This window comes from Cygnus atratus, chromosome 4 (genome assembly GCF_013377495.2).
Source record: "Cygnus atratus isolate AKBS03 ecotype Queensland, Australia chromosome 4, CAtr_DNAZoo_HiC_assembly, whole genome shotgun sequence".
In the NCBI taxonomy this organism is placed as follows: domain Eukaryota; kingdom Metazoa; phylum Chordata; class Aves; order Anseriformes; family Anatidae; genus Cygnus; species Cygnus atratus.
The window spans coordinates 31,568,858-31,816,069 of NC_066365.1; the positions used below are offsets into that span (position 1 = coordinate 31,568,858).

Here is a 247,212-nt window from a genome sequence, read left to right on the forward strand (position 1 = left end):
CATTTGGGCTCTCACCACCACCTTGGATAGCTTATCCACCACTGATTTTGATGCTGGGCATATTTCATGAGAGAACCCAGAGGATAAAGTCCCAGACAGAGTCAAGACCCATTGGCAGCACCAGCAATGCCCCAGCACACAGCAGGCTGTGCTGCACTGAGCTGGCCTGCCCAGCTTCCTATGAAGCAACCCATAAGATATCATCTAATAGCAGGTGTCTGTGTATACTATGAGAAAAGAAAAAAGAAAAAAAAAAGAAAAGAAAAAAAAAAGGCTACTCTGCAGTGCAGTTCTGTTGTCTTTCAGAAGGAAATTCCAGGTTCCAAAATGCTGGCTGACATTTTGAAAATCTTTTCCCCTTAGAGCACAGCCCCGACACACTCTCCCCTGCTCAAAGCAGGCGCCGTTTGCCCTTCTGTGCTAGGAACATCAGGCTTGCCAAATGTGAAGTGCATTTGACAGGAAGGTGATCTGCTGCCATGAAGATATCTCTCTGCAGCTCCCCTTTTCCACCACACTTCTGCTCTCTTCTAGTTCTTCGAACTGTGGGGTTCAGGACTATGCTGAAGAGCCCCCCAGATCAGCCTGTTGTATAAATTTGTATTGATTTTCCCTTAAGGTTAGAGCTCAGGCAGTGTTTGCAGATAACCTCCAGTGAATTACTCTTCATTATATCTGCCTTGAAAAGTTTGAATTGCTTGAATAGAGTATCACTGAAAGCTGCCCTCACCCCCAGATTTTCCCTTTTCTCTGTCATGCTTTTTTAATCCTAAAGCACTAAGCCTAATATATGATTTTGAGAAAGAAAATAACAATACAGCCTTATTGTATGGGGCAACAGCTAGGGAAATTCAGGGAAAGCAAGCTGTTAAATTAAATATACCTCTCACTTGGAAGCAGGCAAATTAGGAGTGAGGGAAAGTCAGGAAAGGGAAACGTTACTTAAATATAATTAAGCAGCAAAATGAGGCAGGATAGAATATCCTGGTTAGATATCTAGATGTGGGGGGAGTGGAGGAATATGCTGGCAATAGAAATATATACCACTATAACTGTAATGAGAGCCATATTTACTTGAAATAGAAGGGAAAATACAATGATACCAATTTATTACCAAGTTAAAGGAGATCAACAAAGTTCCAATATCTTTTAAAACACAGTATTGATAACAACAAGAGAAAGACTTAATGAGGCATTTCACAGCCCAATGCACTGAACTGCAGAAATTAATATTTAAGGAGAGTCTCAAGTCTTATTTCTTATTTATTGGTGTTTGTTCTGAGATTTCCTTGCAGTAGGGCCTTCTTACAGCGCAGTTTCTTGGCTACAGTTTATTTTGGATAATTATACCATGCCTATCTAAATACATTCTGTTTTTTTGTTTGTTTGTTTGTTTTTATTTTTTGCCTCTCTATGGGTATTTTCTGCTATGTATGAGTCTACGGCTAGGTCTACGCAGGAGTGGAAAGGGAGAAGCGAGGACCTTTCCTTCCTTCTCACCTTCTTGGGCTCACTGAGCATCTCTGTAGACCCAGGCATGGCCTGCCTTGACATGCATTTAAATGATTAACAGTTGGCTAATACACATCCATTTTAGTCATCTTTTGTTTATCACAAAATGTTGCATGATGTTGCAATACAGATATGTGTTTACAGATGAGGACTATGTGCAAAGCGTAAGGGGTGGACTTTCTTTGAAAAATACCAATAGTCACAAATTTTGTAGTCACTATCAGGGAGCTCTCTCTTTCCAATGCAATATGCTGTGAAAAACCACAGAGGAGAGACTGTGATACCCATTACATGTGATGTTTGTGTACATCTGGGAGTATTATAATATAAAAATAAGGTTATAGATGCTGTTGACAAATTGTCCTTTTTTGTGACAAATTAAAGAAGTTGTAGAAGAAATGAACTCACTGTGTAATACCACTGACAGCCTACAGAATAGTGCCAACCCTTCAGAAACCATGGGCTCTTTCAAATGTGCATGAAAATGTGAGCAACCTGCTAACATATTTGATCTTGAAATTGCTGTATTCCCAATAGCATAACCAGAGCTTTCCTGTCCAATTCTATTGCTTCACCTTAGACTGAAGCTAGGAAATGCAGCAATGAGTCACACATTCACATACATTGTACACAAAATTAAAATGTTTAGCCTTTAAATTGCTTTGTGGCACCCTTGCCGTACAGGATTCCTTTTATCAATTTAACAATATGTTTGTGAATTTAATAAGTGCTTATAACATCATGACAGCTCTGAAGAAGTTTGTAGCAACAAAAAAAGGGTAAAACATGAACCCAGAACAAATCCGTTACTGAGAATAGATGTGGACCCTAATATTATCTTACAGTACCTTCAGTACCTGAAGGAGGCCTGCAAGAAAGCTGGAGAGGGACTCTTTATCGGAGAGTTTAGTAATAGGACAGTGGCTTTGAACAAAAAGAGGGTAGATTTACCTTAGATATTTGGAAGAAATTCTTTACTACGAGGGTAGTGAGGCACTGGCACAGGCTGCCCAGAGAAACTGTGGATGCCCCATCCCTGGAAGTGTTCAAGGCCAGGTTGGATGGGGCTTTGAGCATCCTAATCTGGTGGGAGGTGTCCCTGCCCATGGCAGGTGGTTGGAATTAGGTGGTCTTTAAGGTCCCTTCCAACCCAAACTATTCTATTGTTCTATGATCTTTGATGTCTTCAAGATGGCATTAAACTGTCCACTGAGCTTTTGTCATGTCTACTGTCTATCATCTCATCTCTTTGCTATTTCCCACTGTGCAACCAAACCAACTCAATAATCAAGTCAAGGATTTTTAGGGGAAGCATAAAGCTGTCAGATACCACTGAAACAACCATTTGCACCATGAGAAAGTACGACAAAAGCTTCTGTTCCAGCTTCTGTTTTGCAGGAGTAGAATTACATGTGAGATACAAAGGCAAGTTTTATAAGAACAGAGGCATCTGTCTAGCGCCCTAGCAAAAATCTTTTCTATTTAAGTCCTTTCTTTCAGGATCTGAACTGTTCATCCAGCTTGCTTTATGCTGCAGCAAATCTGCCCGGATATGTCCCAGAGAAACTACTTTACAGTGGTGGAAGCATCTTTTGCAATATGCAAACTATGTAGAATATTTGGTATCCTTTTAAATATGAGTTCTAATATTAAATAGTTGTGAAGACATTGTGAAGAACTGTACATCTTGTAAAGAACTCTCTCTCCGTGTTTTTCATGGTTCAGAAAAGTTGTGTTTCCATGGCATTCACATGCCCATCTTGCTGATTGCTTTTGTGCTGTCCGGAGGTGCTACATCACAACTGGAAATAAACAGATCTCAATTCAGTTGCTGAATCATAAAGGCAGGGGATTTTTTATCTTATTTTATTTTTTTAATGAAGTATAGGGACAGACAGTTGAAATCCATGGAACGATTTAAAATATGATCACATGCTCCAATGCACCAAATCAGTTTGAGTGACATTTTTCTTTAAGAAATATGGAAAAAAATATCAAGAAAAAATGTTTGAAGTTGACCCAAAACATAGTTTAACTTAAAAGGAATCATTTTATTTCATTCTGACCAACCTGGTTTACTTCTGGTTGTATGTTTTTCGATTTTGTCTTTAATGTATATTCATTTCTAAATAATGCATGATATTTTGAAAATGAACAAAATTGTTTTGATAAAGCTGAAACAGAACATCTCAAGACTTTTTAAAAAATGTTTTCTCTGTGTCCAGAACTTAAATTGTTAAATTTACTCTAAATTCTCAAAAGGTCTGGTCCTCTGAAATGTCTTTTTCCTCTAAATTTCCTAATCTGAAAAGTATTTTCCAGATCTTCCATACCTTCCATTCTAGTGGATTTATTTTTTCATTAAAACATGCACTCCAACAAGTAAAACAAATTGGTACATATGTTTATAATGTATGAGATACCATAGAAATTTTCTTGCTTCCATACGGTTGTCACGTTTCAGCTAGCTGTGGCTCTACAACCCTTTATCACGTGAGAACCTAGGAATGTGCTTGCAGAAGCATCCTCAAAGTAGGCACTGTACAGTTTAAACATGGGATTCGAAAGTGGTACTGTATGTGAAGACAGAACAGGTACTTAAGTATAAGTACAACTCAGCATATCCCAGCTTTCCCCATAGGTGTTTTGACAACATGTCCTTTGCTAGAGAAAACACCAAAGTCATTTACTGTTCAAATCTCTCTGAAATCAACCAAAATTTCTCCCTTGACTTTATGAGACTCATGTTTTTGCCTGGCGTATGGTGAAGTCACAGGACCATATGGCATGTCAGGGGTTTCACATGCCATGCCTTTACTTACAATGCCAGGGATTTCACCTGCAATGGAAAAATTAGGTCACCTGACAGTAAAGGTTGATATCACATTAGGAACTGTGACACTCCATTCAGTAAATCCAGGTAGAAAGAATATCAATGGATCAGAAACATGAAAGGCCAAGAATATTTATTCAAATATAAACTGTCGTTACATTAGTTACTCGTGATTTTTTTTTTTAATATTTATTTAGTATGCTTTTCTCTTGGATTTGGTAAACATAATGCTGTATTAGTGTTCCTGCAATGACTTATGCATGTGCATACAGTTGAAGTAATATCACTAAATAACTGCTCAAAACAGCTTTGCAATACAACTTCATGACTTATTCATGAGGCATGCTGTTTGCAAATGAGACCACAAATAACATACACCAAAGGAATTTCTTCTGAATCTCTTCTAGTGGTGCCTGATAACCTATACACAAAGCTGCATGTGTTTATATGTTTTATATTATAATTGGTTTTGTACCAAACTATTTCTAGGTGAGTCACATAATGAGCAATAGCAAAATACTTATCCCAAGCTTCACATTTTGCTACTATGTGCTCCTGGAGATATTAACTATGGCTTTGCTGTTTCTTTCTTCAAACACTAACTATGATATTTTTATAGGGAAAATATTCTTCAAGTTTCCATCCTTCTTCCAAGTTTGCATCCAAATTGTTTACAGAATAGAGTTACAGAATGCTTGGGCTGATTTTATGTAGAAAATGTATATATGTGACATTTATCTGCCAAAGATAGGCTTATAAATGTAGTGCCAATAAAAAGACAAAGATTTGTTGTCAACTGCTTCTCTGTATATCAAGGCTCTTCTGTTATGGTGACGTCTGAGAATTTCTTGTGAAAATAACCTTACAGAAAGTCATTTTTCTGTAGGCATATTATCATAACTGTAGAATTTCAAAGCCAGGAATCATTAGTGTACTCATCTGCATAAAAGGTAAGCCTGTTAAGGAAAGACCAGACTTGCTAAGGATTGGTCTTAGGAGAGCTAGCGATTTCCTATACCTGTATCTTCTAAATCTCTTTCTCTGTATAAGTGACTTCTCAGTTTACAGTTCAAGGTTGCAAATAATAGTGAATGTTGATAACCTGGATTCTTTGGAAAAAGCAACAAATGAAAGGTAAATAATGTTAAAGTCCTGCTTTTATGCAATGTGTTTTTTTCTATTATATCCAAAATAATTTTGAAATTCTCATTTCACTCACAAAAGGATTCAGAACATACTTCCCCATGTCAGTTCACAAGAGTATAAAATAATATTCAGACAGCTTCTTACTGAAACCATTGTTTCTCCCTTCCTCTTTCTACTTTGTTAGTGATCACTATTATGGTGTGTTTTCATACCATATCCTAAAGATACTAATTATTTTCTAAGTAAGATACTCCTCCATGGAGAGAGAAGGTCTAAATTCAAAAAGATGTTGATGCTGCACCATGTGACTTCCATGTGCTCCTTCTGTTGAAACAGTGCTGGGTAAGTTACCCTACCTGCCTGCATGATGTTGGAGTTTTGGGCTCCTAAGAACTGGAGTCATGGAAGCCATCAAACTGGTTCAGGTGAGCCTCAAATTAAGTAGGTATGGCAACATAAGGAGATGGAAGTATCTGGTGAGGATTCTTGACCATAAATTATGACATGAGAGGAGATGTCAAGGGCTTTCTTTAAGAAGTCAGAGATGGTGATTAATGCATTGTGGCCTCCCTTCCACCTTCTCATTTTGCTAAAGTTAGCGTCAAGATTAGCTCTAGGTGCTCCACGTGCCAGAAGGATGTCGTTACTACTATGTGTTTGGAACAATGAGGTTTTTTTTGTTTGTTTATTTGTTGTTTTTGTTGGGGGTGTTTACTTGTACAAATAATTGGAGATTCATCTAGTCAGAAGCTTGAACATGACTCTGTGGTATACAGACTCAAACCCTTCCCTGCAGACACTCTTTTTCTCCCTTTTTTTTTTTTTTTAATCTGGTTTACTGTATATTCAATTACTAATGGAAAGTTAACTACCTCCAACAGGAAAGATTGTGATTGCCACCTCTTAGCACAACAGTCCCTGCTGACTTCAGAATTTTGCTAGTTTCTAGGAAACCTGTATCTAACTCTAATTTCTATCAGACAAAATGGAGCTGTAAAAACACGAATTTTCACACCCTGAGCCCGCTAACCAGTGATCATTAGCAAAAACACAATATCTGCATGAAGAAGGCCTTGTATCTTCTGTCTTCTTTGTGAAACGCAGCCTGGTTCTGAGAACATCTAGATAACTTGACCACTGGAAGTGGGATAGGCAGCGGAAAGCCTGCAGTGAAATTTTTGCCTGGGCTAGGACATGGTGCTATTTGGTGACATAAGGACAGAGCTGCTTTTGCACATGGCTACTGAGAGAAAGGTAGTACATATGCTTACAGGGTATGTGACAGATCACGATATTAGAATACAAGGATATTAGCAGCACAAAAGGTTTTGACATAGGTCTCTAGAGTGGCAACCACACGCCTCGGTTTCTTTGACAGTGTAGGAGACTTCCCTCAAGCATGGCAAGTTAGGACTAGGCCAGGACAGTGGGAGGACTGTGATCATTAAGACTGTGTAGCTACTCATCAGTTGTTAGAGAAACTTTTGTGATGCAAGAGACTTACTGCTTCTTTTGAGGTAGTAAAATGTTTAAGCAAATAATTTTTGAGTGGATCCAAGAGAATAGACCTAATTCAACAAGACTCTCTAGTACTGTATGATTGCTATGAGTCTACCCCTGACTTAAGAAGGGGAACTTTGAGCTCCTCTTTTCTTTTGTCCATTTAGTATTTCTTGAATGGTTCTCATTTGGGTGTCTGTAAATAAATAATTCTCAATTTTCCCTTAAAGTGTAACGATCACCATGTAGTAACTGAAAAACAGTAGAAGCACACTTGTAAATGAAATTGCAGTTTCCTTGTCTGGTTAAACATAGGATTTAAAACTGATGCTGTTATTCTGAAGTTCACCCTCAAGATGTTTTTACCTCATCTTCAGCTTCATACAGATATCTCCCTATGTGTACAATGGGACCAAGGAGTTTGTCCTTCAGTAACTAGACCCTTGGAGGTTATTATCAAAGCAGAAGCAAACAGCCTGGAGGTTTATACTGACTTTCTGTTATAATAGACCTGTGTGACTGTGAGAAGTCTGAATAATAATGAAATGCTGCTCCTTATCAGAAATTATTCCAGTGAGAAGCTGGAAGTGACCGAGTTGAAGTGAAAGTTAAATAAGGGTCAGGATAGTTGAGGTTTTGAATCAAAAGAACTTTCTTAGAATCTCCCAAGCTTCATATAACTATTTCCATAGCTTTTTGCTAACAACATTTGGGGACAACCAAATGATCTCATCAATTTCTATTCAGCCACAACATCTTGAAAAAGGAGTGATTTGCTAATTCTTGAAAAGGCAAGACAAAGAAGAGCTCCCATTCACTTACTACTCATAGTGAGGAACCCCTGAGTGTGAACAACCAAAAACATAAGATATACTTTTCTTACATCTCAGTTATTATTAAATGCTAACTAATATTTTAGGGCAATTGAAGGGAAAAAGTCTCAGCCTGAGCCATTTTAATATCATTCAGCATTGGGCTGCTATTGTTTTTCAACATTCTCAAGCATTTTCAGTGTTTATAGATAATATTTACTTTCTGCTGCTCTTATTTTCCTTTGTTGTGGTTGTTCTTGCTGCCTTTGTAGCTAAAAGGCCAGTGCAATTTATTATTAGAATTACTTGTACTTCCAAGGAACCAAAATCTACCCATATGTAAAATCTTCTCTGCTAGGCTTATATCATAGCTGAATTGGGGGTGAAAAAGTCATTCATTTTGAATTACCATCAGGTGATAAAGTCATCCTTTATTCATGCTTAGCAACGTGTAGGGGAAGAGGTCTGTGCAGCCTCATGTGAATTTATTTAGATTGAGAGAACTCACTTCGCTTTTGTGAAAGATAATTTCCTCTCTCAACACTGGGACTGCTTTAGAGCTACAGATCAATGCTGGATAAATTTTACCTTCCATGAGAACCTCCAACAGTAACAACTCAGCAGGATTAATCCAATTATACAAAGAAATATAGTGTATTTCTTACAGAACGTAAAAAAGTTTCTTGAATGGCATCTCAGTATTTGCTGAGTTAGAGATTAAGTGTAGATGAAGTTCTTCATTCAGCAAAGACCAGATTCTGTTGTCAGAAAACTTAACTCAGCACAGTTACCAGTTCCAGTTCGTTTGCTGATTTTCTGCTCAAAACCAGATGCATCTTTTAACAGAAGTTCAGTTAAGCAAGCATGACAGAAGCAAAGGGCAAACTGTCATTTTTTAGCAATTAAAGAGTCTTGAGAAAATATTCTGAATATAAATATTCAGAATGTAGGTATTGTGAATGACATTTTAAAATAACAGGCAATGGATTGTGATATCAACACTAAGCTATCGTTAGGAAAAGAGAGCAGGTCAGAGCTTCGCAGAGCTGCCCTAGCAACGCAACGCATTGCTGATTCTTGTCCTCAGCCAAATATCTTTTCATGCATAAAGTGAGATGGCTACTCAGAGAAATGGGAAGGGAAGAGGAACATGATGGAAAGGAATACAAAATACAAGGTTTTGATTTAATTCTAGTGTTATTAAATGAGTGATAAGCAGTAAGTATAGCAAAAAATAGTAAGCTGAAGCACAGAAAAGTGATGAAGTTCCTTGTTTCTTCTTACTTTTTTTTTCCTTACTAAGCCATTGGTACCACATTCCCTACAGCATTACCTGCCAACTTAAGACTTAATATCAAAAATATTTAAGGAAACGGTATATCATATCTGATAGATTCTCTGCAGGAAAATACTATGCATACAAAATAAATGGCTGGTCCTCTGTACTGGGGAAGCTGATGCTTTTGTGGGTTTGCATAAACTCCTTAAAATTGTGCAAACATCTATGATTTTGTTAATCTACAAACACTTTAAATATCAAATGGAAACAACAGCAAGTCTTAAGAGTGTGTCTTTCACAACCAAACCAGACCTATGAAACTACAGTCAGTCATTTCTCCAAGATTTGTTTTTCTGTCAGTCAGAAATGGGTCTTACCATCTTTGGAATAGACAAATAGTGGGAGATTAAAAAATCTATTAATATAGGTCCATAGGAATCAAGACTTTATAAAAACTACTTACAAGCATGGATGAAAAACTATCAAAATACTAAAACTCATGAGAGATGCTATCCTTTGAAGCTTCAAGAAAAATGACAGAAATTGGTATAAAATAGCCCATTCTCCCTCTTATCCCAAGCTGAGATAGATTTTTATTTGTTCTTTTCCGTGCTCTAGAGTGTATGATAGAAGATCAGGTAGAAGTCAACGTCCTGGGAGGGTCTCAATGGCAGAAAAGTGCTTTTGCAACTCTGGGATTTACATGACCAAGATCTGCCCAAAAGTTTTCTTCGTTCACTAGGAATAGATTATGCCTGTAAGAGTACTCTTGTATTGTACTCAGGAGAAGTAATTACATTGGAAGAAGATATATCTAGGCAAGTTTTATTCATGTGTTTTGGTTAATGTCACCACCAATGCAGCTAGGGCACTGTGTTTTTCAGCAAACCTTAGCCTTAGCTAACAAAGAATACTATGACCACTGGAGGAGGAACAGAAATCCTGCTTGTACATTCATAGGTCATCTGTGGTCAGGGGCAGGAATTGGCACAATACATGAGGTACTTTTGAATAGTTCTAATTTAGCTCAGAATTCAGACCTTATTAGCTCTGAGAAGTAAATGTAATTTTCTTTTGAAAGACGCCTCTTGTAACTCATAACCTAGCTCTTTCCTGTATACTAAGTCAAAGAAGATCTTTATTTAAAACAGGAAGTACATAACAGATGGTGGCTCCATGAGCAATTACATTATTATTGAATAATTTTATTAAGGGACAAAACCAGGACCATTAGGCCATGCAAAGAGTAGAGATTGGTCACATCTAATTCATCGTCTCAAACACAACTGAGGAAATTATGTTAGCTATTAAAAATTAATACAATCTACAGATAAAATTAAAAGTCAAATTTAATGAGTGGGGACTGGATCCTCAGGTGGTTTCTTTCAATAGACTCTGCCTGCAGGAAGTAGAACTTCACTAATGGTCCTCAACTGAGAATAAAAGCTTCCAAACATACTCTTTTTCAGCTATACTATGTAGATAAATTATCATTTATTCCTGCTATACACCTGTAATTTTAATAACTGAACTTATCTGAGTGGATGTCATGACTGCTGACAGAGTATAATGACTTGTGAATCAGCAAATAGTTGCTATCTCCGTCATAGCCTCTGATTTGCCAACTAGCCACAGGCAGAGTAACCTTATCTCCCCCATATGGATTTTATCAGCTGTTTTGTGAGGTTAATAAAATAGTGGAGAGCTGTAAATAAAAAGTTATTATATGTGTTATATTACCTATAATAAGTAGCAGGTCTGTCACAAACTACAGAACATTTAAATGCAAGAGATGCTCTGTTGGTTCACTAGTCTCTGTGGAGGATGGAGAAACCTCAGAATTTGCTTGGTCTGGGCTCAGGGTGTTTTCTCCAGCCCCTCAGACCACCAGCACTCCTGCTTCAGCCACCTTGGTCTTGTAGCTGGCACCAGACAGGAGTACACAGGGGTATTAGACCAAAAGGCACAAACAAGATCAGATAAAATGAGGTTTTTAGCTTTCACAGATATCAAAGCAATTTCCATCAGGAAAATTGTAAAGACCCACCCACCACTCCTAGTAAAAGAGCATTACTATCTTTGCAGCGAAATATAGTGTGGACGTACCTGAGTCAGTCATCTCAAACTCCCAGCCAATGTGATTTGGTGCAGGGTGGTATGCCTGTACCCGCTGAAACCCAGGAACAGTTTAATGTCAGGTCCAAACAGCTGGTGTTGCAAACCCCCTGGTTCTGCCCTCAACTTAAATTTCAAGCTCAGCTTGCAGATCGCCAGTTTTAGTGACCTAAGCTTCAAGTGTATTCATAGCTTCAGGCCTCCAGCAACTCTGTTTTGGACACTATTATGCAACCAGCATCAGACAACAACTGAATGAGGGGCATCTGTAGCTGAAAGCACGGGGAACATTGCCAGCTCCTGTGAAATTTTCCAGAGGGAGAGAAAGTCAGCTGGAGCTGTTGATGTGATGAGGGGAGATACACAAACTCACTTAGAGAGTTGAGGCCCACATAAGAGTCTCATAGCTGCCTGGCTGACCGCATCTCCAGGGTTGCAGACTCTCAGTTGCAGCTGCTCCGGAAAGCCTCCCTTCATCAACATAATTAGTCTTACCCTGACAGAAGAAAAGGGGAAGAGCAGACAGCATTTGCTTTGCCTAATTCTAGGGCATAAAGCTGTGGTATTTTTGCTCATCTTTCTGCCCTTTGCCTGTGAAAAGAAAATGAAAAATGTGGGAGGTGAGCCTGGTTTAACGTGCTGACCTGAGGGAGGGACCTTTCAGCAAGTAGTAGGCATGTGTAGGAGCTGCATCAGACTAAAGGAGCCACAGGTATGCTACCCACTGTGTGTGTGGATGTGTGGGTAGGAGAGAAGTGCTGCTGCTGCAACATAAAACCCAAACTCCCTTTCTCAGTGAGTTTAGGATCCTCTGTGATATTGAGCCCCTTCATGGTGTGATTGGGCAAAAGGTTCATTCAAAACCTACCACCCAAGGAACATGGCTAGTTTCTTGAGCTGCATGTGCTCATTCTTGAGCTTTATGACACCACAGAAGATGAGGCCTTTGTCTAAAGTGGCAAACTGGCAGGTGTGGCAAGTGACAAGTCCTCTCAGATCGGCATGGCACCCACAGCAGATGATCTGTGGCAGGCTACAGGAGTACCAGGATGCTGTGAGAGGTTTGTCTAGCAACACTTGCTAGACACATGGAAAGACAACAGTCACTTGCAGCTAGGCCTGGATGTGGTTTTAGATGAAGGATGTGTAGTGAATACAGGTAGATGGGAGTGGTATCTTCCCGAAGTTGCTGTGAATAGCTTGTGATTAAACTTTCTCAGCAAACTTATAGCATGAAATGCTTTTTCCTGGGAGTTATTCAGAGCCTATAAAGAACTCAAGGCTTAATCAGAATCAGCTAGTGCCCTCAGGTCTTGCCTCTTGGTTGCCACTTGGAGGCAAAGCAAGCACTCTCCTGTCTCCAGTAAAAATGAGCTTTCTGCTCACATTCCCCTTTCTGAAATACATTCCAAGAGTGGAGAGGGAGCAGTGTCTTCCTTGTTAATAATTTCTCTGGTTTTCTTTTGGGGCAGATGGGAGTATTATCTCACAAGTGACCTGAGGGCATGCAGTAGCACCCAAAACACACAGGGAAGAGAGCCTTGCTACTAGAGAAAATATGAAGTATAAAATGGTTTTTCCTATAAATGCTTCACAAATATATTTGATGTTCTAATAGATTACTTTAAAGCTGAAAGAGATGTTTTCATGTTTTTTGACTAAATAGTTTTAGGATAAATCATCATGGGGAAGCAGAGGAAGGAAGCTGTATGCCTTAGAGACTACATGCTAATAAATTGACTAAAAGCAAAACCAAAATGCTTAAATATGTTACTGACAACAATCCACAGAAACCATTAAACAAAAGAGAGTCTTCCAATTAAAGTGGGAAACAATGGAAAATATTTCTGGTAAATGTGCCCCTTCCTTTTATTGATGAATGGAACTTTCACTTGTGAAAATGAGATCAAGTAACATTTTGGTTTCCAAGAAAGGAGTGAAAATTGAATTTTGACTGCAGAGTTGCTGTATTAGTAAGGCTTGAATAACACTTTTATTTTACTACATCCAGCACAAACTTACATGTTGTGAGCAATCACATAATGCCAGAAATGTACAGGATTTGCCAAAAGTGATTCCTATTGCAGATGACCATCATTGCAGATATATAAAACAAGAGCTCACAGTGATTAATTAAAAGGTCAATTTCTGCTTGTGACAGGGAGCAGGCAAGCTCACAGAGTAAAAAACTGTCTCTTGGTACAAGTGTCACTGACTGAATTCAACAGAACTGATTTCATTACGAACAGCAAAATGACTTGATTCACAAGTGCACATGAATTTGTATGAGAAATCTAAGACATAATATAGACTTATGGAAATGTAAGTACTTTTGGATGGATGTAGACACTTCTTACAATGATAAGGTAGCCTCTACAAAGGAAAACAAGCAGCAGTATACTTTAATCTCGTTGACTTCAACCTGGACCCAGGCCCTTCTGCTCTGTTGGGTTCAAGGCATGAACCAAGTGCCAAACTATTAGAGAAAAATGGTTGACCCTAACAGCATGGCTTTCTGATGAGGATGTTCAGGTTGTTTTAGTACCACTGTCTTCAAAATCATGAAAGTTTATTACATAATTGGTGTTAACTGGGTGAGTCTTAATCAGAGGTTTCTTATTCAGTGCTTGGACATCATTTGTTTGGTGAAGTGGAAATAAGCAGTGCATGTGAACTAAATTATATTCTTGCTCCTACTGACAGCAAAAACAGATTAAACAAAATGAAAAAAAAAACATGTAATGTTGGAAGGGAAATGTAAAACTTATTTTGGGAGACTTACAGGGGTGATTAGGGTAAGGAAGAAACAAATCTCTTTCTCTGACTGGTCTGTAATGGAAATGTATGCAATCATAAGACAGCATACCCGAACTCATTCTGTTTACCCACATTATCTCATCCAGCCAAAAGAGAATTTGAGTTCTCTGATATGCAATCCACACTGCAACCCACACTGGCTCTTAGACAAACAGCAGTACAGAAGTAATTTTGATATGTCTATACTTGTAACTGAGACCTTTGTGCTGTGGTACAACTCCACAGGAGCTTCCAGGGGAGAGACTGACAGGGAGGGGTACCCTAGCAGTCTCTGTGAGTCTTGTCCTCAGGGTGTCCCTCAAACTCAGCCCTGGTAGCAAAAGGGTTGTGACTCCACAGGGATTGTTGCTGCCGTGTCTGTAATATGGTGCTAAAGGGACATATGGAATGGCTAAATATGTTTATCAATAATTTGGTTTTGGGGTGGGTTTTGGGGGGTTTCTTTTTTTTTCTTTTTCTTTTTTTTTTGTTTCTTTTTCTTTTTTTTTTCCTTTGGAGTTACTGAACCACGAAATGTCAGCCCATATAGTTTCAAAACACTGTGTGGAATTAAACACACAATAACGTTAGTTCTGACAGATTTCACAACCAAAATCTCACACAGTGCTCTGAAAATGTATAAGACATTCTGAAGAGTTTAGTAATCAAACCCAGTAGATGGCCAAAAATAATAATACCTATAAGCTTGAAATTAGAAAGCTGCTTTGTCTACTTGTTTGTGATTCTTCTGACATCAGAGTTAAGTGACTTCCCAAACTGAGGTATTCAGTGACATTATAGATTCCCTTGAGTGCCCTAGCCATCTGCAAGGCATTGGCAAGTATGACACACAGCATATGGGAGACCTGCTGCCTTCTGCAATGGCAGCTGTACGCCACTAGGCATTTCAAGTGGCATTGGACACCTATGCTTAGGAAGCTTTGTACTTTCCCTTAAATCCTGTATTTTTCCATTAATTCCTTTGCCATTAACTGTAGGTGTTAGAACATGTAATAATTAGCTGAGAGTTATTGTTTGTCTTTCACAGGTAAGAGAGGGATATATTATCTGTGAAAGTCTGACCGTCACATGAATTAATTCTGCCTTTGAAAAGTGACAGAAAATGTTATCAACAAAGCTGAAAGGATATGTGGTTGGATGCTGTAATGGAGTCATGTGAAGTCCAGTTTCTTGTGACTATTTGGTATGCATATTACGGGTAGGATGATTCTAGCTGTTTTTTGCCAAGGCAGACCAGTACAGCTTTATGAGAAGTGAGAGGGAAAGATACGATTGTCTGCTTGACTGGTCTGTAAGCGAGCGAGATCTCAAGGCTGGTTTGCCACAGTGGTATTTTGACAAGAAGCCTGCAAGGTTAGGCTCTACCAACAGAACTGCATTACTGATCTTCATAAAGAAGTTATATAAATGAAGTTGTTTAGCCAACTAAAATGTAGTTGGGGGAACACATGGTAAACAAAACATTTGGAAAGGAAATGAAGTAGGAGTATAAAGCAAATGCTTAAGAGGTAATTCTTTGGTGTGACTTTCCCTGGACAATATCTTCAGCAGCTCTTGGTTAGAAAAGAATAACCATAGTGTTCATTTGGCTGTATTCATCATTCATTTTATGCCTTGTTTTTGCTTTATTATCTGTCCCAGTTGTACAAAACTCACAGTAATAGCTTTCAGGTAGATGTCCAGATATGCAAAAGGAATAGCTGAACAATTTCACCTGGCTCTATACCCAAAAATATTTTTCGCTGAAAATGAACCTCAATTTGGAAAAATAGAATGCTATTTTGAAAATTGATCATTTTTCAAACACAGGAGAGGATTCATATTTTAGCTTACAATTTATTTTGGTAATAGTCTCTAGTTGTGATTGAAATATATTTATCATTATACTATTTAGATAACTAAGACTCTGAGCTAGAGGCTTTGGAAGTCATTAAAGCCTCTCACTTTAATTTAGTTGGCATTTTATCATACTGTGATTTATTTAGCACCGAGCAGGTTTATTATCCGTTATCTGATATCTGATCTATGGAATATGATAGGGACAGTGACAATGTGTAGGAACGTACCTGTTTTCCTTTTACTTCTGTGCTGACTCTCTGTCAGTTACCAGGGTTTAAACTTGTCTATGTAAAGTGACTTTCAGTAAGTGGCTGGCACAGATATATGGTCACTTTTCACAGTAAGCGTAAAGACCACTGCCATTAAGAGGTTTTTAAAGACCAGTTGGTAGATAGTGTCTGTTTGGTCATGATAAACATGTTAAGCCATCACAGTCAAGCACAATAACTCCATAACTAAGAAAAACTCTGAGAAACCTTACCAGCTTCTTCCAGGATTTGAGAGGTTTTCAAATAGTGCTACAAAGATCTGCCAAAGCCTGAGTCTGTGGATTCGCAGAGGGTTTCATATTGAAAGAGAATCAGATTTTTTTTATATTACTTTTCTGAACTGTTTATTAAAATTCAAACCAGAGCAAACATTCCTCTATAGCAATTTCATATATTCTTGCAAATTCACACTCTCATTCAGCAATTTGAAATGAAGCATGAGGATTGCTGGAGTTAGCATGTTCTTTTCACTGAAACAGCTGCTGTCAGAACAGGTTGTAGCTCTTTGAATCACTTTAACTATAGCACTAATGGCATTAAGTACAGGTGCATGGGTCAACAAGGTAGTTCCTTCCATGATTTCCCTAGAGCTGCTCAGAATAATGAGTTATGATGCTCAGAATAAGGGAATTACCAAAGTGAGCAAGTAGCTTCAAGACCATCAGAGCTCCATTATGGGTTGGAGCACTGTTGTAAGTTTGATAGGTCACAATTTGATTCTTCAAGTGCCAAATGGAATGAGTCTGCTATTGCTGGGCACAGAATTGGACAATGTGTTTTACAGAACAGCTCACAGCTTTTAGCCTAAGTGATAGAAGAATTAAGTTTCAAGGGTGTTCAGGTCTTATGTAAAAAGTCTGGCAGTCTTCTGTAGGTTGTAGCTGTTAAAATGACTGCTACAGACAACTTTGAAAATAGCATCATTTAAAGCACTTACTGCACTCTTCATGGCCGTCAGGTATGGTACATGATATACAGACTAGGCATAATAACAAAAAATAATGGACCTGGGTAATACTGTTCCCTACTTATGTAACAGAAGCATTTACAAATTAGTTCATTTTTTTCAAATAATTGCTTTCAGACCTCTGTTTAACCATTATCATTTTTTAATATGTGCCAGTATTTAACATTTTGTACTTCCCAGGGTTTTAAATATCTGAGTTAATATTTCTCCTCAGGGGGCATTTTATTAATAAGTGTAGTGGGGATGGTGTAAAAGACTGCTAACAAGTAGCCTTCTGTCACCAAAGGCTAATTCCTCAAAGATAGTTTACGCATGCCTTGCACAGGGCTCCCCTGGTCCCTTACTGCTCCTAGAATATTAAGCATGTTGTCACCTATTTCACAGGCAGAAATCCAGGCAATTGCACTAGAGAGAATAAAAAGCTTTTTGTGTTTATTTAAGCAATTATTATACATCCAGCAATCGGCTTTCATATCTCTCTACAACCTTGTTTGGCTGGACCTGTAGTGACAGCAGGGGAAGGCTCAGGTCTCTCCATTAAAACATTTCCCCATAGCATGTGTTATTTTCAGGTAGGTTTGTTTCATTTAACTCCTAAAACAAGTGAGCTAGGCCAGCTTCTCAGGCTTTTTAGAAGCTAATTAGGACTCAAGATTTAAAACTTTGAGCTTTTCTAATTCTATTTAACCGTTGTTTTATCTCATTGTTATTCGAGGAGGAAGCAATGAATTGTATCTGTTAAATAATGAATGTGCTGTAATGGAACATATTCCAAAAGTTTTAACAGTTCATTTGCAGTTAATGACAGAGAAAGAAAGCATAAGGAGAAAGAAATGCATCTGTCAAGATGTAATATTGAAAGAATACATTATGATTATAGATTATAATACTAAAAGAATAGATTACTATCAAACATCGTATACAAGTTAAGTAACTTCCAACTTAACTGCAGCTGAGACAGTAATCATTCCAATCACAGCAGAGGAGTAGTTACCCGCAATTTGTAGAGGTGAAACAATTTCACCAGAAAGCAATTGTAGGAGGCATTTAAGGATGGAGAGACTGATGATACCTGATAACTGCCAGCCTTTGCCATAGGCTATGTCTAACCTGAAGGACTGGGAGTACTGTTTCTGGGTTTGGGTAATTATTACAATTATGTGATGATTCTGCACTGACCCAGAGACCACTGTATCCCCATGCTCCATTTCACGACTGGCTGAACAGGACAGGTTTGTCTCAGTCAAGGTCTGGCTTTGGACAGCTGCAGGAACAGGACCCTGGTGAATGCTGAGAGCTCTCATGTCCTTACAGACCTCCTTCCTTTAGGCCACTTCATGCAGACAACTTCAGTTTGCACAAAAAGGCTCTGCAGGCGGGATATATACAGCTTAAATGCATACTGTATTTTTTTTATTGGCAAATGTGAACTAAAGTCAGCTGAAATTTAATGAGCTACTAGGCTAAGCATTAGTATGCTCACCACCTCTAATAGGACTCCCGGAGGCTTTCTGCTCAGGCAGAAAGGTCAGACAGGTATCTATCAGTCGGGAAGATGGTCAGGCTCTGCTTCTTTCTGAAACAAGTCCTAAACATTGCTGAGTTGCCATCTTCCACCAAACCTGTTTTCTTTCTGTGAGGATTTTGTATCTCTCCTAGTGTTTTTGTTTGTTTGTTTGTTTTTATCTTGAATCTTTAGCTACTCATGATCATATTGATTGCCTTGCATCTTAATTTCCTTAGAGGTCTGAGCCAAATTTAGATGGCTGGGCTCCATCAGAGGAAGGGCTGTGGGTCCTTAGAGCATAGATATAATCACTGAAACCAGGGGTATTTTTGCCTTAATTTTTAGAAGACTCAGAATTTCACTTGTGGAACAGAAAAATGTATTGCCAGGTCTTTGTTCTCATTTTTGACCAGAGGACCTTTATGAGAGAGCCAACATGGGAGGGAGATGGAAGACAAAAAAACACTTCAGTATCACTCCCTCTTTAGGGACATGGTGTACATTTCTAATCTGGAATGGTGATACATTCTGAGAAATTTTGACTTCAAATCACATTTTTTAAAAATATCTAAAATATATCTTTACTTTAGAATGCTTTCTTTTCAGTTGCACATTTGAATAACTCCAGTTTCTTTTAAATATTATGCTGTAGCTAGTGAAGATTGTTTTCTGAAAAGATGAACAAACAGTTATTGTAATCTTTATGCCTCAGTACATGGAACAAAAGAAAGAACATGCAAATTTAGGGGCGGGGGAGGACCTGAAAGAAATTATAACATTATTCTCTTCTACTGTGTTAGTTAGCTGTAATGCACTATTCATCTGTTCTCAGGCTAGATTAGTTCCCGCATTTTTTGAAGTATTGAGTAGTTTACTAAATAGATTATGTATGAAGACATCTGGAATATTAAGATCTTTCTGACGGTTTACTAAAACTGCAGCCTCTATCTTTGTAGGTGTTTCTACAGAAAATTTTATCAGAATTGCAGGTCACTGTTTTTGGCAAAGCGTGTGTCATCTTTCCATATATCTAAACACACTGGGAAACAGCAACAGAATGGTGATCTAGCAACAATGATTGTGCAGGTGGAGCTAATGCAAGCAGAAATTTATTCACCTGGAAGAGACTTCTCCCAGTTCCTTATAGCCTGCTCCCCTGGCTAGGTTGCTATTCCTTTCCTTGCCCATCCATTCTACCCTTGGAGTGAGCAGGCAGTTGGATTTGATGATCTTTGTAGGTACCTTCCAACTGAACTATTCTATTCTATTCTATGAATTTGTGAGAGCTGTCCAAGCACATGAGCTACTACAGGATTACTTACTTATTTTTGTTAGTATCTTTCAAGGCTTATGGTAACACATAAGACAATATTGCATGCTTTGTGACAGAACTTGAACCTGCAATGTACTGGATGGTTGGAAGGAGGAATAAGGGCTCTTGTTTTCATGTTTGTTTGTTTTCTTCTTTTTTTAAAAAAAAAAAAAAACTTTTCAAAAATAATGCTATCAGAACATATTTTTTAAGTCCTGAAGCATGGAAGAGGAATGCCTTATGTTGTACAGTGACAGGTTCAAACATTTTGTCAGTAATGTCCTTTTCCTTTAGTGTCAGTTGATAAGGCATATTTCAACATGAATTTTTAGTTTGTAAGTTTTTGTCAATCTACTTATTGCAAACCATGAAGCACTGAAGAGACACAAGCAAGGCACTGAGACAAGTGGATATTTTTTTTTTCCTCCTACATTTCAAAATTGTAGAGAATGCTACTGGTTCTGTAAAAATCCTCTCTGTTGGAGACACTGCATTGTCCTATGCTCCCTATATGAGATTAACTTCTTTCACCCGCTCTTTCTCAAGGAAATACTCTCTTCTAGTTTTCAGTAAGAACAGGAAATTATTTTTATTCTTCTTTCATTGTGATTTTTTTTTTACATAACCTTCTGCCCTGCCCACAATCCTGCTTCCCCTGACATCCAGAAAACCCAACATCATAACGTAAGTATTCCCTCCAATACAGACAAAGATCTGAGATGAACCTTGTCTCATGTGAGGCAAGCATGTGTCAGCTCACAGAAAGCTTGATCTAAATCTATGTAAAAGCAACAAAACTATTTCCATTGGCCTCATCAAGAATTAGGTCATGTCTGTTGTATTTACCAGAACCAAAAAATAATAATAAAAGGAAATATTTCCTAATATAGGGAATTTTTCATCACAAATGATGTGAGCTTCAGCATCCCTAGTGGATGAAATTATACCTGAGGGGAGAGCAAATGAAGTCTTGAAAAGAAATGCAGGCACATACTCTAGCAGCTCTCTGTCGCATATTTAGTAACACTTTAAATTTGGTAACATTTCTCTCTCCTGTCAAATGCTTACATCTCTGGACTTCAGGAAATAAAACATATTTTACTAAATAGCTGTGATACAGTGCTGAGCTTCACTGACCTAAGTAATCTAATGGCTCATCTGGCTATCAGATGCATGTGTTTATAGTATATATTTCTGTGTTCTAGTAGCTGGCTAGGGGTGCATTACCAAGAAAATGGATTTGGACCCCCAAGAAAATGGCTCCTGGTACTGGAAAATCCCAGGAAAATCATTAATGCCCATAAATTGCAATTTGAGAGTGCAGATTGGATATTAGGAAAACCTTCATGTAGCACTGGAACAGGGTGCCAATGTGATTGTAAAATCTGTCCTCAGAGATTTTCAGACTTGATAGATGAAGCCACACATGACCTTATCTAGACTGGGCCTAGTCCTGCTTCAAGTGTGGTGTTGGACTTGATGACCTCCAGAAGTGTCTTCCAACTGACATCCCTATGAGAACAAAAGCGTAAGGAAGTTCAGAACATGTCTCCTAAGTTTTGTAAATATTATCTGGTATGTTTCATTTTCTTCAAGCCTTGGTATGAATCAGAATTCTGCTTCAGGCACTTTCTAACCACATCAGAAGATGGTGTCTACCCCATCCGGAGTGAGGAAGCATGCCAAGTTCAAAAGACAATAACACTTTCTCTAGGGATCATGCTTTAAAAGACCTTTTCCTTTAAAAAAATACCCAACCTAGATGGCATCACATATAGTAACTAACCAGCTTGGATTTGTAGTGCAGGAAGGAAGGAACCTTTGAAAGTTTGTACTCTGCAACTGCAAGGAGTGACCTCTAAGGAATGGAGCTCAATATAACTTGGCCTATCTCCTTCTGATTAATGATTTTCCTACTGTGAAAGAAATCTATAGTTGTTAACAAGACTGTCATGACCGCTTGCAAATATCAGTTGCTCTGTTCACTGAACTCTGCTTTTTTTCTTTTTTTTTTTTTTAATTCATAGAGGATATCTTGTTAATAAGAAATTGGCAGCATAATAAATTAACTGCAGCATTTATCTTTCTAAATGCTATGGGATTGTGATATGTGTTTCAAATCAGGTGCACTGAACTCTGAAGTATTTTCTGTCTCCCTGAAAGGCCCACCTTCAACATAAGCAAAATTGAAGCGGAAAGTATCACAGAATTGGTTATGACTTATTTCCAGTATAATACTCAACACTTGACAAGCTACTAAAAACTCATTAAAAGATTACTGCGGTAAGAACCACCTAACAATACCACATGATTTACTTGCAAATACAAACTTAAAAGAAATGTAGGAAAATGAGAATACTGCAAATGAAAATATTTGACAGATGAAGGCATATGTATGTCTTATTTCAAACATTTTTAGTAAGAGCAAAGCATGTGAATGGAGCTTGGTTCCACTTTTCAGTACTTGAGCACACAAAAAGGTCTTTGGAACAAATCTCTTTCCATTTTGAGGAAAGGAACAAATTATTCATAACACTGTCAGCATTCTAAAATAAAATGAAATTCTAAAATACATTTTCAGAGTGAAGTAAATAGTTTCAAAAGTATACCTAAAAAGTAGAAGACCATGACAAATTTGACAAGCAAATTTCCTTCCTGTGCTCAGCTTGTGATGGCATCTATCCTTGTCTTCTTCAGTTCACTCATTCAGCTTGGTCACAGATTTTAAAATGCACATTTTCATGCTTCCTGTCCCTGGTGACAGTTTGTTGTTGTTGTTTTCACCACTGTCTCAGTATCCATTCCTCTTCCTGTATTTTGCAATCAGTGTTTTATATCTATCATACCTCAGCTTCTCCTCTTAAAAAGGCCTGGATTATCTTTTCTTTCCAAGCTCCTCTACTAACTATTTCTCCTTGCAGTCTCAGTGTCTGCAATGTTTCCTCACTCCAATGCCCTGCACTGCCCTCTCCAGCTGCCTTACCTAATACTGAAACTGATCCCACCATGCTCTAACACCTTCTTCCTAGACAAGGCACACAAATGGCCATTTACCCCCACCTTATTTCTGTCTCTCAGTGTCTTGGTGACCACCACCATCTTAGCTTCTCTGGCCTTGTCCGTTCTTGTTCCTCCTCCTGTTGCTCTTCCAAGGGGTTCTTTTCCACTAATGAGCAGGAATATAACTTTTGTTACAAGCAATCAATGTGTTTCATGTATTCTTTTAAACAAGGGCTCCTGCTAAATTCCTGATATCCCATTTCTTTTGTCTTAAAGTTGTATTGTTGTTTCTAACTGGTTAATATAGATTTTCTGTTATTATGAACATCAAAAGGAAAGTCTGGAGACTGTGACAGCAGTGATAATTTTACAATCAATAAAATGCATGTTTTGCCTCACACCCCAATTTTATCTTTGTAATTTACCTTCTGCCTCAGAAAAATGCTCTGCCAGTAGCTTTCATCCAGTTTGCTCTTTAATATTCTCTACATCGTGAGTAGCATCTCTGAAGTTATTCATTTTTTCACCTGCTTCCTGACTGTGATCAGAAGCTATGCACTTAACTGAACTCCATGCAGATAAGGACATAAATTAATTCCTCTTCTTAGGAACTCCTTTCTTTTTTGTACTCTGGTATATAGATAGAATGAGCTGTATGTCCAGACATCCCCACTGATATGGTGGGAAGGAGATACTGTCATATCTGTATTTGCAGAGCCAGATGGCATTCTGTCACACGAGCCAATGGCCCACTCCTGATGACTTCTGGAATGTACCAGATGTTGTAGGAGAGACCTCTCTGATGTTGCCTGGTACATGCTGTAGGACAGCATGGTCCAGCTGTCAGACTGCAGTCTTGGATCCCAGCAGCAGGCTAGCTCTGTCTGCAGCTAGGACAGGGAAATGGAAATAGCACTTCATTTGCCAAGTTTTCCATAGGGATGACAGGTTCACTGCAGCAGGAACCTCCCTGATGACAGTAGCAACCAGTCATTTTATAGGGCTGCAGCCATGTGGACTGTCCTCTGCAAAAAAAACATCTCTTATTGATGCTGATGTGGCTGAGTGTCCAGAAGCTTGTTCTTCCCATTAAAGGAGTAGCCTTCTGTAGATGTGAATGGGATACAGAAAAGCTTTTCATGGCTTCTTGTAGCCAGGATTGGTTCCAGATCAGTCTTTACTCCTGGTAAGGAGTAAATGTAGTCTCTGAGATGGTCCAGATAACTTAGTGCTTGTTCTTCATTCTGTCACTCTCATAGATAGACAGAGGGATAGACAGAGGTTTCTTCTGCCTTGGAGCCAGAAGAACTTGTCTTGCCTGCAACAGAGAGTTTGAAACTTCATTTCAAAGTATTTGGGGAACTTCGTGACACCTCTGTGAATTCTCCCAGCAGCTGTCCTCAGGCTGGGACTCAGCAACTCGTATAAAGCTCACTGTGGCAGACTGGAGGCTCACTGGGGATGTGGCAGTAGAGTTATGCAGGAATAATGTGGCTCTGAGAAGTGCAATTAGCGGACTAATAAGTATAGAATGAGGGAACAACAGCATGCAGAGGGTAAATAGGTGAAATAACAGTTCAATTCTCAGTAATAAAATAAAAAATAAACTGCATTCCATTTTCTTCTTCTGCATTCTTTTCTTTCATGGTGTCTGCTGTTTAGTGATTTTTATGAGCAACCCTCAAAGGTTTATAATGCTCTTTTTTTTTCCAGTGTGGGTGGATCTGTTGCCACTTCAAGTGTTGCCTTTTAATCACAAATGCCATTCAGCTGTGCATGGAGTTTAAGCTCTGTGCAAATCCCTCAGATGTACCAGAACTACTGTTTGTTTAAAGTGAAATCCCTGAGAACTCTGTGAGGTGGAAATCTTTGCAGAACTCTGCTCCGAATTCATGTAGTGCTGTGGAAAACACCCCTATGTCTGATCAGCAGTCAGCAAATATGGAACAAATGGCTTGGGATTCTTATCTTTCAAACCCTAGCAGCTCACACAGGCCATAAAGATATCATGGACTCCAGGAGGAGGGCACAGCTGATATGCAAAGGTGAAGGGGAAGCAGGGAACTTGACAGAAGAGAAGAATGAACATTACAAACTCCTTATCATCCAATGTCAACTTCACATTCTTACCTAGCATATAGAAGAAATGGACAGAGTCATCATTCTAACTATCTCTAGGGGAACACAGAAGCTGTTTCCAGCACGTTGAATCTGAGCTGGTTCCAGACCATCCCAGATCTTGTAGAATAGTTGGCAACATTGGCGAAAAGTGGCAGTTTCCAAAGCCAGGAGATGCCAAGCACTGAGACCACACATATAAACTCTTTATTCATTGCTTTTTGTGTTGATCTTTCAATAAAAAGAAAAGAAGCTAAGATAAAATTGAATACAAGAGAGGTTTTGTTGTTGCCTATAATAAAGTCATTTCATTTGGTATTGATGGGTCATCTGTGCATTAGAGAAGGAGTAGAAAAAAATGTACAACTGGTCTTGCTGTTTATTGTTCTAGTGCTGACATACACCTTGAAGTACAGAAGAGCCAAAAATCCACCCAATACACCCAACAGCATCTAATAACAATGGACTGTGTAGCACGCAGTCTCATGATCCTAAGTTCCTGTTATTATTTGTCAATTGAATGTGACAGTCTTCTCTGATTCTACCTCCAGGAAACTTCTATTTGGACAACGTTCAGTTCTGATGGTTAGGCTGCCTTCTCTATTTTTTGCCACTTTATTTGTGACTAGGTTGCACCCATCTGTCGTTAAGACCATTTTCTGTTTAAGCAATTCTTCTCCCTGTGGTGTTGCAGATATCTCCCATGCTCATGACATGGCTTCTCTGTCCTCCTGGTCATCCTGCCATTTGTTCCAAATGTTATGTGCATACCATGGAAATCCTAAGTGCAAAGTGCTGACTACAAAGGGTTAGAGCAGGCTGGAACAAGTTAGGAGAGAGGTACAGCAAGGTGTATTATACCAGAACAACAGCGCTGATGATTGCCAGGCTATCTGTCAATATCCATCTGTCTCTCTCTTTATTTTGGTAGGTGTGTTGATGCATCCTGGAGCTGCACTGGCACGCATCACCATGGTTTCTCATGGTCAGCCTGTGGTTACTTGGCTCTTCCAAGACATAACACTTTCAGGTGTGTTTCCAACAGATAAGAGTGTATGTATAGAAAAAAAACAATCAAAAAATCATTTTTTTTTCACTTTATATAAGACAATTGCCAAAATCTTTTTTTTTTTTTCCATATTCTTCATTATTGGCAATCTGTTTTACAACTCAGTAAGACAGTAAGTCTTACTATCGGTGACATAAAGATATCATGATCTAGAATGGATAGGTTAAATCAGTCGTGAACAAATTAACTAGAATCAAATAAACAGACAAAGGTAGACTAAATTATATAAAGAGAGAATAGGTTAGAAGTACTGGATTAGGTGCAATAGATATCTCTAAGAGCTATGTTCAGGTAATTTGAAGGACATTCAACAGTTCTTGAACGGTTAACAAAAAGAAATCCTTAACTCTGAGTCTCTAAGGTGGTATAGACATGTTAAACACTAATGAGATCCTGGAATACACAAAGGGGAGGCATTTTCATTAAAGGGAGGCTGTTAAAGATGATTCAGATAAGTAAAATCTTATCTGAAATACAGGTACTATAATTATCATTCAAAAAACAAATTCAGACTGGAAAAAATAAAGAGAAAAATAGGTATGGATATGAGGGAAATTCTAAGTCCTGTTTATTAGAAACTAGAATTGGCTGTCATTCACTGTAATAGGTGAAGTGAATATCAACCAGCAGCAATATCAACCTTTTAAGAAAAATACTTATCTTATATATGACAATGACAGAGACTTTCTTAGGTCAACTGAGAGACTCAGCGTAGTATTCTTGATATATTTGATTGAAAACCAGGCATATTTTTCCATAGTGATGAGATAATAGTCACATAGTTTAGAACAGGCATATGCTGAAATACAATAAAAACCTCCTGGAGGAGGGAATCAAGATATGGCCCAGGTTAAACAGAAGACACTCAACACCTTGCAGAGCTAAACGCATCACAATCACAGTCTAACATGGGTCATAGCTGGGTCCTTTTCCTAATTATTTTTTGTCATATTTTTTCAGTTTTCTTTGTTGGACATTTTCATCAGTCATACTCCTGACAAAAAGAATGTCATTTTTTATTTACGTACTATTTCTGATTTTTTCCCTGGAGTTAATTTCCTAGATTCAGAAATGTTAAGGAATTTTTCTAATGAAGAAAAATCAAACAAAGCTGGCAGAAATAAGGTCAATAAGTATGTTATACCATGAGTGCCTGTATTTTTTATCAAATTCATTATGAAGAGTAACCTCAGTGTAGAATGTGTTCACCAAAATCTAAATGAATTTTTGGAAGCTGGCACTTCCATGGCTGCTGATGTTGGCACTAACATACTTTGCATTAGTTTTCCACAGCTGGAGATCTTGATTCACAGACATGAAAAGAATCAAATTAATTTCCTTCTTTTCCCTTTCTTTCCTTCCTTCCTTCCTTCTTTCATTTCTGCTTATAAACCCATTTGAATCTCAGTGTAAAATTGTGCACCAGCAGGAAAATGTTGGCTGTGGAATGAGGCAAATGGTCCATTGCACAGAAAAGGAGGCAATCCAATTTTTTTCCGTTGTTAATGTGGAGGCCAAATGGAAATGTATTTATATACAGAGGACTGAAAGGATATATACCCACTATTTAGAGTCTCTGGGGGTGATGCCGTAATGGCTGACATCTAGGTATCTGAACACCAGATTTCAACAAAGCATTGTAGCTTTAAGTTTTCCTCTGAAATCAACTAGGCACCTAAATAAAAATTAAGAGTACAGATGTTGTATTGAATCTGGGCCACGGTGTACTTTCATCCCCTTATTGTCAGTATTGCTGAGGGTGACAGGGCAGAAGGCTCTCACTGAGATCATTTTCAGTCCTGTCAAATGCTGAAAAAGTATTGAAAATTACTGTATGGGTAAAATCAGTTCTAATTAGTCTCTGCTGGAGAATAAAATGGGCAAAGGATAGTGAGGGGAGGATGAAAAAAGAAAAATATCAAACACAGGGCTGGTGTCTGCAGGTTGAATGCATCGTGTTTGGAAGGATGCTTGCAATACCTGTAATTGAGCTAAATACAGCATGTCAGAGGAAAAGCTATTTGCTATTCTAAAGATAAAAAGAGCTTTCTCTTTTTATATAGGTGTGCATAATGACAGTAATAATAATAATTTGACACACATTATGGTAAGGACTCTTTCAGTACTATGTGTCCATTATTTTGTTCACATCATACCCATGGCCAAATGAAGAATCTAGCATGCCTATTCTATAGTTCCTGCTCGTGTTAACGCTGGAGAGAAAGCATTGCTTCTGCAGAGCAGAAAATCTGTGCTTTCTTAGCTCCCCCCTTTCTGGAATAGCTCCCTTCACCCTTCTGTGAGGACCAGAGACAGGGAAGATGTGAGCATCTCTCAGACACTGTTCTGATGGATGGAGAGGGGAACCACGGCCAGGATTTATTTAACACCTTTTTGTCAGGCAAAGGGCAAACACAACTCCTATACAAGAAACAACCTTTTGGGTTTATTTTAAGGAATATTCAACACTTACAAGGACCTGGCTTCAAGTTTGTAACTTTAAAGATCCCACAGTTTACAGAGATTAAAACTTCTGTTCCTTTAATGATGGGGATATTTGTCATGCTGATGTGGCAGACAGGTAGGCGTTCTTTTTGCCTTAATAAGGTGAAGATTTATCTTAGACTTGTGAGAAAGCCACTGTGTAAAGATACATCCTAAATCTATTCCTCAGCTTTATCTTGGCCCAGCATATGGCAGTATAGATTTAGATTGGTTAATCAGAATTCCTCAGGAACTTAGTCCTGTCTAATACCAAGATCATTAATCTTATGTCTGAGAGATACTCTGCAGATCTGTTGTCACTGGCACACATTAGCTGTATGACTGCCTCCACTTAGTGAGCAACAATAATGAATTCATTTGCAGGATTTTTTTCCAGACATACATTCATCTCATCTGATGTTTCTTACTGAGCCTTCCCAATGCTAGGAATATCATAGACAACAATTATAATCTACTTTATTTTGTAGGAAAATTTAAAGTATGAATATTAAAATCCAAATTATGCTGAAGACTGGGATCAAAGTTACACTTTGTAAAACAAAATAAAGTTTCATCTTTCTGCCAAGAAACCAGACATTTTAATAGCCTGCTTAATTAGAATTTACTAAGCCATTAAGTTATGTACTAACTCACATATGTTTCCCCTGCCAAATTGTTGTATGCATTGCTACGAACATTTTCACATACCTATATAGAGCATGCATGCAGATGCAAGTGTGTAAGAATGGTAGAATTGGAACTCATTATCTATCATTTTAATCTGAACAGAAGCAAGCTTTGTACCTTCAAATGACTTCAAATTTGTATGTCATAAGCATTACATTGACCTATCAGCCAGTCTGCAAATATTTCACTTTTACTTTCCCCAAGAACCCTTGAACGCTTTCCAGAAATGTCAGGTTCAAGAATTGAATTTGTGGCTCATTGCTGAGCTGGGACTTGTGCACCTCGAAGCTCTTCCCCAGGCTCAGGTCTTCCTGATCACAGAGAGCTACTCATTGGAAATGAAGAGGGTAACAATGCTTACATACTCCTAGATGTTCATTCTGTGTTGCTCTTCCTCTCAATTTATTGATTTCAGGCTGAGTTCTAAACCAAGAAGCCAAAAGAAATAGTTCTGTAACACTGCCATAGCTAAAATCCAGCCAGACATAGGATAAAAAAAAAAAAAATCAAAAGTTTCTGGGATCAGCCTACTGTGTTAAATTGCATTGTATAAGCTCATGTATCTTCCTGCTGACAGAAAGTTTATTACAATGCTGATGGCCAGAATGAGATTGTAACTGGTTCTGGCATCATTTGGGAAAGGAGGATAAATCTTTATGAGTGGCAAGGAATGATACAGTTATAATCCCTTATAAACCAGATAGAGATGAATTGTGTTTCTGGTACTGAGGGCTGGCAGGACACTTGATAGAACATGATTACCAAATAAAAAGGTAAGGTGTACTATATACCTCCCTCCAGTCCAGGACATGCTAGAAGTACATCTCTCAAGCCTCCTTTAAAACATTGTGGCCCTTTGCCATGGGTAGCTTACAAATAAATACACTGCTAGAGTCTTAATTTCAGAGGCACCATGGGTATACTAGAAGTTAATAGGCTTCATGGTACTCAGTTCTTCCAAATGTCTGGGCACAGTTTTCCAAGGCACTTATGGTAGAAAGGGAAGATCAGAAAACAAAGTTATACAAATATTACAAAGATTATAATTGTGCGCGCGCACACACACACACACACTTACACATTCAAGTTCTATTCAAATTTTATAAATGTGAAAAATGGATTTCCTTTAAAAGACTGGCATTCTTCAGAGAATGCTAAATCCAACCCATTTTACCAAGAGCAATGCAATTATCTCTATCAAAAGGCATTACGTTTTCAGATACTCTTAGATTAATATGGAAACGCAATATGAGTTTATAATCTTCACTCAAACAAAGTGGTGTGATGTTCATCCATCAGACAAAGTGTATCTGGAATAATTGAAAAGCAAAACATTAGCATGATTTAAAACAGTTTATATCATGTATCTGCAATCTATCATTTGCGAAATACATTTGCAATTTAAACGTCATATATTGATCCCAAAGAAATAGCTACATAGAAAAAAAAGGACATCTTTTTGGGGAAATCTGAAAAGTTAGTTCAGTTTCAAAAAGAGCTATCTTGCTGAATGCAAGTTCATGACTAAGTTAAAAAAAAAAAAAAAGAGGGAAGTCATTATGGCAAAGGAACTGTTCATATGAAATTTAGTAGATGTGTCAATGTGTGGTTCATTGCATGTCAATAGGTAACCAATAGAAGGTTAATTAAATTACTTACCACAGTTCTTACATTCCTGCAATAAATTTAAGATTCTAACTATTGTATTAAGTAAATCATTTTCTAAAGACCTGTTAGAAGAAGAAAATTCTTATTTTGATTATATTGTAATCATCCTAATGATATTTCCTTTTCACATCATTAAGCAATAATTCATGGTGCAGTGCAAATAGTTCAGTTTAATTCTGAGAATGTCAAAATCATTTACCTATTTCGAACATGATACATGTTCCTGTGTCCTGGAAGCAGTTAAGTGTGTTTCTGTCTGATCTTTCAAATGTAACTTTTAATCCAATTTCAGTTTCCACCTCCATGTTCCCCATACACCCCTCCTCTAGAGTTACACTGACAACACAATCACTGAGAATTCACCCCTTTGGATGAAAGCTAATGGCATGTGCTACCATGAAAACTGGATAAAAACAGATACTTTGGTTTTGGGATTTTGTGTTTTTAGTTTGTTTGTTTGTTTCAGATCAGTTTCCTGATCTGAACTTGCAGACTCCATTAAATCCCTCTAGACTGGAAACACAAAATATGTCCTTCACTCAACATGCAGAGGCTGAACAGTGTAAGAGGCACAGGGACTGACAGTTGTACAGGCAGCCCTGTCTGACCGACCCGTCTCAAAAATACATCGTGAAGAATGATTACATAGAAAATAATGTTGCATAAGGAATAAAGTTCAGAGAAAATGTCAATATACTCAGGGTTAAAAAATGCAAAGAAGAGTCTGAAAGACCTGCAGTCACTGCACTTTATAATTTTTATGTCCGGTCAGGGACATCTTTCAAGGGTAGAAGTAATACCTGGAAACATCTTGACCATGTAAAGGAAAAATCACTTAAGCTGCTTGCAAGCCGTAAAGATATAACATTCAACAAGTGCAGCTTATTTCATCTGCATAAACATGTGGGTTGACCCCCTTGCTCCCTGTGGGATGTCTGCCCTGGAGGATGCTCTCTTGGTAAGCGCAGTGAATCAACGAGCACGGTATGGGTATGAGTGCTGGTGCAAGTTGCTGTGCTCTTTTTGAGAGGCACATCTGGGTGCCCCTTCCTCGGTGTCCCAGTGGAGCCCCAAGAGAAAGCAAGGTTCCTTTGCTTCCTTTATGGGAGAATAACTGCCCACTTTAAAAAAGTGCATAACTGGAGGTAACTCAAAGGAGTCTTTTTTAAGCATCCAGCAGAAAGACTGTGCAAGTGTAGCAATTAAGCCAGTCATGCTGTTCTTCCCTGGGAAGATGGCAGAGGATTGACTCTTCTTGTTTAGGGGCCTGGATTCAGTTTTCCAAAGTGCCAGATACTCAGATACGCTGAGGTGCTTATGGCTCCTGTTGCGCTTCAGCAGTTCCAAACTAGTTCCACAGAATGACTGGAATTGGAAGGGACCTCCAGAGATCGCCTGCTCCAACTCCCCTTTTGTCTTTGTGCTTTTAACAGCTATAATGCAGACTACTTATATCTGTAGCACATTTCTAACATCTATTAATAATTTAACTATCTTCTATAAACTATTTATAAATCAATTCCTAGTAGAAAGCGTATCCAGAAATCCAGTATTTTCCCTGACGTGAAGCAGAGCTCTAAGAATATGGCCCCAAGGGTAGGTACGGAGCACCTAAGTTTTGGACCCAAGCCATAGGTCAGTAAAAGCCCCTTCAAGCAACCTGAACATGCTCTCATAGTCCGTCTCTGGATCTCAGCAGGATGAAAGCCTGGCAGCAGATCACATCAGCTGTAAGGTCTTAACTAACCTATAGTGCAAGATTAGTATTTTAGTAGTGAAGTTAATTGAATATTATGCTTAATAGATTTCACTCTATAGAAACGCGTTAGATTGGTGCTTTGTGTGCATGATTAAAATAAAGGCACTTCCTAGATTCCTAGATTGCCTTTTACCTATTTTGTACCTCCTGATAGATCAGTTTGGGTAAAATTCTGGCTGATTTTGCCAGAATGAGTCATATCAATACCAAAAAGAAATTTATTTGGTTTAATTTCATTTTACATCATTAAAGAACCCATCTGCTACATAGCCTGGTTTTGAATCTCCTGCACCTGGACTGTAGATGAGCAGAGTTATTTGATTATGGATGGCTCTGAAGACTGCAGTTTCCTAGGGCTACACATGTCATGCTTTCCATGTCCAATGGCATCTCCCCAGGGGTGGTGTGGTGGAACACCATTTGCCTAAGGGAAGCACTGCAAGTGGATATTCGTACCTTATTCTGCTGAAATAATAGCTTCGGTTTGTTCAAAATATAAAATGTTCTTTGCTGTGATTACAATTGAAGTGTACTGTAGTGTTTTACTGACCCATTTAATAGGCAAAATTTAATCTTTCAGTAAGAAAGAAAGCCTGGTATTTTTTCCAAAGTCAGTATACACTGATCTATGCAATATTATAATACCCTATCACCCTTGACTTGTATTCCTGTTTGATCATTGCTCCATACAAGGAGTGCTGTGGCAGAATTAACTTCCAAAATTATCAGCAGGAGAGAAAACTCATAGCAGGCATGTTTGTTATGTTTATTTGGATTTATACAACAATTTGGATTTATACTTTTGGGTTGATATAATCAGTTAATGATTTTGTTGTTCTGAGAGACATAAAGCTCTTTTGAGTTAATCTTCTATAGCTTTCACCGAATGAAAAAAGAATAACACATACTTTTTTTCCATCTCACCAAACATTCAGTTTTCTTAAATTGCACATCATAATCATCACCTCCACTCAGACTCCCCAGTTCCCTGGCATCCTTCACTCACCTTCTCTCTTGGTTATCTCTTGTGCAATGCAGCATGGAGATAGAAACTTCTAGTCTTTGGGCTGACATTACTCTTAGATGGATGCATGTCACTTTGGAGTGAAAGTCTTCATGTCCTAATGGAGAGCACTCCAGGTGTTTGAGAGATCTCAAGTTCCACTTAAAGTTGTACAAAAAACATGAACCATGTGCTAATAACTTCATGATTCACAATAGACAGGCCATGCCTCAGAGAACTTAAACCAGGTAAGGAGGAATGTTTGCCTTCAATATTGAAGACATTCTTCTATCTATCAAATATTTAAATACTGCACAAATAAGAACGTAGACCCAGGTCTTTAAATCCCTAAAGATGGGGTTCATAAACTACAGACCCTTAGGATTTTCGTAAGCCCTATACCCTTTGTGAAACATGTTATGAGCATACAAAATGCAATTTTTGCCTCAATAGATACAAAATCACTAACAAAAATTTACAGAGAGCAACCATTTTGTATTCACTCTCTAAACTGCACTATTTTAATGGCAAAAGCATAGAATACACTGAGTACCATGCCAAACTAATTTGTCTTGAACAAAATAAGAACACATTACTCTGGGGGGAAATATTCATTAGAATTGTTTCCATTGTACCTGCTTCCTCAGGTACCTCCTACATAACCAACTTGGTGTTTTGCAATTAAGTCAAGTTGTTCAATGCAGTAACTTTCCTTTTTCTCTCCTCCTGTCAGTCAAGTCATATTATAAAAGCTTCTTCTACACTCAGCCAGACAGCTTGTTGTAAAGTGCTCACTTTTCTCTTAAAAAATAGACATGACATGCAACCCACTGCTCTGTACAGTCTGTCATCAAACCATCTGTGTGGCATAATCCCCACCCTGTTATGTCAGAAAGGTAGAGTGTATTCAGCTGTCTATCACTTCTTTATGCTCGTTAAACCTTTGATGAAGTCAGTGAGCCAAAATAGAATGTGAAAAATAGACGATCCTTTGAAAGCTTTATGAAAGGGTACTCAGACATGCAGTCATTTAAAGGAAAATATAGTATGTAAGCATGGAAAGAAAAATAGGTATCATAGGAGTGCATGCTATTTTTAGCTTCAATTCCCAATAAAATAACAATCTGCATTGTTGGTTATATTAATGTATATTAATGTAAATAACTTCTGTGCAGCTTAATGGCAACTTTACTGTAAGCTTTAGGCAGATGAATGAACTTGAAACAAATAAAATATCATTATCCTACTAATTCATTTAAGACATCATGGAAGATAGACAACTCTGCATTTCTTACCTGTGGGAATAAGACAACAAAATGTCTTCTTGGCTATCTTGGGTATTTTGGCATAATCTACTGATAATATATATGTTTTTATATGTCTGCATAAATACACACTTTAGATCTATGTCTACATTTATTGCATGCATTAATCAATATAAAAATACAAACCCAATGTCATACCAAAGACTGGTGTTCTTAAATGAGGCTCTGCATGATGGATTTGCGTAAATTGTTATTTAGTGTGACAGAGGGAGGTTTCTTCACCCAAGTGGTGAAGAAAAATCCCTAAATGAGGTGTCTTAAACACCCACGGGATTTTAATCTTAAGTATACATATTTTGTGTGCTCCTTGATTCTGAGTCTCTAGGTGCACTTTTTACATGGCTTCAACTATATTTTTCTGCAGCCCTGAGAACTAGAAAATTCACTTCCTTATAACGAAGTCTGAGGCTGATTAATTTCATGACTGTACTGGTTGTCATTAATGTACATGGTTTGCAAGGCTGCCAACAAAATCTTGAGAACTGGCCATCCTTACACAGCCCAGTTTGCTCAGTGGTCTAACAGGCCAGCTGGGGGCCTACTACTACATCTTCACAGGCAGCAAACCTCCCCTTCAGCTAATTATCCTGCTTGGATTTTGAAGATAAATTTAGAAATGTTTGGCCTCTGCATGACTATTCGCAATAAGAAGTGAGTGTGGCATGTTCTCCTGATAACCTCTGAAGGTCAGCATCTGAAGAAGCAGTAATTTTAAGCCACTAGAAAACTGACACTTCATGTAACTTTATCTACAACAATGTTTAGGATTCAGGAGAGAAGATGCAATGAAAAGTCCTCTGTCCTTCCTACATAAAGAGCCTTTGCTAGCTGAGAGAAGTAATCTTCCCCTTTTGATTTAAATATGCTTTTTCCACCACATAAAAAATAAAATAAATCATAACTTAATGTCCACCAAAATACAAATACAGGTAGCCATCAGTGAGTAGAATATAACATAGGTTTTAAAGATGAAAACTACTTTCATTTTAATGGCACAATTCAAGATGACTTGAAGAACCCATTGACACATGCACTGTTAAACCTATGTACAGCCTTTGAGTATGTGTCTTTGTTAGCCAGTAGTGCTGAAAAGCAAGAACAAATCTCTGCAATGCAGAACAGTGTGCAACAAATGGGCATGATTGGAGATTTGCTTCAAAAGCACGCTTCTGATCTAAACTAAAGTGCTGTTGGAGAAGTTGCCTTTGTCTCCTTTGCCTAAGGACCTCAGCAGTCCTTATCCATAAGGATTAGAGGAGGTGATCAGAGTATTAGAGAAAGAAGGAAAAAAAAAAAAAAAAAAAGAGAGAGGATGCATTTGTTACTTGCCCTACCTTCAGGCAAGTAATAAAAAACAAGCTAAAAACCATTCTGAAGACGAATGATTGTTTCTCTGAATTTTTTGTGCAGTCAGTATCATTGCAGAATATTTTGCATCTCTTCACTTGTTGGCATACAGATTTGACTAGTAGATGTGAGCATTTATCATCTAAAAAGTGTGATGGCAGGCATGGGCAAATGCAAAGACAACTGGAGTGCCCTTTCCCACCACTATGTTATGTTTGTTTGGTCATGCGCATAATGACTTAGATGAAACATGTCTGAAGTTTGGTGGTTACACTGGTACACCCAAGGCAGGTAGAAACAAAGAAATCGAGTTTTTGAGCTGGAAGAGAAAGGTCACAAGTGTTATATTTTGGAGATGAGAAGAAGACGACTAATTAAGAGGTGAGAGTAAGGCCGTCGAGGCTGTGGCAGTGAGGCAGTCACATGCATGACATCTACCACGAAGTAAGTACAACAGCCCCTGTTCAAGAAAGTTGTTTTGTTTGCATTTAAGATTATATAACAGAGCTATTTTGCATTGTTTGTTTGTTTTTTTTGTTTATTTCCTTGTTTCAGTTCTCCAAATGCAGTGCAGTAAATGCCATGTGGAAATGTATGCAACTAGACTCTGTCACAAAACCTCTGTTCACTGGAAATTAGTTCAACTCTTCAGTTACAGCAAACACCATCCTAAGCATTATACTGATTTTCAGAGCAACAAACATCAACTTTTCATAGAAAAAGCCAAATTTATCTAGATTTATTTAACTCTGAAGCATTCAGTCACAAAGAAAACTGCCTTCCTCCACTGCATCCTCGTGGACAAATCTGTATCACTGGGTTTTTCCTACATCAGTCACAGTTTGTTGCTCTGCAAAAATCATACTCTGTAGATATTACAGCAGCCAAAATATCTAATTACTCCATGTGTATTATATCTTTTTAGGCAGCAGGAAGAGGACAAAAGTACTTCTTATTATGCTGCTAATTATATATGTATATGCAGACAGAAATAGGCAACGGAGCATGAGGAAGACAAAAAAACAAAACAAAGGGTTGTGTCTAGTATTCCTGTCCCTCTTCTATGAGTTTGGTATGAAAACAAGAACTACATATTCTGATATGCCCTCTGTGAAAGTCATCACTGTTTTATGATTCAAAGGAATATAATCAATTGCTTTAGCCTGCCACTTGTTTTAACTCTGGATTGTTAGCATCTAATGCAATTAGAAAGATGATTACAGACTCAAATCTACCCATCTACTTCCTCAAAATCATGATGAACTATCCTTACGGCATTCATAGCACGTGTTTGTTTGTCATACACTTCTCATAATGGGGATTCAGCCATCTTCCCAGCCTCTGCCCATCAATGCTTTTATATCCTTGCTAATAGAACAGCTTAATGTATGAGCCAAGTCTTGTCTGTTGCAATTTAAGTCCATCTCAACCTTAGTGAAAACCAAAAAAAAAAGATTACTTTCTTCCTACTTACTGCAGCTCCTTTTATACCTAAAAATTGCTCTCACATCCCTTTCCCTCTACTTGGACCTAAAAATTTACACCTGGAACTTTTTATTTTTTATTTCCACTGAGTTTTGAATGGCAGTATTTCTCAACAGATATTTGTACTTGAAGTTTTGCTTCTACAGACCTAGGATCTGTACTAAAGCCTTTCTGAAAACCTGCATTTCAACACTGAAAGTCTTGCATGGCAAGTACCAAGCCACAAACCTGGGCCAGTGAAATAAAGGCATTTCTAAACTCATGCATAAGAAATGAAGCTGATACACAAGGAATTACATGAAGGCAGAGAGAATAAGGCAGGAAATTAGAAATGGATAGACTGGTTCCGTTTAAATGAAGTTCTTACTAAAGGGAAACCAAAATTAAACATGCTGAAGGCTCAGAAAAGTATCATGTGCAACTCTCAAGCTCATCACTCTTCTGTCAGCAGTTTTCTCTTTTGGAGAGGTCTGCTCTTCCAGCTGCCAGCAGGTGCTTTGTAGATACTGCAGAGATGTGCAAAAAACTTCAAGCAACTTGAGGAGAAGCATTCTGACAGCCCCACAGGTTCTGCAAGAGGACTGATCAGGGCAGAGGCTGAGGGGCTTTGCTCTCAATTGCAAGCACACTTTGCTTACAATTTACATGCTGATGACAAACTTGGGCACAAATAAATTCCCCACTGACTGTCTGGTGGTGATTATAACCAACCTGCTTTTTTTTTTTTTTTTTTTTTCCTGTTTGTCTTCACTTCACTGGCTTTATTACTTTAACAAAATCCTATGCAAAGTGTCTGAGACAAGATCCTAGAATTCACAACCATTTTTTAATTCATTCCTAATTCTTCAGTAGGAATAAAAGACTGAAAACAAACTGCATAGAAATTGGATAAGAAACTTAGTAAATGATTTTTTGTTAGAGAAATATCTTAGCATGAAGATTCATGAAGTTACGTTTCTACAAAGATTTAGTCATTAGAATTACAAGGGACAAACAATCTCTCCATTGCAAACAAGATTTTTTTTCACATTGTATCTCATTGGAATATGTTTTTCCTCCTGCTCTAAGTCACCACCAGTTCAATCTAATACACGATTATGAAAAAAAATACTATTCATCCCTCCATTTACTGTTACATTTATGGATGGAGAAATTCAGTGGTTGATAAAAACAATTCTTGAGCAATAAAATAGTTGATTATAGTTCAGGGGAAAAACAAATGTGTATTTTTTTTTGTGTGTGTGTGTGCCTGTACAAATGATAAATAAGTAACCCAAGGATTAAATTCTGAAAATGACAGAGCTGTTTATTTGAGCAATGCGAGCAGCACTAGGTGTTAAGTAAATAATTCCAATATGAATTGGAATGGGTCTGCCTGTAGAACTGTTGGTGTAGTGCTCTATATATACACCATCTCTGTAAAAATGCTGTCTGAATAGTCTTTTCTACTAAAAATTTCCCCTAACCTTAGCAGCATTGCCCCCTCTTGAGGGACATACCAAGAGACATACAGCCTTCTAATTCAGTTCAGTCAGTGCCAAAAGTTGGAGATCAAAACAAAGGCAATAGATAGACCGTCAAGGAGGCTGGGTATCTGTGGGTCTCACCCAATTCAACGGAACAGCCAATAAAGGGAAGCTATAACAGCAAAAGTATCAAGACATAACAATAAATATAAGATAGCTTAATGAGGCTGTCTTCACCCCAATTATGTTACGTGTTTCATCAAGTTCTCTAATACCCAAAGCTTTTGCTCTAGGTAATCACTGAGGGTGCATTCGAAGAACAATATGCCCTGAAAAATGAGAACAGATGCTTAAGCTATGAGATCTCTTCTTAATTCACTAGAGAAGGAAGAAGAAGAAGAAAAAAACAATACTTTATAGACAAAGCAGAAATATTAAATCATTAAAGATTTATGTCACAAGGTTTTATGTATTGTCAGATTATAGCAGCTCTGGGCATATGAGGCCACATTGCATACAGTATTGTTTAAATATAGTTTTCTGTCTCATTTCCCTATGCTTCTTCTTCCAGATATATAATCATTATTACTAATATAATATTATTTGTATCGTTTTTAGAAAGAACACAAGCAACCAATCCACTGGAGATCAAGACATGAATAATCAACATCAAGGGAAAATTTATAAAACATTTCCTGGTGTTACTACACCCACTCAAGCTCCAAGGAAAATGATTATCAATACTTCATACTGAACTCTTATCAGTTGCCTTAAGGACTGTGCTGTTATGCAAAATTACAAATAATTTAAGATCAAAAGAAGCATATTAGCATGTAAAATTTGTCTTTCTGATAAAATTAATAATAACAAAGATAATTGACCTGCTTATGAAAGATAATTGCCTCTGAAGAACAGTTAATGTTAAATTTATTAATAGTAAGCACACATAAGGATTACTAACTTAATAAGCCACATATGAACTAATATATTGAAGAAATCATGAAAACATGCTGTGTTCATATTTAGATTTTATTTTTTAAGTTTTCTAGGTTTCCCTGTGATAAATAAAATTGAAATAAATATTCATAAGTTGGCCATATTTTATTAAATCTTCTGTATGTGTACAATGTTCATATATTATTAACTATTTTTAATAATCTGTTTTAAAACTTGAGCCGTGGCTTCATCAAAGGAGCTCAGTTATCTCCCAATTGATTATCCATTATCTTGCTAAAATGAAAGAAAATTAGTTCTTTTGAAAGAAATGGTTGCCTTAAGAATTCAGCAAATCTATCCCATAGCCAAAAAAAAAAAAAAGTTTTAAAAAAAAAAGGAGCAAACAATGAGCAATGTATACCCTGTGGGGTAGAAAAGAAAGCCTACTGTACTAAGCAGTAGGAAGAAAACAATTATGAAGTAACTGCTCATCAAAAGCTTGTTTCCTACCTTGCCAAATTCTGCATTACCCTGTAACTTTCTGACCTTATGTGGCACTCCCAATTGCTCAGTAGAATGGCTGTGCAAAATGAGGATAAATGGCTGAAAGGCAGGGCAGCATGGAGAAGTTGCCATTTGTGCAATAATAGAGCTTTCCTCCAACAGCCATTTGCAGAGTCCTGGGCTGGGAACCAACAGAAAGCATGTGTTTTGCTAAGACTAGGAATTTATAAAGTGCTGCAAAGCAGCTGAGGACAAAGAGAACATCTGGTGCTAAATGTAACTGGGAGTTAACAGGACAGTCACCATCATGCTCACAACACGACATATCTTTGCAGCTGAAAAATGCAAATTTCAAGAGCTTAAGACAAGGCTGTCTCTGTGGACATTGTGGCAATGTGCCTTGCCTGTGAGTTGCCAGAGGAAGGTACCCAAACCTCTCCACCTGTAGTCAGGCTTTCTCTGATGGCAGGTGGATTCTGTCAGCTTGGCATGGGCAAAAAGTGAAATGCTTCTTCCATCGGTGTACAGAGCTTGTGAAGTATTTGGATACACCAGGGTGCAACTGTAGGTGTGATGTTTTAGTTTTCCAGCAAGACTTGTTAAGAAAGCCTGAGCTCCTGTTAATGGCCCCCTTGCACCTGACACCAGAGATGTCTTGCCCTTTTGTTGTATTTTGGGATTTTCTGTAAAGGGTTCTGCAGGCATGAGACATATTTTGCCATGTAAGATCCACCCAGTGGAAAGGAATTGCCAGGCACACAGATTTTCTTGGTTCCCCAAAGTCCTGTGACTTTCTCTGTCACCCTCTCAGCCCAACACAGGGTAGCTCCCTGGGAGAGGTAAGAACAAGATCATAAGCTCAGTTTCATGTTGTCTTACTCCAGCCCTTTAACCTCATGCCCAACTTTCTCCATGGATTGCTTCAAACGTAATTTCCTTTGCCCTCACAAAACCTTTCAGAACTTGCTCCCATCCAACCTCACGCTCCTCACTGCTACTTCTGACCAGCCCCTGACACAATCCTATCTCCATCATCCCTTGTCACACATCCTTAAAAGCATTTTCACGCCTTTCCCCATGCTGCTTCTCACTTTCGGAGGCGTTCCAAATAAACACTAACACAGATATGCCATTCTTCCCATTTATCTCCTGACTTATTTTTTTTTCTTTGTCAAGATGCCAATAATGCAATTAGCAATAGTTATGCTACTAGCATGCTGGTGGCTATCTGTCTGGTTGATCTGATAACATTTTTTCTTATACCATTTCTCTTATTTTTTTCTCCTCTAGCTGACTTGGTACATAATAAGCTGCTGAGGACAGGAACACGCCTTTTCTGTAGATTTTGTTCTCTGCCTAGCACAGCTGGGTCTCTATGCATAGCCTGATCCCCTCGTGCTACCGAAATACAAATTAATATATTGCTGCAATAACAATCACTTTTAAAAATACTCAATATTGAAATAATGCATGCCTTCACAACAACAATTAGCAAATCTTCATCTTTTCAGATTAGCTATATTGTTTAGTTATATATTTAAATCATTATTTCGTTATATATATCTTTTAAATTGTTATTTAGTTAAATATTTATATTACATAGTCATATTATTTCTCAGGAGCTTTATGAGATGCTGGTGAGGTACGACTGGTACCAAAGGCCAGTTTGATTGGTAAGATCATCAGTATTTAACCCACACAACAACACTGTAAAGGAGACTTGTCACAGTACCAAATATTTCTGTCTTGTGGGAATTTAATTATATCTCTTCTGTTTCATGGAAACTGTAACCTAGATACAGAGCCACCAAACTGATAAACATAACTCAATATTTGGCATGTTATGAACAACCATATTTCAGAGGAAATTATTTGAATTCACTCATATAGATCATAAGCCTTGAAAGTAAATTACAGTTACAAATTTTGGTTCAGCAGAGTTCTCTGAACTGTAATAGCAAAGTCTGAGATAAGGTCTGGTTTTTTTTAGACTTCCAGAAAACAGAGTGAAACTTAGCTTTTTTCTTGTAATAATGTCGACCCTACCACTGTACATCTGAGCCTATAGTAACATTTTAATTATAAACCTCATTTTCAGTAAGTTGGGCTAAGTGAAAAACAAAAGTGTTTCAGTTTGAAAGGAATTGCCGGTTTGGGAGCAAATGATAAACAGGGGTTATTCGGTTATTTTATGCAAATGTAAGAGAAAGAACAGATTAAGACTGACTTGGGAATGTCTTCACTTTCCTTACAAAGTTAAAATTTGACCGCTTCACACTTTTTTCTTTTTTTTTTCCAACCACTCAAGGTGTTTTCTAATGAAGAACATTAAACTTCCATTTTCATATGCAAATACAACTGGTAATTCTAATTTTAGAAAGTACAGCCTTTTTTTTTTTTTTTTCCCAGCATTCTCACAAGAAAAGTATCCTCCAGTCTCTCTGGTTGTTAAATGAATAATGAAATTAGCTCATTATGCCTCAACAAGAGAAAATGTGTGATATAAAAATCTCAAAAAGAGAACCAAATTTTCAAATCAAACATTACTGTAACCATGACCTACCTAGAGATGCTGTAGACCGACATTTGAACCCCATGCTGATTTTGACTATTAACAACTTCAAAAGCAAAACAATAAAAGCTCAACCTAGCTTTGAAACTGTTGTTCGTATCAAGCATCTAATTTATTCTTATGCAGCATCAGAACACAACAGGAAAAGGGCACGGCACCATAAAAGAATAAACTAGAATAGAAAGTCAGTGCTGCTCTGCTTAAAGTTTTTGATTGTGTCACCAAGGAACTTACCATAACGTGTGGATTTCTGAATTCCTTTGTACAAATAAAATTTTTATTCTTAAATATTATATGGCATTTAAAGGATTTAAACTTGTTGGATCAAGTTCCCATGATCAGCTGAGCTTTGCTTGAAAGAACACACAAGATAAAAGTGACTTTTTCCATCTCAACCTTCTTTTCTTTGTCCTGTCTCTGCCAGTTTCCAGAGTAGGTTTTGAGTGCACATTCATATCAAGGTGCTTCAGATTTCAGCTGTACTATCTTCATTTATCTCCAGCAATTATACACTTATCAGAATGACTAAAAATAAATCAAAGGAAGACTTTGTTCCACTCTATTAAGGAGTTTTAAGTATATCTGATACAAGTTATGCAGTGATACAAGTTGTGTTATCTCACAATTAATTATTCTATTCGCTTGTGTAAATGATGCATGAAGTTTTGTTACCAAGAGAAAGGAACAGTCCGTTATTCACTGAGACGTTAAAATTACTAGGCATTTAGATGTGAAAATGTACACTTAATTAGGATTACCGGTTGAACTTACAAAGCCAAGAAATTAAAAAAGTTGATAATCATGCTAACGTACCTGATGGAATTTTCTTGTCTGATTGAGCTTAAAAGAGTAATATTATTATCTTCTAATTTATGGCCTTCTTTGTTTTATTATCTTTCTGAAAAGGTAATATTTTGTTTAGCTTTAGAATTAGATTGTACATAGTCACTTGCCATCTTGCTCCACATTTTCACTTCATTTTTATATGAGAGGTCTTAAGACTGCCAAACTGATACTTGGGAATGGAGAGTGTCAGAATAATGAAATTTTTTAGAGACAGCTAGTAAATGCCATAGATACGGATCAAACATTGTGGCTGTGACTGCAAGGTAGGAGGCTACGCACTCCAGTGAGACTGTAAAATAGGCTAGAAATCAGTTCTTGTGTTGACAATTGGTCACCAAAATTCTCTCAGAGAATCTTCCATTTTGGTGTTTAATGGTTTGTGAGACCAAATTTTTGAAGTTCTTGTGAATCCTTGTCCCAGTGCCTTATCTGAGAGGAACCTAAAAAATAAAAATAAAAAATAGCATCTGCAAAGAAAAATAACTACAAGGTTTTGCTCAGATTCCTGGCAAGAGCACACAAGTAAACAGTATTTCCTACTCCACAAGATACTGCAGTGCTTTTACATACAGCAGAATCTAATTATTTTGTACTTCACTAGTCATATCTTGATTAAGCCACACAATCCAAGCAGCAAAATTTAACGAGTTATTTCCATATCCAGTAAAATAATTAACAGCAGAAGCTAAAGGGGTGCTTTATTTCCAGTAAATCATAGGTTTTGCAGAAATAAAATTTGCTGTTTTCACTTGTCTGCAAATAATTAAAACTAAAACTGGATTGCCAGTATTAATTAAAGTTAATTCCCAGATTTCACTGTACTTCAAGATAACTATACTGTTACATTCATCAAGAATGCATTTTCTTTTCAGAGGAGGAAGAGGTATAATGTTGCCAACAGTATTCCTGTGAAGCTCTGAATCTTCCCCTTCCATGGGAAAGCATGTTAGCAGATGAGTGAAATGGAAATTGTTGCATGAAACACTGAATCAGCCAGAAAGAATATATTTTTTTTTCTTTTTTAGTTCATCATCATGAAATGATACTAATATGGAATCCAGCCAAGTCTCTACTGTAAGCAAAACTAAGGATCAGAGCAGTATCTCCTTCAGGATGGACACATCTTCAGTGCTTTCAGTTTAAAGAAGTAGTGCTATTCATGGAGTCTAAGGCTAGTATAAGCCAACATTTCAGAATAAAAACTAAGTGGAAACAAATGATGTGTGGCAGATACAGAAACAACATTTAATTAAAGATATGCAACATTACCAGATATTTAATTCAGGTTCTGAACAACTGTTTCCTGTTTGTTCTTTTTTATTTATTTATAACCCATAGCAGTCTTGGCTGGGCTGAGAATGCCAAAAATTGAAAATTAAACTGAGTTGCATTATATAAAATAACAGATGGGGAAATTAATGGTTTAAATACAAAGCTAAATCCCACTGCTGAAAATTAAGCACAAGAGAAGGAACAAAAAAAAACACTTATTCAAAGGACTAAGTCCAGCAACTGAATGACAAGAAACTCATAAATATCCTTCTGTACAACATCAAAAATAAGAACACCTGTTTTACTAAAATTATTACAAACCTCCAGGTTTAGCGCAAATAATGTTGTTTTTTATGTGCAAGCCCATCATCCTAATCAACAAAAAAACAGCACTGCAAAAGTGGGATGCAGCCCAAAGGTTTTGTGGAGCTTGAAATCTTGCAGGCTTTTCACACCTTTGTAGTTTAATTGGCAATGAATACTCAGGCTGCTGCTTTTTATCCAACTTCTGTCTGTGGTCATACTTGCATAGAAAAGATTTTATGTTAATTATTTGGTCCCACAAGAAATCCAGACAAAGATAGAGTGACAAGATTCTCATTTTTGATTTTTGAAAAACATATAAAAATAAACAAACAAACAAAAAGTTTATATGTGGTTAGGGACATATTATAGGAGGTACTGACCTCTACTATCTCACACATTATGCCTCTATTTAACACTGCTTATCTTTCCTGACCTGGTGCTGCTTTTTCCTGAGAGTGTAGGGAATAGCAAAATGGCTGCTCTAACTCATCCCACTTCCAAAATATCTGTAATGCACTCTGTGCCAATGGAAAATGCATGGCAGAGGTCTGTTGTACTGTTCTGGCTCTGACACTGTGTCCTCCCTTTCTCCTAGTGGCATGGCGAATGGTTGAGCATCTCAGGGATAAAGCAGAGCTCTTCCTGCTGCGTGTGAGAGTGTCACCATCACACCAGCCCTGGGGAAATGAAGCAGACATCAAAAAGCAGATCACTGCAGCACAGATCCCTCATTCTGGTCCTCGAGACTGAAAACTGCATCCATCTGGCCCAAGTGCCCAGCTTTTTTCTCCAGATACCTGAGCGTGATAAGGAGCTTGACATATATTACATTTACAGTTAAACTGATATTTGTCAACTATGGTACTGTAAATTAAAATTAAAAGTAAAATGCAAAGCATAAGTTCTTATCTTGCCTGCAACTGTATGCACATGGAGCTGAGCAAGCTGTATGGAGGAAATAGATGGAAAACTGATGATTCAGAGTGAGCCTAATTCATCACAGGCACATGTGGAATTGTCCACTGTTCTAGCATTTAATTAGGACTCTTGTGATCAGGAAAGTAAATTAAAAAATATTCTTAAGGCAATCCTCCAGATGACAGGAAAATCAATGTAAAAACATCTTGAAAGTTTTTAACATTGTATTTTAATTTGTATTTTAGTAGACAAAATGAGGCAACTTACACTGCAGTTTTGTCACTGACAAGTGGTACTTTAAAAAAAAAAAAAAAAAGAAAGAAGTACAACATAATCTGGTTCTGAATAAGGTTACGATGTAGTTAGCAACCACCAGCCAGCTTCCTATCTTATTGGAAGTTCTTTGAACATATCCAGATTAAACTATACAATAACACAACAAGGCTGATAAACTTTCAAATACTTTCCTTAGTCTGGAATAGATCAGAAAAAGTACAAGGACAGCTTCTCATCACCAAAAATCATTCAATATCTTTTGTTCCAAACAAAGGAAAGCGAAAGTGTTTTTTAAAAAATTGCTGACCTTTTTCATTGTAAAGAAGAATTGATTGGAAAGTGTCCTTGTTTTAATCTAGTTGCCTCAACAATTTAAATGTCTTTTCAGCTGTCTCAGACATCTGAAGTCCCTCTTCAAATCCCTTCACTGGGTTTCTTTCATCTGCCACGTTAGATTTTGTCTTTACAGATGAAGTCTTACTCCCCTCCAACTACTCTCTTCAATAAGGATGCAGTTCCACCTTTGAAACACCTGTTTGAAAGTGAAGCCTCAAACTTCTTACATTCACCATGTACAGATGGTCTAATCCTTTCTGCAGAGCACTTACTGCCAACACACGGACCCATCTTGTGTCCTCTCACCCTGTGTGTGCTGACCTTACTCCTCCCTCTCTTTCCACTTTATTGTTTCTCTAAGAGAATCTTTTTTCCTTTACATCTGTGCAAAGAAGTGCTAATCTAACAAAACAGAGGACAGCAGGATTACAATAATCACTTTTATTAGAATCACCACGGGTTTTATATGGTCACATCTATTCCTTATATTGCAGATTTTTAGACTATAAAACCATAAATCTCTTTTTCAACAAAGCTCCTAAGACCACTGGGTCATACAGGAGCATCAGTGCTGCTGAGCCAGTCATCCATCAAATGTTCCAATTCCTGCTGGCATCAGCTACAATGTCCTGGTCTTGCACAGCAGCAAAGTGGCTTTACATTGAAGTGTCTACTCCAAATAAATACACCAGTTTGTATGGCAGAATCTGCTAAAGTTGCCTTTTGATATGAAAGTAGATCCTGGACCTCACTAGTAACAGCCTTTGCATTTTAATAAATAAATAAATAAATAATATAAAATAAAATACAACATGTGGCAAGCCAGTTCTGTCTAGTTGTAGAGGATTTCAAGAAAGTATCACACCTGTCAAAGCTCAGAAAGGTTTGTTGGAAAATAAGTTTCCTGTTAGAGTTCTTAACTTATGATACTGGCAATAAATAAATAATAACAAATAATAAAAAATAAACACATTTTAAAAAAATCATAGTGTTCTCACATTCCAGACAATGGACTTTATCAGTTTATCAAGTTATCACTGCAGATAGACAGTGTGCCAGTCTATATGTGTATTCAAAGTGATTGAACTTTGCCTGCTAACTGCTCTGCAGTTAATTTCAGAAAATATGTGCTGGTGAGTGATTTAATCTTGCATGAAACTATATAACCTAACCCTTCATTTGAAAGGGTTTTTAAGAGAATGCATTCCTTATGTCATCAGAACTAGTATTTTTTTCTCATCCATACTTAGGCTTCAGCTTAGAGTGGATGTGTTTCTCGATTGGATCTCTTGTTTACTGGTCTCTGTGAGACTGCAGAGATAGAACTAGTCTTGCTGTGAGGTGAGTCACTGTTGTCATTTCAATCACCAAAGAATTGTTTTGCCAAATAATATAAACATTTCTTGTTATACAGCATTTTGTATTTCAGAGTATATGAATATAACTCATCAACATCACAGTCCTCTGTGTCGTTTTTGTTCTCCTCACACTCCATGTATGACTAGTAACACTTCTAGTGATAAATATTTTCCACAGCCCCAAACTCTCTGCTCACACTGGCAGAGACTTTGCTCTCCTTGTTACGGCACTGTAGAGTGGTGCATCAGCATGCAGCACATTGCAGCTACCCAGCTTTACAGAAGACCTTGTTTCTTTCCAGTGTTTGCTTGTTTTCCTTCTGAAACTACCTCCCACATTCAATACCCCTTGGGAAGCTGCTGCAGAGACTCCCAGAAGCTTCTTCCCTGGTGGAGACCTTGTTGCCTACCTCCTTTCACAAGGTGGCCTCCAGAAGATATCCAGTCTGAGCGTGCTCTCACATTTCCTGTGACACTGAGTCTACATCAGGTTAAGCCAAATTTTTGTAACATCCAAACTGAAATGCATTTTAGATTATGGGTAGTATTTACAAGAGGAAGAAATGAACAACACAAAAAAAAGAGTAAGCAGATTTGTCGGTACATGGTGCAGCTGTGCCAGGGATGGGTAGTGAGTGAACATGAAGAGAAAATAGTGTCAGATGGTTTGGGTGAGGTAGTCTATTTTCATTTTTTGATTGAAGTTCCTTGCAGCTGAACAAGGACTGGCCTTGAAAATATTCCCTTGACCAGTAAAATAGGAGGAAACAGTACCTGTCTGTGTTACTGTGTTTCCTGAATTAACCTCCTAAAATGAGTTTTTCAAAATACCATACCTCTAAACGTGAATAGGGTACAGCAGGATTATCAGGTATCCTCTGTGACAGAGGGAGAATGTAATGCCAAATAATTTACTAATGTAAATATCAGCATTGCCAGGTTCTTAAATAATAACAACAATAAATATAATAATAAACATAGTATGTATATTTGCATATCTAGCACAGGAAATGTTAAAACCATAAATACCACCAACCTTATCTAACAAATGGTATTTATTTGCTATTCAGAGTGGGTTTTAGGGATTCTTCAGAACACGCAGAGATAAACAGCCCTATTGGCAAGTATCATGCAAACAAACAAGCAATGCAAACTGTGAAAGTAGCTAATCCAAATTATATCTCTTTACTTCCCTTTTTTGACAAGCACCCACACTGGAAAACTGCATAAAGGCCAGGGAGGCAGATAATGTTTAAGATGATGTTGTTTCTGTGTGCACACTGATTTTCTTCATTGGTCCCAACAGATTTCCTACAAATCTCAGTTTAAAAACTTTTCTGTTAATGAATCATATACAAAATTGCTCTACCAACCTTACAGTTATGAAGCAACAAACCCAATGGGGCATGGTGAATCATAATATTTGGCAACTGAAGAGATAACTCACAGGAAAAAAAAAATTAAAAAAAATAAAAAAGTTAAAAAAAAAGAGAGAGAGAGAGAGAGGTAAAATTCAAAAGCACAGCTGCAAAAGTAAGACTCCTGACATTTCCCCCTCCCACTGTTCTCCAACTGTACGAAGTGCAAATGACTTAAGGTCAAGTGCTCACTAGGTAAAGCAGTGTATGCTCGTTGTAGTATAAAACCCACCGCTGTTATTATCACAAAGCCTGTTTACAGTGAGAAAATGAAAAATGTCAATAAGCCTATTTTTACCAGAGAACAAATTTTAAGAAATTTCAGGGCTGAATGGTGCTGTTAGAAAAATGATAACATTTGCCTCAATAGAATTAACGTCTCCCTGGATTGGTTCATTATCCCCCTTATCTGCTGCTTCAAACCTCTTATTTACCTCCAGACAATATCACTTCCCCTCTATCAATTAGAAATTAACTTCAACTAGTTCTAGCAGCCAGAAAAAAAAAAAAAGTAAATGTTTCCCAATAAATTCTCAAAAATATGAAGCTCATTTCTATTCTGAAGATTTACAAATGAACCACTTTTGCTAACTTATTTTTACTGCATTCTTAGCTAAGATGACTTCACTGGATTTTTTTCCTTCTGTGTACTCTGTGCTTTTTTGTACTTCATGGGATCTGGGTGGATGTGAAGAAAGTGCAGAGCCCCTGCATAAGCGCTCAAGCACCCTGGTAGTACCCATGAGGGAAGAAATGAACTATGTTCCCCAGCTTCCCCGGAGTCTATTACAGAAGTCAATGATTCCTCTACATCACTAGCAAGTGGTGTTTGGGGAAGAGGAATGAATTCTTCAGCTCTGCAGCTTAGCAGTGAAACATGTTTCATAAAGACTTTGGTCCATATTTGAGATTTATCCTTATATATTTTTTTTCACTCTGAAGTTCCTGAAACTTCAATATTTATGAACAAAACTCTTCTCCCCTCCTGATCTATCTGAATTACTAATAAGTAGGGTGAGAGCTACAGAGAAGAGCTTGGGCTTTTTATATCTCTGTGTCTGCCACGAGCTGAGGAGAAGGGCTCTAGCTCTGGCATTTCCTGGCAGAATATGACAACCAGCTCCCTGCTCCTCTTCCAGTTTGAGATGAGCTGGAACAACCTAGCTGAATCCTCCCCCTGGCCTGCTGGCTTGCCACCCCTCACCTCAGTATTCAGATACCCAGCTGCTGTGCCAACTCAGCCCCTGCTGTCCATGACATGACATACCTGAGCTTAGGAGCTTCTTTTACACAATTCAAGAGCCACGCGCTGTTTCAGACCCACGAGCTAGCTACCCTGGTTTAGATGGATAAATAAGCGCATGCTGTATCCTAGCCCCTGCAAACCTCAAATATCCATATTCCTCAGAGGAGATGCCAGGATGTTTCAGAGGACCTGCTTCTTAAAATTCTTTCCTGTTTTGCTGTGGTTCACATCATGTGGTAAAAGTGATCTTACCATCATATGCTAAGAATGAATGGCAATAACATTCTCATTTCAACATCTGCCCAGGAAATGGTCTTGTTAGCAAATTCTTTTTGCAATAAAATATGTGATAATTGGACTAAACAAAAAGTGTAAAAGAAATGGGGAAAAAAAAGTGTGATGCTTACATCAATAAATAATAATAATCATAAATAATTCTGTATGATCTGGAGATACTCCATTATCTCTAGTGTGTCTTTTGAAAGGGAGTAGAGGGAATGGCATGTCTAGAATTTTATTCTTCCTTATATGATCAGTAGAATTCAGGATTTTTGTTTGGTTCTTAGCTTTATAAGTAAGAATTCAGGGTACTTCAATAAAACATGACGTTTAATTTAGGAGAAGAACGATTTTACTTTAGCGATGAACCCGAACCCTTTTTTCTGTTGCACACATCACTGTAGTTCAGCATCCTGAACCTATCACTTCTGTGGAGGGGTCAGTGAGTCAGGCTCCTGTGTAGAATAATGCTGGGCAAAAGAGGAATCCTTGCAGTTTAAATCAGTTAGAGATCTTCTGGGGGCTGGGCCAAGTCCTGTCCTAGACCAGCCATGAAAGCAAGCCTTCTTTGCATGCATAGGCCTCCAGCAGAAGCCTGGATTGAGCTGCTTAATGCAACAGGTCCAAATACATCAGGTATCACAGCAGGGACTTAAGCACGGAGAAATCCCAGAGGTAGCTGGAGATAGTTTCAGTGGATGGCATCTCAGCTCAAGCAGTGACGTTCATTAAAGGTTCTGAAGGTTTTATAAAGGCCAGCATTTTTCCTGTCACTTTGCCTTGCTTTCACAAGATTAATTACTGGTTACCTGTTGGAGTGTACATGCTAACGTGTCAGGCAGTGTACCTGGGAAGGCCACTTTGACTGGCCGAATAAGCACTTTCCCAAACTGTGGCGTGCAAAATGGAAATAAATTGTATCTACAGCAGCAAGTGCCTTCTGACACACCAAATGCTTTCCATTTTTCTGTGTCAGGCTGTTGCTTCAGAAAAGGTGAATGGTAATTAAGGCACAATCTAAGCAGAAATGGTCCTGAACTGACTGAATAGCGCTGTGCTCTGAAAACCTTGCAGCCAGGAGGCTGCCACCCTGGCTCTGTGAGAATATAGATAATATAACAGACAATTTCCATCGCAGTGCTGTGCTGCAGTTTCCAGGGTTGGCTGGCACCAGGCAGTCTTGACATGCAGGCAGGACGGATGCATGGCTGCGCACATACAGATGTAGATGTTCATGAAGTCACCCCAAATGTGTCTCTCAAGACTGGCAGGAGTTGTGGAGACTTCAATTTCTCCTTACAGGCTTTGCTTCTTGGTAAAACATGGGAGAGGAGTGCAACAAAGGCAGCAAAACAGTTTCTGTATAAACCTGTTTAGCTAAAATTATTATTTAGCTATAGGTAAGTCACTTATAATCAAATTGGACAGACTACCTAGAGAACACAAAGTTATGACTTTTTAACTAAGAAACTACATTTCATCAAACAATCTGAAATACTGACTCAGAAGTTGGTGATTCATGTCATAAACATATTTTTTTTTCCTAAAATGTGACATTGAGCATGTCTGAGCTCCAAAGGGAAGGTTTTCTGAGGCCATTTTATCCAACAGCCCAGATCCTATGTTTCACTATGATTGGCATTGTCATGAAGTCATCACACTGTGTCATCTCCCACCTTGCTGAAGGGAGAGTACTGAACTTCAAAAGAAACATAATTAATGTCACCATGGAGCAATATTTTTTGTTAGGCAAAAGGTTGAAGATATCTTGATTCAACAGAGACTTGCTTATATCCAGTATCAACATTTGATAATTTTAGTCAGTCAAAGAGCTTCTGCTAGTGAGCCTGCACTGGAAATTGTTAATTGTCATCCTACCACATATCTATGCCCTCTTTTGGATTATTGCATATAAAAATTTTGCAAGGAATGGGTAAGCTTTACTTTGAATTAGCCACTGATATTTGTGGATGTGTTATCTGCCATTTGTGTTTGCAAGACTCTGCTGGAGAGTGGAAATAAGCTGCTAAGTCTCCAATACAAAGGGCTCACACGAACCTCCATGCATGCTGAAGCTTTGTTCCTCACAAAGAATATTTCAGAGAATAAAGCAGATATTTTACTTCATTCAAACACCTCAGAAAAAAAAATGATAAAATCCACTAAAGAGTTTTATTAATAATCCTGACTCTTTTATAGTGTCACTTCTGAGAGCCTGTGGATGCCATAAACACTCCACAATTATTGATAGTGTCCTTTAGAATCACAGTACCTTTTTATCACTTTGAACACTTTATCTGAATGCTACTAATCCTTGCATAATTAATTTTTTATTGATAAAGAATTTGTCTAAGTAAGAATCAACACCATGTATCAGTAAATAATTAGACTACTACTCAACTACTCCCTACTGTATTGATTAGACTAATTCCTTGACTTTTTCACTGTTTGTACCTGGCATCTTGGCCCTTTATTTTCATAGAACCATAGAATCATAAAATCACAGAATTACGGAATGGTTTGGGTTGGAAAAGACCTTAAAACCCACCCAGTTCCAACCCCCTGCTGTGGGCAGGGACACCTCCCACAGACCAGGTTGCCCAAAGCACCATGCAGCCTGGTCTTGAGCACCTCCAGGGATGGAGCATCCACAGCTTCTCTTGGCAGCCTGTGCCAGGGCCTCACCACCCTCTGAGTGAAGAATCTCTTCCTAGTATCTCATCTAAATCTACCCTCTTTTAGTTTAAAGCCACCGCCCCTTGTCCTATCACTATATTCTTTGTTGTTATTCTGTAAACAAACAAACAAACAAAAAGTACTGAAGAACATGTGTGTGTATGCATGTATGTTTACCCCTAACTTGGATTAAAATTGTCCCCATTAATAGGCAGTCTGCAGTGATGGCCCGCATAAAGAAAAGAAACAAGAATTATACATTGCAAAAGCAGTCACTTGAAAAAACTCACAGGACAGATCAACCAAAGACCAAATTAAGTCCTTAGGACAGATCAATCCATCCAGGACAAAGCAGTGACATTAATTATTCCTAATGCGGTCTTTGGAGAAGTTAGACAAGCCAGAACCAAAGCTATTGCATGCCCGACGGTGGGAGTGGGGTGTTGGCAATATGTCCTTCTCTCCACAGAAGACACCAGAGATGGATCTTCTATGGTCAGTGTGAAGCTGTCAGCAGCATCTCCATGCTAACACAAACTTGGCAGGCATTTTTTTGAAAAACAGTTTGCAGGAGGAAAGAATGCAAACAGGAAAACAAGAACTGAGGGGGGCTGAAGTGTAGGCTTTCAAGACTTTTTGTCATAGAACAAAATCTACTGCTTCAAAACATTGTATAAATATCGACACACACACTGTTCACCGAGAGAAAAAAAAAAAAAGTGAACATCAACAACAAGAAAAGTACCTTGGACCCAAGAAAATTTCTCAGCAAAATGGCATTTTCCAGCAATGTACCTGTCATTAACATGTCACAGCTTATTCCAGTGCAGAGCCTTGAAAATGCATGTCTCTGAAGTCAGCCCACACATCACATGGGTTCTGCTGCCTGATGCTCAGGCCACGGGGTCTGGGCAAACAAATTTAAGTTTCTGAACAGGATGAACATCGGTCTTTCTAAAAGCAGCATAATTGCAGCAACTTCTGATGAGGGTCATAAAAAGCAACACTGACAGAATCGATTGCTGATGGAGTTGCTTTCTTTCATGTATTTTACATAAAGAATAAGCTCTCTAACATGACTCTGAGAGAGACTTTGCTGCTGCAATCAATCTTGCCATTTTAAAATATGTTAAGTCAGGTGTGAGAAGAGGAAAACAAAATGCTCACTCTATTCTTGTGTTCTCCCTGGTGGAGAAAACCTTTACTGACTTCAGTGGCAGTCAATTTCTGGCCAAGGATTTTTACGGATCGCCAGTATTTTCATCAGTTTCTGGCAGGCCCGGTGTGCAGACCAACCAGAGAGCTAGTAACAGAGTACTACTCAATGTACAGCTTGTGGATCTATCTAAATGCTTGAAAATTTAGCACCTTTTTTTTTTTTTTTTTTTTTTTTTTTTTTGTAAGGGTTTGCCAGGGCCCTTTGCTTCCTCTGGTGCCATGGGACTGTCCTCACCCTGGCTCACCTCCCTGGGGAGTTGCCCTGCTCTCACCACTGTATGTACAAGATGATTTTAAAACATCCCTTTAAATGTCAAAGCATTTTCCCCAGCTGAATATGTTGTATGGTAACATGTTATTTCTTGGCCCTTTGGTTCAAGGCCAGACAGTACATTTTATGGTCACTGTGGGAAAAAGAGTAGGATTTTCCTGGTTTGCAGGACCTCTGTAAGCAGAGCAATTGCTCCCATGCACCAGAGAAGGCTTCCTAGCCATGGTATATCCCACAGGAGAAGCGTCCCACAGGAGGAAGGAGATAGTTTTTGAGTGTTCAGTCAGAGGGCTCCTCTCTGATCACTGCAATGTCAAGGCAGATAGCTAACCCTCTGGGAGAGCCCTACAGCCCTGAGCTCCAGATGTGACAGCTGGAAGGACATGGCAACATCTGCAAAATTCATTTGCCATCAAGTAACTGGTCCTCAAAAATCTCACCTGTCTCCATTTCTCTGGTGGAAACATAATATTAGAGATATTGTGAGTTTTCTCACACCTATATGTATCCCTCTTCACAAATACAGATATATCATCCAAATTTGCAGTGCTTGCAGCTCTGAAATAGACTGCAGAGCTCTGTGACACTGTTACATAAGTATAATTTGCCAATCAATTCTTCACCTTGTAGCTGCATTCAGGTCTCTAACCCATCTGCCTGGGACACCACAAAGAATTTCAAACCACTCAGCAAACTCCAGCAGCATCCATCTCCTCCAAAAAACGTGTTTGGCAGAATCATGTTTTCACCGCTTTCTGCAAGTGTACAATTCGCAAACACCCACAGACTTTCCTTCCCTCAAAGCCACCTGGCATGAAGCCTGGATTCAGTCCAGAAGCAACAGGACTAGGAAGAGTTACGGACCAAAGTGCAATTTTTCTCTGAGTTTCTCATGCCCTATAAGTACATGGTGACATTGTGTGCCCTGTAAGCACAGCACTACAGGCAGGAGAATACTGGCAAGAGGAGGTGAAAGGCAGGGGAGGGAAATGGTGCAACTAGAACTAAGTAAGCATCCTAGCTCCCGCCTTCGCTTTCTAGCTCCAGGCATGACCTCGAAACCTCTGAGGCAGCAGGAAAAATGAAGTCCAGCAGTAATTTGCAGGGGGAATACAATTAGTGCATTAAAGCTGTTTTACTAAATAATCCCATTTGCTCCATCACAACAGTGCCTTCCCTGATCTCTGCTGAGAAGGACTGCAAACTCCATAGGAGATAGGCTGAAAGTCACCACGGAGAATTACTCAATGGCTTTTTTTCTGCACAGAAGCTCCATTGGAGCAGCATGCCTTTGGAGCAGAGAGCGCACAGCTACCACCCTTTTAACCTTTCAGAGAGACTGTGGAGAAAGAGGGGCTGCTGGTAGGATTCAGGGCACTTCTCTGCATCCCAGGGACTTTGAGGACATTTTCTGTTTTCTTTTTTTCTTTTTTCCCCCTCCCAAACTAAATTGCATATTATTTTTCCCTCCTTTATTTTGAGTTGCTAGTCCGATCACAGTTTACCTAACTTCGCCATCTAGTGCCCTAGTCCACAGCAGTTGCTCGCAGCAACAGAAGCCTAGCATGGTCCTAGAAAGCAGTGATAAGAGGTCTAACAAAAAGAGTTACATCAGGCTTGTGTTGTCTTGCACTTAAGATCATCTTGTTCCTGAGTCCATCAGTATAACTCCAGGGTTCCTCCATGAGCTCTGCTGGACTGCTCATTCCAGAGGCCCTATCAATTTTAGAGAATCGAACTAATCAGGTCTAGTTACTAAGCCAGGTCTAGCGCAAAGAAAGCCTCAAATTTCATGTGGGTATTCAAAATATGTTTTAAAAAATGTTTCAAGACATGACTATTTTCTCACAAAGGGATTGTTGATGATGGCCGTCCTCACACTGCGAGTACCAAAGACATGATTATTTTTTGTTGATAATCCTTTTTTCACAGAAGCATTGGAAGAATAATGGAAGAAACTGTCAGAAGTTCATTTGCAAAGAGTATTATTCTAAATATAGTTCATCAGCCCCCTGTGGGGTGTTACACACCTGTGACTGGCACCTGAATCTGAGTTTTTTCCAGCAGCACTGCATATTCCACGTGGCTCTTTGAATGATCAGCTGTACTTATGAGAACTTTCAAAGATCTGTTAAATTGGCTACATGAGAACTGATTTATCATAGCTACCTATCAACTTCTCTTCTACCAAAACACTTAAATTGATGCACTTTAGAAGAACAAAACAGATGACAAATTCCAGGAAGAAGAACTTGAAAGGAGATGACAAGCTGTCCTCAGACACAGGGAGTCCATCTGTGACTGGTAAGAACCCTTAATATTTAGTATATTTACTGAAGCTTGATGATTTTTACTTTTTACTTTTACTTTTTACTTTTACATTATTTATTTATATTTACATTGAAAACTTAGTATTTTAAAATTGTATATTTAACCTTTATCATTTAGTATATTTATTTATTTAGTATAAGGCACAGAGCCTTGGTATTACTGAACTGCGATGAAAACTATTCCACTTCATTAAATATTTTGCATCATAACGTAAAGTAAAATATGTGAGTGACCATGCAGTCCCTCCCTGCCACCCAAGTGTAGGAAGCCATCCATTCGCAGGTCCTGCTGGAGCAGATCAGCCCTCTGGCTGGTTCCATGCTCTGAGTCTGTTACCTGGAAAGGTTCAGGCACACTGGGTAGCAGGCAGCAATGAAGCCATGAGGGCAAAGAGCATAAGCTAATTCACTACAAAACCATTTGGGTAAAGGCCAGTGACTGGTGAAAATGACTATATGAGTTCACCTGGTTTCACCCTAGTGTAAATTTAAGATTTCTCAGAAGAGAAAGAAGGAGAAGGAGAGATAAAGGCAAGAGCAAGCAGGTCACATGCCTTACTCCCACTGTTGGGCATGAGAGCACGCTTAAGCAGTTACCATGGACCCATTAGGATGCTGTAGCTGCAATTTCAACTTGGTTTACAGTTACTGCTCACGTAAGCAAGCTGTACGATAAACAGATGTGGTGTGAAATCAATGAAAGTTATCTGCAGCCACTGGGAGGCAAACAAAGTGGCCTGGCCTCTGTGTGTACTGCTAGAGCCTTTTGCTTTCTCATACATGGTATCAAAAAGCTTTTTGTAAGACAAGTAATTTGTAAGAGTTAACTTCTCTGGACCCAAAAAATGCTTGAAATAAAAACCTCTCATTAAAGACAGAGAGCACTTGTCAACAGAAATGTTGATTAATGACCTGTTTCAATCAAATATTTAAGCTATTTTTGTCTAAACTGTATGAAGGTAGAAAAAGAATGATTAAAAAACCTCTGTGGGTTTCTTGGCAACAGATTATTTGGTTTGGCAGAGTAAAATGCACTTTCATAGGACCTTTGATGGAGCTTAGCAGGAAGGTAATGCATGCAAAACTCATTTGGCAGTATGAACGAAATGGTTGCAGAGTGATGAATGATAGCAGTACATTTATGTTAACATTTATATAGTATTTATATTATTTATATAGGACCTTTTAAAAATAATAGCACTTTAAGATTTTCCGCAACAGAGTCCCAAGAACTTGAAGTGTCCCTAGAAATACAATCCAGTGCTATATCAAGCTGTTCAAGAGAGATTTACTCTAGAGAGGAACCAGCCTTCCCCCAGGCTGTAGGATATTCCTCTTTTTTTTTTTTTTTTATTCCATGAAATGCTGGGAGACTACAAGGAAGAAGTACTTCATCTGTATTTCTTTCTTTCAATTCTTGAATGAATAAATTGTAAATAATTTTCCAAGTGCTATAAACACTAGAGTTCACTGAACTTACCATGGTAATGATATGGTAAGTACATGGTATGGCAATGAATACATGACACACGATCACAGCTGTTAAAGCAGTGTGATCACAATCACTGCTACACACACTGCCAGTGCAGCAGATCTTTGAAAACAGATCGTTAATGTATTAACAGATACTCCAAATAAGTAACTTTTGTGTATTTGAATATGAATATTTGTGGTGTGATAAGGCTTAATGGTCTCGCACATCCATCAGTAGCTCATTGCAAGAGCACTGGACTTTGGAAGAAATCAAACCCCTTTTTACAGCAGGGGACTCAATGCTATGGCTTTTTAGGTCTCTCCCAACAATGTACCTTAATGAATATATATTTTCAGTTAGGACGACAGACAACAACTGAAACTACACCAGCTCAGTCTTTCATATTTTACAAGGAATGACTTCCGAAGTTCTCTGAGAGCACCTCTGTACAGCAGTTGTTGAGAGCTACACCAGTGAGAGAGACAGGCTGCTCCCACAGGAGTAGACAAGAAGAAAAGACACTGCAGATAAGAAAGAAAAGACAAAAGTTGGAGAGGAGAGGAGAGGAGAGGAGAGGAGAGGAGAGGAGAGGAGAGGAGAGGAGAGGAGAGGAGAGGAGAGGAGAGGAGAGGAGAGGAGAGGAGAGGAGAGGAGAGGAGAGAGAAGAGAAGAGAAGAGAAGAGAAGAGAAGAGAAGAGAAGAGAAGAGAAGAGAAGAGAAGAGAAGAGAAGAGAAGAGAAGAGAAGAGAAGAGAAGAGAAGAGAAGAGAAGAGAAGAGAAGAGAAGAGAAGAGAAGAGAAGAGAAGAGAAGAGAAGAGGTTTTCCTTTGACCTTAACAATTTTCTTATCATCTGAGCCAGGCAGCTGTAGCAATGGAAAGCCAAAAAACATAAGCACCTTTGCTGGTCCCTGAAATGTTAGGGTTGGGGTGTTGCTGAGGTGAATTTGCCTCAGTTGACTCATTCAAGGAGTGACTCAGTGATCTCCTCATTTTGTTCTTACTGCACATTGGCTTGAAGAAACCCAAACCTGCATTTTGGTAAATAAATTTTATATTTAAAATATTTTCAAGCTTGTGAAAACTGGTCTAGCTTGTGCACTAATGCTGATTTTCTATAAAAACAAAACTTAAAATTGTAAATTTTTAATTTTTTTTCACCATTATGTTAATGGAGATGGTGATGCTTTCTCTCCCAGGTAGAAACTGAAATACAGTTTGTGTATTGTTTGAATCATAAACATGTTACAGAGCAAATAGCAATCGTATAATCTTACACTTCAGGAAGAAAGCAGAAAATACTGAAACCTTGAAGGAATTGTAGATAGTGGAATGTAATTAGTCATATTAGTTTCTGGCCAAAAGATTAGATTTTATATCTATACACTTATTAAAAGTTTTACTAAGTGATGGCAACTGGCGAAGACTTTCTAATTGTACCCAAAAAATAGAAATAAAGATATTTGTCTGTTGCATGGCATTTTATACTGGGGTCTGCTTTTTCAGAAGATGTGATGGGTCTCCAGTCAGGCCTCAGAATTTGAACATGTAAGACAAGTACATGTACTGAATGCAAAGGCAACCTGTGTAACTGATGTAATTGTGACTAAGTTTTACTGTGAAGAAATATAGACAGTCAGTGGTGCTGTCAATACTGAAAAGTTGGATATGATCATCTCTATTGCAAGGAAACCAGATGCAAACATATGAATGACATTTTAAGTATAGCAGGGCTAAACACCAAAATATGCAAGACTAGTCTAGGTATTCAGAATTAATGCAATGTCTTGTCTTGACTTTCTTTTTTTTTTTTTTTTTTTAAAAAATACAATTTCAAAAACCCCTGTACTAGCTTTAGTACATACAAAAAAATAAGTGTCCCACCAGAATTTCTTGAGAAGCTCTTGTATAGAAAAGTCAGATTGCCCTTATCTACTTGAAGACAGTAAAATTATCCCCATTTGAGTAGAAGCTTAGGGGTTTTTAGTCAGTATTAGAATATCCAAGCAAATTACCCAGAACAACTATCCCTGCTGAATACCCCTGCAGCTCTTCCATGAACGTGGTTCTAAATTCACAGTTAATAGTCACCATTTCCCCAACTCATACCTCTGGTCAGCAGTATTAACAGGGTTTAATTTGATCTAACTCTGCAATAGTATTTCAAGAAGAAAGGCTATTTTTTTCCTTCTTTGGCAGGTTATTTTAAGGTGTCAATTCAAATTTTTGGCACTGACGTCAAGTCTTTCTGCAGAAAAGCTGTTCTTATTCTCCACAGGGCTGTTAAATTTAAAAGCAATAAACTCCATTTTTCACTAACTGTAATTTTTCCACTATCCTATTACTATAATTTTCCATCATGCTATAGACAGGCTTGTTGGCTCTGCCACACCAGAAGAAAGAGTTGATTCATTTGTTGCGATGACATTTGCATCAGAAAGGAGGAGCTGGCCTTCAGCACACACAGCTTGCTCTGGGGCAGAAAGGAGAAGAGCGGTGGCTGTGGCTGTGCTGTGAACACATGTAGCTCACAGCTGTATAGTTCATATGAAGAATAAATCTAATAACAGTAGTAATAACTATAATGACAGTGATGTGTGCAGTTAAATTTTACAGCACAGGAAGCTTTTCAGATCAACCGTAACTCTAAACATCCCTGTATGAGACTAAAAAATGCACCTGAACTGTCTGGAAATGTCCTATGAAGATGAGTAGGGACATGGATCTCTTGTCACAGACTGCTGTCTCACCACAACGAATTCCTCTATTTCAGTGCGTCTTTTTGTACAATAAGGTGCTGCCAAGTGGCAGTCATACTTGCAGTCATACTTGCAGTCACACTTGTGGCTCAGGAAAGAAGAGAGGAATATATCAGTATAAAGCAATTCACCGGGAAAGTGCACGATGCAACAAATCTATTATCTGCGTTTAAATGCCTCGCTCTTCCTGAGTGCCTTGTCCAGAGGACTGAACTGCACCAAAACTGCAGGTGGTCCCAGCTGCAGCAAGGTGCTCGGGGAGGTCAAGGGCTCTGACTTGAGCTGCACGTGATTCAGGCTTAATGCCCAGCAGTATTTCCTATGCAGTATGAGTTATTCCTATTGTGTCAGCCCGGGACATCAGGAATGCAAAATATTTAGAAATGGGATGTAATGTCAAACTAACCATCTTAACCTGTTTGGGAGGAGAGAGCCAACTGCTCTGCTTTCTCTGCTTAGCCAGGAATGATTGTGCCATTTGGGATTTTGAAATCAATTAATCATGGCTTCTATCAGTTTTGACCATTCAGTAAATGTTTAATTCTGTCCCATCTTTTGTATTACTTCTTAAAAAGCAGGAAGCAGCTTTTTAAGGTAATTTTTATTGATTGGATGTTTGCTTTATGGAGCTATTTTCTTCCAGAGACAGATGTCTTCGAGGTCTATGTGTGCTGACAAAGTGTAGTGAAAGTCCTAAGCAGTGAACTGCAGCCTCTATCTTGGGGAGGTGGTGGCTCTGCTACAGGAGCAGATCATGCTGCAATTGTCTTGCTCAGAATTGCAGAGGAAGAGAAAGCTTCAAATTGCAGCCCCAAAAGAGGGGCTCACTCATCAGGAGAAGCTGGATTGTTTTAACCTTAGGTCCTTCAGCAAAGCAGTTTTAAGGAGGTTTGCTGAAATTTCTATGCTGAAGAGTTTACAGCTAGTTCTCCTTGTGCAAAGAGAAGTCTTTAAAGTGTTTTGCTGCCCCTGTACATACACAAGATTCAGAACATCTGCTAGGATTATATGCTTATATGCTCACCATTCTTTTCCTGCAACACCAACAGTTTTTGCCATCTGTAAATGAGCTGCTTTGGCTTTACAATATTCAGAATTGTAATTATCCGAGGGAGCTGAAAGATGAGTGAAATGTTAACTTTTATATGCAATCATTTCCCAAATCGCTGTGCCATGAAACAACTACCTTCACTGGAAAAAAAAAAAAAAAAAGTCAGAAGTTCAAGTGAACTTTGAAAGAGTGAGTGAATAACAGATCTTATAATTGAATAGCAGATCTTATAATTATGCTGCAAATGTGTCATTATGTTCTGTTGAACCAACACTTCAGTGTCATCTACACAGACAAAAGTACCTCAAAACTGTGCTAAAGAAGAGCACCAGAAGAAACCTGGTTCTATTCCGGACTCAGCTGGTGCCCATACTGAGCCTGGCAAGAACCTGCCTGAGCAATTTGTGCAGGACCCAGAGGAGCTCCCAGTGGGAGCCTGCCTTGAAAATGAGCCATCACTAGAAACAACTGAGTAGAAAAGTCAAGAGATGATAGTTCCACTGAGAGAGGAACAAGCTTGCTTTGTTCATGGAGAATCGGGGTACTTGGCTTTGGCCAGCATTTACAGCACCACTGGCTTGAATTCAGTCAGTCTCCTAACTTCTAAAACCTTGAAATAACCATGTGAAATTATAGTGTAGTTAGTAAAAACTGCTGGGAGAAGTAATGCAACCAGAATCACTGAGCAGGCTCATCTGTCCTTTTCTCACCACTCCTCTTACAGTTTTAAAAATGTTTATGACAAACAGGGGATGATGCTTCTTTGGCTACTGAGGGATCCCACGTATCGAAGCTGCAATTCAATTATCTGTGAAGCTTTTCAGGCACCTTCAGCACTGCAGCAAAATTTAGCATGGATTAACTTCCAGCTGAGAAAATAATAGGTGGAAGTTTTGCTCCTTTCCATACAGAAGAACAAAACCATGGATATTTTAAATAAAATTGTAGTGATTTCTTCTCTATGTGTAAATCATTGTTGATAAATTGTGTAGAGGAAGGAGCTAATGATTTTGCAGCTCAGGCCTTTACCTACAACACTGTATGTGTAATTTTGTTTGTGTGAGCCTGACTCCTTCAAACTTACACCCCTTTTTTTTTTTTTTTGCTGAGAACTCTGATTCAAAGAGCAGAGAAATGACTACAGTCATTCAATTTTCATTTGAGATCTCATTTCTAGGCTACTGCAATATTTGCAGAACCCTAATGTTAGAAAGAAAATACAAGGTCTCGGGGTTAAATTCCATGGCCTGTTTCAATTTCTTTAAATTCCTGTGGATCAAAAACCCTATGTAACTGCTCTGATTTAGACTGGAAATGTGCAAAACCAGCTATTGCCTTCTCCAGGAGTCCAAAGCAATGCCTGTAACAGTCTCAGGGATTTTTTTATTTTATTTTATTTTTTTTGCTCTGGCTGAAGGTGCTTAAAATGACGATTGTGTACCTAGACCTACAGCCTGGGCCCAGCAGCCCCTTGCACAGAACCCTACAGAGAACTTCACGGTGACCTGCAGGTCTGTTTTCAAGAGAAGTGGTGTTACCTGCCTGAAGGACCTGCAGGGCAAAGTACCCATCACTGGCAGCTGGGGCTCCTCTGGGGCTCAGGTGGGAGCCAGGCAGCTCAACAACTTGCAGATGAGCAGGAGCCTGCACTCAGCTTCTTTTCTCCTCTATGAGGAGACACAGGAGCACGCTTCTTGTTGTGGGGGAATACATGCTGGATGTATGCTGCTGAGAGCTCCGTCAGGTAAGGGAATTCCATCTTTATATGGCTTCTTTTTGAACTTCGATGTTTTTGAGTCTTTTTGATGCTCTGCGTTATACTAGTGCTAGTGTACTTATGTGTCCTTCTTTCTTGTGTGGACCAGGTTTTACTGGCACTCTAAATCCCGTTGGTGTTGTTCACCAGCAAGACAGTTATCACTGCTATCAGCAGTGAAGAGCAGATTAAGTGATGTCCTGGGTTGTGAATTAGCCAAACTGGTGGTTAATTCTTGCTGCAGAAATCTTGTTGAGGAGGGAGAAGGGAAAGGGGAAAAAAATAGAGCTTCCTGACCATGCTCTGCCGTTCTACGTCAGTCTTGTACTTCCCAAGCTGTCTTTCCAGGCTACTATGTTTGCAAGTGGAAGGTTGTGCTGTGATGTGTGAGGTAGCTATATGGAGAAATATGTCTGAACAGTAGTCCCAGAATATCCCCCTCTGTCAACACCTACCAGTTCTTTCAGTAAGTGTGGAGAACTCTACTGGTGGGATGGAGAAGAGAGGATAAATTGGTCTGCTCAGATGCCTTCAGTAACTAAGGAGACTAACCAGGGAAACACTGTGAGGAAAATAAAGCACCTGTGCAGAGGGAGGAAAGAAATCGGGAGTGAAACAATACATACATTTAGATTCTGAGATGAGGAAATGAATGATACCCACCAACACCCTAGCTGATACCAACACAGTGGTAGCTAATTACAAGAGGAAGCATTTATGTTAATGATTCTATTTTGTGATTCAATTTTCTTTCAACTTCTACCATCTGTTTTAAAATACATGTTTCTGTTAGGACTGTAATAAGTACACGTGGTTTAATGCTGCCTTCTAGTCACCAGTAGCACTCACTGATTTAAATGCAAATTATATTTTGCCTGAATCTGGTCTGCTAGATCTGGTCCATGTTTGAATTATAGTTTCTGAGAAATGCGGAAGGGAGGGAAACATTTATAGAAAGATATGTTCGTGTGTCTCTCCCGCTTTATTTGGAAATGGTCTGTAAAAATGTGGCTAAACTCTGTTAGGTTTGGAATTATGTTTTGGGCCAGTAGGACCCATTTATAGCAGGCAAATGTCTGATTTTCTTCATTGGCTTCTGCATAGCAGATTTCATGATTAGAGGTGCCACTGTTTGGGCATCTCCTTCAGTTATAAGTGAAATTTATCTAGCTATACTTAAATACGAGTCTTCAGAAATGTGAAGTTAAGTTGTTGATGTAGTGTGAAGTTTCCCCCCAAGCAAGGAAGAAAGCCGGTGGTTTTGAACAGTTTAATGAAGTTCTTCTCAAAGGGGTAATAGTGAATGCTTTGCATCCAGGGTTTGTATGAAGCTTTGAGCACCTGAAGCCTTCAAGGGCTATGGCACAAAACTAGTCTGAGTGAAAGTTATTAGCAACACCACTCAAACCTGCCTCAGTACACTCACCCCTGCCTCAAACCTGAGTGTGGAGCATAAGACTTCCCTGCTCCTCAGTAAAAAGAAGTTTGTGTGTGTGAAGTATTTATTTTGTTAAGAGACACTTGATAACTTGATTTCTACAGAAAGTTTTCACTGGGAGTCTTGGAGATTAGCTTAGTGGTGTGTTACTGCTGGTCCAGTATTGGTACAGGAGAATGCTGGAGGTGTCTGGCCATAAACAAGGGTAGCTTGTTTGACTGTTCAAGATGATGGCATGGAACAGGCAGAGGAAAGGAAAAAAGTGGAGTCCTTAGCTGAGCCACACATTGATGTGTTCTGTTTTGTTTTTTCAAATTGCTTTGTACACATGTGGAACAAATTTTTCCTTCCAAAATCTACGAGAAGCAAAGAACACTGCTGAATGTAGAATTTGGCTGGTTCTTGGGGATCTGTATGACTCATCTCTGCTAAAATTAGCCAAGCTTAATTTGTAACTTGTTGCTCAGTAAATGCATATACATACACAAACTAAAAGACCACGGGGTAGTGCTGATTTTGTTTTCTCAATGACTAACTTGAAAAAAAAAAATACTCCTTACTGGTATTTCTGAGCATCAGAAGATGAACAAGCTATGGTATTTTGTCTCGCTTCCTTGTCTTGCTTTAGCCTGACTGATGCTGAGCAACGTGTGAGAACATACAAACGAACTAGAAGTTAGTACTGTGGGTTGCACTCTCATGAGATATCTTCTTGTTTTCTAGCAGATGCTCACCAGTGTAAAAATGGGAGTTGATATTAAACTTACCATTTAAGTTTTGTCTTTTTGCCAGAGAAGTCATAATCATGTTTAACTCTTAAAAAAACTTAAATTTTGCATATATATATAAATGTTAAGATCTTTAATGTAGTTGTTTTCATGTGCAGACTTTTTTCTTTCTTTGACAATAGCTGCTGAAATGATAATTTTTCATCTGAAATGACAGCTGCACCAGCCAAGAGAGTTATAACACTTTCTGTGCTACTGAAAAATAGACACAGCTTCCCAAAATGGTGATTCTTTTTCCTAAAAGAGTGACCCTTAACTTAGTTTTAACAAATTTGATTTCATAGATGGACATTAATACTAAGCAGATGAAGAATCCTTTTGGATTTGCATTTTATATCGTTTTAGTACCAGAAAAATTCATCGTGACTAAGTTCATTTTTAGTGTAGTAATAAAACTTAATCAGAAATGTCTGTCTTTCATTTTGAATGTTATAAATCACATACTAGTTTTACGTCTTAAAAAAACTTATTTGTGAACAGGATTAGAAGATCCTTTCTAATCCTCATTCCATTTCATCTGTTTTATTAACAAACTATAAATACTGCTTCTAATTATGTCACGCTCTCCATGGGTCTGATCCTGAGAGATGCTGACAGTCTGGGCTCACAGGGACCACCATCAATGTTCTCCTCCTCCGTTGGTCCTGCTTTCTCAGCAGTCTGCTTTAACCAGAGTCTTGTTGTCCTCTCTTGTCCTGACTCTGGCTATATACAGTCGGTGTGTCTTCCAAGCAGTCTGCTTGTGTATTGCAGTACTTCATATTTCTCTGCTTGAAAAGTGTGGTGTAGCTGCAGCAGATCTCACAGGGCTTCAAGCCTACAGAGGCAAGCCTGTACTTAAATATCTATGTTGTGTATTCCACTGGGCTTTGCATGTGTGCCAGTAATTGCATGGCTCAGGAAGCGTTATATTACACACAGTAAGATCAAAAATTGCAGATGTTTGTGTCTGGCTGTTGTTTATGCCAGCAGTCATGGGTAAGAGCGAGAGGGAAGGTTCACATGTATGACAGTACAACATGGTATTTTAACACCAGTATCGAGTGAGATGTACAAGGCAACTATAGTTAAAATTTGTCCACTTGAGTCTCCCCGCATTTAATAATATATAATAATGTTGATGAAATTGGTATGAATTCTGCTTTTGACTTTGGTACCATCAGAGATTTGCAAATTATTGGTAATAATGCCACTAAGAGGAGGGAGACTTGGAATGGGTGCAGGTGGGGAAAGAGAAGAAGAAAGGCTACAAATATACTGAAGCCTAAAATATACTGGGGGCACCTAGTGCAAAGGGGACAGTGAAGGCATAATACTGTTGCTGCTCCTTCTGCAAAACATTCATGCAGACAACAGGAGAACAGAAACAAGCTGAACAGCATATTTCAAGAAACTCCATCCAAGCAGTTTCCTTTATACTGCTTTTCAGGGTCTTATAGCACAGCACTGTGCCATAAAGGAGATTGATAGCGAATCTCCTAGAACAAAGGTGCCTCAGCAATTATCCAGGACAGCGTGCCAGTTTTCCTGGGGCCTGTCAGGAGCAGGCTGTGAGGCAGGCGTGACTTCTTTGGTAGCAGTAGCATGCTCCAGGCCCTGGGGGCTTCCTACTGTACTAAGATGGGGGTGCATCCAGTCGTGGAGTAGGGAAGTTTGAGAGGAGCTCCTTTAGGGTGGCCTCAAACATAGCCCTGCTTGGCTTCCATTTTGGGCAGAGGTTTTCCTGCTGTGAAAGGAGATATGAACTAATGCATTGCTGGACAGTCCACTAAGAGTGACACCTCAGGGTCTTAAACACCACTGAACGGTGGAAAAATTGCCTGAAATACTTCCATTTTGGGTGGGAGGAGACCACGGAAGAAAAACTAGTATGTTTCTGACATCTTCTGCAGCAATGGTCCAGTAACATCAGGTCACCAAAATGAAAGCCACTTCTGCGAGGGAGCAAAGCTCTTGCTGCTGCATTTGATAGACAGCTTTCCTCAAACAGTTTGTAGAGACAGAGATGGCCTTGGGGAGCTGGGGGGAAAACTATGTGTATGAAAAGTACCCAACAATTCCTGCGTTCATTGCACTATGTGATTTTTAACTTTTAACAACCACCTGAAAGAAAACATTCAGACTTAGTAACTCTCAAAATCATGCACTTACTGCAATACTACCAAACTCCCGAGACAAATCCCTCAAACTTCATGACCATAGCACTAAAATAATACACAGCACAGTTCGTAGGTCTTGTTAAAAATTTACCTTCTGATTTTTGAGATTCCAGAGTTCCCTTGAGTCATACTTACAAGTTTTTCTTTGAAACCAGAGTCAGTAAGAAAACATCATTTAATTGGCTAGACTTTTTTTTTTCCCTCCAGCAGCTGGAGGACCCTATGACAAAAAGTTTCAGCAAATTTGTGAAAGCTGATGGTACTGAATTTGAATTAATGCATTAGAAAATACAAAGTTAGTTGTTTCTTTTAGTAACGTAAGGGGGACAAGATTATTGCCTGTGAACCTCAGTGAGTAAACAGCTATGTAACTCAGAGACCATTGTCAGGAAAAACAGGAGAAAACTTGGCTGCGAGTAAGCCTTGGTTGCAAAATGTGAGAAAGTCCTAACTCAGAAGAGCAAAGCTCTGGACAAGCCCCTGCAATAGTCATGGGAGCAGCAGTTGTCCTCTGAGAGGAAGGTTATTGGGCTCATGAAAGGAACTGAGTCTGGCACTCTGCTTTCTCCATGAGTGTCTTAGCAGGGATCCTGGTCTTCCTAAAAAGAGAAACCTCCTCTGTGGCAACCCCCCAATGATGCTTTTTGTTAACAGCAAGTGCTTCTACAAGGAGATCAAAATGTTTTAACTTAAACTCTCTCATTTTTACTCCACAGTAAGAGACTGTGAAACTTTCTTTGAAATGTAAACCAATAATGATCTATAAAGTACTTAACTGTGTATCGAGTAAAAGCCCTATTTGCATGCGTTAGATTGTGCCTTTCATTAGAGTCTCTCAGATTATGCTGCGATGCTGGCCAGGCATGATTTTGGGAGATGTAAAAAGAACAAAGAAAAGTAATTTGAACTTGTTTAATTCTAGCTTGTGGCTTTGTTGTTGTTATGTGTCTAAAACATTAAGCACTTCACAGCCTTTTTTTTTTTTTCTTTCAAATATTCTGGTCATCTCAAACTTTCTTTGATATAACTTGTGAGAGAAGAAACAGGATTTGAACAATCTAAATGAAGGCTCATACAATCATTTGCTTCGAAGTATAGTGTAGTAAAATGCAATTAATATTTTGATGTGAGTAAAAGTGACCTTTCCCATCTGATGCCGTCTCCAACAAGACGCTTGCTCTCACAAATGTACTTCTCTGAAAAGCTGATGTGTGTGTATGACCTATTAAAATGAAAAATAAGAGTTTATTTCTCCCTAACACCCAGTTCTCAACGAACTATCGCAATTTATTATGAAAAATGGTAAAAGGTCCTCAGATCTTCAGGGCTGAGGTGCCCTGCTTGCTGTCGTGTCAGCCTACTGTTAGGACACCCTTGGACTTTTCTGCACTATGTCCTTTGCTGGCAACTGGTCTCTTCCACACAGACATCGACACTGTGTTACATACCAGCTCCTCACTCCCACAAAGCAGTTACAGGGGGATGCAGTTTATAACTTTTTGGATAGACTAGGAGTACACAGATGTGATTAAATGATGCCTTGGTTTTAAGGACTGTGAGACTCACTTTAATACAAGCCAGGCTGAGGTTAAAGTAAACAAAAATATTTTATTTATGGAATTCAAACTTGCAGAGGTTATTGAAGATTCAGGACAGAAAAGAAAGGAAACTTTGTGCAGCTGAGACACTACAAGATGAAATCTTTAAAGGCTTCTCTTCCTGCAGGCCAGTGACAAGTGGGCTTACCTGGCATGCATTGCCAGGGACTTGCTGTGCTGAACACCCCCTCTCTTCTGTAGAGCTGTTCTCCAACAAGTCTGTCCCCAGCCTGTGCTGCCAAATGCGCAGCCAGCATGCTGCAGCTACTCAGCATGACCGAGTTTGTCTTCTAGTTTACCATGTAATCCTTTTCCCCACATGCTGAATCCCATTTTGCACGGACCACACTTCCATCGCTCACATTCTGCATCACTGTGTAGATGAGATTAGTGCCCACCTCTTGCTGAGGACAACGTTTGACAGTAAAGAAGTGCTCCAGAGTGATGCTGGGTGACTTGGGATAACTGAGCTCCTCCATCCTATCGCTGGCATGCTATGTGTAAATAATATGCATTTGACATAGTACTCATGTATACCCTGGTTTGATAACATTCCCTCAGTAGATCAAAAAGCTGCGACTTAATCCTTTTCTTAATGTAGCAAAATTTGACAAGTTGTTGCTGAAGCTGAGTGCTATTTATAGGTTGCTTTACTATTTAGTTCAGAGCCCATGGTGCCTGAATGATAAAACGATACTGTACAATCATCAAGTATTTTTAAATACTCTCCAGCAAGTCTTGCTTAACACTTATTTTGATTTTTTAATTTTTTTTTTATGAAGTAAAGGCCAGGGGGAAGCTTAAAATAGTTGTCCCTTTCCCTTTTAGGGGAAAGAAACACAAAATAGCATATTTCTAATCCACTACTTAAAAAAAATATATATTGCATAACAAAATTTCAGCACTGAAATACCAGCTGACTGAAGTCAATGGGATTTTTTTTGCCAATAATCCTGCTGTTGCTGAGCTTCCTTTGCACCCTTTTTCTGCTGAATGAGGAAGGTTGGATCAGTCAGGAATGCAAGTGCATTGCCTGTGGGGAATTCAGTTTGGTATAATTCAGTGAAATTCTTCCCCGTGTCAGAGTAAGTTTCCGTTTGTCTTGCCTCCTGGTAATTTCCGTAACAAGTTAGTGGTGGGTTGCTCCACAGAAAGCGAACAGTGTTACCCCCATTTCCTTGCCACTTGCATCTAAACTCTTCCAGGCTACTGCAGCGGCTGTCCCCTTTCACAGCTGGAGGTACTTCAAGCCTGAGGAGAGTGGATGGAGAGGTGGGGGAAAGAGAAAAAGCAGGGATGGGATTTCTACCTCGAGGTGCAATGGATTGGAAGGGTCTCCAGTAATCCATTCAAGGCAGACTAAACATACAGGAGGGGTCACAGAGCTAGGACTCCAAGCTTACATCAAATGGCTGTGCTTCCAGTACCTGTGCTAAAACCTGTTGGCCAAAGCTTTTTGGCTTGTTTAAGTATTCCCACTGAAATCTGAGGGGCAGGACAAGTGGGAGAGGGTGCTGCAGCTGCAGGGGCTGCCCCTTTGGATGTTTCCTTCTCTTTGCCCCAGCACTCGGAGCCCAGGGGTGCCCCACAGCACCTGCACGTGCCTTGTTCTTCACATGTCAGGGTACTGCAGAATTACAGTTCATCCATCTGGGCCAATTAAGTCAGGTAATTAAGATGGCTTTTTTCCCTCCATCAGATTAATCTCTTAGCAATAGTGTTAGAATTTGGACTTTATTATTATTATTAATCTTCTAAAACCTCCTTTTCTGTGCCTGTGTGTTAAGGCCCCAGCTCAAAATAACAGCAGTGTGGCAGAAAAAGCCAAGCTGCTCCCACTGGACAGAAGCCAGCGTTGTTATTCGAAGCACACTGAGAACCAATAGGATCTGGCCGCCTTAGTGACTTGAAAGACATTTTTAATTTCTTTAAAACTGGGAGTTAGCCAAATCCCTACCTTTTGAGTGTGCTGAAATTTATAGTATGGCTGGAAGGGGAGTTTTTGTGTAGCAACAGCCCTTTGCTGTCCCAAAAGTGGGCTCCCACTAAGGCAGGTGTTCCCAGGGAGATGCCCTTTGCTGCCTGGGTGACCCAGCGATGGCAGCACCCCCAGCCCCTGCGTGGTTTGGGATATCACTGTCACCGTCCAGTCCCTCAACTTATTAAGCTTGTCTTCAATAGTAGCAAAGATAGGCTTCAACACAAGCCTTGCTTCCATCCCCTTTGCCTCCCCTCTACCCTGCCTGGATATTACAGGGGAGGAGAAGATTTGATCCTGAGAACAGACTTTGTGGAATTATATTATCTAGGTCTGGAAAAAAAATTTTGAAGAAAATAATTTTGCAAGGTATTTGTTTCTGTTGTGTTTGGTTTTGTTGTTTGATTTTTTTTTTCCTCAGTGAATGAAAAAAAAAAAAGGATGTATGCACAAATAAAAGCATAAGTCTGAGGCTTATTAGATGTGTACACCTTTCAAAATCAGATGCCATTTTAGACATTTGATGCTGGTGAACTTAGTGCTGAGTTTTGGCTGTGGAGGCTCTGGTCCACCACAGCTGAACAAAGCCAACACATGCTCAAGACTGATCTTATTGTCCTCTTGTGAAACTCATTCTCTTCCCCCCAAAAAATGTGAATTAGTTGCAGTATAGAGGCTTTGTTCAGTGAGAACTTGTTCTGTAAAGTTATTGCAGTGAGTGTCTTTTGAGTATGATAGCATGAACAAGAGCTTGGGGGGGGGGGGGGGGGGGTTGGAATATTAAATAAGTTCATTCACATGAGAATGTTTCTCAAAAACCTCCTCAAAAATTCTTCAGTTACTATCAAGTATTACAATGATGGAGATAGAAGTAACCCACCTTTAAAAAATTAGACTATCTCCCATTTCATAAAGCTGTAAATTAATTTAATAATCAGAGCCTTCATTGTCTTACTAATTTAAATTACCATTGGTTGTCTTTTCATTGTAGCCTGATATAACATCACTCGTTATTAATATCGTGCTCTCAGTCTGGTACCTTGCAAGTACAAGGACTCACTGTGAATACCGTGTTTCATCTTTCACTTGCTATTACTGAGCTGTGCTGTCTTCAAAGCCTAACTGGAGCTACTGACTTTACTCCCCTGATTTCCATCAGGATTCAGTCTAATAGGGATAATGCAGTTGCATCAGAAACTCAGTTTAAAACATGTTGGTTGAAAAGTAGGTGATGTTTTGGTTTGTTGCTGTCAGTTTGTCTTTTTTTGGTTATTGTTGTTTTGCTTGTGTTCACATTCTTCTTGGCCTAGGCATAATGTGCCTTTCCAGTTAAAGCCAGCATATGGTGTTAAACTCTAGTAGCAAAAAAACTTTAACTCCAGGAGTAGAAATTTGTAGAAGAACCAAGCTAAGAAATCACAAACTAGCCTCCATGTTTTTTCCCCATGTTCTGTTCAATCGCTCAGGACTTTAAAGTCTGATTCAGGTAAGATTTGATTAAGAACTGACTTTAACATTTGAACGGGACACTGAACAAATCACTCTCTTCCTACTGCTTTCCAAAATTCGGATGCATATCCACTCGAAAATAAACTTCTCGGTGCAGTTAAAAAAAAAAAAAATCTGCTTCACCAATGACATTAACATTCTGTGAATTAAATAGTTGTAGACTTATCTCTTGATCCCTTATTAAATTGGTGCTTAGCCAAATATTTATATTCAGCTTTCATAATCTTTCCTCATACATTTGTCCCTCCAAATCCACAGTCACTTTGATGCTTTTCTCTGGGCTCCCTGTGAATGTCTTTGTTTTGGATTATTTTCCCCAGAGGTAATAGTTTCCATATTTTCCAGCCAGAAAAACATGTTACTTTCTGTCCTGGATCTGTACATTGTTCTCATCGATGACTGGAACGTTTCCAGGCTGCGGATGCTCTGTATCTCCAATAATGCATGTATTTTCTCATGTAGGTCAGGACTTAACACGTGTGCATCAGCAAATAACACACATGCACCACGTATTTTTTCCTGCTTTGGGCCGACATTTGCTTTAAACATGACTTGTTTACAGCCCTTTTGGTTCTCCACCCCTTCCTTACTTAGCAGAACAATTACAGAGGCTGATATACCTTGAGGGCTGGTTAGAGCCTTGCAGGGCCTCCGTTATCTCTCTCAGCAGGGTACCTTGGATTATCCCAGTGCCTCGGCTCGTGACTTTCCTGCGGTCAGATGCTTGAAACCTCTCTCTTCCCTTCTTTGAGCTTTGTGCATTGGGGACTCTGTCTAACTAGGTCCTAGCAGCCCAACCTAATGCCTCTGGGTGTTGGGGAGCACCAGGCAAGTCCAAAAAGATTGGAAGCTAAAAATGAATGAAAACGAAGTAGAGGCAAAAATGCATGTCTCGGTGCATAACAACTTGTTAAACTGTAGATTAACAATAAAAACCCATTGTAGATTAAAAATAAAAACCCAACCCACCACAGCAGCTAACATGGATGTATTGGAGACCTGGGCAAGTTCGCAGTCAGGGAATCCAGCCCAGGAGCATTAGTGATGTACTGGGTTTGTGCAGTCAGTGCCTTCTGCAGCTGCTGCCTTTTTGCATCCCTAGCTCAAACTCTCATTTCAGAAAGCTGTGCTTAGCTTTGGGGATTTTTACCCCATATACCACACTGATAACTGAGATGGCACAGACGGTGCCTACAGGTGAAGTAACTGGAAATAAGTTCATTTAAGCATGTGATGAAGTACCTATGTCAAAATCCACAGCCAGTAAACTTATTTTTATCCTTTTTTTATCCTTATTTTCGTACTACCACAGTACCTGTTTATTAGTTATATCAATATAAAATATTTCTCAATCACATGGGACCATTTTTTCCATTGGGTGGGTATCTTGTTGGCAAAGAGGATCATTAGAGGATGCATGTGATAGTTGTATCAAACCCTCCCTTTGTAAAAAAAATAAATAACATCTCTAAAATATTATAACGAAAAGAGCTGAGATTATATTTGATACTTAGCAGAAGTCTGTAATGTAGGCTTCCTACAGCACAGCTCTGTTAAGGATGGGAGAAAATTTAACCAGTGACAGACACATCTGAGCTGGCAGAAGTCTGTACACTGGTAATGCTAAAAGTAATATTCTACTATCTTATCTCAAAAGCAACCCTAAAGGTGGATATAGGCTGTACGGAAATAGTGTGGAAACCCATATGAGGAGAATAGGTTGATAGTGAACAGTGCAACTGCAAGCAGTCAGCAAGCTTTTAAGTAAAAGAATCAGAATAGACACACAAGGGGTGTGCTGGGTTTTGGATTTCTTTTTAAAGAAAAAAGTGTGAGCTGACAAGAAAGAAGCAGCAAATAATTTTTACTTAAATACAGTAGTAGCCTGGAGTCTATTGTGGGAGAAAAGTCAATGACGTATAAAAATGTCCTCAAAAGGCAGGAAAAACGCCACGTTAAGGTCTACAAAATGATACAGTAGAAATGAAACCAGAAGAATCTAAAGAGAGCTGACAAGAAAGGTAATGCAGGTTGAGGTACAGCTTGTTTGAGCTGACTTGGAAATTAGGCCGAAAACAGCAAATGTTTTCTTTCTCAGGACTTTTATTTTTTTATTTATTTTGGTGTGAGTCGCTAGTAACCTGTGTGTAACACCCTCTTTCACACAAGTAGGCGCATGTCAGTGGAGTTTGAGTATCGTACCAGCTTCCCGAGATCCCCCCTCTGCAGTGGGGTTCCCCTCAGCCCATCTCATTCTTCTCTTGATATGGACTTGAACATTAAAACTGCACTTTTTGGTCTGACACTTCTGGCAATTGGTGGCCACCTTGTTGGCCCTCTTTTATACGAGGAGACCTCTCTGCCTCGCTGGTCTGGAGGCAGGAGCTTAGGAATAGGACTTCCTGGTACTGTTAAGGGAGGCTGTGTTGCAGGCCTGCTCTCAAGCACAACCATTTGATTTGGGATGCCTAAAGCATTAAGAAATCTCAATTCCTGGGCCTTTCTCCAGTACAACCTGAAGGGCCTGAATTGGAAAACATTTAAACTAAATGGAAGGATTCCCATTGGAGGAATAAAAGACCATGAAGCAACTTCTGAAGCATTGTCGTGTTGAGTTCCTTGAGAAGGAGGAAAGTGAAGATGACGTGATGCAGCAAATGTTTTACAGCTCTCCCATACACAGAGCTGGCCGAACCACCACTGTGGTCTTACGTGTTTGCTACCAGGTTACTTCGTTTACCCCAGGGATTTCATTCCACGTTCAGGCTCATTGGCTTATGCTGATTTACTTCCTTTGACTTGTGAGGTGCTCTTATCTATCCGGGGGGAGGCAGAAAGGAGTGCTGAGGCATCTGATTTATTTTATTTTTTAATCAGAACAACTTTTTCAAAAAGAAGATAGCTCGTTTCCTTCAGCAGTTACAAAAACTGAGTAACTGCTAGTACTAGTTACATCACGCTGTTCATTAAACAGCTACTGCATGTAATTACTGAAATATGTTCAATTATTTCTGAAATACTTAAGGTAAAATATACTGAAAAAGTTAATCATAGCTTGCTTTCCAGGGTTGTAATACATCTGTGTCTTATCTACACTAAGATTGTTTGGGTAGGATTATTCTCATTTATAGTCAAACATCTGCTTACCCTAGAATTATGAATCATAAAAATCCAACAAATTTAAAAGAAGCTAAGAAGCAGCTATCCGTGTAAATGCAATTAAAAATTGTTCACTGGTACTTAGATTTTTATCCCTATTTTTCTCATCTTCTCTGCAACTCCCTCCCATGCAATAGTAATTAAATTGCTTTTTTTAAATGAACTATTAAACCACCAAGAATATGAGTAAAATTCCATTAAAGTAAAATTTCTTAAATGTTGCATAAAAAAAAATCAAACTCTTTCATAAATTTTTAAACAAAATACTCAAGTGAAGCTTCCTTTAGTTATGCTGATCCTCCTCTTCAGGTTGCTGGTATATTCTTACTTGGTTAGACGCCGCTCCTGTTTAGTAAACAGTGCACAATTATTTGAATGTAAGCACACAAAATATATTTTCTGTTGTTGTTTTCCTAGCCAAAGGAGATGAGGCTTTAAAATTATTTCTGGCTAGCTTGTAATAATGAGGCTGTTAAAAACCTGGGGAAGTGTCCAAACAGTTTGTCCTTTGCACCATTATCCATAGTTTTCTAACATCTTGGGAGCCCACCATGTATTTAATTATTCCTGAAGCTGAAAAGCTGCAGAACTAGTATACAGAGAGGCGGGAAGAAGGGATGTGGAAAGCTTAGTACCAACATAAGAACCCTCAAAATATGCAAAATGCTCTATTAGGGGAAGAAAAATGAAAAATAATTCTCTGTACCCCAGTGGATTAACGTAAATTTAAGGAAGAATAGCCAAGAAGTCAAATCTTAACTATACAGAAGTACACCCTCTTTCCGTTCTGAAATACTGGAATATCATGCAATTGAAATGGGTTTAACAAGCACAAATCCAGTATGAAATGGAAAAAATGGCTTTTCTGGCATGTAATTCTGGAGCATGAGCGCAAAAATTCTGGGAGCCACTACTCAAACGGGATTCCTGTGCCAACCTTTCCCTAGCCCAAGAAGCAGCTGTGGCTGCTTTCTTTTAGTGGGGTTTGAATATGGGGTGTGGGGGGGTACACGGACAGGAAGCTGAGCTCCCAAAAGCCCACAGCATTGATGTATTATTAGTTAGCTTTGGAAAAGCTTTAACTCTCACTAAACTCATTTCTGTGGTGCAGGTTCAACCAGAGCTAAATACAGCTGATCTCCACGTGCTCATGGAATACTCCCACAGTTTTATTCACAGCAGCATTAAGTAGCTACTGAAATATTAGACAAACTTCACACGAAGCTGTGAAAGAGAAGCAGGAAAATGTAGCTGATGCATTCATGGAGACAAGCTGTTACCAGCATGTAAAGGTGGTAGGTAGCTTTGAAAGTTTCCTGAGCCAAGGGGAGCTCTCAGGAACTAGGCAAATGCCGTCTGTGTGTGGGAGAAATTGAGTTTTTGCAAATAAAGTACAGCCTCTGTTCAAAGTTAAGAAGCCCTGATCCAATTTATGTTGCAAGATTTGGCACCTTGTGGGCTCTGATGCCTTTCTGGAAGATGTGCTTTCATTAGGTATGTTATTGGGCTCGCTCCAGGGCATGTAATGAAATTCAGCAGTGTGTATGTTTGTGTTGCTGGCTGAACGGGGTGATAGGAGTTTCCTCTGGTCTTCATCTAGCACTTCCATAGCCTAACTCCTTGGAGAGGATGAATGAATAAAATAAATATGATTTCATGGTAGCTGAAAACTGAATGTTTTTTTAAAGGAAAAACACGTAATGAAAATTTCATCAAAATATACGCCTTCAGTGTTCAAAGGAGTCCAGGTAGCTTTCTCTTATGAACATTCCTTTAGACAATGAAGGTGGCTTTTTTACTTTTTTTTTTTTCTTCAAGTTACCTAGTCCAAAAAAAAAATTGTGTGCTCCTCAAAATCTTTGTCATCCTGTGGACGTCGTGAGATGATTGTTTTGTATGCACCCAAGCCCTTCTTTGCCATTTAGTTCTTCTGTCAGAACCTGTTCATTTCTGAAAGCATGAACAGACTTTCCTGATAGATGTTACTCCACCTATTCTTTTAGAGCCCAATTTACCTATGATGCAGGTTCATGTGTTAAAGTATGTACCTACAAACAACAAAATGATCCTCATTGCTCTTTTATTCAAAAAGAAAGGGAGGGATGAAAGTACTCTTCCCTCATCGGTTTGAATCCAACCTGCTAATCTGTCTTCTCTAGGAGTCCATTGCAAATAGTAAGTTCTGGCTAGGAAGAGGCCCTGGGGAAAGGGAAGAAACATTCTTACATTTTTCTTCACCCTTGCTGTTGAATCTGTGGAACAGAGCAAGGGAGACATGAAGATTTCGGACAGAAGGGCCCTGTTGGTACAGGGACCACCTGAAACACTCAGCACAGGTAGCAAAGTCCCACGTGCTGCCTCAGGAATGCTCGTGCACCTCAGGACAGGCCAGGAGTCAGGAGTTACATCCTCTCCTTAAAAACAAGAGGCAGAAATAATTTTATTTTTTTTTTTCAGAAAGGAATACAGAGCTGAGATGGAAGCATATATCCAGGGAAACACAGGAACCTCCAAGGCTCTTCTTTTTAAAGATCTTATTTTTCTTTTTAATTAGGTTAATAATGTCAGTATCAAAGCACAGAGTTAGGCTCCTAAATCCTAAAGGGGTGAGACTTAAGACACCTATTTTTAATTTTCCATTGATTTAATAAGTTTTCATTTGCTCGGAAAGCTGACAATTTTATCCCTTGAAATGTTTTGACTTCTCTGTAAAAACTAATTCAGTGAATACCGTTCCTGACATTCTAGTTCTGCGCTCTTCACTCACGCATTGCGACATTTCCAACTTTGACAAAGATCATTTGACTCAGTATTTGTTTTTATACATTAGTGAATACTTCCCTCTGCAGGAAACTGTAAGTCAATAGCAGCTGTAGCCTGTGGTAGCGCAGAAAAAATGTTCAAGACCTGAAGTGGTAATTCATGTAGTTAAAGAAACGGGTACTTGTTTCTTGGCCAGCTGCCCTGGTGGTATGGCTATGTTTTACCTAAATTTTCCATCAAGGTTTTTCCATTGAGCCTCACGGATTTTTCACTGGCTCTTGACAGCAACTACTCTGCCAATATCCACACCGAATATTAAAACTTTGGCCAAAGGTGCTTACAAATATTAACCTCTTTGTATGGTGGGATGAGAGCAGGAGAGAGAGAGAGAAAAGGTGTTCATGGCAGACACGCTCTGCCATGGCTTTTTAAGGGAACTTGACTTCCTACCTAAACTGAGTTGTAACACACAGACCAGCCTCGGTGAGCTGCAGTTTGCCTTTGTAAATACTTGATTCTCATACTGATTAATTTCAATTTCTGATTGTCGACTATTTGTTGACAGTGATAAGCTCCTGTGCCTGAATGACCTCCCCCCCACATAAAAATGGCAATACTACACCTTCTTTCTGAAGCACCACAAGCTTGTAAGTGCAGAGTATGATCGCTACTGTTTGATCTACAAACCAGTACTGTTCCCAATGGGTATTACCCTGTATTTTCAACCTCTTTCAAGTCTAAAACTTTACCTGCTATCTCAGCATCACTGCATTCTCCAAATGTAAGACTGGAACTGAGACCAAACTATCTTATTTTTGCCGCCTTCTTTTTGAAGATGTTTAGGTGTCCTCACACTTCTTGAAATTCCACCCACCTCTGAGCAGTATGTATAACTTTCTTCCTAATTCTGTACACCTATTTGTATTTTAGAGTCCTAAAAATTCCACCTGGTTTAACTGTGTGTTTATTTGTTTTTATATTATTATTATTTCTACAGCTGTTGTTTACAGTTTGAGAAAGAAAAGCCTCTTTTCAAGAAAGGGACAAAGCTTATAAAAATTAAGCCCTTCTGTGTGTAAGGCCAAAGTTGTGTCACTTGGATGATGGAAGACCATTTAAACAAAAAATAAGCTATTACTGAGATACACTTGGGTAATTTTTTTTGCTAATGAATGCTTCTCTGTGGTAGTTTTGCAGTCGCCTTTGCTTGTATGGCCCTGAGGCTTTGGAAGTGGCCTGCCCTCGCCATGGTCCTGTATGTCTGGCACCATTGCTGATGCCCTGGTGCCACCGGGTGGTTTGAGCACTGCTTTCATGGGGCAACACGGGCTTTGCCTCTTGAGGATGTTACGGGTGTTAGTTACTGTAGTACTGAGTGTAGCTGGTGATGTAGGAAGAAGGGCACAGCTTTTTACTTTTTCTGACTGTTAAGCTTAATAGTACACCCACAGGTAACTAACAACTATTTCAAGTTGTGGCATCTCCTAACAGCCTTGTTAGCATGGTGAAAAACTGAGAGGGGTGGAAGAAGGAGCTCTAAGTGACTGTTCTAAACTTTCCTTCATTTTGACCGTTTTAAGGTTGTAAGTGCAGGACACTTGTATCTAACAATGCTAAATCTAATGCTAAATGCTAAAGATTTGTAAAATTGACTTCTTGGGGGTTGCTTTTATCTTAAGGTTGTGTTAATTTAATAACTACCAGCTGACTTGTTCTTTTTTTAATTTTCTAATAAAAAGAAATTCCCATTAATTTAGCAATTTCCCTTTGTGTTACTCAGAAAAGACACTAGCTGCTGGTGACAAATGGCCTTAGCTTCCCCCAGAAAAAACGGGGTGGAAGATGCAGGCTGTAGCCTGCAATACACTTGCTTCACAACATTGGCATAACCATGTGCGAAGGCTTAAAAAAAAAAAAAGAATGGATAAAAAGGAAACTAAGATTAAGGACCACCCTTTCTTATACAGGGCATTTTTTTTAATGCAGTGGGTTTAGTGCAAGGGAACTTGAGCAAAACTTAGTTTCACTGAAGTCAGTGACCTCTACTTTCAGAAGGACTTCTACTTTCTACACCAATTCTAGAACAGGACGCTATATAGATCCACCTCTATCAGTGTTACACAATAGTACTGTAAAATACGTGGCAAAGAGAGAATATGGTTTTGCAATGTTTTTGAAAGAAATATATTTTTTTTCCAAAAGGTTAATAAGCTCCAGTGAGACTTTTATAAATATGAAAAATATGCTTGCATTTTTGAACACTGATTACAGAGAGTTTTAATGATGTGTTCTAAATAAACTTCAAAAACATTGAATTACAGCAACCTAGTGCTACTACTAATATTCCTTACACCTTTGTTCTTATCTGCAAAACAAAGACCAAATTCTGGCTGAAGGCTGCACTTGGCTTACAGCTGCCCAGTACTCGTTACAGTCAAATGTTTGATCATGCTTTTGTACAGTCAACCTTACTGGGAATACTTAAAATAATCACAAAAGGTACATGCTCACGTTAATAATGATGGGAGTTGCTGGTTTGTAGCAAAACTGCTTTTTGCACAAGACTTTCAAATATGGGTGCAAGGTTACAAACCTAGATAGGAAGGATGTTATACACCTGCAATACTAGCCAACCCTCCTATAAGTGTTTTGGTACTATGCAACCTCTGTGTACTTCATCACATGACTCCGGTAAGTAGCTAACCATGCTCATTGTATCAGGTTTCCATTAGAAGGACAACAGAACATTGTTTTATCAAGTCTTTCTTGCACATGCCAAAAGTCTACTGTATTTTCAAGGTGTCATAAAAGATGTCAATTGGAAAACCTTGCCATAATAACGTGAATCTTAATGAAGATTCATGACAAAACAAAAACAAAGCTTGTTTCAGCAGCTTGTAGAGGGGAATTCTCAAGCTACCAGGCACCACTACTTTGAACTTAGTTCCCCCCTACCTTATCAGCATGATATGGTATTATTCTACCTCAGATACTGATTTTTGTCTTGGCCTCAGGGACCACTCAATTTAAACACAAAGTTAAGCAAGCCCCCTCTTCTTTCCTCTCAACGGAGCTTCTTAGGAAACTTTAGGAGTTTAACAGCTTTTGAGTGTGACAGAAGCTACTAAGCAAACACGCTTTTAAAAAGGGTGTTTTCATTTTCTTTTTTCAAGGTTTCACCAAGCCACTTAGACTTCTGTGTTCAGCAAAGCACCTGAACTGGAGCCTCTGGCCAAAGTTTGCTACTAGAGAAAGCAAAGCAAACCTTACAAAGTATGTTTATTAAGGTACTATATGTAAATTTCTAATATTTAAGTAAACACACAGAATACTAACAGCATAAATTTAATATCAATGTTCAAATTCAAGCACAGAAGTCAAAAATATGATTTCAACATTAAAAATTACAACACTTAAAACACCTATGTAGCTAATATGAAATACAAATAAAATTTAACTCCTCTATCTTGTATCTAAATTAACACAAAAAAAGAATTTAATGTATTGATGAAACATGTTTAACTAAAATATGTAACAGACCTCAGTATTTGCATTAAGAAAAAATATTCAACTTCAAATCTCTCCATTGCATCGTTTTCTGTCTACATAATATTCTTTTTTTTTTTTCTTAACAAGCTTTTCAAACAAAACAGCTTACAAACAGGCTGTTAGACTCTTAACATAAGCTACGTGGCCCATTCCTTGACCAGGAACTGAAACTATATACCAAGTTTAAAAAGGAGGTTGATCCACTGTGTTTGTTTCAGGAATAAAAGGAAAAAAAAAAATTTTTTTGATCATTCAAGAAATAAGGCACTTCACTGAGAAATGCTGAATAGTTAACACTACAGGAATTAAGATAGCTCACTCAAAATGAATTACATATACCCGATTTAAAAACTTAAGAACTATTTTCCATTTAATGCTAGGAGATGTTTTTTGAAGAAGCATATGGCCTGATTAGAGAGTGAGCAAGCTGCTGTTCAACGTGACAACCACAGGCAAGTAGAACTGCTGGTTACAAGGAATAACCTAGATACAAGTAAGGCTTCTATGAACTCAGAAGAACATACTTGTATTTGGTATTGTCTCTCTCCTAGGACATGTACCTTACGTACAGTTCACTAAGCTGCAATTTCTATGTCACACTTTTTTCTTTTACCAATTTTTGTCTCAGGAATTATCTAAGGTGTTGAACCTGTGTTATGACTACAGCAATATACCTTACATAGCCTGATAGCATGTTGATGTAAGGCCCTTCAAAATACCACTCCATCACTGACATAATGCTATTCCAGAAGCAAAGATTTTATTGGACATGTTCTTCCTATAAAATTTGGCATTAAGTTACAGGAACAAGTCTTTGAGTGTCGCATTTGCATTTCATCTTTGAGCTACAACTGGAATACTGGGAATTATGTTTATGTATTAAAAGGCAGGGTTGCCAGTTTGTTTTTTTAGTGTTTACTTCAGATTTATTACTTACAACTGAAACTAAAAAAATACTCTGCATGCAACTCACAATACAAGGGCTGGAATTGTACCAAATTATTTCAACACTAAAGATAAGCTACTGTTGTATAAACTATTACAGGTAATAAAAATCTTTTAAACAAGTTCTCTCTTCAAAACAAATTTAACTAAAATGATTTAACATTCAATTGCACTAATCTTCAAAAATCAAAAGTTTAAAAAAAAAACATGTACTTTGAAAAGTAATTCATCAATAAACATGTAATCTGAATTTCCAGTAATTGTGCATCAGTGTGGTGTTCTTTTTCCTTCCATGGCAAGATCCAACGTAACAAATTTCAAACTTTCCAACTGCTCAACTGTGTTCTTCAGGGCAATTCAAGCTGAATAGGGCGTACAGTTGGCTGCAGGAAAAGGAAAAAAAAGGGAAAAAAGTTGGGGGAGAGGAGAGAAAAAGACTTTTAATTTCAGCAAGCATAATGCATTACCTATTCAAAGATGAAATAAGGAATAACTAATAAGGAATTTACGATAATGGTGTAATGAAAGCATTTGGTGTCTTATCCCAATGCTGCATTCTTCCCTTTCTTCTGCACCCCTAATACTAACTCAAATACTTAAGGAAAGTAAATTTAACCATACTACTTTACCTCCACTGAGCACAAATTTTTAGTGAAGAAAACTTAAATATGCCTATTAGATCATTGTTCTAAATTGTCTCAATTTGTTACATGTAACGCTATCATAGCTGCAGTCTTTCATATTAATGCTTGAGGTCGAGGTAAGCATTAACGATGAAGTACCATGTTCTGCCAGCCCTACTTCATAAACAAACTCTGTCTTCAGCATAATCAACAACTAACTAGAAAAGGGCATTAAATTTACTCTTATTTTTAAGTTACTGACTCTACTGAAGTCAGTCAAATTATTTCATGCATAAACATAGACCAACCTTGTTCTATCTTTCTGACTTTTCTCCAAGTTCTCCTACACAGGCCTAGATTTACAAGCTTATGGTCCATGTCTGTAAGCAGCAGGGACAGAAAAATAACAATCTTTAGGACAAATCCTGGGTGCTCCCACCACTGCTCCCAGCAATGAAGTTAACACTGAGCATGGATTTAACACTATTTTCAAACTCCCTTAAAAGCTTTTAAAAACCAATCTCCCAACACTCAGAGAAAATGGTAATCCCCATCTTAAAATGGGGGAAGCCTCAGCAGTGACAGGCATTGACACATTAAATTCATCCACTGAAGCACACACCAAGAGAACATTTACATGCCACAAAATGTAACATGCTACAAAAAGTGGCAGAAAAAGTGGCGGAAAGTTAAAAATAATGCTATCTTTCTTTTCTTCAAATGAGAGGAGGAACACAGACTTTCTTTTACATGAAATTGACTACCCAGAGAAATAGCCCGTCATCAGTGTAATAACAACTCTGGTTCTTAACACAAATCTAAACCTCATCTGGAAATGCAAGTGATTCAGAGATCAGTTTAAAGTCACTGTAGGAATTAAAACCCTAACTTTTGTGCTGTACTATCCAAGTGAACATCAGACTGGCTGATCCATCAGCAGGTCTGTAACAGGAGTGCTACGGTCTCCTTAGAAATACTCAGTCCAGTCTCTTTGTTTTCAAAGAGCCCAGCTGGTCTCAAGGTTATTTCGCCATATGCACACCCCCAACTTCTCTAACTAACACCCCAAACAGTACAGCTGAGAATGTTTTTGAGGTAAAGAAAACTGCAGCAAGCAATCTTGGGAGGTTTGCTCATTCCTACTATCTCACTGCTGCTTTTAGGGACAGAAAAAGCATATGCTTGCTTAGGGATTGTGACAAAAATAATTGTGTAAGCCATTTGATAAATATTTAAGATTTAAATTCATACTGTAAAGGAACATCCTATACTACTACATTGTAAAAATCACAAACAAAATACCAAACACCACTTACGATTGTATTTGACAAACAAAGCCAGTAATTTATGTATTTTTTAAGCATCTTACATTTTGTACTCAGCTGTTAATTGTTTGAACAGCAATAAAGGTAAAAACCAAGGCAATGTCAAAGTAAAGAAAATGCTTATAATGAAATAGTAAAAAAAAAAAAAAAATCAGTTTTGACACCTTTAAGTTAAATGTCCCAAATCCATGACAGAAGTCTACCAATACAGCCGTTCAAAAAGCCAGATGCTGAGTGTACTCTTGAACTAGTTTACGTAAGTTTTATCCTTGATTTGTGAATCGCTACTGCATGCAATAATTAAGAAGCTTAAACAAGTGAATCTTAAACAAGTGAATCCACAGTAGTAAGATATAAGACTCAATCCACTCATTTCAGAATGCATGCAGTAAACAATACCACATGGTGAACTGGAATTAAACTGCTACTTATATGCTCTAATTAGCCAATAAAATGCTTTTCCTTGATTCAGAGATTTATTAGTATCTTTACTTTTCTAGTGCTTTTGAATGCTTTCTTCTACCTGAAAATTAACTTCTTATATTGTGTCACAGCGTGATGTCACATGGAATAGTAGGTGCAGGGGAAAAGAGGATATTTTATTGTGGAATACAATTCTAAAACCTGGCAGATCCCTAAAACTGAGGAAATTTTAACAAAACTTCTTCCCCATAACTCCCAAGTGAGATTCTGCAGGGAGAAACTTCCCAGGACCCAGCCTCTTACTACAGAGAGTATTATCTTAAGGACTAGAAAGAGGTTCTACCATCTTCTGATGTGCTGCATAGGTCCACATGTGCTGATGGAGCTTCCCTGAATGAAATTTTAAATTGTTAATTCAAGAGACCACTTTGCATCAGCACTGGAAGAATCATACACATTTTGTAACACAGAAACCTTGACACTGTATGAACCAAATTGTTAATATCCAACTGGATAGTAGCAAAGCTTACTTAATTGTTATAGGACAGTATAGGATTTATAGCTCTGTGTGCTCACCAGATTTGTGAAGAAATTTGATTTTTAGGAATGTCTAATCAAGAAAAAAAGTCACTAACTGCTGCGTAGCCATGCAACAGCCCTTCAGAAACCTTGCAACACAGGATGAAGGAGAAGCAGCTTGGTCAAAGTTTAGAAGAAATCAAGATACAAAACACTTGTATCTTGTTCCATAAAGACATCAAAACTGTAATTCTGTCTCTTCTAAAGAGAAAAATAACATGTGATGTCCAGTACGTTTTTAATAGAGCAGTGTGCTGAAGTCTCATTTTTTGTTTCCCATTACTATATAGGGAATATCATAGAATGAATCATAGAATGGCTCGGGTTGGAAGGGACCTCAGAGATCATCTTAGTTCCAACCCCCCTGCCATGGGCAGGGATGAATCATTATGTCAGTACAGAGCTCTGCTGGAAATTAAGAGGATTTTTTTATTATTATTATTTTTAAACCTTTTTAAGGAAAGCAAAACTTTAAAAAAAATTAAAGGAGTTCTCTGGTAAATATAAAGAAGTTGTTTCAAGTCGAGGGACTATATTAACTACAGTCAAGAACCACATTTTATTACCCCTGGTAATCTAAACATAATTTATTCTGCACAATGTTCCACTGAAATCAGATAGGCTACACAGGAAATATTGAACATTAGCAAACAATACTGTTTCTTTTCTAAATGCTTTAGAATCCTAGAAGAGCTAATTTTGAATTGAGTACCTTATTTCTTACACTAAGTGGTCAGGCAGTTGGACTCGACCTTTGTAGGTTCCTTCCAACTGACTATGCTAAGTTCTCATTTTTTGTAGAACATACAAAGTTTTCCATTTTAAATGTTAACTATTTATAGGAACAAAACAGAAATGGTAATTAATTTTGCAGATAAACAGTACAAATAAAACTTTAGTTTCCAAATGTTTTGTCTATCTTCGTGTTTTACAAGACATCTGATGTTTTGTCATCAAGAAAGGCAATGCTTTTTTTTTTTTTTAACTTGCTTAAATAAATGAAGAAGTCTTCACTTGGACCACGTATAGTTCAAGTATTTTTCCATCTAAATTTAGTTTCAGCTAGGGGAGAAGGAGAGGAAAGAGCTGTTTACTGTTTACTCTGATCTTACTAAAAAAAGCTTTAGCTAAATAACAATATAGACTCCTGCATTTTTGTAAACAAGAATTTGTCAAACATCTGAATTACAATTCAGGTTCTCTCTCTCCAAAATACAGCAGTAAAAAACAACACTGATTTTTAAAGAGGCTATCACAATATTCTAAGACTAACAAGATTTTAACAGAGTACTTACTAGTGCACAGTGATGTAATTTCCACCAAAAAAAAAAACACTATTTTGGGACTATGTAAAACAGAGTCCTGCTATAAAATGAATTTAGTACAAGACTATGAAAGCTTTACTCCTTTTACTCATAACAGAAGGAAACTGAAGGGTCTATCCCCAGCCTCCAAAACAGATCACACAAATGAGTAAGATGGGAGAGGAATATCTACAACTGCAGGGACCTTCCCGAATCTCCATCACTTCCAGATAGGACATGACTACAGCATATGCAGGAAACCGAACGCTGGATGTGTGTTTTTTAATAAATAGAAAATCAATAGCCAGAGTCACTAACCAAGCAGAGAAGTCACTAGTAAACACAATGGACCTCAGTGCTACAGTTAAATCAGAAAAGCTTTTCAGAACTCTTCAATATTAAAGCACCTGTATGTTTACTAAGTATAGGGGTCACAGCTACCTAACTCTGTATTTATGCCTGCATGCACTACTACAATTGATGCCATTTTGATATGTCAATTCTAAAATAAATGCCCATCTATGCAATTACATACACCAAACAGAAGCTAGCATTTCACAAGAAAACGTGGTATATAAGAATTTATTTGCGTATAATTTAACAAGCAATTATATCCAAATACATTTCTTATACAAGAAATTTATGAGCACAATTAAAATAAAGTCAGTTTAAAGTGTAACCTAACAAACAAATCAAAATTTCCTTCTACCAGTGGAGTTCCACCAGCAGTAAGTAAAACCAGAAATCATTCTCTGAAGAATGTTCTGCTTTTTCAGGCCTCAGATGTTTACCTTCACTGAAGAAAGGGAGGTAGGAATTCTCCTACAACTCAAATCTACACAACCTCAGGTTCTCCTTTACCTGTACTTCAAAGTCATCTGCACGAGCCAAATTGATTCCAGAACCTACAAAGCTGTATTAATGATGAAAGGTAGCTGACAGATAAATAATGCCTCTCAGACTTTTTAGTTTCAATTCGGCTCTGCACTATTTCACTGCTGGTCCTGAAGCAACTTCTGCATTAATTAACACAGCTATATAGTCTCAAAATTGGAGCTGCCTCATGTCTAGCCTGAAGGACAGGGTCCAAAAAGGCAAGAGTTGGAAGTGTTACCATGTTTTTCTACATGGGCACCACACTCGACAGCAAAGCATAACTTTGCGAACACCAAGGTGTCATGTAACTTCTAGAGACAAACCCACGTTGAAATGATGTTCAAAATAATGGAGAAAGTAATTATTTCTTCTACAGGGCGTTCAGTTTTCTTTCTATTCTGTTCCTTCCCTCTTATCCCTCCCAACCCAAACTGTGAACTGTCACTTTCTTCTGGAACTTCAACATGCAGCCCGGCTCCATATCCCAGAAATGAACACCTAGATATATAGTTTCCATATATTTAAATAAATCATGAACAGAACAAGGAATTAAAAAAACTCCAGGCTTATCTAGTAACGTTAAAATATAGCTTATTTATCTTTCACTGAAATCGTAAGTGTCTGTGTTTTATCCAAGAACCATTTTCAAAATATTCAGGTGACACCAAGTGGTAAATTGTTGTACTGCTATCTATTCAGGACTACTGTATACGGCAACAAGCAAGTAGTGTTAATACAGAAATATCTACTTTTAAAAATAGGGCGCTTTATACTAGATACAGGAGATTATTAAAGATGTCATTACTGTGTGAATATCCTGATTTTATATATCTCTGTGTTGATAAAAAAACTGCTCTAACATTAAAAAATAGCTTTCTACTTGTAGTATAACATTTAGATAAAAATACGCTATTTGCAATGACCAACAGAAAAATACGGAAGTTACACTATCAGTATTCAGTGATTATTTTTGCAATATTTTTTTCTCTAAAAACCTTTATTCCTGCGGTTTTAGTTCTCCTTTTTTTTCCCTCTTGACCATATACAAGGTACACCCAAAGTGTTCATGGAAAACTGAGTATTCTTCTTCTCCAAACTTTACCAGGTGCATAACGTAGTTGATAAAAAAAACTTTTGTTTTGACGTTCAACTCAAGTTGATCAAAATGTAAATGTTTACATAAAAAGAACTGTTTGTGTAAAAATGTGATCTTAGATCCCCAGATGATCTCAAACAATAGTACACCAATTCAGAGGAACAGAGACCCTTCTGAATCTACAAGGTCCTTCTGCATACCCCAAGACATACACATGGTAAGAGAGAAATATCAACAAATCCTCTTTTCTCATGGAGATTACCCATGCTCTATGTGCAGCATTGATCAATGCACCATGAAAACTGTTTGGAACAGTGCAGCATTATTTTGGTTGCCCCTCGCTACTCTGCATTATGTAGCAACACCAGTAGTATGTGCCTTTTTTTTTTCCTCCGGTATTCTAGCAGGTTTCCAGGGATGGCATACCTACCCCATACCAGCCTTGAGGTGTTGACTGACCACAACCTGCTGCTTTGCTTTTGTACTTACTGCTACTGTACAGAGTTAAGATGTTGACAGTATTTCTGACACCATGTAACCTCAGAGATGTCACCTGGGGAATGGGGCTGCACACCTCAAAAGGAAAGAGTTGCAGTAAGCTATTAGAACGCTATCTACTCTGCGTAACATCTACAGCTTTGTTAAAAAAGCTCAGTGCCAGTCTACACACAAAAAGTAGATAAATCCGAAGTAAGTCCAATTCATCTCCTTATCAACAAAAGAAATAGTAAGATGTATCTTGTTGAAATTTTGTCTACCTTTGCAAGAAATAGGACTAGCTAAGAGCGTCTTATTTGTCTTTCAGAATTAAGAAGCTTTGTCAAATCACATATTTTGGCTTTAGGAAGCAATGTCTGAAGAGTTAGAAAACAAAACTTAATACATCTTGAAATGTACCAAGTAAACCAAAACAAGACATAAGGAAAAAATGATTAGGGGAAGCCTGGCTTTACCAACGGTTTGTCTATCAGCACCAAATGAAGTATATAGCTGCAAAGTTGTGACTGCCCAGCACAAATGATCGCACAAGGAACTTGAAATTCAATCCTTTTGCATAAAGGTCAGAAAGACAGTCTTCAACTTAACACACCGTTCAAACCCTAGTGCAAGTCATTATGGGACAAAAAAAAAAAAAAAGGAAGATGACAAAACCTTGACTCTGCGTTTCAAACAACACACAAAAAAAAAGACAACTACTAAACTGGCAAAACAGCAAACACAGAAGAATATAAGTACAGATTCTCTTAACTTTTACAGTCACAATTCCTTTTTCTTCCTAAAATAAGGCAAAAACTATGTTCTGCTGCTACCTCTTATACCTTCTGGAAAAGTCAAACTCTTGCCCACTGTTTGGATAGTCTCTGGACTTTAGCATGGAACAGATTACTAGAAAGAAGTCTTTTTCATTCTGGTTTCTAACAGCTTTTATCCATGTGTTCTATTTTCAAATTCTCTCAGAGCAGCCCTTTCTCATTCACCTTAATCTGCTTACGTGACTTTTAAAAGAAACAAACTGTAAACATTATAGAAAATTAAGCAGGCAACACCTTTATGTTCCTGTAAGAAAATTACTTACCAGCTGGAATTATTCTGGGTCATCTTTGCATACTCTTATTTACAGCAAGTTGCTTCCGAGATGAAGTACACAGAAACTATTCTCAAAATCATTGCTACTTACAAGCACACATACCCATGCAGCATCATTCAACATGTCAGACCATATGACAGACACTTCACTGAGTAAGAGGGATCTTCTGTCCCATCCAACAACATCCAGCTTCAGGTATTTCTTTCAACAGAGTACATTAACATAGAACAAAAACTTCTGTAGATTAGAATGGGGGGAAAACAGAAAAACAAAACACTATTTCTAGAGTCCTTAAAGCTATGTTTCGGTATTACAACAATGCAAAACACCAAACAGAGGTTTTTAAATCAACATGAAAAAGGTGTACCTTTCAGAAGTCAGCCACACTTGCTCTGAAAGAAGGCTGTGCATGCTCTGTGCTGAACCAAATCCTCAGAAAAGAGGATGCACAGAGGCAACAAAAGAATAAAGAACATTCAGAGTTCAAAGATAACAAGACAGCATTACCAGTACCAGGCCATTAGGTGGCTTTTAAAAAAATCCAAACCTGGGTTTTGGGAATTCTGGTAAAAACTCGCATCATTTGCAATGCATATAGAACCCTGAAATGCTACAAAGCTTTAAAATACTGTTAGTTTAAATTCACTTTAAAACCTTTTCCCTTATAGCACTTACAACTATAATTGAAAATAAAAAGCTCAACACGCACTTCCTTCAATTTTTTTCTTAAACTTTTTGCATTCTGGATTTGATAACAGCTGTGGATAAGCATTCTTAGTTTAAAATTTTCTCTCCTATACTCCTCTGGGAAAGAATCACCAAAACAATTTCAAGCAAAACTTTTTATAATGGTAGCTTTAAGCCACAAAATGGGCAGATATGCACGGCCAGATACGCAGGGAAACAAAGCAGGGAATGGAGAATGCTGTCTTGAAGCATTTCTTAGGAACAGAAGTGTCACTAACAGAGGAGCACAATTAACCTTGTGGTTATTATTTTTCCCCTGAAAATTTAGGGTCACTGGACCAAAATTATTAAGTAAAGCCATTATAATAAACACTTCTTTATCTATTCTCATTTATCCTCCTTTCGTATCTAAAGCAGAATCAAACCAAAAATCATAACCAGCAGCAGAAGATACTTTGAGAAGAGGAAGCAGCAAGCCATACATAATTTGACTTTTTTTTTTTTTTTTTTAACTGTTATTCAAGTGGATGCATTACTGAGCCCTGCATGCATGCACAGCTAATCAGAAATGACTATTTGCTGCATTGTACAATCTTACCATGCTGCTATCTAGAGCTGCACGATCCAGAATCACCAAGCCCGATGCCTCGGACACTGCCTATAAGGAATTTCGTGCCTTTCAACCTGCAAGTTCATGCCTCAGAAGGCTGACATTCTAACACATGCTTTTCCTAAAACTAGGAAGTGAAAAAAAACACTGTGGTCTCTTAATACACTGAAATAAAAATAACGGAAGTACAAACTGCCCAAAATTCCTAGATATTAGACACGTTATTTACAAGTCTCATCTATGACCACTCCAAAACTCAAACTATGCCTGGGCCCAAACAACTCTTGCTTTGCTCCTCTTCTAAATGGTAATAAAAGCTAACTAAAAATCTTTTACATAGAATAGAACAAGAAACTAGTTTGTGTTAGCTGAACAGCCTATCATCTCCAATATAAATCTTCACAGAAAGAAAGGAAACCTCTGACTCTAGAAATAACTAGAAATATTTTTTTAATGACAGAAAAATAATCACATTGCTGCACGAAAGTCTAGCAAGAATGAATTTCACAATACAGCACCTACAGATCTAGGCGTGCTGAAAGAAAGCATGCTACAGATACACAGGAATATTACTCAGCGGATCAGAGAAGACAAGTGATGGTTCATAATACCTGCAAACCTATGAAGGTCAGTCCTATCTCATCTTGAAATATACCAAGATGAAAAAGGAAGGAAAGAGAAAGTACAATTGCTGATAAGAGCACATGAAATAAATTACACAGTTTCATCTGGAAATACAAATTTTTAAAGCATATGGTATGTCTGTGTAACAGCCTTCAAATCCATTTACCAAAGAGCCAAAATTCTGATTTCATTTCATATGTTTTATCAGATGAGGGCTACAACTACTAATGAAACAACATGGCACTAGAAATGAGTTCTGTGTTTTGGATGCTACAGCACAGTATTACAGAATTGAAAAATACTGGACAGGAACCAGATGTCAAATGTTACATTTTATATTATTTTTGTATTTTGACTTCAAACAGAAGTAGGGATAATGGACTGTCAGAAATGCAGTAATTTGCTTTCTCAGTTACAAGAAGAACAGATACTACAGATTTTTATAATATTAGAACTTCCACTTTCTAGCAGCCACATTCTAGTTTTAAGAAATAAATACAAATGAAGATGCTGGACTTTGAAAGAATTAAGAATAACTGCATCTAAGTTTTCTCTCTTTTTTGGTTTAGAAAAAATAATTAAAAAAGCACTTTTTACTTCAAGAACCCTCCAATGATACCATTACAATACTGAAAACATCTATAGAGAGCAATGAAAAAAACCTTTCCAAAACTATACACAATGTTGAAGTAACTTTTTCAGCTTTGTTTCTTAAGAACTATTTAAAAGCATTTATGCTTACCTAGATGTAGAAGTGTCAACTGTGCTGCCAATTCCTTCGCGTCTTCTAATGTTGTACAGAGTTTGTCTGGCATGAAGTAACTCTGGGAACCATATGCAATACTAGGAATAAGTACCTTGTACACCAAAAGTATTTTCCCATCCTGACTTGTGGTTGAATACAAGTAGTATTCTGGTGGTACCCAGTTATTTTTATAGCAAAAATAATCCAGGTGCATTACTGCAGAACTGAAGTGACTAGATTTCAAAGAATACATGCTAATTGGAGTAAGCTTTGTTCCTGGAAGAAATGGGTACGTACACCTTTCAACTTCAGGGGGGCTTGGACTGTGCTGACCATTAAGACGAACTGCTGGTTTCCAGGCAGATTTTTGATGACCATCCTCTTTGCTGGGAAACCCTAAGAGACTTTCAGAACAGGGACTTAACTGATCATTAAAATGTTGTTTCCAAGTACTTTCTTTGTTAATTGGCTTTGCCAGCGTTACCTCAATACTAGCTCCATCAATGCACCTCCCATTCATTACAGACATTGCAGCAACTGCATCCTCTCGGTTGAAAAAATGAACGAAAGCATAGTCTCTCAGCTTCTTTACACGTTCAACCACCCCTGGCTTGAACTTGTTGAATTCAGCTTTAATTGTGTCTTCTGTAGTAGAGAGCATTAAATTTCTTACATACAACACTTTGACTCTCTGCATTGTTTCTTCATCAACTTCTTTCTCTGGGTCTGCCCAATCTACTTGAATAGTATGACCCCAGAGCTGGAACGTTCCTACAGCAAAGAAGCATTACATCAATAAGAAAGATGCAAAGGAAAACAAAGCCATTCTTATAGACTACTTCTATAAAAAGCAAACAAACATAATGCACACCACCAGAAACAGACGGTTCTGTTGTCTGCATCCACTTAAGCAAAATTTGTAAAATGTTACTACCTGAAACAATTAAAGAAAATAATCATAAAAATGATTCTCTACTAAAATATTAAAGACCTGCTTTCAACCATCTTTAAAATATGAAATACCAGTAACACCACTCATACCCCTCAATGAAAACAAGGGACACAATTCGAGCTCAGCTTTAAAAGAATTCCTGTGCAGGGACTAGTACATGCAAATGAAGACTGGATGCATGCCCAAGCAAATATCTTGTTGTAAACTGCAGTAACTTGTGTTCATAAAACAAACGCTTGCTTGTTTTGTTCTCAGAACTGCTTAAAATTTCACTTCTTTTAAAAAGCGATTCATAAACAAAAAAATGTTTTAGCTGAAAGGCACTACTGCAGTTTTGTAACTCAAAGTACAATAAATCAAGGAGAACAGAAATTACTAGCCCCCCCCATACCCCCCCCCCCAAAAAAAAAAAAAGTCACATATACTCCCGCCCCAGAATTTGATTTATTTAAAAAGAGGTTTACCTGGGATTAGCCTTCTTCTAGCCATTGCAGCTGCTCTGTGAGACTCATATTCTACGAAAGCAAAGCCACGATTTTTAGTTTTGTCAGTGGCATTTGGATAAACAATGACATCCACCACTCCTTCTGTAACTTTTTTCATTTCATTCAGTATTTCTTGTTTCTTCTTTTCTTTTGGAATTGCTCCAATAAATAGTCTGCAGTTGTCCAAGCTGACGCAGACACCAATAAACTTCCCTGGACGAATTTCATAGTTGTTAAGAATCCTGATGGCCAGCTGGGCTTCCTCTTTAGCAGTGTACATTACAAAAGCATAGCCTCGATTCTCACCACTGAATTCCATCATCAGTCTAAACTCGTAGATCTTCCCAGCTCTCTCGAAAATAGGAACCAATTCATCTTCATACATATCACGAGGAATCTTACCCACAAAAACTTCACATCCACGAGGTGGTGGAGGACCTTCCCAACCTTAAAATGAATTGTCCAACAAAAACCTTAGTACAAATGCCAGACAGGCACACCTCCACACACAATTTGGGGTTAGGAGTTATTTACTTACTATTAGTCTCAATTTAAAACTGGTATATTCTCATCTTATTTATGTTTAAATACAAACTGTACACATAGGGCAATAGTCCTTTCTTTCCTTTTTTTGTTGTTTTTCTAAATTCCTTTTCCATTTCTTTCACTTAAATTTGGATGACAAGCCACTGAAACTAACATTATTTAGAACACTGACAGGCTTGTTGTCAGAGTCTACATTTCAATCATTTTTTGCCCCTCAAAATTATGTGTTACTTATTAGCACAACTGATATGAGGTAACTCAATTGCTAGAGAAAGAACTTGTTATACTTTCTACATTTAACATTTTAAAATTGCAAATATTTCATCACACTACTTGCCCACATTTTAAGAAGTTTTTGGTAGTCCCCAGAGCTTCCCCCCCCCCCCCCCCAACAGCACTCAAAAGGTCCAACATCTTGGTTTCACCATCTCCGTTCATCCACTAAAACAAGAATCCCTAAGGACGGTAGGATATGAAACCATCCTTTTTTTCAGTACCCAAGAACACTGAATATTTTTCCTCCTAAAAATGGATCAGTTTTCACAGGCTGGAATTGGATGCTAAGGGGCGAAAAAAAATAAAATCCACAGAACAGATCCATGCATCTTGTCCTTATGCCAAGCACACTGATGTGTAATAGACTGTACCTCTGCCATACATGCCAGAAGACATGTTCAACAGATAATGTAAAAATGAGTATACACTTTTAAAAATATGGAGTAATGGTCCATAATTATGTCATTTATTTTCCCAAAATCTGCATTTTTTAAAAAAAAAGGTGGCTCATTTATTTAATTTAGGCAAATAAATTAGAAAAGAGTTTCAAATGCAGACAAATCATTCAATCATAACTAGTATCTTTTTTGAAAGCTTTGACAAGAAAGCTTCTCTACAAAAGAGAAAGCAAGGGGTACAAAGCTGTTAGAAAAAAAACAAAATTTGGTAACTAAGTATTAGTATGAAATGACATAGCATAAGGAGACAAAGGAAAAATATGACAAGTTATCAAGTTACAACAAGAAAAATAACCAAATGTTTCACTTTGGCTTGAATTTCACGATCACCTAAATATGATTTATTCTGTAATTAACTTAAATTTTTTCCTTCACATAAGTATCACCAAAGGGCAAGTAATTTACTCCTGAATTTTTTTTTTATTTTTTTTTTTAAATGGAACCACTAGGAAATTTTTGCCTTCTCGCAGATTAAGTTTATAAACTGTACACTAATTACACACATAAGAATATTATGTTTGCAGCAATCTAAGCAGAGGACCCAAACAAAGCAATGAAACTTGTTTTGTTTTTTCAAAAACACTTTTCTGATATACTTTTCTCAAGTGGCATAAGCAACAAGAACCTCGCTATTAACAGTGAAGGTGGCAAAAAATTAAGAATAATGAATAAATCAGTTTTTATGGTTAATTTTGAGCCAGATCAACTGCTTGCTCTGGATAATACAACAGCCAGACAAACAACATGGTAACAGAAAAAACAAAGCTGATGTCTCCTTCGACAGCAAAACAAGCTTATACAAACTACGTCATAAGCAATCAAAATTCACAAAAAAATGCAAATAGTAATCGTAGTTTCTCAGAAACCATCTCAAACATCCAAGTCTCACTTGTCCTAGAAAACTGTTCATAGTTACTTAGGGCAACTTCCAGCCTAAGCAAGCATGAAAATACATGAAGACTAGAAGTAGACAAATAATTAATGTCAGTGAACAGATCTATGGAAAATACCTTGTCAAACAGATCTAATTTCAGAAAAGATTAACAAAGTCCATTAATAAACATAATTTTTGCCAAAGGAATACACCTAATACTGTATAACATTCTAATTAAAATTGTAATTTTACATTACACAATGTTTTCATTATGAGAAAAAAAAATTATTAGCATAGAAACAGGCTGAAGTCTCAGAAAGCAGCCAGCAAAGCCCTGCAGTTCTGTATATTCAGGGTCATTTTCAAAAGAATTTCATTCAGCTCTGTTCTTCTGTTTTACCAATGCTGATAAAAGTAGGCAGGTAATTTTAGTCAGGAAAAGCTTCCAAACAGCAATCATTTTGATGCAGCTGTCTGTTAAACTGCATGTAGGAAAGAGCAGTAGAGCTCAGGCTTACAAACATGACTTAAAGCCATGGGATCACAGGTCGCTAGGGAGAATGATCCAAAACAGTGGCACAAAGAATCTACGATCTTTCTGCTTGTGTAAGTGCATAATCTGTCTCAAAAAGAAGAGTTACTGCATTTAAAGAGTTATAGCCAAGACTAATGACAAAATTATTATATATAAGTAACTGATAGTATTATTAGAGAGAATGGCAGGTACTAAATGTCTTATCAGGAAAACTCAGAAAAACTATTTCAGACTAGAAAAAAAGCCTAAATTCAGCAGGAAAGATGTTACCCATTTTAACAAGCTAAGAGTAAAGTAGATAAACCCATCTTCCAGAGCTCTCAAAATCAAAGCCAAATACTTTTCTGAAAATTCATTTTTGGAAAAAAAAAAAAAAAAAGTCAGGCTCAACACAGCAGTAACAGAGGAGAAAGTAAATACCCAAGAAGTTGAAATTAAACAATTTAGAGACCACCTATTTTCTTAAAACATTCTCAGGAACACCAAGAATAAAAAACACAATGACATTTTGGTAGAAGAAAACAAAACCATGTATTTTAAACTCTTGAACACAAGAATAATGAAAAAAATGTAATTAAGAAAGACACCTAGTGAACTATTCCTCCTCCTGTATTTAAGTTTCTTCACTCAAAATGACAACAACAAAAATCATTCTTTTGGGTTTTATCCATTTATTTCATAAGCTTTCAGCATTTCCAGCACAAAATAAACCCATTAGTTTCGTGCATCCCCATAATCATGCCAGTTGAATAATCTCGCAACATCTTTAAACAAAAACACTCTTCATGAGTTCTACTCAAAACCAAGGGTCATTTAAATTTTTTTTGGAAATTAAGTTTAAAGTGCTGAACGAAGGCTTCTACTTGCACTACCTGTGAATGTGTTACTGATTTTCTAGAAGTAAATCCGCAGCAGCAGTTCCAACAAAAGCATTTCAGGAAGGGATATGGCTATTTTAAGGTGTGAGATTTATTGTTGCTAAGTTACTCAATCACAGTCTTAAACATATTTTAGAAATAGTATTTAATACACAAAAATTAAGTCTTCCAACGCAGTAACATTCTGAAAAGTATTTACTAAACCCAGTACTACAGCCACTGTTTCCAAATTGCAATATACATATTCCATATACTGCAGGACTATTAATTTTATTATTTTGTCACTTAAGTGAAAATATAATTGGGCATATACAAAAAACAATTTAGGGACAGAGTTTGTTTTCACTGCAGCAACGAGTTACCAATTCAAGTGCAAAGGTCTCCTGCTTGTACCATGATAGACCCCAAACCACCGTAAGTTAACCGAGAAGATTACTGTAGTTTTTATAGCATGAATGCAGCTTCCCTTATCCTCTGGTAATTGTTATCAACTCTTATTTTCTACTTACACACAGATATACACAGAAAAAAAATGTTTTTTCAGAGTATTAAGTGAAAGAACAGCAACATATGAACAATAAACTGACTGTTACAGTTGATTTTTCCAGTGAATTGCAAGCTCAGTATTTACCAATTCTTCATTTCAGAATGTTTTTGTTGTGGAGCTGGATTAGGTTATGTTAGATATGGAGAACAGATTAGGCAACTCTGAAAACAAACTGAGTTAGGTTATCTTCACCACTGGCTACTCAGAGAACAGAGGTTTTTTTTTTTTAACAAATGCTGAGGCCAATGCAAGTGGTGTGACAGGAAATACAGTTTAGGCCTGCAACCACTGACTTGTCCCTCCTGTGCCACTGAAGGTTTTAAAACATGTTCTCAGCCACTTGGAATGCACACAGTATTTTCAATTCCACATTTGCCTTGCCACCTGTCAACCTTAACTGTTGTTAAATCTGTGACTTCTTAAGGCCATCAAAAGCGAATGCTCACCATAGTCTAGCACAAGATAAGAGATCTTAAATGTTTGAAAACTAAAACATACCAGGACTCCAGACACGTTGTGTCTTACACAATATACAGGACACAATGCTACAAGAATTTTTAGTCTAATTCTATATAGCTATCCTTAAACAAAAACTTCAACTTTGTGATCTCAAATGAAATGCTTACCTGGTGGAGGACCACCAAATTTTCTTTGCCCATTTTCTTGAACCATGCTGTATCCAGTCTTCTCCATCAGGGCCAGTAAGGCAGCCTCATTCTGGGTACTACTTCTGATTTTGCCACATCCATTTGTTGCAGCTGTATTTTCCTCATGCATATCTGCAACAGCTTCAACAGAATATCACAGATATTTCAGTTCAGGTAAGTCTAAGCTGTTGTCTGTATACAGAAACTACCAAAGCACTGAAAAACACAACTCATGCTACACTTGGCTATTTAATGTGACTTTGTTTAGCATAAGACTGTAATCCTATGTACAATTACCATCATCTACATACTTGTTTTCAAAACGTTGTTCCATAGCTGCTTAAAGTTGAAGATTATTACAGCAACTATACATTCCGTATTTTTTTATACAAATGGTACCACAACTATTTTCTAAGTATGCTGTCCTTCAAGTTACAATAATGAATTCTTTCATAAAGCTTGTTATCACAGTTGTATAGAGACCTAAACGCTACTCAAAGGGACAAATTCCTCTCTCTTATTACTCTATTTTATAGAAGTACCACTGATTTTAAAACTGGATTTGAGTCCAAAAAAAGACTTCAGAAATGCACTAAGTCCATGTCTAATTAATGTAAAGAATTCAAAGAATTCAGGAACAGAAATAATTTAATTAAAACCAATATATAATAAAACTTGGCAGAACTGTCTGTCAAAACTAAGAGGCTGCAATAATTCCACCCCAGGGTCCTTATTTTCATGCCTTTATTCATTTTTACGTCAAAACTGAAAAAGGTTTATCAATATCAAGCCTTTATCAAAAGGCTTGTTGCTGCCATGACCACTATTTCCCAACATGTCAAGATCTCCTACAACAGCTTTAGGTTTCTGTTATCTAGGTCACAGGAAACTAATCACACCAAGAAAACCACACAGTAATTAAGAACTTTACTAGTCACACTACTCACAGAAGTTTGACTTTAAAGTCAGATTTTTTTCACTGACTTTCTCTCCTTGCCCTGCTTTTTCTTCTTTTCCCAAGATTTTCTGCCGTAAGGTCCAGAATACTTAGCCAAGCAATCTTCTTCAACACTTCAATCCCTGGTCCAAGTCGTCTGTCCACGTGGTATGTCCCTCATTCTCCAAAAGACATGCGGCCCAAAAAAAAAAAAAATACCATGAGAAACATCAACTACAACTGTTTGTTCTTTAATGCCCTTTATATTTTCAGCTTGCTTTGTCTTCAATAAATTGAAGCTTCACTAAGTAACATCCTGAAGAATTCTCCACTCCACCCCCACCATGAAAAACAGCTAATACCAGGCTTGATTTCACACAAAATGTCTCGTCAAACCACAAGTATCTACTGAACAATGAAGCTTCCTTCATTGGAGCTAATTAAGACCTTCACTAGTAAAGTATGTGGAAAGCACAGAATAAAGGGAACTAAACCACAGAGAGTCAACAGTCACGTGCCTGTCTCTTCATTGGACTTCCCATTACTCAAGGTCCCAAGAAACAAATTAGCTCAAGTGCTGCACCAAACTTGAACTAATTCCATTGCTACATTAAATTGATCGATGCTGCCGAAAATGAAGGAAGCAGTATCCCAAAGCAGCTATAACTGCATCCATTTTCTACAGTCTGAAGCAGAAGTCACGTTGTCCTTTTCATCTTGTTGCTCTTGGTTGTTTTGTACAAACTAAACTGCAGTGCGCTTTTACATCTAGCTTGATCATCCAAACGAGCACCATTACCTATACAGCTTATTTTTCACAGAACAGCCGTCCAGATAACTTCCTACTGCTACCAGAAACAAGAATTACTAAAAATAAAGCCATACATAATAGGTAATGTAGCAAAAGTTATCCCACCCACCCTTTCATAGAGAAGGGTTTTCAGATGATTGCTTGTCACACTGAGCAAGTTCCTGCCTCCATACTAAAGACATTAACCAGCCCCATGGTTGTTAGAAGTCTTACTATTCTTCACTTAGATATTCCATTGAAACTACTGCAGTTCCTCTATCTAAAATAAGTCTGTGTAAGTTTATAGAGGTTTTTCAGAAGATTTATGCCATAACTACTTATGGCTAGACTGATTTTAATGATTAAGACCCTTCCACAACTACATTTAATGCACGTTATGCCGTGATACTACTGTTCTGTGTTTGCGTTATTTTGCCCAACAGCTTAGTCCCTTTAACCAAGCTTTGAATCATGGCCCTGTTCTTTGGTGCAGTCTTTCCACAACAGCTGACACTTTAACAGCCAGCCTATACATGTCCCTTAATTAGAACACTGATAAAATAAACCCAACTCCTTTTTTTTCCATCCCAGAAAAAGAAAGGTTTTGTGTATATAATTATACAGAATTTAGCTTATGGATTTATATAAGTATTTAGTAGTAATGTAAGTTGCATATGTAATTATACAAAATCTAGCTTATGTATTTATATAAATCTGTAACAATAGTATCAATCTATTTTAATATATATATACATTTTTCTTTTCTATCAACCAGGTATTCATTCTGGGACAGGAACCTATGTAAGCAACCATTCTGGACAGACAACGTTCACGCGATGCCCACCACAAAACAGTTCAAAAAATAAAAATAGAATTCCCTAAAACTTGACTTCAAAAAATCGAGCTTTGGACGCGGCCAGCAGTCCACAAATACCCCCACACCGCCGCCGCCACCGCGGCGGCCCCGTCCTTCTCCTCAGGGCGCCTTTACCCGAGCGGGACACCCGCAGGCAGGCACTGCCGTCTGCCCTCACCGCACCGCCGCTGCCAAGCAGAGGCGACACCACCGCCACGGCTTTCCCTCTCCCCGCCCCAACCCAGCCAATCAGCAGCCGGCTGAGGTGGGCGCGGGAGTGATTGACAGCAGGCGCTGGCCAGCCAGAGTGAGACAGAGGGCAGCGGGGCGTGGCACGCGAGCTCCTTTAAAATGGCGGCCGTTGAGGGCTGTTAGGGCGCGTGGTGGCCGACGGGACCGTTGGGGAGTGAGGTGGGGCTGCCGTGAGGGAGGGATGGCAGCCCCCTTGGAGCCCCACCTGAGGGATGTGTGTGGGCTGCTGCCGCCTGTCGGATTGGCCTCCTTCACTCCCTTAGGCAGGAGGAACCCTTGTTGCGTTCAGAGGCAGCTTTTTTTGTATCTTCTGGCTTACAACCGTTCTTGGAAGGCCTATCTGGGCCTTTAGGGTAGGCTGTGGCGTAAGCATACGCTTACTGTTGTGCTGGTTCCTGTCGGCCACTGCAGTGCTTCAGTGAAATAAATCTGTTTTCAATACCTGCTGTGGTAGTTCAATTTTTACCCAGGCCTAATAACATAATCGTTAGTGCCATAACAATAACAGGTCCTTCCCAAAGCAGTGGGGTTCTGAAGGCTTCCCAGTTTTAGCACAGCTTTGGACCCCCTATCAAAGCTCCTCAGAGGCACTGCAGGCACAGAGCTTTGATGGGCATGCATCAAGTGCACAGCTGTCAATAAAAAGTATGGGATTACCCTGGAAGTTCTTTAATTTGTTGCTATCCAAGTGTTGTAGCCTGTTTTGCATATCTAGCAAACCAAAGACTCACTGTCAAGAAACATTGAGCAAAGACTGACTTCCTTCCTTATACACCTTCCCTAAGTTGTAAACACAAAACTCTGCTTTTGAATGTGCCAGAGAATCCCAAGAAATTTAGCTTAGCGACATGCAAATTCATCTTTATTACAAATATATCCTAGAGTTTTTAGCAGTCTACTTTTAAATATATACTACCATAAAACTGTATTTTAATATAGCATATTAAACATTCACCTATTTGAGTTTCCTTTTTTTTAAAGAAAAAGCTTATCTTTTTATCAATAATGGCATGATATGCTCATTGTGTATTTTACAAATGATATAACACCATTTAAAAGTCCTGAATGGCCAAAAATGCTATTGCCTTCAAGATTAAATGCCACCACCTTTTTCATTCAGGTGTCTGCTGGTTTTTTGACCGCATCTAACTCAGCTGTGAAACCTCTAATAGGAATGAATTAGAGGTATATTACAGTAAATAAAGTTTTGTGTGTTTTGTCTGTAACTCAGTGTCACTGTTACCTTGGAGACTCCTCATTTTGTGGCAGAAAACCCTATGTGTTTCATTTGTTATTGCTAGTGGAAAGAATTGAAAGAACATGAACAACAGCTTCTAAGTGAAAAACCTCTTCAGCATTTTCTTTGAATTTCACAAATTTGACATCTCACTGGGCAGGTGACCATGCACAACCATTTCTGAGGTACAAATTACAGTTTGCTGATGAGCAGCTGCTCAGCAAGGAATTTTAACCCGTTCCAGTAATTCAACAGCAGCAGATCTCAAGGAAACACACAACTTTGCTGTCAGGTCTTCCTCTTTATGGCATGACATGAAGAAAAGAAAATCAAAATAACCAAAAAGTCTTAATTGTTATTTCTTATTAAACATCAAAGTCAGCTGTAGGAACTAAAGACTCATTTGGTTTTCTTGCTGACCCCTCCCTATTTAAAAGAAATTAAGATCCTTTTCTTCTTTTGTTCCACATGTGCTAATTGGGTATGAGAGCTCTCACTACCCCCTTGCCCACAGGTGCTAGCTGTTTCTTTCTGACAATCCAAATTGCTCAGTATAATTAAGTTTTACTATGAACAGCTGTTTCTAACCTGTATTTGTCTTGGATTTTGCTGTGACTTGTCAAATGTGATAAAGTCTGAGCTTAATATTTTCAAGTCTTTTCTAACAGTAAGGCAATATTTATAAGGGAATACAATCCTTTAGTATATCGAACAGCATATCGGATAACTTCAGGTATTCAAAAAAAGACTTTGCATAGCTGAAAACATGTCATGGCTAAAACAAAGCTAGTTATTTAACCCAGACAACACTCTCAAAAACATTGCTTTTCTTGTATTAGAGCTAGAAGAGTCCTCAACAAGCATCCTTCTCAGTCAATCTTTTATTTTAAGAAGTTAATGTAGTTAATTTTATGCTTTTATACAACGTGTAATTGTGTCAAGTAACTTGGAACAGTTGTAGGGGACAAGCCTTCTCTATTCCTCCTCCAGATAGGCACTGCCACCAGTGAATTCTGCCTTGCTTTCATGTCTTCCCCTTTGTCTCACATAGTACCGGGTTGCACTGTGCATTCAAAAGACAGCTCATTTATCAGTAGCCATCATTTGTAAAGGTATGGTGGAAGGAGGTGGTCAATGAACATTTTAATTCTCATTTCTAGGAGTGATAACTCTTCACAGCAAAGAGACAGTTTCTCTCAGTTATTACTCTCTCTTCTCCCCACCCCCATATATAAATACCACTCATCCAAAGGCATGACATATTTTAATTCACTTATTTTTAATGAAGATTTACTAAAAGATGGGAAAGAGGACCAGGCTCAGAAGAATGTTTGTTATTTATCAGAGAACTTAGTTTTTACTGCCTTATTTAATTGGTACCGTAGTACATAGCTGTTTAATGTTTAAGCCTGATAAATAGAAGCTTTTTTGGGGGTTATTTTACAAGAGTCATAAGTATTTGGCATAAATTCTGGTTAGAAAATTACCTAAAATTGCAAATAATGTGCTATCTGCCCTAAAGCTTTATTCAATTCCTCTTAATATAAAGGAGACACTGAGTTAGTTTCTTCATTAATGTCTTTTTGAAACTGTCACAAATCTGATGGATGAGGAATGAGGGCAGAGTCCTGCCAAGATTATGACATTTATTCCTTTGGCTAAATTTGAAAACATGAAAGAGGCCTTTTTCTTACACGTTTTATTTTATAGCACTGCATCAGACAATTGCTTTTCTTTTCCTTTAAGTTATTTTAGGTAGCTGTAACACAGAAGTCCTTGATGTTTTTTAACTTCTGTTTCATTGGAATGCTAGCAAGCCCCAGCATATGTTCCTGGAGTGGACTACTACTGCAGTTGTAATATGTTTTAATAGAAGCATAAGCTTTTTCTTTTTTCTTTTTTTTTCCTTTTTTTTTTTTTTTATTCTTTTGGTCAGAGTAAATTTTACTATGGCCTGGAGCGGGAGAAGAGGGTATGTAGTATTTCTGCACTCTGACAGGTTTGATATGTAGGTAGTAGAAATACTTTAAAAGGAAGCAGACATCCTTTGAAGTTTAAACAAAGGTCTTTGTAGAAAACCTAGACATAATATGATTGTAAATCTAATTATACCAAGCTGTCCAGAAAGACTTAATTTCAGTCAGCCGTTCCACTTTCTTTTGGGTTCCAGTTCATCAAGTAGCCGTTTTAGTAGGATCCTCCTAACAAGGCATTCTAGTGCCTGAAGGGTCTGTTTTCTCGAAAGGTACCATTTGCGCTTGTTCAGCTTTTTGCCTCTGAAGAGCTGCAATCCTTTTTAATTATAAAATCCGATACTGCTGCAAGAAGCATTAGGGGCAACAATGTTAATTGTAGAGAAATCATCATACAGACTTGTTTTCTTTCCTTTGTAAACCACTTCAAGACACACGTCATATGATTTTTAACATGCAGATGTGCAGTGAATATGAAAAAAATATAAATTCTGAAGCATGTTCTGTGCTCACCTAGATGAACATGAATATCAACAGTTTTATTGAAGTAAATTGAACTAAACCAACTTTAAACCAGTATCACTGAGTGCAGTGAAGTAAAATGTACATAATGAGGTGTATAAAATCTCTTCATTTTTTTCCCTCATGACCTCCAGAGCTATTGCTTTCTTCCTCCTCTGTATCTTGCTCTCAAAACCCTGTGTGACAAAACCATACCTTTAATCACTGAAATGGCTGTTTTCTGGGAATGCAGCTGACCCAGAGAAGGGAAGGAGCAGCTTGGAATTGCTGAAAAAAGTAACACTGCAGAGGGTTGGTGAAAGACGAGCTAAATATCAGAAAATAGAAGGGAAGATAGGACGGGAAGGAGGGAAGAGCCGCAGGAGATGGAGAATCCTTTCCTTTAGTACTGCAGTCTTTCGATTTTACACAGTTACACAATGCTTTTCCATCTGTTTTTTAGGCAGACAATATCCTGAAATGGCATCATATCCCCTGCATGTCTGCAACAGCAGCAATTAAAGAAATTTGGCTTTTTTGGCACTTTTGAAATACTGTTGTAACAAACTTGAGACCAGAATTTTCTTTCCACACCGATGTGAAGCACAAGGAGCTGCAGAGCAGGCTTCCTTCAGTCACACCACTGGTGTCCCAGTCCTCACTGGAGGACTTGGAAAGATCAGAGATGGTTCCCTCTCAGTCACTGCTCAGTTTTTGGTTTCTTTGCAAATATTGTCAGAAAATATTTTAATTTATGGTAGTTTCTGTGAAAGTTTTATAACATGGTTTCAGCATTGGAACCAAACAGGCATCAAACTGTAAAGTCTTTGGTCATATCTGATCTGACCTAGATATTAACTGAAGGTTTACAAGGTAGACTAAAGATTTACCTATTGAATATTTAATCATTCTGGAAATAAATTATATTGAGTGCAGCAGGGGAGAACAAGGTTCAGTTTTTATTTTTCCTAGATTGAAATATTTAAAGTATGTTCGTGGTAGCTTAAAAAGTGGAGTGTCCACTGTTTCCTTAGGCTGTTCGTACTTGGCTTTGAATTCCAGTTTATTCTCACAATCCTAAAAGGCATTGATTTATCAAGCTCACATCCTTTTAATTTATTATCCAGCTGCTGTGAGCTGCTAACTAGCTTTTAAGTCAGGAAGCTCAGGAAACTCAGGACTGTCAATGCCAATTACAATTAAACAACTTATGATGCTTCCTTATAATTTTCTCTGTATTTTTCCTGAGACTTTAAGGAGATAGTGCTATGTTTAGAGACATAATTAAGAAACTCTGAAACAATGCAACCTGCATTTTTTGTGGTTCTTTCATTGGTACACATATTATATGCTTTCATATATTATACACGCATCACTTATCTTTGTATTTTTGTGACACTATTCACTAAGTAAAGCTAACAACATTATTTAAATATTATTTTAAAAATTATAACAAAATTTTTTAAAAGCATTTAAATATATATATATATATATTTATTATTATTATTTTTTGTCCCTAACTCTTGTTTTCCTTATGAGGCCAAGAGACATAATCAAAACTACAATAAAAAAAATAAACCAGGAACCACCTCACTGTGGACAGAAGAAAATCAAAGGCTTCTGCAGCTCGGCCATCCTGTCCCCATTTCTGGTTAGGTGTTACACCAGTGAAACGGGAATTCAGCATAAACATTTCTGCACCTCCTCAGTAAGCTGCCGTACTTACTCAGCTGCACCGACTCAGAAAGCATGGGATGTACTGGTTGGTGTTTTACGGGCCAGTGGCAGCGGTAAGTGATCCCAATTTGCTGAAAAGCCTGGCACAGCGTTCTGCTGAAGTGGCTGTGGGAGAACATGAGTAAAGAAAGATTGCAAGACCTTCCCTGGAAAGCCACTAGGTGGGATTAGCTGATTTTAACAGAAGGACTGTCAGCCCAGGCTGTTCTTACTTTGAGGGAGGCCTGCAACTCCCTTCTCCCATCAGTTACAGATGGTGCAGCATCGTCCACACCACGTCGAGGTCTTGACCGATGGGGGACTTTCAATGCTCATGTCCACACAGAGCACCGGGGAGAAGCCACCCTCCTTCCCATGCCCCAAGCCACAGGAGGCGAACGCCTACTGAGAGCTGCCCTTCAGACAGGGCAACTCTCCCAAACAGGGAGCGCAGTAAGCTTGTTACATCAAAAACCGCAGGGACCAAGGATAAAAAAGATTCAGATCACCTTTCTAACATAAAAGCTAATAACGAAAAGCCTCATTAAAATAAACCGTAAGTCAGGCGTTTGCCAGAGAGTCAGAGAACTGACACATGATAAAGAAAGGGCCTTTGGGGAAAGATACCTCTCCTATGAAGAAAGGCTGAGAGAGCTGGGGATGTTCAGCCTGAAGAGAAGGCTCCGGGGTGACTTTATTGCAGCCTTTCAATACTTAAAGGGGGCTTATAAAAAAGATGGAGAGCGACTCTTTGCTCAGGCAGACAATGATAGGACAAGGGGGAATAGTTTTAAACTAAAAGAGGGGAGATTTAGATTAGAGGTTAGGAGGAAATTCTTCACTCAGAGGGTGGTGAGGCACTGTCACAGGTTGCCCAGAGAAGCTGTGGATGCCCCATTCTTGGAGGTGTTGAAGGCCAGATTGAAGTAGGCCCTGGCCAACCTGATCTAGTGGGAGGTGTCCGTGCTCATGGCAGGGGGTTGGAACTGGGCAATCTTTAAGGTCCCTTTCAACCCAAACCATTCTATGGTTCTGTGATTAGCCACAGCTTTATATTTATATATGTATGTATATATGTATGCATATATATCAGCAATATTCCAAAGAAAAAAAAAAAAAGGTAGAGGTTTCCACAGTAAAGCCATCTGTTTTCACAATTCTTTTTTACAGGAAATATATCCCCACATTAGTCCTAAACTGAGGGGGTCAAAAGAAGCCACTTTAAGAGGAATTAGTAAACTTAAAGTAACAAACTGGCAAGGCTGGGCATATTCAAGGCTAAAGAAACTCCAGCATGATACTGTGGGACTGAGAGGTAATGTGTAATAAATTTTTGAAAGCAGCCATTGTACCGGAAGAATGGTGCCAATTGAACCATTTTCAGAAGAATTCCAGCATGAATGTGTGGAAAGCACTAAATCTGAGTTCCGTACCAGGAACATCTGAGAATTCTAAGGCTAAGTGGAGAAAAGGCATACAAAATGAATATTCATTGTTCCCTGTAGTAAAAGAAGGGAAGAACAGCTAATGTAATCGTCAGACAGTCATTTTAAAATAAAATGCCTTTCTGTATAAATCCTAACTAATGTTGCCATTGAACCATTTGGAGGCCACACAGAGAAGTTTAAATAGAAATAAGAGAAGTTCATGTAGGGTAAATTCATTGGTGAGCATTAAACTTGATGTAATGAATGCAGGCTTCAAAACAGGAACATCATGAATTGTTGCTTATGGAAATTTTTGAGACTATATCAAGACTCTGCCTTTACTCATACCCTGCCCCTAAGCACTCACCGTTGCTCATTGGCAGAGAATGATATTGGGCTAAACCGACGTTTGGATATTGCCAAGTTCATTCCTCTGTTCCCATATTGCTGAAAAAAATTGGCCCTCCACTATAAGCTCAGGGCCCTCAAAGGTAGTTAAGTTGCTAACAGTGTCTGGTTGTAAAGGATATGCTCGTCTCAGCTCTGAATTGAGAGTCCAAGTTTCCTAAAAAAAATGGGAGTAGTTGTATTCACAGGAAAAGACCTTGGGAAGCCAGCTGAAAGGTGCAATGCCTAAACTAGCAAAAAGCTAGGTAGAAATGCAAGTGGCAGAGCAGAAGCAACTGGCTGTAGGCAGTTGTCTGAATAGATTTGAAAAACTATGAAAAATAAAAAAGCTGCTCAGTTTATGGCCTGTAAGATTCTTCAAATCATAATTCAGTGCAAGTTCCTTAGTGATCAGGATGTTTATTTCTGAACACCATCATTACATTGCCACAGGCACAAGATATTGGGGAGATCAGTGAATGGAAGGGAGTACATCATATTTAGTCTTGTTCCCTGTGAAGCCAGTAACAAAGCCACTGTTGATTTTAGCTGGAAGAAATGTAACTGAATGATGTTGTTATAATAAAAAAGCTTGGAGTACTATGTACTTGGTGGTGGGTCTGGTGAATTGCTGAGAACGTGTCCTGCTGGGGTATTTTTAAATATGCATTGCAAGTAAAGTGATATTTAAAAAAAAAAAAAAAAGTATTCTAAACTTTTAAGTAACCTATTTTTTTGTTAGGATCAAATGTGTTCTTTTTGTATAAGCAGATGTCTCACTCCTGTCCGACGTTCCCTTCCTGCTCAGATATACAGTGAGCTCACAATTAACGTCACAAATTCAGTGTCTTTCCCATAAGAAAAAATGGTTGTTGCCAACACAGATTTGTATTTAATTGCAGGATTGAGTACTGTCTGTGAGAGAGATTTTAACACATACATTCCCTAAACTGAAAATGCAAACTAGAAAGTTATTGAGGGAAAGTAATTTCTATAACTGGTTTGGGTGGATATTTTCAGCTTGCTTGTAAAAAACTCTTTACAAGTCATAAAAACCTCATTATAATTTTGAAATGCATTTCATGACTATGTATCAGGTCTACTGCCTGTATAATTTTCAATACTTTAACAGTTTGGGAGTTACTGGAATTGCTCAAAGATATCAGAAATAGAAATGCTCCATTCCTCACTGGAATTTCAGTTTGTTGGCCAAGCAGAAATACTGCTTTCTCCAGGCAAGTTTTTGAAAGGCATTTCTAGTCTAACCCTGGTCTGCAAATGATCAAATTATACAAATAACTATTTAGAATGACAATTGAGTTGTTCTTACGGTGTGACCAAAGCAGTCTGCTAGCCAACAGAAGTTGGGAGTAAAACCTAAAGGAAAATAAAATGTCACACCTTTTCCATGCATTTGTCAGTGCTCAATGGCTGATGCACTCGATGAGGAGAGGTTACTTTTACCTCTGTTTGTCCAGGTCATGTCCTAATCTATTACACGCCTTGATTTCCAGAGGAGCTTCCCAAGCTTTGTCGAAGACTAAGGAATGGGACACAACAATGTGACTGTGTCATGGGCTACATCTTCAAGTATACTTTAGGCCTTACACACCTTCCAGTCTGGGATGATTCTCAGCCCTGAGTAATGCATTCAGTCTTCTCTTCCAAAACTTGGAAGAGTTAGATACCTCAGGAAGGACTCCTCGGAAACTGGCTGAGCTACAGCCTGTGGAAAGTAACTCATGAATAACATGAGGTTTGGCATGGAACTGAGAGTCTGGGGCATATTTGCATGAATCAGAGCCTAAGCTCATACTTCAGGCGAGCTGGTATGACTACAAAACAGGACAGGATCACGAGAGGGTATCTGTTCAGGTTCGAAAAGCAACAGAGATGCGATAGCATGATGTCAATCCAAATAGCCTTTTTCCCCTAGGGCTAGATGCAGTTGTGTGTTTTCCGCAGCTATAACGCTTCAGGTTCTGGAGGCCACCATGCCATCATTGGCTCCGGGCTACTTCTACTGTGCACGAACACATTGCTTAGAATGACTCTGAATGAATGCGGTTGAAACCAGGAACCTCCCTGCTCCTGAGCATTTCCTTGGAGCTAAGTACAGTCTTGTTCACAAATGGAAATAGCAAAAGTTACTGTGTTTAACACCTAACCCTAACTACCTAAACCTTTCAACCAGGGGTGCGGGAGACCTCGTTACCTTTACGCCCACATCTCTCCATTTTCGAGTAGAATTAATTACTAATTTCTTTCCTACTATGTGGCAGTAACAGACCCACTCTTCCCTGTGCTTCTGTGTAGTGCTACGTGGAAGTGTGCAGGTATTCTCAACAAAACTGCAAGAACACAGGTGCAAGTCTGAGTCTGCCATAAGACTATGCAGAACATTAGCTTTGTACAGAACATTGTAGCTTGACAAGTTTAGTAGAGCATAACCTTTAATTTGCTGGTATTCTTAATTATATAAAGTAGTATATCTCCTCAGCCTCACAGAAAACTCAGGTTTCACAGGCAACAAGGTTGCCTTCTGGTAAGGACCCAGGTATTTCATTTGTGTGGTATGTCCAATGCAAGAAACTCACAACCTTATGCAAATATTAACCAAGTCTGGCAGCTGGCAAGAAGACAGGAAGATGATTGTTGTCTCAGTTACAGACATAGGAAAGAATTTAAAAAATAAAATGAGCGAGAGAAAAAAAACTAAAGGCAATAGTTAGTTACAGCAGGTATCTGAACACTTTACCAAAAAATCCCGGTACACCAAAGCAGCAAACCTTTGATCCAACCTGATAGCTCTTCTTTATTTCTACGTGAAAGCTCACATTGTGTCAAAGTAGGAAAACATCCCAAACTTAGCATTTCTAGTTCCTGACTAAGCCTAGGTACCTGGTTCCCACTCAGAACCTCACTGGGGCCCAGAGACCATGAGGACCAACAGCCCTCTTGGGGGTGCCAAACACACAGAGCCCCAACAGAACCCGCTCCAACTCTAAGGGATCAGGGAGGCATTTTGTCCTTCAAACTCAGAGCCACAGGTGCTGCCCAACCTGATAAAAGTACTTCAATCATCAACTGTCCTAATCATGAGATAAAATTAGGAAAGGTGAAGGGTAGCCACCTCACAGTTTTATCCAAAGTTTGGTGATTCTCCTGGAGGCAGACTGAGAAGGCCCTAGGACCAGGCCTCCCATGTCCCCGGAAATGCTGTAGATATCACATTTTTGCACACCTAAGAAAATGGTATTGCTATTTCCACTCAAATGCTGCTCCATGAAGGAATTCACGGTTTTTGGTAACAAATGGGCGAAGCCAGGTCTACTTTAAAATTCTGGCCAGGTTAATCAATGAAAGGAGGTCATAGAATAGGTTTGTCTATTCGTGTAGTGGTCGTCCATACTACTTGGCTGTTTGCATGATCCCAGATGCAGCCCACAGTAAGTAGTGCTCTCTTGGAGCTCGCCTTGGGACAGCACAGGCCGGGGGAGTGCTTCCAGGAGCTGCGAGAGGTGCAGCCACGCTGTGCTGGTGAGGGTGTTGCTATATAGGCATGAGTCACAGTGAACCACCACTGTGTCAAAAGATGGACTCTAGCCCATTTTATTGAGCAGTTTAGATTACAGCCTGTGGCATTTATGGTGTAATTCTCGATTTAAACAGCTTACTTTGCCTTCCCTTAGTCTCAGCCCTAACACAACCCCATTTCAGGCCCCCTAAGCTCCAGCTGGGGACAGGAGAACAGACACATTGTGCCCATCATGCCTAACCAAGCAGCATCTCAGTCTTCACAGGCACACAGCCCTCACTGACTGGTCCTCCAGCATGCTTAATATGCCCTGACTTTGCAAGTAAAAGAAAACCTACATTACCTACCACCCCCACTTTCACTGCCTTAACACCTAAAGCTGGGTGCCCAGTCTGAATGTGATGCAGTTGTAGGGGACTGGGCAGCTGATTTGCTCAAAATCACACTATCACAGAGCAGTGATTCTTTTCCAGTTCACAGATATGCTATGAAGAAGAGGTAGCAAGTAAAACATGGGTGCAGGGCTTGATAAAGTAATCTAATAAATGGGGAAACAAACAAACAAACTACAAAGCACCTCACAAAAAGATTTCTAACCTGTGAGACAGAAGCTGCTGTAAGTGTAAAACCGCCAGTTCTGTCCCAGACAGAGCTGCTGTGCTGCAGTCAGTGTAATTGTGATTTAAGTATCCTAAAGATTGCCCCACTTCCTCCCCTTCACCCTCTGTGCACTCAGGACCGTACCCTAAGCGTTCCCTTGACTTCAGAAGTAAAGCTATGGCATGATATACAGACAAGAACTGAGTTTTAAGAAAATATGCCAAAAACCAGCCCTCAAATACTTTGTGATATATTCCTACGGTAGAGGAAATGGTTTATTTTATTAGCGCAGTATCCTGAAAGATTTCTGTAAGGCTTACCAGAAAGTGCAATGCACTCCAGCAAAGAGCCAGGCATAGCATCTTCCCTTCAGAGCAGGAAGCCTGTTCTCGGCAATTAAGTGCTTAGCGAGATCAGTCCTGAGCAATTACAAAGCCCACGTCACAAATGGCTTTGAGTGTCACCTGAGAGCTTTTCAATTTCAATGGTAAAAGGAGATGCTAGCTAATGACCGTCTAACACAGTTCTGGATCATTCAGTGGTGTGAGACACTTTATTTATGCATGTGAGAACATGCAATAAATACATAGAGATCACATCTCTAATGTTTCTTGTAGATGCAGCTTGCTTTCTAAATCCTGTCTGGATGATGTCAAGTCACACAGGTTTAATTCCCTCCCTGCCCCCCCCACTCTTCAGCAAGTATTGCTATGATTTTGTTTTTATTAAAAGCCTCAATGGTATTTCGATGTAGCACTCTCCTTCAGCACAGGAGGACCCAAAGGTGAAATCAAGCAGCAGATGACTGCTGTGCTCACCCACAAAATGAGTAATCATTTACGGTCCGAGCTAAAATAAACACAAACAGAAAGCTCAGTGTTCTAATGGCTTTCTCCATTTAGCAACTTTGTTTTTTCTTTTAAACACACATTTTGTAAAAACATTTCGAGCCTTATGAATGCCCATTTTATTTTTGTTTTCTTTGGAAAGCCCGAAGTGAAACATCTATCCTTTTCACTCCATGTCTTCACTACTTGCATTTCCCAGTGGCACTGGGGTGATGGTTACACTCCCCCATTACACATCCAGGCTTAACCGCACAACTTTTCAAAAACCGCCCCACCACTAGAAGACCTGCAGCTCCAGATTTACACTTCCCGTCACCGCTTACAGTCACCAATGAACAATGCTGCTCCTAAACACACACAATTTTAAGCAGTGGAGCTGCTCCACAGTTTTCCGTGGTTTTCTTTTATAAGTAGCTCCTTCATTTCAATGGCATGATAGCTTGAGCTCAAGCCTGAAATGCAATGCTCCACCTAGGGCAAGTGCTTATTTTTACTCAAGTAATTACAGAAAAAAGTTGACATTGACATTTACCAAAATATTTCAGAGCACATACACCACCCGCTGAGCTGAACATGAGAATTCATGCCTGCTAGTCGTTTTTCCCCTCAGACTATGACTGATTTGACTTATGCCTGACTTTCATAAAATTTCCAGATCTCTTTTAGAATTACTGTTGGTAGGAAAAACTCCTTACCACGCAGCTGAACTTCTATGCCTTTACCCATGCTATTACTGGTCTCTGATGAATGGACCCAGCAGGATAGCCTAGACTATTTCATAGTATTTCATAAGCTTCTTAAAATGTTATGCTTTGAAGGAAAATTCTCTACTAATGCTTCTGGAAGTCCACAAGGAGCTGGCTTCATTTCTTTTGTAGAGACCCCTATGAAAATCCCAGTTTAGTCCCCAATATTAATCCAAATGCTTCCTGCTCAACACCATCAGCAAAACTGTTCCTAGAGCAGGAACATTTCTCTGCCTTCCAACAATCCCACTTACAATCTGGTTACTGGTCATGACCCCGCTGTTTATTGTATAAGTGAATCATAAGAATTATTGGAATTCTTATAAATCCCAGCTAAATAAAGGGGAAAATAAAAGCCCACCTGTAGTTAGACACCGTGTAACTGCATGTTAATGGACTGTTCACTGCCCTTCTGGGATATGTAAGAGAAATTCTACAGCATTATACGCCATATCACGAGACCATTAGACATTTTCAAATGAATAAATTCTATTTATATAATTACAGTAGTGACTACAGTTCATACCTTATGCACAGCAAGTAAAAAAAACACATTGGAATTTAATGTAAATATTAGTAATGCATACACTATGAAAAAGCAATTCATGTAGATTTAAAAAAAAAAAAAAAACAACACCTTAACTTTAAGAAGGTTACCAGCCACGGTTACGTGGAGCATTACAATCTTTGAAAGCAGAACAGAAGCTGTTTACAAGGACCCAACAGTAATTGATATCCAACTGCTTTGGAGCTGGGCTGCAGACTGATTGTGTCCTGAAAGCTAGGCTGAAATCCCCTCTCAGTTGATGACTGCAGCAATAATGCTGTTGTTTCCTATGAGACTGGAATTTCACCCCGGTCTTTACATTCTTTGTCGGTTATAGCAGAGGAGCCAGAAGAAGAAAGACGATTAGAGAGCGGCCAAGGAGACTCACAGTTTAAGAACCCAATCTTCAAACAGCTGTAGGTGTAGGGGAGGGAGAAGGGGGGGTTATAATATAGCTAAACAGAGTCTTACTGTAAAAATGGGAAAAAATGGCAATTTTGGTAGCAGAGCTGATCAGGATACTGAACATGGCTGAGAAAGAAGTGGATCTGAGCTTGAGTCCTTGGTGAAGACACCGTAGTATTTGCCTTTTGACTAGAAAAGAAGGTGAGCATAGTGCATGAATGTGCAATCACATGTATAGCATGCCATTCCAAGAGCTGAACAATTTCTCTGCATACATTAAGACATTGCCGAAGAAAAATGACAACAAAACAATATTTTTTTTAGCACTTAAACAATTAGATGAACTTGATTTCAAATCCAGCTTTACACATTCTTGATAAAAAGGCATCAACACTGCAGATTTTTAGCACCGACTGCTGGCTTACAACTTATTTGCAACAGACGAGTATAGAAATATGCCTTCTTTCACAGAGGCATCCTGTTTTAAGGCAATATCCAAAACAATACAGTGACCACAGGAACCGCACCAACGCCTGATGCTTTACAGCACTCACATAGTTCCAATTACTATGGGAAAGTAGGAACTAGATGGGCATTCATATTTGTTTTCCTCCTCCTCCCAGACACATGCCCTGGAAGACTGGAAGTCTCTGATATTTATATGACACTAGCTTTGAAAAAGCAAACTGTTTTCCTCCCGTACCACTGAGAACCCCTCTGTAGCCATACCAACCACTACCAGTAGCAGAATGCTGAGGTATTGCAGGCTTTCCCTGAAAGTTGTTCGATACATAGCAAGTGTTTATGCAATCAATACAAATGAGAGATTTGTGAGCACTTCCCAGAAGGGAACTCAGAGGACCACAGCCAGATGCACTACTGCAGCACAGAGCACCCAGGCGAGGGCTGTTTTTGGCTATCAGAGAGAGGCAGTTTACCTATTTGTATCTCCCTTAAAGGATATTTTAAAAAAAGACAGTAACTTTTGAATACTAAGCATATCTGTCAAAGTAAGAGGTAAGTAGTTTGTTGTCAATATCCATCGCTTTGTGACACTGCATTGTCCATTTTATTAATAGCTGAGGCACCCAGGTACGCAGCTAATAAATTAAAGCCCGTGAAGGATATCAGCAGAATCAATTATGGCTACAGGCAAGGAGCAGAACTGCATCACACCCCTACTTTTTAGTGATTTTAAGGGTGCGTGAGAATGTACCAACTGAGATTTTCAGGAAATCTATTACTCGGCTTACACAGTAAGCTATGCCTCGCGTCCTGTATGCCAGACACAGCGGTCCTGGAAAACAGCACACGAGGTTAAGAAACGTTACGCAACGCCAATGAGTAATTTGTGCTTTTATAAATACAGTAGTGTACATCCTATATACAGGCGCCGTCTGCGGGCCCTCGGGAAGGCCGTCAGCCCGCCATCCACAGCAAGAAGGTAACGAGGATGGTGGGCAGCGTGGTGGAGGGCGCCAGGCCCAGGCAGACCACCGCCGCCAAGCCCACCAGCACCGAGGCGAGCACGCTCCTCTGGTCGCGGATGATCATCTTCACGGTCTCGCAGAACTGCAAAAAAGCACGCAGACAAACGCAGGGCGGTGGGGTTAGAGGGGCAGGAGGCAACACCAGACGGGCTTCTCCCCGCTACGCCCCCCAGTTCCCCGTCGCCCCCCTACCTTGTCGGTCTGCAGGCTGACCGGGGCGCCGTAGCGGCAGTAGGTGACGAAGTGCTCGCAGTTGTTCCAGAGCAGGCTGTAGGCCGTGGCTCCCACCAGCTTCTCGGCGCGGCGGGCAGCCTCCTCGCTGCCCACCAGGCGGTCCTTGAAGAGCCGGTCCATGTGGTTGACCAGGATGCTGCCGCCGTAGGCGAAGTCCTCCACCGTGTCCACGCGGATGCTGGCCGTCTTGGTGACGACGCCCAGGATGAGGCGCTTGTTGGTCACCACCCGCTGGATCTGCCGCCGGTCGTCGGTGAGGGCGGGCAGGATGTCGGGCATCAGGTGGGCCACGCGGTTCTCGCCCAAGTAGATGCCGAAGTGGACGAAGAGGGTGCGCGGCACCTCCAGCAGGTCGCCCCGCTGCAAGCACCCGGCGGCCGGCGGCGGCGACGGCGGTGCCGGCGGCGGCGGCTCCCCCCGGTCGGTGTCGGCGGCGGGCAGCGGCCGGAGGTGTGCGAGGAGCAGCAGCTTCTCCAGCAGCAGCGTGGCCGCCTGCGGCACCGCCTTCTTCATGGCCGGCCGGCCGCGGGACACCTCGGCGCCGCCGAGAGGGCCCCGCCGCACGGCCCAGCTTTTCTAGGCTGCCGGGCGGGGCGGGGCGGCCACCGGGGCCAGCCCACCGGGCCAGCGGCGAGCGGAGAGAGGCGAGCGGGGAGAGACCGCCCCGCCGGGCCCCAGGGCGGTGGGTGGCCCCGGGGAAGCCGCCTTCGTGGATCTGAGGGCTAAATCCTGGCAAGAAACCCGCAGAGGAGCCGCTCTCTGCGGCCACAGCCCCCCTGGCCCCGACAACCCGCTGGGGCTGAAGGTGCGGCTTTCCCCATCCCGCTGCCTTCCAGCAGGTTGGCTGCGGCTGCGGCAGTGCCCCGTGTAATATCATTGAACCAGGAGCAACACTGCTGTGTAACACCATCCTACCTCACCAGAGACAAACCCATTTCACACAGCAATTTGCTTTTTGCTCCCCACTCGCTTTCTGTGATCCACTTTCACTGTGGCTTAAGGCCAAGACACTGCCTATAAGGCCTTCGAGCAGTAGGACTTCTTTGATCACTCCAGCAAGAAAAAAAAAAAAAAAAAATGTTTCAACATCCCTTTTCCCTAGGAAACAGCCCCAGCACAAATAAAAGGCAGAGGGGACAGGCAGGACCCAGCAGGTGAGAGCCTCCTACCACCTGAGCCAAGGCCCAGGGAGGATCCTGGGGACAAGAACGATGAGGCTTATCATTGACCCAGAGCAATTTTTCCACCACTCCCCAGTGAGGAAAATATGTCATGGGTGTGGGTTACCCTGGTGCTCATCAACAGGAAACGAGCACTGGTATCGCCCTCCCCCTTGCCTCCTGCTCCCAGCAGAAAGAGCAGCTTCTTGGGAAACACGAGGTTATTCTCTGCTTGGTTCAGCTGCAAAGAGAGGTCCACAGTAACCTTGTTTAGCCACTGGTAACAAGTGCTGAGGCTCTGGCCTGTAATCAATGGGATCAGGCATTTGGGATTTCCTCTGGAGAGTCTCAGCCAAATTTTTATGCAACAGAAGCTTAGCTCTCTTTCAAGCCCCCTACTGCATCCCACACCACTCAGAAAGGAGGAAATACCGTGTAGATGTGGTTCATGGTGGTGGTAGGAACGCTGTGGATTAGCCACCAGCCACACAGCTACTTAAAATCTTTTAAAATCCAGACATTTAAACATATTTGGAAGGTCTGAGGCTTTTGCTCATGCCTACAAGTAAATAAAAACAGGCACAGTTTTTTCTTTGCATTTCAGTGCATTTTTAAGGTTTTGGAGAAAAAGAAGAGATTAAAAACCTGTCCTACACAAGAGAAGGGAGAGGAATTCAGCTGAACTCCCTGACAGAAACAGCTATTTCCTAACTGGATCTTTTACTTGGAGGCATCCTTTGTTTGCTTTCTTAACATTAGTGAGCTTTAATCCCCAAAATCACCAGGGTCCATTTCAAGTAAATCCAGAGAGGAAGCCAGGATGAAACCGAAGAAGAGGAATCACAATGAGGAGGAGACTTGAAGTCTTACTGCATGGGAGGGTTTCAAAGAAATAAGGTGATACACGTGACATTTCTTCAGTGATAATTTTCTCATACCCAAAGCACTAATGAGCTTTGTCTCTCCCTGCCCCCCAAACCGCTCACCTTCAGGTTCAGAAACTCCCCTGCAATGAGCACTAAAGGCACTACACAGCCGACAGATCTGTGAAACAGCTTCACTCCTCCAGCTAAACACATACACAGTGGCAGCAAGTGAACGCCACCCCAATAATGCTTCATCACTACCATGAAATTGTCTGAGCATGCAAAACACTTAGTACAAACTCATTTCTGAATTATGCTTAATACAATAACGAACTCATTTCTGAATTAAACCATTCAGAATATTGAAAGGAAAACCTACACGCCATTTTCTGTAGTCAAATTCCAAGGGTTGCAACACCTCTTTCAAACTGCCACCATGCAAAATGAAATTTAAATGTATACTTACCATTTTTTTTTTTTTACTCTGCTCAAAGGTTAAAAAAAAAAGCAACATATTTTAGCGTAAGAATCGTTTCACTGGAGATGGCTAAATTGAAAACATACTTTTTGCCTCAAACTGGGACTCCAGTGGCTGACTTCTTTCCCATCCTCTTGGATCGCTTTTGTGCTGTAACTTTTATACCTTCAATTGACAGATTAAATTGCCCCAAAGCTGGCAAAATCATTTGAAGTGTTAAATATAACACAGCAAACAAAGTACTTGTTTGGACTGTTAGCTGCTATGGAACAATTTCATGATAGACCCCATGATTTATTCTTGAGATTTACATAAGATACAGTAATGAAGCTTTGGGAGGTGAAAAAAATGCTGCCTTTGTTTTGTATTGCATTTGAGCAGCAGCACAACAAATTCCCAGGTAAGAGGTGTGAGCCAGCTTCCATTACACTAAAAACTTAGTGCATCAGAAGGATCCTTGTTTTTAGAATTGTAGTCATTATTTCCGTCCTGCCCTCACAGGTAACACAACAGGGAAAAAGCAGGAAAGAAAGGCAATTGGAAGCGTAAGTACTTGCCTATAAGAGGAACAGCCCTGGTTTAACAAGCAAGCAAAATGCATTTGTTAACTGATTGAAGTTAAGCCAATGCTGGCTGCATACACGCTCACCTCCCAGTACAATTTGTTTTAATCAAACTTTGTTTTCAATTGCTCAGTTTCTACTGTAGATTAACAGGCAAATGCAGCTTTAACAAGCTTTCAGGTCAGCTGGGATTGCTGGAACAAGTACAGGATCATGAATTCAGAACATACTAAGGAGGATAAAAACTTTGGATAGGGATTTCTGGAGGATATGTTTTGCAAGAAAAGTATCTGAAAGGCAATGCCACTTGATTTAAGCTGGTGCACTGAAAGAAATAATGGACAGAAAACATGTTTGTGAAGGATGGTTTCACAGCATCCAAAAGGGCAATTCCACAGATAAAAAACCCCTTTGTATTGCCATATCCAATCCACTTGAACACCATACAGTTCTTTTAAACAATTTACAGACTCTATGGTAGAGCTGTAAATGACCAACCCTCTACAACATCATATTGCTCTTTTCAGTTTTTGTATTTAACAAAGACCAGGGACAGAAGAGAGAAAATCTGAAGGAAGAAGGGAAGCAACAAGGCAAAGCATGAAACTGCAAGTAAGTGAAACAACCCCCAAACAGAACATTAAGAACCTCTGAACTAAGTAGCACTGTCTTCCAGGAGAAGAAACAACTTAAATGACTTGAACAAATTAATACTTATAAACGTATACTTTAATTCTAAAATAGTTGCATACACATTTACAGAGTCACGTAAGCAGCATATACAGTAAACTACATATATTTATTGTAGCCTTTTTATCCTTGTAGGTTTGCTATTGAGGTCTATCACTTTTTTTTTTTTTAATTTCCTCTCAATACCTTTGTATGTTTTGCTAAACTAACAGGCTTTCAAATTATTAACAAGTTTTCTGAATGAACAATGAATGTAAACATGATAAAAACAGCACAGCCTTTTCCCTTTAAAATTATAAAGTTGGATACTTTTCTGCAACTGACTCATTTCGTGACAAATAGACTGAACCATGCTGAATACACAGGTAGAACTTACAACTGGCTAAGAGAGTAACATGTTTAGATGGATAAAGCTTTCACTTACACCTTCAAGTCTAATGAACAAAACCACAGAAAAAAGTGGGAACAATTCCTTGTGCAGTCCTCATTAAAATCAAAAGGCAAGGAAATTAATAATAGCACAGACTGAGATTTAGTAAAGTTGAAGAGAGTTTTGGTTTACAAAATACTTTTCATATTTTTTCCATGATATTATTAGTAACACCTCATTGTCAGCACTAAACAAGTAATACAGTCTCCCCAAAATAAAGGGGAAGATTAACTTCTGAATAAAATATGTCTGAACATACAGAGTAATATTCATATGGCTTCTGTGGAGGAAATACAGACAGCTATTGGGAGAGAATGTGCATCCTGATATTGTCATAGGCAGCATGACAAGGATCTTAGAGTTTCTGCTTATTTAAGTGAAACCGTCTAGGAGTATCCTAGTTTGAACATGGTAGTAATATTTTGCTGCTAGGGAGAAGGCTGGATGCAAAAAAGGAAATAGAGGTGGTAACTGTCAGTCAGAACAGAAACAAGAGTGCACTTCATTCAGCACAGTACTCCTTCACAGCAGGAAACAAACCTTTCTGTGGAAGGCTTGCGGACCATTCTGTGGGAAAGGCAATGTCAATGACAGCCAAATAGACTTAATCCAGACAGGACTCTGGTACACAAAATGAAGACTTAGCAGGCCTGAAAGAAAACAAGGCACACCCGCACTGCCTGGTCCCCCCTTCTCCCTGCTAGGACTGCCTCATCACAAGAGCGAGTGAGCAGATAGTGTAGCTCACACCATTCTCCTGTCTGCATTTTCCAATTGATTCCCTTGCCAAGAATTGCAGTTTGTTACTGGTTAGTGCTTTTCAACTGATGGATTCATTAGTGAGATGTTGGAAATTACAATAAAGTAATCTGTCATTAATTGGACAAAGTGCTGGCAGTTCAGTGAATCACCAGCAAAGGTCAGTATTTACTATCGGTCACTATGTAATGGTAACAATTACATTTCTTTACTGCCCTATACTGCCCTTGTGCTTAGGGACATGGTTTAGTGGGTGATATTGGTGGTAGGGGGACAGTTGGACCAGGTGACCTTGGAGGTCTTTTCCAACCTTAGTGGTTCTGTGATTCTATAGGGAAAGCTGTTCTCCAGTGCTAACTTCTTAGTGACGCACATCAGCTTACCTAACTTCGCTCTATGCGCAGGTCAAATACAATTGACAGGAGTTCAACGATATCGGTCCATTTAGTTTTTAAATAAAGATTTAGAGAAGGAAAAGAGATGAACGGAACAGGAGGCAATTTTCATCATAGAACAAAGATTATCTTGTCTCATAATTAAATGTTGCAATTTGTTTAATTCTATTTTACAGGAAATAAATTAATTCTTCATCCAATGTATTATCTAGACAGGAAATGTTATCAGTCACAGACAAAGCTGTTAGTCTGCTATTACTCAAAAGAGTTGCTAATCTGTGCCATTTAAGCTAAACCTCAGAGAGAACTGTCACTGATTTCCCCTCTGTGACTTTTATAAGTCTGACTTAAGAAGCCAGTTCTTTTTTATAACATTTTGTATACTACTCAGTGTTAAAAATATATGTATCAAACACCTGTTATTCTATCAATGATTTTAAATCAGGAACATTTTTAATCTGGAAATCCAGCAGCATCTGCCCAAGTGCTTTGCCCTGTAAGAAAAAAAAAAAAAACAACCAACACTTCATCATTCTATTTAAATTTATAACCGTTGTAAATCAAAACAGTTTAATATGGGATTTTTTTTTTCATATCAGTGTAAGAGTCCTTTCAGTGTAAGAATTCAGCATGTTTTACATGTTTAATGTGTATTTACCTCTACATACCTTCATAGAGATTTGGGGTGAGTTTTTAATCGAGACTTGAATTATATATTCACTCAAATTATACTTTTTCCATATGCTACATTTACCTTTTCATTTAATTACATTAATTCACAAGTGAGGCTTTCTAAGTAAGAAATACTACACAGTTAAGTCTTCCAGCATTTAATCCTTAAGATTGAATAGTTCCTTCAATTTGTTACCTACTGCTAAAATCAATTTATTGATTATTATTCAACTCTGCTATGCAATTCATACCTAGCATCACCTCACTTTGTGAACAAACCTATTGACTACCCTGAGATTATTTGTACACTTGAGCATTTCTCAGCCTGTGGTGGTAGAACTGTGCTTTACTGTAGCTATAGGACTGCCATGTTAAGAGATCTCATCATCAGGTTTAGATGTTTCAAATATTTAATATTCAAAATTTACATTTGCAAAAAATTAGTTTTATATTCGCATAATGTGGTCAACACAAAAGATCTATGCATATATTTTTCTCTTTCAGATTTATATTAATAATAATTTAACTATATTAGTCATGGTTTAAGCTAGAGGAGTCAGTACACAGTTGCTGTGTGTACTAGGAAAAACTATCAGAACTGTGCAGTAAGTTCATATCCTCCAAAACAGCCTTTAAAAAAGCTTATTTACCTGGTACATCTAAAACCACAGGTAAGGACAAACTATTAATAGAATCTTCAGATCGGTTATCTTGTACGTATCTTTTTCACCAGATATTCTAAATCATCTCTACTTCACTATGCTGTTTTAAAACCTTAAAACAATGAAGTAGATAATGTATACTAATAGGAAATTAATAGGAACTAAAGAGTCAAAAAACAAAAGCTTACTGCTCCAGCTCATAAAGCTGGAAGAGACTGTGGGATACCTAGTCACAAAAGATAAGTGCATTAAATCAATACATGCCTGTGGGTCACTTCTCAGGGATGCTATGCCACCACCACCAAGGGAATTCTTCAGAACAAAATTTAATCCATGGATTCCTGGCAACTCGTACCTGTAAAATAAAGTTTACTTTTTTTTTTTTCTTTTCTCTCCAGGAGATTTTGTAGGAAAACACACACACAAAAAAAACTGAACAACACACGAAGCAAAAGATAACATGCAAAAATTTGGATGCTCATGGTAGCATCCTCACTGATGACTCAAGTCTAAAAGTTAACTGATGGTTAACCCATGGCTTTCCCTGACTTCTTGTTCCTCACCCTTACCCCAAATCAACTGTATTTAACAGTTTTAAAAGATGATCCCTCCTCCTCCTCCATACAGAAAGCTCCATAGGCAAGAGGTTCAAATCCAGTGTGAGTTAACAAAAAGGACAGAAGGAAGTATTTTTAATATTTCCTACTTCCGATGCTAAAAAAATACAATCATGTAGTTCCCAGAACTCACTTTTGCTGACGACTGCCTGCTGATTTGGAAGTCATGCTCTCCATTACTGAGAAATAACCATGAGTCACTAACTCAAACTCTTACAACTAATCATAGAGGATTTTATAACAAATAACAAGTAAAGCTACACTTCAACACTCTACTGGAGCCATGTGCTTTGTTAAGATAAAATTATCTTATTTTAGTGTGACAGACCATTTTTCTGTTCCACTGCCTGCCTCTGTAAGCATTTTTCCATCCTTGCTTTTGGCTAGTACAGCTCCAATTCAGAAACTTTTGTACAAGTTTGTCAAATGGCTTTGTGGTTTCCTAACAAAGCTATTTCAAATTCCATAAATTGGTCTATATCATATTTCCATTTTCCTATCCCTTCATATTTTTTCAGTGTTTTGTCTTCTTCCCTGTACTCTTCCAGTGCTTCTTGGTTTTTGCTTTCCTGCAATATTTTATTTATCTAAGGACTTGATGGCTTTCCTTTTTTTCCCCCTTAGTAAAAGATTTCATCAGAACATCGGCAAGATATGAGTAACTGAAAAAGACCTTATCCAACTCTTACTATGTCTCTGAATGTTTTGACTGCTACGGTTTAAATCATATTTCCTCCAACGCTGCCTGTATTTCTTTAGTCATCTATCTGATCTTCCTCCATTTGCAACAGATTCTTCAAAATCTGTCCTCCAAAAGAGATGTAATTTCTTGAAGTACTATTGTACGGCCGATTCTGTCGTTCTGAGGTTTTTCTCCAATCCCTTTTTGGCACTGTGAAAATTACAGCTGTTGGTGATACTCACTGCTCGGCATGCCCTTGTGTCCTTGGGAGATGAGCTAAACCTTTCGTGGAAGCAAATGTGGTCAACCTATGATTCTGTTGAACAGCCTGGCAAACGCTTCATTCTCGTTATGCTCTTGCAAGCACCAATCAGTATGTCTGCACCCAACTCCCAGGAAATGATTTGTCATTATTCTTTCTACTCTTTCATTCTTCTTTATTATTAACATTATTAGCTGTTATTAGCAAGAAATTTGCTGCTCTCATTCTGTTGACCTGCCTTTAAATCTGGTTGCCAGGCAACATTATCATGCTTAAAAGGCATATTCACTGGGAAAGCGGGATTTTATTTTATTTTTTAAAATTATTTTATATTTTTAATCCAACAGTGCTCTACCAGACAACAGGAATATGAAAAATAAAGCAATTTCAACAATAAGTCATCTATAGAACTGATTAAATTTAATAATATAATCAACCACACAGCAAGGATCAGATAACCTTGCAAATTTTTCAATTAAAAAACCCTATGCAAATTACAAATGACGATATGCTATGAGAACTAGAGGTCTACCAAAAACACTAGACTGTAAATTTTACTCTGAAAAACCTACAAAGAAACAACCATCATAATAGTCTTAAGCAGCAACAATACACCAATCACATTGCCATGCATTTACCCAACATCATTAAACAATTTAAGTTAAACTGAGTGAAATCTAAAAGAAAAGCTTTTGATTGAATTGCACAATTACATAATGTTTAAGAGCTGCTTTTTAAAAGCACAGAAAACAAACTTTTCAAAGAACAAGGCTGTGACAGAAACCAATAATATAATGAAAGTTCACTGTTGTAGCTAAACTCCTATGCTTATGCTCAACGGGGGTTGACTGCTTAACTACTTCCCTTAAAGTGCTGTCCATACTTATTCAAAGAAGTTATGTTTCCCTGTGAATTTCCTGTTAAAAATACACAGAAATTATGTTATAAAAATTGCATTTTTATTTATTTTTATTTTATATTATATTTATTGTATATTTATATTTTTAAAAATTATTTTTATTATAAAAATTTATTAAAATTTATAATTTATAAAAATATAAAAATTATAAAAAATATGAAAAATATTTTATATTTATATTTATATTTTATTTTTATATTTTTTAATGCAGATTTATTGCATTTATATTGATAAAAAGACATCATTCTTCTTGTAAGAGAAAAGTAGAAGCTGAATACATAAAAAAGATGTTTGCACATGAAATATACTGTAGAGAGCTACATGAGGTTTTTTTCCCCCCACATAACAAATACGTATACAAAAAAATCAATTAATTTAAAAGCGTCCGTACCCACAGAAAAGTAGTTTTGTTTTTCAGCTCCTAGTAAAAATATCCCATAGAAAGGAATCAGCTGTCATATTGTTTTTCTGAGCACTGGAATGTTCTCAAAAGATAGAGAAGATAACCATACTTTAGAGAGAGAAGACAAAACCAGCAAGTTCTCCCACGATAAATGGGCAATCCTTCTTAAATAACTGACCTGAGACCAGAAATGAAAAGTTTCTTATTCTGTTTCTTCGAAAATCCTCAGAAAGAACTGTATATCTGTGAGAAGTTTTAATAGAGATACAATCCTATATAATGGAAATATATAACTGCAGAACTGAGGATGAAAGCTGTGTATAATTCTAGTGCTGTGAAGAGATGAAAGTTATCAATATGGCAAATGATATATAATAAGCTAGTCAAGTTTTATCTATTGAAGAACTTTCCCTTCTCCAATCATATTCACTCTCTAGTACTTCTTTAGAATGACCACCTCTCCATTTATAAAGACTCGTTTATGCAACACCACACATATAACCTAGTCTTAGAAAGAGAGAGGGCAAAATGCCTAAAGAAAAAGTCTTTCATATGCATGAAAAAAGTCTTTCACATGATCTTGTGGATGCCCTGCACCTTACTGTAGCATTGATGTTATTTTTAAAGGCAGTACCTGTCAGAAGACTTGTATGTGCATATGCGGAATTCAAGACTTGACATCCTTTTCTAAACTTAGAGCCCATTTCTGTCTGCATACAACTCTCTGTTCCTTAGCTTCACTTAGATTAGTCTAAGTTTTCATGTTGAGCTTGCACATCACTGCTATGCACCAGAAAAACCCTGATTAACTGTTGTACCTCTCAACAGTTACTCTCCATGGGTTGAGGGGGAAGGCAATTGCATAGACTTGTCTTTATCCCTGAATGATTATCTTTTGTTACCTTGTTACCTGAAAACTTGGAAGCTTCCAAGCTTTCAGTGATTTCTATCAAAAATAATCCCCTCTTTTACTCTGGTTTGGTATATCTATTTAAATAGCCTTAAGGAAAAAGAATGAAAGGCAACTGGCTGACAATCTCTGCTCTATACTGAGGCAGAACTGTGGTTGGTATGTTTTTAATATCAAAAATAATACATTTTTAAACCACTCACATTTGAAATGAAGGAAAATGAAAGAATAGGATAACCCTTTTTATTACAGTAAAAACTAAAAATAAATAACTCAAAAGCAACTACAGAGTCTGAAGCACATGAGCATAATCATAATTCTAAACATTTTCACAGAAGAATCTATTCTCCTCCCTCCCCCCAAGCAGTTTTTCAATTCACTCACAGAGCTCCATTATCACATCATTAAAGGAAGCCAAAACCAGGAACAGATAATCTAATTAATCAAAATTAATTGGCTTTACCCAGACACAGCATATTTCAACTTTTATTTATGAACATAAACAGCATTAAGGAACCATAATGAATCAATTTCTATACATATAATTAGGAGGCCTGACTTTTTTCCCTTTCTCCACTCATTTCAGAGGAAATTCAATTTTCTTGATATTAGAATTCATTAGTTTCATAGATTTGTTAGCACTTATGAAACGGGCGAGATCTGCATTGATCTGCTTATCAAGAGAAAAAACAGCACAACTCACAAAGCAAGAGTTAAAATAGTTCCACATTCTGAGCTTTGAGATGCACCCTTCTGACTCAAGCTCTCTGAATAACCAAAAAGACAATAGTTTCCCAGCACCCACAGAAATACATGATTTTGGCAGAATGTCCATTGTTGCAGAATAATTGACTTTATATCAAAACAGGTTTTAGAAGACTGAAGAGTTTGTTACAATATCGAAGTTCTTGTTGGTTTTTAATGAGACACTGAAGTTTAAAACCTGTTGACTGTTTTACTGGACATATATGGATGAGCACTATTACCTCATTCTACAAGAGCAGTATGTTTCACTTGCCAGGCCCCAGGAAAGATCTGAACATCATCCCTTGGTAGCATGAAAACAAAAATGTTATGTATGCTGTCTACTGGCAGAGGACTAGGATGCATCCTCTTTCATACTTTAAGAAATTAACTGTGTTTTTTGCTTAAAATTCTGGTTTGGTGTATGTGGCAAAAAAGCAGGTGATAGCAAGATACTTAAAGGAATATTTTCCCTAAAGTAAGTGAATTCCTTAAAAGTTAAATTGTTTTGCAGAGACAGTGATAGAATAAGGCATGTTTTTGATGGAAGATCAGGTAAGCTTGGGCTCCAGCCTACACTGGTTGCACGCATATTTTTCAGATGGTATTTTAGAGATTTCAAATTCCCAGGTCTGCGGTGTCTCCGAAGCTTGGGAAGCTTCCTTTACTAAGGCTCTCACAGTCTCCAAATGGTTCAGAAACACTTGAAATAGACATTTCTCAAAAGGATAGCGTAAGTGATTTCTATTTGGTAAATACCTTTTGTATTGGAACAGAACAAAAATATAACCCTAACACTAAAACTAATTCTGAAAATTGAAATGTGCCCTTGATGCTAAGGAAGCTAACTATATTCTTGGCATTAGGCCAAGCATTGCCAGCAGGTCAAGGGAAGTAATCCTTCCCCTCTACTGAGCACTGGTGAGAATACATCTGCAGTACTGCCCAGTTCTGGGACCCCTCACTACAAAAAGATCTCTAGGCATCCTGGAAAGAGTCCAGCAGGGTCATACCAAGATGATTAAGGGACTGGAGCATCTCTCCCATGAGGAGAGGCTGAGAGAGTTAAAACCGTTCAGCCTGGGGGAAAAGGAGGCTCATCAATCTTATCAATGTGTACCTGAAGGGTACCTGAAGAGAAGATGCAATGAGGGTGGAGCCAGGCTCTTTTCAATGGTGCCCAGTGCCAGGACGAGTGGCAACACACACAAAATGGAAGAGAAGAAGTTCCATCTAAACATCAGGAAGCACTTCTGTACTGTGCAGGTGACAGAACACTGTGGAGTCTCTTCCTTGGAGATTGTCAAAATCTGTCTGGGCATGGTCCTGGGCAACCTGCTCTGCGTGTCCCTCCTTGAGCAGGGTGTTTGGACCAGACAACCTCCAGAGGTTTTTTACCTCTTAACCAGTCTGCAATTCTGTGAAATGCCTTCACTGAACTGATTTACTCCCTTTGTCCAGCTTCAGGAGGGAATTGAATTCATACATTCATTTTCTTTTCCCATGACTACCCCTCAGGTTGTTATTCAAAAAATGCAAAGGAAGACACACTTTAAAAAATGTTAAATATACACAGGTTTGCAAAACTTAAGTTAATACACTTTAAAATAATTTCTGATACCATCATGCATCTATTTTACAACTGAACTGCGCAGCTGGCTACTCACCTTGTTACTAGTTCTTCTTCGGGTTTTTCTCGCTCTAAAAGGTGTTGGAAGTAGTTCTCCAAGGCTCGAGCAGTTAAAGTTTTCTTTAGGTATGGATAGTAGAGGGGATGCCGTGCTATGACACCTGTTAGGTATAATTAGCATTAGTTAGAATATGAGCTATTGAAACCAAATTGTAGTTATCCTTTCAAAACTGACTTGAAGTCATCCTCTCAACTGAAACTGTACATATGGATCTTCTTTAATGAGCTCCTGAATAAAGTAGCACGACAACTTTCCCTCTGTCAGCAGAGAGTTTGTGAGGAGCATGACATGGAAGAAGGCTCCCAGACTACATGATATTAACCATTATTTTTCTGGATGCAAGTGGTCCCTGCCACTGGAAAACACCTGAAGAAAAACCAACAAGATACCAATGAACAACCCACATGCAGTTCTCTTCCCCTAAATGGCTTGCGTGATTTAGAAAAGTAATTGCAATTAACCATAACAAGGCATAATCTGATCAGCTGAGAGCATGGTGACTGAAGCTTTGGTTCTTGCCCCACTACTGATTAAGTGCAAGAAATTACAATTAAGTTTTTATTGCTGTAAGTATGCTTTGATAAGCTTCGGATAACTGTATGTTGAAGCCAAGGTTCCACAGCACGATCAGGAAAGCAGATTTGCGTCACAGATCTTTTTATCTGAGAACTTCAAAGTTAATTTCATCTCATAGGTCAAGTTTGCTGTTGTTCTTTAATAAAGGATTAGTTTCTTTACATCTGGGGAAGTCTATTAACAATGTATGCATCGTTTATGATTCGCAAATGATATACTGCAATAATGGTCAACTACAAATTGAACAAAAAAACAAAAACAAAAAAATCCTTCGTTCTTCAGCCAAAAAAGGTTTCGAAAACAAGGACAAGAGAACTGTATTCCTTAAATATAAATGAACGAACTATCAGTTTTTAGCATGACAGCTGATAGCAAATCAAATCCCAAACGCACCTTTTAATTCATACTGAGCTTTGAACACCACACGCTCTCATCTTCCAACAAGTAAGAGAGCCAATTGTTGCATGCAGAAGTAAGGAATAGAAGGAATTATTAAACAATGCAAGAAGCACCACAATCAAATGTAAAGACTTCACACTGAAATACACCATTTGGATTAACAATTTAATTAAAAACATTCTCTTACGTGCAAGAACAACTTTGGTATTTCCTAACACTATTGATGTTTTAGCCATACGCATGTTATAAAATTCACATGTGGAGATATCATACATGTTCAGACAACCAAGAAATTACATTACATAACAGATACAGGAAGTGGCAGCAACTAACATGTAAAGGAAACCTTAAAAAAAGGCTTCTCCTAACTTTGGACGAAGCTTTGAAGTATGATAAAGATATTATTTACTACCCCAGATTTCAAACAGTTGCTGAACATAGACCTACAGATACCTCATCAGTAAAATCCTTGTTTTATATGGATTACATTTTCTTTGAGCACTGAGTCAATAAAATAATCAAGTTATGTAAGAGATTTCCCAAAAATTAAGAAGAGCATTTGATGCCCAACTCTGATTTGAAAGCCTTACATCACTTCAGAAAGAAAGATGAAAAATACCTATGTTTGCAGAGTTTCCTTTGTCTCCACTTCTAGTATAGGCAAGATCTTCTAAGCGATAAGTATGAGGACCACTTGGCAGATCTATACAATATAAAAGAAATAATGCATCTTAATGATAGCTACAAGTAACGGTACATTTTGAAGTAATTGCCTTTAAAGTGTACGCGTTCTGCATTGTTTGTAGTACTTTCTTGAAAAAAAATTCAAAGCTTTCTTCCCACTGGAACACCTACAGGACAAGTTGTGAGGCCAGCGCAAAATTCACAAAAATTGATAATTTTTAACCTTTCTTCTAGATCTCTTTTACCTTTATACAGCTGAATACTGTGTCACGAATCCCCCCTTCCATAACCCCTGAATATGAAAATTCATCTCCATTTTAACAAGGTGGTATCCGTGAAGGTGGCTTAGCAGCTACTTATCATTTCTTAACTAGCTGACAACTGTTTTTCCTTTAACACACAGATCTCTCTGCTTCCAGTGCAGGTGGAAAACACATGCAGCTATTGATGTCTTGATAATTAGTTGTCTGTAGAAAACAGTCACAATTTTAAAGTCCGTTTCAAGACAGTGTGTGTCTCTCACTTTCATAGGTGCTGCTATGAAGGTGCCTTATTCAGTTGCATAGATGAAAATGACAAATTTCTTTCTCAAATAGATAATTTTGTAAATATCTTAGTGTTTATAAGATATTTCATGGTCATAAACGCATACACTATAGGAAGGCAGTCTTGAATTTTCATTTTTATTTTTTAAACTTGTCTGGAACATTAGACTTTCAAGTCTTCATGAACACTGAGTATCATTGCACTTTACTGAACACAAAGTATTATTTTTAACCATTTATCTATCAGAAAATAAAGCAATCCCATTCACGCCCAAATCCAGAAATTCAATCTTGTTGAAACCTTAAACAAGGTTTGATGGTTTAGTTATACACTACAGACCTCTTGCAATTCTTGATTAGTAAGTAGTAGGCTGCCACCACCTACCTTCTGTTCCCAAAAGGAGAGAGGTGAAATGCTCACCTTGCCACCAAGTTTCAGTTATTCACTGATGGTAGCTTAATACTGAAACTTGAAACGTAAGTTTTATATATATATATATATTTTAGGCAGAGAGAATCCAGGCATTTCCAACCTGTTTTGCTTCTGATCCAACTTCCCTCTGGACATATCAGCTCTCCTGGCACCCCCATGCCAGTATCTGTAACAGATCCACCTACACTCTTGCTTCGCATGTAGAATTCCCATTAGAGTGAACATTCATACAATGGAAGTGGCATTCTTCCTGCTTTCTGTCACAGTTTCTGGTGAAACAACTGTTGGTAGCAGCCACAAGAAGCTGACAAACATCTAAAATTGTCTTTTGTCTGATTTGTTTGTTTGTTGTTGGTTTTTTTTGTTTTGTTTGTTTTTTTTTTTTAAAAAAAGGAAAATTCAAGCCCAGGGCACAGAGTCATCACATTTTCAGTCTAATGCGTTAAAAACTCAAACTTTAAGGAAGTGAAGCAATGATCTTGGAAATCAAATATGCTGGACAACCTTCAATTGTCTGTAATTGTCTGTCAATGCAATTTGAAAATCCGTCAGTCTTCCTTGTCTGTATCATTACTGCTTCTGCTGAGAATAGCACATAACTGCTGTTTTTTTTGTTTAATTTTAGAGAGTAAAAGACCCAATACTAAGATGTTATGCTGTAGGTTTGCCACATATGGAGTACTGGCCAGAGGCATATTAAGAAGTATTCACTAGTGTAACACCACCTGTTAATTTAAATTCATCCTCAGAATACCGATGAGTGTTTGAATTATACTTAAATTTAACACAGTGGTAAATTCAATTTAAAGTGTACCTACTATTAAGGCATGGGTAGATGTGCACTTTGTGAACTGTGGCAGGTAATGATATAAACCCAGCCTCAGGCAAACAGTCACCACCTTCAACTCAACTCTGTCTACAGAGAATTACTGAATCTTCACATGAGCTGAAAGCGATTATAAGCTTAGTCTAGCATAAGTTTCATGTAGTACCAGTGAAGAATCATTGAAATGGTAAAAATATACAATAAATGAGTTAACATAAGAGGTTTGTTAAGAGCTCAATGCTCAATCTTTTCCATACTCACTTCCATGAAAAAAGCAAGCAGAAGTGTGCAATGAAACTTGCCAGGTAATACTAAATGGCATATTTATTTAACCAAGGAATATTATTTGTGATTAAATAACTACATCAAAAGAGGATCTGAAAGAGTCCACTTAAGGCTCATTCCTTATTTTGAACAAGCCTACCATACTCTGTACACCATAGATATAATTTTTTTTTTTATAAATAATTTTATTGAATCTGCAATTCAAACAAAAAGTGTTTCTTCAAAGGCTGAAATGTGATGGTGTTCGAACTATGTAAGATGTAGAAGTCATCAACATTTCACACAAACAGTCTTTGACAGTCTCCATTTAAACAAAACTAGTTCAAGATAGTGTTCTGGTGTTCTCATTTATTATTACCCTAATTGATTTATCCTCCATGATCTGTTTATCAGGAAATTGTTTTCATTTAATAAACATCTTAAATCTACAGAAGAATTCTCTTCGAAGCTAGGGCAAACGGTAAATTCAAATTCCGCTCTCCCAGAACCACATCTAGCAGCATTTTTGAAATCCATTTTCGCATATTTCTCTTATCTGTTCAAAGACAACTAACAGTCCCTCTCATTTGAGATAACCACAAAACCAAGAAAAATACTTCCCTCCTTACTAAACGCTGACAAAATGTTTTAGCAGAAGTTACTTCTCTCACAGTCTAACCTATCTGTCTATTTCTCATGCATGTTGTCCATGGGTTAAGCCACATAAGTAGGTAAGTACTTTGTCACATGCAGAAAACATTTCTATTTACAACTAAGGGCAAAAGTTTAGAGGTCTTTCTCAGGGGAATCAGAGCTCTGCTGACCCTCAAAAGAGGAGTTTTGCCTGAATAAAGCTTGAAGAATTCAGTACTTAAATGCTGATGTCAGGCACCTCAGAAAGGTTTCTTGAATGGTAAGAAGGCATTTCAGAGCAACAAGGAGTCTAACAGCTTTTTGTTTCTCCAATATTTAGCAATGCAGTCACCCTGAGATAAAAAAAATAATCAAGAACTTTGCTAACTTTTCTGTTAAACAAAGTAATGACTTCCTACTCCTTAACTCACCCAGTCTGATGTTGTTAATCCTCTACTGCCCTCATTGGAACTCACAGATAGAGATTTTGCTACTAACTTTGATTTGCAACAGACATGTATGTCTGCCCTCCATTATGAACACAAGTATATTGATCTAAGATAAGACCAACTATTTCCAGGATTAACAAAATTAATTTGCTGTGTACTCTGAAGCAATGTTTCAATTTCAAGTAGCATTCAAGTGTTTTCTTGGGTCTATGGCTTGGGTGGTTTTTTTTGTTTGTTTGTTTTGTTTTGATTAACAATTTACTTGATACAGCCCTATTATAGCCTCAAATACATTTTATATTGCTTGATGCTAATCTTCATCCTTCCTAAGAAAAGTAGTTTAAGTGTTTTGCAAAACAAATTAAAATGCATAGTATAAGGTAAAATATATTTCATGGACAAAATTTTGTACGTGATTTTATAGGATAAAGACTGCAAATGATACATTGACAAAGAGAAGATGAACACACCTTTCAATTCACTGTCAATCTTGGGTGGATCACAGGAAACAGGTTCATCTGATGTAAATGTGAGATCCTCCTCAAATGTCTCAACATGCTGACCATTTAAAAATAAGTTGATCTGGAAAAAATACCCATTTCCAAATTGTCAAATTAGACAGAAATCCAGTGCAAAACACAAATAAAGCATTTTTCTAATTAAATATTTATCTGGCACATTTTTAGTAACAGCTTTGTAGATAAGGCTCTACTCCTGCCTTTTAAAAAGTAAAAGCAACAATGATCCATTCTAATCTTAAAAATATCTTTGCACTGGGAAGAAATCGTAAAAAGCTATTGTGTGCTTTCATAATAGAATAAATTTAACATATTGCTGTAGTATATCAAAGAAAGACTATGAAATGTACTTTAATATGGTAAAGTGACTGTTCTGTATGCTCTGTTGTAAGGAAAAAAATACAGTAATTTTGTAAGGGAACACACACAATGGCTGAATATTTATGGCATTCACCTCTAGCTCTGATAAGTCCATCTGATGCAATATTTATAAAGTTTGGGGTAATTTAGCTTTGTACATTTTATTTCTCTGACTGCCCTGTTCCAACATTTTTCCCCCTCAAAAGAAAATTATTCCCACACCCCCACACTAAAGAAGTAACTTTTCTCCTTCATTTCCTAACGGGAGATTTCTCAACCCTGCATCATTAAGCAGGTATAACCTCTACCAGTCAGGAATATAGGTGAATAGGTATCATCAGAAACAAATTAATACTGGGTATTTTATTTTTGTGTTGAGATGAAGCTATGAACTAAAAGATGCTATGCTGTTCATCTTGCATGATGAACATCGAGATGGAACTTGATGAATACAAGAGGAACTCTTCTTCCTCAACACCAAGAAATCTGAAAAAAAAAGTGTATTTCGTTAGGTGATTGGGCAATTCACACACATTGCAAGCAAAGGTTCCTCTGGTTACATCATACAGCATAACCACGTAGAAAAATTAACTGCATCCACTTCATCTGCATTGGAGGATGCCCAGTGGTAAATACTCAGACTTACAGCCAGGTTACATTGCTACAGCAAACTAGTGTATACCGCCTTGGCTGCGGCAGTTATTACCGTTTGTTCTCAGTCCTCAGCAAATGCAAGATCATTTTTCTCAGCAGTCTGAGAACAATCTTATGAAAGAAAACATCCAATAGCAACAAAGGCCTCCAATGCTTATCCAAGGAGAAGATAAAAATAAGTATTTCAGAAAAGTTCTTGCCTTCAGTAGGCTTGCTAGGATTCTTCTTCCCAGTGAAAGTTCTAGGTTACATTTTAAACAAGAAAAAAGCACACTTGGAAAATAACTGATGTTTTCACTGTAAAACCACTAGTGACCTATGGTAAAATCGGGGCAATTGCATAAGAGCAGTGAAAACAGCACACAACAAATGTGATATTGAATCCAACCTGAAATCCAGAAAAGTGTTATCAAACACAAAACAAAAGAACCCACTGTGACAACATTAACATATCTGAAAATCTCCTTACGTGGTATTTTTGGTTTTAGGTCAAATGCTAGGTTTATTTCAACAGAAATTCCAATCTAGAAAAGCAGTTAATTCATACCTTATTTGCTCTGTAATCTCTAGCTAGACTTTTGCTGTTAATACCCAGCTAAAACTTTGAACCAAGGACTTAAATCACTTACACCACGCTTTTACATAACCTTTGCTGCACTTCAACAGCAATACGCCAGAGAATTTTTTTACTAGCATATCAGTGTGTTCATCAGATTAGTTACTTAGAACAAGGATTTTGATTTTCTGTATGGAAGAAGAGTAAGAGACACCACTTTCTTCCCCTGCTGAATTAGGTTACTATTTAATCTCAGCAGGCATTTTACTAAGTCTGGAACACAGTGCTAATTAATAATTTTACATTTAGTTTGATAAACAAAACAGCAGGCTAAACTTCCATGATGATAATTTCATATTAAACTTGGCAAAGACAAGCCATTCATATAAAGCAAAACATAAACAGCAATAAAGATGACAAGTGCTTGAACTTCATAAAGCTGCACCAGGAAGGTTCTGGCCAGGTATTAGGAAAAATTTCTTTACCATGAGGGAGGCCAAACACTGGAACAGACTTCCTAGAAAGGTGGTTGATGTCCTGTTCCTGTCAGTGTTCGAGAGGCGTTGGGATAATGCCCTCAATAACATGCTTCAACTTCTGGTTAGCCCTGAAGTGGTCAGGCTGTTGGACTAGATTATATTTGTGGGTCTCTTCCAACTGAGCCATTCTATTCTAACTTCTTCAAAAGCAAGAAAGGCTCTGATAACGCTTCTCCACCATCCACATTTAATACACTTGGTTTTAATAACTGCACAGCATCTCCTCTGTAAATTTAATCTTAAATTATTTCCCACCAATGTAGAGCAGTGCTCAAAGTGTAACATTTAGCCTTATTTGTGCTAAGCATTGTACATGTTAAAAAATGAAACAGAAGCAGTCCTTCCCTGAAATGCTTAGAATCTTTAAATTGATTTTCTGTAATTCTTTTCAAAGGTGTTTTTGCTTGTTTGTGTTTTATTTATTTATTACTATTATTTAATGTTAATTGTTGTTTTTTTTTTCCTTCTCCCTTGCTGTCTGTGCTCCTAAGGCTCCCCATCATCACACAAAGCCTGTCACAGTACTCACTGTTGCTGTCTAACACAGAACAACAGTCTGTCACTTTTTCAATTAAGTGAATGAGTGAGAAAGCTCTTGCATCAATTATTAGGATGCCTTAGCATAAGATGTATGCAATAGCTGAAAGTCAGTCAAAGGCCTCAAAAGGAAGAGCATATACGTATTTTTGTCTGCAGTCTCCAATTAAAATACTTAATTTAATTTACTGAATTGTGGGATGATATTCAGAAAAACAGGGACTGACGTTTAAAAATCCAAACATTTTATATTTTCAGTAAAGCCAGTTTCTGCCTCTGGTTTATCTTGAAAACTTCAAACTACACACAGGTACAAGCATAACAGAAAAGAAGTAGGGCTCTAGCTTAATGTTTCCTCTTACACTGTACTTTCTCACCTAGGATTTCACAGTCATCCAAACAATAGTGTTTCAGGCTGAAAAAAACTATTCTTATGAACTGAATAGGGCCACACAGATAGAACTCATTCACAGGCTCCTCCATGATACTCATCACAACAGCACATTAGTGTCTCAGGCTTTTGCAATTTTACACTTTCTCCAATGTAAGTAGAAGTCACTACTCCCATTTTTATAGACAGGGTATTCAGAAGGAAAAGGTTCAACCAACTCTGTTGATAAAATCTGTGTTAATCAGAGGAAGATCACTGAGTTTAACAGCTATTTCCAGCAGCATATACAAAGAGTAGAGTCACATCAATCACAATGCAAGGTTGGCAGGTTCAACTGTTCTAAATTGTGTGAATAACATTCTGGAAAAATATCTGGAAAGATATTTTTCAAAGTTACCCGTATATTTTGCAGTTTTAGGACTCAAAGTTGCTGAAAAAAATGCCAAAGTCAGCATATTTTTTTCAAATGGCTTCAAATGAAACAGAGCAGGCTTTAAAAAGTAGTAAGTCTTACCTGGACATCACTTTTTGGATAATGGAAACAAAATGGCTTCAAAACTGGAGACCTAGACACACAAAACGAGAATAATAAATGCATTTTATCAGAAATCAATGAAAATATCAGATCAGTTATCTTTAAGTTATTCATATACCTGGCAAACACTTGGAAAATTAAAAGCTATTTAGCCATGATTAGCAATCATTTTCTAAACAATTTTGGAAAGTCCAAGAAATGCTTTCTTAATAATAAAATTTAAGGAATTTCTGCAAGACTTTGATTTAAAATAAAAAACTCACTTACACTCTAGGGCGCCCTCCAACTATTCCAGTGAGGCCGGGTGCTGGAAATTGAAAAGAAATTCACAAAAATAACCGTTAAAAACGTTTTCAGAATACCAAAGCTTATAGCTTAACATAATTTGAATTATTCCTGTAATACAGATTTAATAAATACTAGGCAACATCTGGCAAGTTAAAAATGGTATCAAATTAATACAACCAAACATTTTATACAGCAGTGAAAAGGGCAAAATGTGAAAAATTACTGTGACTTAAAATAAAAATACATGTTTCAAAGGGTGCAAATCAAACTATTTTGGAAGAACCACCTGAAGATTTTTCCTTTTTTTTTTTTTATGCCAATGTCAGTCAGGTAGTCTGCATTTGCTAGAAGAACAACTTAGTCTGGGGGTTGGGGTGGTGCTGTTTTGTTCACTTTTAAAGAAAGCAGAGAAACAGCTCTGACCCAATCAATATACTTGCTTAGTACAACTTTATTAGATTTACTATTTCACATGCATCTCTTGAGCATTTTCACTGGCTAACGTAGCTGGTTTTACAGTACTCTGTACTCTAGATCCCATTCTCTCTTTAATACATAGGCAATTTTGGAGCTTAAGATATTATTACTGATTTACTGCAAATCTAGGATCATATGTTGGTCAAACTCGTCTATTCTCAACATCAGGTTGCCAGACTTTACTGCCATTAAACGCACCTAACAGATCACTATTTCTGAAAGAAACAGTTCTGCTCTCCCTAGCATAGCTTCTGGCCCTTCTGTCTGGCATGAACAATATGCATACATGATACATCAGAAATCCATACAGAACTGCAGGGGAAAGAAATGGTAAAGTGAGTATGGTAAGTCTAGGAATTAACAAGTATGTAAGCAGACCCCTAGAGACAAACGCTGTGGAAAGCCACCCACATGGTGCATTTACCCAGCTTAATCCTGGCTAACATGGGTTCACTTTAATTCATGCTTCTTCCAGGTGTGAATTCTCTCCTCCACCTGTGCTCCAAACAGACCAAATGCCACATAATCACACTTACAGGGTACTAAGCTTGTACCAGTAACCTCCACCTCTCAGCAAGCTGTCTTAACTTGGATTCAGTGCCGTGGTAATACAGACATATTACATTGGCAGCACTGGTTGGTGCAACACACCATAGGTCCAGAATACAGGGTCTAGCCATATCTACATTCACCAGATGAGTGATTTCCCTGAAATAGTGTTTAATAAGATGCTTTATTGAAGTCTATGAAAAGACATGCAATCATATAGCCCTTACCTTGATTGCACTGTTCTACAATCAGAGACATATTTTGATACAACGAAAATTAAAGTCAGCACACATTTGAACAACTGATTCAGCGATGGTTGATTACAGTACGTAAGTCTTAAAGTTACAGAAGAGATCTCTTGCCTGAAGCTATTCCATAGCAGCTCTGCAAGCTTGGCCAGCATGCTACTGCAGTATTTGCACATTACAACTAGAGTTAGTGAAATATGGTTATCTTGTGAACTATCTTCAGCTAGAGGCTGGAAATAAAAACAAAAAAAAACCCACAGCAAGCTTTAGGAGGTGATATATGAGAACAATCTGAAGGGATTGGGGGTTAGTACCAACCCCCCTCTGTCCCTCAAAAAAAAATTTTGATTTTTTTAGTACAGGAAAAAAAGAATGTCTCTGTCAAAAAAAGCCACGAATAACCACCTCTCTACCCAAAGTTCTGCTGCAAAGAACACGGCAGTGGAGAGAATAGGAACTAACCCCTTACATTACAGTTACATAATGTTAAATGATGCAGGGAAGATTCAGCCCTACACATATTACCTTTGTGCTCTTTCAAGCAGAAAATTGCCATTCAACATTAAAAACTAACTGGGTTATTTTACTGATGGACTCATGCTCCTAATTTGTTTATTTAGGTTGTTGAGGGAGGAGGCGGAATATTGTAAGGTCATGTTGAACATCGGTTCAGAAAGTTAATTTTAAATTATCTGTGGATAGTCACATGGCTCACTTCCTGCTAGGCAGCTGAACTGCTCATTAAGGGTACCAGATTTTGCTCCAAAATATATTTCAGCTTCCTGAAAGCTTTCAAAGAAAGCTGTTCACTTGCCTGCTCTCATACAATGGAACTTGGCTTCTACAACAAAACAGTTCTCTAAAAACTAACAAGAAAACGATCCATCTAAAAAACATCAACTACTCACACCTTGAGGCTACAATAACCTTGTACTGCTACTTGCTATTATTAGTCTTGCAAACTTCTGCAGCACAAAAGCTTCTGTAACAGCAGATTCATCTGTAAACATATTACAGCTACCCCTGCACATAAATGCAATGGCAGACCAAATCTACAACAAGATTATTTATTTCTATCTTACAATTATTCAATTCATTGTTCATATTAATGTAAGTAAGTTGGGAGCACACACGTATGATTTTTTTCCCCTATATAGGGGTGTGTGTGTATATATGTAACTCCTATTCCTCTTCTCTTCACACAAAGAAGAGGAACCAAATCTTAAATTGATCATGGCTTATGGCTGGTGATTTGTTATTTGTGTAAACAGATCGCACTAGAGCTCAAAACCTCACCTGCATCTCAGGGCTTCGATCCCTATCATGTTTCTCAAATAAGACTGAAAGAACGCAATGGAAAATTAAGCACAACTCTGTAAGAGCAGGCTTACTGCTGCGGCCAGACATATTTCTCCTGAGTTACTTACAAATTCTTCAGATCAATTGTCACAGGACACTTTCCAGGTGTTTTTTTTTTTTTTTTTTTTTTTAAAAAAAAGATCTACTTGTACTGTACTTCATACTTGCTTGGTTGGTTACTTAAGCATCTGTGCAGATGCTCTCCCTCCTTCCTTTCTGGAGGAAGGTCTATCTCAAAATGAGGTATGACTAATTTGTCATACTTGTAGAGAACATCCATCAGGCTGCACCATCAAGTAGATAAGATCTTCAGCTAAATTGAAGTTGTTGATCTCCTTTCCCAGAAACTTTACAGGAGCACCTTCTGTTATCAGAACCCCATTCATTAGTCCCTCAAGGCAGATATCTGGTAGCAGATAAGGTATCACTAAGCATGGTGCCATCCTATCTGCCACCAGTCATCCACTTGAACAAGACCTTTCACTTGAAGTTCACTCACCATCACTATCTGGCTGTCAGCCTCTTGTGTCTCAGAACAGCACAAAATCCAGCTCAAAAAGGAGCTGAATGCCCTTCAGTTCATAAAACAGTTGGAGACCTTTTAATCCATCTACATTCTGTTCATGTTCATCTGTAGGTATAGAATTTTCCTGGTGTAATCGTCATACTGATTATGATATTTATTTTGCCTCAAGGGTCTGATCAGGTAGCCTGCCACTTCCAGGAACATTTCCCCTCACATGCCTGAGGACCTAGCCTGACACTACAAATTCCTCAGGTGACTGGACATTTAAAAGCAGTGAGTCAGTATTGTAGATTCTGCCACTTAAGCTCCACTGATTTCATTAACTCCTAAATATATGGCATGATTGGAGAAGTGTCAGGCACTATGTCCACTAAATTTACTTCTTTCTAGGTGACTAAATACTGGTTTAGTACCCTTCCTTTGGGTATCGGTGCTTAAAATGGTTTGAATCTATAAATACAGAATTAATTATTATTCAGCAAATCCTGCTCTTCTGTTGATCTGTGTAAATCTTTACAGTATTGCCGTCTTTTCACTTTGACTCCTTCTTCCAGCCTATGTTCAATTTTATGAATTTTCAGCCCAACTACCTTAGGAAAAAAGTCATCTTCTCTGTGTACACGTTTTATATTTATCAATGTTTTTCTTTTGTGTTCATGATTCTCCAGCATAACTGCAAGCTAAATTTTGGGCGCAATGGCCACTTTCTTCCAAATCTGAAGAACCTCAAGTATATCAAAGTATACTAACACTCCCTTCCCATCCCCATGTGATTCAGCAGCAGTATGCTGACGGATGTGCATGTAGGCAACACGAGGTGAAGTCCACTTAAGATATACTTCTTAATACAACAGTTCCACTATTTCTGATCCCCTGTGCATGTTTTCATTCCTCACCTGCCTCTGCGTTTATTTTCTCACCCAACAAAACTTGTAGAAGGATGGTCTTGCAAATACCAATACTTTTAAAGCTCACATTTGAAAGGACAGCAAGTTTCCAACTAATTTCAGGAACACTGCTATCACACAGAGTGCCATGACTCACATGACTCCAACATCTCATGACCACCCTCCTCATCCTTTGTCACACACTCTTCTCTCCTCCCCTGCACCACCTCTTGTTTTCATGCAAGCATTTGAGGGAGTGGATCCACTGAAAACCTGCCCTGGCAATAATGAGCGCTTAACACAGGCCCAAAGGAACACCTATTTCAACATGTATAACTGCCACGTTCTAAGATATTCTAATGCATGCCAGAGATATGACAGTCTGTAAGACACCCACGGCAGGAAACATTTCTGTTGCAACCTTTCAATTAGGAAGAGAAATCTGCAGCAAAACAAGCTTCATTAATTACAGCTCTCATAATTCCCCACTGGATTTTCTGATGGCGGGATAGCCTTATTATTTTGCCCTCTTTAGTCGTCGTTCTGTGCTATTCAAATCCTACCTTAAAGGCCACACCTAATTTTTGTTTCTGATTTCTTTTTATCCTTTACTCTTGTCAAAAATACTATTTCTGCACAATTCTGTGTATTTTTCAACAGAATAAAACATTACACAGTATATGAAAGAAAGATGCTATACCGCATGACATTTTTTGTGAAATGTTTTGGCGTAAAAAGCATCAAAATGGTCTGACTAGTGGAAGTCTAAAAGCTTTAAGTAGTTTAAATTCGAAAGGTGACACTTCTTTCTTTGAAGCTTCACTGAGTTCCAAAAGACAATCTTGTCTCATGTTCACCAACTTATGTTTTTTGACCTTAACCTGTTTGTCCCTCATTTTTCTGGTGATTCAATTAGTTCAACCAAAAGCTTATTAAATGTATTTACTTCATATTCTAAGGAATTATATATGCGGCATTTATTTGTAACTCAACTGTTCCTACAATACAGTTAAGTACAAAATATGTACTTCTGCAACGTGGTCAATTATACATTCTAATTATTTTATGTCCACTGAATACAGCAGATACACTATCTTCTGCAATGTTATTCTCAAACAAAAAAAAACAGGGCCTGTAATAAACTGCTAGGACTAGGACATTTCTTGAAGTATCTTCCAACACACTTATGAGATCAGTCATAATATTTACATACACTCAAGCACTTTAAAATCTCAAGCTGTATTAACCAGCTGTCATCTTAGTGTCAAACTCCGGTCATTTTAATGTGAAATAAGGGTCAGCACATGATTTTAGCTATTAATAAAACATTTCTTAGCTACTGAACTATTAAACTATAAATGACAGTTTCCCTCATCAAGGCTCTTCTTAAGCCTCTTCTACACCAGGCTTTACTCAGAATGATCTATACAAATTTAAAAAAATACAATATAAAATACACTGCAACAAAAAAACTGTTTAAATGCTAACCATAAGGCTGATTGGACTGTATGTGATTTTCGCCAGTACTTTCACTGAACAGTACAAGCCTAGTCTCTGCTAACTACCTTTTATGAAGTGAGGATGCATTTCTATAGACTAGGCTATGCAGGACTATGCTGAACTCCCAGAGGCTACTACAGACTTAAAAATCTGAGCCTATACATCTCAGATTCTTCACTGCAAAGGATAAAGCATAGAACAAGAAAACAGCTCTAAAACTCTGCTATTAAGACTCAACATTAAAGACAAACTTATTTTCCAGGAGACCATACGTGCATTAAAAATCAGACAAAATTGTTATTACGTTAAAGAAAAAACAATTTTCAAGGTATTGGGAAATAAAACGTAGTAAACTGAAAGCATTATTTCACCAACTGGAAGTTTAGCAATCTCGGGTGCTACTTGTAAAAAAGATAAGATTGTTTTCTTTTAATACTAAGTATCACTTTAAGCCCTTTAAATGTGCATAATCCAAATGAGAACAGATTAAGTGTTTAAACTGGCAAACTAAATACCAGGCTCAAGAGAAGTTTACAGTGAAAGCGTTCCATCCCAAACAGAAAATAAACAACAAATCACTCTAATGTATGGCATGTCTATATACAGTTACTTCAGATTCTTCTCTAGGCTTAAGAATCTCATCTGCAATTTGAATAATATGAACTAGATATTTGTACTTTAGAACAGTAAGCACTGTGCAAGTATGCTCATGTGCCTCAGCGGTCTTCAATAAAAACAATGGGAATTTAAAACACATTAGTAAAAAAAAGTTACAAGATAGCTATAAAAATCCTAGTTTTCTTTATTATGTAAGCTTATTTTTTTTAATGCCACCTTACCAAACTTCTCTCTTGCAGATCTAACACCTTGTATATATTGCAGAGCACAAAACCACGTGTGCTTCAGCCCATTCCAACATATATAAAAAAATACTCCTTTATTTTTTCTTTCTGACATTGAGAAAGAGAGTTCATAAGAAACAGGGAATTTCAAATCAGCACACTGCTTTGGGATTGTTGTCTTTCTACTGATTTTCTGAAATAGAAATCTACCATAAAGGGGAAAAATAATAAACAGCAATCCCAAACTGATCAAAAATTATACAGCTCTCCTTTATAAGGATTAAGTTCTATATACGAATATACAAAAATATATCGAAAAACATTTTAAAGTAATCAAAGTCACAAAAACGAGTCAAAATAAAATAAATACTGACATTACGGCTTAAGATTCATTACAACAACTAAAAAGCATGTCTCTGACACAAGATAGAGCACAGAGTTTTAAGTCTCTGCTGTGAAGCATTATGAAGATCATTCTTCATCAACACTGTTGCAATATGCCTTTTAATCACAGCAAGAATTTATTTTCATCTTGCTCTTGTTCCCTGCAAAGACTGAGAAATTAACTGAAAATTCCTTGAAAATTTTATTGGGCAGAGTTCAAAAAGTTTTGACCAAAGTGATTTAAACTTAGTCTAAGTGAAAGCCACCAAAACTAGGTTTTTATTGCTGGCCACTAATGAAATTAATACCTTTATTAACTACAATTTGTAATTCCCATTTTATGGTATTATTACCAAACTAAAGCTACCTACCAAGTCTAGCTCAAGGCACCATAAGAAATGACTAGCAGGCTGAAACAACCTGGACTGACAGCATTCCTGGATTTCATCAGAAAAGATATTGCTGACAACCACCACTAAATTTAAGAGCCTGGGTTTGACATTGCCTTCCTCTAAGGATATTTAAAAAAACAACTCCTGTACTGGAGAAGGAACTCTTACACCCCCAATCCTTATTCTGACCTATTAAAGCTCCTCTCTCTCTACTCTTCATTCCTAGATGAAGAGTATTCGGCTAATCTGGTCCCCTTAAATATCAGTGGAGGTCCTCTCTAGCATTTCTTACAGGGAAAGCAGAACCAAAGATCCTGATTGAAGTTCTTTTGTGGTCATGCTTCCTTCCACTATCTCAGGAAACCATCTGTACAGCAGACAGACCACCTTGCAGTGTTATTGCACTACAAAGCTTTTTTGGTCATGTTATATAGTCCTCTAAAGATTCCTGGATGAAAGGTGGTATATATTAAAATTATATGAAAGAAGAATGAAGTTATGAACCATACTGCACAGTCACTAGATACAGTCCAAGTAGAGGAGACAAACTCTTCTAGTTGCTCATTTGTTCCCCCCCCCCCACACTTTCTGTCTAGTACAGACCAAATGGATGTTGTTTCCGTAGGTCACTCAAAATGTTCAAAAAAATTGAATTCAGTGTTTTAGTTCAAGTGACATCACCCTGCAATTCAGCAATTCCTCCTTTCCCCTTGTTGCTGGTTATTATGGTTAATTTGTTCCTGTTTCTTTATTTTTCATTGAAAATGCCTACAAAAAGAAGGTGTTTGTTCCTGCCCACCCCCTAAGTCAATCACTATTATAATCGCTACCTGTCCTCCTGGAAGACACAGAAGAGCTCAGGGGCCCATGACAAAGCTGGCAATCATTGAAACCCAGAGCTTTGTTGCTCAAAGTGCAAGCATGTACTTCTTTATAAGAAAAATACATGCTTAAAACCTCAGCTGGTGTGCAGCTCCTCAACTGTCACCATTTCAGTAGAATTAAGTCACTCATTCTACATACATACACAGACTCACGTGGGATGTGCAAAACCACATCTGATATGCATGCTGCACACACGTAAGAGGCAGCATCCACAGCTATTTTCATTTAATGTCCAGCAAGAGAAAGCAAATCAGCACCATATAAAATGGAGCCTCAGGTGCTCGTGCACAGAGCCCTTACTCAAGGTACAGGAGTTTTGAATTCTGGGTCCTCCTCTGTCCATGGAGGCTCCTGCCCTTGAGTGAAACAGAGGGGAGAGAAGCTTGGGGAAAGGGGGGAGGAAGCTATGAACATCAGGTCCTGCTATTAGAGAATTCACCTATGGGAACATCAATCTGAATTCTGGCTTCTGCTCCCAACATCACTTGTACATCTGTCCAACAAAAGATCAAATTTAAGTCTTGTTAATGGACCCGTCTGGTTTAGGACATTTAAGCAGCAGTCATTCCTTGTTCTGCTCTTCACAGCATGTGCTGGCAGCCTACATCACTGTCAGAAACTAAGCATCAGAAGATGATTCATTGATTAGCACACTACTAGTAAATGTCTGGCAGTGTTGCATTAATTATTCTCTTTAGAGAGATTTAGCCAAAAAAAAAAAGCTTCAAAACCACTGCCTTAGGAGTATTCCACATCAACAAGCAGCCCACTAAACATTTAAAATCCCAAATCTGGCTCTTCTCTACACATAGATTTTATCTGTGCAAGCAATATGGAAATCTGCTACATCACAGCAACCGAAAGAATCGACTGTATGAAGCAATCTTAGTCTTTACAAATTAGAAAACTGACTATTCATGGATTTGTGTTCAAGGATTTGGAAGCATTCTAGTAAACAGCTCTGATGCCCTCTGATACTAGTAATTTACTTCAAGGAGGCCAAAAACCTTGCTTGCCAGGTACAGGAATCCAACAGAAGTGTTATTTATCACCAGATGCCCCAGACAATTCCAGGAATACGCTCCTTCCCACTACTGCTCATTAGCAGAGGTCCTATGAAGTGAAGGAGACTTTTTAGTTAATAAATGCTGCAAGATATTCTATAAAGTTTAAGCTGTCCCTTTACAAAACAAAGCCAGCATCACCACAATCGCACATTCAGGCTGTCTAACCTGACACTACCAGAAAAACATCTGTTCCACGAAGAGCTCTGAAAACATGAACTGAAAGCTTGCCAGCCACCTCAAGAAATAGATGTTCACATACTATGGTAACTCAGTTATAATACTATGCTGTACTATCCGAGTTGGGTAGCACAGATTTTTGACTTTTCTGTTCTTTAGACAATTTAGACAATAGTGGAGAAAGGAAAAACTGAAACCTTAACAAACCTAGCACCTTCTGACATCAAACAAGGTTTATTTGCACAGCAGTTGCTTGTGAACGAAGAGGCACACATTAAGAATTTGGACAGACAAGTACATATGCATTAACATCAGATCCTAAAAGTAGGCACTTGTTTTAAAATCCATCCAGCTTTCTTTTGTTCACAGAGATACCTGCTAGGGATTGTCTGTGCATATATAAAATAAAGAACAAGAATAGATCTTTACTTCCAGCAATGTTACATAGCCTACATAAATAATGACAAAGGAGAAACTACTTCAATTATGAATCCTTAACTAATTTTAGAAATGCTAGCTTGGTCTAACTGAGACAGTACAACTTTTCATTCATTAGAAAAAGCGACTGTGGAAACAGTGTGTATCTGTGGTAAATGCTGATCTGCTAACCAACCTTCAAAAGTGCAAAATATTTTAAAATCAACTCCACGAATATTCCTGATTACTTCTACATAATTGTATTCAATCCTTTAGAAGGCAGAAGGAAAAAAAGGAAGAAAAATGTGACCATTCATCGACCCCGCCTCTATAAACACAGCTTTAAAAAACATACATTATCTACAGCCGTGATACCACTGTAAAAACTGCAACACAGAATGTGCTTTGTTCCATACAATTTTGAATCCAATAAAAATAAAGCATTGGCTAATTTTTTAATTGCAAGGCAACAAGTAGCCCCCATTAATCAGGATGATAGATGTGCTATGGAAGTTGACATTCAGGTTAAGCTCAAGTAATTCAATTTTGAAGATCCATGTAAATCCTGTGTATTTCTCCACAAGTTACAGAGAAGCAGTTGCAACATATCTGAGCTCTCATCTTCAAAATTAAGATGCCCAAATTTAAAATGGATTTTTTAAAAATTGGGTAAGTGTCCATAGCGTAAGCAGCAGTCAAATCACAACATGTGAACATGCTACTTACAACTGAGATGGATATAGTGGTGACACTTAGGTGTGACTTGGGAAGAGAACAGAGAGGAGAAAAAAAGAAGAGTTTGCTTAAAGTGATCAAATAGTAAATCCTTCTTGAAAGCTACAAGAACACAATGAAATTTACAAAGAACAAATGTGAAAGTTTTTTGGAACAAACATCTAATAAACAAAAGAAGCATACATCATTCACAACCTCATGCAAATACTTAGACTACATACACTTAAAACTAAGATTGGCTTATAATTAAATCCTGGTATTTTATCTTTCTCTCTCAAGTCCATGGAAAATGTCTTGCTATGGTTGCCTGACATCACATTCACTCAAAGTCAAACGTTAAAGTCATTAATTTGAGGCTAGACATAATTGTGCAGAATGAGAATTTAAGTTGAGGAGCTAATATGCACAGCGTGAATAAAGAATTAGATGCAGCCCATTAGGATTCTCACTGCAGTATCATATTAAAACGCTTTTAATTAGATCTGAAAGTTTGACTTCTCTACATAAGCAGCTACACATTAAACAGCTTAGAAGTACAGTAGTATTTATGAAAAACACACTACAGTAACATCAGATAACTAAGTGCTGAAGAGAATCTTAAAAAACCCTTGAACTATACAGCTCCTCATGTACTGTGATGTTACAGAAAGTCATTGTGATAAATTTTTGCCAGCTGATTACCATTCTTAACATTTATTTCTGGTGAGTTCTAAATAGGATTACTGAGTTTTAATAACATAAACCAGAATAAAAACACCGTCACATATCAGTGTAACCATGAGTAGGAAAATAAAAACAAATGATAAAAAAAATGTAGAAAGGGACAACAGCAGATGGATGAAAAGTCTCAAAGAAAGAAAAAGTGGACTTCCAGAACTTCCATTTTACTGTTTTTTTTGTTTTGTTTTGTTTTGTTTAAAAAAAAAAAACATGTCTGTGTGTCTTGTCTCTACAACAAACAAATACATTAAAAAGGAACTACGATTTTACTACTATGGGTGCAATGAAACAATGGAACTAAGTCTTTGGGTGCTAGTCAGGCTCAGGAACAAGAAAAGGTAACTTTAAATTCTTAGAGAAAGATGTATTTACCCATGCCAGTTCCAGCTGGTGCAATCTCTTTGGAGAAGATTTCTAAAGCTTCTTTTCGCTTATGATGTACAGCAAGCCAAATGACAGCTTCCCGAGGACCCTGCTTCGAAAAAAAGCGTAAGTAAGATTTGCTTTGAAGAACATCTATTATATTTGCCAAATCAAAAAGTAACTGTAGCTCAGCATTCAAATTACATCTAATGGGAACGTTTAGTGCTTATCCAACATCACTATAATTTTGGTTAATGTTTTATCATCTTTTTCTTTTGCTACCATGAAATCAACTATTGGAAATTTCAGACTGCTACAACACCAAGTAACTTCTCCATCCCAAAGAACCAAGCACTATAACAAACAGTAATTTATGAGAAAATAAATACTTTGCTGTACTCGGTGGGATGGGCAAACCAATTGTCCTCTTATTTTTAAGCACGTTGAGAATACTTTGGGGGTCAAGTAAGCCTGCCAAGTTTACTTCTCTTATCATCAAAAAGCAAACAGATCTACTCAGGAAAAAAGAAGTCAAACCTAATCCTTGGGAGTTAAACAGGAGAACTGAACTTTTTTAAACCAGCAGTTTTCCAACAAAAACACTGGACACCCCTTCAAATGTAAACCTAACCACTACTGTCCCTACTCTATAGCCAATACAATTCCCTCTGTAGATAAGCACTCTCTCTTATGATTTTTCTTCTGTAAAAATCTTTTTTGCCACTGAAAAAATTCACCACTGGAAACCATATACTGGCAAAAGCCTCGGAGTGAACTTCTAACTCTAGTATTTTAAGCAGGTTTCAAATTCTAAGTCTGTCCCTAAGCATCTCTTACTTTTTCCCTAAAACAAACATAGCTGTTACCATCATATACAATTCCAAAATTACTTAAAGCAATTGCCAATTTACACAGCTTGGCATAGTGAAAAATGCTAAACCATTAAGCCTAAAAAAAAAAAAATATGAATTTATGCATTAGAGTCCTCTTAAATTTAACCATAGCATAACAAAACAACCTTTTTTCTTTTCGTATTTTAAGACTTCAGTAAACAGTTTAAACTCAAAAACACACACACACAAGTTTTCCTCTTCAAAATAACTACAGAAACTCCAAGCTAGATCTGAACTCTGAAACTGCCTTTTAACACATTTCCTAACTCTAGTGCTACTTATTTGAATTGCCCACATTTCTGTAAAGCTGCATTCTTTAAAAATGTTACATAAAATTAAACAGCAAATTTAATTTTAGCTTTTGAAATGCTGATGTCTTGTACATTAGGATCATTTTCCTGTGTGTATACTGTTACATTTTCACAAAAAATGATACTATAGAACGTGTCAACATCAGAAAATCTCAAGTCAATTTCAGGAATTTAAGTAACTTCAACAATGTAAGAACACGGATGCATTTCCTATTGGCAGCTGCTGAAACGGTGTTTATAATAAACGCTGGAGTACTCTACACCAAGCATTCTGGATAGCGTAAGATTATCCCAAAGAGGGGGGTTATATTAACAGACTACTAAATTCTGTATTCCAACTCAAACATATGGTAAAATCCCCAAATGAACAAACTCACTGACACCAGCTCATACCAATGTAGGGATATTTACCAATTTATCATAACTGGTGACCAGCTAAAACCCAGTTAATGAAGGGCCTTCACAGAAGAATATGGCTATGATACAAATTCAACTTATTTTTTTAAAAAACATTCCCAAAGCTATCAAGAGATTCATTAATTACTACTATTAACAAGTAATAGGAAATACTCTTGCAGAAAGCATGCTTATGCATTCAATTCACATCTGCTTCCTGCTTCTAAACTGTACCATGTCTTCAGTAGTCTAAGTTCTATGTTTACCTCTATGCCCACAGATGCAAGGTAGTGAATGATACTATGGTCTAAGAAAATAGTAAGTCGAGTCCTGTTCTCAGGAGGTGAATCCAGTATCAGAACTGAAGATACAGGCTATTTTACAGTCATTTATCTTACAGTATCGTAAGTTTTAAAAAAAATACACACAAATAGCAAACCAAGGATATATTTCAAGTTTAAAGATGTGTTGTAAAAGGGTTATTAAAAACTAACATTTTAATTAACTAAGCATTCCTGTTGTACTGTTAAGAGTAAAATAATTTACTTATATCCATATTTAGCACAGTTTTTATATAATGAACTAAAATCTGATGTCCTGTTAATATGTCTCTTTCACATGAAACATATCCAGTATTCTCTAAATCATGAACTTGTTGATACTGTGACATTGTCATAAACCCCTTCTTCCTCAAGAACAGAAAACCAGAGCAGGAGGTATTAAAAATTATATACCACCAGGGCTACTCCGTGCTGATTCAGGTCCCTTGCTCCTGCTGACAAAGCAAGCTATTAGAGTGTCAAGGAACAACTATGTAAACAGGGGGAACTGAAAAAGGAAAGGAAGCAAGCATTTCTGAATTTCTCAAGACTACTTTCTGTTGTCAGCAATAGTCGATGCTGTACACATCAGCTCAGACTATGCTATAGTGGTCTACCTAGGTCTGGGATATACTTAACTTCACAGTTACAGAGGAATACCTTTGCATCCAGTTTGAAACACCTGTGTGGGAATTCATTCAGCCATACCAGACATTTACACTGAGCTCCAAATACTGTTGGGTACCCAATTCCTGTCTTGGTATTCTGAGACATATTTCCCTCTCTTAAGTTTAGATGGTAGAATCTTCAAAGCAGGGACTGTTTCCTTGGCTGTTAATTCATTGCCTAGCCTAATGTGGCTCTGGTTTTGAGCACTTATTTGCAATCCAAATAACTGCATTTAATTTTGTATGGAAATACATGATAAGAAAGTGAATACATGATTCTGAAACCCCAAAGGGCAGATGTTTTCCTTAGAAGACTACAACTTTGTTTGAAATGGCAGAGCAATGGCCACTCCTCCCCCATTCTTCTCACACTCCTACCACTGCTTTCCAAATGAAAACTCTTCTGGTTAGTTTCTTCTAACTCTTGGTTTCTTCTAATTGTTGAAGGACCGGGGTGAAGGGGGTAAAGCAGTAGAGCATTTTCCTGTATTTCAGCCTTAACTCTCACATCCTATTGCTGGCATGTATGTGCTTTCCATACAACGTAGATAATGCTCTGCTCTACTTTTATAATATATATAAGACTTAGGAGCAGACATATTCAGTGAACTGTAAGAAAGGCAAACTGAACAGTAAGAACAGAAAAACTGTTCTTTTCCAAGTCATTACTCACTCTATACAACAAGTAATACAGAAAACTTTACATAATATAACATTACAGAATGTAATACAATTCATAATCATAAGGAGCTAGTACAAAGAGAACACATACAAGTTCAATATCTGGAAAATCTGTTCCTATGTTCCAAAACTTTGATTCTGTAATCTCAATAACATAGCAGGGTTTATGGTCCTAAAAGGAAAGAGACCACATCATACAGATGGTTCATCAGGAAGCAACTCTTGCTGCTGTGCAGAATGACACCGAAGTCCAAGCACTAAAGTAAGCAGCTGCATACATAACTTGCCTCATTTACATGAACAATTTCTATAATAAGAACATCACTATCTTTTTCAGTATTTTTCTATACATACAAATTTTCAGCTATTTTACATGTTAGCATTTCTAAGATCCAACTCAGAGCTGAGTTATGCCAGTACCTTAATGGTTTTGCAAGACTGCAATTAATAAAAAAGAATTAAATCCTACTGTTTTAGAACAAGCGAAGCTGTCTAAATATTTTAAGTGTATGTAAGTGGGGACAAGATTTACAGTCTTCTTCCTTTAAAAAGGACTTTCACATTCTAGATTAGGAAAACAAACTGGGTATCACAGCTGCAGTAGTTACAGCCATCATTCGTATTCTTACAGATGAATATAACAAGTCACAAAACATGACACAGAATTATGTAGTTGAGGATTGTTTCACAGATAGGACCCACAGGCAGTTTTAAAGTTGCACAGGCAAAAATAGTTCTGTCATTTCCAGACTCAACAACCTTTATAATGTGGTCTTTTAAATTGCATTAGACACAACTTTAAGTCTAATTTATAAGAACTTTTATAAGACATTTCTTTAGATGAATAACATTAGAACAGACTACAATAACATTTTTATAAGATTTCTTATCAGTGCTTCTGGAAGATCCAAAACTGTGAAGTTTTTGTCACTATAATTTTGTACACTAAGTATAACACTGAATTCTTTGCAAGATGGTGGGGTGAAATTCCCAAGATGACAGTGACTTCCTTTAAAGTTACAGAAAAGATAACAATATGGAAAGATTAAAAGAGGTCAGTAAAAGTTTAAGAACACTCCACTGAATACTTACATCATCTCTACTCCTTCTAGCATGAGGTCCATAAGTATCTTCAGACCCTAAAACCTGTATGTTAACTGCACTGTAATCTTCATACCCAAGCTGACTGAAAATAAGACGAGTCCTGCAACAAATGATTGTTTTTTAATTAGTAAACTGCCTCAAAGTAATTATCTTGAAGTAGCCCCACATGGTCCGCAGAGGTTAGTTCTGATGTAAACTGGACTATGAACACTTTTCACTAAGCAAATGCATCTGAATACTATATCAAGTGATGCAGTATCAATCATATAATCAAGTGATAAATACAAAGTTACACCTCTCAATTTATCCCTAGGTTTCAATTTGAGCCATTTTTCTATTCAAATTATTTTTAAAATTACAGGCAAAGACAAATCAATTTCAGGTTTTTTTTAATCTTTAAAATGAGAGCAGCTGAAAATGGCATTACAGTATATGCAGTCTTCCTGGTTTTCACACTGGTAATTCAGCCCTTATCTCCATTCCTCCTATAAAGTATTACAACCTACCAATAAACACATGAAACTACCTCATTACATCACAGGCATCAACAAAGGAAAATCTAACTGAAGAAGGAATTTGTATACAAACCTTAAAGGTAATTAGTTGGGATTAATGAACATACAACTCACATGCTAAGAATTAGATAAAGTTTTTAAAGAAAACTTTTCCTCATTATTCATGCCTGCCATCTTGTGAAATCCCCGAAACTCATTCTGTAAGTTCATTTCCACCCAAAGCATGTTGTTTCAAGAATGCCAAGCTTGTCCAGTCATGATTAGTAATGGGGATGACCATTACCTTTTTAAATACACTATAAAAACACATACTGTTTTAAGAGAGACAGCAATTAACACTTTTTGACAAATATTATACTCATATTAGAGCATTAGCAACAACTTTTAAAAGACAGCCCAATTCACAAGCACTGAATAAATTGTGAATGACCCTTACAGTCTTTTAAAAATAGTCATATAAAGTCCAAAAACCAAAATAGTCACAGTAGAAAATGAGAGGGGAAAAAAAGCTTTAAAATAATCCAACTGTTAGAAGTATGCAATGTTAATATGTTGGAAAAATAAGTTAAATTTTGAAGCACAAACTAGTTTTCCAGTAATCTTTATCTGGAAACCTTCTAGCTGTTTCAAAGATCTAATCAGTTGAAATGATGGAATTATGTTAGGATGAAAAAAATATTTTCCATCAATGGAACATTTTGAAGATCCTGATAATATCATCACTGTTACAAATATTAAACATGGCACCTGAAAATTTAAGCAGTGTATGGGACTTAAATACGCAACAATTAAAGAAATGCATTTTAAAGAGATGAAGGTGATCAGTGTACTGCAAATGAGGCCATTTTATTCCAATTAATGTGGAAAAAATACTTGATTTAAGGTATCTAAATATGAAAAAACAATGTTTGTAATAAGGTAGAATAATTTATCTAAAAACATTAGAGATCCCAGAGTCCCAAATATATTCTGTGGGTAGTTTTTAGCCCTTTAATGTGTCTTGCTACTGTAATAAAGAAGCTGAATTGTTTACAAAGGTATTTGAAATGAAGGAGAATATACTGACAGTCAATATTGTATATTGTGACTTTTAATACACGTAACAAGCTACAGCTGCTCCAGGCATGCTTCATGTGCTGGATGTCACTTATTACGCCAGTTAACCAGCCTATGACTATCTCCCACCAGCCCTTCTCTGAGGGATTATTCAGGACAGGACAGCACAACAAGCAGGTTGAATTTTCTAGAGCTCACAGTGGCAGCAGCACCACAATCTGTTTCAATCCAACAAAAGATGCGTGTAGTCCCATCTAAAATGGTGTCCAAGAGTAAACATGAAAGTTTCAAAAAAGGATATATGCTATTGAATGTTTTTAGAATACAATCTAGATCTATTGTATTTTTTTAGAATACAATCTAGATGTATTGTATTCTGTATTCCCCCTCCAATTTCCCCCTACCCCAACTTCCAAATATTTGAGTCACAGTGTCTTTGTATTTAACACCTCTTGAAGGTTCTTCCACCCCCCGTCTTCTCATCAGTTTTCTCAGTAGCTTTTGGAGATGTACCATTTTAGCATTCACAGCCCTCTGAATAAAGGGATTTCAGGGCTTAATTACAAATTCTGCATCAGCCTGCTCTCATCTGCTATGTCTCTTGAGGGAAATCACACAGCTCCTCTCTCATCATGGCACTGTACATGGGCATATAAGCAGTATGTTACTGCAAGTCCACAAATAACCTTGCATTTCTGAGAGGTGTCTAGCCTACATGGCTTGTTCCACAGGTCTATAATACAATGGAGGAGAAGTCTAAAACATTGCTGAAAGAAATAGCTCACATAACTAGAAAGTTTGTGTGCTATGGGAATAAATACTTAGAGACTTCTGCGAGGACATGGAATTGTATTTAAGAGGAATCCCTCCTCCAAACGTACTGACATATACTGACAATATGATTAAAGGTTTATTATGCTGTCTTTGTCTGAAAATTATTCAGGCAAACAAAATCATTAGTCTCATTTTACAAGGCACTAGGATATTTTGTTTCAAACAAACTTGGTAAACTGCCTATATTATATAGCATCAAGATTTTTGGTAAGTTCTGTGAGGGGAAAAAAAAAATCAATGAAACTTACCTTCATGTAGGTTTCTCACTGGCATCTAATAAATTTTAGTCTAAACCATAGCTTTTCAATATAAATTTGGGTCTCCCTCCGCTATCCAGCTGTCTATTTTTGAACAGTTTTTGACAACTTTTTCCCCCTCTGTCAAGTAAAGTATAGTTACAGGTTTTTTAGGAAATCTGTTGTCAGACTGTTCATGTCTTGAAATGTCCTCCTAACTGGAAGATTATAATTTTCTATGGTTCTTACGAGGTTAATGATTAGCATCAGGTCACTGTTCTATATTCATTATCTCTGAAGTCAAAGAGTCAAAACCCCTTACCAGCCTCAAATACTAACCTTTTGAGAATACTTTCCGCAGTAAGTTTTCCTTTTCGTACTGCCTTTGGACCTCCCACAGGACAGACAGCAGTAGCTCTGAAACCATCAAGGTAAGTGGCACTTACCTAACGATAGAGAGATTACAGAATTATATAGGAGACAATATTGATATACTATAAATGGTCTCTGACAATTATTTTCCTTACGCTCTCGGAGTGGAATAAGAAACAATCATCACGAAACTTGTTCTATTATTTAAAATTCATAATGGTATTAGAAGAAGATTCAGATTTGCAAAACCGTAAAACTGAAAACTAAAAGAAGACTTCTAAAGTAGGTGTGCAAAGCATTACGTTCATTTGTCACTACACGCCTATTAACAGTTTCAAAAAAATTGAAACATTTCACAGTAAGTCTAACTTGCATATTTTAGAATATTACAACATTCAATGTATTAAATATGAGATATATTCAAAATGACTCCTGAACAGATATATTTAAAATTACCTACATAAGAGATGATAATAAAATAATAAAAATTTACTGCACTGCTATATAAAACAAACTCTCATTCTGCTTATTTACTTTACTCCATTTCATGGTTCATTAGCTGAAAGTATCAAGTCTCAATTATTTCCTTTAGTTGTACAAAAGTACACAAGTGTAAAGTCAAAAACAAAAACTACAGGTGGACAAGGCTGCTGAACAAGACAGTTCCTGAAGTTTGCTGAGCAGAAGCAAAAAAGAGTCTTGCTTCAAACTGCATGCTCAAAACAAGGAAGAAAAGTATTTCCTGCTTAATTATCTGCAAGGCTAAAAATGCTTTGTCAATATGTTCCAGCTACAGCACCTGTAGGGAGTTCTTCTATGCTAACTTTACAATTTGCCAAAACTAAACCTTCTTTGGTGATACTATCTTAGAGTATCAGTTTTTAAAAAAATAAAATATTTCAATCTTCAATAAAATGGATTTTAAAAGTGTCACAATTATTTTAAAATGCAGTAAACTTTTTTCTTTTTAAATTATACTCAGGCACATATCATATTACTTAAATAAGTACTGGTAGATCTGCACAATTCACTACTTAAGTTAACTCACTTTTGATATGGCTATGCTAAACAGTTAATTGCTGAACTCTGCCTTGCTCCTGTAAAAGTCAGATTTACTATTAGCTTAAACAGGAAAAGGATCCAGCCCCCTACCAGTACATTGCCAGAAGTGTACTATCTTAGAGTCCATTCAGGGAATGGAGACCACTAGGAAAAAAAATAATCTAGTAGCAAATATAAAACTTTGCACTTTTATTAGGAGTGCAGGTTTCTTTCAACAGATATTTCAGGAAACTATACAACCAATTATCTATCTCAATTATTTGCTCTCTTCACATAAATCCCGTTATTTAACTTTTATGTGCTAGGTGGTTTTCAAATTTCATAATGAAATGGAGTAAGATCAGTATGCCAGTACAAAATTCACTAAGTACTATGAAAGTGACAGTGTGCTAACAGATTCATTATTATTGTAAGAGAAACATTTCCACCTTCTCTGACTATTTTTGGATTTACCTGTTATACAAATAAACATGATTTTAAGAATCAAATAAGGTTTGTTTGGTCTTTAGCTTTCTGTTACCCCTCCGCCCGCCCCGGCTGATTATGAAGATTTTAAAGTGGCAACAGTTTTTTTTGCAGAAAAACATTAAGCATTTTCTCCTAAGTAATAAAATATTTTACACTCCATAGAAGGAGTTAATACCTTATAAAACGTCGAAGGAGGTGATCCTTTTGCTCCATGAACTTTCACTGCCCCACCTTCAAAACCTACAGTGGTTAAAAATCAATACTTAAGCTTCTTCAGTATAACTTCAAAGACATTCTTTTATGATACATGTTAATCAAATGCACTTAAAAATAGTAATTGATAGCTGTACTGCCACAGAAGAGAATCTTTTACGTAACAGTCCTCCTTGACTTAGAAACACAAGCAGCAAACTGGTGACTAAATTTATGACTTCAATGAGCCTTTTAACAAAATGCTTGAAATGTTTATTTGTGTACTTAAAAATACTTGACACAGAATGTAGCCTTAGAACTACAGTAGAAAATAGTTATTTTCCACTTAACAACCAGTTATCGCACACACACAGCACGCGCTTACTGTATCTTGCTGGAGTGGACTGCAGTACCTCGCTTGGCAAAGAAACAAAACAAGAAAGATGAGAAACCTGTGACAGCTTCCTTACTGATAGCTTAGAAAGCAGTGGAATAATTTAACATCAGCCTCCTTGTTGATAACAGAAACAGAACAGACTGAGTGTGTGCACCAGGGCGACTACCGTGTTCAGTATTAGGTATATTAATGCCAAGAATAAAGTGGAAAAAACACTGCCATGTCATCAGGTTCAAGCTTGAACTGGACAAAAATCAATAGGTGCAATCTCTTGAAAATTAGCAGCACAGGATCAACACCTCGCCAAACAAACAGAATTATACTGTACTTCACCTGCAGCTAATCTGTGATCGCAAATATTTACAAGTTTAAAGCTTTAATCTCTTCAGAGTACTTGTGTAAAACAGCAGTTCCTTCAGAACATATTTGAAAAGTGAATCAGACTGACATAAATTTTATGTATCATTCATAAATAACATCATCACTCTCTCCACGAGGTTGACATAAGGTTAGCTTGACTCTGTCAATACAGAACAATATCCCTACAGACAGAGTAAAAATCTGGAAGAGTTTCATATGCCTGATTAAGGAGTAATACAAACATAAAACCCACAAAACAAAATGCATGACATCCATTGACCAAAAGAAAACAGAAGCACCTCACAGTGCAAACATTGCAACTAACCGAGCAGGACAATAAAATCGGCAACGTAAACAGCAAAAACAGATAGCATGCCCTGTTTTTACTGGTGTACGTGTCAAAGCACTTCAAACTACAAATATTTAAGAAATTTGTCTATTTTCCATCTGCTATATTTCTAGGAGGACTAACTGAAAGTTCATGTGAAAGTTCATTTTAAGTTCAAACATGTCATATCGGGTCATTTGCAAGCTAAAAGTTCACAGGAAGGTTAGGGTTCTCTTCCCACCCACCCCCCTTTAAACAAAGACTAGCAGCTAAGAGGAGCAAGCCGGCCTTATCAGAAAACCATTCTGTTATACTGCATGAGCAGAAGGTCCACTGTTCAATTTTACAAAACTTTTATAAAAAGTTTTTCTATTTTTTATTTTTTTTAAGTTTTACAGAGGTGACCAGCATACTGTCACAGCTTAAGTTCCACGAGAATAAGGAATATATATTATAATACAGGTGCAGTAAAAAACAAACGTCAAGTAACTGTAGCTAAACATTTTGATTCCAGCTTGATAAAAGTTCTTTTACCCAACTTACAAATCTTCGAGTTGTTTTTGCTGTCCTGTTTTCTTGCTACGCTTTCAAGATCAAACCCAGAACAAACATCATATGTATCTTTAGTTTGTTGGCTGTTCATATGACTGTTTGCAGTTTCCAGGATGGAAAAGAAACATTCCCAACAGAGGTTCTCTAGTGGATATCATGTACCTAAGCAAGCTTCTACCACTTAAGATGATGCAATTAAATATGTCCAGGAAAACCATCATTATCAAATAATGCTCTGAAAGACATGGCTATCCATTGTTAAATTCCAAACGACATACAAGAGAAAATGTATAAAAATACACCTTTTTGAACAAATAAACTGCTGTTAAAGTTTACGAAATAGCAAAGTCATAGTGGAGCTGCCTCAATGTTACTCATAAAGAAAACAGTTTCAAAACTTAGTAGATATTAGTCATGCATTAAAAGTGAAGCAAAAAGAACAATGATAAAAGATTTAAATGAGTCAGCCAGCAAGATCATAGAGTGGCTTGGGTTGGAAGGGACCTTAAAGATTGCACAGCTCCAACCCCCTGCCATGGGCAGGGACACCTCGCACCAGACCAGGTTGCCCAGGACCCCATCCAGCCTAGCCTTGAACACCTCCGGGAATGGGTCATCTACAGCTTCTCTGCACAACCTGTTCCAGTGCCTCACCACCCTCTGAGTGAAGAATTTCCTTCGAATGTCTAATCTAAATCTCCCCTCTTTTACTGTAAAGCAATCCCTATCATTGTCTGCCTAAGCATTGTCTACCAGAACCCCCAAGTCCTTCTCTGCAGAGCTGCTCTCAATGAGTTCTCCTCCCAGTCTGTACTCTTATCTGGGATTGCCCCTACTACCCAGGTGCAGCATCTTGTACTAGGACCTGTTGAACCTCATCAAGTTCGTGTGAGCCCACTGCTCAAGCTTGTCCAGGTCGCTTTGGATGGCATCCCTACCTTCTGTTGCACCACTCAGCTTGGGGTCATCTGCAAACCTGCTGAGGGTGCACTCAATCCCACTGTCTATGTCGCTAATAAAGACTTTAAACAGTACCAGCACCAAGACAGACCCCTGAGGGACACCACAGGTCACTGGCCTCCACCTCAACATAGAGCTATCAAGCACAACCCTCTGGGTGCAGCCTTCAAGCCAATTCCTTAACCACTGAATGGTCCACCCTTCATATCCATCTCTCTACAATTTTGCGATCAGGATGTCATGTGGGATCATGTCAAAGGCCTTACAGAAGTCCAGACAAATGAAAGTATGGTTAAAATTCTTAAAACAATTTCTAACAAAACTTCTCAGAAAAAAATCATTTATTACAGCATCATGCTTTGAGAACTCAACAAGGAATATGCAGAAACAAACAACCATGGAAATTGAAGTAACAGCTTTAATCTGATAACCTATTTCATTGACAAAGATCTCTTAACATGTAAGCGGACTAACCTGGAATTTCAGTGATGGAAACTTCAGAAAAGTCACATGTGACATCTGGTAAAAGATAGCGCTGAGGATTGCCCACTTCATACACCAACTGTTCAGCCACAGTGCCAAATGAGATTAGCCCCCCTGTGTCCGGTGGTTTGGAAATAATAAAGTCTCCTTCAGAGGAGCACTCTACAATGGGAAAGCCTATGTTATGCCTGTAACATTAAAAACATTGAAAACAAACCATAAATATGAAGGGAAAGTGGAAATAAAAGAGTAAGAGATAACAGAATTTTACGGTAATGAATAATTAAATAAAATTGATCAAGAGTTAGAACATAGCTGGTTCTTTTCTTAGAAACATGCACAAGAAAATACACTGAATCAGGTAACCAAAATAATGAGAGGATGCATTTTATTGCCTGGCGAAGGGGTGCACAACATCAGATACCAACAGCAAGCAGACAGGAGCAGAGAAGGACACCAATGGTATTAATAAAAGTAGAGCAAAATCTGAAAGAATTAGAGAACTATGATTAAGAAGGTAAATTCAGAAGAAAAACATAATTGCTAATTCTAGCCTAGTTTGCTACAGCAGTACATACAGCATTGATAGTGTAGACTGGATCCAGACTGCAGTCTGGATTTGTAAAAAGGACATCAAAGCGGGAGAACAAACTGTGCGGGAAGTCTCAGATAAGAAGAGAAGTAGGAAACAAATCACGTATGTTAAGACAATTTCCAGCTTATGATAAGTTATACGCACAAGAGTTATAATCAGAAAACAGAAGAATACATGAAAGTAAGAGCTCTAGCTCAAAACAATAATAAGAGCAAGAATTAAGAGGAAATTATGAAGCATAACAAAGATAAAAGCAGTAAGACAGAAAATTACAGAATCGTTTGTAAATTAAAACACTCCTCCTAATCATATTCTCTCTATGATCAAATAACTCAGAGTAAGATGTTCATGCTGGTTGTTACAGTAGTAGGGTAGGATTTTCAAGGTTTTGTGGAAGCTATCTGCTTTCCAAGATATCTGCTTTCCAAGTTAAAAGGTTTTTATCCACAGAATTTCTTTAAGCAGACGTAACAAGTTAAAATCAAGAAGCACCAGAAAATTAAAGCAGAGTCTTTATGCTCTCATAAAAAGGCTACCTGGCTCACTCCTCTCTCAGAAGTTGGAAATTTGTGGAAATGCAGCAAATGAGTGAGAAAAAGAACACAGATAGGAGATAGAGGAGATACAGCCCCTTGTAAAAGCAGAACTGTTCTAAAAAGGAGCTAATAAAAAGGTGCTCAACATCACCATTCCCAAAGTCAATGATCTTCAGGTCATTCATACACACTTAAAATCAGTTCATCCCTGAAATTAATTAATCCTGGGTGCTAAAGGGAACCATGTGCTGAACATACAACCAAACTGGTTATTAACAAAGGTTAGATGAACATAGTTTGCATAACATAAATGCACAAAGTTTTAAAAGGAAGTAAGCAAAGAAACCAGTGAACTCTTAAATGACATTAGCAAAAGTTCATGGGAGTTTGAACAGATTCCTTATCATTGGGAAGCTTAAAACTTAATCCTTTTTTTAAATAATGGAGTTAAGAGAGAAGCTCTGTTACCAGAGATCAGCAACTTTAATGCCGCTAGTATACAAAACTTTGGAACTATGGTAGCTGGAGGACACCTAGAAAAGCCCACCATGAATCAGTAAGGATTATATTTCATTAGTCTGGTCTTTGAAACTATTTAAACACAACAGAGGGGATAAAAAAATAAAAATTAAAAAGACAACACACAACCAACCAAATCCTGTGAATAAAAAGAACTGAATGTATAAAAAAACGTTTATTCTGAACAATTAGTGTAGGGGTTTTTTGTTTGTTTCTTTGGAGGGAAAGAAAAGGGATGAAAGTTGACAGCAAGAAATATGTAACACTTGTCATTTAAAAGTGACACAAGAGAAAACTATAACCAAAAAGCCATCTCAATTACCCTACAATAACTTTCAAGACTTATAATAGACTAACATTTGTAACGATCCCAATTTTACAGGTAATGAGAAATTTGGGAAGCAAAGTGACTTGCCTAGTGCTACACAGCAAGATCAGCAACTGAACAAGACTACAATTAAGGAGTTTTTAAATGCTTAGCGCTACGCTTGCATGCTTTTATCCTGCTGCCTATTTGTCTTTTTTAAACCAATAGCATCAGGTGCCTTGCCAGCAGGCTGAACGCAGCTTATTTGTATCACTTACCCAGAAGTGTGATCTATCTGGATGGAAGTGATTTTACAGTGCAGTCCGTCCTACTGCACTGAGAAAAAGCATCCTTGCTACAGCCCACTTTAAGTCATCAGCACAGACAACTCCTGGGACACATTCCTGTACCTTCTCCCCAGCGAACTTTGTTTTGAAGGAAAAAGAGGTAAACTGCAGACACTCGGTTTTCTAACATTGGTTCTAAACTACTGACTAAACTTCAGATTTACCCTTTACTCTCTAAAGACCTGACCCATTAGCAAACAAAACACAACCAGGAAAAACACATGCATCCTGTATTACTTCATAATAGATGCCAGTAACAATTTACATTAAAGTGTACCTTTTTAAAATAAAAATGTATTTTGTATATTGCCATAACACATTACTTAAAAATTAGTTTATAGCTTGGAAACAAACTAGGCTATGTCAAGTGACAGCTATCTAAACCTAGAGTTTGAGCTTCCTAACTGCAAATTTCTGCATGGGGTATTCTAGCACATGCTGCACGTACTACCATCGCACCATCACCTTGATCACTATTTCCACTAAAAGAAGTAACTCGGACTGATTTACCACTATGCTGAATGATTACGGACCATGTAACACTTGCTCTGTAGCATACCAACATAAACCAATACAACCCACAGCCAAGTTGTCATCACATCCAAACTGGCAGAGTGGCCAAACGGCACCTTTCAATGACAAAAGAATTGCATCAGTTTAGTGATAGCACCATTTCGGTTAGACGGGACATTATAGATCATTTAGTTCTTACTCCCCACCACCCCACTCGACCCCCGCCATGGGCAGGGACACCTCCCACCAGACCAGGTTGCCCAAAGCCCCATCCAGCCTGGCCTTGAGCATTGCCAGGGATGGGGCATCCACAGCTTCTCTGGGCAACCTATGCCAGTGCCTCACCACCCTATGAGTAAAGAATTTCTTCCAAATATATAACCTAAATCTGCGCTCTTTTAGTTTAAAACCATTACCCCTTATCCTAACACTACGCTCCCTGATCAAGAGTCCCTCCCCAGCTTTCTTGACTGCCCCCTTTATAGGTACTGGAAGAGATAAAGTCCCCAAGTAGGATGGGGCAATGTCAAGCTATATAAGTAATTCTGAAACTCCAAAAATTAATTCTAATTAAGTTGTACGATCATGTAATTAACAGAATACAATACCATAGATAAATATGAAAGTACCACTCTCAAGACATTTTGAGCAGATCTTTTAAACAGTTAAAATACAGAAGTAGTAACATACATCAATTTGTAAAAGGAGATGACAGCATTCTTTTATCCAAAATAGGTGTTTCAGGTTGTGGGTTTGGTATCTTACAGTTCAGTTGTATGCATTAGTAAACCACAGAACTGAATAAATCCAAGCTAAGATCAATCCTCAGAAACCCCTTCCAAACTGGTGTTAGGTGAGGAGTTAACAGCTAAAGTAGGTCCTCACTGACTACAGGGGTAACAAAGTCCCCAAACTGTTTTTGCTGTAGAAGCCACCTTCTCATTTACCTACATCTCCAGCTGCTGTCCTACTTGAATAGGAATCAGGGCTCTGAAGTTAAGTCTCCTGTCAGTTCTCTGCCCTGCCAACAATGTATTCTTGGGTCATTTTTTCCCCCTATGTAAAATACTGTTTTTCTTAATTTCTGGCTCTCAGAAAAGTTACACCTTATGGGCATGTTGCAGGTGATTAAAAAGAACCATCTACACAGATAACTTGACTTCTCAGTCTACTTGTGGACAATGCACTGTTCAATCTCTGGACAGCTGTGAAGACTGCCTTCCCTCTTGTTTTACTCGGTATCTTACACAGTTTGCATTAAAAATAAAAAAAGATTAGTACTAGGTCCTGGATGGCTCAGGGGGAATAGGATTGTCTGAGATAAGATGGTTATTTCTTCCCTCATAATTCTATATAAGGTACCAAACCCCTGAAGCATGTCATTACTGGTAGACTGGACAGATTACTAGCAACAAAGGATGGGACAGCATACTGTGTAACTTTTACTTGCAGAGGAAGATACCGCAAGAAAGAAAACAAAGAACCCACAATGACGCACGTGACACGTAAGTAGACCAGGGGCCAAACAAGCTGTGATATGAACTTTTAGCTTTACAGTTAATGTAGTTTCTTGGGATGTGATTTGATCAACACCATGCTGAGGAAAGCTCTAAGCCACATGCCTCAACTCCCCTGGCACCTATTTGAGCTCATGTCATGTTACTGGGCAAAAAGTAGGAAATGCTACCATTTCCAGCAATGTTTTTATAACCCATTCAAAACTTAACATGTGTCAGGCAAGGTCAGCATGTACTTAGGGATGGGTAAAACATGCATCTCTACCTGTTGGTAACAACACGTTCCTCAAGCCCTGCTGCAATTCCACTTTCAGGTGATGTGATCAATACACTTTGCTATCTCCTCTACCTAGGGTATTCCACAATATACGTACTATGTGAATTCCAAATGCCTAGAGAATTTCAGGCCAGACAGATTGCCTGGCATTTTCAGCTGCCTGGAATAGATAGATGGTATTACAGAGAAAAACGCGTTCCACATTGCCTAACTGGGGACTTGGAACAGAATCCAGCATGCAAGTCCCAATCAGCAACCTGGATCCAGCCCTTAAGAGACTACAACTACTGACTTACCCTTTTGGTCATCCCAGGCCAGAGGATTATGCAGTCTCAACCATTGTACACTCTTGGCTTAGGGCAAAATGTCAGTGTTTACCATCTCCTCAAAATGATTACTCTACTGATCAGCATTAGTTTATTCTCTCCTGCATTTCAAAACAAAACAAAACAACGTACTAGTCACCCACTGGCACTAAATAATAGTAAGAGACAGCAGTGTCTGGGGTTAATGAAAACGAAATACAGAGCTGTGCATTATCAACATACTTCTGGCATCACAGTCCATTTTGACTCTCTGCATGAATCCCCTACTTGGGGCCATGCACTGGATATTAAATAGGGAGCGGTGATGTGTTAATCACTTCTTTTCTCCATCTAATACATATTATTGCACAAAAAACAGAAAAAGATTAAGTGCTTTTTTGGATAACATTTACCTAAAAATCAGTAACTTAACAGTTGATAGAAGACTAATGAGCACTCTTAATGGGTTTTTGAATTGTCTCTGCTAATCAGAAAATCCACACAAGGAATCCACTCAAGCAGCTTCTCTCTCAGTGGAAAACTGAATAGCATCTATCCCCTCTAGCTCTCTCTCTGTTTTCATTAAAACTGGAATAAACTTTTTAGTTTCACAATTCCTGCCTCTAAGTCAAAAACCTAAAGAGATATACCCAGCACAATTAGAGAAATTCTGCCTTGGACAGCAGAAAAATCAAGCCTAGCTTCTATTAACTAAAGTAACTTGGAGAGTCATGAGTCAGAATAGGCACTTGCCTTGTTTTACACTAAAAATCTACTTTACCAAGACAACAAAGCAGGATTACCTTAAGTTTTAATAGCTAATCATTCCATTGCCACAATATAGCCACATGAACATTGCTTAACTTAATTAAAGCATCCTTTTGCAGTGGGATTAGGTTTCCAGAAGCAGTCTGCACCAAACACTTCAAAAAAAAAAACAAAAAACTTTAAAAAAGCCTATAGTGGATGAATGAAGTAGGTCCAACCTAGTACCTCAATACTCAGAGGTACGATAATATATACAGGGAGCGTAAGCTCTGACTCGCATAGCTTTACTGAAGTCTAAATTAAAGTGCTCTTGTTTACATAGTTAAATCTTTTTTACTTATGCGTAAACAATAGTTAAGTTTTATAGGCCTAAAATTTGATAAATTCTTCCCTTTTTTATTTAAGAGAAACACTCATAATCAGTCTTTCTTAGCAGTACACTTAGACCTTTTTCAGCAGCCAAAGAACAGCAACATGGACTACTGGTCTTGGTAACACAAAAAGGAAGATAGTCAAAAAATGACTTGACTCCTAATCATAACCAAACCTACCTTCTGCAATAAAACACGAGGAAACAAGACCGAGATGCCCTCTAGCGTTCAGTCACCAGAAAACAGTATAAATACCGTGGAGGGTATTCTCAAACTCTAGTTAGTGTAAAGGTCCAGTAAATGTTTGCAGCGCTGAATGACAAGCATTCTTGGCTGCATGAATACATTCATGGTGGTAAGAAATTTGTATGTGAAAGGCACATTAACGACAACAGAGGTTTGACCTGGCTTTTTCCTCCCGCATTTAATGACTTCATGGGGTTGGTATGGATCTAATACCACATACTATATGATTTATTGAAATTCAAATTACATAGTTTTACTTTAAAAAGAGCTACATCTTTAAGTCTCTTTAAACTAAGCAGAAGTTATTAATAGAATATAGTCAAGTAACTTGTGCAAACTCTTTCAGAACTCTGTTGACCTAGTGGCTATATAAATAATGTTGGAGATAGCAGGTACTACAGGTTTTGATCATTATTGAAACTATGAACTATCATATGATCACATGGATTTGCACACATTGAGAACTGATTCAGATTGCCCAAATAAACAGAAAGATCCATACCATCAAGTTTTTTTTTTTAATCAGAGTCAGATTATTACTAACAACACCATCAAATGGAAAAGCCATTATCTGCAAGCCAACAACTTTCATAGTATTTCCTCTTCATGTATTTGGACCCAATTATAGCAAACAACTACCAGAAAAGCTGTATAACAAGTCTTCCTTCTCTCCTCCCAAAACAGACGTGCTAAAAGTCCGTTTTAGTCAGTCTTTTACTCTGCCTCTCCAAATATATAATTTTAAAGCTTACAGGTTATTTTATTTTGACTAGTTTCGGTTTAATTATAAAAAGCATGTTACATCTCTGCCTGTACTTTAAGAATTTCATCAATTAAATTACTAAGACTTTTTGAAGCTGCAGACCAAAATAGTCACTAGTTTTAAGGTGCTGTAATTAATGCTTCAGTAGACTTAAACTGAAGGTAAACAAATTGTTATACTAGCACAGACACAATCATGCATGATTCAGAAGTATGCATAGATGGGGATAAGGTGACAGTGCAGTATTAGGTGCTGCCCTCCTATATTTGCTAGCAGCAATACAAGTTAGCACCATTCAGCTCTAAGTTACATGATTACTATTATTTTAGATACAGATATCTATTTTTTTTTGCATATGCATGTGTGTGTGTATATATATATATATATATGGGGGGCGGTGTACATTAGCTATCCATATGCAGCATATGCATATTTGCCTGTAAAATTAACTACTCCCACTCCAGTTGCTTATAGCTTAATGCACTCAAACATCCTCTTTTTTTTAACCATACAGACATTTTTCATGGAAAAAAAAGATCTTAAAAATACAGAGCTACCAAGTATTTTAATATGAGAAAAGGTATTTTTTTTTTTCTTTCTTTTATAAAGCAAGTTGGAGTCACAGTTGCAGGAGATTTTTAAGAAGTTTAATGATACTGCATAATAAAACCATTCATGGATAGATCAGAATAGGAATAAAATTAGTACTTACTTTCCAAACTGAACACAACACATTCATCACTATAGACCCTCTCATTTGACTTCCTGTTGAACTCCGCACTGAAGAGTGAGTGCAGTTTGTTCAGCGGCAGTGGCCTAAGAACTGTCTAAACCCATTTCTTTCCACAAGCATGTGCCTTCCCTGCATTTCAGTGGCACTCAGGAACTAAGAATGCCTCTTTCAGTATCACAATCTGAATCCGAAACTGACAGTAGGAGGAGGAGAAAAAGCTTGGCAGCCCTAGAGAACTGACTCGGTAGAGCGGTGGCTACTTCATGCACCTGGACTATGTGCTGCCTCCTCCTTAGGGAGAACCTGGGACCAGGAACAGGCCCAAATGAAAGACACCCTTCGCTCCTCCATCTCTCCTACTGTTCTTCAGCCTTTTTCTTGATCAAATCAAGCAAGTATTGCCTTTCTCTGATAACGTGCAGGTCAAGATTTTTCCCTTTTATCCCAAGGAAAATGGGAATAAATTGGTACCAGACTCAGTCATTTTGTGCCAAACAGGTTCACTGACTACTATCAAACTACTGTTAAAAAATAAGCTGGTCCAAAGCAGACTAAATTAGTCCTTTCTCATGGTAATTCTCAGCAGGCAGAAAGACATGAAGGTCTAATTCAGTAGGTCTGAATGAGACATATGCAACACTTTTTGAAAGGACAGTAATGAATATGCAGACACTGACAGCTCAACGCATTTATGAAGACTGGGTCATACAGCAGGAGAGGACTATATAATACAGTTATCCCTGCGAAAGTAAGCTGTGTAAGATTTGTAACTCAACAGTAGTCAACTCTGATCTAACTGACAAAACATCACCTAAAATATCTGTATTGTCTTATATGCAATCCTATGTTAAAACAGTAACAAGTCTTTCAAAAGAAAAAAAAGCAGAAGATAAAGAAGGAAACAGAAAAAAAATTATATATAAAAGAAATATCGAAGGGATAGAAATTGTTTCAAATCATCAGCTGCTTAAGTTAACAAAGGAAATCCCCAGGTGACCAGAAAGGAAAACTGAAATAGGGAGAATAAAACTTGAAGAACAAAATTAGGACAGAGCAACAAAGAGTACATATTGCCTCCCCAGAAAGAACAAAGTAGAAACCAATTTTACAAATGCAAAAAGAGTAGGAAACCTTATACTTGATCTACTACAAACATACATGCTGATGTCACAGATACCCAGATACCCACCAGTCTGGTACCGCATGCCAGTCAGTGAATATTCCACCAGTACATTGAGCACCACATTCAATAAGATGACCTGCAAGGCTGGGAAAACAGCAAGCATTCAAACAACCAAATATTCTGTAAAACCAAGTATAACAAATCCAGCCTAAAAACAGTACATGTAATAGTACAGTGGAAATAAAGCTAAATAAAAGAACATTCTGATTTATTTTTTTTACTCCATAGACATCTGTTTATAAACTTTGCATTAAACATAAGTAGGGATTCTGAAATATGAGCAAGAATTTGAAGGAGTAGACTTTTACATGAAAAAAACTAGGAGTTTGGTACATAACATCAAAAATCAAGTTTCGTTAGTCATTTCAAGAAGTTTCGATCTAAATTCAGTACAGTACTGTCTGCATTATGTGTAACTAAATATGCAAAGTCCATTTTTAATCAAGAGGTTTGTCTTCCTTCCAATGTGAAGGACATCATTGAACAGAAGGTATTATGATTTTCAAGTCTTTTATTGGAATATTCCATAAATGTGCAACAGAATTACAGGCAAAATCCTGATCTCTCTAAATTGGTTACACATTTCTACTGCAGTTCAGTGGAGCGGGAGTTTCTTTCCACATTTTTTCCCCTCAAGCATTAGAAGGTCCAAGAACACTACTACTAAGTGCGCTTGGCTTACTTAAGTAGTCACTCATTTCTATGGACTTCAGTGCAGTAAGATGATGCAGAAAGTTAAATTAGGTGCCAGAAATTAACCCAGTGCTTCCAGCAACAACTTTTCAACCTTATGATTTTCAACTCGGGTTTGCAGATGGGGCTATTCATACTCAGCTTCTGCAAAACCAGACAAGAACGCTGACATATGACCCAATCTCCCCCTGTACATCTTTGAAGATAGGAGTTGCTCAACTATCCACACTGATGGCCAAACAGAAAAAAGCTGGGTATCACTGGTCTGTACCGTAAGATTTCACTTCTTGACACAAAATGGACAGAAAAAGAAAGTGTTAAATAATTCACTGTTTCTTCTCATTTTAAGTTGGTTACAAAATGAACTTTCTTTCAGTTCCAAAGAAGAGAATATTTAAGTGAGCATCAAAAAAAGCACCCAAAACCTTTACTGAAATAACTTCCAAATAAATGAGTTCAGTAACAATACGCAAAATCCCTGAATGATTAAGCTATCATCCTATCATTATACGAGATGAAGTATTTATTTACCCATTTCTTCTTATATTATTTACCTTCCTGCTGCTAGCAAATCAAATTCATCCCTATTCCAGCCAAACTAGAAGAAAAAATACAAATATATTACTTATATAAAAGTCTTACACAGCACAGAAGACTGCTTTGAGTAACAATACATTGGTCGTACTTAACTGCAGAAATCTAAAGAACAATATAATTAATCAGCAAGATCTGTAGGTGGATTTGAGCTGCTAAACAGTAAATCAGTAAAAGAGTTCTGATGTATTTCAGCTTTCCTTCTTTTTAAATACACGCAAACAAATTTTCACAGTCACACCCCCTTCAAAAAAGTTTCAAAGTGTAATATACATCTTACTCAAAACTTCCATACACTGGAGGTTTAAAAGTCTAGCACCTATTTTTCATCACGTAAACAAAGCACTGTGATTTTCCAACTTTTGAAGATTATCAGTTCCTGGACTATTACCAGTCATCCTTGTATTGTTTTCTGTTTAACTACAGGTTATTCTTACCAAGTTCAACATAAAGCAAGAAATAAATAAATAAAAAAACAAAAACAAAAACAATGCCTGTAGAGAAACCTGTCTTAAAATTTTAAATAGATTAGATGAGGTATCTCTGGTGTAAAGAACACATGCTAAATAAAATAACATAATAGCATTTAATTCATTTAGTTTAATTATACAATCAGAATATTTTAGACATGAAGTCAGAAGAGTGTTAAGTTTTAGAACGCACATTTTTAACTAGACAGTAATGCATACTCTCATGTATTTTTAAAATATACACCAAAAATAGCTTTCATGTTCCACAGTGTGTGGTCATTCACAAAATGTACAACCTATTCAAACCACATATCCTGCTTGTATTATTTGTTGAAATTCCTGGAATTTGAAACATGTTGCACTGAAACTCAACTTCTTAAAATTGCTTGCCCATTGAAAAAGCCAAGCACATTAGACCACCCAACCACCAACACAAAGCGAGATCTACTACCGCCACCTTGTGGTAATGAAAATACAGTACTTGTTTCTTAACCTTGCACCAAGTTTTAAAGTTGGGAAGGAAAAAAAAAGTGAAATAGTGATGAAACATGGCAAAATTTCCTTAACTTCATTCACTGAAATTTCCATTTTCATTATATTTAAATGACATTTAAGTTCGTAAATATCCCTGCTACAAATTTAGTAGAAGTGAAAAGTGGCAAAGTTTCACGCACATAGACAAAAAAAGAAACAAAAATTAAAGAGCTCATCCTTTTTAGCTTAGTATTGACAATTTCTGAAGTAGCAAAAAACGGCTCACAGTGATACCTAAATATTCACTCACATGTGTTCATCATGTTATAATTAACTTGTACTTACAGAATGAATGAGTGGTCCTAACACAATCCCACTGTCAACGCATCTGCCAGTAACAACAATATCGGCTCCAAGGTCAAGAGCCCTGCTTATTGGTCTTGCTCTAAAAAGAAAACAGAACAACAACTATTCTAACTTTTTAATGTATCATTTAAAAGTCAGTTCTCTGCCACAAACAGGATAAAAATCACTTTAAAATCCTGCACAAAATCAATGAAATCAACTTTAACAACTAATCAGTCACTGTTGCATAAACAATGAGAATTTTGAAAAGGAAGCACCACAATACCCAAATTCATTACATGATTGAAATACTTTTCTTGATGCTCATAGAAAACGGCTTGAATGTAGTGCAATAGAGGGTCACTTTTATTATCAAAAATAGAAAATACCAAATGTTTTACAGAGAAAAAAAATAATCAATCATATTTCATTTGTGGATGAGTATATAATGACCAATAGCAGGGTGCCTGCTCTACGAGGTCCTTTACAACCTAAACCATTCTGTGATTACATGTTATTCACAAACAAAGGTTGGTGACTTTGCCCTCCAAACTTAAACCTTTCAGGTCAACCTCAATTAAGCATTTATAAAACTTGCAATATCAGCCAACTTCAAGTAAAACATTATGCAGTCATTATTTCTGAAGAAACTCAGGCAACAGGTTTTCCAGACTGGTCAGGTAGAAGTTGGCCCAGTCAAAATTACCCAGGCTAGCCTCAGGCAAAAGGAGCCACACACACTGGTCAAATAATAGATTCCTCCATTTTTTGTGAATTAGACAGCTTGAAAACTCAAACCACATAAACTGTGTGCCTTTAAAAAATAAACTAAGAACAACATTTTTCTACAGTTTTAATAGACTTAGTCCTGCTTTTGCCAAGAAAAAAAAAGTAAAATGCACAGTTCTTAATGACGTAAAGAAATTACATATCAATAAATATATATGTGCTATATATATGCTGTGTATCTCAATACAATGTAAATTAAAGGATGCTAGGTAAAGAAACAATCACATACAGAGCATACAGGAACAATGTACACCTCTGGGCATACTGTTAACTAAAAGTTACACCTAAGAAGCACAAATGGGGTTTCTGCTTAGAAATATGCAGGATCATGTTAGACCTGTATAGCTACCTTTAAAAAGCAGTAAATTAAGCAGTTTGCATCTTCTTATTAAAAACTCAGATAAACTCAATCCAGAGAACTCATCTCAATTCAGAAGGGACAGAAGAAATACTTCAGGATCTATACTTCAGTGCTAAGTTTTCAGATGCAGTTTATGCACTGAACCAATAATCAACTGTGATTTTACCCAATACATCAAGATGTTGACCCCTTTTATATATATATATATATATATATATATATATCTGTAAATAAATTTCTCACTTGTTTTGTGACTAAGCATCTGCAGCACATGCCGTCAAAAGAAAATTAACAGTTTCATAACTTGCATTTTAAGAGGCTAGTTAGTAACTTACACTTGAAGGCATCCAAGATTAATGAGCCCATGAAGAAATACAACTTTCATTAGAAAACCAACCTCAAGACTCTGCTCTTCCAGCCTCCATCAATGAAGCAGAGCTAGATATAACACATTTTTAAAAGGCATCTTTCTCATATTAGTCTGCTTTCATTCTCTCTGCTTTCAGTTGCACTTCCTTAAAATTGTGAATAAATCATGAATCACCAAAACTCGAATTAACACCTTCTCGTAACTATAAACTTAACCATTATTTCTTAGATTTAATTTACAGTTAGTTACTCATGATCTGCAAATCTCGCAAGTCAAAGGTTAAGAGAAGGTTTAAAAGAGGATCTAAGAACAACTACAAGAGAAAACACTAAATACAAATTTAAGGACTCATCTATTAAAAGATCCCCATTTTACAGAGAAAAATATACAATAAGTACAGCCATACCCTGCTGTTTTGCACTGATACATTTTTTGGAAGTGCAATACTAATGATACTAGAGAGAGCACAGCTGTTTTTTTTTTTTGTTTGTTTTTTATGATGTTTAATGTAAAATAGGAGGACTACGCGCACAGATTTCAGAACTATACAGGAGGATAACATATATGACATGAAAGATGGAAAAGCAAAAACATGATCCCAGGATCATTAATTGGAAGATATGCTTGGCTTTTGTAAACACCTGGTTATTCTCCCATTTTTCAGTTCTCCCCCTTCCATGGACTTTATTGACACTGATTCCCCTTAGGAAGTTGATGGTGACAATGAAAATATAACTGGTCTCAAACAGGCAGCTACAACATCTGTGCTTAGATGTTTATAGGACGTACTTAGTATCATAAAAGAAGCAAGAGAAATCTTTCAGAACAGTGATCTGTCCCAGAAAGTCAGCTTCTGAAATTTCAACAGTATGAACACTGACATGTAGTTCAACACAGTCTAATGCGACCTCCCACAGCATTCAAAGCATGTCATCACAACACCTTAACTCCTCTCTACACTACTTTGCCGACGACAATCGTTAACAGCTCCATGCACTGGTACTATTAAAATATTATTTACAAACTTCACTTTTAAAAAAGGATTTTAAAAATTGTCATAATTAAACTATATTGGCTTGAATCAAAACCTGAGGAATCTCAAGTGATGTAATGCTAAAGTCAAAACTGGCAAATTTCTGAAATAAAAATGTATTTGCAGGTTACAACAAAGGCATTTTTTGTTTTCCTTATTGCTTGAATCATACAATGGTGACCTTAAGTACCGAGGTACCATTTGCAAATCAAAACAGAATTTTAACATGTTGACTACATGAAACTTGTTCCATACTAAAAACAACTTGTTAAAAACAACTCACCCAAGATACACATTCATGCTATGAATGCTCTCTGGAAATTGTTTGCCACTCTCTAAATCTGTGATACCAGCTCCTTTTAGGCTTTCTTTCTGTTAGAAAACACAAACGACCAAATATTTTAGAGTACCTACTGTAAACCTTTTATTGATATCAGACAATAGATCTATTTCATAACAACTCTAAGAAAATTAATTAGTAACAAATATAAATCAGTTGAATGACTAAAAGTTCTAGATACTTTTAACTCTCCTTTTCCAGCACACAGAAAAAGAAGTCGGTCTTCAATGTTGTTCCATTCACAGATGATTAACTACAACGAATGGGTAGTTTAGGCTTTCAAATCATCTTTAATTCCTGTAGGACTGAGTAAGTCAAACCCTGCCAACAGAACTGTCTGCCATAACAGCAATGATGGCACGGCCAGAAAAGAAGGTTAATACCACAGCTCAAGGTGATTAAACTCAGTATGTCAGGTTACCAAGGAGGTATGGGTATAACTTGCAAATAAATTTACTCAACCTTAATCATTCAGTAGCATGCAAGGCCTGCACAGATTAATAAATTTCATGTTGCAGGTACAGATTGAATTATAATGCAAACCTATCCCCTTTTAACTACCACCAACGTATAAACTTTTCACAGTATCTTTGCATGTATGGCAAACATTTTTTTTTTTTGCAGAAACAGATTTTTTAAAAAAAAAAAAAAGCTTTCTTGTAATGCATAAAGACAGACCAGAAAAGCCATAGTTCATCCTAGATTTCACCAACAAAAAAGTAAACCTTCCATCCTCCCAGTTAAAGCTACCTTCCAGACCATAAACTTAAGAACAGCTACCTGTAAATAGAGCAACAACTTGAAATGCCTGGGAACTACTAAAAAAAGCTGAAAGGAATAAACATTTGAGATGTAACCACACTCCATTTGGATGTAAGATATTTAGTGTTCAGGGTTATTTAACTTAGCCAAAAACAATAAGTAACAGCACATCCCATCTTCTCCTGAAGGGAGTGCAGACCTTAAATCATATTTAGTTTGCTTAAAGAAGCTAAATAACAACAGATCCACAGTCTTATAAAATTCACCCCCTTCACATATGAAACATTTAAAAAGTATCAAGAATTGTTTTCACCCATTAAAAAATAAACAAAGTGAAGAAATAGTTTTAAGTGCTTTTAACAGAATAAAGATACTGTATACATATGCAAAAAGTAACCACCTATAGGACAGTTTTTACTCCATATAGATTGACAAAGTAGAATACCTCACTCATTAGGTCATCTCCAGCAACAACAGCTATTTTCAAATCAACATCCGCTTTCTTCGCCACCTCCTGAAGGGCAGCTGCACAAGCGAGGGGATTAACTCCACCAGCATTACTGATGATACGAACACCTAAACAAAAGAGATCTAATCAAGTAAAACACTAGAATTACATTAAACTATGAACTATAAGCCAAGGAGGAATTGTCTACAGAAAAATAATTGTTACTGATACATTTCATCTACATTCTCCCCTTCAAGTAAGGGGTGGGAAATTGACCACAAAGACAAATGTAACAGAAACTGACAGCATTACAACAGTTCCTACAAATGTGACATTTGAGACAAATCACTCAAGGCACCTGTGCTTTCCAAACAACTCCATTTTACCAGAAATATTCATCTCTATAAATTCCAAACTGTTAGCAAGGTATTGGGTGCTCCAAAGAATTCCCTTCTTCCTCCCAAGCTCAGCAACTTGTAAACGTATACTCATGTAAACAGAAACAATGCAAATTTTAGGAAAATAAACAAGATTCTAGAGCTGTTTAGGAATGCTGCCAAATTTTTAGATTGCATTAAAAGTGAGATTTAGATATTTTTAACTAAGAGTTACAAAGTGATCTTCCATTCAGAAATTAAAGATATAGTAACAATTATGCAGAGACATATATATGTTTATATATATATATATATATATATATATATTTCTAATTACAGGCAAACATTTGAAGTCATGATTTGACATTTGGGATTTTTTGCTAACTTTTCAAGCATTACACACATAAGACGGCAAAACACTGGGGTGAAAAGCACCCATCCAAAGAGCTGAAGGTCATTAACATACACACTCACGTGAAGGGCAGCATACCTTTCCTGTGAATGTCTTTTATATACGGAGCCATGGCAGTGGAGACGAAATCCGGAGTGTAACCCAAATCCTGAAAGAGTTAAAAGCCGTAGCTGTTTGTCATGAGTGAGTCAACCCAAACCCCTTTTATTGGCCAATAGACAAAACAGGGAAGAACAAGTTTTCAAAGCATTTAGTCAGTGCTACAGGAAGAGACTCCAAAATGCCTTTTATACAGCGGGACACTGAAAATACGCGTCCCTCAGATACAAACAGCAGCTCGTACGCAAGAAGAGCACAAAAGCAGGCGCCTGGTCTGTTTCAAGCAGCGGATTGGGGTGATTTAGGCTGGGAAAAGAGCTGGGGAGGCAGCTCAGGGCGGCTACTCACGGGGGACCGTGCTCTGGCGGCCGTCAGCAGCGACATGGTGATCTCGGAGAGGTAATCGAAGACGAGGAAATCCAGCTTCCCGCCGTACAGCAGCTGCGGCACTGCCGGGGCAGGGAGGAAGGCGCCGTTAGCTCCGCACGGAGGCCACCGGCCCGGGACGGCTGCGGCGCCGCGGCCCGGCGCCCTCCCGCCCGGCTCCCTCCCCGGCTCTCCCCGCCACCCCCGCGGGCAGCCGCCGCCTACCTGCGGCCGCCGTGTCGCCCCAGAAGCCCGAGGCGCAGCCGATGCGCACCGCGGCCCCCGCCGGGGGCTCGCAGCTGCCGCTGCGCCGCCTGCTCCATCGGGGCGGCCGGGCAGCCCGCAGCAGTCGCGGCCCGCGGAGCGCCAGCAGCGCGGCGCAGCTCATGGTGGTGGCGGCGGCGGGCAGGGCTCCGGGCACCGCCCGGCCGCCAGGCCCCGGCCCGCCCCGCGGCCCGCCCCGGCCCGAGGGGCCGGGCTGAGAGAAGCCGGCACCGGGCGGGACCCGGCAGCCGTGGGGGGCAGCCCTGAGGAAAGCAGGGGCAGGGTTGTGGTAGTGGCAGCGGAGAGTCAGACGGCCCCGTTAGGGGGTTTATGAAGCCCTCTCCCCACACACATTAGGGTTGTCACGGCCTCAAAGTTCCTGGTGCCCATGTATGGGTTAAAAAATAAGACTGTGTGTGTGAGTTCGTATCTCAGTCCTGACAGGAAGGCTGAATTTCTAGCCAGTGACCGTGGGGTAAATCTCACCAAGCCAGCAAATTCAAGGCACAGGGCCCTCAGAGGCTCCCTGCTTAGGGAGACCCCACGTCATTTCTCAGATACAGCAAGGACTGTGCCCAAATCCAAAAGTTTTGCATGCAAACCCGGTGTAATAACTGCTAGGCCTGTCCCGACACATATGTTTTGGTTCGAGGTGGTGTCGAGTCATCTCTCGCAAATGAAACACTAAGAAAATCTGGGGTCTTTGGAGGAACGCCAAAAAATGTGTAATGCGGTGAGACATTAACAATTCCAAGTATATAACGACTTAGGAGGTAGATTTTCTGATGGAAAAAGCCACGTTAAAAGTACTTAATTAAGTACTTTTGAAAACTGTTGATAAAGCATTCAGTTAGTCTAATTTCTAATTGCAATGAGAGATGATGCAGTTGAGATAGAAGATAATCATGCTGTGATCTTAGGATTTGGTTCTTTATTTAGGGAGGTGCTGTGTTTTCCCATTGCAAAAAGGCAGTAAAGTCACATACCACCTAGCACAAATATACACAGATACATTTTAAAAAAGACAAGATGATGAAACACAAACCAACTGTGAAACAACTGGGGTACAGTACAGGGGTGAGCAGTTAGTCTAGAAGATCTCCAAAGACTCCTTCATTTTTGTAATTCCTTACCTTAGTTATTAGGAAGCACCATCTTCTAATTTTCAAATTTCTCAGTGCCTAAAAGAATGATGAACAATTACTGTCCTAAATTATTAAACAGACAGAAACAAGGAGAGGCCACAGAGAAAGAAAAATTGGTTCCCTACACATAGAGAAGAACTAATTCTTGAGTATTAAAGTATTTAACTATTACATTGAAAACGTGAACTAGTAAACATCCACGTAATCACAACTGGAAAAAAAAAATCCCTTGTTACGTATCCATAGCTAACTCTAGAGAGCTTTCTCCTAATTATGCCAATGTATATTTATTGTAGCTCGTTAAGTGAAGAAATAAAAATACCAGCTTTACAGCAAGAACCAGAAAGACCACTCTGGTACAAAATGCACAGCCATCAATACAGCCGTAAAGCCAAGCACTCTCTGTAGCTATATTTTAGTGTCGTCCATGTGCATTTCAGTACGGAATACATTCAGTAAGATTCCCACATAATTCTAATGTAGCAAGATGTGGGGCTAACCCCTGGTAAGGTCACCCAAGGTTGCACCAGTCTCAGACCCTGCAGTGAAATTTAAATGCAATTTACCTTTGTTGAGACTCCGTAATCAACCAGGAGTGAACGTGCTGCAGTCCTTATTCACTTCTGTCCTTAAACATATGCAAAAAGGAATGCCAGTCACTGACAAACATAATAATTTATAGCCCAAGAATGTCAGTAAAACGGCAAAATCGGTTGGGCCAAGATTTCACGCTACAGAATCGGATTTCTGGACGGGGACAGGCTGACCCTGCTGACCGAAAGGGACCGAGCGCCCTGCGGCCGGTAGATGGCCGTGTCTGCCCACAAGCAGAGCCAGTCCCTGCCCCGAGGCCTCAGTGGGAGCTGTCTAGTCCAGCCAGCATCACACGTCCTGGGGGGCAAATGGGTGCATTTCTTCCCAGATAAACCTCTGTTCACATTTTTTTTGTTCGCACATTTTACCTGTGTTAACATACAAATATCCACACGCACATATATACATTGGTATAACACTCTTGGAATCTAAAAGGTACTTTATTCTTTCAATTTTGTTTCAGATATTATTTCTGGCATGGATTTTGACAGCAACTGGCTCAGTGATGGGCTGGATTGTGCTTTGCCAAAAGACATTTTAAGGCCCTTCCGAATGAATACAAGATTACCATTTCATCAAATTTGCATATGAATACTTGCACGTGTGCTTGAGAGAATTAATATGCAACATATACAAGATACTAAAACCCACCTGTCAATGGTTCTGTCAAAAATATGAGGAAAGGATTTAGGATTGTTTCCATTATTTGAAGTGGTGCATTGGAGAAATGAAGGCCACTGTTCTGTTCCTTTCCCCAGTGAACGTATTTTTTTACTCAGGTTAGATTCATTGGCTGTTTAAAAGGGTTGTTAAGGCTCCAACAAATCATCCATTTTGTTGATGAGAGTAATTTATACACTCCCTGGATTCTTTTCATTTGATTAGACATGATTTTCTTAAAATCAAGATAAAGTCCATGCGGGTGCAGGTTATGCAGGGTAGTATGAAACTACTTCACCCCACATTACCATCACATGGGGTGTCTTAGTTTTGTCATCCAGAAGCAGTTATATGGTGGCACGTTCCTCACATTGGGAACACAGTTGTATCCAGCTGTGGTGGCATGTGTAGTCCTGGAGACTGTTCTTCTGTATAATTAACACAGATGAACAAAACTGCATTTTATTGAGGTTTACTGCAGGTTACTGAGACTGTTGGCAGCTGATGATTCTGCAGAGTAATTGGCACCCTCTAGTTTCAACTGGGCTGTTGTTTATCTGTTTATTAACCCTCAATTGTGCTCCTGCAAACAGTCTGTACCCAGAAGAACATGCTTCAGTTCCACTGGTCTGCTACTCCTTGCCACAAAAACTCTTGGTTTTGTTTTGAAATTGACTCCTACTAGCTTATTTCACTATCCTCTGTTTCTCTCAAGAAAAAACAGTCTGAAAAATCACCCTGTGCCACTTATCATTCTGGGGACCCCAGTCTTAGCCCATCTAAATTACCCCTTTTCCCAACTGATGAGTCTCAGCTGACTCACTGTTCCCCATGCTGAACACCTGTGGCCATCCTTGCTGCCCTTCACTGAGCCTTCTCCAGCTTATATATATATATATATACATATATATACATATATATATATATATTTTCTGTAGGGACCACCACCAGCACAGTTTTCAAGGCACCAGTGAACCAGGTACACAGTGGGGTGCGATAACATTTTCTGTTTTGTTCTGAATTCCTTTCCTCACAATTCCAGTGGTTTATTTGGGGGTTGGTGCTAATAAGCACTGAAGCAATGTTTCCATAGAGTTACCTACCACATCCCAGTGGTCTCTATCATGAGCAGTAATGATCAGTTCAGAGCCCATTGTTTTGTACGTGAGTTTAGGATTGTTTTGATGAAAACAGAGAAAAATTATTTAGAGGACCCTTTCCATACAGACTTGGGAAACAATGTCCTGTCATGTTGACATTTTGGCCTTTGTGTGATTAAACAGATTTTGGAAAAAGTTTATTGCTCTTTGAGGACATCAGATGGCACTGTGGGGTTTGTAGTGGAGCTGCCAGTCAGTAACAAGCCTATGTGAAATACATACGTGGAGGTATTAGTAAAATGTTTCTACTTGTAGCCTGGATAGGTGTTGCAGGCTAACACCGATAGATGCCATAGCTCTGTTGCATGGTAAAAAGCCATGTCCATTGGCTCTACTGCTTAACGTACAGCTTTTAAGCATAATATGCATTTTGAATTCCTCTCATAAATTGTGGGAAGAGAGGGAAAATAACCTGGCTGTATTATTTATTTATTTATTTATTTGTGCTGGAGAAAGATAAAGGTTACAGAGTTAAAAATATAATAAAATAAATAAATAAATAAGGAATATCCTTATTTTCCTGATCAAATACAGGAAATGTATTTGACTGTATTGACAAATGTAGGTCAGTCTCAGATTCACAATTTCATTCAGTGGCACTAAATGCTTCCATTTAATTCTATTATGTTAGTGCCATTAATGTTTCAAATTTAGGCCTGTGTTTCCCTCCTTGTAAACAGATCTGTGCATCAGCATGGAGCACAGAGGATGTGTAAAGGAAATGTGAAATTAGTTCTACCATCATCCTGAAGTAATCCTGGAAGTCAGGGCAGACAATGCAGAGTACATTGTTCCAAAGCAAATCAGCTTTTTCTAGGATTTTTTTTGGCAGTCAGGCATCCTAAAAAATGAATAAAAAAAGTACAAGCAAAGTATTTCACAGGCCAATTTTTTATTGTGAAACATTACATTTCTTCTAATTTCTGTTAACACCATTGAAAAAAAGTTCCTCTCCAAAACAATACTATCAGAAGATACCAATAAATATTTCAGTGTATAGAGGAGGGTCTATTTAATTTATTGAAGTTCTGTCCTCTCAACTAATTACAAAATATTCAGCAAATATTTGAATTTATTACTTATCTTTTCCCCACAAATTAGTGGATGTCTTTGTTTAACAAATGGAGTTCACTGCTCTTGCCCTCAAGGTAAAGCATACATTGTAATCTCTCTTTTTCAGTTAGTCTAAAAGCCAACATTTTCTAAGCAAATCAACAATTGAAAATGATCTCTGTAAATCAGTACAGGGAGAGGATTTGCAATGTTGCACCTAATACCCTATTTAAGGCACAAGCTGCTCAAAGCTAAATAACGATGTTTAACTTGTCCCAGCTGATAGTTTGGGGTTTTTTAGTATGTTTGGTGGATTTTCAGTATGTTGAAGTATAACATTGTGTATATATGTACATTATGTATTGAAGTATAACATTGTGTTCTGGGACGCAGAAAAACCTCAAGAGTGACAGAGCAACTAATCGTGTAATCTGAACTACATTTTATGTTGCTATATTATGTATAAAAAGTGCTGGAAAAAGATGACCACAATAGCATAAGTCACATGCCAAATGACTTTTAACAAACATCATAGCAGTTTCCCTGCTTAGATTAAATAAATAAATAATATCCATCATTATTTAAGAATATATTCTAAAGTGAGGGAAATTATCTTTTCTGTATCCATGGTGTGCATCCAGCAAAATATCTTCTGAATTCTTTCCAAAACACTCCAAATGCAACCATAACTGACATGAAACACATGGATATTGTGTTTGACCTCACTCAGCTTTTAAAGAACCAGAACCCTGAAAGAACCAGAAACCCCATATTGGAACAGAAACAGCCTGAATCTGTGCTGGTTTCATAAGTGAAAAGAAATAAAAGCCTTTCCTACACAGAGCAACCGGTAACTAATATTTACTGACTAACCAATCCTCCAGCTATTTACTTCAGGAAGTGCGAGGAAGAATGACTGCTGCACATGGTGGACTGTTGAATTGGCAAAAATGTTGTCATTTGCATTTTGCCCAAGATTTAAATATTGAAAGAAAAAGTGAAAGATGACTTACACAACTTTTTTTTTTTTCATTTTCACTTTTCTATTTGTAAAGCAGTTGGTTTTATAGCATATGAGAAGCATAGCTTTAGTAGTAGGTAGCTTTTTGATCACCTCAATTTCTCAGCCTCATTATCACTCCTAGCAAAGGAGATTGTGCCCACTAATCTTCAGAGTTTATTGGTAGTAGTACAAGCAGGGTAGCGCATATTGGTAGTAGGTTGTAGGTTTCATATTTACTTTTGGGGGTTTTCAACACTTCCAAAAAATATATTTTTTTACATTTAAGCTTCCATTAAAACAACAACAACAAAAAGATGGAAATGCTAAAATAAATCACTGGAGCATTTCTGAAATTGTATAGATTGATATTTCAAGTTAGACTCTTAAAGTACATGAGTAGGAGTCATAAATTTGGAAAACTGCTGTTTTTCTAAGATGGTCATAAGAATAATCTGATATTCAAGGACTAATTTACAAATACAAGAATATTCTGATTGATATTCCTGAGGGAAAATATACTGTGAATAACGGGAAGGTGTTGGATACTCTCCATGTGGCTGTTTGACAAAAATACTAATCAACTAATTGAATTGAACAAGACTCTTTTAAATAAATGATTCACTTTTACTATCTGCTTAAAAAAATAAATTGCAAGAAAAAAAGTAAACTGAATTTGAGAACTCCTTTTTCTGCCCATGCTAACATTAATCATTCCTCATTTGTTAGCAAATCAGCAAATAAGTTTACTGGAAAGAAAAAAAACTGGCCAGAAAATCAACATGGCTAACTTATGTTGGGCACGTCGCTGGGTAAAACAAGGTCTCTAACACGTTTGTTTTGTAAAAGGGTCAGCTATTTTGCAGCCAGGACCAACCAAGAGAAAATGGTATGAAAAGGAGGAAAACTATTACATTGCCATTTCACTAAGAACACATACTGGTTTTGACCTAATGAAAAGTGGGAATAAGTTATTTTAAAACAATGCAACGTGAAACCATAGAACTAAAGAGAAGGAAGCAAAGAGATGAAAGGACTAATTATTCAAGGCTACACCATGACCGTGTAATCAGTAAAACAAACAAAGACGTTGTCAGGTTTAAATAGTTATATCTTCTGCTAAGAAGCAAAAGAGTTTAGAACCAGAAATACAACTAGGCAGCTCTTATAAATGCAGTATAGAGATATTTGGTAATCATTAAAGAAATGTTACAAATTGATTCCTTCATGAATGTAAATCTATGTGGTGAAAATTCAGTTTTCCCATTCCTAGCGCTTTTGCAGTCATAACGATCCTTTTTTTTTCCAAACCCAACTAGCCAGTTACCTGGAGCAGTAAAACTCTGTTTTGTTTTTGTTATCTGAGATATGGGTGACTTTAGCAAAAATTATCATATTATACACTGAAATTATTTCATTACAGCTATTGTCATGTGTTAATTCTTGAAAGTTAGGATTTTTTTTTCTCAGAATGAACAAATACAGTTCAGTGCCAATGTTGACTGTTATCATCTTTTCTGAGTCCTGAAATTTTTGCCTAGAGATGCAAGACAAATTTTTGCATGTTCTGTTACCAAATATTCTTCCGAAAGAGTTTCCAATATATATGTACTACTATTAGTAACAAAAGGGAAGGGCATGTTCTTTGCTCTGTTAAAGGACAAGGGCTACCTGGATTGTGTTATGTGGTTCACGTATTGTGTCACAAACATTATGTGCCCATCTGCCCTCGAGAGTACATCTGTGATTGAGCCTGACCCAGTTATTGGAGGAAGTTCATACCAGGAACATACTCGTGCTATACGAAATATATATAGGAAAGGAGCCCTGATTGTGCACAGCCACTGAAATTGAACTTCCAGGATCCTCTGAATCCCGTGTCATTCTCACACCAACAAATGCAGCAAAGCAAGCTTGAGCAATGTGCAAGCTGTAATGGCAAGGAGAGTCACTGGTAGTTTCCTGAGCCCACGTTAACAGCACTAATAAAGAGATAATAGAAAACATAAGAGCAGTTGACTTTTATCCATTTTTATTTACTCCATTTTCACTATTTAGGAAACAGAACTAGCCACGTAAAAGGTGGAGTCTTGTCCTGAAAATGTATTGAATGAGGCAGAGTACAAACACAATCTCAGAGCTGGTCTCTGTCCCTGGAGAGATAGCACTTTTATCTAGAAGGAGCATGTTTCTGCAAACACTTGTTCCAGACTTGTTGCAATAGGAAAGAAAACATTTCTTATCCCAGGATACTGGTAGCACTAATACCCCAGCAAGGCAGCTTTGATCAAAGTCATTCAAACAAACTCCCTGAAATGAAGGATAGAGAAGATTCATGCTTCCATTGCCTGTGAGAAATATCACTGGCATCTTCTGCAGCTATGCTACTGCTCAATGTGGCTTTATACCTGCCTCGGTTTTATCATCTGCCAAGTAGGGGGAATGATGTTGAGCCCTTTTTGCAAAGCATGTTCAACTCTGCATAGGGAAAGTACTACATACGCACAAAATATTCTTAGTATTATTTCACCTTAGGCTATGGGTAGGTGTTGCACACAGTTCACGTAGTTACTGTGGCTTTTCCCTATGCTACCTGAGTGACACTTCTGCCAGTCCCCATCCCAAAGCCACGTGTGAATCTGCTTACACTTGTGTTACTAGAAGTAGCTTCTCCAGTCCTTGTTTCACCTTTCTGCCTCCTTTAAGACCTGGCTGGAACAAAGATAAAGTGGACAAGTAGGAAGCAAGTTCTGCAAACGGGAGGAGTACGAGATGAGTGCAAATTCTGGGAATCCACCTCAAACCACTACCCCACCTCTTCCCGCTACCTCACGGAGCCCGCCCCCAGCTCCAGCCTGCTCCCTTAAACCGCTGCGGCTGGGTGCTGAGCCAAAACTGGCTGCTGATAAAGGTGCTGCTACCTCGGGCACCGGGCTGAACGCTTTCGGCTGGCAGTGCACGGTGGGGCAGGCACGATGGGGCTGAAGCCAGGCAGATGGGCACCACTGGGGTGTCTCCTCTCCTTGCTCTTCTTTACCAGCCTGGCGGTAAGTGGAGAGGCAGTGTTAGAAAATGTGTCAGCGCTGAAAATGGTGCTGGAGAAAATTCACTGAAAATGATCTTGTTTCTTCTCTTCAGTACCTTCCCACCAGAGAAAACTGCTGCATATTAGATGAACGATTTGTAAGTACATGAACAATTTCCTTTTTTATTAAGAGTCTAAACAAAGCCTTCCTACACTGATTATTAACTGCCATTATCTTTTGTAGCTTCATTAGATCCTCATTTTTATTTTCAATACTTATTAAACTCGCTGTGCTTAAACCCGTTGTTGATTAGTAGCTATAAACATATGTTGAAAAAGGCAGCTGCGCTGCTGATAAAAGCATTTTAGAAGACACTATAAGTAACAGCATGCACTGTTTTCTTGCTAAGTGTGCACGTATACACAGTGTGAAACTAAACTGTCTCCATGAATTTAAACACCACAGACAGTGGCAAATGCCTACCCCTTTTTTACCCACCGTCATTCGTACAAACCGTGACTTAGAGCTCTCCTGCCCAAATATTCTGCTGTCCTTTTTTTGCTCCTGAAACATTATAATTTATTATTCTTTCCTCTTTAGGGTAGCTACTGCCCAACAACCTGTGGCATTGCAGATTTCTTTAACAAATATCGTCTCACTACGGATAACGAACTGCTGGAAATTGAGAGAATTTTGCAGCAAGTTACTAACTCCACAGGAAAAGTAGATTATTTGATTCAACACATCAAAACCCTCTATCCTCCAGATAAGCAGCCACAACAACGTGAGAATATAAAAATAACTACACAATTGAAAAATATTATGTCACTTGTTTTTCTAATTTGCCTAACTGCAATTATTTTATCCATTTGTCTGTTTTAGAGTCAGTTGAAGGTTTGACTCAGAAGTCCAAGAAAATAATTGAAGAAATTATCAGATATGAAAACACTATTTTGTCTCATGAAAGTACTATACAGTAGGTATCTCCCACCTTTTATATCACTTGACAGTCCAAATAATTTTCTTTCTCTACTTTTATCAACTGCAATTAAGGCTTCTTCAGAAAGGGTTTTTGTGCTTATGTGCACCACTATGCCCACACTGTCATTACTAGCTCCCTAGCAAGATACATTAGGATCATAAGGGTATGATAGTACTTTCTTTGCTCATCTGCGTAATCTATTAATTGTGCAAGAAGTGCAAGATAAGAATGTCATGAAGCCTGGCAATGTTTTTATGTTTCTTTTGCTCTGCCAACTATTTCTAACTTTTTTTTTTCATTGGCTTGGGAGAATTTATTAATATGAGTTTGCTTTGTAATGCAGAGTGTATGGAATATTTGTACAGTCATTCACTCTGGCTAGTTTTTCTGCATATATCCTAGAATATCAGCTCAGTTCCACAGACATAAATCACAAGTAATTATAAAATCAATGGTAGTCTTTTGTAAGCCGATGTTGAAAATATAAATGAAAACACCATTAACTTGGCTAAAAATTGAGGATATGTTTTTTGACCTGAATGTAGCAAAATCTCTGCACCTATAATATTATATCAAATATGGCTTAGGCACACTGACTATTGCAGCAGTTTATTTACATAATTTATGTTTTACAAATGTGCCCACAATTAAGGAAGAATAATTTATCATTTACTAATGAGAAAAAAGAAAAACTTTCCATAGCATTACAGTCATGCATGAATTGCTGATTTGAGTTTTGCTGATTAGAGGCAAGTCAAGTTTTGCATAAGATTAAGTTTATGGTTTCCCATTTTGGCTAGTTTCCCAACTTTAAATATCAGTGCTAAGAGAGTCTTCCCCTTTTGCAGGGATGTATGTTGCAGCATACTACATCAGTCAGGCATGTGTGCAGACAAATGTGTATTACTGTCAATAAGAAACACCTGAAGCAACGAGGCATTTTTATGTTTCCAGACAGTTGACAGACGTACATATAACGAACACCAACAGGATCGTGCAACTGAAACAGAAGATCGCTCAGCTTGAGTCAAGCTGTCAGGAACCATGCAGAGATACTGCTGAAATACAGGAGACGACTGGAAGAGGTGCACAAAATGCTTCTTGTATGGTGGAGGGTTAATTCAGTTGCGTGTATTGCCAGTTGGCATCACAGCAATGAAGTACATGTAGTCTTAAGGGACATAGATTTTTACAAAGATATGTAAGATTGCAAGTTCTGAAGTCAGTTTTTGGAACAATTTAAGTACTGGGTAGATGATCTGCAAGAAGGACATTCAAATGGAACAGAGGTCTCACTTGCCCCTTTGGCCTTTTTGACCAAAATATGATTATCCCAAAACGTATGTCATCAGTGACAGAAGGAGAGTTACTGTGGACAGAGTGCAAACAGAAGATAACTCATTATGACATTTCTACTGAGTCATATGAAAAAATTTAGCTCCAGAAGTGCTGTTTTTGTTGTTGTAGAAACTAATGCAATGACTATATTTTACATTTAAGTTGCTTAAACTCCATGGAAGACCAAAGTCGTTCTCGTCTTATACAAGTCCTGTGACCTTCAGTGAGTTTTTTATGGCAGTGACATTAAAGCATGTAGACTAAATAGTGAACTTTGCAACAGTATTTAGATGAATTGTATTTTTTGCACTAAGAAAGTTGCAACATCAAATAAATGTGAGGATAGAACTGCAGCTAGATTAATAACAATCCTTTTAATATATGTTTATTTCAGATTGTCAAGATATTGCAAATAAAGGTGCCAGAAGAAGTGGTCTTTACTTCATCAAGCCTCAAAATGCTAAGCAATCATTCCTAGTCTACTGTGAGATTGACTCATATGGCAATGGCTGGACAGTATTACAGAGGGTATGCCACTTGTGTATTATTACCATAAGCAAGCTTACTGCATCAGCACTGTTTTTATTTGCTTACATAAAATATATCACATTTTGGTTGATTTTTTTAAATATATTTTTCCAGAGATTGGATGGAAGTGAGGATTTCAAAAGAAATTGGGTTCAGTACAAGGAAGGATTTGGACATCTGTCTCCAGATGACACCACTGAGTTCTGGCTGGGCAACGAAAAGATTCATTTAATAACTACACAGTCCACTCTGCCATACACCCTGCGAATAGACCTGGAGGACTGGACTGGCAAAAAAAGGTATTTTCTCATGAAGCTTCTGAAAATGACAGCTTAAAGCTTACTGCTCCCACTGTTGTGTCGGTTTGTACATACTTTTGAAAAAATTATGGTGCTGTTAGGTCTACTAACATGCACAGGACACTGTATGGGCTCCTGAACTCACAAGTGTGATGCCAGCCCGTACGTGTGTCTGCCTGAAGGCCGCACACAAGCAGCCCTAGTTGATTTGGCAGAATAGATCTGTTTTTTCCTCCGTCTGAGAGCTTCTTTATGACCACAGTATGCCTAAGCAGTAGGGGATACATATAGGGATACATATATGTGTGTATATGTGTAATGTAGGTCTTCTATACATCACTGAAGACTAGGAGTCAGAAAACGCATCTAATGCTGGAGCATAAAAGTTGTTTCTGTATTTTTCATTTGAGCACATACTGGGAATGCAGCATGCTTACATTCACCATTATCCTCTGTTAACAGCACTGCTGACTATGCTGTATTCAAAGTGGGAACTGAACAAGACAAGTACAGATTGACCTATGCATACTTTATTGGTGGTGAAGCTGGAGATGCCTTTGATGGCTTTGATTTTGGAGATGATCCAAGTGACAAATCCTATACCTTCCATAATGGCATGCGATTCAGTACCTATGATAATGACAATGATAACTTTGAGGGCAACTGTGCTGAGCAAGATGGATCTGGATGGTGGATGAACAGATGTCATGCTGGCCACCTGAATGGCAAATATTATATAGGTAAAATATCTTCTAAATACCTACTTTCAGATATCTTCTAAATACCTACTTTCATGTGGAAAAAAGTAACCAAAGACAATACATTTCAATGACAAAAAAAAAAAAAGGTCACTTTCATTGAGTATATTTTGCCATCTGTTTTTTCCAAATTATACATAGCCCATTTTTTTCAATTATTGTTAATATTAACACCAGCAGTAGAAACTTCTGGCAGCTCTCCAGCCCAAAGTGGAAGTATCAGTCCTAAGAGAAGTAAACTGGGGGACAGGGGCAGTGAATGCATACTGTTAGTATGCCTAGGGATGTTGTAGAATTGTTAGTACCACAAATATGTATGGGATGGGCACATTAATTATTTTAGAAACAACTAAATATTTTGTGCCAACTGATATTTTTAGATGGCGTGTACACATCTCAAGATTCTGATCCAGCTGGATATGACAATGGCATTATCTGGGCAACCTGGCGTGACCGGTGGTACTCCATGAAGAAAACTGCAATGAAAATCATCCCATTCAACAGACTCTCAATAGATGGACAGCAACACTCAGGCGGCACCAAGCAGGTTCGACCTCAGGAGAGAGGAGATGTTTAAAATGAAAACAGAACACAGTTATCATTTCAAGTACAGAGCACGGACAGCTGAAGTGTTAAGCCCTCTGCATCTTAGGGGCATCAGCTTTGTTTACCATTTTGTCACTGAAATATTTGTGTTTTGATTTTAGTATACCTTCTACTTTAATCTTTCTTTTAACAGATAGATAAGTGATTGGTCTCATGATCAGAAATAATTCCTTGCCACCATTTACTTTGAAGGCTACGTTTTTAATTTCCAGCTAGTGTCATAGAATCATTACAGTTGGAAAAGGCCTTCAAGATCATCTAGTCCACCTACCAGCAATATCACCCACTAAACCATGTCCCTACGTACCATGTCCAACCTTTCCTTAAACACCCCCAGGGACAGTGACTCCACCACCTCCCCGGGAAACCCATTCCAATGCCTAGCTACTCTTTCTGAGAAGAATTTTTTTCTAATTTCCAACCTGAACCTCCCCAGAGCAACTTGAATGCATTCCCTCTTGTCCTGTCTCTAGTTATCTGTGAGAAGAGGCCGACCCCCAGCTTCCCACACCTTCCTTTCAGGTAGTTGTAGAGAGCAACGAGGTCTGCCCTGAGCCTCCTCTCCTCCAGACTAAACAACCCCAGTTCCCTCAGCCACTCCTCACAGGACTTGTGTTCCAGGCTCTTCACCAGCTTTGTAACCCTTCTCTGGACATGCTCCAGAGCCTTGATGTTCTTCTTGTAGTGAGGGGCCCAAAGCTGAACACAGGACTCAAGGTGCGGCCTCACCAGAGCTGAGTACAGGGGAATGATCACCTCCCTGGTCCTGCTGTCTACACTATTCCTGATACAAGCCAGGATGCCATTGGCCTTCTTGGCCACCTGGGCACACTGCTGGCTCATGTTGCACTGTCAACATGCCATTGTAGCCTTATGTACTTCTTTCTTAGAAGAACATTAAAATGCTGTCTTTTTTTTCTGTTGTAGGTTGGAGACGCATAAAGGGACAATTTAGCAAAGACTGATATGGACAGGGAAAATAAATCTTTCATCTGTGAGACACTGAACTTATCTCACCTTCCACAGTTTGGAAGTCAACTTTGTAAAAAGCTGTTGGCTGTAAAATGCTCAAACGTTTTCCTTGAGCAGTGCTTACTTCTTATGTGGTTATTTTTTCTGTACAAATTCTCAATAAATTTTTGATTACTACAAAAATGCTGAGCTTACTATTTGTGCTCTACTGTTGGCCAAACAAAACAAAGTAAACACTATAATGTTTGGAAGGTTACTCTGATCAAATCTGTTTGGTTCAGTCATTCCTGAATTGCACACCAGAAATTTCTGCTGTTTGCTTAGAAGTGTGTGTTGGAGCTATTTCTTCATAAAATGTGGTTTGTTTCCAAGAGTCTTCATTTTGTTTTCTGATGAAATTGTTGATTTGTGACACAGATCAAAGTACACAGCAAATTGAAAGGGACCTAGTTTGCTGCTAAAGGCCATGTAACTGAACCTACCACAAAGTAATGAATACATTTTCAACCAGGATGTGTTCGGACGTATACTAGCAATAATAAAGATATTTTATTCCAGAACATACATATTAACAAGTTTCCCAAATATTATTCAGAATAGAAGTTTGGTTTTCTATATAGCACACACTACCACACTGTACAATGATTATTCCTGAATGTCATTGTAAAACTATTGTTCCTGAATACCATATTCATAAGCATTTTAAATGATTCTAATGTATATAGCATGATTTTCAGACCAAAGATGTTAAAAACTGCAGTAGAAAATAATTACATTTTAGTTGCATTTGCTTTTCCTAGATACAGTAATAATTTTCCAGCAATCCACACTACCAATCCAACAGCACAGATCAAGAACAGCAAAGACTTGGTTGGAGATGCTGTCTGAATGTACTCATTCAGAATATTTGATGAGTATTTCTGGGTAAGGGATTCATTATCAAATCAGATTAGGTTTGTGGATAAATTGCTCAACAAAAAATATATTCAGGCTAGAATAGAAATATAGATACATATCAGGTTGATATATGAAGAAATGCTTCCTGGTCTTTCCTTTTAGCTACCATTGAGCAGCCAGAAGTTCACCCGATATTTCTGAATAGCACATTCAAATAGTTTATTTTAAAGACAGAGAAGTGTAAGAGGAAGGCAGGTTTTTCAGGAGTAGGTCAGAAGAAGCCATTGCTAGCATAGTGTCAACATGGGGTTAACAGCTCTTTGGGATGAGAGACCACCCCTCCTCACCACTGAACTAGTACATTTGCATGGCTCTGTTGCATCCATGCAACCAGCTGTGCTTTGCAGCTCAGCTTCAGTCTTGACACACAATTCCTCACCAAGCAAAGCAGTTTTCCTGAATGTTTTGTGCAGTGAGGCCTCTCCCGTGGTTCCTCATGTGGTACATGCAGAGAGACCTGTGGGATGGATGCAAGCTGGGAGCTGACCAGCCCAGCCTGATCCTGGTTTGACAAACAGCCTCTTGAGTGGCATTGGCCAAGTCACTTTCACTTTCTGTTTTCAGTTTATCCCACGTATGGGGTAAGGGTTGTTAAACAATCTTAAAGCCCCACCTATGACATCTGTAGCCACATTCCTCTAGGTCTGAACTGTGGTTTACCCCTCCCAATCTAGCTTTTTGGTTGCAATGACTTATTTGATGAGAATCTGCTGTAACTGCACACAATTCATTGCTGTAAGTTGGCATTTTATGGGTTGCTCACATGAGCTAAGATTGGCTCATTCTACCAGTTGATTTGTTAATTGGTGTCCTAAAGTCTCAAGAATAATTTTGAACCTCTATGGAGAGGACCATCTGCTCGCTCCAGAAGTCTGTCAGGTCACAGCTGTTGAATCCAAGAAGCCTAATGATTCACTGAAGTCCTCTGACAGTGCTCAAAAGGGAGTCTGCCAGATCCCAAGCTGCAGCTATACCCCATGGGCTCTGAAAGAAGACTGGCAAGATTCATGCCTTTTGGGGATCCTTCCTATTGTTTCCAACCATCTAGCTATCAGAAAGGGGCCTGAACAGATCTATCTTTTCTAACTCTTAGAAAGAGAATAATACTCTCAAGTTGTGTTTTGGTGTTTGTTGGTGGGTTTTTTGTTTGTTTGTTTTTGTTTTGTTTTGTTTTGTTTGTTTTGTTTTGTTTTTCGAGTAAATACATTGTATTTTGACTTAATGACCCCATTTTGTATTCTAAAAGATCTTATTTCTCCTTTCTAAATCAGTCTATAATTGCACACGGCCTTCAGAGCATAGACAGTATAATATAGTGTAATCCTTTATATTTAGGCTAACCTATCCTCCTCTGAGTTTGTAACAGTTCATAATAGGGTTTGAGTGCTACACTGTTTGCCTTCCTTTGATCCCTGTGATCAATCCAAAGGAAAAAATAAAATAGGAAGGGGTAGAGGTGTAGTGAGGCAAATAAGGTGGACAGACTGAAGGACTTTGGTAAAGAAACTAGGACTGAGAGGCCAGAGAGAAGGTACTAGCATTGGCTGTCCGGCCAGTAGGAGCCGGGAGGAAGACAGACTGGAGGAAGAGGGTGGTGCAAATTCAGAAACACGAACACTGACTTGCGAGCTGAAGTGAAGCTGAGGCCCCAGCAATGTTGACTTGGGGGAAACATGGGACCAGACGCAGGGACTGGCTAGTAACAAATCCAAGAGAGATGAATAGGCTGAGGAACATGTGAAGAGCAAGTGGAGCTCAGAGCTGGGGCTGGAGGGAAACTGTATCTAAGACAAAATTTCCAGAGGAGGGACAGGAACAAGTGGATAAGAGGAGGATAAGGCACCTCCTGGCAACTTGTGGTGGGGATTGGTGATAAAACAGGAGACAGAGGCAATGATGGGGAAACAAGAGCTGGTAGACACTAAGTTGAACATGAGTCAGTGATGTGTCCTTGCCACTAAGAAGGCTAACAATATTCTTGACTGCATTAGGCAAAGTATTGCCGGCAGGTCAAGGGACGTGATCTTTTCCCTCTACTCAGCATTGGCGAGGCTGCACCTGGAGTGCTGTGTCCAGTGCTGGGCCCCCAGTACAAGAGAGACTTGGACATACTGGAAAGAGTCCAACAGAGGGCTACTGAGATGATCAAGGGACTGGAGCACCTCTCCTGTGAGGAGAGGCTGAGAGAATTAGGACTGTTCAGCCTGGAGAAAAGGAGGCTCAGGGGAAGTCTTGTCAATGTCTATAAATACCTGAAGAGAGGGTGCAAAAAAGACAGAGCCAGGCTCTTTTCAGTGGCACCAGTGCCAGGACAAGAGGCAGTGGGCACAAACTTCTTTCCTGTACAGGTGATGGAGCACTGGCACAGACTGCCCAGAGACGTGGTGGAGTCTCCTCATTGGAGATCTCCAAAAGCCACCTGGACGTGGTCCTGGGCACCCTGCTCTGGGTGGCCCTGCTGGAGCAGGGGTTGGACCAGGTGGACCCAGAGGTCCCTGCCAACCTCAGCCATGCTGTGATTCTCTGATTCAGAGCTGGCTCACAGCCAGGGCACACAAAGCAGAACTAAATCCCAGACTCCCCAACTATTGTCGTGGCAGCCTGCCAAGAGCAGGGCAGCCGAATCACTAAACTGCACTTCTGTCCTTTGATCATGAATTAAAGTTAAATCCAAAGTTTATTTAGCTCTTAGCCTTTAGCCTTCTCAAACAAACAGACAGAGAAGTGACTGGATGATTGCAACAGGAAAGCAAAGGTACAGGCTGAAGGTCAGGCCCAGATTCAGCCCTCAACAGGAAAGCCTGAGGAACTCCTCCTTTTCCCCAGCTTCACATATGAAGCAGGAAAGCCCTCTTAGCTTACCTAATGTTTATGATCAGTTATCAGCTTTTTTTTTTTTCTTTTTTTTTTTTTTTCCCCCAGCCCCTCTAGCCTTGTTGGCTGGGTTTTACTTGAACCAGAGCTTAAGTTTTTTTGTGTTTGAAGGTGACCAGAGAACTGCACCCTCCATCGGGGTCAGAGGAAAGCTGGCTCATACTACTGCAATGTCCAGTCTTACACTGGTAGTGTATGTGCATCACACCATTAGCAAATTTTCTTACCCTCTGTTACTATGGTTGAAAAGGCAGAAATCCTTCTACTTGATGTGCTCACATTGCAAGAACCTGGACATGAAGAGAATGGTATGCATTTCCTGTTTCTTCAACACATTTTGTTTTTAAGGCCTATTAAATTACAAAAATAATGTTCAGAGAGTATTGAAGATCACAAAATCAAGCTCTTGCAAGTTAGGAAAAACCAGAACTAATGTGACACATCATTACGCTTACATATTCATTATGATACAGTCCTAAAGATATTATCACCCAGTATTTTTTTGTGTTTGTTTTGTTTTGTTTTGTTTTTCCCATTACATTATTTGCCTAATTAGTGCTGAGCATGGGAACTGGTTGCAAGAAGAATGAAGAACAATTTGTTTGTTGTTGAGGTTGTAATAAATGTACTGAGCAAGACCAGACTGGGTACAGTCATCTCTTACAGCCGATACTCTGCAAAATTAGGTACTATTCCTGACCGCTTCATCTCATTCCCATGGCACCACAGGCAAGTCACTCAGGGATCTTAGAGCTGGCTGCTGGATGTTCCTCCAGAGCCCCAGTGCTAAGCGGAGAGCTGCAGCTGAGGTCAGAGGGGTCTGCACATACAGTGTATTCTGAAAACTCAGTGTATCAAAAAAGATCCCCAAACCTAAGAACTACTTTTGGACTTAACCTTCTCACCTGGCTTCTGCAGCTGTGAAATGGAGAATGTGGTGCCCCACAAATGAGTGTTGGTAAATCACTGGGATAGTTGAGTGATGAGCACCATAGAAAAATCCTTGAGGTTTAAGTCTTCAGAAAAGAACATACAGCTTTGGGCAGCACTGTACACACTAAACATGATCAGGAGAAGGGAGAATCACAGGTGATCCAGCAGTACAGCCAAGTACACGTTTGTACACACAAGGAGGGCATGTGGAGGTGTATATGCAATTCTTGTGTTCCTGAGCATGGAGGGCGTCAAGCCATGGTCTTTGAGCAGAGTTTGGTGTCTATCAAGTATGCTAAATTAGAGCTCGTTAGCTTGAGTGGGGGACTATCTGTGGACCCAAGTATATTTTGCATGTAGCTCATTTTACTCTGTTCTTTGAAATAACTTATCGTAATGCTACAAGTCTTTTTGTTATCATGATCTTTCCCTCCCTCAAGCATGTTACTGTTTTCTGAGCTTTTTGTAATTCCTTAAGATTCTTATAATTCTTTCACAGTACTGTTACACCAGAGTGAACACAACTGTGTAGGACTTGGAGTGGGGAGGAGTCATCAGTCTTGCCATTGCTGAATTTAGCAATGGAGAATTTATGTAAGTATATTATGTGCTTTGAGTTCAGGAGCTGCCTTATGGACATTTATCAACCAAACAACACAGTCATGGGTGGCTGATCTTCAATCTGAGCAAAGGTACCATGGGGTCTGTCTGGACTTCTGTGGCTGAAGTTAGTTGGGTTGTTCTGTTTCTGAAATTAGAAGGTGTTTCTTGCATCGTAGCATTACTGGCACTGCGTGGGATTCAACAGAAGTCTTTACAAAACAGCCTGCAGGGAATTGAAATAAACAAACAGTCTTGTTTCAGGTTATGCATGCACAGGTAAGATTAAGTCTTAAATGTAATAGAACCCCTTTGTCATTTGCAAAGCCAGATTCTGGTGGTATAGGTGTAAATCAGTGGCATAAACCAATGTAGCATCATCTTATTGAACTGTTCTGTTTCCTGCTACCTGAGAATATGACTCAGTATACGATCTATTTAAGTTTAAGAGGGTTTTCCTGGGTAAGGGAAACGTGCAACGCAAAGCCAGAAGTAGGAGAAAACAAAGGGTCCATTTCAACTTCAATGAACTTTACATGGAGAGCAACAAAGACTTCTGAAGACAGAACAAGAGGAAAAGCAGAGGAAAGGAGGATAAGAGAAAACTAAAGAGGCTGTTCCAATGGATCCAAAGCTACAATCAGCTATTTTTAGTTAAAAATGTACAGTGTCAAAATCAGGCTTAAACATGCCTCTGTGGTGCAGAGTATGATAAGCAGCCTGTAGTTGACAGAGAGTTTTGTGAATGTCATGTTATTTAAACAATCAATCAATCAATCAAACAAACAAACAAAAAAAAACCGAGAGTGTTTTATTCTTTCAACTGATTAAGCCGACATTTGCCCAAGCAAAGATTTTCTTGCTCATTTCTGCTCTCTGTGGTGGCAACTTTTGAGACAGGCAGCATCTTCAAGCGTTTGACAGCCATGTACAATATTCCCCAGTAATAGTAAGGCTTGTTATAGATCTCACAGCAGCAGCACATTATCATCAATTGCCACACATAAACTATACCCTTTGTTCAAAAAAAAAAGAAAAGGAAATATAGCCCCTTAGAAATATTTAATTATTCTCAACATTTTTCTGGGACATTTTCAAATACTACTATATTGTGCTCTTCATAAATATGTGTTCAATTCACACAGTCCATTTGGTCATAGATAGCCTATATCAACCTTTCTAAGACAAGTACTTGCTTTAGAAGGCCCACGGGATCATAGTCACAGAGAAAGGGCAAATCAATGACTTCCTTTTTCAAATATCGACTGTTTGATTACACTAGCTAAATTCCTGTCACACAGAGTGTGTCTTCCAGTGGTTGAGTATTCCGGGATGCTGCTAGATCCTGCATATATCTTAGCTGAACATCTGTTTACAAAAAAAATAAGCTTTAAACAGATTTATTTTTTTTCCTGGAATTCATGGTGTTGCCCTCATGTTGGTGCTCTACAATCTTATCTGGAGCAAACAGCACCAGAAACTTGTGCAAGAGGCCTTAGGTAATCACCTGGGGACATCTGGCATGTTTTGTCTCCAAACAGAGGGAAAATAATGATTAATCTCAGATTTTCATTAAGGTTTAAATTGCATCAAAAGACGAGAGAAGAACATCCTCTCAGTCAGAGTTCTGCTCGCTCTTCTCTGAAGATGATATCCATGAGGATCCTCTGTGTGTTGCTCTGCCTCAACTTAGCCTGGGTATGAGTTTGCTTACTTCATTCTTTTCATATCATGCTGATTTGAAGAATGAAGGTTTATTTAATCTTCATTCATTAGATACATTTTGGCTGTCACCTAGCTTGTGAAATTCAATGCACACACATATGCACAAGCTTACTGTAACCAATTCAGTGCTGGACTTTCACATCAGCAGTTCTTGAATATCCATTTCTCTAGTTTTGCTTAATCTGGTTTTGCTGAATCTGCTTGGCTTTCGGAGCAGCAAAGCAGATACATTAACATGAATTCCTAGATTCATAGATGATGCTGTGAGTCTTAAAACTGACTGACTTGGATGCTAGTGGCTCCAGCAAGTCAGGAATTTTCAAGTTTATTTTAGGGTAAATTCTACTCTCCTTTGGGTAGAACATCTCAGTTTACCACTACAATATTTTCCAGCTACAAATAACACATAATGCCTTTATCATGAAATACCAATTATACAACAGTGATTCCTGTGACAGCAGCATCAGGTTAAAGCAGATTTAAGTAAGAATCATTTTTTAGATAAGGAAAGTGATAGTCTTGATTTTCAACTATGCTAATATAACTTTGCCCTTTTTTTTCATTTAGGTCTCAGCCCATAATCCTATGTTAGTCCTTATGTTTCTCTTTGTGACTGTGTTTTGAAGAAAGTAGATATTTTAACAAATGACAGGAGTTACATGAAGCAGATCTGACAAAACAGAAGCAGTCATGTTGGAGCTGTCAGTGCTGAAAGGGCACAGACCATCTAAAATTAAACTTTTTATTTGTTATTTTGTTAACAGGCAGTTGGGCCAGATCCTCAGGATGAATCAAGCCAAAATGAATCAACACTCTAGTTCCATAGAGATGAGGTTCTGGCCCTGAAGTCTGAAATTAGGGAAACTTTCTCTGCCTCAGAATAAATCATTAATCTTTTTAAGCATTAATTATACTGCTTGAAAAGAAGGTAAGATATGTGCAGATGAGTCTAGTCAGACCTAATTACACATCAAGTCTTCAAACAGTCTCCTTCATCTTTTATGAAAAAAAAATATTTTCCAGTCCTTTACTGAGCAATAACACAGTAGGAATCTTTGCAATGTTTTGATTTACAATTAGTTAGTGTAAATGTATTCTTGCTTCTCAGGTTTCAAGAAAATCTCAATACATTTCTTTCTTCTCTTTCCATTAGCAGAGTGGAATCCATTCATCACTGACATTAGTAATTTTATTACAGTGTTATTAGCTTTCTTGTTCTTTATGTTGGGCAAAACACTGCTACAAAGTTATATTTAGCAACTTTGATTAAAATCAGAAACAGGAATGGGAAAACTCAATTCATATATATATTTAAGACAGTTTTGGGTAGATTGGAGGGGGTAGAATGAAAACAGAAATTTAGAAATATGACAGCAAACAGATGTAGAACACAGAAATTTCAAAGCATATGCTTTATCTTAAGCAGTTTGAATCTAATTTCAAGTTGTTTTTTAACATTTTTTAAGTTTGCACAGAGCACAAGATCACCCTTTAATGATATTATCATATATCCTGAGCGCCTTTCATTAATTTTAAGGTGCATTAATTTAAAGAATCGAAAAGCTTTATTGTAAGAAAATCATATCTTACAAGAAATGCGAGGAATAAAACCCTTGCATTGCTGGGTGATTCTTTCCACATGGCTGCATTTTCTGTAGCAGTGATGCCACTGAGTGCTTAAGTGCTTAAATTTCCATTCTCTTGACAACTGTTTAGACAATCTCAGGTTTGCACCTCGCCTTTTTTCACCTGGCAGGCGCAGGATGGAGAGAGCACCTTTGAAAAGGAGGGCGCAGGTGTGCGTGGTCCCAGGATCGTGGAGCACATGCAGCAGTCCACCTGCAAGTTCGAGAAGAACTGGCCCATCTGCGCGGATGATGACTGGGTGAGCAACGAGCTTTGGGGACGAAAACTGGGCACTCACAGACTTCAGCCAGCCTGCTCCGATGGGTGTCATGCAGTCTGTACACATTTGAGCCTTAGATCTGAGAGAGGGCAGCTAAACCTTCACATCAGGGCATCGTGGTGAGGTGTCCTGGGGAAAAGAAAGTAAGAAAGCAACACAACTGTTGCTGAAGAAGAAAGAAAGAGAAGGAAGAGCAGTTTGTAAAGGTGCAGAATTGGTCTGGAATAGAAAGACTAAATAAAAGAAGATTATATATATGTATTTTCAGAATTTTGATATTGCTGCTTTTGGAGTCAGTAAGAGAAAGGCAATTGAAAGGAAGATGCGTGACAAAGAAAAATAAGTAAAAATAACTCATATTTCAGGAGCTACTTTTTAGAAAACTTGATGACAAAACATTCAGTAAAAGATTTGTAATGACTGACTGAATGTCTCTGTGTATAAACTGTCAGTTTGTCTTCTTCTTGCCTCTTACATCTCAGCTCACCTTTATGCTATATTTATAAGATGTAATCTTGCCAAAGAGCTTTAGTTTATAAAGAACATTAGGCTTTTCTGAGGAAAATTTTGCTTTAAAAACTTGATCTAGGACATCCTTTCTCAAACTGGACAAAAAAGCTCTCCTTACAGCAGCCTTTTGGGAAACAAATAAGGTTTTTTGTTTGTTTGTTTTATTTTACTCTTGAGGAAAAGAGTAAAAGGAAAAATAAGGGTTCCTCATCCCTGCTTACAGCAGGTTTCATGGGATGCACTACAGTGATTCCATCACACCAGTCTCAGAGGTGCAGGACATGAAGGATCAGCTCTGAGGTGGTTTTCTCTAAGTCACACAAGTCCTTGGCAAAGTCATTGGATCAACAAGGCAGAACACCTGAAGAGAAGTTGCATTATCTTGCCTTTTTTTTTTTTTAGTGTGTTTTAAGTGCAGGCAAAAATCTGTAAACATATTGATAAAAATAAGGCACGCTCATGGAGACTTTAACACAATTATTTCTTTCTTCCAATCTTAGGGTACAAAATGTCCATCAGGCTGCAGAATACAAGGACTGATTGATGACATGGACCAGGATAATAGTCACAGAATAGACAAAATTAGGCAGCTGCTCGCAGACAATCAGAACAACTATAAAACGTCCAATCGGATAATTGTGGAAACCATAAATATACTAAAACCAGGCCTGGAGGGTGCCCAGCGTAAGTATCTCACTCAGTTTTATAATTCATTGCTGATTTTTTTGTGTGTGCATAAACAGTATTTAGCAAAAATATATGCTGTACTGGCCCTCATTATCAAAAGCCAGAATAAACATAATAATGCATGACTCTTAACTAGTAACTGATAAAAACTAATGTAACTTTTTTCTGCTTAGTGTTATGAGAAATATGTTAAGCACGTTTTAATTGTGTATTTTAAATTATGCCACTCTTTTAGGAAAGAAAGTCACATGTGCATAGCTGACCATGATGCATTTCTGTTTCAGAGCTTGATGAGAATTACGGTCAAGTGTCAGCAGAATTGAGGCGGAGAATTGTGACATTAAAGCAGAGAGTTGTTACTCAAGTGAACAGAATTAAAGCTCTGCAAAGCAGCATCCAGGATCAGGTGCTGGAGATGAAGCGCTTGGAGGTAAGCAGCTGCATATTGTTTCCAGAGCTTAGCTACAGAGCGAGGAGGGTCTGTTATACCATGCACAGCAAGCTGTGCTCCATCCAGAAGGAAAACACTATCTGACCTGCTATGGCAAATCCCCAGAGGAGTTGCTTTCTGTGGGGCTTGCTTTTCTTTTCCTGCTGCATGGGAACCAGCATGAGCTGAGGAGGGCTCCTTGTCCCGTCTGCTCTCAGGCAGGCAGCCAGGTTTACTGATGCTGTATCTGCTGATAAGTGGCTCTGTGTGGGACAAGTCTCCTCCTGTAAGGAGCTGCTAGTCATTGAGGACAAGGGGGGAGAGGTCCTGTCCTTCAGGACACCCTTATACCCCAAAAGCAAACGGAGCAGAAACTGGGAACATGCCACAATGTATTTCTCCATGGCACTTATGTGCATTGTGCCACTGTGTGTGTTGTATTTACAGTGGAAATGAAGCCAGGGTAGGTTTTGAAATGGAGCTTGGAGTTTCAAAATGGAAAAGCTTGGCTGTAGATGGGAGGTACCAATGCAGCTCCCACTTTTCCCCAGTCCAGTTAAAGAATACACTTGCTTGAGAAAGTCAGGCAAGTTCCCTAACCGAGTTATTTCTCTCTGTTTATGTAGGTGGACATTGATATTAAGATACGAGCTTGCAAAGGAAGCTGTGCTAGAAGTTTTGATTACCAGGTGGACAAAGAAAGCTATGACAACATCCAGAAGCAGCTTACCCAGGCCAGCTCCATCAACATGCACTCAGACCTTCAAACAACCACCTTGAGCACACTGAAAATGAGGCCACTTAAGGACTCAACTGTTCCTGAGCATTTTAAGCTTAAGCCTCTGCCAGAAATGCAAGCTCTGAATGCATTTAGTAACATCAGGCAGATGCAAGTGGTGTTAGAGAGACCAGAAACAGGCTCGAGTCCCTCCCGAGGCGAGACCATCTATCACGTGGCAGAATCGAGGGGGGATGGACATTCCCACACCAGCAAATTAGTTACTTCTCCTCATGGGAGAGACACCCCTAGCCTGGGAGACAGAACCACCACTGTTCATAGATGCACCAAAACTGTCACCAAGAAAGTTGTTCCTGGCCCTGATGGCCCCAGGGAAGAAATAGTTGAGAAAATGGTTTCTTCTGATGGCTCAGACTGCTCCCACTTGCAAGGACTAGGAAATGCTGGAGGTGAAGGAAGCATGTACCATTTCAGTGGGCCAGGTAGCTTCCACAACCTAGACAAGTTTTTCCCTGACTTAGAGCCCTTTCTTACCCACGATTCTGGATCCAGTGGCAGTAGGCACTCTAGTGGATCTAGCACCATTTCAACTACCAGCCGTGTCATGGGGGCAGGCAGCAGCCACCTGGGTGCAGGAACATCCAGCCACACAGCATCTTACGGAGGGAAAGACAAATTCTCTGACTTAGGAGAGGGGGAAGAAGATGACTTTGGAGGACTCCAGTTTCAGCCTGGATTCTCGTCTAGCGGTGCAAGTCACTCCAAGACTGTAGTTACCAGCTCCTCTTCTAGTTTCAACAAGGGAGGCTCCACTTTTGAAACCAAATCACTAAAGACCCGTGAAATATCTGAGCAGCTAGGTGGGGTGCAACACGATCAGAGTGCAGAGGACACCCCAGACATTCAGGCACGCAGCTTCAGAGCGGAAAAAGTGAAGCAAAGGACAGCCAGCACTGGGAAAGGTACACAGGCTCACAGACATAGCTACTGAGGTAGTGGAGCCAAACTCCATCCATAACCAAACTGGCAGAGTGGTTTTAGGTACTGCAGTATAACGATGTGATGATAAAATGCCAGAACTGTGTCTGTTTGTTGCCACCTTGGGAAAAAAAAAAAAAAAGGGGGAAATTATATCATTAATATTCGGGTATTATATAAACAATTCACAGGTTAAGAAATATGTAACGTTTTCTTCTCTCAATTCTTTTTAACGTTGCCTGTCATTATACCTAATGTAGTCCGAGACATGTTTAACAAATTTTCCTCAGAGCTATTGCTACTTGGATTCCTCTGAAGTTTTTATTAAATTTTACTGATAACTCCTGTCAAACCAGATCAACTTTTTTTTTTAGACTGCGATGATATCCGCCAGAAACACACTTTTGGTGCCAAAAGTGGCATTTTCAAAATCAAGCCAGCGGGATCCAATAAGGTTTTGTCAGTTTATTGCGACCAAGACACCACTTTGGGAGGATGGCTATTGATCCAACAGAGAATGGATGGATCAGTGAATTTTAACCGGACCTGGCAAGACTACAAGAGAGGTTTCGGCAGCGTGGATGCCAAAGGGCGAGGAGAGTTGTGGCTGGGCAATGAAAACATTCACTTGCTGACTCAGAATGACACTCTGCTTCGCGTAGAGCTAGAGGACTGGGATGGAAATGCTGTGTACGCAGAGTACATCGTGCAGGTAGGGTCTGAAGCAGAAGGGTACGCCCTCACCGTGTCCTCCTATGAGGGCACGGCTGGGGACGCACTGGTCGCCGGCTGGCTGGAGGAGGGCACCGAGTACACGTCCCACGCCCAGATGAGGTTCAGCACCTTCGACCAGGACCACGACCGCTGGGAGGAGAGCTGTGCAGAGATGTATGGGGGCGGCTGGTGGTACAACAGCTGCCAGGCAGCCAACCTCAATGGCATTTACTACATGGGGGGTCACTATGACCCACGGTACAATGTTCCCTATGAGATCGAAAATGGAGTTGTCTGGATGCCGTTTAGAGCCTCTGATTACTCCCTGAAAATTGCTAGAATGAAAATCAGACCCGTGGACACCCTGTAGAAGGACAGGCATTTATTATATGTGTCATAACTAAAAGATGAAAAGATCTTTTATATATATATGCGTGAGGTACCTTTACCCTATGAATGTGAAGGCAACTGGACACACAGCTCGTGGCTTACCAAATAAACACTGATTAATTATTAACAAAATAGTTTTCATCTTCTTTATAATTGAAAAACTTTTAAAGGAAATATTGATTTTAAAAAGCTTTTTATATAAACCTTGTCTGCAACCTTTCTATCAGTCCCTTTATAAAACTTCAGTAAACATCTCTCTGATTGACAGAGTACTTCTTACTAACATGTGTTAGGCTTTTCAACATGCTAAACACGTTAAAGGTCAAAAACTCACAAAATGACTATCCCTAACTCATGCCTTACACAGTTGTTCCAGAAGTGTGAAAAATGACATTTGTGCAGCAATTTTCTAAAATGCAGCTTGAGTTTATCTTGATGGTGATTTGGAAGGGGAGTCTTGGGTATGCCAATAGCAGTGACATCAGTCTACTGAAGAAATAAGCAATTCAAAGTGACAAATTGTGGTGCTCTTTGGAGCAAGTCAACAGCCTGGACTCCAACTTAATAACATTTGCCAGACTTAATCATTTACTTCAGCTGAGGAGAAAAATTCAAAATCCAGGTGATACCTATATCAAATATGCTGCCTCAAGTTTTATCACAATAATTTAATATTTAAATGTCTGCCTTGCACCTTCCTCCTGAGAACTGAAAAAAACTTTTTTTTTTTCTCTCGGGTTTATTCATTATCACCAGCATAAAAGGTTTCGGGGCTGGATGGTAATTTTATTGCTGTTAGTACTGGATAGATGAGGATATACAAAGTGTACTGCTCACATTTCTGCAGCTACATCATGTATGCAGCACTAAGTTGCCTAACCTTTCATAGGTGTTGAAAATAGATACTAAACCAGTTCATTGCTCTACATGAACACAAGAAATAAATAGAATAGAATCCAGCCATACAAAGCCTGTAGGGCTAGATCCCTATTTTAGTGAAGCCAGCAGATATACACTTGAAACATGCCCAGGTTTAGATCTTTTGAATGTGGTGTTACTATTTTTACCTGATCTTTTTCATGTTTCTCTCCACTGTTAAGATCCATATTTATGGATAAAATACACAAGTATTTACTCTTTTTATTTTTTCTGTGCTTCAATTGAGAAACAAGCATAAGCAGAATTGCTCGCCTCAAATCTTACTGGTCAGCATTTTTCACACCATTTAACAATATAATAAAATACTGAGAAGGCTCACTTTTAGCCTTTTTTCAGGGCTTCTCAAGCACAACCACTGCATAACATTTTTTGAAATTTTGCTGAAGAGCAGAGACATCTTTACAGCCAGATGTGTGGAGAAGTTTCTATGCTTTTGGAAAAGTTACTTCTGCTTTATGCCGCATGTTTTAGTTCCCTAGCCTCACTGGAAGCCTGTCTGAGGTGACACTGAATATCTGCACTCATGCAGTGTAATGCTGCCATGACATCTCCTCCTTGTCCTCCTGGACTCCAGAGATTAAATAAACATGAGAACTGTAAACGAGAATTTTAGACTGCCATCATAATCAGCTAAAGAAATGTTGAAGGTGAGAAGGATGGCCTCACTGACAAAAGGTCTTGATCTATACAGAGAGTTTGGTCCAAATCACAGATAGAATAAACAGATGCATTTGGGAACAGGGAACAAACAGATAACTGTCAGAATAACATTGATACATCTCTGTATTGCATTAGATGCCTCTAAAAAAGAAGGCAATTTGTGTTGTGTTTGCTTTAACTACCTTTATTATTCACAGGTAATGTACACATGGATAGGATTTATACAAGATGTTTTGTTTAAAGGGCTTAGCTGGTTTTAATAAAACCTTTTCGCAAATGGCAAAATGTGCTTCTCATCACTGCCTATGGTGTGCCCCCTGCTCAGTCAGCTCACCGGGTCAAGGTGCACCCATGCAACTCACAGGCAGAGTTCACAGGCAACTCGTGTTGTTGAGCCTGGCCACATTTCCGTCCTAAAAGGAAAATGTTCATGATAAAAATGCCAGTATACAGACAGTAAGTCAACCTCACTATCTAGCTCTCTTATGGTACAGCACCCCATCTCTCTTTGCTACAATTAGTTTTGTGTCTTGCCTAAACTTTCTTCAGCACTTCCAGGTCACGGGCACTTTCCTAGGCTTCTGGGCAAGCAAGGTATTGATCTGGCAATGGGAGTGGCACAGGGCAGTTCCCTCCAAAGCAGCTGTAGTAACAAGCCCCAAAGTCCCAATTACCCCATTAAGTGGTAAAGATAAGGGAAGACTGTAACAGACAGGGGCTGGGTGATTTGAGAGGATGCCAATATAAGGTAGGTAGGACCTGAATACTGTATTTAGCCCAGAGCCTGAAAGCCTCTCCGCTGTCCTGCCTGCAGTCTGCAAGGGTCATCATACTCAGTTTTGGGTGCCCCAGTACAAGAATAGCAATGACAAACTGGAAAAAGACCAGTAGTTAGCAGGCTGGAGCACATGGTATATGAGAAGGGGAACACAGCTGAGTTGGTGCAGGCTGGAGAATAGGAGGCTCAAAGCAGGGAGATATCTCTCTACTTGTTGCTGTCTTCAATATCATCTCATGGGGGTGACAGAGAAGGTTGCGCTGGACTCTTCTCACAGGTGCACGCTCATGGTATGTGAGATGACAGGCACTAATGGCTGCACAGGAAAATCTGAGCAGATATAGGGGAAAAAACATCACAAAGACAGTGGAGCAGAGCTGGCTGCCCATCAAGGCTGTAATATCTTCTTCAATATACTCAAAACTTGACAGGGCAAAGCCCTCAGGAACCTGATCTAACTTTGAAGTTGGCCCTGATTTGAGCATGAACTTGGCCAAGATGCTCTCTAGTGTTTCTTTCAAACCAGAACTAACCTATGATTGGAGTTACTAATTGCTCTTGTCCTGCAATAAGTGATTGTGTGAAAGACTTACTAGCCAGCTCCCCTAATACTATATAGGATATACTATAAAGATTGTGGGGTGCTGGAAAGGCTATGATGAGGTATGGTATGCAACCCAGTCTCCATAAAAGGGCATATTTAATCCAGGAAATAGGATGTGAACTAAGTGACTGTTAACCTACATGTTTTTTAGATTTATTTTTTTTGCTTTATTCCTTCTCAACTTGTTACACAGGTAGTTACCACATCTTTATGATACAAAAGAAAAAAACAGTGCTTTCTTTGGTGGAATGTGTTTGCTTCTCCCCCGATAATACTTAAAGACTTAGAAAGTGTGGAGAAAACTTCATTTTTAACGCTTTATTTAATGTTTTAGAAAACATTTTACAATAATCCTTTTCCTCTTCAAATTTGATATGGAACTTCTTTGTAAAAGAGTGAAAACAAATGTACATATACATATTTTATCAGACTTCTTTTAAACCAGTACTGCTGTTTTGTGAAGAAATGAAAAATGGAACAAAATACACTTATGGCTTATTTTCATAGTTCAGATTTTGATTTTCAGTTGCCATTGCTTTTCATTTAGATCACTATATGGTCCTACATATGCATTTGGTTCTCATATGTAAAGACAAGCCTGAATACCACGTTGAAAAACATAACCAGGTACAAATATGAAAAGAAAATCCCTGATTCTTTACACTTTTATAGCAGTTAATCTGGGAAGTATGGCTTGATTTTCATGCTAATCTTCTTCATTGAATACCATGACCCTTTCCAGTTCATCCATACAATACCATCGTCTGTACCATGTTTTGCCATGTCCCAGCTGTAGGACCCTCCCCAGTAGTATCTGCCATTGGGGTTGGCTGCGTGGCAACGATTGTACCACCATCCACCACCATCTTCTTTGGAGCACTGTTTTCTTGAATCTGTAGTTAACCTGATGAAGTAAAAGGAACAGTTAAGACAGATGAACAAGCAAATAAATGAGAGTACGTACTCGTGTCCCTGTACTGAAATTTGCAAACTACAACAAATATTTAAAATCCTCTCTGAACTTTCTGTAAAAGATTGACCATCACAAGTGTGTGCTATACAGTGCAGTTGGAACATTAAGTTGCTACAAGAAATAGGTAAAATTTTAGCTGCAACTCATTTGGAATGTCATTTTAGTTTACCAAATGATAACTACAATTACTTGCAGTTCATAATGATAATTGTAATATTGACACAATTTAGGGCCATTAGAAATAATGACAATTGTATGTCTTCCCAAATCTAAACAATTCCTTTATTTGTTAGTATGTAATCAGGTCTGAAAATAGAGATATATCATATGTTTTAGAGATACAGTGCTAAATTACATCCTTTACAAATGAGCTCCAGTCTTCTGAGTAGGCAGAATATATTTTTTTTTAATAATCTATTCCCTCAAGACCCATTACTGTGTTACAGGGGAGAGTACCAATATTCCTACTCAAGCAAGACAGTGCTTAGGACAAGCACTGCCACCATCAGGCTCTGACATTGAGAATATTGTATCCAGATTTGCCATTTTGTCTCTGGTAACATCATTCATGTAATCAACATAATTCAGTATGCTTGCTCCTTACGTGGCTGTGGAGCGGTGCTAACGTAATATAGTTTTACCTGTCCTTTAGCTATGTCAGTTCTGTCATTGGCTACACCAATGGGACAGTGTGAACACCTGGCCAGTAACTTGCAGTGAGAAACTTATTTTAGGTTACTATGAAATGCTGTGCAAACTAACAGCAAAGTAGAGAAATATTCTATATTTCTTTTAAGGAGAGACATATGGTCTGATAATTAATTTCTTTTAACTGTCTAATGTGGTTACATACCATCCATCATTGTCTCTGTCGTAAGTACTGAAGAACATGCCATTGTGAACTGTCATTGTCCTGTTTTCTCCATGCAACTGTGAAGCTCCTTCCATCAGAGCGTTGCCTGCATTGCCTCCGTAGTTACTAACTGAAAGCTGGTACTTGTTTCCTTCATTATGTATGGTGAAACCTCCATAGCGAGCTGATACTTTATCACCATTCCAATCTTCCATTTCAATTAAAACTTTAGTGGGCCCTATCTTGGTAAGTTGGCTGATTTTGTCATTTCCAAGCCAATATTCACCTGAGAAACAACAAACGAGAGCTCCGTGAAATTAATTTCACAATATACTTCAAGGTAACTTTATGATTTGCCCACGTCTGCCAAAGCAGATTGGTTAATTTTAAAAAGTCATAGTGCTTCAAGAAATATAAGAAAACAGTTTCGGTAAGAACTCTTCATGTTTCCTGCTCAGTGTTTTACCTGGTGTATCACAGTAGTTCTTCCCTCCACTCTTTGCAACATTTCCAAATCCCCTTTTATATTCATCCCACACTCTTCCAAAATTAACACTGCCATCCTGGCGGTTCTGAATCAAAGTCCAGCCTGCAGGAGCAACAATATTTAGATTAATTTGCTCTTATGAAAGGAGCATGAAATATTAAGATACAGCCCTTCTATCATCATCTCAAGGTGAAGCACGTGACTTCCTTGCAGCAAGTCTGAGTTTTCACTGTTTATGAGTTCAGCCTTGCCATTTTTACTCACTCTGAAGGAGTGCTTTGCTTCATGAGGAAATGTGTAAAAAAAACAGAAGGTGAAAGAGTGACCCAGTTTTTTTGGCTAGCATGTAGTAGCAGGGCAGGAAATGAGCCAGACCCTCCACTTCTGCCCACACATTGTCCATTTTAGCCATAGTAAGTATTCACCAGTCCCTTCCCATTAATTTATTTCCATTTTCATTATAAAATGTCCTGCGGTGTATCTGAAGATGACCAACAAGACTTTCTTGAATTAGTCAGACTTAATTCTCTAGAAACTACAAAAATTGCAGTTCTGTATTTGGTTGTTTAAATTGCAAGTTACTACTACTTTTTTTTTTTTTTTTTACTTTTTTTTGTGGAATTCTTATTAATTAATATTTTAACAACATTGTTTCACACTAACCTCCATTATCTGTTTCCATGTCACAGTATACTCTGTATGGTCTGACGAAAGGATCTGGTTGGATGAGGTACATTTCAGATGTTTCACCTCCCTTTCTGAAAATATCCTCACATTCTGCAAGAATAAACCAGAGACTCTGTTACTGAAAGAGCTCTGAACTCCTTGGTTTGCTGATTGCAATGGAACAATTTTAAAGATGTATTTATGTACTTTGATTTTGATTTCCATACTACATTGTATGAAAGAAGCAAAGAAGAAAGAACAGCATACTTGGATTGTTTTACTTTTCTAGATAAGCATTTCTAAAAGTTCAACCTGAACAACTGAAGACTATTTATATTTTAATGACTTTTTGAATTGGACAAGCTTGTAAAAAAAAGAACCTTTCTTGATTGAAAAAGTAAAGAGTACAACTACGAGAGTCACAAATGTATCACCTTCACCTCACTGAAGGTGAGCATGATTTACTTTACTTCTTCAAAATGCTACTGGCCAATGATGATGACTAGATATTAGGTAAGACAATCTTTGGTCTGACCAGTACAGGTCAGTCAAAAGATTTTTTCATATTGCATAACTATCTGTCTTTTCTGCTATCCTAATCAGTGTCATAGGTTTCAGAGCAACCAACTCACACCACCACCAATTGAATGATGTGTTTATCAATATGCACAGTGATATAAATGTGAGAAGAAAGAGATGTTATTATAGCTAAATGAGTACCTTTGCCTGTAACCACTGGAATATTACAGGAAGCAACGCATGGGGAACGGCAGTAGTCTGTTTGGGTTGCAATGGCATTTTCCAGTTTCTGGATCTTTTTGTATAAAGAGTCCATGACTGCACGAAGGACCCTGAGGCTTGATGGGATGTTATTGTCCAGATTATCCTTTATATAATTATAATGCAATTCCACTTCTGTGTTATACTCAGAAAGTAAAATATCATTGTCTAGAAAAACAATTAGATGAGAAGCAGATTAATTTTCAATGTTACGAAAAAGTCAAGAGCAATCTGTAAGCACAATCTGAGAAGCCACTTGTTTTCTCAGTGGGGAGGAAGGATATACGTGTCTTTTGCTTACCTTTGCACACCGTGCAAAAACTATGAAGAGATTCTTGGAAAATTATTACATGTGCACCATTGTTTCTTTGCAAGCTCATAGATTTATCAGTGTTGCTATATTCTGCCAAAGAACTGTAACTAGCTTCTTTCCAGAGAGCCATGGTGCCAAGCCAGGAGCTGGGCATAACGGAGTCGGATGGATCATAGAATCATAGAATTGTGAAAGCAGGTAAGAGAGGGGGCAACCCTTACAGTTAAAGGCCTAATAAGAATCTTGCTTCAGTATGAGATCCATTCCTTTGACTCTCTCAAAAATATATATATATTTTAAAGATTTAAGACAGCACAGTGATGGAACCCTACTTTGCTAGATATTCTACTGCATTTTTAACTTTTTTTTTTTAAAGTCCTGTTAGCAAGTAATAGTAGCAGTGTCAATAGAACTGTAACATTATTTACATTAATGATTCATAACAATAGCATACCTTTTCTTTGTTTTTGTGTCTTTACCAGTTTATCATCTATCATAGTCACATATTGATAGAAAGTTGTAGAAGTATCAGAAAATTTGGTCACTTTGTCTTTTAGATCACGAATAACTGATGTCACAGTTTTTTCCTGTTTTACCAGTGCAGTTTGCAGTTCACATCCAGTTGGACAGAGTACTCCCTTAAAAAAATAAATAAATAAATAACAAGGGCTGTGCATAAAAATCAAGTAAAAAATAGAAGTTTCTAAACTAGTCAGTGAATGACCATAGCTTTGAAAACATTGAATAGTTAGTAATATGTGACCATATATTTAGGCATCAAGGTACAGGCTTAAGACATTTAACTACTATGAAGAAGCTGCAGTGTGAAGGGAAGGAAGGTGCCCTGAGTACCCCAACAGGACTCCTGTTGAAGCTCTTTGGAAAAGGCCTTTCTTCACACTTTTGGGTCCACTATCTGCTTTTCACTTTTCTGCACTTTTAAATGTTCACGGTGTTAAGCCACCTGATCTATAACTAAAATCTGTCAGGAACTAGCTGGTGTCCATGCATGTTTATATCTACCCCTTCCTCTTTCACTATCCTCAGAAAATCAACCATGTTCTCTACACCTCTGTTATATACATCTTGAACTGGCCATGTATATTTCATTTAAAAATGGTCACGTCAAGAAGTCAAGCACTGCACCGTCAACGATAACTGTTTTAAAAGAGGTGGGGAATTCAGAAGTCCTGTGAGAAACGGAATACCCAGACAGCAGGGAGACCCTAACCATCGTGTATTCATTAAGCTTCAGTAGGCTTCATTTGTTGGAAACCTCCATAGTGAAACTTGCTCTCAGACACTTAAGATGCCATCACAGCTCACAGTCTCTGGCAGAGACCACAGCAGAGACTGTGTGATATACTACTGCCAGGCAGCGAGGAGTACGCTACGTATCAGCATGCTCCCATGCTCTTCTGTAAGAGCTGGAGCAGTGACTGAATGTAGACTATAATTATGGTTTGAAACAAATTTTAAGACGTGAGGTTTTGGTGCTTTTTTTGTTTGTTTTTGTTCTTGGAGCTCCTTGAGGTTACCTGAAGCCCAAGCCAGCTCTTTTGCAGAACTTTTTTCTGTCATTCTTAATAGTCACCTATGCAAGGCAATAGGGAAAGTGCAGGGTAACCCACAGACGCTTCCTTTCCTCATTTATGGTTTGAACCTTTTCTCCCCTTACTCACTGTAGGCTGTCTGGCTTTGTGACTAGTCCCATGGACTCTATATCGCTGCTCTTCTGAATAAAGCTCAACCAAACCCAAACAAAAAGATGTTAAGTTGTGCTGCTTTAAACGAATGACCATTCCATATTTGGCAAAGAAAACTCTAGTTCAGCACACTAGAAGAAAAGGACAGGCTGCTAACAACCGCGCCATCCTCCATTTCTATTCAGACGAGGAGACACCTACCAGCTCCTCGTGAGGATGCTTGCAGCCACCAGCATCGGGGTAGACGATACGTTCCTTCTTGCTGCCCTGCTTATCGCGCTTTGGCGGCCGGGGCTGATACCCAGGTCCGGAGATGGGAGGTGCCACGGGTCTGAGCGTGGGGGCCGTTTCTCGCCTTTTGTCTAGGGGTCGGTGGCCTCGAGCCCCAGGTTGAGGGCTTTCGTCCTGCAAAGCCAGGGGAGAGGAAGCTCTCTGAGTCTGGGATTGCTATTGCAAAATGCTATGCACAGGATGACAGTATCCATTCAGCACTCTATTTCAAACAGCAAGGAAAATTGTGGATTGGAATAAAAACAGCAACAGCTGAAATACAATACCGACATTATGTAAAAATTATCACAGCGCTTTTCCTTGTAAAAGCAGCACGCTCTCTCCACCTAGGGACAGACAAACTAAAAAGCCTTTAAACCAAAGCAAAACAATGTTTAAGTATTTCATTCTGACTAAGGAATAAAGTTGATATAGCTCAGAGCCACTGAGAATCATGAAACTTGAAGTGGTGGGATTAAAAAAATATGTTAGAAATAAGAGGGGTAGGAAGAATATTCACCATCATGTGAATATTCAGTGTCCCAGTGGCATAATCAGTAAGATTGCTCAGTCACAGTCCTCATGCCAGGTTTTTAGAACTTCTTCGGATGCCCATGTTCCTCCTCCCTCCCAGAAGCAGGAACAACAGCCCCCTGCATCCCAAGCTGTGTTTTGCCAGCAGCAAAGGCTTACACATCGTCTCCTAAGGAGAACACTGCCCCTGTGAGGCTTCACTCCTATTGGCAAACAGAAACACCATCTTAACAATTTCATTTCTTTGAGAAACTTCCATCCTAAAGTTTATCCTGAAAGACCAGTAGGTCAAGCAAGGAAACTAAATTATTTGTTGAAATGAAACCTATTGAATCGTTAGTTGTTTGAACAACTGGATCAAAATCTTTGACCATCTCCAATCCCATTCAGACTTAACTGACAAACATTTGTAAGGACCCATGAGCAGAAGCTTCGAATAGTTCCAAACGTAGGCAGCAAGCAAATCACAAAACTGCTGAAAATGATTTAGTGTGGTAATCTCATCAATAATCAATGTACGTACATAAACATTTATGTTGTATAACAGAAAATAAACTAATTTCTGGTCACCTGAACCTATTTCTGACCTATTTCATTTTTGCAAGGATTTCGAAAATATAAAAACCATACTGAAATTATAAATAAAATTTCCTAATAAAATATTTTACTTATAGAAAACTAAATACAGGTTAAATTATTTTAGATTGATCCTCATTGCTTACCTTTTGGTTTAGCAACTACCACCTCTCCATTTCAAATATAAATCTGACAGTTAATGATCTGGTGGCTGATTTTTTTTTCCCAATGTCTACTGAATCTATAGTAAAATTGTTCCTGTCTTTCAGACAGGGCATGATTAATTACACGTTTCTATGGCTTTGCACATTACAAATGAATTGTCTGTAACATCAAATGTCAAAATTGCTACCTAAATATCCTTAAATAAATTTAGCTAAATAACTAATCTTACCATTCTCCATTCCCTACAGAGAAAGAAAGGAAACAGGAAGAAAGTATATCCAAAACTAGAAAATAACCATTGCACTGTTAAATACAAATGAAGAAATAACTGAAAGATTATTTCTCTGAGCAGAAAAAGAACATGCACTGTATAATTTCTAACTTAGCTAAGTCATACAAGCCAAGTAAGTCATGCATGCAATTAAATAAAATTAATTATTTTCACTCTTATTATTATTAATTCCAATCAATATTACAACCTCATCATCGTAATCAGTAAAACTCTGGGATTTAATGGAGGAAACACAGAGCAGGAGCAACAGGAGCAGCTTCATGGCGCTGGCTTGCTTGAGCTGCTCAGTGACCTTCTCCCATCAGCAGCTCTGACAGGGCAAGATCCTCTCTGTTCCTATATATACAGGTGGCAACCCCAATTTCCAGCTTGACACTGATAGGACCAACCCTTCAAAGCAATCAATGCTTTCCTGTTAACATTTAACATTTCTCTTCTCTGTGTGCCTGAATACATTCGATGTTGAGCAATCTCTCTGGACATCTCTTATCTACGTGTCCCAGAGACCTCTGTTGCTGCTGGCATCAACTAAATGTTTAAAAACTTAAAAGTACCTCCTGCTCAGATTACACAAGTTACCATGTTCTCAAAAATTACGAGTCTTACAAGACTGAAAAAAAATTGACAGCTGAGAAGGTGAACATCCAAAGAAAAGAAATGTTGTCAAATATTGACTGTGACATCTCCTTGCTTATTTTCTCCCTGATGAAAATTTGAATGCTTCAGTAATAGCATATTAAATCTGAATTAAACTCACCTCACACAGAATGCTACACCCTTCTAAATAGTTCTAATGGCACCTGGATATGCAAGCCTTTGGGTCATTTTAAGTACAGTACATATGAGTAAACTAATTTTTCTCAAGAGGAAGAAGATTCAGTAGCTCAATGAATATTCTGAAAATTCACACTAATTATGTAAGATTCATGTTTTATTTTTACTTTCATTGCTGATGAGCCTTCTACTGAGCTATGTGGTTTGTAGCAAGGTTTGTAGAAACAGTGCATTTCAAGAAACTGTTACAAAGCAAATTCCACATTTCTTTTGCACACATCCTGCATTTCAGTTGCACAATACCAAAATCAATAAATAAATAACTGTACAATAAATTCAATGGATACAGGATAGATTAGCCAATAAAACTGAGCTTTGAATACTCCTAAAGAGCTGCTAGTACTAATTTATAAATTCTGTAATTGTAAAACTTTATATGAGTAGGGTAGTTTATTTTAAAAAATTAGATAATTAACTAGACCTGTCAGAACTGACAAAGAAAAAAAAATCATTCTATGTTCATTACATTAAAAAAAAGTGTGAAAACATTGCTCAGCTATAATTAAAGATCAGATTAATATTGTAAGCACAAAGCAATACTTTTTTATTACTTCAGCAATGACATTGTAAATGAGTTAAAATAACAACATTTTACATATTAATTTGCTGTTTTCCTTTTTAACACAAGAAGAGTACATCATAGCCTTTATTTAAATACTTTTAATAATCTTTTAAAGTAATATGGTATGAAGTTATTTGTAATCACAGTGGATCATACTTTCTGATACTTTTTAAGAATATGGCATATCACAGCTCTCATATAAGCAGTTTTAACATTTTAGTGTCTGCATATCCTACAATTTTTGCATGTATTACAGATGATTGTGTTATACTGAATTAATTCAAATGTGCAGAATGAAGGCCTGCACACTTTTTTAAAGTCATTCCTATCGATGTCTGAGGACGTTAGCAGGAGCAAGCCATAGGCTGAGCTTCTCTTTCAGAGACCAACCTAATGGAGCAGGAGATTTTGTGATACAAAGACAAGAACAGCTAAAATTGCCTGTTTTAGCTCTTTTTCCTGTATTCACGCCGTTGTCAGAGTTCTGGTAAACTATGGAGATTCTCGAAATAGGAAAACTGTTTAACCTGGCTGGTTTAATCATTAAACAGCTTGGCCCCAAATGAGCCATGGCTCAGGAAGCTCTTACTCCCCTGAATATGATCCCTTGTGTGAGGGACTTACACTAACACTATTAGCTTTGGAAGAACACAAACTTATCCCTATAGAAATTAAGGAAGCCTGTCTGTGGCCAAAACTGACATCATCAACATGTTACTTATATGCAACGATGCCAGCCAAGATACCATATGCCCTGTCATTATCACTGGTTCTGGGCATCTCCCAGAACCTTAAATGCAGTTTTCCCCATACCGTGCCATGGTGAAAGTTCAGTCACCCTCATTTTATGTATAAGGAAGGGGCACAGTGATGCTGAGCCTTTCCCAGGGCTTACAGGTAGTGGGCCAGTGGAGAACTAAAATGGTGTCCCACTAGTCCTGAGTTAGGAACTTGGCCTTAAATTATCTTGCCTTGGTCCATGCAAATCTTCATGATATTTGTCTTGAATTCATTCTGAAACGACCACTACGTTCTGCAGTAGCTCATGGTGTCCTTCCTCAGGCACTCAGAGCTCTTTGCATGTGGTGGCCAAAGGTGGCTATGTCCATGCAGAGCGTGTCCAGCACAAGTGGCAGGGGTTGGCACGGGAGCTGAGCCTGCTGCAGAGTCCCAGCACAGGAAATCCCCAGTTTCATCTGCTTTCTGATGGGATTTCCCCTTTGAAATTCAGCCTTTGACCCTCTCTGCTCCAGTGCTTTTCCTTGGCTTCCCCAAGAGGGTTAGCCATTAGTATCTCCCCAGGAATTACCAGGAGCCACAACACATGAACAACAAATATCTGGTTTGTGGTGTTGGGTCAAGTGAGCAGATGCCCCAGCAGTGGTTGTGCAGGGCCTCAGCTGGTAGGGGAAGGATGTGTCTGCACCACAAAGGAAAAAAAAAAAAAAAAAAAAAGCTTCCCACATGACAGTCTAAATCTGGAACTGCAGAGTGAGCAAGGTATACTGGCAAACATACATGCATGTATCAAAATATTTTGGCAGCAGAACTTAATCTACATGGGTTAGCTTGCTGGTTATGAGATGGGATTTTTATTTCCTGCTTGCGACCATTACAGCTAGGCTGACACTTTATAAGGACTGAATATAGCCTTACAAAAAGCAAAGAGCAGGTCTTAAATTTATCCTAAAAATGGTATGGAGGAGGCTTTCTTTTCCAAACAGGACACCTGATTTTTTTTCCTTGCATTTTCCTCATATTCTCCCCAACACACATGGTTAATGCGAAGATCTTCTCAGATTCACATAGTTGTGACACCACAACAAACATGCTGTTAGGAACTGTAAAAACAAAACACTGATCTGGTGGTGTTCCAGGACATCTCTTTGTACAGTGCATTTGTCCTGGAGAGCTACTTACGGGCAGAGGTGTATGTGTGTTTCTAGGAACGAATATTTGGTTGCCGCCTCTCGTGTTTGTTCTGCCGATTTGGCTGCCCATGGTGCAATACTCTTTACACAAACCCCCATCCTTGAATCTTGGCTCTTCCAAGCTGAACGTGTCCCTGAGGCGGTCTTGGTGAGGGGGAACAGAGCCTTCTTGGGCTGCTGACAATCTGTGATGGTTACTAAATTAAATTTAAAAAGACATCCAGTTGATTTAGAAATGTTCTCTGAAGCTGCTAGTGTTGTAATAATGTCATACTGTGACAAGAATACTGTGGAATTAAATGTTCATCTCAGGTGTCCTCTTTTGTTCCTTTTACCAGTAAAAAATATTTCAAAGGTTTCTGGTAAATGAGAATTAACGTTACCTTCATATTCTGGGAGCAAGCAAGTTCTTAAACATTAATGAGGGGGGCTGTTCACTTTGGTCTTAAAAACAGCACTGAAAGCATATTCAATTTACCAGTCATCTCTGCCATAGTGGTCATTTGTAAAAATAAATAAATAAACAAATGACAGTTTGTTATTCCTGGAATTAGAGCTATAGCTAACATGCAAGAACACATCAAGTAGTAGATGTATCAATTGATTAAAAAAAATTTTTTAAATATTTTTTTTTAAAAAAAGTTGATTCAAAAAAATGAATAAAGTGAATATTCTCATGAATATTGCTGACATAATTTATTGAAGATCTTGGACTATATTTCAACTTAGAATAAATCTGCTAGAAAAAAATGCAAACATAACAGATTAATTTGACCTCTGGTTTTCTAAAGCATTGCAAGGTGCGTATCATGGTACATCACTGTACTTTATCCATTGGCAGAGATTAGCCCTTAAACCATTTCCACATGTCAGATTCAGTAGTCAAGCAGACACGCACTACTTTTTGTGTAAATTTTTGTTTTATTGTTTGAAATCCCTTCCTTCCAGATCTCCTTTTACACCTTGTGTATCCTCCATCTCGGGGAACTGCTGTGGCAGCTGCGGGACGTCTGCGGCCCACCCTCATCCCCAGCATCCATAATGGATGCAAGGGGCATCACCCCGGCCCAGACCAGGCAGTGGAAGCCACCGGCAGCACATGTCAAGCTATTGCCACCAGAAATGATCCATCAGCACCATGAAAGAGAGGAGACGGTCGCTGTGTGAAGCAGGCAAGTTGTGTGAGGCAGTAATCCCACCTTGCCATCCCATGGCACATAAAAGGGGCAGGTTTGTGTGCAGTTCCGTGTGTGTGGTTGCTTATTTGGCTTACGCAGGCAAGTGGGAAACTTGACAAGGCATCGGGATACGATCTGAAACACTAAAACTTCCACGCAGGCCGCTGCTCCCCCACCCCAACCCGGCCGCTGCCGGCTCTCAGCAGGGAAACACCGCACCCGCGCGTCGGGCCCCGTAACTGCAGCCTGGGGGCGCGGCCGGGACTCGAACCCGCAACCTCCACGCCGCCGCCGGCCGCGCAGCGTAGCTGAGCCCACTGCGCTGCGGCCGCGCCCCATGATTGGCCGCGCCCCATGCTTAACTCCGCCGCCCTTCTTCCCGCGCGCATTGAAGACGTCACTTCCAGGGCGGTGCGGGGAAACGCCGGAAGTGCCTCCATTGCGAGCGGCAGCGGTGGCGGTGGCGACGGGGGGCGAGAGGGAGAGGCGCCATGGTGGAGGTGCGCTGCGTGCGGGGGGCTCGGCGGGGAACGGGGGGACGCGTCCTGTCAGAAGGAGCAGTCAGGCGTTGGGACGGGTTGCCCGGGGAGGTGGTGGGGTCACCGTCCCTGGGGGTGTTCGAGGAAAGGCTGGACGTGGTGCTTGGGGACGTGGCTTAGTGGGTGACGGTGGTGGTAGGGGGACGGTTGGGCCGGGTGGTCCTGGAGGGCTTTTCCAACCCCAGTGATTCTGTGATTCGTGTTGGGATGAGTAGTGGCTCGCTGCTGCAGTTCCTGTTCCTTCAGCTGTATGGGATTCCCAGCCCGATTCCAAATGCTCTGTTCTTCAATTAATACCTGCAGTTCGCAGGAGCTCACTGAGCCTGTGCAAAAATCTCCTCGTAGGTGCTGCAGAGTTAGGGGAGTAATACCATGGCAGGTGGACAGACAGTATTCAGGGCAAGAAGACAGAACCTAGAAGAGCTTAAGGGGGGAAACCTCTGTGTAACAGGTCATGGAGGCGGGGCAGTAGAGTGATATCCAAAAGTTATTAACGTAGCTTCCAGTTTGTTGCTGTTATTGGTGGCATACAGAACAAGTACAGGGTGCTTCACTTTTGCATACCAAAGCAAGCAGGCTCATACTTCTAATTACTTCTTTTTGTACCCTGGGAGGAAGACATGAATTAAAAACTGAGTTATGCTGATGATAAATTAATATTCTATGTAAGGTAATAGGTTTTGAATTCTGCGTATTTGTTCCTGAATGGGATTTTAAGTTTGATGTGCTTTTAGTAGCAAAGATGTAACAAAGTCACGCTGTGCTCAGAGACTGATGATTGCACTTGTTCATTTTCCTGGAGCTCGTGAAATAATATTTAAAGGAGTCTTTTCAGATTCAGTTGCTGTACTGTTTACATATAAAAACAACCAGAAAACATGAAGAAAAACATTTGCACATTTATGCATTCGTCATATAGATGCTAGTGCTGAAAGTTTGATCTAAGTTTTTGGCTTGTAGTTCCAAGAAAGCGAATGTTGTTTCGAGTAAACACTGAGTTAAAACAGGTAACAAGTATAAGACAGTATATAACAGTTTCTAAGGGGAGCGGTGTTTTCTGTGAACTAAACAGGGTTGTTATATTATCTGTCTAATGCTACCGAAGTCCAAAATTGCTACTCGATTCAATTTATGTTTTGGTTTTCAATTTTTCACTTAATCTTGGCTGAATTTATTTAAATACGCTTTGCTTTATTTTAGGAAGTCCAAAAGCATTCTGTGCACACACTTGTGTTCAGGTCTTTGAAGAGGACCCATGACATGTTTGTAGCTGATAATGCCAAACCTATACCATTAGACGATGAAAGGTAAGTGCTGCGGTCAGTAAATTATGAGTGTGCCTCAAAGTTTTGTATTGTTGGTGACAGCTCCATCCCAGGGGCAAGTTCAGATGTTTCCTTCTACACAATTAACAATCTAGTGCAGAGGGAAGGAAGAAAAAAAATGAGGATTGTAAAGTAAGCTGTATAAAACATTTTCTGAAATATTTCAGAACTTACTGACAGTTAAGTCAGGGTTTAATCAGGATTGTGTTTTGTTCTTCCAACAGCCACAAAGTAAAGATGGCAGTCAAACTGCGCACAGAGTATGGCTCGGTGTTGCACATGCCTACTCTTAAAGAAAACATGAGGGAGAAAGGAGGCCCAGCCACTGGGGATCCTTATGGACATAAACAGTATTCTGGAAATCAAGGTCAGTTTGCTCATCACGGTGTGGTTTTTCTCTGTTTTGTAATAGTCTCAGTGATCTTCATTCTGAAGACTCTGTTGTTAACCCATCAAAGACTCAGAAGGAAATTAAAATATCTGTTTTTTCATTCTTTGGTATTTTTCTTGCTAGGGTCCACCGGAGGTAAGTGATTCAGGACAAGGAGAAGGTTTCTTATAACAAGGGAATGGTATGATGCTGTGTAATTTAACTTGTTGGTAAAATGAGTGTTTTTTAAGGTAGTGTTAGTGTATGCTGTACTTGGGTATTAGGAAGAAAAAAGTCAGGGAAGTGCTTCACATTTTACAAATCGATGATTGTCAAGGACATGCTACTTGGTTGTTTTGTTTGTTCCATAGATTTTTTTTTCAGACTTCTTTTAGCTGGGCAGCTATTAAAACAGAAATATTTATTTTGATTGTGTAGGTTTTTTCAGCTTATGTTTGGTTCGGTTACATATAGAAAGTGTGTGCATTGGGGAGATCCATATAGAAATTTCTCTTCTGAAGAATGCCAAATGCCTTCTCATTTTAGTTGATTTTTTTCTGAAATAATCTATTTGAAAGTATTCTGAGAATGAGAAATGTTGAGGACTGAAAATATTTTAAGAAAAAAGAAATTTTGCTTGTGTATTTCTTTTCAGATATCACACACAATGAGTTTTTGTGAGTGGCTTGCATGTCAGACACTCATGTTGTTTGTGTACGTGAATCCTTTTTCATGATATTTTATCTACTTTGAAAGGCATCTTTGACAATGTGAAGGATTTTTCTTTTGGGAGAGTGTCCCTCTGGATTGAAAAAAGGAAGTCATTACTATTTTTAAGAGGTTATTTTACTATTGAATTTTAGAAAACAGATAATCAAAACAAATCGATGAAAATAAGAATTAAATTTCTGTGTAGTTCACTAGAAATGATTAAGTGATTGCAGGTTTCTTTTGCTCTGTTTTCCTCAATTTCCTGCTTGAAAGCATTATTTTGTGAAGTAGTAGAAAATACAGTTATTAATATGAAATCCTGTTGCTTTTTAGGACAAGAACTTGAATATATGATAACGGGTACACATCCATACCCATCTGGGCCTGGTAAGTAAAATTCTTTGAGTTTTGACAACTTTTATTTTTGCCTACCAGGCATCCCACATCCTAGCAGGCTTCCTGTTGCAGTGAGTCCGTAGCTGACAGTAGTGGGAAATAACATTTGAGTCTTTCGTAGTATTGATGCAGAGTTTTGTGGCTGATAAACGTTCTGGGTTAGGAGGTAGTAAGATTTGATAAAGATGCGGTGTCTTCTTGCGAAGCCTCATTGGATGTGATCTTGCTCTGAGGATGTCATTCGTTTCCATGAGAGTTCTCCTGTGGTAGCATCGTCAAAAAATGTTCTAGGAATTCTCTCCCTGATTTTGTGGTTCACTTTCTCTTGGAGAACTAGCCAAGACCTGTGGATTGCTAGTGCCTCCACTGTTGTGACAGAGCTGCTCTTAGAGATTTATTGTGAACGAGGAGGGGGACTGCAGCTAGAAGGCAGCAGAATGACAAGGGGAGATGCATCCTGCTTTTCTTCCACAGACCAGGAGGGCGTAGGTATCACCAGCCTTGCTTTGAGAAAGGCGCAGTAGTGTCTAATAGCTGTAGTGTCAGTTGGTTTCATGTATGCTTGGAAAGGTCGTTCCTGTGTTGTTGCATCGACAATCGCTAATTGTTGCTGTCATTGATCAGCCTCTTTGTGGCAGTTTAGATTTCTGTTCATCTTTTACTGTTAATGCTTAAGTTTAGTACAATAGTAGTGGGAAATGTGTTGTGGCTTGATTTGTAAGTTAACAAATAAGAGAGTTCAGAAGTGCTTATTTGCCTGTAGCTGTGGGTTAACAAAATCAGATACGTTGGGCTTAAGCATTAGATTTCCTTTTGTTGGTGCTTTTCTTTCTTGTTTTAACATGGGCATCTCACCCAAATTTTGTCTTTGTCGTCAATTGCCAGAACTTTGGTTAGGGGAAAAAAAAATAGAGAAATGGGAGTGGAATAAATTCACCAGTCTGCACCAAAGTTACACCTTTAAAAGAGGGTTTGTTTGTTGGGAAATTTGCTTTTGTTTGTTTTGGTTTGTGTTATTTATTTTGTTGTTGTTGCTTGTTTTCTAAAGTGATCTGCTGTTCTTAGGATGATAAATTAAAAGTTCTGGTCTGAAATTTTCACTTAATTAGGACTAAACCTTTTGTAGCTCCTGCACCACCCTATGATACCTGTCAACACACAGGGACCACATAATAAACTGTTTTGAAGGAACAAATCAGCAAATAATTCTCAAAATATTGTTTCTTTCTGTGGTGGTTGGAGTTCCACAGTGGTTGAGGCTGGATAAAAAGATGGACACTGCTGCTAGTTAGGCTTCTTTTGTTTGCGATGACAATCGTACTGTTTGCAACTCTAGAATTTGTGTACCTCTGTAAGCAGTAGAATCACAGTGGAATGGATTTGGATCAAAATAAAAACTTCTGTGGATTTGACTCCACAGAAAATTCTCTGGCTTATATGACGTTATTTAGTATTACAGAGACGTAAGTCCTTGTGGATAGGTCTGTGTGTAAACGTGTTTATATAATGCACTTAACTAAATTTTCTTTGTAATAGTTGTCTTTGCTTTTGCTATGTTGTTTTTTTAAGGCGTGGCTCTGACAGCAGACACTAAGATCCAGAGGATGCCTAGCGAGTCTGCAGCTCAGTCCTTAGCCGTAGCACTTCCCGCTTCTCAGACCAGGTACTACTGTGTTACTTTGTTAATGCTTCTGCAATCTGGGGGAATTTGAGGACAAAACAAAGAAATTGGGATAAGTGCTATTTTGAGTGTTATGAATATTCAGCTTTATGAAATATTTAGAGCCTTTCAGCAATGCCAGGTATGATCTTGGTTTACACACTGTTTTCACTGTTTTTTCTTGGGTGTCATAAGAGGCATGTGGACAGGAGTGGGAACATGGGGAATTCTGATTAGAGTAAAAGAGGGCCTTTGCTTATGGGTTAAAAAAAGTTTACCTTGAGGTGTTCAGAGACTGGAACCTCTCTGGGCAACCTGCAGTGGAATCTCCATCCTTGGAGACTCAGCTGAACACAGCCCAGAGATACCTTACCACTTACTTCATGAAAGACTAAGCTGATTCCAATCAGTCAACTGTTTTCATTCACCCTAGGCTGGATGCGAATCGGACAGCTGCTGGTGTGGGTGAGATTTACAGGCATGCTGGAATATCTGAACGTTCGCAGCCTCCTGGGATGTCAGTGGTGAGTTTGTTGCATGTCTAATGTGAAAATTAGGTAGTGTTCGTCAGATTGGTTCTGCATTCATGTGTTGTGTGGAGATGTCCTTACTGACTAAATTTGATGGGTATTGAGATGTCAGAGCAAGGAAGCTTTAGGTTTTATGGGAAGCGATTAGTTTTAAAGCATTAGAGTAACCTTCTTTTTAATTTACAGGCTATGATGGAAGCTGGTGGAAACAAAAATTCTGCGTTAGTGGCAAAGAAGGCTCCAACCATGCCCAAACCTCAGTGGCATCCACCTTGGAAGCTGTACAGAGTAAGTTACAAACTTATGACATGAACTCAGATAAACTAATGGTTTATGTTTGTCCTGGTTTCAGGTAGGACAGAGTTAATTTTCCTCCTAGTAGCTGGCAGGGTGCTATGTTTTGGATTAGGATGAGAAGAGCGCTGATAACATGCTGATGTTTTAATTGTTGTAGAGCAGTGCTTACACCAAGCCAAGGACTTTTCAGCTTCTCGCTCTGTCCTGCTAGCGAGCAGGCTAGGGATGCCGCAGGAGCTGGGAGGGGACAGACCCAGGACAGCTGACCCAAACTGGCCAAAGGGGTATTCCATACCATCTGACGTCATGCTGAACAATATATAGGGGTGGCTAGCCGGGGTGGGGGGGCCGGCTGCTCGGGGATAGGCTGGGCATCGGTCAACGGGTGGTGAGCAATTGCATTGTGCATCACTTATTTTGTACACATTATTACTATTATTATTATTATTATTATTATTATTGTTATTATTTTCCCTGTCTTAATAAACTGTCCTTATCTCAACTCACAGGCTTCACTTTCCCGTTTCTCTCCCCCATCCCGGAGAGGGAGGGGGGAGGGTGAGCGAACGGCTGTGTGGTGTTTGGCTGCCAGCCGGGCTAAACCACAACAATGTTCTAAGATCCCAACACACAGATCTTAATTCCGTTCTCATTCATAAAATAGAATCAAAAGAAAAGTGATCGCACCTAAATTGTATACACACTTATCCTTAACAAAAAATGTGATTACAAACATTGTTCGTTCTATTTAGTAAATTACTTAGTGATTATTCTTTTTACCTTTTTTGTTTATGTAAGTTTACCTGTAGTATCACACATTTCTTAGAGATTGTGGGGTTTTGTTTGTTTTGTTTGTTTTTTCTCTCATCAAATTCTTTGGTACAGGAACTCAAAGGCAATATGCAAAAAATGAAACTAATGACATGTTAAAGAAATGACTGTAGCTGGTCTAGCAATGTTAATGTAATGAGAGAGTAATTTCCAAAAACACTTAATGTCAATGTCCAGGCGCCAGACTCCTTTTAATTCCTATGAAAAGGGGAGGAAAAAGCTGAGCACTTTAATTGCATGTTATCTTTATAGTTTCAGTTGTTAGACTTAGTCTTGATTATGAATTAATTTAATTAATTTTCCTGGCGAGTAATAATAGTTGTTCCCCCAAAATCTCAAATCGTTAAACATTTTGGTGATGAACGTGGCAGGGTAGCTGAGATGCAGAGAGAACCTCTAAGCATATGTATTGGTTCAGATCTTAACTTTTCAGGTACATTTGTTTGAACATGCACACCTTTCTAAGGGGCTAATTCTTCCTATAAAACTTAAGCAATTTTATATTTTGTCTGAGAAAGGGTGAATATTATTTTAGGCATATCAGGCTGGTTGAGATGAGAAAATCTCCTGCTCTGGTATCAGGATTGCATTGTTTTTGTACTGTTCATCTTGATATAGCACCCTATATAGACAGTTCAATCTTCAGAAGAGTACTAAATGCTGTTTTACTAATTAGGTGTAAGGCTAATTCTAAAAAGTATCTTTTTGGAAAACTGATAGATATATATTGATTCTGAATGCAGCAGTATTAGAACACGCTCTGTATAGAAATTAAGGCAAATACCATTTATTGCAAACGTCATCAAAATAAACCTAGAAGAGATACAAGGCAAACAAATGACAAATGCCTACTATATTGCGAGCACTTTTTTTCAAAGAGGAAGTACAGTTGTAAAGAAGAAAAGTACAGCAAGTACAGTTCAAGTCACTGTGCTCGTTCTACGTCACCTCTTTGTTAGCGGAAGTTTGCTATCAGAATCTTTGCTTAGTGGGACAAAAGCTTGTTCAAGTAACTTGGAAGTAGAAGCATAGATAGAACACCGAATGTGGGTTTCATCTCATCTGCTTAAGAACTGTTTCAGCTGGTCTTCCTAAGCTTAATTTGAAGTCATTTGTGGAAGGAAGATGGGGACTTAAAGTAGGTCATGTAAATTATTTCTTACATTTGTGTCTTGGAAATGCTTGTGTTTTTTCTAGACTATGAAGAAATCTAGGCAGATATTTCAAATGTATGTGGCTGAGGTCTCATCTGGTCTGAAGAATACACATTAGCTTTCCAAAGAATTTCTGCTTAAGAACTTCTATTGCATTGTAGGTCTTTTGAAATTAGCTGTATGATAGTTCATGAACTACCACATCCAGTGAAGCCAAATGTGGAATTTGATTTTAGTTGTTTGACTTGAGAGAAGTCAGTGAAACAGAAAGGTTGCTGTAAGCAAGCCATGTATCAGTAGAGCATTTCTTGAGTTTTGTCTCTAGTATTTTGTTACCAGAAAGTTTCTGATATACTTGTATCACCCCTTATTTGGGGAAAAGGAGGTGGTGGCTTGTTTTAAGTGGTAACTGTTATTTGCCAATATAATTTAATAGCCAAGATTTTATGTAATAGTTCTTGAGCTAGTTATTACACAAGCCCTATACAGTGATATAAGGAAGTTGCACTTAAATATAGTATTTTTCTGTGAAGCCTCAAGTGTTGAACCACAATGTTCTGGACTCAAAAGATTTGAAAAAAATTGCTTGTAGGAGCAGGGTCTTTCCCTGTTGCACGTTTCCTAGGTGTGGTGTATGACATGTAAATTTCTACTAAAGTAGAAATAAAAATTAAACTCTTTTCAGATCTAATTTCAGATTTGATTGTTTTGAGGAGCATGTGTTTCCCAGCAAATACTAACAAATTGTAGTGTTTGAGAATGAAAGTTTTATTGACTAATATATGTGTATTTTTCTTGAGTTAGGAAAAAAATGTTTCTCTTTTTTTTAAGGTTATCAGTGGTCACTTGGGCTGGGTGAGATGTATTGCAGTAGAACCAGGAAATCAGTGGTTTGTTACTGGCTCTGCTGACAGAACTATAAAGGTAAGAGGTTGGAAGAAATTACTAACAAATAAAACTTTTCTGTTCCACCCCCTTCACATTTTAAAATGAATTTAGCTCCTGGAAACAATTTCTTGGTTACTGTGCACATAATGCTGTGTACAGAGCTACAGAACTTATTTTTTCTTATTACCTAGTCACTAATGGAACAAGATTTATGGAGTATTACTACTACTTGGTATTTCATTTGTTTTATGGTAGTAGTTGAGGAGTAAATGTTTATGCTGTAATTTTTAACTTTAATCCTACTGCTTTTTACCTGGGTTGTTTTCTCACATTACCACAGTGTGGGTTTTTTTGTCTACCTCAAAATACCTGTTTTGTTGCAGATTTGGGACCTTGCTAGTGGCAAATTGAAATTGTCTTTGACGGGACACATCAGTACTGTACGAGGAGTGATAGTAAGTGCAAGAAGTCCATACCTCTTTTCTTGTGGAGAAGACAAACAGGTGAAATGCTGGGATCTTGAATACAATAAGGTAAGCTTCTTTGTTGGTGAGTTTCTTTGATCGGAATTAGTTGGTACTGGGAAACATAAAAATCAAAGCACTTGAAATCTTCTTTTGAAGATGTTAAAGTTTGTGTCGTCTTTTCATCTAGGTTATCAGACACTACCATGGTCACCTAAGTGCTGTCTATGGTTTAGACTTGCACCCAACAATAGATGTACTGGTAACATGTAGCAGAGATTCAACAGCACGAGTAAGTATAACATTGATATTTTTTAATATATTCAATGTATAAAAGTGAGTAGTTAGCAAATGTTAAGAACGTGTATTAAGATGAAAATGCAATGAAGGTTTCTGTTAACTTTGTCTTCCTGTGTAGAAAAAAATAAAGCCTTTGGTTATACCCCAAAAACAAACATAAAAGTATCATTTCAGGGGAATGTTTTATTTTTTTAATTTAGTAAGTAGACTACCTAAGTAAATACAGGATCACTCATTTTACTGTATTTAGAAAATGTTCTGTTTTTATGGTAAATTACTTTAAGCTATCTAGATGTCTAGAAATTTAAAGGCAGGTTTCCTGTTCCCCTTGAAATTTGAGAGCTGGAGCAGTCGTGATGAACTGTTGGGTGAAGTAAACAACTTAAACATTGTAGTTTAATCTGTAAACCTATGACAATGAACTCATATAATCATGACAATGCCTAAAATACATTAAATATGCTTCTGTTCTTGACCTCTATAATTTATTTACTGTGGATTCATAGATTTGGGATGTGAGGACAAAAGCCAGCGTGCACACGTTATCAGGACACACAAATGCGGTAGCAACAGTGAAGTGCCAAGCTGCAGAACCACAAATTATTACAGGTATAATGGGCATGGTTTCACATGTAACATGATTAACAAATACATTCATGATTAGGTTTATGTAATAAACCTTTATTATTATTTAGGTTTATGTAAATAATATTTATTATTTTAATAATACTTTATTATTATTAGGCTTGTGCAATAAACCTGATAATAAACCTAATGATGTGAGGTTCATACTCTTATCTTTAACTTAATTCACTTTTTTGTTAGCTTTCTATTGAAAATGGGCCATGCAATGGTTATTTCATACAATTGATGATATATTTAGGGAAATATGGCTGTGGATTGTTTAAAAGATTTTCTGCTTTCATGTGTTTATGATGTTTAAATTTTTTTGTAATTTGTGTTGAGACTTCGAATATTCTGTAATAGTCCACAGTTCTCTACAATGCAGTTAAGTGTCTAGTACCATGATTAAACAAAGTGCATCTTTCCCATTATGTCCAAAATACAGCTTTATGTAACTACTTAGTTCTCCTTGAATTTCAGACTGCATAAAAAGACTATTACAACCCATCATCTTTCTCTTCTGAAATGGCATTAGTGTCTTTATTTTCCTAACAAAGATACCAGTATTTTTTTTCACATGTAAAGTTTTGGCTGACTTATCAAAAAATCGTACCAGTTATAAGAATAAATGTTTTTTACTATTTTCTTTTCATTGCAGGCAGTCATGATACTACCATACGACTCTGGGATTTAGTGGCAGGAAAAACTCGTGTTACTTTAACAAATCACAAGAAATCTGTAAGAGCAGTAATACTACATCCAAGACAGTAAGTTTTCCTCATTCTTTTAGTCTTTCATAATTCGTAACATAGGAACGTGAGAGAAAGCTAATGTGGATGATGATTTGGAATAGTAGGGCATAATAACGTGTTTAGAAAAATACAAAAACTTATAAACATAGAATGCTTTAAAAATGTATATATTGGTAGCCTCTTAGTTCTCAGATGCTTTTATTACACTGTGCTTCCCAGGTACTGATACTGGTGTACATCAACAATCCCCAGAATATATTTCATATACTCCCACAGTATTTCTTATGCATGTTCTTTGACACGATACTTGAAAAATCAGCAGCACTGGGCTTTATAAGGCTAATAATAAATACGTAACTGAATGATTATTAGCAGAAAGTAATGCATTTAATAAAATTGTGCATGTGTGAATAAAGGAAGTAGTGATTAATGCAAAAGGATTTTTTTTGGAATATATGCTTCACTGCATAAGAGATTTCAATCTAACTGGCCTTAAAAAGAAACTTCTTGTGGATGTTTTAATCTTTGAAGCAGGTGTTATTGGAAATGCTCTGAATTAAGATACAATGTGTTGATGCATCAAAAGTTGTCTGTTAATGCCCATTAAAACAATGGAGAAAAGAAATTCACATAAAACTCACTTTTTTTGCAGTGCATTATCTGTGGTTATATAGCTTTGGAAGACTAGCCAACACTACTTTTCCCCCCATATACTTCTGATGATGCCATTATACCTGAAAATTTGTCAGAATAGCAACAGATGAGAATATTGTTTTACACTGTCCAAAACTTAATGTGCATTTTTAATGTTTGTTTGCATATTAACATCCTGTATGGTATTGGAGAGCCTTGTGATTTGTAAAGCTTAGGTAATCTATGAAAATAACGGAAAACCATAGACAGAGATAATTCATGCTTTCATTCATAACTTCATAAAACTGCTTAATTTTATGCAAAGTACAAGTGTCAGAAAAGCAGTGTTAAGTAATCTTGCAACTAACATTCAGCTGTAGTTTGAACAGAGTGTTATTTATCCTCACAGATATTTTAGCTTTAATATACTGTGTATATTTTCTTTCAGTTACACTTTTGCATCTGGTTCTCCAGATAATATTAAGCAATGGAAATTCCCAGATGGAAACTTCATTCAGAACCTCTCTGGTCACAACGCCATTATCAACACACTGGCTGTAAATTCAGATGGAGTTTTGGTGTCAGGAGGTAAAATGAGAAATGCATGTTCATATTCCTTCCCCTCTACTCCATGCTATGAATATATAGCTGAAGGTCCTTAGACAAAGATTTTCACTGAACTCTCATTTTTCTGGGATAAGAAGCCTGCTATAGCCTACAGCTTTGTTTTGCTGCAAGTAGGGTCACCCGCATTTTCTTTGTTACTGAGCTGCAAGCCCAAAAATATATTTGAAAGGAATTTTAAGACTCTAGTAGGGAAGAGATTTCCCCTTCTCAGCTGGCTGTTGCCAAGATTAGTAGCTTATCTCCAAATTTTATTTGGCTCTTTGAGTCAAATGGAGGAGAATTCTGAATGCTTCCTATATCTGATCATGAATAGTTTCATGTAAGAACATTCATTATCTCATATTGCATGTAGCATTATTTTATGTCAATTACCCAAGTATTGCAACAAAAATACTTTGGAAGTATGTGTTATTAAAAGCATAATCTTTGACGGTTCTTGAAGTTTTATGTTTGTGCAAGACAAAGTACACATGTAGACTTTTTTTAGGGACAAGCTTATAAAAGTAGCTTATAGACATCCCAACTGAATTCAGATCTTTTCATTAAAGCACTGTCTAAACAGTAGGAACTGGTCATTTCTGTTGGGGTTTTTTGTTTGTTTATTGTAGATACTATTATAAACATAGAATTAATTAGTGTGAGAAAAGCTGTAATTCTGTGGCTTTAGAGTGAAGCTCTAGAGAAAGTCTACAATAATGCAGGAAAACAGTTGAAGCAGGAAGTTAAACCCAAATATCTGAGGTCCTAGAACTATAACTTAGGAGTTTGTCCTGTTAAAGCTCTAGCTATCGTGGGAAATTAAGTCAAGGCTAAACTGTATTGCACCAAATTACTAGCAGGACCTGAGTTTTCTCCTCTTGATTTTGCTTATCTAGTCTTTTGGGTAGTTGTAAATGAGGATTGGACTCAATTCACAATGTGACACGTGATAGAAAGTTCAGTTTAAGACAAGTTCCATGAGTTTGCAGAAGCAGATACTTAAAAAGATTTCTGGTTTTGTAATAATAAAAATGTAATAATTTTTAGAACATCTCAGATACATTTCATTGTTCCAAACTGAGTTTGGTTCCATTTGATACAGTGTTCCTTGTAGGCTAATGATGTGGAGTAACATGGAAATGCTTTAAACAAATATGAGGATAGCTAATTATATGGCCAGCCTACCATGGTTGTGTTTTCAGTTACTAGTAAAGGGGACCCTTGATTTTAAAATTCTGACAAAGCTCTATTTGACAACTGGTGCACTCACAGTGAGAGCAAGAACTCTACAGAACGCTGGACTTCTCTCATCTTTCATTCTGCTTTGAAGACATTTCTAGAAGGCCACCGTAGGACTTCCATGTTAGTAGTGGTTGAGGCCTTAGAAAAACTTATTTTTCCACAACTTATTTTAGTAAGATTATGTAGACTTTCCTTAAAAATTAAAATTGGAATATTGATTATTCCCATCCCCGTGACATTTTCATGATAATTAAAGTAAGTCGATGTTACCTTAGAGTATCATACCTTGGAAGCACCCTTCTTGAAATATCAGGAATTCTTGCTATGGAGAAATGAAAGCTTTTAGTAGATCTTAAGTAGATCTAGGGGTTGTATTTAACTGAAAAATTCCTTTGAGAGCATCCTTCTAAATACAGACTTTGGATTGCTATGAATCCTCTGAGGCTACTAGTAGTTATAGTGACAGTAATTTAAACTGGTACCTCTGTAAATGTTAAGCATTGATACCTCTTTGTTCAATTTTAATGGAGCTACTGAACAGAGAACTTAATATTCAGAATGTCAGTCCTTTCTTTGCTTTCAAAGCAACTTGCTGCCGTGGGATGTAGTATATCATGCTTGTATGCCTTGGGATGTAGTGTATCAAATTTTGCCTCAAGTATGATGAGCTTCTGAGGAAGCTTCATCAACCTGCTTAAACAAGATCAGCCTTCCTTCTTAGCTAAGAAGGAAACCAGCAGAATATGGGAAACCTTATAGGATGTTGGACCTTGAATATTGTAGTCAGTTTTGGGCCCCTCGCTGCAAGAAGGATATTGAGTTGCTCTGGTGTGTGCAGAGAAGAGCAATGAAGCTGATGAAGGGACCAGAAAACAAGACTCTCAAGGAGTGGCTGAGGGAATTGAGACTGTTTAGTCTGGAGAAAAGGAGGCTCAGGGGAGACCTGGTACATCACTCTGTACAGCTACCTGAAAGGAGGCAGCAGCAAGGAAGGTGTCAGAAAGGAGGCAGCAGCAAAGGAAGGTGTCAGTCTCTTTTCTCAGGTGACAAGTAATTAGAACACAAGGCAATGGCCTGAGCTGTTGAATACATGAATATTTCAGCAGATATCATTCTGATAAATTAACTAGATGTTCTTGATACTGTTTTTAGAAAAATAAAATACTAATTCTTGTGTTGTTTTTTTAAGCTGATAATGGTACTATGCATCTTTGGGACTGGAGAACTGGATACAATTTCCAGAGGGTACATGCAGCTGTACAGCCAGGCTCCTTGGACAGTGAATCAGGAATATTTGCTTGTGTATTTGACCAGTCAGAAAGCAGATTGCTAACGGCTGAAGCTGATAAAACCATAAAAGTATACAAAGAAGATGATACTGCGGTATGTCAAAGTGTCTTTTTAATGTATTTTCATGAAATCAGCAGATTTCAAATAAGTTGTTACATATGTCCATAAGGCACATGTTAATAAAACAGATTCAACAAGTCTGTATATGTTCAAAAGAATATGTATGCATTAATGTAAAGACGACAGCAGCCTACTCCTAATTTCTTACTAACTCCTATAGAACAAATAAGTTTTATGTCCATCAACTCCTCTGCACAAATCCTTTGTGAGAACGTTTGGATAAATACCATTAAAATAGTTGTGTATATTCTGTTTTGAAGCCAGTAGGGGACTGTTTGGTTTTAATCATTAAAACGTGAATTAGCAAAAAGATTAAATTTTGAACTTTTATAATACTTCCGTATATGATCTAGGTTAAAAAGTTGTCAAGACAAATGACTAGAGTTTAAAGTAAATAGCTTATTTTCAAACTGTTATTTCCAAATCTGAATCCATTTACTAACAGGGAAGGCAGTAAATTATTGTATAGCTTTTCAGAATGTCTTCTGTGTAAATAATTATTTTTTATTAAACCATTGAACTTGGAGCAACTTGTAGAGGAATAACTAATGTTTTTTATACATTTTGGTATTGAGCAAACTGCAGACATTGTGGCATTTGCCAAAACTAGTGTACACCACTGAAAGACATTGACTCATTGACTGTTCCTGATGCTTTGATCACTACAGTGTTTTTTGAGCTGCCATTGGCAACCTGATTTTTATCTTTGGGGGGGGGGGGGGGGGGGGGGGGCAGAAAAAGTTCTGTCATGCACTTCAGGCAGTGGAATGATATTAAAATTTCATGTGGGTAAATGAATTACATAATACATTAGGTAATTATAATATATATAAAATATATATAAATCCTATGTAACTAATATTTTAAACTAAGCTCTACTTGCAGATTGATTTCAAGTTAAAAATAATCCTTATGAGACTTTGCTTTTTTTTCCCTTTTAGACTGAGGAAACTCATCCTGTCAGCTGGAAACCAGAAATTATCAAGAGAAAACGATTTTAATACAGCAACATACTTGTGCTATAATTTTGTTTCGGTCACATTATGTTCTGCCTACAGCAGCAGAGCAGGAAGTCGGCAAGTCATTGCTTTTTCAACATGTTTTGTAATAAATTTTGTTCTTCTTTCTTTTTGTCTTTTTTGGTGTGAAACCAACAAACCAGTTACAGCTGTTAATTTTATCTTTGTGGCGCATGTATACTTCATGAAAAGGATAAATGTGTAGGTGGTTACTTTTTTTATATGTATCTACTGAGCATAAGTCTAAATGTTTTGGTGAGCCAGGTTTTTTGAAAGCCCTTTGCTTCACTACAGAAGTTAATTGTAAATTTATCCATAGAGGCCGTCTACTGGAGACTTCTTGAGTGACGTTTTTTAGATTTTACATCAGTGTTGTTTACTGTATATATGCTTAGTATATGCTGAAATACTGTAATGGAACAGTATATATACTAAATTACAGAATAATACCGAGAGAGAATTGGGATGATAAAATACCAATGTAGTTTGCTTAGTAAGCCACGCTGGCAATGCTCAGTGGCTGTGTTATTGAATGAAATGGATTTTCATAGTGTTCCTTTCTCTAGGAAAGCTTTGACATGCAACTCCACATCTTCATTACTTTCATTTTGGAGTGGACCTTTATATAGCAATGGCTACTGTCAAATTATGTTGTTTAGTCAGCAGCGGATTAGGACCAATTGACTTTCTTCAAATCACCTGTCTGTTACTTTTTTCAGTTATCCAAAGCATGTATGACATTAGATTACAGGGAACTTCTAAAACAGGTCTGAGGAAAAGCTCTTAAGTCATTCCAGCCTTAATTTTATTTATTGCTGTCTCCCCAAAATCTTACAAAGGATTAAAAAATATATACTGAAATATGATTAATACAAAGGTCAGATGTGTCATTGTGTTTAGATGATTAATACAAAGGTCAGGTATGTCATTGTGTTTACAAACAGTCATGTAACAAGCAGTAAATACATAAGCCTCCTTGGTACAGTTTATCCGTGGTGCCAGTGCTGGTGTTCTAAAGCACTTTCTCTTAGCAGAGGAGAAAAGTGTTAAGTCATTGAGCCATTCAGCTGTCAGCAATTCTGCTAACATTTTCAATAGCTGCAGTGGTGAGTTTCATGCAGGGTGGATACTGAGAATTGTTCTGTGACAGCAGCCTTGTAGTAAACTGTTCACAGTAACCACTTCTAATTTATGCCAGTCTGACTTCTTTCAAATCTGGGATTTATGTTAGGGAAGTGACAGTTTGTTGAAAGTGCCTGGAGCCCTCTGTTTGAGATACTGGCAATATAGCTTACAAAAAACTAGTAAAACTAAGTGTCATTTATATTACAAGACTTACCTCTTTTGTGATGCATGGGAAATCTTGTGTACATCCTCCAAATACTGTATTTATAATTTAAATGTTTGACAATGTCATTTTAAGGCAGCCCATGCTGCATGAGTAACTGAAGTTTGGTTGACAGCTATTGACTGAAGCATCATCACAAAATAGCAAGTTTTATACACCTTGCTAGCTTTGCTGTTGCCCTGCAACACATACTGAACTTTGTTTTCCAGACTGCTGTGTTTGAGGACAAAATAGGAAAAGATGGGAATGGTGATGTTCTTACAATTATGAAAAATAAGAAGGCAAAAAAAAAAACCAACCACATGAAATATGGATCAAAAACAAGCATTCACTTTCAAATTATTCTAGTTTTTTTTTAGTTAACTTAAAAATATTTAGTTTTTTAAAGTTCTCTTCTTTTGAAGTTTAAAAGTGGTGTTTCAGGGGAAGGAGGGAAAGGTAGACTACAGTAACGTATGCAGTCCCTTTTTAATCTGTTTCTCTTTGTGTATCTGCCTAGCCTGCAGTTTCTCACTCATATAGTGTTAGTTTTCTTGCTGTCCTAGAGCCTGGAGAAAAATAAACCAGTTATTCTTTAAAAAAAAAAAAATCTTATAGAGGATATTTATAGGTTGGATTAAACACCTTTTATTTGGTTGCTAATCTTTATTACAGCTGTTTTTATTTTAACTGATGTAATGGGGAAAATACAGGTTATAGCCTATGATTTATACCTGCTGTTAATGCTTTGTTCCAGAAATCTGTGAAGTGTTCTGGTGTTGTACGGAATTCTCATGCTCACAGTTGAATTTTAACAGGAAACCAGTATGGAGAAGAATAACTTGGAAAAGGATGTGTTTTTTTTGTTGTAGTAATTTTGTTTTTAATAGAAGCGTCTCTTTTGATAATTTGGAATCAGAAAGGGGAAATCAGAAGTTTTGGCTCCCAGGTCTTGCAAATCTTTTGTATACTGGCATCTTCCTTTAAAAACTGCTTTTATTCCATTGTTTAGCATTTTGAGGAGAGATTAGAAAGTCACCTGCAGAACCTGCATTTCTTCCCTGGAGTCCTGCAGGAATCCACTAGCACGGGGGCAGTGGTTGCCAGGGCATTCTGTGTTGCTGTGGGTAAAGATTTGATTTGCAAATGAAAGGCTTTGTCACTGTTGTTTGGAATTACACTTTTCCTTTTTGGCTCTGTAATATGTTGTCCCAGTTTTCAGTGTGACTTTTTTTTGTGTGTATTCTTTAACATTTGATTTGCATGTTTGTTTCCTTCCCAGTAGTTTTTTCTTCCACTTGACAATAATGTGAATATTGTCCTATGTACTTCTGTAAATATTTCAGACATCAAGATTCATTTAAACAACGAAAATTCATTTAAGTGCTTCTCTAGTGCAAAGCAAGCCTAGATAGTGAGCTGGTGCACACACATCTGGTTGTGTAGGATACACAGATAAGATTTGTCCACATAAGTCATAAAATGAAGCAAAATGGAAGGATTTGAATCACTGAATATAGTTTCCATGCTTCTGGAAAGTGTCATGCTGCAATGTCAGTTAAAGTAATCTTGACCTGGAGTCTCATTCACAGAAAATAATTGTCACTTACTTCAGAAAATCTGTTGTCTTCTGTATATGATCAAATCATACACATTTGTACCACAAACCTTGGGTTTTGTTTTATACTGTACATAAATGCAGAGAAGAAAATGGTTTTTGATTGTAACATGATTAAAAATGTGACAGGTAAAAGCGATAAATTCTAAGATTGTTGTTTGCTGTGTGCTGAAGCATATAATGTACGCTATGCAGCTGGAATGCAGTCATTTGCCGGCAGCACAGAAGTTGTGCAGAACAACATGTATTTGACAACCTAAAGGCTTACAGAAGTAAATTTTTAATAGCCAGTTCCTTTTTGGTCCTGTTAAATAAGAATTAAAGTACTTTGCCTGATTTTAAATGACAGCAATTTAGCCATCAATAAAACCTATACTATATGATTTCTTGTCATTTTTTTCCACTTTGGGTTTTGCATTAAGAACAACAATCAACTAAGCACATATTGAAAACTAAAGTAATTTAGGATTAAAAATCACGACTGTTTCTCATGTAACAATAACATTTATTTCTGCAGTTCAGCTGTAATAGAGGAAGAAAGTCCGGGCTCATATTGTATGTACAGCTTCATATCTGCGTGAAGGGATTAGCAAAACAAATACAGAATTGTTAATAATTTTCTCTAATGTATTTAAAAAAAATAAAAAAATCTCAAGAATGAGGTTTAAAATAGGTTCTGGATGGGAGCTGAGGGTGTGGAAAAAAAATTTAGAGTGTAAGTTCTGGTATGTATTACTGAAAGCAAATTAAAAGAATATCCATGGCACAAAACTGAAAATTTGTTCTCAAATCAGTGGGAGTCTTCTTTTTTTTTTTTGAAAATTATTTCTCTCAGTGGGGTGTTTTATTCTTCACCGAGTTGCAAAAGCTATCAATCTGGCAAGTTGTATATGTAAGTATTCACATACGGCACACGTTCGTGTGCAAGACGCATTTAATTTTATTTTTTTAGATTAGATTTCTAAATTAGTACACTGAAGAAAGTGGTGAGGGTTTTGGAGATTAATGAATGCTAGTGAATCTGATCAGCTGATGAAAGAGTCAGTTTTGTTCTGTAAAATTTAACACTAGATTAGCAGGACTTGAAACTACTGTAAATATGACTTTTTATGGAAAATGTTCCTTAAACAGAACATACAGTTAGTGAATGGCTTCATTCTTTTGAAAGCAAACACGTCTTTAGGAGAAATTAGTTTGAAGGCTGCATGAAGAGGCAGAGAAGCTTTTTGACTTGTTCTTGCATGTCGTTTCAAAACTTGGCAGGCAGGAAACTACCGAGCTCCTTGGTGGCCTTTGAGATGGAGCTTGTCACTTTGAGCGACTCCATCTGATGCTTCCTTAACAGTAGCAGTTACGAATCAGCTTTCTGGCTTTTGTGTCTTGTAGCCTCATGAATTTTAGTTCTGTGCTGACAAGGTCAGAAGCTGGCTGAAAATGGGAATCCATTTTCCATCCAATTTTTTTGCCATCTGTCTAAAGATGTGCCTTCCAAGAATTTTGATGCACAAAGGGAACTCTGCATTTCTCATTGCTATATTCAGTAAGCTTTTGTAAGTAAACTCCGACTGTAGGACTATTCAAATATATTTGCCTCTATGAATGCTCCTACATGCATTTTTCATATACTTTTTATCTTAGGAAAGGAAATCAAAATAAGCTTCTCAGGAGTCGTTCAGTGTTGTAACTTCATCTGCCCTATGTCAAACTTGAAAAATATCAGCATAAGCCTTCTAAGTTTTGATGTTGGAAATGTGGTATGTTTTTGAGAAAAATGACACAATCTATCCAAGAAGGTTTTCTCTTTAGCATGTATTCTAGCAATTGCTGTAAAGCAGCATTCAGATATTTAAAAAGATGTATGAAAAACTAAGCTTTGTTTTAGATGGCAACTGTGGCGTTTCTAGATGCAGACTTCCCTCTCCCTCCCCCCCACCCCCCCATCCAGGTTGAACACTTGGGAATCTTTAAAAAAATAAAAAAAAAAAATTGAGGGATTCGCAGGATAAACCAATCAGTATTACTGTTCACTCACTAGTGCTTGTAGTGAAACTAATATCAATCAGCTTTGTGACTTGGAAGCAGCAGCAACATGTTAATTTCCTTCACCTGCATGTAACCTTTTAATTCTTCTTTAGCTTTTTCGTTTTTAATATCATAAGTATGCAAGCCCCAAATGTGTATCTAATGCATGGATTAATTGGGGCTCTTGCCTGCAGATCAGACCTCAACAGTACAAAATAATTCAAACAAAGGATCTGGGTAACAAAGATCAAAATCAAGGGTAAGTATAGTTAAAAGGAAGAAATTGTATGTTTGTATTGATGGTAAAACTATCTTGTATGTTTTATTTTTTTTTCCAAACAAATAAAGGAACTACCACCACACCCTAATTACTCTTGTTTTCTGTGTGAGACAGATTGTATCTTCCACCATTTCGTTGCTGCCTCTCTGCTTTATTTTCAGGGTCTGCATGCATGCTTGCAAAGACCTCGCCTTCATTTTTTTCTGTTACAGTAACAGCTCTTGGGCTTTGGGCTGCTGCAAGCTTTTTTTTTTCTTTCTTTTTTTTTTTTCCTCTCCCCAATAGCTAAGAGTAGAGCTGAAGCGTTAAACACTTGAGTGCAAAAGAGAGTCAATCCAGCATCAGTATGAAGTATGAACAGCAAGGGCTATACCTAGGATAGAGAAGGACTTCCTGGGG

At 38.2% G+C, this 247,212-nt stretch overlaps 7 protein-coding genes across 11 annotated transcripts; 3 read left to right on the forward strand and 4 right to left on the reverse strand.

Annotated features, from left to right (window-relative positions):
• Positions 1-71,392: 71,392 nt before the first annotated feature.
• Positions 71,393-102,868, reverse strand: RBM46 (RNA binding motif protein 46). Its single transcript, XM_050710379.1, has 7 exons — positions 102,631-102,868; positions 101,663-101,824; positions 96,902-97,369; positions 95,483-96,256; positions 94,105-94,160; positions 92,922-93,020; positions 71,393-71,596 (listed from the first exon to the last, which is right to left on the reverse strand). Exons 2-7 carry the CDS (start codon positions 101,811-101,813, stop codon positions 71,393-71,395), a joined length of 1,752 nt encoding a protein of 583 aa, XP_050566336.1. The 5' UTR covers positions 101,814-101,824; positions 102,631-102,868.
• A 15,094-nt stretch (positions 102,869-117,962) lies between these two features.
• On the reverse strand, positions 117,963-120,753 carry LRAT (lecithin retinol acyltransferase). The gene is made up of 2 exons (XM_035548814.1): positions 120,126-120,753; positions 117,963-120,015 (listed from the first exon to the last, which is right to left on the reverse strand). The coding sequence occupies exons 1-2, from the start codon at positions 120,678-120,680 to the stop codon at positions 119,863-119,865; spliced, it is 708 nt and encodes a 235-aa protein (XP_035404707.1). The 5' UTR covers positions 120,681-120,753; the 3' UTR covers positions 117,963-119,862.
• Positions 120,754-123,941: 3,188 nt separating this feature from the next.
• Positions 123,942-183,325, reverse strand: LOC118249137 (uncharacterized). 3 transcript variants are annotated; one of them, XM_035548832.2, is made up of 20 exons: positions 183,112-183,325; positions 182,869-182,969; positions 182,500-182,569; positions 181,630-181,760; positions 180,366-180,454; positions 177,530-177,629; positions 176,201-176,244; positions 174,960-175,037; positions 165,965-166,161; positions 162,877-162,941; positions 161,139-161,245; positions 158,147-158,258; positions 153,795-153,894; positions 142,237-142,276; positions 141,949-142,000; positions 138,350-138,461; positions 134,665-134,748; positions 133,047-133,170; positions 127,107-127,197; positions 123,942-126,002 (listed from the first exon to the last, which is right to left on the reverse strand). In XM_035548832.2, exons 1-20 carry the CDS (start codon positions 183,272-183,274, stop codon positions 125,928-125,930), a joined length of 1,935 nt encoding a protein of 644 aa, XP_035404725.1. In that variant the 5' UTR covers positions 183,275-183,325; the 3' UTR covers positions 123,942-125,927. The 3 variants fall into 3 exon arrangements, with proteins under 3 accessions (XP_035404725.1, XP_035404718.1, XP_050566264.1); XM_035548825.2 differs by having other exon boundaries at positions 153,795-153,897; positions 183,112-183,310; XM_050710307.1 differs by lacking the exons at positions 123,942-126,002; positions 127,107-127,197; positions 133,047-133,170 and adding an exon at positions 134,028-134,080 and having other exon boundaries at positions 153,795-153,897; positions 183,112-183,303.
• An 8,323-nt stretch (positions 183,326-191,648) lies between these two features.
• FGG (fibrinogen gamma chain) lies at positions 191,649-197,464 on the forward strand. 2 transcript variants are annotated; one of them, XM_035548845.1, is made up of 10 exons: positions 191,649-191,809; positions 191,901-191,945; positions 192,389-192,572; positions 192,671-192,764; positions 193,725-193,855; positions 194,503-194,636; positions 194,751-194,935; positions 195,398-195,675; positions 196,074-196,240; positions 197,227-197,464. In XM_035548845.1, exons 1-10 carry the CDS (start codon positions 191,738-191,740, stop codon positions 197,239-197,241), a joined length of 1,305 nt encoding a protein of 434 aa, XP_035404738.1. In that variant the 5' UTR covers positions 191,649-191,737; the 3' UTR covers positions 197,242-197,464. The 2 variants fall into 2 exon arrangements, with proteins under 2 accessions (XP_035404738.1, XP_035404749.1); XM_035548856.2 differs by lacking the exon at positions 191,649-191,809 and having other exon boundaries at positions 192,394-192,572; positions 197,227-197,449.
• A 6,818-nt stretch (positions 197,465-204,282) lies between these two features.
• On the forward strand, positions 204,283-212,588 carry FGA (fibrinogen alpha chain). The gene is made up of 6 exons (XM_035548868.2): positions 204,283-204,333; positions 206,117-206,245; positions 207,277-207,460; positions 207,748-207,893; positions 208,520-209,594; positions 209,985-212,588. The coding sequence occupies exons 1-6, from the start codon at positions 204,283-204,285 to the stop codon at positions 210,692-210,694; spliced, it is 2,295 nt and encodes a 764-aa protein (XP_035404761.1). The 3' UTR covers positions 210,695-212,588.
• A 1,233-nt stretch (positions 212,589-213,821) lies between these two features.
• FGB (fibrinogen beta chain) lies at positions 213,822-221,625 on the reverse strand. Of its 2 annotated transcripts, XM_035548880.2 has the most exons (8): positions 221,498-221,625; positions 219,675-219,878; positions 218,222-218,405; positions 217,395-217,622; positions 216,672-216,785; positions 215,988-216,110; positions 215,522-215,807; positions 213,822-214,599 (listed from the first exon to the last, which is right to left on the reverse strand). In XM_035548880.2, the coding sequence occupies exons 1-8, from the start codon at positions 221,570-221,572 to the stop codon at positions 214,371-214,373; spliced, it is 1,443 nt and encodes a 480-aa protein (XP_035404773.1). In that variant the 5' UTR covers positions 221,573-221,625; the 3' UTR covers positions 213,822-214,370. The 2 variants fall into 2 exon arrangements, with proteins under 2 accessions (XP_035404773.1, XP_050566290.1); XM_050710333.1 differs by lacking the exon at positions 215,988-216,110 and having other exon boundaries at positions 214,008-214,599.
• A 4,572-nt stretch (positions 221,626-226,197) lies between these two features.
• Positions 226,198-243,194, forward strand: PLRG1 (pleiotropic regulator 1). Its single transcript, XM_035548892.2, has 15 exons — positions 226,198-226,315; positions 227,555-227,661; positions 227,904-228,046; positions 229,094-229,147; positions 230,726-230,819; positions 231,250-231,340; positions 231,533-231,634; positions 234,460-234,552; positions 234,900-235,049; positions 235,171-235,272; positions 235,787-235,889; positions 236,563-236,671; positions 237,738-237,877; positions 240,327-240,520; positions 241,489-243,194. Exons 1-15 carry the CDS (start codon positions 226,307-226,309, stop codon positions 241,546-241,548), a joined length of 1,551 nt encoding a protein of 516 aa, XP_035404785.1. The 5' UTR covers positions 226,198-226,306; the 3' UTR covers positions 241,549-243,194.
• The last annotated feature ends 4,018 nt before the right edge of the window (positions 243,195-247,212 follow it).

Excerpts from the sequence above, each read along its gene's own strand:
- PLRG1 (XM_035548892.2), top strand. Across the intron at positions 228,047-229,093 it reads ACAGTATTCTGGAAATCAAG|GACAAGAACTTGAATATATG; the intron begins GTCAGTTTGCTC and ends GTTGCTTTTTAG. Across the intron at positions 235,050-235,170 it reads GGGATCTTGAATACAATAAG|GTTATCAGACACTACCATGG; the intron begins GTAAGCTTCTTT and ends CTTTTCATCTAG.
- LOC118249137 (XM_035548825.2), bottom strand. The coding sequence starts at position 183,274 with ATGAGCTGCGCCGCGCTGCTGGCGCTCCGCGGGCCGCGACTGCTGCGG. Across the intron at positions 175,038-176,200 it reads GATTTGCTAGCAGCAGGAAG|CCTTGCAGGTCATCTTATTG; the intron begins GTAAATAATATA and ends CTGTTTTCCCAG. Across the intron at positions 138,462-141,948 it reads ATCCAAAAAGTGATGTCCAG|ATCAACTTATTTTTAAATGG; the intron begins GTAAGACTTACT and ends TATTTTTTCCAG.
- FGG (XM_035548845.1), top strand. The coding sequence starts at position 191,738 with ATGGGGCTGAAGCCAGGCAGATGGGCACCACTGGGGTGTCTCCTCTCC. Across the intron at positions 191,810-191,900 it reads TCTTCTTTACCAGCCTGGCG|TACCTTCCCACCAGAGAAAA; the intron begins GTAAGTGGAGAG and ends TCTTCTCTTCAG. Across the intron at positions 195,676-196,073 it reads GAATGGCAAATATTATATAG|ATGGCGTGTACACATCTCAA; the intron begins GTAAAATATCTT and ends TGATATTTTTAG.
- FGA (XM_035548868.2), top strand. The coding sequence starts at position 204,283 with ATGATATCCATGAGGATCCTCTGTGTGTTGCTCTGCCTCAACTTAGCC. Across the intron at positions 206,246-207,276 it reads TCTGCGCGGATGATGACTGG|GGTACAAAATGTCCATCAGG; the intron begins GTGAGCAACGAG and ends TTCCAATCTTAG. Across the intron at positions 207,461-207,747 it reads AGGCCTGGAGGGTGCCCAGC|AGCTTGATGAGAATTACGGT; the intron begins GTAAGTATCTCA and ends TTTCTGTTTCAG.
- FGB (XM_035548880.2), bottom strand. The coding sequence starts at position 221,572 with ATGAAGCTGCTCCTGTTGCTCCTGCTCTGTGTTTCCTCCATTAAATCC. Across the intron at positions 217,623-218,221 it reads GACACAAAAACAAAGAAAAG|ACAATGATATTTTACTTTCT; the intron begins GTATGCTATTGT and ends TTGTTTTTCTAG. Across the intron at positions 216,786-217,394 it reads TCCAGTGGTTACAGGCAAAG|AATGTGAGGATATTTTCAGA; the intron begins GTACTCATTTAG and ends TTATTCTTGCAG.
- RBM46 (XM_050710379.1), bottom strand. The coding sequence starts at position 101,813 with ATGCATGAGGAAAATACAGCTGCAACAAATGGATGTGGCAAAATCAGA. Across the intron at positions 94,161-95,482 it reads GTTGACACTTCTACATCTAG|TGTCCGAGGCATCGGGCTTG; the intron begins GTAAGCATAAAT and ends CCTTATAGGCAG. Across the intron at positions 93,021-94,104 it reads CAGCTCTAGATAGCAGCATG|AAATACCTGAAGCTGGATGT; the intron begins GTAAGATTGTAC and ends CTCTGTTGAAAG.
- LRAT (XM_035548814.1), bottom strand. The coding sequence starts at position 120,680 with ATGAAGAAGGCGGTGCCGCAGGCGGCCACGCTGCTGCTGGAGAAGCTG. Across the intron at positions 120,016-120,125 it reads TCAGCCTGCAGACCGACAAG|TTCTGCGAGACCGTGAAGAT; the intron begins GTAGGGGGGCGA and ends GCTTTTTTGCAG.